This window comes from Homo sapiens, chromosome 8 (assembly GCF_000001405.40).
Source record: "Homo sapiens chromosome 8, GRCh38.p14 Primary Assembly".
NCBI lineage: Eukaryota > Metazoa > Chordata > Mammalia > Primates > Hominidae > Homo > Homo sapiens.
Window position 1 is genome coordinate 21,649,976 of NC_000008.11, and position 285,007 is coordinate 21,934,982.

Below are 285,007 nucleotides of genomic sequence, written 5' to 3' on the forward strand. Positions count from 1 at the left end.
GACAGCAGTCATTAAATCTTAAAGCTCCAAAATAATCTCCTTTAACTCCATGTTTCACATCTCAGGCACACTGGTGCAAGAAGGGGGCTTCCAAGGTCTTGGACAGCTCCACCTCTGTGACTTTGTAGGGTTCAGCCACCATCGCTTCCCTTACTGACTGGAGTTGAGTGCTTGCAGTTTTTCCAGGTGCAGGGTGCAAGCTGCTAGTGAATCCACCATTCTCAGGTCTGGAGAAAGTGGCCCCCTTCTCACAGCTCCACTAGGCAGTGCCCTATTGGGGACTCTGTGTGGAGGCTCCAACCCCACATTTCCCCTTTGCATTGCCCTGGTAGAGGTTCTCTGTGAAGGTTTCGCCTCTGTAGCAGGCTTCTGCCTGGGCACCCAGGCTGTCTCATGCATCCTCTGAAATCTAGGTGGAAGCTCCCAAGCCTCTTTCATTCTTGCATTTGTGCACCTACAGACTTAACACCACAACAAAGCTGTCAAGGCTCATGGCTTATACCCTCTGAAGCAATGTCCCAAGCTGTATCTGGGGCCCTGTGGCTGAAGCCAGAGTGGCCAGGATGCAGGGAGTGCTGTACTGAGGCTCCTCAGGGCAGCAGTGCCCCGGGCCTGGCCCAAAAAAACTAATCTCCCCTCCTAGGCCTCTGGCCCTGTGATGGGAGGGCCTGCCAGGAAGGTCTCTGAAATGGCTTCAAGGCTTTTCCCCCACTGTCTTGGATATTAGCACTTGGCTCTCTTTTAGTTATGCAAATATCTCTAGCAAGTGGTTGCTCCACAGCCTGCTTGAATTCCTCTCCTGAAAAAGCTTTTTTTTTCTCTCTCTCTGCCACATGGCCAGGCTGCAAATTTTCCAAACTTTTATGCTCTGCTTCCATTTTAAATATAAGTTTCCAATTTAACTCATTCCTTTGCTCTCACATTGAGCATAGATTGTTAGAAGCAGCCAGGTCACCTCTTGAACACTTTGCTGCTTAGAAGTGTCTTCCACCAGATACCCTAAATCATCACTATGAAGTTCAAACTTCCACAGATTTCTAGGGCATGGACAAAATCCAGCCAAGCTCATTGGTAAGGCATAACACATGTGACCTTTGCTCTAGTTCCCAATAAGTTCTTCATTTCTGTCTGAGACCTCATCAGCCTGGACTTCACTGTCCATATCACTGTCAGTATTTTGGTCACAACCATTTAACCAGTTTCTAATAAGTTCCAAACTTTCTCTCATTTTCCTGTCTCCTTCGGAACCTTCCAAACTCTTCCAACCTCTGCCTATTACCCAGCTCCAGAGTGACTTCCACATTTTCAGGTATCTTTATAGCAATTCTCCACTCCTCAGTACCAATTTTCTATGTTAAGCCATTCTTGGACTGCTATGAAGAAATACCTGAGACTGGGTAATTTATAAGAAAGGAGATTTAATTTTCTCATGGTTCTGCAGGATATATAGGAAACATAGTGCTTCTGGGGAGGCCTCAGGAAGCTTCCAATCATGGTAGAGGGCAATGAGAGCACAGGCACATCACATAGCCAGAACAGGAGCTAGAGAGAAAGTCAGGTGGCAGGACTGGTGTCATGCACCTTTAAATGACCAGATCTCGCAAGAACTCAGAGCGAGAGCTCACTTATCACCAAGGGGATAGCCCAAGCTATCGTTAGGGATCTGCCCTCATTATCTAAACAACTCCCACGAGTCCTCACCTCCAATATGGGGGATTACAACTCAACATAAGATTTGGGTGGGGCATCCAAACCATATCACCAGAAGAGAGCCTAGCAGGGATGTGGTCTTGCATAGAGATGGCACAGTTCCTTCTGTGGGTGCATATTTCAACCCAAAGTTTACTGGGGATAAAGGGGAGCCTTGGAGCCCATCTGAAATTCTCTCTTTCTCTCACACCACACACTCCACCAGCAAAACCTATCAACACCACCTTCAAAATACATCCAGAATCTGACCACTTCCACTGCTACACACAGGACTTCTGTCACCTGGCTCACTGTCTTAACTTCCTAACTGATCTCCCAGATTACATATTTGCCCCCTGTAGTCTAGTCCCAATACAACAGGCAAAAGGATCCCTTGAAATCATTATTCAGATCATACCACTGCTCAGCTCAGAATCCTCCAGTGACTCCATATTTCACTCAGAAAAAGGACACAAGTCTTTACAATGACCTGGAAGACCCTAGCACACGATCTTGCCCCCATCACATCTCCAACCTCATCTCTCCACTCACTCCCACAGCCACACGACCTTACTGCTATTTCTGCAACACACCAATTCACTCCCGTTTTGCATCTCGTCCCCTGGATGTTTCTCTGCCTAAAAAGATCTCTCTCCAGAGATTCATAGACGAAAGCCCTCACTTCTTCCTTGAAATATTTACTCAGATATCTTCTCGGTGAGCCCCAGCTACCATATTTTAAATTGTTCCCTCCCACCCACTGTTGTACATGTCTCCGGTTCACCTGACCCCACTGCGTTTTTTTCTGCAGCACCTATTTTCTTCTAGTATACTAGATGATGTGCCTATTAAACATGTATTGATTATTGGTCATCTCCCTCCACCCCAAAACACACATATTCACTCATTTAATTCATTGCTGCTGGTTCCAAATGGCACCCATTCAATACTCCAGGGATAAATGAATGGGTCACTCTGTTTTGCTCCTCAGTTTTTGGAGATATGGGAGAAGGATGGTGGATTCCATGACAGAAAGGCTGTGATGCCCCACAGTATGGGCAGTAATCGTGATGTGTGGATAGGATTACTAGAAAAAGGAAACTTTTAGAAATTTTTGCAGGTGTTAGGTGCAGCCTATCTTCCCCTAGTTCCTCAAGAGAACCTTCAGTCAAGAGCTATTTTTTCAATCTCTGGGTTTTTTGGTGTTAGGTATGTGATGTTTGTTGCCTAGAATGAATTGCAAAAAGCATTAGTCTACTTTGTGGTTTTATGTCCCTGACACCTAGAGCCCTGTGGAGTTCTTCTGGCACCTAGTAGACCTAACTCAGTATTTGCTGAATTAATGAGCTGCCCCTTCATACTGCTCTTGGCTCAATGTCAGAATCTGGACCTCCCACACTCCTCTTCTGGCAAGGACCTTCTATCCCCAACATCTCACTCTATGGGACACATGTTGCATCTGCCACTCAACTGGGCAGTTTCCCTGTCCTAAATAGTACTGTCACTGCATTGATTCATCGTAGTTCACCGCTTAGGCTCGAGGCTCTAAGTGAGCAAAGAGCATGTCTTCTGCATCTCCCATTCCCTGCAGGCTCTAGCACAGTGCTGGGCTGGAACAGAAGCTCAATAAGTACTGTGGGAAGAATGAACAAATGTCATTTACATTGAATTTAGAAGGTAGCCTCAGCAGCAACTTTAAAGGCACTAATGAAAGTATATCATACCCACCCCCAAAGTGAATCCAGGGGACTTCAAAAAAATTTCCCCTTTGACTAGCAAGCAGGTTATAGGTGGGAAGTAATGGTCATAAACTGCCTGCAGTTCATTCTGGTTTTAAAAGTTCATTTGGTGCTCACACATTGCTGGCTAGAGATAATCAATGGCCAGGAGCAGAGGGGAGAGGTCAGCACCCAACTCTCAGGGCGAACAGAAATGGCGTCCCCCTGGCCATGATGGATGGCAGCAACCTTCAGTTTCTAATTGCTCCCAAAGAATTCATGTATGACTCCAACCCCAAATCACACACATGGGGAGAGGAAGGACAGAGCCAAGGCAAGAGGCTCGGTCAGCAAAATTGGAATTGCTTGAGAAATGGAGGAGAAAGAATCCCCCATCTTAGCCTGCCCTATAAACGCCTAAGTGATGTATTTCCTTCCCCCGTTGACTTTTTTTAAGTATCTCTCTCATAAGTCATTAATAACTAATTTCACAATTGCTGCATCATGTGACAGTCATAAAATATTGCCTGCACTTTTCCCAGAAAATTTCAGTATTGAGCCAATAATTGAATCCAAATTATCTATTAAGTTAATTCTTTAGTAGACAATATTTTACACTTGAAGTCATTTTTCACCAGTACTCTGGAATGAAGTAATTGTGGAATTAGTGATGACTTTTCCCCCTCCTGAACAAGTAAAAATAAAATTGCTGGGTTCAGCCTGGAGGGTGTCAAGCTGTTATGAATTCTTTTCTTCTCTATTTTTCCTCTTGCTAGTTAGAACTAGCTCCCTGTCCTCAGAAATCACCCAGCTGACAGCTGAACACTGCTTCTGTATGGTCAGTGTCATACCCGCAACTGTCCTGGACCAGCTCATTTGCAGAGTCATGTGTTACCCTCTCTGGCCAGGGTCTGGCTTTTAAGAAAACTTTGTACTTTTTGTGCAGACAGGTGCAGAGTTCACTTGGGAAGTCCAGCCAACCCACACTTCTCTTTTCTGAGAGCCAGTCCTACCTACAGACATGGTCCCCTAATAGCTATGTTTGTTCCTGGGACCCTGTCTCCACCCTTCCTCAATGCCCTATTTCTGGCCAGAAACCAATTAGACCTGGATGGACACCTGACCCAGGCTGGGGAAATCAGAGATTGTCTTACAAGATTTTGAACTTGAGTGTAAGAGGCACCAGCCAGTCTCTGTTTCTCCTTTGAATTAAGGATGTAAAATTTTCATGCACTTTGCACAGGATAATTGTTTCATCAACCTCAAATTTTCATAGATCCAGAGGAGTTGAATTGAGGGGAGAGCGAGAGCAAGAGGGAGAAGGAAATGAAACAGAGAACAGGAACACGAGAGCAAGGCCAGTCAATGGATGAGAAGAACTGAGCACCCAGAGGAGGAGGCACAGAAAGTGGGGCATGAAGCCTACTTCTGATTTGGGACTGTGAGATCCTGTCTTCTTATGTGACCTGAATAAAGTGTGGCATTGTGTTTCTTCCTTTATTATAAGAACACATTGGAAGAAAAAAACAGACGTCACATAGCTAACACTAAAAAGTCTAGAGATTTAAAAAATAGCTCTTGACTGAAGATCCTCTTGAGGAACTAGGGGAGGAGAGGCTGCACCTAATACCTGCAAAAATTTATAAAATTTTCCTCTTCCTAGTAATCCTATCCACACATGAGGATTACTGTCCACACTATGGAGGGCCACAGCCTTTCTCTCATGGAATCCACCATCCTTCTCCCTATACCTCCAAAAACTGAGGAGCAAAACAGAGTGACCCATTCATTTGTCCCTGGAGTACTGAGTGGTGCCATTTGGAACCACCGGCAAGATAAGCAGGTTCCTGCTCATCAGTGAGGTACCAGCAAGACTCCTTACAGCCTAAGAAGACATCATTAAATACTTTTGGCCTTGTCATATCTACCGTCAAGTTCCCACTTTTCACAGAATTGATTTAAGTGAGTTTCTATTATAATCAACCAAAAAGACCTTGCTCCAGAGAAAATTCCTAGAGCCTGCTATGCCTCAGTCTTTGACCCTACTTGATGGAAAACAGCAGAGGAGGAAGAGCGTGAGATGTGAGGCCAGACAGACCCCGATGTGCATGTGGTTTCTTCTTAAAAAATAAAAACAGTGAAGCTCACGTTTCTCCATTCAGTGGGACTTGCTGTGGTTTGGGGTAAGCAGCTTTGCTAGAGTTGGGGAAGTTCTCTTCTAATTCTAGTTTCCTGAGAAATGTTTTAGGATGATAATTATTGCTATAAACAGGTGTTGAACCTTGTCATTTTTATTATTATCATTATAAACAGATATTGAACTTCATCACATGTTTTTTATGCAACTCCTGGGATAATCATACGATGTTTTTTTTCTCCTTTGGTCCACTAATGTGGTGAATTGCCAGACTTTCTGCTGTTAAACCGCCCTGCATTCTTCCCGGAAACCCACCGACATGACTGGATTCAGTTAGCTAATGCTTTATTTAGTATTGTTTTCATCTATTTTTGCAGGTGAAATGGGCCTATCATTTTTTACTCCTTTCCTTGTCTAGTTTAAGAGTAACAATTAAATTAGCTTCATTAAATGGATCAGACCACTTTTTTCCTCTTTCTATTTTCTGGAACAGCTTCTGCAAGATGAGGATTATTTTCTCTATAAATGCTTTGTAGGATTTAATTGTAAAGGGATATGGGCCTAGTTCTTTAAAGGCAGGGACTGGCTAGGATTTTAATTTTTTTACTCATTACTGGTCTGTTTGGGTTTTTTATTTATTCTTTGCCAATTTTGGCATTTCTCATTTTTTTCAGAAAATATCCAATCCATCTAATTTTTAAAATGTACTGGTACTTTATAATATTTTTGTAAGATTATTTGAATATTTAAACATCTATTGTGTCTGTCATTTTCCTTTTTTAATCCTGTCTTATTTCTTTTTCTCTCAACCACTTTTAACAGTGGTTTGTCTATCTTATTAATCTTTTCAAAAGACCTACATTCAGCTTTGCTAAGCTTCCGTGATTTCTTTGTTGTCATTTGCTATTCATTTATGTCTGCCTTTATGTCTATGATTTCCTTCTTTTTCTTTAAGCTTATTCTGTTGCTACTTTTCCAGCCTCTTGAGATAAGCACTTAGCCCCTTTGTTTAAGATATTCTTTATCTTCTTAATGATGTATTTAAGGCTATCCCTTCTCTCCTAAGCTGCTTGATCTATGTCCCACAACTTTTGCCATGTGGCTTGTTCATTCATTTAATCCTAAATATTTTGTGACTGTTTTTATTAATTCTTCTTTAATCCAAAGACTGTTTAGTATTGTCATTTTTGTTTCTAGACACACAGTCTTTGGATTTTAACTGATTTGGAGTTTCATTGCATTTTGGTCAGAGAACAGTGATATGGTTTGGCTGTGTCCCCACCCAAATCTCAGCTTTAATTGTATCACCCAGAATTCCCACGTGTTGTGGGAGGGACCCGGGGGATGTAATTGAATCAGGAGTGCCAGTCTTTCCCATGCTACTCTCGTGATAGTGAATAAGTCTCACGAGATCCGATGGGTTTATCAGGGCTTTCCCTTTTTGCTTCTTCCTCATTTTTCCCTTGCTGCCATCATGTAAGAAGTGCCTTTCGCCTCCCACCATGATTCTGAGGCCTCCCTAGCCATGTGGAATTGCAAGTCCAGTGAAACCTCTTTTTGTTCCCAGTTTCAGGTATGTCTTTATGAGCAGTGTTAAGATGGACTAAATACAAACACTATCTGTGAGATGCGTATGATATTGGTCCTGTGGAATTTATTGAGGCTGTTTTTGTGCTCTGATTTATGGCCAATTTTGTAAATGTTCTACGTATAATCAAAATGCATTTTCCGTTATGTTTAAATTACATATTTGCACATAATTGTACACACACATTTAAGATTATTAAAAAGTTGTTCAAATCTTCTGTATACTTAATAAATTTTGTTTCCTTGCTCTATAAACTTATGAGAGAAATATGTTAAAATATTCAAATAAAATGGTTGATTTATCTATTTTTCTCTGTTTCTACAGCTACTTTTTATATGTATGTGCATGTGTATAAATATACACACATACATATTTGAGGCTATCTTACTAGGTGTGTATATATTTTTCATGATTTTATAGACTTATGATCCTTTATTCCTTTTACTGGAATATAACGTTCCTCCCTTTTTTTTCTTATAAAATTTTTTGGCTCATGTTTGCTTGCTATTTCTTCTTTTACCCTTTTATTTCCAATCTCTTGTTGTGTATCTTGCAGAAAGTGTATTCTTAAGTCTTGTGTTTTTAATCCAATTTAAGTCTCTATATTTTGAATTATGATTTTAACTCATTTATATTACTATAAATTGATGTTATATTAAGAATTATGTTTGCTATTTATTTCACATTTCTTATTTCACATTTTCATACTTGTTTTTCCTTCTTCCCTTTTTTCCACTGGATAGATAAAACTTCCCTCTGCTGGTCTGAATGCTCTATGTTCTTTTTTTTATGGTATTGGCCTAATTTACTCTCATTATTCAGGCTAAAACTGTGGGCGGTATCCTTGGTTCCCCTCCTTCTCTCACCAGTCCATAAGGATGTCCAGTTAGCTCTTCCTTCAAAATACATTCAGAATCTTATGGGGATATGAGATACATATATATATTTCTTTTTTTTTATTTTATTTATTTATTTTTTTTAAGACAGGGTCTCACTCTGTCACCCAGGCTGGAGAACACTGGTGCGATCATGGCTTACTGCAGCCTTGACCTCCTGGGCTCAGGTGATCCTCTGGATTCAGTTAGCCTCTAAAGTAGCTAGTACCACAGGTGTACACCACCATGCCTGGATAATTTGTGTGTGTGTGTGTGTGTGTGTGTGTATTTTTTATAGAGACAGATTTTCGCCATGTTGCCCAGGCTGTTCTTGAACTCCTGGGCTGAAGCAATTCGCCCACCTCAGCCTCCCAAAGTGCTGCAATTGCAGGCATGAGCCACCACACCCAGCCTGGCCCCTTGTATTAGTCTCTTCTCATACTGCTATAAAGAAATACCCAAGACTGGGTAATTTATAAAGAAAAGAGGTTTGATTGGCTCACAGTTCTGCAGGACGTACAGGAAGCATGGCTGGGAGGCCTCGGGAAACTAACAATTATGGCAGACGGTGAAGGGGAAGCAGGCTCATCTTACATGGCCAGAGCAGGAGGAAGAAAGAGAAGGGGGAGGCACTACAAACTTTTAAACGACCAGACCTTGTGAGAACTCACTCACTATCATGAGAACAACCAAGGGAAATACATCCCTATGATCCAATCACCTCCCACCATTGGCAATTATAATTAGATGTAAGATTTGGGTGGGGACACAAATTCAAACCATATCACCCCTGATTCCTCATCACTTCCACTGACACCCTCATCTCCTACCTGAGTCAATGTCCTCATGTCCCAACTGGTCTCCAGTCTTCCATCTTAGCTGCCTAGAATATGTTCTGATTTAAAAGCCATATCGGTGCTTTTAAAACATTAAGGCCACATTGTTCCCCTGCCCAAACTCTCCATCATCTGCTCACATCACTCAGAGGAGTTAAGCTCATGTAATGGCCTACGGGCACACCCCTCCTGGGAGACACCCTCTCCTCCCAATCTCCCCTTGGCCCTCTCCACTCCAGCTCCACTGCTGTTCTTCACACAGTGGGGCATGCTGCAACCTTAGGGCCTTTTCACTCTTCTCTCTTCATAGAACACTCCTCCCTGAGACAGCCATGTAGCTAACTCCCTCATCTCCTTCAGGACTGGGCTGGAACGTCTCCTTCTCAATGAGACCTACCCTCCCATTTTACCTCAGTTGCAGCCCTCCCCATCCTGGCACTCCCAATCCTTCTCCGTGCCACCTCGGGTTTTGCATAATACTTACAGGCTTCTATCATACCTTTATCTATTTATTCATTCATTTCTTATGCTTACTGAGTGCCTTCTGTCTCTCTCACTCCATGAAAACATTAGGGGTGTCCATGAAAACTGCAAGGCTCAGATCTCTGCTGTGAGAAGCACAATGGACTCACCGTCTCAGCTCACCCCTTGGGACCCACCATCACATTCATATTGAGTTCACACTTCCCACGGGCTGTTTCCAGCCAGCAGCTGAGCACAGCAAGGTCATTAACACGGATCCATTTGGCAAAATGCAAGACTCTCTTATGGGTGACTTTGGTTCAAGAATTCCCCGCTGGTGGGGCCAGAGCATTCCTGGAATTGCACTTCAGCCCAAGGCTGTTCTACTCCAAGCCTCCTCCCTTCCCTGTCTCCTTCTGCAGGCATCAGACCTGCATCACAGTGTGAGGCTCTCCTTGTCTTTCCTTGCTCTTTCTCCAGGAAACGTCATCCTATCATGGCATCTTCTTCTCAGTGGAACCGGACTAATGTATGGGTTTTGTTCACTGATGTACCCTGAGTACCTAGACTTGGAATGAGTGTGCAGTAAGTATCTGTGGAAGGAACGTCTAATGAAGGCTAAGTGCAAACCAATAGCATTCATCTTAGGGGCTGCCCCGAGATCCTGCTCTTACACTCCCTTGATTTGGCTCTGTAATAGGGAAGGTGGAGATGTGTCCTTTATAGCCTGGTTCTGACAAGTTAGCTCAATGAAAACTAGAATTGAGATCACAGGGTCTAACTGGGATAACCAATACCTGTGTAGTGGTATAGAATGTTTTTAAATACCTTTACAAACATTGTCATATGACCCTTACCCCAATGCTGGGAAGTACATTTTTCTGTATCTTAAAGTTGATTAAAACACACACACACCCCACAGACACACACACAGACACACACACCCCACAGACACACACACACAATAGTTATCTGAGTTGCTCAAGATCACACCACAGAGCCAGGATTCAAACCTAATTGTTCGCTTCCTGGGCCAACACTCTTCCCACTGCACCATGCTGAAGTGAGCCCCAGTATCAGAGACTGGGAGAAGAGTAAAAGTTAGTGACTTGTGGATTAATCCAGTCAGGGACCAGCATAGGCTCACAGCTAAGAGACAGGGCAGGCCTGGAGAACCAGACTTGGGGATAGGACCTCCCTGCTGCTCTGCTCCAAGCGGAGTGGTAATGGCGTTCCATGGAGTTGCACACCACTTCCTGAGCCTCAAGGGATGTCGAGAAGACTTAGCTAAATAAGAGTGGAATAGAAAAGAGACACAAAGGGAATATAGCCTTCTCATCCAGTCTGGGAAGAAGAGACTGGGTATATGATAAAGGCCTCTAGAATCAAAAGCTCTCCAAAGATGCTCTCCCGCCCTCTCCAATTGGAATGAAGTGAGCTGTCTTCCAATCCCATAAACCTAGCAGAACCTTTCATGCCTACCATGATGAGAAATTTTTTGCACTCAGAGCAGTAGAGCAGGAGTTGTGCAGCTACCCGCCGCTCTGCTTCTGGGGAGGGGGCGAGAGAGTCCCCTCCCCAGGGACACTAATGAGATCCTCCTGGAGAATGCAGCAGAAGGCCTCCAGTAAGTGGGCAGCCAGGCATTCAATCACCAAGGAGCTCCAATGGGGAGCTGTGATCACGGACAGAGGAGGAACTTACCAAAACCCATGGCCCTTGTGTGCCGCTAGCTAAATGAGGCCCCTTCTCTCTTTTGAAGCCTAAGGCAGAACCTACCGGCCTCTCCTTCTGCTCATCTGAGCCGAGGTCTCCAACCCCTCAGGCCCGTATTTGCTTCCAGCTAGCTCTAGGGTCCCAGTGGGGAGGTGGCATCCAGAGCTTCCCAGCCAGCCTGCTGCAGCACAGTGGTGGGACAGGAGTAGTTACAGGTTTACAAGACATTAATCTCTCCCTGATTTATTCTAGTGTGCCCTCCAAATGGTATTTTTTTTTTCACTCTTTTTCCCAGGCTGGAGTGCAATGGCACGATCTTGGCTCACTGCAACCTCTGCCTCCTGGGGTCAAGCAATTCCCTGTCTCAGCCTCCTGACTAGCTGGGATTATAGGCGCCCGCCACCATGCCCAGCTAATTTTTGTATTTTTAGTAGAGATGGGGTTTCACCATCTTGGCCAGGCTGCTCTTGAACTCCTGACCTCGTGATCCACCCGCCTCAGACTCCCAAAGTGCTGGGATTACAGGCGTGAGCCACCGCGCCCGGCCTAATGGTATCATTTTCTATGCATGCCATGATGTCAGAAGGAAGAAAGGAAGAAAGGGAGGAAAAAAGGGAGGGAGGGAGGGAAGGAAAGAAAAGTGGAGAAACTCTGGAGCTCCCATTGAATCTCCTCCCTCCTCACTCACTAGAGGCTGCCCCACTCTCCATTCATTCATTCATTTATTCAACTAAAATGTTCTGGGCACCCACCAGGTGCCATATACATTCCAGTATGTCAACTGCAAATTCTTCTGCCAGGGAAGAGGTGCCCTCTCCATGCAGAATCTGCCTAACGGTGGGCCCCAGATCCCCATCCATAAATTGAGGGGCCAAACCACATTCTGCCCAAGGTCCCTGGTCTTTCCATGAGACCAGAAAGGATTCAGGGAACATCAGCACTCATCTTTCATCTACTCCTTGCTCCCCTCCCCCTCTCCCATTCAAGCACTAGACCTTTCTTTGACCATTGTTTCGGGGCAGGAACCTGCAGGACAGAAAACAAACAGGCCTGCAGCCTCTTCTGGCCTCTAGTATGTCAAAAGCTTGTGTCCTCTGGGACCTGAGAGGACTCGGTGGACCAGGGAGGCAGGGGAACCCTCACCTCCATTGCTGAGAGTTCAAGGATGCCTTCCCACCTTTCTAAATACTATTTCCCTGTGCTGAGGAGAGATGACAGACACAGCCGAACAGGCCAGCTGGGGGAAGAGGGATGTCCCAGTAGCACCCCCTTGGACACGTGACTATGGCAGATGGGCACAGTGACATCTCAGGGGACACCTGCAGAGACAGTTGATGTCAAGGACCAGATGGGTTCCCACCCAAAACCCACAGTTCAGCCTAACATTTCCCAAGCCTGGGATGCCTGATGTGCAGGCAGGTGAGCTTCTGAAGGCCACAGGGTGGAGAGGCAGGTCAAGGAGTGGGTAGCTTGACCTTGACCATCTAAGCCCGCTCAGTATGAGGAACTAGGGGGGGATGGGACCCTGGACCTGGCTGGGAAGTGGAAAATACCAAAAAACACCTCAAAGATGAGACCCAGCAGCCAGCCTGCTTCCTCTGAGGCAATGGCAGCCTGGGTGGATTTCAACCTGGGTTCTGCGCTCTCCTTCCCCTCCCCAACAGCCGTCCTCACCTCAGACCCCTCCCCAGTCCCACCTTGGCCTCATTCATCCCCAGTGCCAGCCGCAGTCTGCCATGTCTCGCCAATACCTGTCAGTCAACCACAGGGCTCCATCAGCCACGACCCTAGCAACCCCATGCATCCCAGCCACGAAAGGCAGAGCCTCGGTTTCCAGATCTGCCTGCCACCCTTGCCCAGGCTGTTCCTCCCTTCACCACCTCCTATTGCCTCTCGCCAATCCATCCAGCAGCCCCCGTCCCACACAGGAGCCCAGCCAAGTCCCTCAGGGGCTGCCCCTGTCCATCTGTGGGCCTTACTGTGTAGCTCTAACTACCTAACAACTGCAGTGTAATTACACCCCCCACCCTCCCCTACCAAGCTGCCTGCCCCACAGCTCCCAGGGCATTAGGCACTACTTAGGGGAAAGTGCTGCTAATAGAAAACAGTAAATGAACAAGGGCTGTTGCAAGCACCTCGCTTCCTTCCCTTAATTTACAACAAACCTCTGTTTATTGAGCCAGTAACAGATTTGAACACCGACTCATAAGAGGCCCTTCTCGCAGACACTGTGTATCTGGCAAATGATTCCCCTTCCACTGAGGTGTGTTCAGAATTCAGCACAGGCTATTTACAGGGCTGCCTGGGGAGGGCCAGGAAGGGGACTCTTCACTGCAGCCCAGACTGCAGAGGAGCTGGGAGCAGGGGTGGGTTGTAGGGAACTGTCCCATAGAGGATCAGTCACCTGGACCCTAACCCCCAGCCTGTGAGCAGCTCAGGTGCAGGAGGGCAGAGGTATGGAGCAGATACGTTTCCAGAATTGGAACCCCTGGCATTTCCATGGGGCTGTCTGGCCACTCTACCTACTAAGCTTCAGCGTCTGCTCTCTCCTTCTGTCCCCTACCGACTCCATGAAGAAGGCCACACACAGATATGGCCATCTCCATTTGACAGATGAGAAGACAGAGGCCCAGAAGGCAGAAATACAGTGGCTCCAGGCCACAGGGCTTTTGGTTTAGCATGTGTTCCCAGTCCCAGGAGGACATCCTATCTTCTTTCTTTTGATAGGGCAGGGAGAAAAGAAGGTGACAGCAGCCCCATCACACACACACCCTGCAGGTGGTAGGAGAGGGTCACACACTCCCCACCAGAAGAGAAACAAAAGGCACTCAAGGCTGTCCTGTGCTCAGGCATATGACTACAAGGGCTGTGCCCAGGCCCAGGCTAGCCTAAAGAGATGTCTGGCCAGGAGCGGTGGCTCACACATGTAATCCCAGCACTTTGGGAGGCTGAGGCAGGTGGATCACTTGAGGTCAGGAGTTCGACACCGGCCTGGCCAACATGGCGAAACCGCATCTCTACTAAAAATACAAAAATCAGCAGGGCATGGTGGTGCACACAGATAATCCCAGAGGCAGGAGAATCGCTTGAACCCCGGAGGCAGAGGTTGCAGTGAGCCAAGATCGAGCTACTGCACTCCAGCCTGGGTGACAGAGTGAGATTCCGTCTCAGAAAAAATAGAGAGAGAGAGACACCTCCCTCACCTCACAAGTACCCTCCAAGCCAGCCCCAGGCTCCCCATATCCACAGCATACCAGGGAAGTGACAGAAGGAATCAGAAAACTTGTGGGACCCAGGGTCAGATGTCACTCACTAACTTCATTACCTGGGTGAGTTATTGAAACTCTCTGGGCCTCAGTTTTCTCAACCATAAAATGGGAAGTATAGCAAACATACAGTTTTTACTTTTTTTGTTTTTGTTTTTTGTTTTTTTTTAAGGATCAGGTGAAATAGCCACTTATCACTGTGCCTGGCACACATTTGGTGCTTAATAATTGTTCAACTGCTTCTTCTCTTTCTTCACCCTTTTATCCTCGCTAAGGATACATTATCTTCAAAGAGTTTTTCCCCAAGGTCCAGATCCCCATTAACAGACCCAGATATTCTGAGGCCAGGCTTCACATGGCGGTGACTTTTTAAGGAAGTTCTCCCGGAGAAAACTGTAAGGAAGAGGGGGACACATGACAGGGATGTAGAAGGAGCCAAGCACAAGTGGAATCTCAGGTAAGGTCCCCTTTAGATGACTTCAGCCCAATCCCTCGGAGAAGTTCGTGAGTGTCAGTTACACAACAGAGACCCCCTGATGGTGAGGCCAGTGAGCTAGGCTCTCACCCTCCTCCAATCCCAGGTAACAGTGGAAAGCTGGGGGTGGGGTGAGTCCCTGGCAGCTGGCGAGGCAGCTCCAATACCCCCAGAGCTGTCTTGCTCAGGGGTAGGTGTTGGAAGCAAAAGCTCACTGCAGCCAGGAACAGACTCACAGAAACAGGAAGTGGGGACCTTGGGGATGAGCATGGAGGGGACCCCAGCTCATAATTGGTCCCAATCTGCTGACTGGAGTGAGACCCATGTTACTGAGTATGTGAGGACAAGTATGATGGTTAATAGTGAGTGTCAACTTGATTGGAATGAAGGATGCAAAGTATTGTTCCTGGATGTGTCTGTGAGGGTGCTGCCAAAGGAGATTAACATTTGAGTCAGTGGGCTGGGAGAGGCAGATCCACCCTCAATCTGAGTGGGCACCATCTAATCAACACCCAGCGTAGCTAGAACGAAGCAGGTAGAAGAAGGTGGAAGGAGCAGGCTGGCTGAGTCTTCTGGCCCTCATCTTTCTCCTGTGCTGGATGCTTCCTGCCCTCAAACATCAGACTCCAAGTTCTTCAGCTTTTGGACTCTTGGATTTATGCCAGAGGTTTGCCAGGGGCTCTCAGGCCTTTGGCCACAGACTGAAAGCTGCACTGTTGACTTCCCTACTTTTGAGATTTGGGGACTCGGACCGGCTTCCTGGCTCCTCAGCTTGCAGACGGCCTATTGTGGGACTTCACCTTGTGATCGTGTGTGTCAATTCTCCTAATAAACTCCCTTTCATATATACATCTATCCTATTAGTCCTGCCGCTCTAGAGAACCCTCACTAATACACCAAGCAAAGGTGACTCCTGGTACTTGGAGAAGACCTTTTCAAGTGTTGGCCAACACTTACACAGACGCTCTAACACTCTCCCAGTAGCTTCTGCCTGAAGCAGACAGGGCAGATGGCATTGCCTTCTTCTAGGAAGAAATCAAGGTCCAGAGAGGTGTGACGATTCACCCCAAGCCACAAAGCTAATTAATAGCACCCCAAATCCAGGTCTCTGGACTCCAAGTACCAGCCTCCCTCCAAAAATAGTGTTTAAACACACTCACACACCCCATAGTTGATCTTCTATGTGAGAATTTGTCAGCTTTTCAGAAGGGAGGCATGGATGGAAACTAGTGCAGAAACTAAGACATCAGGGGCCAGATGAAGGGGCCTTCTCTCCAGGACACGCAATTAGGTCAGCAAGTTAGGTTAACAAGCTCCTTTGTGTAACGTGGAAATAATCTGGAGAGAACTAACCTGTACCTGAGACTCGCCAAATCAGGGAATTTTTTCCATTCATTTGCTCCCCTCCAAAACCATCAGGATACTGTGAGAAGAGGAGCTTCAGGGGGAAGGGAGGGAATGTTTACATCTCTTCCTTCCAGAAGCCTGTGCTGAGCCCCACGGGCTGTGCTGAGACCTTGCGGCATTGATCACACTGTTGTCATTGCTTCCTCAGTGATCTTTTCCTCCACTACTCGACCACCAGTTCCTAAGAGCCAGAGCCGGCTGCTCCTCCGCTGCTATGTCCCTTGGCACATAACAGTCAATTAGTGTTTGTTGAAAGAATAACTGAGCACCTGTCACTTAGGAAGGAGTAGGACTCTGTGATGCAGACCTCAAGAATCAGGGGCTGGCTGGGCACGGTAGCTCACGCCTGTAATCCCAGCACTTTGGGAGGCCGAGGTGGGTGGATCACGAGGTCAGGAGATGGAGACCATCCTGGCTAACAAGGTGAAACCCCGTCTCTACTAAAAATACAAAAATTAGCTGGGTGTGGTGGTGGGCGCCTGTAGTCCCAGCTACTCGGGAGGCTGGGGCAGGAGAATGGTGTGAACCCGGGAGGCTGAGCTTGCAGTGAGCCGAGATCACACCACTGCACTCCAGCCTGGGCAACAGAGCGAGACTCCATCTCAAAAAAAATCAGGGGCTTACACCAACAAGTGTGGGGGGAATTATGGGATCAAAGAGAGAGGAGACCCCAAAGAACACAGAAAGGAACATAAGAAGGTTACAAAGATATCTTTGGCTGCCCATGAAATGGTCCCCTGTAAGCAGCAGTTCCCTGCAAATACTCATCACACATACTGGCCCAGGGCCGTTCCCTGGAGCCTCTGGGCCCCAGTAAGGATGAGAATCTTCCTCAAAGTGGGGTCTCTTTGGAAGTACCTCCAGACTCCCTTGAGCTCACGCTGGAGGAGGAAGGGAAAGGAAGAAAAAGAAAACAGTGAATGGAGGGTGAGCAGAGCAGCTCGGGCTGCGGGGTTCCCAGCGCTCAGCTTGGATCTCTCCTAGTGCTTTGGCTCAAGAACCTGGGAGAACTGCCAAGAGCTTACAGGGTGGCAGGAAATGGGGACTGAATGCCTGCAAAATTTACAGAAAATAATGGAGGGAGGAAAAACATCTGTTTCCAGATGGGGTTGAAGGTTGGATGCACTGTTCATTCTCTCTGGGTGCAGAGGGAGTAAAACCACACAGACCCAGGAGTGGCGAGTGGGGGCAGTGGGTAGGAGCAGCCAGCCTCCACATGCCACTGTCAGCCTGTGGACAGGGCCAGTGCCCGTGGGCGCTTCCTGTTCAGGCCTTCCTGCCCTGCATTCTTTATTCCAGCAAAAGCTGCTCTGTCCTCTCCAGCAAGGGGCTTCTCCTCACCATGAATGTCTGCTGGAGAGAGATCCCAGTGCTGGGCAGCAGGCCAGGCAGGAACCAGAGCTCCAGCTGGGAAGCCTCTAGAGATGACCTAGGGCAGCTTCTCATTTGCCTGGGGAGGAAACTGAGGTTGGCAGAGGAGAGGGGCGGTGTCCCAGGTCTCATGGCTACCTTTACTCCCTCCTCCAACATTATTGTTGCCATGGGCAACAGGACCTGCAAACAACAGTGCATATGGGTCAAGGGCAGGATCCAGGCAGGGCAGGGTGGTGGAGAGACATGGAGCTACCCTTGCCAACACCTCCACCCAATACCTACCACAGGCTGGGGTTTGGCAAATCCAATCTCTGTCTCATAATTCCCAGTTGTTAGCAGCATGTCAAGAACCCCAAGTTTTTCCAAGACAGGCTCTCATTAGTCCTTTCGGACTTCAGGGAGACGCAGGAAGGAGATACACATTGTCCTCTGATACAAAAAAAAAAAAAAAAAAGCAACAAACTGGAAAATCAAGGCCAGGAAAGAGATGGGGCAAAGGGCTAAGCTTTAGAGGCCCCGTGCTACCATTGAGCTAGGTGGCCAGCATTCGTGGCTCAGAGCACAGCTCTGCCACTACCTTGTCCCTTGGGCTGTGGGTCCACAGAAAGCCTGGTTAGAAACTTACTGGGCCCAGGGCCCTCCTGGGTCCTCCTGGCAGCATTCTCAGCCAGCCAAGTGAGTTAAAGGGCCAATGCTTGGTGCCAGCTCCAAACAAACATCTCCCTAACTTCTAGATAGCCTCTCAGAGACAGCCTCAGACTCTCTCAAAGGACCAAGACCAGCCTCATATCCCCTGTACCCACCCCACGGTCATGATATGGGTTACTCCCTGCAGTGCTCCATGGAGATTAGCTGCATTGGGGCTCAGAAAACAACTCCCCAAAATGAAGGCTTCAGAAACAGCCTCAGAAGCAAAAGTCTTTCTCTGCCCTTCTCCTGCCCTCCTGCCTTCCGGTCTCATTCTCCCTCGAGGCTACCCAGAGACACTAGAATCCTTCTTCCCCAAGCTGGGTCATAGAAACCAGGACCCCTTTTCTTCAAAGCCAGCCATAAAACCTAAAAATATGACTCTAACTTTCCCCCTGCCTTTCTTTGTAGACACTGGCCATAAGGAAATTACCTGACCTACCTTGTTTGACTGTAGGTCATGAGACCCTCACTCCAGAGAAAGCCTGCCACACACCCAGAAGGAAGGAAAGCTGCTCAAAGAGGCCAGGAAGAATCTAGACAGACAGGCCTCGCTGGGTTTCCTACTCAGTCTGTTAGTATTATATCAGACTCTTTTAGTCCAATCATATCTCTACACAGCTGTCCATCCTTTGTTGAACCGAAGCTTAAGAATGGACAATTTCCTCTGTATCTTTGGGTCTTTATTCTGAAGGTTTCCATGTACACACATTAAATAAATTTACATGGCTTTTCTCCAACTAATCTGCTTTTTGCAAGTTGATTTTCAAGAAATCTTTACAGGGCCAGAGGGAACTTGGCATGGCAACCCCTATCCAGCTCTCAGGCCTAGGTTTTCTTACTACATTAGCTCTTACAAAAGGGGAGGGAATGTTTCCTGGGAGGGGAGGAAGCACCAGAGGGATCTCTTTTAAGCATCTTCCATCAGTTTTTCCTGAATGAGGTTTGGGAGTGGGGAAGGAATATCCATTGGAACTATCAGGATTCCCTACAGAGGGAGGAGGAGGAGTTTGAAAAACTGTCTTCAAAATTATAGGTCTGGCTTGGTGGCTCACGCCTGTAATCCCAGAACTTTGGGAGGCTGAGGCAGGCGGATCACTTGAGACCAGGAGTTTGAGACCAGCGAAACCTTGTCTCTACTAAAAATACAAAAATCAGCTGGGAGTGGTAGTGCACACTTGTAATCCCAGCTACTCAGGAGGCTGAGGCATGAGAATCACTGGAACCTGGGAGGCAGAAGTTATAGTGAGCTGAGATCACGCCACTGCACTCCAGCCTGGGCAACAGAGTGAGACTCTGTCTCAAAAATAAATAAAATAAAATAAATAAAAATAAAGATTACAATATACAGTTGACCTTGAACAACACGGATTTGAACTACACAGATCCACTTATACACGGATTTTCTTCTACTTCCGCCACCCGAGATAACAAAACCAGCCTCATCCTCCCCTGCCCACTCAACCTGAAAACGACGAGAATGAAGACCTTTGTGATGATCCACTTCCACTTAATGAAGAGTAAATATATTTTCTCTTTCCTATTTCTTAACATCTTTTCTCTAGCTTACTATATTGTAAGAATACAGTATGTAAAACATATAACATAGAAAATATTATGTTCGTTGACTTTATGTTATTAGTAAGGCTTCGGGTCCACAGTAGGCTGTTAAGTTTTAGAGGAGTCAAAAGTTATAAGTAGAGTTTTTACTGTGTGGGGAAGTCAGCACCCCTAACCCCTGTGTTGTTCAAGGCTCAACTGTAATTTTATATTTTAAAACAAAAATAAATGTGCCATTTTTGTACTCTAAATTGTGGAAAATAAAATCTGACAAAATACTTTGGCTTGCTGGAGACAAATGCCCAACAGCACAGTGCTCCTCTGGGGGTGGGAGCCTGGCCTCGTGGGGTCAGGGTTTCAAGGGGAAGGAGTGGACATGGGGTCAGACTTGGACATGGGGTTTCAGGTTTGAGGACCATGACACTGTGAGTGTTGGGACCTTCACAGGGATCGTCTCTTCTGATTGGCTCCTTGCAACCTCAGTGGCATCAAAAGCATGAGCTTCAACAGTTTCCCAAACTTCCCAAACCACAGAATAACCTCATGGCTGTGGGGAAATGCGCATTCCTCGGTCCCACCACAAACATGAGCCGGAGACTCTGGATTCATTTTGACACACAACCTATGGCACTGTTCTAATCTGGCCAGATTGTAACACAGGTTTCTAAGTCACGTAATATATCTGTATTCATCAAATTCCAAATTCCATACAAAGATAAACCCAGAGAATCCAGGCTCCTGCAGCTCCCTAACCCTGGCCTGCTCTACCACAGAATACCCTTCGATCCACTTGTTTATCTTCCCCATGTTTCTTTACGCAAATGCAAGCACAAATGAATATACATGTATATATTCTTATTTCTTATATTTCACAAAAGATATACTATTTATACGTTCTGTCCCTCCCTCTTTCACTTAGCAAACTATCCTGGGACTGTCTACATATCCATACATGGAGATTTTCCTCTTTCTTTCTCTCCACTGCAGAGTTTTCCACTGGGTAGATGTGCCAGGACACTTCATGCAGTCCCCGGTGCACAGACGCTGGGTCCTTTCCAGACTTCTGTTATTATGAACAATGCCACAATGAATGACTTTGTACACATGTGATTTCATACGTGTGCAGGTGTACCTGTAGGATAGATTCCTAGAGTGCAATTGTGGGTGGAGGGGTAAAGGCATCCATGATGTTGTTGGACCTTACCAACGTTCCTTCCATAGAGTTCTTCCATGTCACGCTCTGCTTGCAATAGCAGAGATCACATCATTTTCCACAATTTTGCCAACACTGTGTTTTGTCAAATTTTTGTATTTTTGCCCAATCAGAGGGATGAGAAATGGTGTCTCTCAGTGTGGTTTTGATTTGCATTTCTCTCATTAGGAATGAGTTGCACATCTATTCCATTCCAATGATGAAGGAGCATTTGCATTTTTTTTCTGTGAACTCAACGTTCACGTTCTTCACTCGTTTTTCTTCAGTATCACTTGCTTTTTGATTCCACATGTGGTGTTTTGGGCATGCAGAAATCATTTTTATTTTTATATAGTCAAAATTCTTCATTTTTTTTTTAAATGGAGTTTCACTCTGTTGCCCAGGCTAGAGTGCAATGGCGTGACCTCGGCTCACTACAACCTCCGCCTCCCAGGTTCAAGCAATTCTCCTGCCTCAGCCTCCCGAGTAGCTGGGATTACAGGTATGAGCCACCATGCCCGGCGAATTTTGTATTTTTAGTAGTGTATTTCTCCATGTTGGTCAGGCTCGTCTCGAACTCCTGACCTCAGGTGATCCACCTGCCTCGGCCTCCCAAAGTGCTGGGATTACAGGTGTGAGCCACCGTGCCTGGTTTGAATCATAGAAAGTCTATCCCCATCCAAAGTGAACTCCAAGTTTCCCTGCAGCATTATTAGGTTTGCTTTTAATGTTTAAATTGTTGCTCCATGTGGAGATTTTCCCCATGCATGATATTAAGTACAGAGCCAATTTTATCTTTTTCCAGAAATGGCTACTGTATTGTTCCAATACCCTTTATTAAGAATTCATGTTTACCACATAGATTTGAGATGCCATCTGCCTCTCCGTATCACTTCCTAATTCTTACATTGCTTCTGGGCTGTCTTGGTCCTGCTGTTCTACCCCTTTGGTGTATCCATCCATGCCAATGCCACGCTGCTTTCACTATCCAGGCAATAGTACTTCCAAATTGTCGGGTAGGGCTAGTCTCCACTCATTAGCCTGCTGCTTTTTGTTTTTTAAGATATTTTTCATATTTCTTGCTTGTTTCTATTCCCATATAAACTTTCAACTACCTTGTCTAGTTCCGAGGGAGTGGAGCATGGGGGAAAACCTGTAGGTATATTACTGGGAGTAATATACTTGTATAAATTACCTAGGGAGTACTGACTTCTTGGCAATATTGTCTTCTCATTCAAGGAGGTGGTCTGATGAGGGAGAGGGAATTTGTTCTAGCTGCAGGAGGGTCTCGAGGCTGGGGCAGGTGTGTGACAGGAAACGGTGTGGTTTGTGTTTAACCTGAACTCACCGCGGCCATCCCTACTATAATAGTATTTAGTGGCCAAAGTTTACCCCAGTTTTTTCTAGTTCCTCCTATTATTTGAGATTTTGTACTGACATAAGGGGAATTGAGGAAGTTTAGCAGGACACACTAAACATGTGATCTAAGTTCAGAATCTCCTGAACATCCGTTTAGGACTGGTCTTGCTCAGCGTTACTGTAGGTGGTTTGGGGAAGCAAAAGGAGAACAAAGGAAGTCAAGTTACAAGTAAGTTTAGCGTGTGCTTCCTATAAGCTAAGACAAAGGAGGGGGAGTTGCAAGGATATAGATCCTCAAACACCCCAGGGCATATAGCCGGACTCGGTAGCTTGCAGCAGCTTAATGCAGGGTGTCTTAGTTCATTTGGCTGCTACATCAAAATACCTTAGACTGGGTAATTTATAAACAACAAAATTTATTGCTCACAGTTCTGGAGGCTGGGAGGTCTGAGGTGCCAGGAGATTGAATGGCTGGTGAGGGCCTGTCCCCCATAGATAGTGGCTTGTATCTGTCCTCACATGGCAGAAAGGGCTGGCAGCTCCCTCAAACCTCTTTATAAGGGCACAAATTCTATTCAGGAACCCTCCACTCCTAAGATCTAATCACCTCCCAAAGGCTCCACCTCTTATTACCATCACATTGGGGGTTAGGTGTCCACATATGAATTTTGGGGGACATATACATTTAGACCACATAGCAAAGGGGGTGGAATCGTATGACACTGACATCAAAGTGGGTAGGGAACACACAAAATGGGCTTTAAGTATCAAGGATTAGAGAAAGAGGCATTTATGGATAGCAAAGATGAGCCTCAGCACAACCGTAAGACCCATGATAGAAATGTCCCCTTCTCTTTGCACTTAGGCCCCACCCCCACCCATCTGAGCCTTCCCTCCCAGACCTATGGGCCTCTTGTTGACTTTAGGATCCACCATATTGCTATTGCACCAAGGTGCCCAGGGCAGCCATCCCTCTCATCTCTCTGCATTTGCACAGGCCACTCCTCCTACTGGGAGGCCCTCTTCCCCTTCTTTGCCTGGCATCTCTTGCTTACTCTTCCAGATTCAGCTCCAGTACCTTGCCACCTCCAGAAGCCACCTGACCTATCCCTATATGTGACAGTCACTGACACTCAACCACTGTGACAAATTTCATGTGTCAACTTGACTAAGCCATGCGGTACCCGGATATCTGGTTAAATATTATAAACATTATTTCTGGGTGTGTCTGTGAGGGTGTTTCCAAGAGAGATTAGCATTTGGATCATAAGACTGCATAAAAACCTGTCCTCTTCAACATGGGTGGGCACATCCAACCCATGGAGGGCATGAATAGAATAAAAAGGCAGAGGACAATGGAATTCTTTTTTTTCTCTCTCTCTCTCCTCTCTCTCCTGTCTCTCTCTCTCTCTCTCCTGACTGCTACCCTGGGACATTACTCTTTGCTTGTCCTGGGACTGAGACTTAAACCATCAGCGTTCCTGGTTCTCATGTTTTCAGACTTGGACTAGAATTTACTCCACCCACTGAGGGATGGCAGGTGACAGATCATGGGACTTCTCAGCCTCCAGAATCACGTGAGCCAATTCCTTATAATATGTGTCTTATTGATTGTTTCTCTGGAGAACCCTAATACAGCCATCTCCTTGAAGCACCCAGTGCTATGTGCTGCACGCATCCCCGTATGCTACACCCACATTGCACACTTCAAAGAAGGTCTCCCCCATTATGCTCTGAGCTTCCCCAGGGGAAGAAGATGAACAAAGCATCCAATATATGTTTGTAAAAATGAATGAGCAAACAAAGCAATAAAAGCAAGAAGCCCTGGGGGGCAAATCCCTGCCCTCCACCACTACCACTTACCCCAACTAAGTGACTCTGGACAAGGTAGTAAACCTCTCTTAGCCTCAGTTTCCATGCTTGTAGAATGAAGAGAAGAATAGCACCTTCTCAGAGGATTGTAATAGGACTAGATAAGATAATGCAGGTGAAATGCCCAGCCAGTATCTGGTGCCTAAAATGCATTCAATTAATGTTAGCTACTGTCATTGCCATTAATGAGAATTTAGTTAATGAGGTTTCAAGCTTGGGTTTACATTTAACAAAAGGGTCCCGGGCTGGGCACAGATAAACAGAGGCATTTTCTATAAGGAGAGCTCTTTCCACTGTACTCTGCCCCTTTCCAATAAGTCATCCCCACTCCAGCTGTGGCCAGAGCCAGGCGTCCTGGGCCCTGCCTCTGCAGATGAATGCAGAGCATCTCCTGAATGCATCCTCCTTAGGAGAGGCTGCCTCCACAGCAGAGTGCCTGAGCTCTCTGGGGCTTCTGCAATCTGGGTTTGCAGCCAGTGGCATGTGGAGTCCAAGAGGGCAGATGCAAAATCACAGTACCATGGACTTCCCAGAGCACGTATCAGAAATGCTTCCTGAACAGCAAACCTCAACTTCACAGACGGTCCCATCGGAAAACAGCTGACAAAGGCCTGGTTATGTAATGGAAGCAGCAAATAACTAGCACAAATACTCCCCAACAGAAGTGGAAGAAACACCCCCTAAGGCCTGAGTCATTCTCTAGGAGGAGACCACAGAGAAATCTGCTTGCATAAGCCCAAGTATTGAGAAGGCCCTAGACCAGACTTAACTTAAAATCATCAGAGAACACCCTGCCGACCTGAAGGGAAAGAGGATAGGCTAAGGCTTGGGGACTTCCCAAGGTGCACTTCGAAGTGTCTCTTCTCTTCCTGGGATGGTGTGGGGAGGGGGCTGGTGTGCAAGAGTTTATGGGCAACAGTTGCTTACACAACAGACGGGAAAGCCCAGGCTACCAGCTTGGCCTCCTCAGGGAGTTTCTGAAGGGAGTTTCTCCTTTGGATGCCCCGTAGTCAGCACATAGCAGGCTCTGGATGAAAGTTGCTGAATGAATAAATCTGTTTCCCTGCATGTCAGGCTCCTAGCCAGCAAGGAACTCCAGAGGACCAGGAGTGGAAGTAGGTCATCAGGATGGACGGGGAGGTGACTCAGTAGCATCTCCCAGAACGCCTTTGTCCTACAGTTTTATAGGCCCAGGGAGCTAGACTTGCGCTGTCCACACAGGAAGACCTGTGTTTCTTCTAGCTAAGGGTTAACACCCAGCTCTCAGCAGTGTGAAGTGAGTTACCGCCTAGATTATAAATCAGCGAGTGCTGCGTAAAGAGCTGCTGAAGAAATAGGCTATGCTTTAAAAGCCCTTAAATGTGGATTTAATTTTATACTGCGATTCACATTTGGAAAGTTGCTAAATATCAATCTGTGCGTGTGTCCAGTGCCCGCTCCAAACGGAGGGGGGTGTGTGTGTGTGTGTGTGTGTGTGCGCGCTCGTGAGCGTGATACAGCTTCAGAGACGAGCATGGAGCCTTTACTCTCCACACGCGGTCCTCTTCCCCTGCCATGTTATTAGTACGGCCTTTGGCAACACTGCCTGTCACAGCTTTTGACTTTGAACCCAGCCCCAGAGACAAGTCAAGGCCTTCAAAGTTAGACCTGGTCTCCCCCTGATGCCATCATGCCACGTCAGTCAGGGACAAAGGTGGACTCAGCGAAAGGCCAAGCCCTCTCAGTTTCCATGGGCTACACTGGTTGGGTTCAGGCTCTGACCTTCTTCACAGCAAACTTCAGAGACGGTACCAACTTCTAGATGCCGTCCCTGGCAGCATCCCCACCAGGCACAGGGCAGAGAGCATGGAACTGGGGCTCACCGACTGCAGTTCTTATCCCAGATCTGCCACTAACTGGCAGAGGGAGCTCCAACCCATTGCTTAACCTCTCCAGCCCTCAAGCTTCCCATGGGGAATCCAGACAAAAACAGCTGCTCAGCCTACTTCATATCTTCCCTGTGAGGACTGAAAAGAGATCATGGCTATGAAATAGAACTTTGAAAACATGAAGCTCCACGTCTGTGCCACGGGTAATTACTGCAGCCTGGTGTCAGCCTGGTCAAGGCCATGTGCTGGGAGGGCTGATCTCCTGGGCCATCTCTGCTAATGGCCAGGTGGAGCAGCACCATGGGGGGAAAGGCATCCTTGCCTGGTGCCAATGACCTGGGCTCCAGGGCAGCACCTGCCTAGACCCCAATTTCTCCCACGTAATAGGGAGTCAGACCACTTGATCTCAAAGGCCCCTCCCAGAACTATGTGCCACGAGTCTATGCACCAGACTGAATGCCTGAACCTTCTCTCCAATGATGTTCAGAGGTTTATTTAGGGATTTGCAGAGCCAATATGCCAAGCACCAAGCTAGGTGGTCAAGATGACATACAGGGCCAGGTGAAGTGACTCACACCTGTAATCCCAGCACTTTGGGAGGCCTAGGCAGGCAGATCACTTGAGGCCAGGACTTCAAGACCAGCCTGGCCAACATGGTGAAACCCCGTCTCTACTAATAATAAAAAAAATTAGCTGAATGTGGTGGGGCACACCTGTAGTCCCAGCTACTAGGGAGGCTGAGGCACCAGAATTACTTGAACCCAGGAGGCAGAGGTTGCAGTGAGTTGAGATCCTGTCACTACGCTCCAGCCTGGGCAGCAACAGAATAAAACTCCGCCTCAAAAAAAAAAAAAAAAAAAAAAAGACATAAGAAGAGTTAAGGTGCCTGGCCTCAAGGAGCTTACATTTGAGTCTAAATGTCGGGACTTAGGGCACATCAAATCACTGAACCAGAAACTTTTTTTTTTTTCACTCATCATAAAAATTTGCTGAGCACTTACTATGGGTCAAGAATTCTGTTACCCACTTATGCTGTCTTGTTTAATCTTCCACTACCCTCTGCAAGAAATATTGCTACCTCCATTTTATAAGCAGGGAAACACAAGGTCAGAGAGGTGAAAAACGTGCCCAAGTTCACACAGCTGTCACATGACAGCACAGAATAGAAACACATGTCCTGCTTCACTCCAGATCTACATTCTTGAGCACAAGGGGCTCATTGGCTGGAGTTGGCAAAGAAGGCTTTGTGAAAGAGATATGCAGTTGCTTATTCATTTACTTACACCCCACATAATTCCAAAAAGGTTTAAAGTTGTGTTTCTTTTTTTTGTTTGAGACAGAGTCTCGCTCTGTCGCCCAGACTGGAGTGCAATGGTGCAATTTCCACTCACTGCAACCTCTGCCTCCAGGTTCAAGCGATTCTCCTGCCTCAGCCTCCCGAGTAGGTGGGACTACAGGCGTGTGCCACCACACTCAGCTAATTTTTTTGTACTTTTAGTAGAGACGGGGTTTCGCCATGTTGGTCTGGCTAGTCTTGAACTCCTGACCTCAAAGGATCTGCCCGCCTCAGCCTCCCAAAGTGCTGGGATTACAGACATGAGCCACTGTCCCCAGCCTGAAGTTCTGTTTCTAATCAAAAGTGTTCAATCACTGCAAAATATCAAATGTAAAAGATCAAACCCATAGAGTAGAATTGGAAGGATAATTAAACATGAAACTGAACTAAAGTGCTTTCTTTAACCATTTGTTCATTCATTTATCCCTTTATTCAATGAGTATTCATGGAGTATATCATAAGTTTCAGACACCATGTGTTCTGTGCTGGGTGTACTGGGCAGAATGACACACTCCATGGCCTTAAGGAACTTAAAGTCTGTGTATATGTGCATCTGTGTGTTGAGAAAAAAAAAATAAGACAATCAGCCTGAGAGTGTTCAGATAGAAGTGGGCATGGGTCATCCAGGACCATTAAAGGTGGCCTCTTTCCCAGCCTTGGGGAGCCAGAGAAGCTTTCCTTGAGAAATTTGTAAAAGGAGGTTGGGCAGTACAAGTATGTCAGACATCACAGCTCTTGAGCAGAAACTTAACTGTGTTTTCTGGCAACCAAAGCACAAAGGGACAATAAGATCTGTTCCATCATGCTCTAACATCAAGGAAGACTATTTTTCCCGTACTAAGATCTAGGGTCTTATATATCCGTATGGAAGGGACATTTTCTGTAATGAACAGTGTCTTCCAGAATGAGCTTTTGAACAATGCAAGCCTTCATGAAGTGGCTGTGACTGATAGCAAACCCCACTGGAGCCAAGAGTAGAATGTTAGAATGTCCTCCAGTCATCACATTTACACAGGGAATCAAACTATTGCAGTCTCTTCACACGGCTTTCCAACTCTCAAATTTGGTTCAGCAACGGAATGAGAAGAATGCAAGCATAGGCAGAGAGGACATGGGGATAAAGGAAATTAAAAGGGAACCTATTTTTTAAGACCTACTCCATACCAGGCCCTGCACTAGGCACTTAATGTGCATTAGCTCATTCAATACCCCCAACTCTCCAAAGCAAATGTCACGTAACCCCCTTTACAGAGGGAAAAATCGAGGCTTATAGGGTTAAGTGGCTTCCAAAGGTCATATAGTTAGAGTTTATTGAGGGACCCAAAGACTGAGCTGGTCCACACTGAGACAGCCCAGTTTCATAAGCTGCCCATCCATACCTTACCTGGCCCAGTCATTCTAGATCCCCTGGAGCTGTTTGCCAGGACACCCACCCGGTCCAAACCACTTATTTGACAGAAGAGGAAACTGAGGCAGACAGAAGGCAAGTGACCTAGACCAGGCAGAAACCACAGCCTTGTTTTCCTGACTCCCAGGCAGATACCTCCTCCCCCGCCCTGCATCCAGCAGAAGGAATCATTCTTCCTGGGCAACAGCCAGCCAAGTGCTGGAGCTCCCAGGACCCGTGCTAACAACTGCTTCTCAGTGATGAGGAGCTGGATAGGGCCCCTCTGCCCTCTGTCTGCCTTCCACCTCAAGGGCACAGCCACTTCAGCAGAACTCTGAGGGCAGGCACATCGTGGACCCTAGCGGGAGGGTTGTGATGCCCGAAATCCAGTCCATGTTATATGGGGTCATCTCCACCCACGCAGGGAAGCTCAGGAAAGGGAGGGGGAAGCCCTCTCATCAGCCGCCTCTGTGGATGCCTCATTCTTTCTGTCTATTCTTCCCTTGATTACTCTGAGTTCATGTGCAAATAATCAACGGCATTTTTTAAAGCCCAAATGATAGGCTTGGCAAAATTCTTCACTAGTTACAAATTATCACGGGAAGAATGGCATCATGGGGCCATTGAAGAAGATGGCTCAGGACAGGCATGATGTCGGCCGACATCTGACACGAGAGGTCAGGCACCCAGGCGGCAGCATCCGCCAGCAGAGTGGGCTCCCCAACCCTCAGTCAGGCCCAGTCGGGGCCCTGTGGTCACCTCATGCCACTGCAACCGGGTCAATGCGGGGCCAGAAGGAGGATGTCTAGTCTCTATGGCCCAGTCACTTCTAGCCCGCTTCCCTTTGTTAGTCAATCAGCTTCTCCCAAAGGAACCCAAGGTTTGGCTCAGAGAATTGTAAATGAATAAACAATTCCACCTACCTCTATGTTTGCCAAGGAGAAACTTCTGTGTGTGTGCATTTATCACATATATATACCCACCATTGTCCCCTCACTGCAGAATGGGAGTATAGAAAACAGAAAATGCCTGTGGCCCCCTCAATTCAACTGAGCTGCCCTGAACACTCTTCCAGGACCCGCTGAAACTCCATGCCTACTTTCAGTCAATCAACAAACATTCACTGAAGTTCCTCTCTCTACCAGGCAGGACCATTTGCAGGCCCTTTTAGACTCCCCCTCCCCAGGAACGGCAGCATGGTGTCCTATATACCCTAAGCATCATTTAAGTAAATTTAGAAAACTTAAGGCTTGCTGTTCCTGGTTCCTCCCTTCTCCTCTGTCTTTAAAAGTCAGCAACCCTTTGGGAGGCCGAGGCGGGTGGATCACTTGAGGTCAGAAGTTTGAGACCAGCCTGCCAACGTGGTGAAACCCTGTCTCTACTAGAAACACAAAAATCAGCCAGGTATGGTGGCACATGCCTGTAGTCCCACCTACCCGGGAGGCTGAGGCAGGAGAATTGCTGGAACCTGGGAAGTGGAGTCTGCAGTGAGCCAAGATCGTGCCACTGCACTCCAGCCTGGGCAACAGAGTAAGAATCCGTCTCAAAAAAAAAAAAAAAAAGTCAGCAACTGTGTGGCCCCTCCCCAGAGGCGGAGGAGCTGGAAATTTTACTCAGCTGGTCTCATCCTTTCCCTTTGCTTCTGACCCCTGACCTTTGGCTTCAACCAATGTCCTGCACTCCTGTCACTAATGGCTGGAGAAAGACAATTACTATAAGGAGGCTGCTTGCCCGAGTAGATCTTTTATGAAGTGATATTCGCTCACCCTGGCACACTGGAATCTTTGAATTTCATTGTCCTCTTGAGGTTGTATCTATTTCCTTACCATTTCAAGAGGCAGCTGTTGATCTCGCCTGGTGATTTCTGACAAGCTCCTCTTCCCTCTGCTGATGGCCTTTCTCAATCATATACCTGAACAAGCAAGACCTGATATTCCTCTTTCTGTGATCATTAGCCCCCGCTTAGTAAATAAAACCCACCTGCTCCCCTCTTTGCCCCCTCCCCCTCCCGAGGCTCCTCTTAACCCTTCCAGGCCCAGGCTCAGCACAGGGGAGATTTTCCCTGGATAACTTCCCCATTTGTTTACCGAGACAGCGAGTGGCCACAGCACACAGCAAGCATGCAGGCCTGGTGCAAATTCAGAAAGAGACATAGATGCAGGGTATTTTTGCGCTGGAACATCATTTTTTTTTAAGTAGGAGGGTGAGGCTGGGTAAACCAGGACATGTAGTTATTTGGAGGGACAGGATGAAGAAATTAGACGGCTTCGAGCTTGATTACAAGACAGGCTTTCTGCAGAGGAACTCAACTGAACTTGTTTCGGCAGATGTCCAAGTCTCCCACAATAGCCAGACCCCCACCCTGGAGCGTCTCACCAAAACACCCTCCTTCAAATCCTATTGGGTCAAAACCCACTGTGCTTCCATGGCAAGTTCCCTTTGCTCTACTGACAAGAGAAGAGTTTGCTAAGCAAATTAATCAAAGTGGACTGTAGGGTATGTGCAGAACCCACTAAGAGAAGAAACCATTTTCCAAGGTTGGAGAGGAATGGACTCAGAAATACAGTCTAGGGTTCTAGTCTCGGCTCTGCTGTTCATGCACGGCAGTGTGGCCTTGATTCAGCAATACAAAAAAGCTGTCTAAGGCCAGCACTCCCTGCGATCTGCTTTGATATGCCAATTCAAAATCCTCTCTGTTCCTCTCCCCATCCCATTTTTCCTCACATTCTACCTGAACACTCTCCCAGGACCCACCGAAACTCCATGCCTACTTTCTTTCAGTCAATAACAAACATTTACTGAAGTCCCACTCTCTGCCAGGCACTGTTCTAGGGGCTAAGGATAGAGGTGTGAAGAAAAACACAGAGGAAGATCTTGCCTGCTCGAAGCTTACATTCTAGTAGAAGGAAGTACATCATAAACAATTATACACACAGACACACATACATATGTACACAGGTAAACATGTATGCATATGTAGTCTGTTGGAAGGTGGTAAGTGCTTTGGAAAAGTAAAATTTAGGAAGTCCTAAACTAGTGGGGGGAAAGGGTTCCCTGGAGAGGGAAGGTTTCTTTAATTAGCTGATGTTGGAGCAGAGACCTGAAGGAAGTGAGGGAGTTAGCTATGATATTGACTAGGAAAAGAGTATCCTAGGTAGATGGAACAGCCACTGCAAAGACCTGGAGGTGAGAATCGGCTGGGGGCGTGCAAAGAACAGCCAGGAAGCCCCTGTGGCTGCAGCAGAGTGGGTGGAGAGGGCAGCTGGAGAAGGAGTCAGAAAGGTAGTGAGCCAGACCATGGAGGGCCTTATATGGAGGCCTTAAATGGAGGCTGTATAGGGAGGCCTCATAAGGGTTGGGTTCCACTTGAAACAGATTATAGTACATTTCTTTGTTTAAGCAAAATTGTATAATTCAGATTTTTTAATTCATTTAAATGAGTCTCCCTGAAAACCTCCCAATTAATTCAAACGAGGGGAGTTTTGCCCCAGATTGATGGAAAGAAGCCAGGAAATGCACAGCGGAATTCCAAGAGGCTAATAACTGGAAAAAAATACGTAACAATATTCAGGCAAACTACATGGGTAGAGTGAGGCCACCTAACATGCTAGTGTGTTCCTAGCGGGTTCCTTCTCTCGACTCCATTCCCCAGGAGGGGAGAGGACCCTGTAAGAGCCTGGCCTGGACAGTGGGAAACAGAAGATGGAATGATCACGATGGACCCAGAGAGCAGGTTCGTTCAGGGGCTTTGGGTGGATGGATACCCCAAAATGATGCTCAGTTGGGTCCAGACAGCCGAGAGGAAGAGCAATCCTGACCCGAAGCACAGGATGTGGGAGGATAAAGCCCGTTTCCTTCTCCAGGGCCTGCAAACGCTGCACACAACGCCGGCAGCAGAAGGCGAAAGACAGAAAGCCAGCCAGGCGGAAGAGGCTGTAACGAGGAAGGATGAAAGAGGGAATTCCTAGAAGAGAATGATTGGATTCCAAGTCTGTGCCACGCTGAATTTCTAACAGGACACAGCAACTAGGGGTGACCTAATCAGCATGCACGTATCATACCCAGAGTCCCACACCTGTCGTCTAAATCCTACATGTGCACGCTCAAGTATTTGGTAGTCCCGGCCTGACCACAGCGGGTGGGGCGAGCAGAGGAGAAAGAGGAGGAGTCCCGGGGGCAGCTGGCTCCAAGGGTGGAAGTCAGGGGGCTTGCAGAGGGCAAAGAGAATCCTTAGGGATCCCCCGAGAGAGACTCCTGTTCAGGGGGATCCCTGGGAGCACTCATCTTGCTGCCAGAAATCAATCACTCCATCAGTCATGTTGGTTGCCGAATGAGTAGTACCCTCCTTGCGTCCCCCCACTGTCCTGCCACTGTCTAATTTAATTCTGTGGATGCTCCCAGGGCCTGGCCCTAAACAGAGCCCTCCCCAGGAGGGCTTTATCTCTGATGGGATCCTTTGCAAGGTGCAGACTCAGCGAAGCAGATCCTGGGTGGTGTGGACTTCCTAGTCCTGCCAACCAATGCCCAAAAAGGAAGGAGGCTCACGGGGCCAGCTCAGCCCAACTTCCCACTCACAGCAGGGACCCAACAGTGTGGCTGCTTCCACAAACACTTCTCAGACTGCCCGGTGCTTTTTCTAGACCTGTCCTCTCCAAGGCTGCCCTGGGACTTCATATCAAGATGCAGGAGGGGGAGTTTGAGGGGTCGGGCTAGGTCATCACTGTCATCACCTGGGACCACAGCACCCCTGGACCATTTCCAGTTGTGAAGAAGATCAAGTTTCCTCCATTTGAAAGAAAAGGTTATTCCAGCAGCCCCCATCACCACCACGCACTCCAGGTAGAAATACCAGAAATACATTTCCCAGAATAAGATATTTTAGTACAGATCCCTCATGTCACTGCAGCCTCCCACTCAGCCAGCTTTCTAGCAAAACGAGAATTAAGAGTAATTTCAGGTTGCTGGGGCCCCTGAAAAAGGCTTATCTTCCACTGAGGATAAAAGTGAAGGATAGACTGGGCCAGGCGGGGTCATTCCACAAGGATTTGTTTGACCAACCAGGCTGGACCCTGACTATTAAATGGAGTAGGATGAGAGCAGCGACCTCATCTTACATTGTGAGCCTCCTGTGTGTTGGTGGGCAGGGAAGGAGAGGGGCGGGGTCAGTCCACTGTGCTGGGCTGGAAAAAATCAAAGAGTTTTTCCTGGAAGACTCTCTTCTGGCTGTAAGAGCTTCAACACACGCAGTCACGCTCACCACGGTGGTTGTGCAAACCTCCCACAGAGATGTTTGATGAGATTAGTCACTTTCTGCCAGGGTGGTTGGTCCATGCGTAGGAGACTTCATGACCTCTGATGCTGGGCAGTGTCTAGGTCAAGGTGGTGACTCAAGTGTGCCCTCCTCCAGGGAGGGAGGCCAGGCGGGGGCTGAGTCATTGCTTCACATGGCCCCAGAGGTTGGCTTCCCAAGAAATGCTGTCTTGAAGGAGTGGGAACAGGCCAGCGTGTAAGGTGCCACGCACAGAGCAAGCTCTAAGGTGGCAGTCCACAGCTCTGGACTAGAGGCTCAGAGAAAAATTGAAGCAACCAAGCATGTGGCGGTGTTTGCTGAAAGGGAGATGAATTCTGCCTCCTTTCAAGTCATTTTTCCCCAGGCCGGTGAGTTCAGGAATGGCTGCCAGTCACAGAATCACAGAATCCCATTGCCGAGGGAAGGTTGGGGAGCAGCCCCTCTGACCTCTCCCTCTGAAGATGAGGGCAGGAGAGTCCAGGGAGGGTAAGTGACTTGCCCACAGCCATGCAGCGCTCTCAGGGGCTTCTCTGTGCACTCAGGACCCTTGTCCCCTCCCCAGCCACTGGGGTGGCAGCTCCATTTGCTCTTGGCCACAAGTTCTCCGCAAGCACACAGAGAAACCTTGGTGCAAATTAGAGAATGATGCCCCCTCCTCGGGGCTGAGGCCCAGGTTGGGTGCACAGATGGGTGAGTTGAGGGTGGCTGGCTTTCAGCCCCATTCGCCCTGCTTACCAGATGCCCCTGATCAGAGTACAATCTCACAGTGGCAAGCAAAGTCCCCACATTCCAGCCCACACCTATGTGTGCCTGGTCCACAGGCTACCTGCCTTCTCTCCTTGCACCTCTGGACCGCATGCAGGACGGTTCCTCCCAGCTTTCTCCTCCACCAACTCCCATGTGAGTTCACCTCCCTTTGCACAATGGGCCAGTGTGCCCTCTCTCTTCCTCCAACTTAAGGATGATTTCAGCCCTGTCACCCATCAGTCACTCCCCGCTGCAAACCCTCAGAGTTCCAACTGCCTGGGGTGGACAGCTTGGTCTCAGAGGTCATCTAGAGCAGGGGTTGGCAAACTACAGCCCATGAGCCAAATCTGGCCTGTGCCTGTTTCTGTAAATAAAGTTTTGTTGGAACACAGCCATGCCTAGTCATTGACATTGCCTATGACTGCTTTGGAACTACAGCAGAACAGTTGCTAGTTGCAATGGAAATGGCATAGCACACAAGGCCTGTCATTTTCACCATCTGGCCCTTTACAGAGAAAGTGTGCCCATCCCTGACCTAGAGCAAACTTTCCAAGGCTCAGAGAAGTTCAGTGACCTAGCTGATGTCACCAGCTGCTGGATGGCAAAGCCAGCATTTGAACCTGGATCCCCTGATACTCCTTCTGGTATATTCCAGACTCCTTGAGAAAAGAAATGACTTTACTATGTCATCAGACTCTCACCCCGTTGCCAAACTTTTTGTTGTTGTTGTTGTTTTGAGACGGAGTCCCACTCTTTTGCCCAGGCTGGAGTGCAGTGGCGTGATCTCAGCTCACTGTAACCTCTGCCTCCTGGGTGCAAGTGATTCTTCTGCCTCAGCCTCCTGAGTAGCTGGGATTACAGGCACACACCACCACACCTGGCTAATATTGTATTTTTAGTAAAGACAGGATTTCGCCATGTTGGCCAGGCTGGTCTTGAACTCCTGACCTCAGGTGATCCACCCGCCTAGGCCTCCCAAAGTGCTGGGATTACAGGTGTGAACCACCACGCCCAGCCCCTGCCAGCCTTTTCTCTATACAGAAAAGCACACAAAGGAGAAGTGGCTCTACTTAGAAAACATCGAGGTGGCTCAGAACTCATACCCTCCTGGGGCTCTCCCTGGAGGAATCTCCTAGGAGCCCGAGGTAGCAAAGCCCACTCCGCTTTTGCATCAGGCCTGACAGGGCAACCCCATGCCTGCCCACCTCCCATCGGTGTTGACATTCCCTTCAGCTCAGCTCCACATCTGATCAATATTTATTCACCATTTTGAGCTGGTGCACTTGCTCCGGCAGCACATCCTCTGCCTGCATGCGTGGAGAGGAGGCAGCCAGTCAAAGGTACTCCAAAGAGCGTGACATTTGCATCTTCTGTAGCCACTGTCCCCAGTGGCTCACAGATCACATCAACTCTATTTACCAACACAAGGAAGTTTCTTTTTTCTCTCTCTCTGTCTTCTCTCTTCCTGCCCTCTCAATTCCACTTGGCAATGCTTGCAAGAACACATCCCAGGGGCCTGATCACAGTCATTTTTTCGTCTGCCATGGGGAATCCGTGAAAGCTTCTTAGTCCACAGAGAGGAGGAGGAAGGAAGAAGATCCAAGCATGGGTCCCAGTGCAGCTTCTCTCAATGCCTAAAGGAGCCCGGTGGCCAGCAGGTGCTGAGGAGTCCTGGAGGCTGGGGCAGGGTGGCCACTGGACCGAGGGAGTGGCTGAGCACCCCTGCATGCCAGGGCATATGGCAGGGTACTGCATTGAATCCTGACACCACTCCTTGGAGGCAGGGACCACTATCTCCATTTCACAGATGAGCAAACTGAAACTCAGACTGGACGTGGTCACCCCCTTGGTCAGTGGCTAATCTGGAACTCAAACCCAGGTCTGCCTAATTCCCAAATTTACAAACCTCTTAACCATGGCGCCCCCAAGGTAAGAGCTGTCCAGGCAGGTCCAAGCAAGCAAGATCCTAGCTGGTCGGTCTCTTTCCCGGAAAAGCCAGCTTCCAGTAAAGCCATTCCCAGCAAGGTCATTATCAATCCCAGCAAAATCAGGATGGCAAGCCCTGAAGTGGAATGCCACCCTCATCCCCCTACCCCACTGGAAAGGCTCTGAGCAGGGACCTGTGTCCTTGGGCACCGCCTTCCTCCCCACTCCCTCCTCCCTCGTTTCAAGTCCACACCATACTTGATTTAATGAAGTCACTTATAGAACTCCCCCCTCATTGCTCTGTGGGCTCCCTTGTGAAGCCCACAAAGGTATACTCAGCCCTTCATCTGTGGATTGTCTGTCACCGCCGACCTGCACAAGCATGAGGCTGCTGGAGACGGAGGAGAAGGAGCAATGATAAAGCCCAGTTAACTGGAGCACCCCGTGGTCAGCACAGGCAGAGCACACAGGTGGCATGTGTGACTCATTTCAGGGTGACAGCCTGGCATGACAGTTACAGCACAGGGCCCCGAGCCAGCCTGCTAAGTTTGTGTCTGAGCACTGCCACACCCCGTAGCATCTCGGGGCAGAGAGTAACCTCTCCACACTTCAGTGTGCTCGTCTGTAGAATGGGCTGCAGCACCAGCCTCACTGAATCCTAATGGGGATGAAATGAGGTAACAGTCATACAGTTTTGGAATGATGTCTGGCACATGGAGAGGGCTATGTAAGCATGAGTTAATTCTTAAATATATATATTTTTAAGTATCTACATTTGGTTTTGGTTTGGTTTGCAGTAGTGCTATTAAAATCCTCCTAAAATGTTTGATACCATTTTTCCGCTCTGGAAGGTACAGCACAAAAACTCCACTTCACACTAAAAGAGGAATGTGGCAAATATGTCTGGTTAATTGACACTCTGCATGGCCTTGATTGTGTAAACAACATCTTTGTGAGGTTTTCAGAGCCCTTTCTATTTACTCACTTGCTTGAATGTAGGAGGTAGAGTGATGAAGCCATACTGCTGAGTTTTTAGAACACACATCAGACCTTAAAGATTCAATGTGGTCACCTCGGCAGGCTGGGATCACCCCCATCGCTCATGACGTTGGAGGTACTCCTTGCAGGGGAGGGGATGTGCTGGGCCGGAAAAACCCAGCTGACTGCTTAGTCAGCCTCAGCAGCCTCTGTCCATCTCTGTCTCAGTCTGTCTCCTCTCTTCCAGAGCTCGTTTAGAGGTGAAAAGTACTTGAATCATCCAATACAATTTTGTAGGTGAGGCAACCAAGATTGAACAAGATTGCCTGAAAGTCACCGTAAATGACTAGAAGGCAGCCATTCCACCATGTAAACCCACCACAGAGAATGTCATCAACCTTATTTACCAGTTTGGCTTCTAAATGACTTTGGATTTTCCTAAAAAATTTAATCCATTTTTAAAAGATGAATGGGCCAGTCACGGTGGCTCATGCCTGTAATCCCAGCGCTTTGAGAGCAGAGGTGGGTGGATCACCTGAGGTCAGGAGTTCAAGACCAGCCTGGCCAACATGCCGAAACCCCATCTCTACTAAAAAAACAAAATTTACAAAAATTAGCTGGGTGTGGTGGCAGGTGCCTGTAATCCCAGCTACTTGGGAGGCTGAGGCAGGAGAATCGCTTGAACCTGGGAGGCAGAGGTTGCAGTGAGGCAAGATCGCACCACTGCACTCCAGCCAAAAAAAAAAAAAAAAAAAAAAAAAAAAAGATTATCTACCCCTACTAAGACTCTAAAAAAATGGGCAACAAACAGGCGATGAATCTGTTTACTTGTATTAACACAGTATGGGCCAGGAGCATGGGTGGGTCACACCTGTAATTTCAGACTTTGGGAGACTGAAGCAGGGGATCCCTTGAGGCCAGACAATTAGGATCAGCCTGGGCAACATAGTGGGATTCCATCTCTACCAAATAATAAAATGAATAGGGTGTGGTGGCACACACCTGTAGTTCCAACTACTTAGGAGTCTAGGGTGAGAGGATCACTTGAACCCAGGAGCCTGAGGTTGCAGTGAGCTATGATCACACCACCACACTCCAGCCTGGGCAAAAGAATGAGACCCTGTCTCAAAAAATAATAATAAAAATATTTAAATAAATACACAAATTTTTTAAAATATGCAGTAAGTGACCAGCCTCAGCATCCTTGGGAGGGGCAGCCCAATTTCAACTCACTTCACAGATCAGAAAATGCTGGTAAAGAATTTCTCCAGCTGGCAGGGAACACTGGGGCTTCAATCCTCATGAGTAAAGGAAAGTCTTCATCTTAGGCATTCGACAGTCTGTGGCTGGGAACTAGAGACAGGTGCATATGTATGGATGCACACGCACACACACACACACACACACACACACACACGCCCCTTCAGCATGAAGTGAAGCCATCGGTGCATGCACACAAACACATTCACACAAAGCCCCTTTGGCAGAAGTGAAGCCATGGGTGTGTGCGCACACACACACACACGCACACACACACACACACACGCACACACACACACACACACAAGCCCCTTTGGCATGAAGCCATAGCAGATGGGCTATGAGACCCTCAGAGGCAGGAACCAGCAGGCAGCCGACACTGGGAGGCTAAACCAGAGACCCGGTGGGCTCCTCAGTGAGCAGGCGAGTCATGGGCGAAAGTCCAGATTGGCCAAAGATGTCCATCCTGGCAGGCCTAGGACCACCATCAGGAAGGTCTGTGGGAAACAGCAGGGCACCTCCTCAGCCTAAGCATCCCCGTCAAGGCAGGACCAGCAAATGCAGGGCTGAGCCCCGTTCTGGGAAACCTGTGTGCCAAGCCGATAGCAAAGGCAGGGCCTGGGGTGCCAGGAACTAAGGTGACGACCCTGTGTTTGGTCTTGATACCAGGTAGGCGCCCTGCTGTGAGGACCACCGTGGGTCAACGTGGGACCTGCGGCACTGCTCACTCAATCCTGAGCTTCTGAATTGGCCACCTATATGACTTCACACTTGACAAGGTATCAGAGCCTAGAAAACGGAGTGAGCCAGACTTGCAGATAGAGGCATGCCCCTGATCAGGAATCCTCAGGGGGCTGGTGGCAAAAAAAAGCTAATTTTATACACTTTGCTGACTAGGGGGTAAAGGCACAGGGCCCTGGATTGCATGTGTCTGCAGTCTCCCACAGCAACTCTAAGAAAATCTAGAAATCAGTCTCTGGTGGCTGAGCTTGGGGGCTCACGCCTATAATCCCAGCACTTTGGGAGGCCAAGGCAGGCAGATTACTTGAGGTCAGGAGTTCGAGACCAGCCGGGCCAACGTGGCGAAACCTTGTCTCTATACTAAAAATACAAAAAAAAATAAAAAAATTAGCCAAGCATAGTGGCACACACCTGTAATCCCAGCTACTTGGGAGGCTGAGGCACGAGAATCGCTCGAACCTAGGAGACAGAGGCTGCAGTGAGCCGAGATCGCACCACTGCACTCCAACCTGGGTGAGAGTGTGACTCTCTCAAAAAAAAAAAAAAATCTATCTCTGGTGGTCCCTACCAAACTTTCCATGATTCACTTCCTGTTTTTGGTCCCTCAACCCCAATTTCAATGTCTAGACTCAAATGTCTTAATGTTACTAGAATTCATTCACACCATTAAATTAACTAACATTAAGATAGCAACAATTTATTCTTCTAGTTCGATTTGCATATTTTGAGAGAATCACAAATAGGAATCATCTCAACCAAAGGAATGAATACCTAATGGTAAAATTTCAGCCATGTGATACTTGGATAGGGAGACATTTGAGGGCAGAGTAAAGCTAGCTAGTATCCACTCCTCCTTCATAATGGCACCTCAGTTTCCTCTTGGGAAATTTTCTCTCCCCCATGATGTAGCCTAAGGGCTTACCTCCTATTAGGGATACCAGACATGACATATATATCCTCTCTCTCACACTCAAGTATGGCAGAGGGCAGGCACAAGGCCCAGTTCAGCCAGATGGGCAATGGTTGGCAGCAGAATGCTGACCCTGTACATCCTGCCTTCCAGCCCCTCAGATGCCCTCCAGTCCCTGCCCTCGCCTCCCCTGGTCCCCCCACCTCCCACAAATTCCGTGAGCCACCTTCTCCCATAGCCTTCCAGTAAAGTACTTTTTAAGTTAAATGGTCTTTGCTGTTTGCAAAGAACACGGATTCCTAAGTGGATGCCATGACCACGTCTACCCGCAATGGCTGGACAGAGACCTGGCTGGCTCACTGTACCCCTTCCATGCAGAGGCTGGAAGGCAATACACCACAGTGATAAACGCTGTGAACGGATGCTGCTCACACATATACAACCAGAAGCAAAAGCCATTGAGGGGACCTGCGATTGGGAGATGGGAAAACTGCATCCTATTGTCCAGTTGAAATGGGATGGGCTCACATGCAGCCCTGAAGGCCAGGCTGACAGTAGAAACATCTTCTCGCCTACCAGTCTTCCATTCTCCCTCCTGCCATGGGTATATATTCACACGTGCACGTGAACATGTGCGAGCCTGCACACGACCGCACACACATGTACACATGCTCACATACATGGACACACACACACTTGGCCAGCAGGCATTCTCCTGGTCCTCTCTGGGGAGAATCTCTCTTGGAGACTATGGCAGGCCTAGTGTCCAAGTGGGGCCTGGGTAGCAAATGGAGAAACAGGAAAGGAAGGAATAGAGGGAGACCCAAAAAATACTTATGCTTTCAGACCATGACCCCAGAACATGCACAGTCATGTCCTTCTTCTCTGGTGGGACCCAAAAGGCCAGGTCACTGCACTCACAATCACACATCTCAAATAAGCCAGGAGTCCCAGAGGGACATACCACTTTGCTCTATGTAAGACTAACAGGGCCACCCAGACAGCCTGACAATAAAACATTCCCAACGTGTGATGCCAAGCTGTGGCTCCCCACCACGTCCACGTCCACTGCATTCTCTTCCAGCCTGGGAGCCACAGGCATTTGCGCCAACTGGAGAAGTGAGCAAAGAGGGAACAGAACAGCCCACCAGGCTCAGCACAGCGTGGACCCTCAGATCCCGCCCCCAGTGTCAAACCAGCTCCTAAGAGAGCTCCATCTACACACAATGTGGACACATGGGTGAGACACATGGATGCACACACATGCACACAGGCACACACACGGACACACATTTCCCCAGCCCACTGGGAGCTCCACTTACGCAGGTAACACTGGACCAAGAACAAAATGGGGGCAAAACCCCACGGGACCGAGGCAGAGGCAGCTTGCTTCCTAGCACGTTTATTGGAGCCTTGGTTAAGCTTGGATGCGGATCAGGAGCCCCCACCAGAGCCCAGCCAGGCTGACTGGGGCAGGGCACTGCGGGGCCAATGTCCTTTTTCCCCATTATAGACAACAGTATTAAAAAAAATAAACTTTACAATAATACATTTTCGCTCATCTGTTGGGGTATTATTTCCATAGTTTTGTTGCTTAAAAAAAGGAAAGAAAGGGGAAACCACACAATATATGTATATGGATGTGTATATACATATATGTTAGGAGAGGAGCCCCGGTATGTACATACAGTTGACGTACGTCTAGGAAATGAGGAAAGAGAAAGGGGAAAGGAGGAGGAGGGAGAAGACAGCAGGAAAGCTTGAGGGCCCACGGTGCTGCAGACACACACCCGGCTGTGGTCTCTCCCCTCCCTCTCCCCAAAGGGAGGCCTGCCAAAGGACCCACGAGAAAGCAAAGAAGCCAACAAAGGACCGTTTCTCTCTGACTTCAAAATTTCTGCCACCGAGAAAGAAGCTGGTGCCCAAGTTTTAATGCCTCGCCACAAGGGCTCTCCCAGGCAGGCTGAGCTCTCAAGCCCTCCTGGAGCTGGCCCCCAGCCCCAACACTCCGTGCTACAGTCAGGGGGAGCCCAGCACGGTGCGAACCCCCTCCACCGCCATCCGTGGGGAAGTTCCCACACCAGCTGCAGACCCACCAGCCCCACCCGAGGGCAGAGAGGGAGGGCAAAACCATCTCCATCCTTGAAGCCAAAGGGCTGAAGGTGGACCCTCATGGCCAGCCCCGCTGCCCCGCTGACCGATGCCCTCTGCCAGCCCCCAGCGGGTCCCCAGAGTGGGCAGCCTGGGGAAGCAGCTGTGTTGTCCTGCCCCCAGCCAGCCTCAGGCACAGCCCAGAGTCCCTTCCGCTGCAGGCTCTTGTCCGGTCTCTGCTTCAGAAGGGTCCAGAGAGAAAAACACCAGGAGAAAGTGAAGGGCATTTCTAGAGCCTCGTGCCCTCCCCGGCACCAGAGTTTCCCCTGCCAGGGGACCCCTGGGCCAGCTCTCAGGCTGCCTGCCTGCTTGTCTGTTTGGTTTACAAAAACTTCTCCAGAGAAGAAACCTGGGAGGAGACAGGTTCAGCGACAAGGTGGGAAAAACAATTTTTTTTTTGCAAGGTGTGTGTGTGTCTGTGTGTGTTTCCATTTCGTCAGGCGGCTGTTCTTGTCTGCGTAGCTTTCAAAAATATTCTGACTCGGTTCCCACAGCCTACAAGGCCAGTTTCAGCATCAGGACAGACAGCACGGTCAAGGCAGCCGACGGTCTGGCTCTGCTGGGGCCTGAGTTAGGTTTGATCACCTTGTTACTCCCTGGGATGATATTTGTCGTGAGCTGAGTCCGCAGCAGGAGAAGAATCAGGAACAAAGAGAATGAAAACAAAGAAAACAGTCAGGAGGCCTGGGACCCGGCAGAGAAACGGACTCAGGAACTGGACACCTCAAGCCCCTGTCCTCTCTTCCACCCACAGGGACCCTCCTTTGCACTCTGAAGGGAGCGCTGACTCTCCCGGAGCTGGCCCAGGCAGGAGCAGAAGGGAATGCTCTGTCCCTTCTGGTCACAAGCCCTGGGGTTTGGAGAGGAGGGCAGTGGTCACCAGGATAACAGGCTACTCCTCCCTGCATCAGGGCTGAGGACCTGCGTCCCAGTGAGGAGGCAGATGGTATAAAGAGCTGAAGAAGGAGGAGAGAAGAAGAAGGAGAGGAGAGAGGAAGGAGAGGGGAAGGAGAGAGGAAGGGAAGGGGAGGGGAGGGGAGACAAGGGAGCCCACATTCGCCCTGTTTCTCAATTTCTTCCAATCCCCACTCCTCCATGAAGCCCTCCCTGAACATCTTTGTCTGAGTTTCTCTTTCTTCTGTGAGGTCTCACACTGCCTTTTCTTCTCATCTAAGTTACTGTCTTGGGTCTATAAGTCATATATATATATACGTCATATACATGAGATATATATATTTATATATACGTCATATATATGAGATATATATATATTTATATATATATTTATTTATTTTTATATATATATATATTTCCTATAGTGGGGGTTTCTTCAAGGGAAGAACTGTGTCTGTTTCCACTTCTGTGCCTCCTAAATATCACAGCAACAGTGCCGAGCAGGTGGTCGACACAACTGTCTTAAGAGAGTAAGGAAGGCATGGGAGGGCCTCTGCTCAGAGCAGCCATTTGTCTCTCCCCAAGGAGAGAGCCAGGGGCCCTGGATGCAGCCTTCGCACTCCCCCACCCCACCCCAGCAGAGTAAGTGCCCACCCTGGTCCAGAAGCTCAGCTGGCCCAGCCCATGCGATGAGATTTGAGGGCGCTGGATCTGAGGCTCGCCGGGGAAATGCCGCCCCCCACCGGCCCAGCCTTCTGCACCCATCCCCACTCTGCCCCCAACTCACCTCTGTGAAGCACATGCTTAACTCTTTGGAGTTGTTGGCCTTCAGCCCCTGCTCCTGCGAGAGAGAAGGTGCCAGTCAGGACGAGTCACCAGGCTGTTCCTGGCTGGGCTTTGTCCAGAGACTTAGATGAGGCCCCGCCATGCACTGTTGGCTCCGCTAAGCACAGCCAGCGCACACGGTGAAGAGGGTAGCTCAATTCCACCCAGCACAAAAGGCTTCTGCCCTTCTCTGACACCCTCAGCAATTAGGACCCGACTCCTCTGGCTCCTGGAGAACAGAGTTCTAACTCTGCTCCCAACTAGCGGCATTATATAGTCATCAGCCATTCGCATGTCTGTCCATATACTCAGCGCAACTCTTGGGCAGGGACCATGTCTTCTTTTCCTCACACTGAGCAGTGTCTGGTTCATAACAACAACTCAACAAATGTTTCACTAGATGCCTGCATCCATGAATGAATGAATGAATGTCACAGATCATAAACAGCCTCCAAGAGCCAACTCCTGTTAATTTGCCATGGCTGATGGAGGGCTCTATATAAAAAGATCATGAGCATTCATCTGGGCTTGAGGGGAAGAGAGGCATGATTGATTAGTGATGTCTGCCACTGGTCCATTAGGTGGATATCTGGCAACTGCACCAGCCCATTTCTGTCCTACACGGATGTGCACACCTGGGAACACTGTGGGCAAGGTGAGGGACGAGAAGGGCTGCCTTGGTAATGATTCCAAGATTGTCTACCCTGGTGTGGCCACCTGGATGCAGGGCCAGAGGGCGCACATGATGAACGGCCCTCTGTTATCATCACTGTAATGGAGATCCATGGGAACCAGCTGGGGATGCAGCGCTTCCATCCAGGATTCAAATGGCTTGTTCCCAGGGCACTTCCAGGGAAGTTCTGGCCACCAAAAGCAACTGGGAAGCCCAAGAAATTATGCCGCAATCACTGCCCTCGGCCAGAAGTATCAATAACCCCTTGGACATCACAGGCAATCTACCACCCAGGGCATCTGGTCAGCTAAACAAGACCCCAGCTGTCACATGGAGACGCTGGCCAAGAGTAGAGTCACTGCCAATGGTGGAGATAGGACCACGGTGATGATTAGCACAGCGAGAATGGAACCAGGAGTGTCCCCAGGTGCCAAGGTGATGCCCAGCCAACTCCCCAGCTGTTGCCCTCTGCAGAAGGGCACGTGCTCGACAACTCTTCCAGACCCAAGGCCTGGACTCCACTCCCCAGGACTTGGTGCTGTTCCAGCTAAGACTGTGAGGCCACGGGGAAGGGTGTCAGGGAAAAAGAACACGCCCACCCCCTCAGAGGCTGTGCTGTCATAATGGCCTCGCATCTGTCCTCCCGAGTCCCTTGGCCAATCCTTGCTCAGTCACCTCAGTCCCTACTTGTGACATCCTATGGCTTGTTGGAGTCTGTGCCTGTGGCCTGACACCTACGGACACCCAGCGTCACTTCCTACTCTCATTGTTTCAGGTGTGGCAGGCCAGTCCCCGCCCTTTCTGGGAGTCCATGTCTTATCCCTACATCCCTACCCCCAACAGAGCTCACTAAACCATTGGGAGCCCTCTCCTTTGTCCCCTCCCCATCTCCTGTGTCCCCTCCCCCCTCTCTCCCCTCCCCCTCCTCTGTCCCCTCCTCCTTTCCTGTCCCCTCCCCTCTCCCTCTGTCCCCTCTCCCTCTGTCCCCTTTCCCTCTTTCTCCCCTCCCCTCTCCCTCTCCCTCTGTCCTCTCCCCTCTCCTCTGTCCCCTCCCCTTTCCTCACTAAACCAGTGGAGCCCATGGGGAATCACAGAGGCAGAAGCTCCCTGCACTCAAGATCCTCACCCCCATCCACCATAACAGCTCCATTTTTATTTGTTTTGTATATTGGAGTCTTAGCTGTTTTGTATATTGGAGTCTTAGCTTATTTGTATATTGGAGGTACGCATAAAATTGTTTGGATAATAGTCTACTGCTTAACAAAATAAGGCTTGAGAAAACAACCGACAAGAAGGGCCCCAGGGTGGGGCCTGCACAATGTGCTGTGGCTGTGGGTGCCACTCTCAGGGGAGCCCCGGACCTAGACACTCTGCAGGGTTACACCCGAGGTCAGCCCATGCAGAGCAGCTGGCAAAGCAACCAGCACACACCAAGTGCATTTTCCCTGGCCTGGGAGCTTGGCCAGGTGTGGAGAGAGAGGATCTAAAGGCCGACGCTCCAGAGAGCAAAGGGGGCCTGCAACTGGACTTTGCTCCTCGGAGTGAGCAGAACTTGACAAGTTCCTCTTAAATAGGATAGAGTGGAGGGGACACTGGCAAGTATTACACAGGAAAAATGACAGAGAAGAGGAGAGTGAAGAAAGGGGTGGAAGGAAGAGAGGAAACCAGGTGAAGGGAGAAGCAGAGAAATGGAAACAGGAAAGAGGAAGAGGGGGAGGGGACAGAGTGAGAGGAGAGGGGACATAGTAGAGGGAAGGGGACAGAGGAAGGGGGAGGGGACAGAGGAAAGGGGAAGGGACAAAGGAGAGGGCAGGGGAGAGAAGAGAGAGGGGACAGAGGGAGAGATGAAGGGACAGAGGAGAGGGGAGGAGACAGAGGAGAGGGAAGGGGACCGAGGAGGGTAGATGGGACAGAGGAAAGGGGAAGGGACAGAGGAGAGGGGAGGGGAGAGAAGGGGGAGGGGACAGAGGGAGAGGGGAAGGGACAGAGGATAGGGGAGGGGACAGAGGAGAGGGAGAGGGGACAAACGGAAAGGGGAGGGGAGGGCATGGTAAGGGGAGGAAGCTGAGGGAGAAAGATAGCAGGAGGGGAGGGGACAGAGGAACAGAAGACAGAGGGAAGAAATAGAGGAAGGAGGCAACAGAGGGCAGGGGAGAGAATAAAGGGGGAGGCAAGAGGGCTGAGGACAACCACTGTACCCTCTCATCTGATGCTGATTATCAGGGGACAGTGAAACACCTCCCTGGGCCATCCCAAGGGACATCTGCCCCAAGGTGTGGTCTCTGCCAGGGGCAACAGGGCCCTTGGGTGGGAGTGTTGCCCAGCAGCTGACCTTTCCTGAAGGTGGCACCTAGTGGCGGGAGGGGCAGAGAGAAAGAGAGACCACCTCTGATGCCAAAACCACCAGTGTCTCAAATTCAGTGCCTCCCTGCCCTCCAGGGGCTCATACTCTAATAGAGAAATAAACTCGCACATAACCACTGATATGGTTTGGCTGTGTCTCCACCCAAATCTCATCTTGAATTGTAGCTCCTATGATTCCCATGTGTTGTGGGAGGGAACCAGTGGGAGATAACTGAATCATGGGCGTGGGTCTCTTCCATGCTGTTCTCGTGGTAGTGAGTAAGTCCCATGAGATCTGATGGTTTTATAGATGGGAATTCCCCTGCACACACTCTCTCTTTCCCAGTCACCATGTAAGACGTCCCTTTGCTCTTCATCTTCTGCCATGATTGTGAGGCCTCCCCGGCCATGTGGAACTGTGAGTCCACTAAACCTCTTTCCTTTATGAATTACCCAGTCTCAGGTATGTCTTTATTAGCAGCGTGAGAACAGACTAATACAACCACCTTCACAGCAGACGAATACACAGAGGGGAGAGAAGCCTGCCTGTGGGTCTAGGGAAATAGCCTGGAGCTTACTCCATCCCTACCCAGAGCTTCTCATCCCCTAGAGGCATCTGTGGCTCCAGTCCAAAAGCACACAGGCCTAGGCTGCAAGGATGGCAGGACACAAGGCTGCTAACAGCAAATCCTCCACCATGGAGGCAGCACAGGGACTGTGGGAAGAGCTGACCCCTGAGGGCTGTGCTGTGGGTGCCCCAGAAGCATCAAAGAACTGGCCCTTGCAGATGGCACTGGGGGAAGGACGCAGAAAGAAGAAGGACAGTGGGAAAGGCATGCTTCATCCTTCCATAGCTTTCTCCCAGGGATGCTCTGTTGCCCAGGAAGCGAGAAGGAAATCATTGTCTTCCTCCTCTTCCTTGCCCACCTCCTGCCTACCCCCGAAGCGCAGGCCGGCATTCCCAGAGCCTCGCTGGTCTGGCCCAGGCGCTAGTCTAGTGTTGTCCTGCTGGCTGAAGCCATGGCTCTCCTGCACTCCCTGCTTCTGGCCCTGGCCCCGCCCCTAAATCTCAGCGCTCCTGGCCTTCCTCCCTGACCTGCACCATCCCCAGTAACTCACACCTCTCACACTGTCTCCATCACCACAACTCAGTGCTGCCTGTGACAGAAGACAATGCAGACAGGGTGTGGTTGTGAAGTGTGTAACACTTCATTTGTAAAACCAGGCACAGCAGACCCCCACTCAGCACAGCAGACCCCCACTCAGTATAGTAGACCCCCACTCAGCACAGCAGACCCCCACTCAGCACTCTGTGCTGTCCTGACTCTGTGCCTCGGCTCCGCTGCTGATTCACCTGGGGCAGCCTGCCCACTGCAACCCCACACCCATTCTCCCGATTCTTTTCAGGCCTAGCAGCAGGCACTGTTATGCCCACGGGTCCTTGGCCTCCACTCCCAGTCAACGCACTCTCTCCCTCTTCTGGACCCCATCACCCTCTACCAGTCCCGCACGCAGCAGGTGCACCAATCACCTTCTCCCTCATAGCCATGTGAGCTTCATCCTGTCAATCCTCCAGCACCGGGACCATGGTCCCGGCCCATGAGGCTTGTTAGCCTCGGTGCCTGGGATGTAGTGACGTGCAGTAAGAATTTCTGTTGAGTCAATGAATGAATGCACTGACCGGTCTCTCAGTCCCATGCTCTGAGGTCCACAGGTCTGTGTGCTGGGTATGAGACCCATCCAGGAGCAGACAGGAGGAGGGAGGAGAGAGAGGTGGCCGCTGGCTGCAGAGTCGGCTGCAGGCATGCAGTGAGGGGGGCCTTGGGGCAGTCTCTCAAAACTCATTTTTAATTTGCCCAAGATGTGACTGGCAGTCCAAATCACAGGTGGGCAGGTGGAGATGGGGAAGCAAAGGAGATGGTATGTTGCAGGGCTCCCTGGTGCTGGGAAAGGTGGGACTCCAGCTGATCTGAAGGGGTCCTACAAATTGGCATTCTGGGCCCAGAGTAGCCCCAAGGGAGTGTCAGGGAGAACAGCAGGCCATGGCCAGGAAAGCACCAACCATCGCCCGTCTCCCTGCAGCCCTCACTGCACTGCCCTGGTCCAGGCCCCATCATAAGACCACGAGTCTCTAACAAACCTTCCTACACCTTCAACAGAAAAGCATTTTCACCTCTGCAGCTTCCCAGTCCTGCGCACAGAGGGCACCTAGGAGAAGGAAGAGAGCTGCGGGCACTGAAACACACAGAGCCCATCCTCTAGGACAGCAGGGAGTTTCAATGAATCCAATGAACTGGGGACACCGGGGTCTCTCCTTCCACCTGAACAAAGCACCCACTCCATGCCAGGCACTGTGCACCCAGCTACGCAGGGTGACGCAGGAGGGTGAGATGCCACTATGGCCTCTGGGGGCCCTGGCCTAGCAGGGGAGAGGAGAACACATCACGATGGGGCCATGAACACGCAAAGCAGGAGCCCAGAGCAGGCGGAAGGCAACCTGGTGTGGACGGAATCGGAGAAGGCATTCCCAAGAGGTGACATCAGGGTAGGACGCACCAGGTGGAGAGGAGTGGACAAGGAGAGACGTCTTACTCAGAGGAACGGCCAAGTGCAGACCAGCAGGTAGCTCACCCATCCTGCAGGTGTCCAAGACTGACCTGACACTCAGGTTCCCTGCTCTAGAGCCCAGTGGGATGGAGAGAAGGGCAAGGGAATTCAGACAAGGTATATATTTAATATACCAGAAGGCCCCAGGAGAGACCATTTTGCAGGCCCTATCAGGCCTCTCCAAGGTCCACAGAGCCCCAGGGAGGCAGGGCTGCCCAGAGAGGGGGCCAAAGCCTGAAGGAGACACTTCTGAGAGTAGGACCTAAGACATCGGCCACAGGGCCAACTGGGAGGGGGCTCCTGGCTCTACTGTGGTGGCGTCCAAGACTCCCACAGCCCCACTGAACAGCCCCACTCCCACCGTGGGAAAGTCCTTTGTGGGGAGCAGATTTGGAGGAGGAGGAACCAGAAGGTGGCCAGGAGGCAGGGTTGCTGGCCCTTCTCGACTGCCAACTGGCTGTGGGGCTGTGGACATGCTGCTGTCTTCACCAGGCCTCTGGTGGCTTGGGTTTAGGAAGATCTTGGAGGGTCTTTCAAGTCCTGACATACAGATACCCACGTAGGGACCCAACTGGCTACCATCTCTGGGGTTCCCTAAGCCTTCCCCCAAGGAAGAAGGAAGGACAGAGGAGGACAGAGATCAGCAAAATAACCTTGCCTCTCCCTCTAGGGTGTATCTAGGGTGTACAGGCTCCCCCACCCTTCCTCCCATCCAGGCTCAGCTCTCTGTCCCTGTGATCACTCAGGTACTCCCTTCTATAGCTATGGGTGCCCCTAACACCCTACGACCCCACAAGGGCCACCACAAAGCCACTCAATCAGAGATGGTCCAAGCTAGGGGAGCTGAGAGACAGGGGACAGATGTGGGCTGGGAAGGAGGGGAGGCACCCATGCCAGCCCCAGGCAAGCCAAAGGCAGGGGCGAGGGCTTATTCACTCGACACTTCCAGCTCCCAGCATGGGATAGCAGGTGCTCATTAAAAACATTGTGCCGGGCGCGGGGGCTCACGCCTGTAATCCCAGTACTTTGGGAGGCCGAGGCGGGTGGATCACAAGCTCAGGAGATCGAGACCATCCTGGCTAACGCGGTGAAACCCCGTCTCTACTAAAAATAAAAAATATTAGCTGGGCATGTTGGCGGGTGCCTGTAGTCCCAGCTACTCGGGAGGCTGAGGCAGGAGAATGGCGTGAACCCAGGAGGTGGAGCTTGCAGTGAGCCGAGATCGCGCCACTGCACTCCAGCCTGGGCGAGACTGCGAGACTCCGTCTCAAAAAATAAAAAATAAAAAATAAAAACATTGTAATTAAAACTGAATCAGAGGCCCTTCCTCTTCCATTTCTCTGAGAAGAAGCCTGGAGAGTGGTAGAGGTTGGACCCCTTTGGAGGGTCTATTTCTCCTCCTTTCCTCCTGGGAGGCTCTCTCAGCTGTCCTGCCCAGACTGACTTAGTCTGTAGGCCTCCAGCCACCTGCCAGGCAGCCTCCCCAGCCCCCGGATTTGTAACGCCTAACATTCGTGCAGCATTCCTCCATTGACCAAGCACTTTCGCATGTATCATGTCACATACAGATCACCCATATCTCCACTGAGATCAAACCAAGATTTGAGCAGGCCCCCGATGGTGAGACTGCACAAAACCAGGCTGGGGCTACAAGAAACCAAGCAACTGATGGCTCGGCAAACTGCAGAAGAAAAAGAATTAAATGGGCCTCAGAATCATCAGAGCTGATGGTGAAGGGGGCTGGGTGGGGTTCCCAAAGCCACGGCTTTGGACCTTATGACCACAAGGAACCACAGTGGGAGTCCTGGGAAGGTTGCCAGCATCCTGCCAAGTCAGCCTCTCCCCAGATGGGCCGGTCCAAGAGGCTCAGGATGAAGGGTGCATGCAGGAGGCTGGTAGAGTCTGGAGGACCTGACAGATGGCACAGCCCCGACTGGCTGAGCTGCCCGCCGCTCTAGCATGAAATTGAGCAGTTGTCTGCAGAGCAGGACCCCAAGCCCCCTGCTTGCAGCCACTCAAGCATGCCCAGTGTCATTAGGAGCTGCCCAAGGGTGACAACAGCACCTCAGCTCCAATCAGGAGGGGAGCTAAGTGGAGGGAGCAGGACATGGAAGAGCTCCCCACCCAGTCGCCAGGAGGGCACTTGGAGGTCAGCTGCTCCTGAGCAGGGGAGCCCACAAGGGAGGGGGAAGGAAGCAGAAAGAGAAGGGGAGGACTTCCATAACCAGAACAGGCACATGCACTTCTGCAATGGGTGCCCAGGAGGGACTTGAAACCCCGCCAGGCTGAGTCCCTGGTCAAGCCTGCATCCTGGCACTGTGGAGGTGCACTGTTGACCCTAGGAGCCTGCTGCCCCACTCAGACGGGTGCCTCACTGCCCCACACACAGCCAGGACTTGTTCCCCCTGCACCTGCACCGAGGCTGTGCCCCACTGCCTGTTCTTCAGACCCTATAGCCTGCAAAGCAGGTATAACACTGTGATGTAACAGGGGTTTAACACTTGCAAGATGAATGCCCAAATAAAGGAACTGGTGAAGAATGACCCCCGGCAGCTCCTCCCTGCCTCTTGGGTCCCTGATCCAAAGGGAGGACCCTCCCTCCCTGGCCTCAGCTGAGTCATTTCCCATGCCACTTCCGGTGCCATGGTGCTCCCCCCACGCCTCAGCCACACACCCTCACCTGGACAGACGTGCAGGTGGTGATGACACTGGTCCCCAAGCTGGTACTGTCACTGAGGTCATCTGGCAAAGAAGGCGTCTTCTCCACCCGAGGGGCCTGGGTGGCCTGGAACGAGGGGCCTTTTGGGGACACGTTCACGTCCGTGCCGTTGCCAAAGGCCTGGATGGCGTTCCCTGGGATGGGGGTGAGGGCAGATGCAGAGAAGTCAGAACCCACGTCCGTCACTCCTGTCCCTGCTCCTCACACTCTTCACCCTGACCACCCCCTTCCCTGGAATGGTCCAGAAGCCAGGACAGGGCATAGCACAGCCAGATTCCCTCTGCTGAACCTCTTCTTCAGATACCTACAAAGGTCTCACAGCTACAGAATATAGCAAGAGAGAGGTTAAAAAACACAGAAGCCAGAATAGCAAGAAGTGTACATGATGGGGAACACAGAAGAAAAAAGGAGAAAAAGAAGGGGGTGGGATGCAGGGGAGCCTAGGGGAGGAGGGGGCCACCTCCTCTGCATGGTGCCACCAGCCACACCTCCCAAAGCTCCTCACCCCCAGCTCCCTAGTCACAGGCTCTTCCGGCCCCTGTGCCTCCTCGGATGTTCCCAGGTCCCCACCCTGGCATGCAGGGGTCCCACATTCAGCCCTCTGCCCACTCCACACCACAGGCTCTCCCTGGGTGGCCTCTGCTCCTCCCACACCATCCAGAGAGGTGCCCAGAAAATCTCCGCCTCCACGAGCCACACACATCTCAAACTCGTTATGTCTAAGCCTGGGCTAGGCGTCTCCTCCTACCCTTGTCAACGCTCCTTTCCCTTTGATCCCTCATATTGCAGCCTTGAAGGTATCATCTCTTATCTACCCTGGTCCCCCATGTCAGAATCCTGAGGGTCACCCTTGGTGCCTCCCTGCACAAGCACTGGCAGCCCGCTGAGCTCACCTCCTAAAGATCCCTCCACCCCATCTCCCATCGCTGTTCCCCTCCCACTGCTCTGGTTCACAGCCACCACTGTGTGCCCCTGTGAGCAGCTACTATGGCCTTCTGATGGGCCTCTCTGTGTCAGGTCACCTGTCAGAATTGATTCACTCTGACTCCCGCTGCCTCACAACACAGGCAGATTCACTTTCTGGAATGCTGATCTGATCTCACACCCTTGCTGACATTCCTTCAAACACCCACAGTACCACTGTCACCCCTGCAGGACAAGAAGATCTAAATGCCTCAGGCCTGCAAGGCCCTGCATGACAAGGATGCTATCTACCTGTCCAGATAACTCTTGCCACTCTGGTCATCTTCAGTGCTATGTAGCAAGGCTACGTGATTGGCAGTTCCCTCCACCCGCCATGGTCTTCTGTGGAGCCCAGGACCTCTGCCCAGGGTGGACTGGCAGGCGCCCCCTGCCTCTTCAACTGACCGATGCCCAGCTAACCATCCACAGATACATTCTCCAAGAAGCCTTCAGGGCCTCCCTCTTCCTGGCTGACTTGGGCATCCCCATCCTGGGCTCCTCAAGAACCCTGTGCAGACCCCCCGCCCAGAGCAGCTCACTTGCACTGTGATCATAAGTGACCCCTCTCAGTCTACCTCCGTCAGGCACCTCCTCGATGACTTGGATCCCTGAATCTCTAGTGCCACACAGAGAGGGAGGAACAGAAGGATGGAGAGATGGACAGAATAAATAATGGAGGGAAGGAAAGAGGGAAGAAATCTTCAGGTGGGCATGGATGGCAATGGGTGCTGGGCTGGAAAGATCAAAGGCAGACTGAGCTAGACTGTGGCTAACCTCTCTCTGGCTTCTGGGTTAGGAGTTTGACGATGTGAAAAGGAAGTCGATTCCAGGGGGAAATAAACTCGTTAAAGGGAGACATGACAGATGCCAGCGATCCTCATGAGAGGGCTCAGTCTCCAAAGGAAACTGGCTGAAGCTGTCCCAATAACAAACCAGACCAAATAACAGGCTTGACATAGGTTCAAGACCTCTGGTGGTAAACTGAGGCTGGCCTACTGACAGCTCTGGTGTGAATCTCCAAAAGCTCAAAACCCAAGGTCCCCACGGGCAACACCCATGGCGGAGAAGCCTCATCTACATCACCAGCCATCCCCACGGAAGGAGATGGGAATGGCTAGGACAGACTCCAGGAGGGGTGGGAGGGGCTGCTGGGGTTGGGGAGAACATCCAGAACTTACGGAGGCATGGGTTCTCGGTGAAGTCCCTGAGGAACTTCTCACACTCCTCCTCCATGTTCCCGCTGCCACGACAGCTGCACCAGGGGGACACCACGATGCCAGTGGGGCTGGAGTCCACATAGTTAGGTGTCATGTCAAACCCTGGGCAGGAAGAAAGGTGGGGGAGAGGAGAGAGGTACGGTGGGGCCTTCCCCTTGGGCCCACAGACCAACCCCAGGCACAGCAGGGCAGAGGCGTGGTACCCATCCTCTGACCTGGCCCCAAAACACACATCCATCCCAATCGCACTCCTAACTCTGAGCATGACTATCCCAGGGACCATGTTCAGCAGGGGCAGAGGGGCCAGCAGCATAGAGGACACTGGGCTCCTTGCCACCAGGAAGGCAGAGAAGATGCCCTGGAGCCCCTCCCAGAGTGTGGGCCCTTGCTTTGTCCTTCACCAGCAAGCAGCCAACATTCTCAAATCAGGGTGAATGAGGCTCACATCCTGGGATCAGACCCCAGTGCCGATATTTATGAGCGAGGTGAGACTGTGCAAGTCACTCAACTGCTCTACAGCCTCAGTTTCCTCATCTATAAAATGGAGATTATCAGCACCCCGCTAGCAAGAGCTGTTGGGAGAATTCAGTAAGACAGTCCGTGTAAACTGCTCAGTGCAGAGCCTGGAATGTCAGAACCATGCAATAAATGTTACCTTTGCTTCTTTTCTCAAAAGCTTTAGGAGGCCCCTGGGGCCCTCCTTCCCCCATGATAAAGAGCTAGGTCCTCCGCCTTGTTACAAAACTGCCTTTCCCCTGGTTTCCCCTCGCAGCTCTCTGAATCTGATGCAGAGAAGGCCGGGCTCAGGCTGTCTCCCCCAGCTGGCCCTGAGCTGGGCTGCGGCCCCTGCCCTGCTGAGATGGGGGCAGCAAGGACCCACAGAGCCCAGGTGAGCAGGAAGAGCTTACCAATCATGCCAGCATAAGAGCCCAGACACGCCTGGTAATTGTCCGCAGGGCAGCTGGTGACCGTCTGGTAGGAGGCTCGACAATTGGCATGGAAGTCGGCCAGCCGGGACCTGGTGGTGGGTAGAAGACGCAATAGAGAAAACAGGGGTTCAGTCTAGCTGCCTTCTGTCTCCTCTGTCCTGCCAGTGGCATCTCCTCCCTGCAGCTTCCCAGGGTGGAAGAAGCCAGGAAGAGGGAGGGGAGGAAAGTCGGGGGAACCAAGTCTTTGTGGGGGCTCAATCTGTGAGCTTCTTGAGGACAGAGACTTCCCGGAGAGACAGGCACATAGTGCGGCTTAAGAAAAACCCAGTCATTGGCTGACAAAAAGGACCCCTCAAGGCACAGAAACAGCCTGCTCTAAATGGCTCTTTTAGGCTGGAGCCGGGTGGGTTTGTGGAGAATGCCTGGACCCCAGGCAGGAAAGCTGGGTCCACCTTCTGAGAGGCTGCAGCCCTGGATGAGCCTGCCCAAGTCCTTCAACCCGGCACTGCAAAATCCCACCAGCAAAACAGGTGACTAGTCCCTTCCCTAGATGCTTCATAGGACCTATCTGAGGGTCAAGGAAGCCAGTGGCCAGGGAGGCAAAAGAGTCTCCCTGGGTGAGACATGCCACGGGCATCCTCCCCTGGTCTCTTCTGCATTAAGCCAGAGCAAAGGCTCCTCTGCCATCCCTCCACCCCTACCCTAGTCCCACCAGGCAGAAGCGGCCTTCCCTTCCCCTGGTGACGGTAACACGCCGCCACCCATTCCCCTCTGTCAGCATCGATGACACTGCATCAAAACTCCTTGTGCACAGCTCTATGTTCCCCACTGGGCCATGAGCCACTTGAAGGCAGACAGTGTCTGAGCTGGGTCTGTCCCCAGCCCTCAGCTCCAGACCTAGACATGGAAGGTTCCATGGAACATGGGGAATCCAAGTCTAATATGCATGGCCATCTCCATTCCTTCCTCTTCCTCCTGCCCTGGGCCCTGGCCAGGAATGTTACCAACAGCCTGGGCTGGGGGAGGATGCTCCCCCTCTGCCATGTCAAGTGACAATCATCACCTTCTACAGGTGAGTGTCCTTTGCCACACACACAGCCCTCATGTATCATATCAACTATGTCTCACAGCAGCTCCAAATAGCTAGTAATAAGGTCTGTTCACGGGCCTTTCCCAATGATGGGAACTCAGTAGGACTTCAGTCGCCATGCACTCCATGAGAATTCTATGGTGACTCGACAAGCTAGCTGCAGGATGGACCAGAACCCAGGTCACCCAAATCCCTTGACCACATCCTTTGCACATATAGCACCTCATGAAGCCATCTCCGAGTTCACCACAGGTTCAGCTCCCCTGGTTCTCCACTGGAACCCTGTCCCATTTGGGAAAGGAACAGGTAGAAGGAGAGACAGACAGAAGGCTGAGAGGGACTGAGCCAGCCTGAGCCAGGAGAGAGAATGCAGGCTTTCCACCGGAAGGTGCTGGTGCCTGCTGAGGGGGCCCCCACCATGCAGACACGGGCTGAGTATGTCCCACCACTGGACAAATTCGTTTCTCTGGAGGCCCCCGCGATCCTGAGGGATGGTTCTGAGAGGAGGAAACCCTCCTGGGATGTGCCCCAGGACCCTGCAGGCTAAGAGAAGGCCATGGGTACCAAACCAAGAGTCAGCTCAGCTCTGCCCTAACTCACTGGGAGACCATGCCCAAGTTCCCTGCTTCTCCGGGACTCTAGTTTCTTATGTATCAAATGAATAAAAAGTACTCTAATTAGCACTTTAAAAGGCACTTTAACTGTTTGGGATGATTAAAAAGTTCTGGAGATGGATGGCAGTGAAGGTTCCGGAACCATGTGAATATACTTAATGCCACTGACTTATACACTTACATGGTGCATTTTCTGTTATGTGTATTTTACCACAATGATGGTTTAAAAGGTACTTTCATATCCATCTTTTATCATTTAACCCTCACAAATGCTCCGTGAGATCTGACAAGCAGTTATTATTATCCCATTTTATAGATGAAGAAGCTGAGCCTCAGAGAAGCTAAACAACTTTGCCCCCAAGATCACAGAGTCACTGAGTAGCAGAGCCAAGACTCAAGTCTAGAGCTCCAACAAGGTGGGCACCATTTCTGGCAGGCCCCAGTGCTCCTGTGTTGCAGGAGGGCCTGGAGCCCTTGAAGGCCCTTCCAGAGCCATCATTCTGCACCTCAGGAAAGCAATGTCTTCCACAGGAAACGAGGAGGAAATCTGCAGTTATCCCTGCCTTCTCTTCTGCCCATAAATGCACCCTCTGCTTCCTCAAAACAAGCAGCAGCAGCATTTCCAAGCAATCCTTCACCCCTGCAGGAGACAACTCCATCTTAGATGTCAAAACCCACATCCATCCCCCTCCGCAGCCAGCAAATGAGAGAGAGTGCTATGAGAGGGGAAGGTGGGAGTCTCCATTCATGTCCCAGACCTCCAGAGATCCAAGAGGTGGCTTGAGAGGGGACAGAGACTCTTAACAGGTAGATGGGATTTAGAGACAAAATCTGTTGAGTTCAATTATACGTCCCCCACAAAAAAAGTTGCAGTTTTAATCCCCAGGACCTATAAACATGATCTTATTTGGAAATAAGATCTTTGCAGATGTAATCAAGTTAAGATGAGGTCACAGTGGATTAGGGTGGGCCCTAAATCCAATGACTGGTGTCCTCATCAGAAGAGAAGAGATAGGCACACAGGAAGAACGCCATGAGACAGCAGAGGCAGAGATAGGAGTGATGAAGCCAGAAGCCAAGGAATGCCCAGGGCTGCAGCAGTGCCTGAAACTAAGAGAAAGAGAAAGGCATGCAACAGACTCCCTTTCAGCCTTCAGAAAAAAGCATGGCCCTGCCAACACCTTGATTTCAGACTTCAGGCCTCCAGAACAGTGAAAGAATAAACTTCTGTTGTAAGCCACCCAGCTTGTGGTACTTTGCTACAGCGGCCCCAGGAAATGAATGCAGCCCTTTCAAAGACTTCACTGTTTGCTTTGGCCAAATGTCTCCCTCCAGAAGAAGCTAAGGGGATATGATCAGGTCCGAACACCGGAGTGGGCTGCAGGTGGGCAAGAAGATAAAGGCAGGACCTAGCTCCTTCAGGGTGTGGGACAAGGAGGCCACTGGATAATGAGCAAAGCCGCTGGTTCCCATCCTCTCCCCACCAAAGGGCATCCAAGCACCAGGCCTTAGCTCTAATGCAGGAGTCCATTCTAACGCCAGGCCGTCATGCATCAGGCCCAGCTCTCTCCTGACCCACCAGTCCCTCCCCATGAAGCCCTTCCCACCTAGCTGTGTGGATTTCTTCCGTTTCCATATTCTAGCTACACACACATAGCCTGGACCAGGCAACTGAAAGATTCATTGCATGAGCAGTTCCTGATTTTGCCCTACTGGGTTTTTCCAACTAGAACACACATTCTCAGAGTGGCAGATTCCATTGATTTCCTCATCCATATCCTCCACAGCTGCTCCTCTGGGCAGGTGTAGATAGCCATGCATCCTTTCTCCAAATACACATCGAGCCCTGCCGCGTGGCTAACAGACAAAAGATGGGAATGGCAAGCGTGGACGCAACATCAGAAAGGAAACTCCAGCTAAGGGGCCGGGGTAGTGTGCCTGGGGGCCAGGGACTGGGGCAGTGGGAGATCATTGCTTGCTTATCTCCCTTGGGGAGCACACTGCCCACCACAGCAGACCAGAGGGCCCACACACTCTCTGCAGGTACTGGGAGCCTCCCAGGCAATGCCAGTTCCCACCCAGTGCACAGGGAGCCTTGCTTCCCTCCCGCAAGGCCAGTTCTCCCATCCCTGACATTGGGAACCCTCAGGACCTCGACTGGCCTCACCATCCATGCAGCTTCTCAAATGCCTCCAGCCCCACACGCTGGAGAAGGAACAGCAGCATGAATGGGGAGTACATGGCTTCCTGTTCCTTTGCCCTTTGGGAAATCCCAAATATTTCCCTGACGGGCCACAAGGAGAGCAGGGCCATAGGGAGAGAGGCGGGAGTAGAGGAAGCCAGCCAGGAAACAGAAGGTGAAAGCATCCAGACCCAGGTGGGGCTGGCCAGAGGGACTCCTCAGGGAAGAGGGGAGGGGCAGACCCAGCCACTGGGGAAGGAGTGGGTATCTGTCGCATGGCCACGCTCCATCTCTCACTCGCTGTCTGTGTGACCTTGGGCTGGCCTGTCATGTCTCTGGGGCTGTGTCCCCAGTGAACAAACAGGGAGAGTCACACCTGCCAACCTCCCGCCTTGGGCTGCGACAGAGAGCTAAGGAGACAATGAGTGAGGGCGCTTGGAATGGCAGGCGCCCGATGGAGACAGGAGGCACCATCCTCATCTTCCTTCTCTGCCTAGCGCTGTGCCTGCCACTTGAAGTGCACAGCAGGAACAGCTTTCCCTGGCGTCTGATACAGAAGGAAAAACAGACCCACTTATCCTGCAAGGTGGATCTCGGTCCCACACAGGGCAAGTGAGCGCATCAAGGAGACGGGGCTCCCTCTCGCTCTCCTGTTCTACCATACCCCAGCCTGCTGGAAACCAGGGCCTCCTGACCCCACCGTCCTTCTCCATGCCATGCTGGGGACACAGGAAGAGGCACACAGCCCTCAAAGCAGGGCAAGGCACTCAGGGCCCCTTGGCTAGGCCCCCGGGTGACCACTGACAAGAGCACCCCCTCACTCCTCTGAGGTTATGACCTACTTCTTTCAAAGCAGGCCTGATTGCTGGTGCCAGGGCCTTGGAGAGCTATTCATAGCAAACGGAGGGGGAGAACACAGGCCTGAGCCCGGCAGACAGCAAAGCGTACGGCAAAGTGAAGAGAAGCAGCTAAGCCTTCTGTTCCTCCATTGCGCCATCCTCAGCGTCCAGCAGCCTTGGCAAGATAAAGTGACAAATGGAGCTATTTAGGAGGACACAGAGTCCAAGCCCAAGGCTCCAGGAGGCCTTTGATTGCTAAAGTTTCTCTCTGCCCCTCCACGTGTGATCAAGTCCACAGCAGTGGGCTCCCTCTGCCAGCATCAGAGACCACGTGGTATAATTTCCTTGAAGCCCTGGACACTGTCCCACTCCAGCCATGACCCCTCGCCCCAGCACTGCTAGGCAAATTTCTCCAAGGCAAATGTTATGCTTTTCATAATACAAGGCTGCTGGTGATCTCTGTGCCTTCTCTAGACCAAACGTCACTCTTCCCTCCAACACCAGGAGGTCACTCCTGGACTCTGGTCTTGCTGCTGAGAACAGACTTTTCCTGGATCAGCCCTATCACTTTGCAGTTTCCTGCCTTTTAAACCCCTTGTAAGAGAGATGGTATAAAAGAAGGCATGAGAGACAGAGAGAAAGAGAGAGAGGAACAGATAGGAAAAAAACAGAGAGCCAGCAAGAGAACCAAAATGAAGAGGAGCCAAGTCCATCTCGGCTGAGACCAAGCTAAGTCTGCCAAGTGAGCTCAGGGCAGCAGGTGGATCTGTCTGGAAAACACAAACCCTCTCTGGGCGTGTTTCCTTGGCAGCTGTAGCCTGTTCAGTTGCAGGAAAGCAGCAGCAGGAGACAGAGAGAGAGAGAGACACTTGACCCCCAGTTGGATGAAAAGGTTGCCATATTAAACGAAGAACGTGTAGGTTCATTTGAATTTCAGACAATGAATATCTTTTTTTAGCATAAGTATGTCCCACATAATATCTGGGAAATACTTACGCTAAACAGTTTTTCTTTTTTTTTTTTTTTGATCATTCTTGGGTGTTTCTCGCAGAGGGGGATTTGGCAGGGTCATAAGACAATAGTGGAGGAAAGGTCAGCAGATAAACAAGTGAACAAAGGTCTCTGGTTTTCCTAGGCAGAGGACCCTGCGGCCTTCCGCAGTGTTTGTGTCCCTGGGTACTTGAGATTAGGGAGTGGTGATGACTCTTAAAGAGCATGCTGCCTTCAAGCATCTGTTTAACAAAGCACATCTTGCACTGCCCGTAATCCATTTAACCCTGAGTGGACACAGCACATGTTTCAGAGAGCACAGGGTTGGGGGTAAGGTCACAGATCAACAGGATCCCAAGGAAGAAGAATTTTTCTTAGTACAGAACAAAATGAAAAGTCTCCCATGTCTACTTCTTTCTACACAGACACAGCAACCATCCAATTTCTCAATCTTTTCCCCACCTTTCCCCCTTTTCTATTCCACAAAACCGCCATTGTCATCATGGCCCATTCTCAATGAGCTGTTGGGTACACCTCCCAGACGGGGTGGCTGCCGGGCGGAGGGGCTCCTCACTTCTCAGACGGGGCGGCTGCCAGGCAGAGGGTCTCCTCACTTCGCAGACAGGGCGGCCGGGCAGAGATGCTCCTCACCTCCCAGACGGGGTCGCGGCCGGGCAGAGGCGCTCCTCACATCCCAGACGGGGCGGCGGGGCAGAGGCGCTCCCCACATCTCAGACGATGGGCGGCCGGGCAGAGACGCTCCTCACTTCCTAGATGGGATGGTGGCCGGGAAGAGGCGCTCCTCACTTCCTAGATGGGATGGCGGGCGGGCAGAGACGCTCCTCACTTTCCAGACTGGGCAGCCAGGCAGAGGGGCTCCTCACATCCCAGACGATGGGCGGCCAGGCAGAGACGCTCCTCACTTCCCAGACGGGGTGGCGGCCGGGCAGAGGCTGCAATCTTGGCACTTTGGGAGGCCAAGGCAGGCGGCTGGGAGGTGGAGGTTGTAGTGAGCCGAGATCACGCCACTGCACTCCAGCCTGGGCACCATTGAGCACTGAGTGAACGAGACTCCGTCTGCAATCACGGCACCTCGGGAGGCCGAGGCTGGCGGATCACTCGCGGTTAGGAGCTGGAGACCAGCCCGGCCAACACAGCGAAACCCCATCTCCACCAAAAAAATACGAAAACCAGTCAGGCGTGGCGGTGCACGCCTGCAATCGCAGGCACTCGGCAGGCTGAGGCAGGAGAATCAGGCAGGGAGGTTGCAGTGAGCCGAGATGGCAGCAGTACAGTCCAGCTTCGGCTCGGCATCAGAGGGAGACCGTGGAAAGAGGGAGAGGGAGACGAGGGAGAGGGAGAGGGAGACGAGGGAGAGGGAGAGGGAGACGAGGGAAAGGGAGAGGGAGAGGGAGAGGCAGAGGGAGAGGGAGAGCCAGTTTTTCTTTTTTATCCAGAATATTTATTTAACTGGGCATCCAATATTTTTATTTGTTGGATCTGGCAACTCTGTTTTGTTCTGTTTTGTTTTGTTTTGTTTTTGAGATGGACTCTTTCTCTTTTGCCCATGCTGGAGTGCAGTGGCTCGATCTCGGCTCACTGCAGCCTCCACCTCCCCATTTCAAGTGATTCTCAGCACCCCCGCCCCACCCACCGTAGCTGGGATTACAGGTGTGCGCCACCATGCCTGGCTCGTTTTTGTATTTTTAATAGAGATGGGATTTCACCTTGTTGGCCAAGCTGGTCTCAAACTCCTGACCTCAAGTGATCCACCCACCTTGGCCTCCCAAAGTGCTGGGATTATAGGTGTGAGCCACCACACCCAGCTTGGCAACAGTACTTGATGAATACATAAGCCTCCAGCAAAGGGGAAGAGAGCAGGGCTGAGTGTGCAAAGATCAAGCCACACAAGCAGAAGTCATCTAGATTTGCGTGGGTACAGGTGGACTTTCTATAGGTCACTGGTTCTCAAAGTGTGGTCCGCAGACCAAAAGCATCATATCAACTGGGAACTTCTTAGAAATATAGATTCTCTAGCTCCACCCTATCTCCCTGCCTGGTTCCGGACAAGCAATATCTGAAATTCCAGGAGCAGAGTCCAGCAATCTGCACCTTAACAAGCCCTCCCAGGGATTCTGAGGCAGGCTGAAGTTTGAGAATGTGGCCACCTGCACAGGTTTCAGAGCTGGGCTTGTGGGTACCTTTCAGACCTCACCTCCTAGTCTCAGCTTTAAATATCCACACTTTATGGCTTACCCATAAAAAAAAGCAGTGCTTTGCGCCACAGCCAGAGAAAGCCCACAGTTACGTGGCAAAGAGTGCACGTGTTTGTGTACAAACACACACACACCTATCGCCACGGAGACACACAGTTACACTTGGATACATACTTCCCAGCACTATGCTTTGGTCTTCACCAACAGGAAGTATACAGGAAATTGTTATTAATAAAACCTCCCCTGGTCCAGGCTGTAAACACCTTCCCAAGAGCATACTTTCCCAAATTTGTCTGATGTAGAATAATATTGGGGATCCCCAAAACTTTCCAGTGCTGATCAATACATACTGGTCTGAAGTTCTTTTTTTTTTTTTTTTTTTTTTTGAGACAGGGTCTCACTCTGTCGCCAAGGCTGGGCAGTGGCACAATCTTGGCTCACTGCAACCTCCACCTCCCAGGTTCAAACAATTCCTGTGCCTCAGCCACCGGAGCAGCTGGAATTATAGGTATGCACCACCATGCCTGGCTAATTTTTTTTGTATTTTTAGTAGAGATAGGGTTTCGCCATGTTGCCCAGGGGGTCTCAAACTCCTGGCTTCAAGTGATCCACCCACCTCAGCCTCCCAAAGTGCTAGAATTCCAGGCCTGACTGAAGTTCTCGTTTATCAGGTGATACCTGTTATGTCACTTCCATGGAAACCAGGTTTGTCCTGGTTGCAGAAGTGAAAGAGGAGGGGGAAGAAAGGGAGTTGACATTTACTGAGGACCTACTATGTGTCAGGCGCTATTATCTCATTTAATTTTCTGAACAATCCCACGAAGTAGCATATTTCACAATGAGGACACAGAAGCTCAGAAAGGCTGGATCGCACAGTCACACAACCTGCAGCCAGCACACCAGGCCAGGTACGGTGGCTGACACAAACAAGGGCGGCCACCAGCACTGCCTGACACAAAGGAATGGGGCACTTGAATATTTCATGGAGGGAAAAAAGGGTTTCCAAGAAGTGCAAATTACTCATGATAGGTTTCATAGACAATTTATGGAAACGTGGAGAAAATGGCCTTAATAGCCCCAAGTGCCTCTGGAATGGCTTTCTAACGTCCCCTCTGGCAGTGCAGGCCTTGGTTAAGTGGGTTCAATGTGATGTGACACTGAGAAAAGGGAAAATGAATGTCACCCACATGGCTGCTTTCCCACACCTCCAGGGCTCACTGTGGACAACCTGATCTTCCATCCTTTCCAGTGTCTTCCTGCCACCACTGGTTTCATGAAGTCAAGGACCAACTTGGCTCCCTTCCTTCCTGTTTATTCTTTAACTGTACAGTGGATACTTACTATTCTTTCTGCCCAGAACAGCAGCTCCCCTGGGGTGGGCTGGGGAAGAGGACTTCCTCGTTGGGCCAGATAGTTTTGTTTTTTTGTGTGTTTTTTGTTTTTGAGATGAAGTCTCGCTCTGTCACCTAGGCTGGAGTGCAATGGCGTGATCTGGGCTCACTGCAACCTCCGCTTCCCAGGTTCAGGCGATTCTTCTGCCTCAGCCTCCCAAGCAGTCGGGGCTATAGGCACGCACCACCACGCATGGCTAATTTTTGTATTTTTAGTAGAGACGGGGTTTTACCATATTGGCCAGGCTGGTCTCTAACTTCTGACCTCATGATCCACCTGCCTTGGCCTCCCAAGGGCCAGGTGGTTCTATTAAAGGCTGTATGCCACCTCCTGGGCCCAGGGGGAAACATGACCTGGGCTGGGAAGCCACGGCACCCCTTTCTCCTGGCCACACTGGCCTAGAGATAAGGAAATAATGTCAGCTGGGCCCAACAGGGTCCTTGTCTAAAGTTTTCCTAATGGGGCAGGCAAGGAAAAACATGCTTTTCTTTTTGGTTCTAAGATACAACAGATGTGAACCACAATTCTAGCCTCATAATCCTAATAAGAATACACATGCAGCTAACCGGAGGGAGAAGCAGAAACAAGGTACAAGAAAAGCAAGGGAGAGAGAGAGAACGAGAGAGAGAGAGACCAAGACCTATCTGTACATGAGTCCCTGGGATTCTCCTCTGCCCTTCCTATATTTTATTATGTAAGCCAATTGATTCTGTTTTTATTTTTCTTAAGGTAGTTGGGTCTCTGTCACTTGGAACAGAAACATTCGGCCAGGCGCGGTGGCTCACGCCTGCAATTCTAGCACTTTGGGAAGCAGAGGCAGGCGGATTACTTGAGGTCAAGAGTTCAAGACCAGCCTGGCCAACATGGCAAAACTCTGTCTCTACTGAAAATCGAAAAATTAGCCAGGCATGCTAGCACACACCTGTAATCCCACCTCCTCGGGAGGCTGAAGCAGGAGAACCACTTCAATCTGGGATGCAGAGGTTGCAGTGAGCCCAGATCACACTACTGCGCTCCAGCCTGGGAAACAAAGAAAAAAAAAAAAAGACAGAAACATTCTTGACTACTATTTAGGTCACTCTCTAATTCTGCATGACCTCCTTTGTCCAGGTCCTAAGCAATCAGAAGAAGCACACACTAGAAAGGCCACGTGGGCCAAAAACAAAACCCACAAAGGATCTGTCCAGCCCAAGCAAAAGAGCCAGGACTGCAGGAGTGTTGGAGTAGGCAGATGGCCAGAAGTAGGCAGGCAAGGGGGCCCCTGGGAAATGAAGTCCTGGAGATGCTGCCCACTGACACTCAGCAGAAAAGACAACGGCTATACTGTCTACTTCTGGCCTTGAGATTGGGCTCCTCCAGCACTAAAGGGGACTTATCATGCCACAGCCAGAGATAAACGTGATGGGACTTTCCCCACTGACAAGCATGCATACGCCTCCAATAATTTGCCCACGAGGAGAGTTTTGCTCATTATAATAGTAAAAAAACACAGCCATGCATGGAGATTTTCAATGCCAATGAGACATGTAACACGTAGACTAGCAAGCACAACCCTAGCCCAAAGGACCTCCCGAAACATGCTTGCAAATAACAACACCTCACGCCCCTTCAGGAATAATCAGGTAAGATTCTCATTAAGAGAGTCCCCCAGCACTAGCTGCTGCTGGCTCATTCTTCTGAGCAGCCTGCTCGGTCTTGTCCTTCAAAGTGTGCTGTCTCTTTAAATAAACACTGCTACTGCTATTTTTCCAGCCAGGTCAGCCGGCTGCTCTCTTGGAGCTTACTTTATCTTCCTTCAAGAAACTCTGCTGCTTAACCCTCACTGTGCGTCACTTGGCTGAATTCTTTCTCCCAAGTTATACAAGAATCAAGAATTCCCATATTTCCCAGTAACAGGAGCACTTCAAGGAGAGCAACTCCGAAGACAGATGATGATCAAATTCATGAAAGAAGACAGAACTGGCCTTGGATTATTTCTCCAGCTTAACTTGAAAGGAACGGATCAGACAGACATTAACACCAGGGAAAGCTACATTGCTATCAAAATGGCAAGGATGTAGATCGTGTCAATGTATGAAAATTTAAACATGAAATCATGATATGCAGTTAAAAAGCAGGAGACAATAGAGTTTATGCCCCCCGGTTACAAATGGAGAAAATGTTAAGTTATGAACCAACAAGATTCAGAAGTATATTTCAAAAGATGCTAATAGAAGACACTGTTCATTATGTTCATTTTTAATAAACTTGCCTTATGATTGTAATTATTTCTTTAACTTTAATTGAACTAGGCCTCAGGAATCCAGAGTTATTATAAACAATGATTTCTCTAAGCCTTCTGTTAGAGAAAATGTTACGGGTTCTGGAAGCCTCAGCAAATTCAACTGACTGTCTATCCTAAGACAAAGTGGCTGAGACAGAAAAGCCACCATCTCAGAGAAGACCTGGCTACTCTTTCCTGGGCTGCTCCAGATCCTAGGAACTTGCAGGTTGGAGAAAGAGCCTAGGGCTATCCTGGGAAATGGCCACCAAACCCTTCAGGACACAACCAAGACCTCAGGGGGGCTGCTAGAAGTAGAAATCTTTGATCTCCTCCCACAAGAGGTCCTGACTTCTTCAAGAACCCCTCTACCTAGACCCTGCACAGAACCACACCCAGCCATGAGATCCAATTTCTAAAGTCACATTGACTGTGTTTGAACCTTGGCTCAGCAACTCTTGGCTGTGTGATCTTGAGCAGGTAATTAAAGGAGGCCTTAGTTTCCTCATCTGCAAAATGGAGGTAATAATGCTACTTAATTGCATACTGTCTGATAGGTTTGGCTGTGTCCCCACCCAAATCTCATCTTGAATTCCCATATGCTGTGGGAGGGACCCAGTAGCAGGTAACTGAATCATGGAGGCAGGTCTTTCCCATGCTGTTGTCGTGATAGTGAGTAAGTCTCACAAGATCTGATGGTTATTATTAGGGGCAGTTTTTCTTCACAAACTGTCTCTCTTTGCCTGCTGCTATTCATGTAAGACGTGACTTGCTCGTCCTTGCCTTCTGCCATAATTGTGAGGCTTCCCCAGCCATATGGAACCGTAAGTCCGGTTAAACCTCTTTCTTTTGTGAATTGCCCAGTCTCAGGTATGTCCTTATCAGCAGTGTGAAAACAGACTAATAGACAGTCCTTACAAGGATTAAATGAAATACCTAGTGAACAAATGTGCGTATGTGTGTGAACAGTGCCTGCAACACAGTGGGCACTCCCTCAATGCTCACTGATGTTGTGATTAACATTAGGAGGCTCCACCACCCAATCCTTAGCATGAGACACCATGTAGAAGGCAGGAGCTATGTCCCTTCAAGCCAAAGGGCCATGTTCTCTCTGACCTATTAACAAGCACCTCCTCTGTTAGCATAGGGCCACGCAACAAGGGTTCGTTACCATCACTGAGTGGTAATCGAACAGTTCTCTGACATTGGAATCATTGCTCCATTTTGCTAAGGAAATAGAGCCCTAGAGAGGTTAATTAACTCACAACACAGCAGCAAGGCCAGAAGACTTAGGTTCAAATCCTAGCCACAAAGCCAGTGGGTTTTCTGGTTTTTCCCTTCTGCCGTGCTCTCCCCAGCCCCCAACTCTGCCCAGCCCCCTACCCATCCCCCTGTCCCAGTGTCCTGAAGCCACAGAATAAAGTTTTCTTTCTCTCCTGCAGCCATCCAAGGGAGTCACTGTGGTGCCACCTGCCTCCTTGGCCCCCCCTTGCCATCCAGCCTGGAGCTCACCCAGTGTCCCCTCTCTCCTCTGGGGGAGCCATGAAGGTGACCATGGGAAATGACCTAAGAGGGCTGTGGCTGGAGCACTGAACCCCAGCTGACCAGAAGCAATCAATCAGACCCCAGCCACCAACAAGAGACCAATATGCCACCCAGAGCAGGGGGTCCAAGTCTGCTCTGGAACAGGGTCAGGAGGGCCTAGATGAGACAGAGGCCAACCCAAGTCCACGTGGATCTTCCCACAGGGCCCAGAGATGGGAGCCAAGGCCACATCCTTCTCCTTGAGACCGCCATTGGATACACTCCTTCACGTCCTCCAAAAACACAAGCAGATGGGCAGATCCCCTTCTCTCCACTTCTCTCCCCAATCCCTCCACCTATGTTCCAAACCTCTTATTACTCGGCAAGAGGAGAAAGAATTAAACGTATGCATCATTTGATTTTAATTGAAGGACTGTTCTATTTCATTGAACTGCTAAGTAAGCTGAACAAGAGATTGTGTTTACATAAGCAAACCCCGAGTCACTATAGACTTGCTGTCACATTAAGTCAATACTTATGAAGGCTCTCTATTTAATTATTCAGTGAGGATGACTTATTATTGTGTTAAGAGTGTGGTTAGCCTTGAGCTAGGTAGCCAGCCAGCTGAAAGATTTCTTTCAACTTTCTCTGAATGCTGATACGGTTCTTGCTGGTGGTACGAGGATGGATTTCTTCCCTTTCTCCCTCCCCACCCTTCCCCTCCCTCCTGCTCATGAGTAGAAAGCACCAGGTTTACTCCCTTGAGAAGGGGGTGGCAGGTGCCCCTGCAGTGGTCACTCTCTCAAATGCTCTTCCTAGACCAGTAATTTGTCCGAAGACCCTGACAACTGAAGTCTCATTAGCCAAGTTCTTCTGCTCTTAGTTCTAGCAGCTCCAGCCTTCATTCTTCCCATTCCCAATTCTGAAGACCTCCTACTCAAAGACCCAGACCCCCTCCCCAATTCTGTTACTCCCAACATTGCCTCTCCCTTCAACTTCCACAGAATGTGTTTCTCAGCCTCACAATCCATGCAAACCCTATTATTCCACGGCATATTGTTACAAAGATTCAGAGAGATTCTTGCATCAAATCACATTCCTGACACATAACGTATGGAGAAAAGTCAGAGATGAATGCTTGGCCTAAACTCAGTGGCATTTTAGGCTGAGCATGAACTTCTTCTGAGAGGCAGGAAGCACGGTGGCTGAGAGCAAGACTCCAGGCACCAAATCCCCTGGGTTCAAGCCCCAGCTCTGCCAGTCACAAAGGGTATAGCCTAGGCCAACTCACCTTTCTGTGACTGAGCTCCTCATCCATAAAAGGGGGCAAGGAGTTTCTGGGAAGAGTAACCGAGATTCCCAAGAAGTACCAGGGACCATGCCTGGCATGCCAGCCTTGGCTGTTATGAGGAGCCCTGTGTATTTCTAGTCTAAGTCCCTGAAGGAGAAGTCCCTGGGCTTCCACAACCCATCTTTGCCACCCTGATCCCCATCCATGATCAGGATGTACTGATCTCTCCCATCTCATCTCTCCTCTTTGCCATCCCAACCCTATAGCAACTTCAAACACACACGTTCCCCAGCCGTGACGTTTCATATGCCTTGGTCCTGTGTTGCTTCCCTTGCTGAGAAAGCCTTCTCCTTAAACTTCCTCCAGTTCACCCTTCCAAACCCACCTCAGGTACCAGGTCTTCCAGAAAACCTTCTCTGAATGCCTTGTCCCAACTCTAATCATGTTTCACAAACTCCAGTTATCGCACTGGCATCACTGTATCATAACTTACATTTTTCATATCTGTTTCTCCTATTAAGCTATGAGTTCCTTCAGAATAGAAACCATCTTATTCATGTTTAAAACTTCAGTGCCCAAAGAAATGCCTGACACTCAAAAGGGACTCAGTTGCCACCGGATGGAGGGAGGAAGAGAATTAGTAAGAAAAAAAAAAATGGAGGGGAGGGGAGGGGAAGGGAAGGGAGGGGAGGGAAGGGAAGGGACTGATTGATTGGGACTGTGTCTGGAGGCATGGAGGACTTTCTCTAAGCAGCAGGAGATCTAAGAACTCTCCTAACACCTCCCCTTGAAAAGTAAAATTATAGGCAGATCTTCAGCTAGCAGCAAAGCAAAATGTATCAATGTTTCATTAACTTGAGCACCAAGATAGTTCAGCTCCCAGAAATGCCCTCCAGTGTGTCTGCCTTTCCCCCCTTCCTCTTATCCTGCCCACTGGTGGTTAGAAACTTGGAAAAGTGTCTCTGCTTTCTCTGATAACAGCCATTCACTAAAGGAGGCCCCAGTGGCCTGCGAGAATTAACACACATCCTTAAGCACCACTCTTAACATGAAGAAGTGCCTTGGGGACCTACAGAGGAGAATCCAGTGGGTCCCTGTGGAGGAAGGCTGGGTAGAGTGTCCATTCTCAAACACGCAGAAGGGCAAAGGAAGTCAGAGACGAGGAGGAGGATTTGGGTCAAAACGCCCGCTGCACCTCTCCATGCCTAAGTGGCTGTGATACCCACACAAAAGAGTGTTTGGGAGATGAAACCAAACCACCCTATGCAAAACTAGCTCTGAAAAATAGAATTGGCTGTATACCTGTTTATGATCTTTCTTCTTGGGAATAATAAGAAAAAGGCAGTCCAATTGCACCCAAATCCTCTTCAGCTTTCAGCACAGGACGCAAAGCAGGGAGAAAGAGACTCATGTGAGTACCGTGGGCTGGAGCCTGCCCACCACATCCCAGACCCACCAGGAAGCAGGGAGGACCAGGCATGGCTGGGTTCTGCTCTAAAAAAGCACAGGGCAAATATATTCTCGGAGTCACAGGCTTCAGGGGGCATTGGGCCCTCCATTCCAAGCCTTCTAGAGAAAACTGCGTAGACAAATATTTTTCCTATCAGGCAAATATCTGGGCAGCTATGCCACCACTAGGAGTCTTTCTCATTATATAGACTAATGAGAATGCTGTGCTTCTCTGGAGCAATTTATCAAGGCAATGTCTATTATAAATGACATTTTTCCTGAACTAACAAAGGATGTGAGGCTGGGGGTAACCGGTTAAAAGGAAATGTTTAGCTGATCCCAGAAACCATTCAGAAATTAATTACACACCCCCATGCTAGCCAGTGCTTTTCCCCCTCTGTGCCCTTCCTCCTACTTGGACTCCCTGCCCTGTCTGCCCACCTCCTGGCCACCTGAGCCAGAAGCCAGGGAAGGGAGCCATGCAGGCTCCCAGGAACATAGCGCCTTAGGAGGAGGGTGAAGTCTTAACAGCAGCATCACTGGAGCATATAAGACCAGATTATTTGTGGTCCCAACTTGCTGATGCAAGATGAAAAATACAGCAAACTGCAGCTGCTGAACTCAGCTCTTTTTCTTTTTCTTCTTTCTTTCCTCTTAGCTGAGGTTAGTGTTTCACAAAAGGGGCTTTACAAAAAATAGAATCTATGAACTGTGGGGTTCTAACCTGTCAGCTTAAGGTCAGGTGCACAGAATACAGCATCCAGGGAGGAGAGAACATGGGCCCTTGGTCTCGCCCGCATGCAGTGAGCTCTCCCATGTGTCCCCACACGCAGACCCATACGAAGGCCCTGCCACTCCAACCGATACACGCGTGGCCACACACCCTCAGTGAAAGAGTCCCCTTTCCCCCCCAGTCAGAGGCCCTCTCCCTAATCCCTGAATTATGGGTCCTCTCTATTTCTACCCTCCAACTCCACAACAGGTGACAACGTTAGATGCCCCTTTGACATCAGAGGACTGGGAGCCATGCCCATGGCCCAGAAGCCAAGGCCTCCCCATGTAGGCAGTGCATGCACCAGGGCTGGTTACACAGAGCTACAGTCTTGCAATGAATCACCTCCCACCAATGCCTCCCTACATGGAGTGGGCTGGATAAAAATCAGAGGGGACACAGCAGACCACTCAGGCCAGGGAGAGGAGGCAGTCACTGGGTCCCTCTGGATTCGTTACCAACCGTCTCAAAACCTCTGCTGTAAAGAAATTGAGCATCAGGACCCGGGTGCTTCTGAGAATTTGAACTGCAGCCTCTGGCTTCATCCAAGGAAAAGATAAAGCATCCAGGTAGACTCTTCCCATGGGGCAGAAAAAGGATGGGACTTCTATATAAAGTTCTAACACCAAGCAAGAAGGAATGAGGAGACTCTTAGTTCATCAAGAGTTTGAATGCATTTATCTTAGAACAAGCAGGTTCAGGCATCTGGCAAGGTTCTTCATGTCTTCTACTGGGGTCTCTCTCACCACCCTTCAGGGCTCTGCCAGGAGACAGGATATAGAAGTACAAGGTACCAAAGGAAGAAAAATCTGAGTCTAAATCCAGACACAAGAAAAGGCAGACCCAGGAAGAGAAGGAAGGCCAGCAAGGCCAATGGGACTGCAGAGAGCAGGAAATAGATCCCAGCCACAGGAAAGCTTTCTGGAGAGAGCTTTACAAAAAATAAAAGAGATTCCCCAGAGAGCCTGGATAAATGAACAGAAGCCTTGCCAGGCACCAGGACCCCAGGACAGGGCAGAAGGAGGCCCCTGAGGGTTCCACCACCACCCTCTGATTCTCTCCAGTGGGTGGAAGGAACAGCCCCCCTCCACCCCGCAGGGTCCACTGGGAAGACTTTTGGACACCCCTGGGAAATTTTGCAGCAAGAGGGAGGTCGCCAAGACCACTCACTCGTCCTCTTCTCAACAGGCTAGAAAGTGGGCTGGCCATAAGACCATTGGCCATGCAGCACTTCCTGCAGAACAAACTCCAGTTCCTTCATCCCGCTTGTGCAGCGGGCATCTGGGGTGCTAGGTCAAAGGCAATCTTGGTGTGTCAACCAAGGGGAGTCCCCACAGCAGGTGGCAGAAGACAGAGGCTGACTCAACAGACAAGCCCCAGGGAAGGAAATCAAACAGGGCAGAAGGAATGGACGCTGGCAGAGTAGAGTGTATGGAAAGCCAGAAACCATGGCCCAGGCTCACCAGGAAACAAGAGAGGCCATCTGCCCACAGAGGAGACAATACCCTCAGAGCCACAGAATCTGCAGGGAGAAGAGTGAACCAGGATGACTACCTCTGACCCCAGGCTCTAGGGAACAATCCTCCACTTCCTGCACAGATAGGTAACGTGTCTCAGCAGCAGAGCCTGACAGTATCTCCCTGCAGATGGTCTTGTGTGGGGGGCCTGGTGTTTCTTGGTGTTCCATCTCGTTGCCCCTTGGCCTACCGGAGGTATACCAGATGTCCTTACAGGCAGACTTTCATCCAGACATTGCTGGGGGGTTGGTGCGGGGCTGTTGAGAAGAGCAAGCAGATTCCCAGTATTGCCACGCTGGAATGGAGCACCGTGAGTTCTGATATATGCCAATCTGTGGCAGTGAGGAAAGTCGACCAGTGGCATAGCTAATAGGAGGACTATTCCTTGAATGGCCATTTGATAGCCTCCTCTGCAGTACTAGGTCTGCAAGTAATGGACTGATAAAAACACTGCTGGAAGGCCTTAGACAAAGCCCTGTAAACCAGGAGGCAAACTGGGAATGGCAATTCGAGACCAGATGGTTGGTGATCTGCAAGCAAAGGGTCTGCAGGGGGTGAATTCTCACATTTTAATGAAGGTACTCAGGGCCCTGAGACAATGGCAAGGCCGTGTACATAGAAACAACATAAAGGAGACCAAGAATAATCCCATCCCAGGAGCATTCAGGAGTTGGCAGGGGAAGTGTTAGCTCCCTTGACACCTCCCCTCCAAAGGCCCACCCCTAGGCTCAAATACAGGTAGCACAGGGAATGGCATCATACAGAGTCCTTGATGGTGGAGGTCTCTCTGGGACACATACGATGTCTTGCCTAGGCTGCAATGGCCAGCAGCAATGGGGACCCGTCCTCTAGTTCCTGGACACTGGCACAGTCCCTGGACACCAGCACAATCCTTGGACACTGGCCTTCCCGGCTAGGCCTTCCTCCTACTCACCTCACACTGCAAACCTTCCCCAAACCCATCCTGCTTGAGTGATTGATTTGAAGGGGATTTGCAGGGGGCAGCAGCACACATGAGCATAGGATGTCACCCAAGCTTCCATCTTCAAAGCAGAACCAGCCAGTCTGGAGAGGCTGAGGAGCCAAAACTAATACCAGTTCATCCCAAGAAGATTCCTGACTTCCTCTTGAAGCAGAGCCCTCAGGGCTGGGTTGTTCTGATCGAGCTCCTGACAAAGAGTGAGACCTGCAGACCAGATCCTACTACAAAGCAATCGGCAGCTGTGGTCAGCAACAGCATGCTGAAGGGCCTCGGTGGCTTCAAGAGGGCAAGAGGCCAGGGCAGAAGCCCTTTACAGAAGCCCAGTGAATGCCCAGCCTGGGGCGGGGGGACAGACACCAGTATGCTGAGCCAGCCCAGACACTCAGGCTGAAATCTGTACTTTAGAAACCTGTATTTTTATGCTGTTTGTTTTCTATAATTATTTCCTTTTAGTCTTGCCTTTACATTTACTAAGAGACCAACCAAACTCAAAATAAATAATAATAACTAACAATTTTGAGTGTTTAATAGGCATTTGCTAAGCACTCTAAAAGCATTAGTGCATTTAATCCTCATGAACACCCTGAGATACACAGGTAGTGCAAAATTCCCCACTTTACAGAGAAGGAAGCCGAGACTTAGAACAATTAAATGACTTGTGGCACAGCTGGGAAGTGTGGGGCCTGGACTTGAACCCAGGTCTCTCTGCAGTGCAAGCCCAAGGCCCGCCGGTCCTCTCAGAGGCATGCACATGTTGGGGCTGCTGTTCCAACATGCATCCAGCATCACCCGCTGGGGTTGGGTGTGGTAATGGCAGCAGAATCCGAGCAAGACCCCAGGATGGGGGTGACAGTCACAAGGGCAGAGCCAGAGCTGCCTGATCTTGAACGCTGTGGCTCTCTCCTGAGTGTCCCCCTGAGCTAGGAGCTGGGTTTTGCTGCCAAGAGGAAAGCCAGGCCCTTACAAGGAGGCAGCCCCCTTATACTTGGCCTCTGCCCTCAAAACAGTGGTCTATCTCCAGCACCTCCCTCTGCCAAGAACACCACAGTCATCCCTCACCCTGGGTGGACTCCACCCCACCGTCTCCAACCAGAGCTCTGGCACCCACGCACTTCCTATCCCTTTCCTCAGAAATCTCCCTTCCCATTTCCAGATCTTCCTTAAGCTGCACCTGTGCATCCAAGCCCCTGCTGCCCAGCTCTCAGGGGGTATTAATTGTCATGAAGGCAGCCAGGTACCACCCACCTTAGGGATCACAGCAACATGAACAAGACAGTCCTTCTCTGGCTGGTGACAGCCCCTGGAGAAACATGGGAGACCCCGCCTCACTAGCTTCCTAGGGCAGCTGTAACAAATTACCACAAACTCAGTGGCTTAAAATAACACAAGTTTGTTCTCTCACAGTTCTGGAGGCCAGAAGTCCAAGATCAAGGTGTTGGCAGGGCCTTGCCTCCTCTGAAGGCTCCAAGGAGGGGCCCTTCCTTGCCTCTTCCGGCTTCTGGTGGCGCCCGGCATCCGTTGCTTGTGGCTGCACCACTTCAGCGTCTGTGTCCATCATCTCACCATCTTCTTCCTTGTGTCTCTGTGTGTCCTCCTGTCTTATAAGGACACTGGCCACTGGATTTAGGGCCCACCCTAATGTGGTATGATCTTATCTTAATTACATCTGCAAACACCCTATTTTTTTTTTTTTTTTTTTTGAGACAGAGTCTCACTCTGTGGCCCAGGCTGGATTGCAGTAGCCTGATCTTGGCTCACTGCAAGCTCCACTTCCCCAGTTCAAGCAATTCTCCTGCCTCAGCCTCCCAAGTAGCTGGGACTACAAGCGCGCACCACCACACCCGGCTAATTTTGTATTTATAGTAGAGACTGCGTTTCACCATGTTGACCAGGATGGTCTCGATCTCCTGACCTCGTGATCCACCTGCCTCGGCCTCCCAAAGTGCTGGGATTACAGGCATGAGCCACCGTGCCCAGCCCTAAATTCCCTATTTTCAAACAAAGGCCACATTCTGAAGTTCCGGGTGGACATAAATGTTGGGAGACATTATTCAACCCACTACACTCATCATTCCCCTTCTGTTCCCACGAGGTGTTTGATCTCACTTCCCTCACCCCAGTTTGATTCAGATGCAGGCTGAACCCTCTGTGTGTCCAGACTGAGAGGTCACTCCTCCAAGGACAGGCTTTCGCTCTCCAGGGTCACAGGCTCTGTTGCCATCTGGAGCTGGGCCCTACCTCCCATGGGAGCCAGGGACAGGGCCTCCCTTGCCTCTGCTAGGGGCTCCTCTGTGTAAGAACAGAGGATTGGGGGTCCCTCAAGTGCAGTCCCCAGGCCTTGGGCCCTGTGTGACCCACTGGGGCACAGATCCCAGTGTGCTCCTCTCCTCCAAGCGCTCTGCCAGGGCAGAAGTCTGTGGGGCTTGAGCCTCAGCGCTCCACGCCTGGACACCACCTCCCCATCACGGCCCCCCCCAGGAGACAGGCTGGATGACCAAAGGCATGGTTCGGGTTCCTAGATTCCCAGTGCCCTTTCCCCAAGGCCAGGCATGCTCCGGACCAGGGTTAGACAGGCCACAGTCCGCCAAAACAGCGGGTTGGACGCTACTGCTCCTCGTCTGCCCGCAGACGGCAGCCTCCCCGCTGGGCCTCCCTCGGTATTTGAGGGCCAGGCCAATCATCTGTCCTCTCCTTACCACCGCGGTCTCTCCGCAATGACAGCCCATGTCCAGGGACTGTCTGGATTCACGGAAAATACTTTGATTATTTTCCAGAGGATAAACAAACGGGGGTTATTTTCGTAGTAAAAATGCCAGCTGGATATTAAAACAAAAGTGTGTAGATGCACCGTGCAGATGAGTCTGGGCCGCCCTTCAGCCCAGGCACACTCCTTCTACCATAGGAAGAGTTCTAGAAAATGCACAGGCAGGGGCGACGTCAGAAAATAAACTCCTCATCACATACATTAGGCACATGTTAATAGATGGTAGAAAGTAATTTAGTTTGTTGGACTCCCTGTCCACAGGCCACCACACAGCACTGATTCCAGGTACGGGCCCCAGTGCCATAGGGTGTGCCCGCCCACTGTGGTTCTCAACCCTCACCATGAACAAAATTCCCCAGGGAGCCCAGGACACACTGGATTCCTGGGCCCTACATCCAAGGATTCTGTTTCCACAGACTCCGGGAACCAGGTTTTTTTTTTTTTTTTTTTTTTTTTTTGAGATGGAGTCTCACTCTGTTGCCCAGGCTGGAGTGCAGTGGTGTGATCTTAGCTCACTGCAACCTCTGCCTCCCGGGTTCAAGCAATTCTCCTGCCTTAGCCTCCCAAGTAGCTGGAATTACAGGCACATACCACCACACCCGGCTATTGTTTGTATTTTTAGTAGAGATGTGGTTTCACCATGTTGGCCAGGCTGGTCTCCAACTCCTGACCTCAGGTAATCCACCCGCCTTGGCCTCCCAAACTGCTGCGAGTATATGAATGAGCCACGGCACCCAGGCAAGAACTAGCATTTTCATAAGCACCATGATGGATGGAGATGTGGCGTCCATGGACCACATCTGGAGAGAAAGTGCAGGATGCATGGACAATGCAGCCCTCAGAATAGGCCCTGCTTCAAGTTTCTGCTCGACCTTATCATAAGCCATGTGACCTTGGGCAAGTCCCTTAAAATCTCTAATCCTGCGTCCTTATCTGAACACAAAGAAATTCTAAGAGTGGGGACCTCAAAGGGTTATAAAGGGTACGTATGCACGGTTTGACATGGAAATTCCTAAAATGGTGACACCGTGGCTAACACACAAGAGCTCACTCAGGGTCACCTTAGTACTACTGGATGGAGGGGGTAGTTCTCCTCTGCAGCCTTGCTGTCTGGGGTCTGGACAGCAGAATCGGGCATTTAGGCCTGTGCCCGAGTGGCAGATTCCGCAGTGGTGTCCACCACATGGGGCAGTTCAAGACCAGAGCAGGACGGGGCCAACCCAGGCCTGGAAAACAAGGCAGCCCAGGTGACTCTCTGCTCATCTCTGTCTCCCTGGGCCTTTACTTAGCAGTCATAAACCTCTCCGCCTGGTTCTGGCTGAGCTGTGGGGCATTAGAAAGTTGACAGGAGCCAGGTGTGTTGGGTCACGCTGTAATCCCAGCTACTCGGGAGGCTGAGGTGGGAGGATCACTTGAGCCCAGGAGCTTGAGGCTGCAGTGAGCCGTGATCACACCACTGCACTCCAGCCTGGGCAACAGAGTGAGACCCTGTCTCTATATAAATTTTCTTTAAAAGTGGATAGGCATTCCCACTGGGACCTGAGTATTACAGGGGAGCAGGGCTGCCCCTCCCCTCCAGGCCCACAGGGAGTGGCTGAGGTCCTCTCCAAAAGATCCCCAAGGGGAAGAAGGTCTCAGAGAGTGAAAGCTGGGCCTGGGAGACGCCCCCCTGCCCTTCCTCGCACTTACAGATTTCCCCTCTTCACATCCGCAGAGAAAACTGGGCTTCACTGTCATTAAAGAAGACGGCAGTTTCCTTACAGAAGGAGCACCTACAATGTTGTCAAAATCCACAGACACACACAGACAAGCTCGCAGGGAAATCCCTTTCTCAAGCCCACACACACTTGTTCGCTCACACAGCCTGGTACAAACCCACATTCACAGCCCAAAGAATCCGCACACTGAGTCTCCCCTCCCTCCCACCGCCACCCCCAAAGGGCTTCTCAGAGTCACCAGAGAACGACTCTCCTCTCCACTCTTCCAGACCATGAGAATTAAGGGACCACATCCCGCCCTGACCTGCCTGGAGCTCCTGTTTCTGGGCCTAAGAAGCCCAAATACTAAACCGAACAGCTGGTGGGCCCAAAGGTCTGCTCCCAGACCCAGCAAGCCTGGAATTAGAGAGGCAGAGATCCCACCACACTCTGGGGAATTCAGGGAGGAGGAGGAGGAGCTGCAGGGTGGACCTCGAGGGCCTCTCTTGGTGGGAGGGGGGGCCTCATAAAGGTGTTTCCTGGGTTCTCAGTGTTACGGCACGAGAAGGGACCTTAGAAACCAGGTCACCCGGCCAGGCGCGGTGGCTCGCACTTGTAATCCCAGCACTTTGGGAGGCTGAGGTGGGTGGATCATCTGAGATCAGGAGTTTGAGGCCAGCCTGGGCAACATGGTAAAACCCCATCTCTACTAAAAATACGAAATAAGCCAGGCATGGTGGTGCATGCCTGTAGTGCAGCTACTTGGGAGGCTGAAGCAGGAGAATCATTTGAACCCGGGAGGTGGAGGATGCAGCGAGCCGAGATAGTGCCATTGCATTCCAGCCTGGGCAACAAGAGCAAAACTCTGTCTCAAAAAAAAAACAGGTTACCCATCCTCTCGCAACAGAAATGAAGGAGCTGCAGCCAGATGGGGACATGGGTTACCTAAGGTCACTCCTCGGCCCCTATCTGCACCACAGAGGGAGCGAAGGTTTGAGCCTTCCATGGCAATGCAGAAGGAGAGACCCTCTCCTAATTTTCCCAGTGGCTCCTCATTCTCCAGGTGCCTCTCCAGCACCATCGCCCTCTGTATCTCTCACACATACAAACGCACACAGGTACTACACTCAGAAACACACACAGTCCACACAAGCTCACTCAGACTTGCAGAAGCACAACGCTGGCAGAATGGCCACAGAATGTACAGCCCTCAAGGTCCCACCTCCCAGGGCAGCACGTGCTTTATTAATGCCCTGAGCCCATGGTTCTCCTCAAATCGTATCTTCCCTCCTTCCTTTCCCCACATTTCAGAAATAAGGTAAATCATAGTGTAGGAAGCACAGAATTTGAGATAAGTATTAATTATCAAGATAAAGGAGCAGGCCCAGAGAAGTTCCATGCGTACCCCGAGGTTTCCACAGCGAGACGAGGTAGATTCAGGGCTGGGACCCGGGAATTCTGGCCCCGGGCTCCTTCCCTTCCTCGTGTTGCGGACACTAACTCGGCTCGCGTGTCCCCTCATTTGAAAGGGGCCCTGCCACCATGTGATCCCCTCTTTCTGCCTGATCCTCCCAGCACCCCCATCTAGAACAAGTGTTACTGTCACCACCACCAACTCCCCCAGCGTCACGTGGCGAGGTAGTGACAGCTTTAGCATGACAGCCTCGTCTTCTGAGTCAATGTTCTATGCTGGTGCCATAACCCCACCCACTGAGACCAAATCATCCTCATCAAACCCCAGGACCCACAGTCTGTGACAAAAACACAGGGTCAAACTATGTTAGGTCACCAAGGAGAGCTGAGAACGATGAGGATGTGGCCACGTCATTTAGCAAAGAAACAGAGGAATCTTGGGAGGTCCATCATCCGTAGCCATCTCAATGGCCAACTCTAACTCCAAAAGGCCTTCATATGCCCCTTCTCTCTTTTCCAAAGTCATCTTAAAATATTTTTTTTTTAATCTAAAAGGGCTCCGGCAAAACAGCACATTTGTAGGTCACTCATCTGGCAGCCTGCCAGGAATGAGGAAGTCCCCTGAACAGACAGTATAAAGTTTGTTCATCAAAACAGATCATGAACTCCTAAGAAAATCCTTTGTGCGCCCCCATTAAAGTCTAACGGCTCCTCGTGCATACATAATTCCAACGCGTTCAATTATCTGGTTTTCTGTGCCACAGAAAACCCGCGAAGGAGAAAGGGTGATGGAAGAAAGCTCCGAGAGGCAGACAGAAACTGCAGCAAGAAGTGACAGCAAACAGCGAAGGAGACAGAAATACTAGAAAAGCAAACTACAATGACTCAAAAGTCACAGTATCTGGCGCTCATTAACATGGGGGCCAACAGTTCTATGTAAGTCAGTAGCACCTGAAGGCATGGCGTACACCATCTGTGCAAGTTCACCCAGAGTCAAGAATAACACTGTGTCACCAAGAAAAGGTGAAGGTGTCTTCCACTATCTCTGTTTAAGGAGACAAAGAGCATTTAAGAACTTCACAAGTATTTATGGGCCCTGAGTCGGGCCAGGCCCTGGGCCCAATGCAGGGGCGAGTGAACATGCCAGCGGGCCAAGAGCTCCTGGCGTCACTGCATAGAACATGGTAGACAAGGAAGCTGCCTCTTACATTCCTAGAGACACAGCAGGGGAGATGGAAAATAAATGAGATGTGTTTTCCCTTCGCCTTCTTGTGTCCCTTCCAGGGGACAAACAGGACTTTGAGGTCAGGAAGTCTGGTTGTGTCTGTCACTAAGAAGAGGCCTCATTTTCAGAGGCCTTAAGAAGGAAGGTCAAGAGCTGAAGATGCCCAGGGCCTGCCGAGTGGAGCAGCCAGCAGGTGGGAAAGGCCACTGTCCTATGGCCCAGATGCAAGGCACTGGCAGCTACAGAACAGGGAGCCCCATGGCAGTGAGGGATGAGTCTGCGGAGAGGGGAGGGGGGTATCTCTCTGGGCAAATCCAGGGTCTTTGGAGTTTACAGCCACGGGGGCACATGGGTCCACCCAGGGAAGAGCCCCCAGCAGATGCTGAAGGATCCACCAGGGAGCCCCCATGAGACCAGCAGGAGGAGGTGCAAGAGCACAGATCAGCCTGGTCTGAGTCCCGTGAGCCCAGCCCAATGGTCCTGCAGGCCACAGACAGGGGCAGCTCAGTTCACTGCAGCTACATTTCCTGCTAGCCAGGCTAGAGAGAAGGAACTTGAAGGAATTCAAAAAATTAGGAAATGTAAACACCCCCTAGAGTATTGTGGAGCTAAATCCACACACTTAACCACTTCAACACATAAGAATAGCTCTGAAAGGGAAAAGATGGACAGGCTACAAAGAGCTGAGGAATGGGCACTTCCAAGGCAGGGGAACCTATTCCTGCAAGACCCCAGAGGCAGGAAAGCCAGAGGCCAGTCACCCATTCAGGGAGGCCAGGGGTGCCAAGAAAGGCCACTGCAGATGTGGAAACCTAGGCAGGAGGTCTTTGCACCCAGGTTCTTCTGAGACAGAGTCAGGAGAGCCTTGGGCTGTGAGTGCGATGAAAAGTTCATTCTGAGGACTTATCTGCTGGCTGCCGGCTGCCAGGCTGTTTGATTGCAAAATCCATTTCCAAATGGCCTGCTCGTTTGTGAGAAGCTACAGGGGACTGTATATCAGGAGATGCCACCCCCTGAAATGTTCCGCATCCCAGGTACCCACCTTCCTCCGGCTGCAGCCACTCCTGATCCACGCAGACCCACCCTGCAGGCACCGACCTCCCCTGCCTTTCCCAAGCTCCCTGAAGATCATCTGATGAGCAGACACCTACCCCACACCCAGGCCCTGGCCTGCCGGAAGCCCAAGATCAGGGAGAGGAGGGTCCTTTCTCATGAGAATGAGCAGATGACAACTCACTGCATTCTTCCCCAGCATCGGCTTAGAATGAAAGGTAGAAACCCATAGTCCCACCACGGAGGTGTCATCCTGCACCCCAAGCCTGATGATCTGCCCATTCCATTCTTTGAGGAGAGAGAGGGCGAAGGGAGAGAAAGCCCCAGCCCTTCCCGCATTTTAAACACCTGGCAGGTTATCCCAGGCCGAATAGGACCCGTGGCTGAGCCCGGGCCCACTGGATACCCTGCTCTAGTTAAAGTACATCTCTCTGCAGCATTCAGAAAATAGCTATCTACAGTATTGTTTTCAGCTATAATGGAAAACTGATGGCTTTTATCTCCCCAACTTTATGACTATTGATGGGATAGAGGCTGAGGTTTGATGACCATTTAATAGCCGACCCCGCGCAGTTAGAGGAGCATCAGAAAGCAATGAAAGCGCCGAGATGATTGTCTGGCAGAGACTCCTCCGCTGAGGTCCAGGAAGCAAAACAACCACCCTCCCCAGGCTCCGACAAAAGAAAAAAAATCAAAGTCATCATCATTTCTGTTTCTTTCCCCTCCTTCCTGCCATTGACCTCTGGGAGGTGGATCCACAGGGGAGGGAGGGCAGGGGACCAAAACGATGCAGGCCTGAGTCCTCATGGAGAAAGGGGACCGTGCTTTCTGAACTGGGGGCCTCCACCGAAGGGCTCCCCAAGACCCCAACCCCTTCCTTCCAAGCCTGCAGCGTGCAGTGGACCGGCCTGGCTTCTGGAAGAAGCAGAGGGGCTTGGGGCACTCTGTTGGGCTCCCTGGGAAACAGCTGGAAGAAAAGGGAAGGAAGCAGAGGCAGTTTCCCTTTTGCCAAGATTGGGCTAGCCTGAAATCCAGCTGGTGTTAGACCTTCTACCCGCAGCTAGAAGCCAGAAGCCACTGCCAGGGCTCCACACGTATCCAAGCACCCAGCCTTCCTTGCCACTCTGCCCCTGCTGCCTTCTGGGGGTCTACCCAACATGCAGACCTTTCTCCTGCTGGAAGCAGACCAGGTCTGCAGGCCAGCAGAGGCACTGGGAAACATCACATTTTTTAACTTTGCAGCATTCCAACTGCCTTCACAGTGGTTCTCTTTTTTTTCCTGCAACAGCCTAGTGAGGTGTTCTGGACAGATTTGATTCTGTCCATTCTTTTTCATAATGAAACTAAAGGTCAAAGATGGGATATCTCCCAAGTCTGGGACCCAGGTTTTTGACTCACTGTCCAGTTCGCCCTGTGCCATGGAAGCTGCCTCGAAGAACAGGGCACCTGCCCAGGGAGGCGAGACTTGACCTTTTGTCTGGGTCCTGTCACTCCTTAGCTGGATGACACTGGGCAAATAATTTTACCTCTCTGGACTTCAGCTTCTTTCGTCTATCAGATGAAATTCTGCTGTGATGATCTTTTATATCTCCTCTGTTTCAAGGTGTGAAAGGAAAATATCTTGGCCTCCAAAATCACTAAGCTAAAGGGAAAATTCAAGCTGGGAACTGCCCAGGGCAAACCTGCCTCCCATTCTATTCAGAGTCATCCCTCTGCTCACTGAGAACAGAAGCTCCAAAGAATGCAACCCTTTGTCTCTCACCTTTTGGAAGCCCCCTCCCCGCTTCAAGTTGTCCCGCCTTCTGGACCAAACCAATGTTCCTCTTACATATACTGATTGATGTCTCATGTCTCCCTAAAATGTATAAAACCAAGCTGTGCCCTGAACACCTCGGGCACATGTCATCAGGACCTCCTAAGGCTGTGTCACGGGCTCACATCCTCAGCCTTGGCAAAATAAACTTTCTAAATTGACTGAGATCTGTCTCAAATTTTCAGGGTTCACAAAGGTGAAGTCTTGCATCCCATGGAGTCCATCAACCATGTTTTCAGGCACAACGATGTCTTCCAAGGCCCCACAGCCACTGCCTTTCTATATAGCATACATCTATCCCATCGTGAAGGTGTAGAAAGATGTGGAAACCAAGCCCCCCCCCAATCCACCCCTGCCAGGCCCCTTGCTATGCACCATAATACCAGCGACCACCTCTATCCCAGTTCTCCTTCGCACACACACAGGAGATGAGGCAGAGTGCTTGGGCCAGTAGGCAAGGTGGTCCAGAGCACAGAGAGCCGCTGTGTGGAGACGAACCCTTCCCCACCCACTGCTGGTGCTGAGTGGTCTCTCTGAGGACCCCCAACTGGGCCAACCTCCTTAAAGGCGAGGTTTCATAAGCCCAAATGAAAGAAACAACAATATAGCCAGGTGCTCATTGTTGTGTTGTTTTCATTTTTCTTGAGACAGGGTCTGTACTCTGTCACCTAGGCTGGAGTGTCATGGCGTGATCACAGCTCACTGCAGCCTTGCCTGACCTCCAGGGCTCGAGCCGTCCTCCCATCTCAGCTTCCTGAGTAGCCGGGACTACGGGCCCATGCCACCACACCCAGATAATTAAAAAAAAAAAAAAATTGTAGAGATGGGCTCTCACTATGTTACCCAGGGCTGCTCTTGAACTCCTGCCTCCCTCTTCAAAGTGTTTGGATTCCAGGTGTAAGCTAAAGCACCTGGCCACATTCTTGTTGCTTTCAAGAAACTGAAACTGCCCAGAAACACTCCCCACCTGCTGTGAAGACCACTGGTTCACTCGGGCTCCCTCTCCTCCCTTCACCTTGGGAAGTCCCACGTTGGGGATCCAAGAGCTCTCTGAGGGTCTTACTGCCTGCGCATACCCTTCCCCTGGAAAGCCTAGCACATGGCTGTTCCCTACCATCTGGCAGGCTCAGGTCCAGACACGCATTTCTTCAATGAGAGTGGATGGACAAGTGTGCAAAGCCAAGCTGTTCAAGCATCCACAGGGACACACACCCATCAGGAAAAAACAGACTCTCATAAAAAGCCAGTGGGAAAATGTTAACAATGTATTTAGAGAGAAAAAAAAATAGCCTACAAAACAACACATACTGTGTGACATCATTTTTGTTCAAATATGTATATGCACCTAAAAAAATAGCTGCAAGTTACATTCTCCAAAATGTTAGCCATGGCTTATTTTGGGGTGTTAGGATTGAAGATAATTTCTAGTTTCTTTAGGTATACCTTTCTGTCTTGTCCGATTTTTTTTTTAATTTTTCAGAGACAGGGTCTCACTCTGTTGCTGGGCTGCAATGCAGTGGCAAGATCATAGCTCACAGCAGCCTCGAACTCCTGGGTCCAAGCGATCCTTCCATCTCAGCCTCTCAAGTGGCTGGGACTAGAGGCAGGCACCACCGTATCTGGCTAATTTTTTCCTTTGTATTTTTAATAGAGACAGTGTCTCACTATGTTGCCCAGGCTGGTCTCAATCTCCTGGCCTCAAGCAATCCTCCTGCCAAAGTGCTGGCATTACTGGCATGAGCTACTGTGCTCTGTCCTGAAATTATTTTTATAATGAGCACATAGGGCTTTTATAATCAACAAAGCAGTAAAGTGAATTTCATTTTGAGAATTAGGGAGAAAAAATAAGAGAAAAGAAGGAAAGGAAGAAATGAGGGGAGGGGAGGGGAGGGGAGGAGAGGGGAGGGGAGGGGAGGCCTCCAAGAGCACATCATCTATTCCTTTCACCTGTCCCAAGAAACAGCAGGTCCGAGTTACACATGCTCAGAAGGGACCTAAAAGAGCCCCCTTCCCCAATACTCCTCTGATGCTGGCAAGGGGGCCTGCAGCCTCTGCCCCTCTGAGAGTGGGGAACTCATTACCTAACAAAGCAACTCACCCTAATTTCCAACACGATCATAGAATTAGTTCAAGACCAATCTGGCCAACATGGCGAAACCCCATCTCTACTAAAAATACAAAAATTAATCAGGCATTGGTAGCGCGTGCCTATAGTCTCAGCTACTTGGGAGGCTGAGGCTGGAGAATCGCTTGAACCTGGGAGGTGGAGGTTGCAGTCAGCCAAGATCACGCCATTGCAGTCCAGCCTGGACGACAGAGTGAGACTCCGTCTCAAAAAAAAAAAGGGGTGGTGTGAGGATTTAGTGTAACTCCTAATCTAGGACCCCCTCCACCTGACTCTACTTCATGCTCTTATCAAGCAACACCTTTAGAGAACCCTGAGCTGGCTGGAATTGAGGACTGGTAGGTGTGGTGCCTGGGAGGAACAGGGGAGCCCCTGCCTGTTCAGTGTCTTCCAGGACATCCCAAAGCTCCAACCTTACGCGCACAGACTCTCCTCCCTCAGCCGGCACCTTCAGCCCTGAGCAGTACAGTCCCGCCGTCCAGGAGGCTCAGTCCTGCCTCCCCCTCCTGTCCTCTTCTCCCAGAAGCCTCCGCCCAAGACAGCCTCCCTCCCTCTGGTCCCCGCCGCAGGACCCTGTCTCCACACCACTCTCCCTGGCTCTCCCAGCCTCACAGCTTCCCTTCTCAGAATGCCTACATCGAGCAGTTTAATCCTTACAACACCTAATCAAACAGGGCCTCCTCTTCATAGTTAACAGTGGTTCACACGGGTGAGCCCTGTCTCCCCAAACGAGCTGAAACACTCTTTGAAGGAATGATGTTTACCATGTGCCTGTGTGCCGGGCCGGATGCTCGCTGCTTTTCATGCATTATTTCCCTTAATCCCATAATCTCCATCCCAAGCCCCTGCCTCTCTCCCAAACTCGCAGACACACAAACACTTTTTGGATTTGACATTTCCTCTTGCATGTTCCAAAGGCTTTCAAATAAGTCTGAAACCCAAACATTGTCCCTCCATGCCAGACAAGGACCACCATCTCCCCCTCCTCATCCCCCTCCCCCTCCTCATCCCCCTCCCCCGTTCCTCCTCCTCCCCCTCCTCCTCCTCCCCCTCCTCCTCCTCCCCTCTTCCCCACCCCCTTTTCTCAGGTGACAACATCACCAGCCAGCTGGCCACCAGGCCACAGACCTTAGCACCATCCCAAGCTCCCCCGTTCACTGTCTGCATCCAGTGAGGCCCTGGGAGCTGACCTCTGAAGGTCTCTGAGCACGTACCGTCTGCCCTCTGCCCTCTGCCTTGGTCCTATCTCAGACTCCATCACATTTCAGCTTCCTTAAGGGAGTCTCTGTCTCCAGCCTTGCTCTCCTCCAACTCATCTGCACACAGCGGCCAAAGGGATCTTTCTAAAACACTAGTTGAATCATGTCTATCTCTTGCTTAAAATACTTCATGGCTCCCCACCGTCTTCTGGGGAAAATCAGACTCCCTGGCCCAGAGTCCACGGCTTTGTGAGCTGGGTCCCTCTTTCCTCTGGGGTACCTCTAGTTTTACACGCATGTGCCCTCTGCAAGGAACAGAGAGAAGGGCCTCCTCCTAGTATAGGCCTACTCCTCCTTCAAACCCAGCTTAGACATCACCTCCAAGAGGCCTTCTCAACAACCCCACCAAGCCTGTGGGGGCCGGCCCCGCATGTGACAGCCAGGGCAAGCCTGTGGGCGCCTTAGGGAAGGTCTGCGGTTCACTCCAGCATCCCAGGTGCAAGGCTCCCAGACACAGAGCTCCACGAAAGGCCTCCTGAATGGACTCCAGAGCTTCCATGGAGGTGCTACTGTCCTTATTTTGACAAGGAAAACAGGAGCTCCGTGCTGTGAAGAACATGCCCAGCTCCTGCAGCTGCTGAGTGAGCATCTATTTGACCCCAGCTCATCAGGATTCTTCTCCTGGGCACGTCCCAGAGATCACAGTGCACCCCCATGGATGGAGGGAAGAAGGGTCACATGCTCCGAAGGGTTCCTCCTGGACTCAGAGAATGTGTCTTGGACCAGGGAGAGTAGGGACAGTGATCTCCAAATTTCCCTCTCCCTCTATATGAAGAGCAAATAGCTCACTGCTCCTTTGCTCATAAGTCAATGTCCTCATTCTGCTCTAAGCAGGAGGATGCCAGTAGTGATCTGATGTGCCCACTCACCTCCAACACCCCTTCCCTGACACTCCTCTAATGCTGGCAAGAGGACCTCCAGCCTCTGCACCTGAGGATGGGGAACTCACTACCTAACAAAGCAACTCACCCTAATTTCCATCAAGATCACAGAGTTAGTTATCGGCAGGGATAGTGTGAGGATTTAGTGTAACTCCTAATCCAGGACCCCTTCCCCCTGACTTGACTTTGTCCTCTTATTAAGTAACACATTTAGAGAACCCTGAGATAACAGGGCTACCTGCATGAGGCCTCTGAGTCTTCCATGAGAGACCCCAAAAGGGCCCTGAAGCTGAGAGCTGGATCCAGGACACCCAGGCGCCACAAGCCACTTCACAAGAAGGAGAGCAGGGCTGCCTCCCCCCTGGGGATGCCCACGTGGAAGGCAGAGCATATCCCAAGGCTGCCACGGGAAAGGCCACATCCTCAAAACATCCTGGGCAGGACTTCCACTGCAGGAGCCAGGGGCACCTCTCCAACAGCCCCTGCACTGTTCAAACACCTCCTCGAGGAGGAAGATTGAAAGCCGAAAAGCAAGGCTCCTCTGGGCAGCCCGAGAGCTGGCTTCTCTAAGGGGCTGGGCCATCAAGGTTGCTCACAAGAGCACAGTGATGTGGAGAAGAGTCTCTTCCCACACCTGAAGGACTCTTTTAGCCATAGCAGGAGAAGCTGAGTTGGTGGCAGCCATATCGTGGCCCCTCCAAGCCCAGGGAGGACATGGCGGGTGGGACATTCTAGGGTCCTAAGCACAGTGCAGTGGACAGAGTCAGTATCAAAGACCAACAGTGGTGTGCTCCCCACACTAGAGTCTGTCCCAAGGCTGAGACTTGCCCAGTGTGATGACAGAGCAGCTGGGACTGGCTCCTCTGCAATGGCAGGGTCACTCTCACTCTCCTGCCTTCCTCGACCTCACTCCACACTTCCCAAAGCCAAACCACTGTTGAGCTCTCCTCAGCCATCAAAGCCAAACTGCTATTGAGCTCTCCTCAGCCATGTCTCCACCCAAAGGGCAAACATCTTCCCTTTCCACTAATGTCTTTCCCAGAAAGCTCTAACCAACCAACTGGCCAACATTTCTCTAGCCCCGATCAGGTTTCCGTAATCACCAATCCATCAAAACTTCTGTGTAAGAGTCACCAAGGCCCTCCACGTCCCCAAATCCAATGGTGACCCAGGTGTCCTCATCCTTCCAGACCTCTCTACAGCATACGGCACGGCTATCCATTCCCTCTTTTTCAGAACACATTCTTTTGACTCCTAGAATACCATAATAACAGCATCCAGCACTACTGGGCACTGACAGGGTGCCAGGCAGGTTCCCAGTGCCTCCTCTCCACCCAGACTCTCCCTAGGAGAATCCTACCCATTCCTCTAGCTTTAAATGCCATAAATACGCTAATGCCCCCAGAATTTACAACCTCAGTCAAGCACCAGATATGAATGTCTCAAAGGCATCTCGAAATTAACATGCCCAAAATGGAACTCCTGATTTATCTCCCGCCAGGCCTTCGCCATCTCAGAATGTTACACCATCACCACCAAGCTGCTCAAGCCAGAAGCCGGTGAGTCATCCTTGAGCTCCTCCATCACCCTCAGGCCACAGACCAGGTATATCACTTCTACCTCCGAAATATCTCCAATTTATCCACTTATCTCTCTCCACCTGGCCACCACCCTGGGCTGAGTGGCCATCATCTCTGATCCAGTTATTCTAAAATAACCTCCTCCCTGGCCTCTCTGCAGTCGTTCTCGCCTCCTCCCTTAATTCTCCACACAGCAGCCAGAGTAATCTTTCTTATCACAGTTTTTCACAATGCACTGCTTGGCTTCAGAAGCTCCTTTCCAACTGTACTCAGAAGTCCAAACTCCTTGCTGTGGCCTGTGAGGCCCCGAGTGATCTGGCCCCTGCCTGCCTCCCAACCTCAACCTGTGCATCTCTCTCTGAGCCCCGCTGCCCCAGCCACACCTTTCCCCCCTTTCCCTCCTGCAAACTTCTGCACATGCTATGCCCTCTGCACGTGATGCTCTTTCTCCCTTGGTCTGACACCAGGCTCCCCATTCCTCAGGTCTCAGTTTAAATGTCATCTTGCAGATAAACTTTTCCTGGCCAAGCAGATTCCCCCTCTCTGCCCCTGTTATTCTCTATTTCCACATCCTGCTCATTTCGGCAGCATTATCTAGATGCTTGTCTGTGTGCTTGCTCACCATCTGCCTCCTCCATCAGACTGTCAGCTCCAAGGGGGCAGAGACCACTGACACTGTATTCTCCAGGGGGTAGCCAGTGTCTAGCATGGTGCCTGGCACAGAGTGGGCACACAACAAACAGCTGTTAAAGAAATAAGCTGGCCAAGCCCACTGGCTCACACCTGTAATCCCAGCACTTTGGGAGGCTGAGGCAGGCAGATCACGAGGTCAGGAGTTCAAGACCAGCCTGGCCAACATGGTGAAAGCCCGTCTGTACTAAAAATACAAAAATTAGCCAGGTGTGGTGGTGCGTACCTGCAGTCCCAGCTACTCAGGAGGCTGAGGCAGGAGAATCGCTTGAACCAAGGAGGCAGAAGTTACAGTGAGCCAAGATCATGCCACTGCACCCAGCCTGGGTGACAGAGCAAGACTCCATCTCAAAAAAAAAAAAAAAGAAAGAAAGAAAGAAAGATGCCAATGAGGTAGTAATATAAAATGAGAATATTTAAAAACAGAGGACTGATTGGGAAGAAAAATATTAAAGGAAAGCCACGTGATGTCACAGGAAGGATACAGACAAGTTCTAAAGAGTGTCTGGAAAAGCAGGGACCAGGGGAAGATACAGAATGGGAGCCAAACAGGCTTGATGGAGGGGAAGTCTAGATGTTATGAATGTAGTGTTTGTGTCTCCCCAAAATTCATATGTTAAACCCCTAATCTCCAGCGTGATGGTATTTGGAGATGGGGCCTTTGGGAGGTGATTAGGGTTAGATGAGGTCATGGCGGTGGGGCCCTCATGACGGGATTAGTGGCCTTATAAGAAGAGGAACAGACAACAGATTGATCTCTCTCTTTCTCTCCTCTGCCTCTGCGTGCACACATCAACAAAGACCATACGAGGACGTAACCAGGAAAAAGGCCCTCATCACAGGGCCTTTATGGATCAAGGTGCCATCAAGAACCCAGCCAGGATCTCAGATCTCCAGCCTCTGGAACTATGAGAAGTAAATGTTTGCTGTTGAAGCAACCCAGTCTATGATATTCCGTTACAGCAGCCTGTACTGACTAAGATACCAGGCAAGGAGACAGTCCATGCCAGTGAGTGAAAGCAGAAATACTCAGGGAGCCAGTGTGAACAATGCAAGACCAGGGTGGCTGAAAGTGTGTCTGCCCCTGTGTGAACAAACACACGCCCAGTTGTAGGTGAGGCCTCTGGTACAAACAAACTATGCTGGCTTGCATTCGGATTCTCCCTGTGTAAGTGACCTGCCACGAATGGGTCACTCCTCCCCAACCACTCAGAGATGCCTGGGTCCTCAAGCACAACTCCACAAGTGGGAGCCTTAGCCAAACAGGATCCGCATCTCATCCACCTGGGGTGTGAGCCTCTGGAGCCCAGATGCCTTGAGAGAAGCCTGTAAAGTTAAGGTGAAGGCTCTGTGCAGCCCTGCCAAGCAGTAGCAGCCACAGCAGGGTGAAGCATGAATCCTATCTTGTAAACTAGAGCTCTGATTTGGAGCTTCTCTCTGTGTTTATTTCCCCAGAGCCTTTAGTAAAGTAATATCCAGTATTCCAGCCTTGTCTCAACATGTCGCGGGAAATTCCAGGGAGGGTCACTCGGGGACCCTTGGCCCAGAGTTAAAGAGTGAGCAGAGCCCCTACTGAGACCAGCAACAGCAGCCACATGGGATCCCCAAGGGGAAACTGGATCTCAGGGTCTCGGCTCCTTGCAGTTAGGTTCTTCAGGAAGGGGGTGGCCTTTTCCCCCCGACACTCCTCTGCACAGCTTTGCTCTGGGGCTGGATGTGGCTATTGGACTCTGGGCACTGCTCAAGGCCAGATGGGCCCCTGAGCGAGATTTTACTTTTCTGTGACTCATCTCCCCTAAGCAAGGGCTGCTCTGCAATGCCAGCAGGGTTACCCAGGGAAGACCTAGTAGAATTGGGATTTCAAGAGAACCTGAGTGAAAAGCTATCTTCTACACAATTGTAGCTACAATGGTAGTGGGGCTCCTCTCCCACCACAGACAAGATTGACAAAGAGTCCCCTCCTTAGGTTCTAAGTGCCGCAAGGACAAGCTCTACCTACTTCATTAACTCCCCCAATCGAACACAATGCCTGGCCCAAAGTGGATGACCAATAAAGAGTAGTGAAATTAATAAAGAAATAGTCCCAGGACCCCCACTCCTCCCGCTATAGATAATCTGCTGGCCCCAGGGAGGACTGGCTGGGTTCCGTGGAACATCCATGCTGCCCCTCCTATGCCTGTGGCAGGCATCGCTAATCAATCACAGCCCTCTTTGCTACTGAGCCAGGAGCCAGACTCAAAATCCTTCTCTAGGGAGCCAATCCAAGTTGGTCATCTAGAGAAGGAAGAGGTTCCTATGCTTTGAGAGATCAAGGAACCCTTAGGAAATCTAATGAAGGCAACAAATTTCTTTCTAGAAAATACACACAAAACTTTCTGTATAATTTCAAGATATTCAAGGACCTCTACTTTAAAGGGAGTGAAGGCTTGGAAGCACCACAGCCCACGTAACCCCGTGCAAGTAACCACTTGCTGCCATTTAGAGATGATCTGCTAAAAACATCAGCCAACAGATCCTATGGAAAGCCATTAAGCTGAGGGACAGTCCCAAGGAGCCAAGAATCAAACCCAGACCTGTCCATCCACACTGCCTGAAGATACTGAACACCCCCCATGCTGGGCAAGAAAGAGAGTGTGTGGAAGGGACTCCTTCCCACCCCCTGAGGACAGCCTTGAGGGAGGTGAGCCCAACTTCCTCTGCTTCCCAACAAGCCTCTCTGACAAGGGCAGTGTCCACTGCAGGAAAGGGCCCAGGTTGCCAGGGTAGCTCCAGGCTGGAATCTATTTATACACATCCTCAGCACCCAGAGGTTAAATTACAGCCCAGGAGATGGCACGGAGCCAGCAAGGAGTTATTTATGTTCTCTTGGCAGACTAAGAGGAACAGGGCATTTCAGAGGACCGCTTCCAAATGAGGCCTGGTAGGGACACAGTTTAGAGAACAACAGAATCATCCTCCCACGACCCCCCAACCACCACCAACACACACACACACACACACACACACACACACACACAATCTGAGCCCATCTTTGCAATGGCTGTAAGCTGAGAGGGTAAAAACCGAAAGACTGTGTTTTTAAAATGTAGATCTTGGCCCACTGTGGGGGCTGGAATGAATCCAGCCAAATGCCATGGATGCATTCCAAGAAGTTCTCCAGGCTTTCCAGGCTCCTTATCAGAAGGCTTTTAAAGGAAACGTCTCTCCTGACCTATCCCTAGATGCTCACTTAGCTTAAGTCCACAGCCCTAAGGCTCGTGCGATATGAACCAGACAAAGGCCAAAGACATAAGCCAAGGTTCCTGAGATGCAACTTCAAAGCCAGGTGGAACTGTCAGTAGAGCCCAAAGCTTCCACTCCCAGAGGCTCCATCCTCAGCCACTGACCCCAAACTGCTCTGAGTTCAAAGGATGATGGGAGGATTCAGAAGTGCTTCCCAAAACCCCGAGGCCCAGCAAGCAGATATCCTTGTTTAACCAAGGCATCTTTAAACCCTAGATCAAAGGAACCCTCCAACACTTTATCGCTGGTGACATTTAATAAGACAGCATGCAGAGCCTGCTAAATCTCACACGGGTGACGGACAAGGCCTGCCACGCAGTGTGCCACACGGCGAATCGATGTGCTTGCTTTCATGTGGTGCCAGGTGAGGTCGGCTCTGGAAGAGCTTCCCCCAAGAATCCTCCACCAAGATTCCCCCTGCAGGAGGCCTGGGCATCTCTAGGCCAACTCCCTCAGCAGGAGGAGGGACCACAGGGGCCAAGCAGGCCTGGCTGTATCAGGGCCGGGTGCTGTAGCACTGCAGCATGGGCATGCTCCTAGGAGATGCCAAGGGCTGGGGCCTTACTTCCAGAGTCACAAGCCCAGAGAGGCTTTCCCAGGACACCCATCAAGGCCGGCTTCATTCATTAAAGTACCAGCAAAGGCAGGTTGGGGGTTCTGCAATTCCTGCTGCAAACACCCTGGCATTGGGCTCTCCCATTTTCAGAATGAAGATTTCCACCTGCGGTCAGAAACCTGGAGGAAGTCAAACCAGGGAAAGGAGGAAGTGCACCCCTTCCCAGGCACAGTCGAGAGCCATGACCCAGCTTCCTGCTCTCCAGGTGCCCCCTTGAGCCACCTGTCACCTCTGATGCTAACAACGGGCATCCATAGGACAACTGAGCACTTTTGTGGATTCTGGGGACAGTGACACTTGGGTTGGCAAGTCAGGCCTGCAAGAGTGTAGAAAGAAGCCACTCCTCTCCTTCCAGGCCCGGCCCAGGGAAGAGCCTGGTGAGAAGGGCCCTTCAAATACCTGCTCCCACACCATCCACCCTGATGAGGCTGGCTGAGTCATTTCCCCTTATACCAAGAGCTCATCTCTCCAGTAAAATAACCTCTAGTGGAGAGGGCAGGAGCAGAGGGAGAAAGCAGACAGGAAAACTGCTTCAACAGAATCAGAACCATAGACTTGTAAGACCTCGGGGTCCCTACAGATGACTTGGTTCAGCATCCTCATTTGATCGATGAAGAGCCCCCCAGGGCATGAGGAGTGAAATAGCCCACTGAAGACCATGCAGGAGGCCCCAGGCAAGTGAAGAGTAAAGGTAGGTCCCCTGACTCTGGGGCACCACCACAGCAACCTCCATCCATCACCTGCAGTGTCTGTGCATCTCAGTCTCTGTGGCTCCGGATGCATGTCTCAATGCACCCCGCCCCAAACCTCAACTCTCCATCATGCACAAGGTTCCCTAAAGGGCACTTCTCCATGCTCGTGCCAGACTCTTCCTAATGCAGGTTCCGCCCTCATTCCTTCCCTACCTCTTCGGGACCACATTGAAATTTGCATGCAGATGGGTGTGTTGGTGGGAGATAGGGAAAGAGGGATTGGAAGAATGCCCTGCTTCAAGATCAGGAGCTCACCCAGCCACATCCTGGAGCAATCAGAATTTCCTACTCAGGATCCCAGGCCTCCTAAAGTGAGCCATGTACCTAATTCAATAATCCAGACATAGCACTGCTTGTGGGCCCTGGAGTCTCCATTGTTTAAATTTATTTCCCAGTGCAAGAAGCTCATCTGCTTGGCTCAGCACACCTCAGAAACTGTCAGCCCTCAGCTCCCAGGATTCCTCAGTCCTGACCCTCCCAATACTTAGCCCTGTTTCAACGCCGTTTCTGGTTCCACTGTGTGAAGTGTATCACTTGATTCTCCTGTTTCCTAGCTTCCCCCACCTCCAGAAAAGCAAAAAAAAAAAAGAGAAGGAAAAAGAAAAAATGCTTCTAGTTCTTTAAACTGACACAGACGTTCTCCAAGCCACAAGTTACCCTGCTCCAAACTCCCCCATCTCAGGGCTGCAGGCCTGGTAGGAGCTGTCCACTCCATTGTCACATTATCCACCCTTCCTTAAAGCAATACTAATAAAATGGGTGCCCTGTCCCAGCCACTCCTCTACCTGAGATGCCTAGTTCAGACACCTGAGCAGCTTGATTCCAGGCCCCCTGCAGTCCTCCAGCTTTTGAGCGCACCCAGCCCACTCCTACGCTTGGGTCCTGGGCTTGGATTCATCCTGGTCTTTTCCAGCCCCTTCAAGGCCCAGTTCCGGTCTGCTCCATCATTCCACGCAGCTGTGTAGGATGCAGCCCCCAAGGTCATTTTAGCATTCAGAAGAAGAAGCGAATGTGTCTCAAATCATGCTCCCATCTATCCTGTTTGGGGGAGTTATTTGGTCCATCAAGCCTCCCCTTTATCCCAGCATCCAGGAAGCTCGGAGCTCAAGTTCAGTCACTGTGGCAAATGGCAGCGTGGCCACATCTGCTCCCTCCTCCTCTCTAAGGCTGGCCTTCCTCATTGTGGTATGCATAGTTTCATCTTCAATCGCCTCAATCGGTTTGTGTAGGCAATAAGATATATTTTTTTAAGTAAGCAAAAGAGAAAAACCCACCTTCTTCACAGAGCTTTCCCTGAGCCCTGCAGCTAGCTCTGGGATCAGGCCCCTCTCCGAACTCCAGGAGAGCTTGGTCTGCAAACCAAACAAAGTACCACTTCCCCTTCAGTGTGCACAGGGCCCCAGCTCTCCTCCCCATCTCCCATCTCTCTGCGGTCCCTGGCCCTGGCCCTGGTTCCTTCTGAAGAAGGTGGTTTGTACCCAATGCCTCTACTTCTGCCTCCCTGCCAGGCCGGGCCCACTGCGGTCCATCTTCCACCACACACACACACACACACACACACACACACACACACACACACACGCATGCACACACATAAACATGCACATGCACACAGGCATACACATACACATGCACACATGCGCACACACATATACACACTCTGTGAGACACCACAGCTCAGTCACCTCCTCCCTCTGAAACCCCCTTCCCTTCCAGTCTCACATCCTACTTCCTTTGCCCCTCCCTTAAGCACTGGTGTTTCCAGTAGATTTCTGCCTCCACCGTTCGCTCCAAGCCTTATCACTTAAACACTGAGGATGCCCAAATCTTCAGGCATCTCCAGCCCAGACTCCCTCCTGAGCTCTAGCAACCCCTCCTAGGCCATTTCATTTACTGCTGTGGCTTTAATCACCAGCAAAGTACTCAATAACTTCCAAACCCATCTCTTCTTTCCAGCCTCATTACTGAGGTCGAGACCCACAAGTCCAAGTGCCCCCTATGTGTTGCCATGAAGGTGGCAATAGTCCCCCAGGCCCCTCAAATGCTGCATGTCCAATACCACCCCCACTGAATGGCTCCATCTCCCCAGAATTACTCAACTAGGAAACATGGTAGACATCATTCATTTATCCATTCAACTAACCTTATGGAATGCTCACCAAGTGCCAGGCTCTACATGCAGGACAGGGTGTGGAGTAAACAAAACAGAAATAGTTCTCGCCACCAGGGTTCTATCTCCAGGTGACTTTCAGCCAGTCACCTAGCCCCATCAAGGCCACTTCCCAATCTCCTCTGAAATAATCCAGTTTTCTCCACACCCACACTCACTATCTTAGTCTGGAGCACTCAATAATACTGGAAAGAAGCAGTTTAGCTGGAATCCGACTCTGAAATGTATGGTTGTGTGACCTTCAGCAAGTTACTTTCTCTGTAACTTGCCAGATGTTTCCTCATTGACAGATAAAGATAATATCACCTACCTCAGTTTTGTCGCAAGGATTAAATGAGACAGAAAGCCTCTAGAACAGTGTCCACAACACAACAGGCTATCTATAAACACCTGCACCCACTACAATCCCCATTTCTCCAACAGCCTCCCCCGACTTGCCTCCCATCACGGCCCACTCTACATGTGCCCAACACCTGCAGCTCCCCAGAGCCCAGGCCCTCTCCCACTTCCACCCTGTGCCATGCTTTTCCAACAGGCTTCTTCCCTGGCTTTCTCCTCCTTGTTTCCCAAGGCTCAGGTCAAGGCCCCCTCCTCCCCTGGACACCCAGGATATGGCAGATGCCCCTCTCCTGTGCTCTCTCCTCTGGGAGCCCACAGCCTCATCCCACTGAATTGGGATTACCACTCCCTTTGTCTGTTTCCCCTGTATTCTCAGGGCTTAGGACCAAGAACTGCACACAACAGAGTCTCAATAAATACTTAGCAAACAAAAAGGACAAATGTGAGAATTATATAGAGCCAAACTTCAACTTAGTATAACCATGCACCACCACCCGCCCCTCCCCCTGCAAAAAAAAAAAAAAACTACCTTCCTAATAATGAGGCTACACTTGGTAAGCACTTACTATATTCCAGGCTCTGCGCTAAGCTTTGGACCTACGTTATGTCATCTAACGTTCACAATAACCCTGTGACGTGGGTATTTTTACTCCTATTTTATAGGTGAAGGGACGGAAGGTCAGGAAAATTTTGTAAACTTGCTCCAGGTTACACAGCTAATGAGTGGTAAAGACAGGATTCAAAGCTAGGACCGTCCGACTCCAGGACCCATTCCTCACCCTGACCCATTCCTCACTCATATGATCATTGAGACTGGATCATATCTCAATACAGAGTGAGCTGGCTCTTCGTTTTATGAGAGCACCTTTCCTGATAGCCACGTGACCTACGTTGGGATATTAGGCAGAAACTTTCTTCAGAAGTGGGACTAAATTGTCTAAAGTCCCTTTTATATATATATAAAGCCAGCTCACTCTGTATTCAGGTCTGATCCAGTCTAGTTTCAGGGTGAGGAATGGGTCCTGGAGTCGGACGGTCCTAGCTTTGAATCCTGTCTTTACCACTCATTAGCTATGTAACCTTGAGCAAGTTTACAAAATTTTCCTGACCTTCCATCCCTTCACCTATAAAATAGGAGTAAAAATACCCACGTCACAGGGTTATTGTGAACGTTAGATGACATAACGTAGGTCCAAAGCTTAGCGCAGAGCCTAGAACATAGTAAGTGCTTACCAACATAGTAGCCTCATTATTAGGAAGGTAGTTTTGGGGGGTATGCATGGTTATACTGAGCTGAAATTTAGCTCTATATAATATATGTAAGTATATATATGTGTATATATGTGTGTGTGTGTGTATACACACACACACACACACACACGCACATATATAGGTAGAGACTGAGTTTTGCTATGTTGCCCAGGATGGTCTCAAACTCCTGGCCTCAAGTGATCCTCCTGCCTCAGCCTCCTGAGTCGCTGGGATTACAGGCATGAGCCACTGCACCCAAAGGTCTCTCATTCCAAGACTCAAGGAGTCTGTGGTTTTAAATTATAAGCTCCTTGGGTTGTTCATTTTGGTTTCCCCAGCTGAGCACAAAGTAAGCAAATGATAAACCTGTTCTGAGTGAATGAATGAACAAATGAATGAATAAAGAAGTAGATGGATGGATGAATGGATGAATGAAATGGAAAATTCATTTTGCACATGTCCAAGTCAGTTTTACCCTTTTTGACACCCTTTCTGCTGGACTCAGGGTCATAATTCGATGCACCCAAGGAATGCAGAGAAAGGAAAACACAGCCTGGCAATGCAAGCGCCCTCCTGCCAGCACCACCGGGGCTGCCGCGGCACTCACCGACACAGGTGGTCAGTCCGGCACACGCCACGCAGGTCCAGGCAGTTGGGCTTCTCCTTGTCCTCATAGGAGCAGCTGGGCAGGATGGTTTGCCGGCGGCGCTCAGCGCACGCCTGGTCTTGGCAGGAGCAGAAGAGCATGCGGTAGGTGTACTCGCTGGGCACCCGGTCGAAGAACTGGCGCAGGGCCTTGTGGCACTTGCGGCGGTTGCAGCGCTCGGTGGGCGAGATCTCGCGGTTGCAGATGGAGATGTAGGAGGAGCGCAGCTTCTTGCAGTTGTCATTCAGGTTGCAGGCCTTGGCAGCATCCAGGCAATGGTTGCTCTTGGCGCTGACCACCGGGTCTGCCCCTGTCCCTGGAGGAGGAACAAGAGAGCAGGTCAGAGGCCACACAAGCATGAGGAGGACACAGCTGCCCCCTCACTGGAAGATGTCTCCCAGTACTCGATATGCTTCCATGTGCCTGCTCTGTGCCTCAGTTTCCCCCTTTGCGAAATGGGGATCACTTCACAGGACCTACCTCCTAAAGCTGTGGTGAGGAGTAAAGGAGTTAATATACAGGTTGAGGGAGCGCTTAGGAAGCAGCTGGTGCAGGGTGAGCTGTACCATGGCAATCTAGGACAATAGTGGACTTAAAATTCATCACAAGCCTAAAAGGCAAGCAACCAGGTGTGTATGGCCCTGTTTACAAATATGGGAAATAAAGTGACTGGCTCAGCGTCATACAACGAGGGGGCCCCCGTGCACCCACCAGCAGGACACTGGCATTTGGGGTCAGACAATGCTCATGATGGGATTGTCAGCAGCCTGGGTGCAGACAGCACACACATGCCCTCCTGAGGAATTCTGGTGAGAGCCAGATGGGAGATCACCTCACCCAACCTTGTTATTTTACAGATAAGGAAACTGAAGCACTGTGTGGGCAAGGGGCCTGCCCAAGGTTGCCCAGCACAGGAACCCGAGTCACACCCAGTAGTGCAGTTATGCCAGCGAGAACCGTTGGTCTAAGCTCCTCATCCATTCTTCACCCACCCTACAAATGCTTTCCAGTATTTCCTGAGCACCACTCTCTCCACACAAGGTCCCGCAAGGTGGTGGGAAGGACTTGGGGTGAGGAGGTAGGCTGAGGTCACACGTCCCTCTCACGTGGGCCAGGTGACTGACTGACCACTTACAGCACACAGTTCCTGGTGTTCTAATCACTTGCCCATTAAAGATTGATCAGGTCCTACCTCTGCACAGCCCTCTGCAGGGTGCCGTGTTAGATATAAAAGCGCAAGAGGAGGGCCCACTCTGGAAGAGCTCACAACTCCAGCCAGAAAACCAAGAGGAGAACAGCACAATAGCCAAGACTGGGCATTCTAGAGCTCAGCCATCGGCGTTCAACTCCTGGCCCTGATACTTACTGGCTCTGTGACCTGGGACAAATGGCTGAACCTCTGCCTCAGTTTCCTTGTCTGCAAACTGGTATCTACCACATAGGGCCTTTGTAAGCATGAATGAGACAGCTCATTTTTTTCTCTCTCCCCTACATCATGATTTTGCTGTCTTCTAGACCATTCCCATCAGCTATTACATCACCCATCTTCAATTAAAAAAAGACCTCCTCGTGACCACACACCCCTCTTAAGCTACCACTCCATTTTTCTGCTCCCCTTGAAAGCAAAACCCCTCAATCGAGTTGTCTACACCACCTGTCCCTTGCTCTCCTCCCATTCTCTCTTAGACCTGCTTCAGCCTGGTGTTTGGCCCCACCTGTCTGATGGATGCTCAGGAATCCACAGGCCTCATCTCCCTCAGCCCATCAGCAGCACTGGACACAGCCAATTCCTCCCTCCTGCCTCCTTCCACTCTCTGCTGGGCTCCCTGCCACCTCCCCACAGTCTCCTCCTCAGCCTGCTTTGCTGGTCCCGTCTTCCATACCCAGGGCTCAGTCTCCTTTTCTCTACATGCACCTGCTCCCTGGGACTCATCTCATGGCCTGAAACACCATCACTGTGCTTCCAACCCCCAGATTTATACCCCCGGACGAGACCTCTGCCCTGAGCCCCAGACTTATCTGTCTACCTGCCAACTCAACACCTCTAGCTGCAAGCCTAATACCCAAATCTCACACTTGACACATCCAAACCCAACCCCGTATTTCCCCCCAAAACCTGGGGCTTCCCTCCACTTATGACAGTCTTCCTCACCCTGCTGGAAACAACTGCATCCTTCCAGTAGCCCATGCCAAAACTCTCGGCGCTTCTTTGACTCTTATTCATACACTGCCAAACCCTGGCAGCTCCACCTTCAAAATACAGCCAGAATCCAGACACTTCTCACCACCGCCACTGCTGCCACCTGGATCTGAGCCACCGACACTGTGCCTGTTAAGAGCCTCCTTCTCCCAGCCTCCTGCTTTGCCCTGTGCCCCCATACCCCACCCCATGACAATCTTCTCTCATCACAGCAGCTGGAGAGAACCTTCTAGAACCTACAGCAGACAGCCATTGCTCCTAGGCTCCAAAGCCCCCCTTGGATTCCCCAGCTCATTCGGGGGCTTCAGCATGACCTACACACCTCTATATGTGTGCTGTCTGATTTGCTGTGACAGAACAATTTGTGCTTTCTGAAATGCTGTCCGCTCACCACACACGGCTGCTGAACCTGAAATGTGGCTGGGTCATTTCACATGTTCACACAAGGCCTTGAAACACACACCAGATTTTGAAAATGTAATAAGAAAAAAATTATGTAGGCTGGACACGGTGGTTCACGCCTGTAATCCCAGCACTTTGGGAGGCCGAGGCAGGCAGATCATCTGAGGTCAGGAGTTCGAGGCCAGACTGGCCAACATGGCAAAACCCCGTCTCTACTAAAAATATAAAAATTAGCTGGGCGTGGTGACATGTGGTGGACTACACCCAGCTACACGGGAGACTGAGGCAGTAGAATCACTTGAATCACTTGAACCCGGGAGGCAGAGGTTGCAGTAAGCCAAGATCACACCATTGCACACCAGAGTGGGCAACAAAGGGAGACTCTGTCTCAAAAAAAAAGAAAAAAAGAAAGAAAAGAAAAAAATAATGTAAAGTATCTCATAAATTTTTACTTTGATTACACATCGAAGGGGTATTTTTGATCTATGATGTTAAACAAATGTAGTAATAAAAATAACTTCACCTGTTTCTTTTTTGTGATTACAAGCAAATGTAGAATTATATATGTGATGCATATTATATTTCCATCAGCCAGCAAGGCTGTATATGGCCTCACCTCCTATTCCTTTCTCCAGGCTCATTTCCCTCCATTCCAGCCACCCCAGCCTCCTGGATCTTCCTGGAACACGCCCATCACGGCGTGGCCACAGGGCCTTTGCACTTACTGTCCCCTTGGCCTGGAAGTCTCTCCCTCCCCACCACAGCCATACAACCACTCTCCTCATCTACTTCAAGACTCTGTTCAAATGTTACCTAATGTGTGAGTCCTTCCTGACCACCCCACACATAGTAACAACACCCCATGCACATTCCATGTACCCCTACTCCGACCTATTTTTCCCACAGCACTCATCACTATCTGCCATGGTATGTACTTACTTCCTCATTTGTTTGTTTGCATCAAATACAAGCTCCAGGAAGACAGGGCTGTGCTCAGTGCTGTGTCCCTAGTACCCTGTGTTTGACAGGCAGGTGCTATGCAATAGGTATTTAAGGGGTGATGGAATAAATGTATTTAGGCCAGTGTCTATTTTACAGTAAGTGCTCAAAAAATGTTGACTAATATTATTAAGCAAGCAAAATGGTACAGAGTAGGCAACAGTGATCAACACAGGACCATGTGGGGCCTAGCCCAGACCTGAAACTTGGGGGATGATCAACGAAGACTAAGCCATTCACCCAACACTTTGTCTGACCAACAATGGTCTTTTTTTTTCTTTTTTTTTTTTTTTTTTTTGAGTCAGAGTTTTGCTCTTGTCGCCCAGGCGGGAGTGCAATGGTGTGATCGCGGCTCACTGCAACCTCTGCCTCCTGGGTTCAAGAGATTCTCCTGCTTCAGCCTCCTGAGTAGCTTGGATTACACGGACCTGCCACTATACCCGGCTAATTTTTGTATTTTTAGAAGAGACAGGGTTTCACCATGTTAGCCAGGCTGGTCTCAAACTCATGACCTCAGGTGATCCGCCCGCCTCGGCCTCCAAAAGTGCTGGGATTACAGGCATGAGTCACTGTGCCTGGCCAACAATAGCCCTTTAAAGGCAGAAAGAGAAAAGTGCCCTCTCTTCTTGTTATAAAAATAAAAGAGGGGAGGGTACATCCAGACAAAAGAATCTTATTCTGTGATAAAAGGAAATGAGCTATCAAATCATGAAAGGACACGGAGAAAACCTACATGAAAGGAGACATGTATCACACCCTATGATTGTAAAGGTATGACACTCTGAAAAAGGGAAAACAGAGACAGTGAGATCAGTGGCTGCCAGGAGTCAGTGGGGAGTGGGGGAGGAAGACGCAGAGCATGGAGCATTTTTAGGGCAATGAAATCACTCTGTATGATACTGTAATGGAGGATGCATGCCATTAGACGTTTGTCCAAACCCACAGAACGTACAACACCAAGAGTGAACTCTAATGTAAACTCTAGGCTTTGCCTCATAATGATGTGTCAATGTAGGTTCAAGAATTTTAACAAATGCATCCCTCTATAGAGGGATGCTGATAGTTGAAGAGGCTGTGCCTGGGGAGGAGTAGCGGGTAGATGGGAACTCTCTGTACCTTCCTCTCAATTTTGCTATGAACCTAAAACCACTCTTAAAAAAATAAGCCTTTTACTACAAAAATGGAGGCTGGGGGAAATTAAGGCAGAAAGAGAATCAAGGTTTGTTTTCCCAATCAATCCATTAATATATCTTTAATGAGGACCTACTATGTGCCAGGCACTTCCCCAGACACTGAGGCTGCAACCCTGCCAGAGACACAGCTAGGGACGGAGGAGCAGCCCATGCCAATGTGAGTTCTGTGTCAGGGAAGTCAGGTGTGGAGAGAAAAGCATCCTGTCCAGACCTTGGTGGGGGCCGGGGGAGGGGTCCTGGAAGCAGTGACATCACTGCTGAAACCTACAGGAGGACTCAGAGGAAGTAAAGACAGCAGAAAAAGGATCCCAGGCACAGAGGGGAGCAGGTGCAATCGCTGGGAGGAACTGCAAGCAATTCAATACGACTGAACATGGAAACCAAGGCAAGGAATGCCAAGACAAGGGCCTTCAGCCATGTTGGGGCATGTGGCCTCTCAGGCAATTCCTTGAGCTGCTACCAAACCATTCTGCCCAGGACAGAAGGATCCCAGGATGCCTGTCAACACAAGGGCTATTGTGGGGACACTGCCTCTAAGGGACAGGTTCTCTCCCAGGCCAGCCGTAGGACGCACCTGTCAGAGGCTGGCTGGCTGCTGGCTGGAGGAGTGGAGCGGCCGGGGGCCAAGGTGAGGAGAGACAACAGGAGGGACCCCAGAGAGGAGGTTAGCAACTGCAAGCGGAACAGCAGCTAATTTAGGGCTGCGGCTGCCCCCAGGTTCCCCAGGTGCTCCGTTCCCACTCCTCTCAGCAGGTTCCTGAGCTAGTGCTGGTGTAATTATAGCCTCCGTGGCTTCCATTTGGAGCTTGAATAGTGAAAGCTTTTGCTAGGGGGCAGAACGTGTAAACTCCTGGGCCAAAACTTGGTAAATTTCCTAGGAAACAAAAAAAATCAAGAAATGCAGCTCCTACCTGGTTACCAGGAAGATACCCCGTGATCCTCCCAGCAGGAACCGGGTTTGAGTGGGCCGGATGACGGGAGAAAAGACCCCAGGAGCGGGCCTGGGCTCTGAGGCTCTGCCAAGCACCTCACCAAGGAGGCAGCCTGCGCTGCGTTTTCATTATGAGGGAGATGGTGGGGTCAGGGCTGGGCACATGGCCAGCCACTGCCATCTGCAGCAGAAAAACTGGACACACATTCCTTCTGAGACAGCCACTGCCCTGCCACCTACCCTAAGGCTCCTGTCCCTCCTGTCAGGAAGGTGAGTTCCCACTGGGAAGAAGAAGGTGGGGGATTCTAAATACAAACCTCACCTACCAAGACCCCTCACAGTCCTTGCCTGGCACTGGGGCTACAGCCCCTGAGCTAAAATGTACAAAGGGCAGGAAATGGGGATTCAGGAAACCCAGCCCCCTCCGTCTCCCTGCCCCGATCCCCTGCACTGAGAGCTGAGACCACACAAGACCTGAGAGATATTCCGGAGCTAGAAATTGATCCCAGTCCTGGGCTGGCCCTGGAGAGCCTGAACTCAACACGTGCTCCAGCGCCAGCCCTGGTGGGTCTCCCAGGCTGGCTGAGAGCAGCCTTGATGGCCAAGGAGTAAATGGTAAACAGCTGCCCAAGGGAGAGGGAGGCGGGATTTAACACTTGGCCTTCTCCAAAACCGCAGTTAAGTCATCCTCCCAACCTCCAGCTCCTGGCCCTAGGGGACACTCTGGCTTCTTCATCTCCTCCCCTCCTACTCCCTGGGTGAGGGCCAGACCCGGGGAGCGCAGCCAGCTGGGGAGCACAGCCAGCAGCAGAGGGGCAGGACAGCTGAGGAATGCACAACCAGAGGCTGCAGCTCAGCCTCCCCAACTGCCCTGCCGCAGCCACACCCAGCCCAGCCTCTCCTGTTAATTCCTGGAGTGCTGCCCTGAGCCAAGAGCCCATCTGCACCACTAGGCTGTGATTCCAGACACTGGAAGCCCCCACCCCCAGCAGGCAGGCATATGAGTGCTCTTTAAACTCATATTCTTTAAATATTTATTTGGCTTTTATATTGAGCTGGGTTTACCAAATTTCAATTCCCTATCTCGTTTTGGTCATATTAACAGTACCACCTCTACTAATGTTTAATTGATTTTTTCTTTAAATTCCTTAATCCTTTTTTTTGAATGGAGTTTCACTCTGTCGCACGTTGTAGTGCAGTGGCATGATCTCGGCTCACTGCAGCCACTGCCTCCCAGGTTCAGGCGATTCTCCTGCCTCAGCCTCCTCAGAGTAGCTGGGATTACAGGCGCCTGCCACCACACTCAGCTAATTATTTTTTGTATTTTTTTTAGTAGAGACGGGGTTTTGCCATGTTGGCCAGATGGTCTCGAACTCCTGGCCTCTGGTGATCCGCCCGCTTTGGCCTCCCAAAGTGCTGGGATTACAGGCATGAGCCACCACACTGGACCTAAATCCCTTAATTCTTAAATAATGAATCTGTTTAACTCCTTATTGACTCACCTTTTACGTTTTTCAATACCTATCTAGATTTATCCTAAATGATAACACCTATGTTGGTTCTGAATTTTTCTAACCCATTAGAATGCAATAAAGATAAAAATACATATTCGTCGGCCCCATCTCCCATTCTAGCAGTGGTGTGCAATGCACTCGGAGGGGGAAGTCACCGGTTTAGAGAAAAGGCACTTGACCTCTGGTGCATTTGTGACTCACAGGCCCCACCGAGTCAGGAGCTCTGCGGCTGGCACCTGGGCATCTGGATTTCACAAGCTCCCTGTGATTCTGAGGCCACCTTCCAAAAACTGAGACCCAAAGCTTAGGGGAGGAGCAGGGCTGCCCTTGGCCCACTCCCCACACACACACACACACACACACCTCACCCAGCACACAATTTAGCAAGCCTGCCCTTCACAGACGGTGGTCTGTGGCCAGCTACTGTCACCTAGGCACGCCCTTCAACTGTTTCATCCCCCTCTGCCACCTCCCAACAGAGAGGATCTTCAAGGTAGACTTTCCAATCGCAAATGTGCCTGTGGGCAGAAAGGAGAGGTTCCCCATCCTGTAAAGCTTCCCAGCCAATGGGGACCCAGGTGTTTTAACCACCCTTCCTGCCTCCCAGGAAACTGCCCCTCATCCCATTTGCAGCTGCAGTGTCCGTCCCTGAGCCCACCCTGGGTCCCTGAACCAAGATGTGGAGTTCTACTACTTAAACAGGGGTTAAAGAACGTGGGTCCTAATTCTGTCTCTGCTTCTCCAAGCTGAAGAAGACCCCAGGTAAATCTCTGTGCCTTTCTCGGTCTCATTTCTTTACCTGAATGATGACGGGTTTTGAACTGCCTAATCCCTTATATTTTGTGCCTCTCTCACTTACCCACCCAACACACCAGTGCAAGACTCTCAGGGATGGAGGGCCAGGGAAAGCCCTGCTGTCTCACCTCATTCCTTTGAGCCGGAGCCACAGGTCCACCGTGGCAGGCTAAAAGGAGCCCACTCTGGTACTGTGCAAACTCAACAGCATGTGTGCACACCGAGGTGCACACACACACACACACGAAGACACCCAACCATACCCACCTCTCCAGGAGCAGAACCGGAGTCCCTGCATTAGTAGCCAGTCAACAAATATTTTCATACACCAACTACATGCCAGGCCCTAAAATCCAGCTGTGTGCAGGAAAGAAAGAATCTTCCCTCTCCTACAGCTTTCACTCTAGTAAGGGAAAGACTGAGAGTAAACACAAAAATACATAAAAAAGGTCGGCCGCAGTGGCTCACACCTGTAGCCCCAGCGCTTTGAGAGGCTGAGGCGGGCAGATCACTGGAGGCCAGGAGTTACAGCCTGGCCAACATGGCAAAACCCCGTCTCTACTAAAAACACAAAAATGAGTTGGGAGTGGTGGCGTGCACCTGTAATCCCAGCTACTAGGGAGGCTGAGGCAGGAGAATGGCTTGAACCCAGGAGGCAGAGGTTGCAGAGAGGCAAGAACGCACCATTGCACTCCAACCTGGGCGACAGAGTGAGGCTCTGGCTCAAAAAAGAAAGAAAGGAAGAGAGAGAGGGAAAGAGGGAAAGAGGGAAAGAGGGAGGGAGAGAGGGAGAGAGGGAGGGAGGGAGGGAGGGAAAGAAGGAAAGAAGGAAGGAAGGAAGGAAGGAAGGAAGGAAGGAAGGAAGGAAGGAAGGAAGGAAGGAGGGAAGGAAGGAAGGAAAGAAATTTAAAGAAAGGAAAATAAGGGAATTTAAAAAAGAATGACCAGCTGGGTGCAGTGCTTCACACCTGTAACCCCAGCATTTTGGGAGGCTGAGGTAGGTGGATCAGTGAAGGCCAGGAGTTCAAGACCAGCCTGGCCAACAGAGTGAAACCCCATCTCTACTAAAAATACAAAAATGAGCCGAGTGTGGTGGCATGTGCCTGTAATCCCAGCTACTCAGGAGGCTGAAGCAGGAGAATCGCTTGAAGCCGGGAGGCAGAGGTTGCTGTGAGTCAGGATCGCACCACTGCACTCCATCCTGGGCAACAGAGCAAGATTGCGTCTCAAAAAAAAAAAAAAAAAAGAATGACCAGCAAATAAGAGAGGGGCCTTTCCGAGGAGGTGACATCAAGTTGAGGTAGAATGACTAAAATGGCGGGCAGGAATGGACCACACACACAAAAACAAAAACAAGGTAAGAGAATTCCAAGCAAAGGAGGAGCAAGCACAAAGGTCCTGAGACAGCTATGAGCTTGGCACGTTCCTAATCAAAAGGAAGGGTAAGGTTGCCAGAGCTTCCTGGAGGAGGCAGAAGTTAGAGGAAGTAGAAGTCAGAGGGACAGTCAGGGGAGACCTTGCGGGGCAGGTAAGAACTTCAGATTTTATTCTAAAATGCAAAGCGCTGGAGAGCATTAAGGAGGAAGGCACATGACCTCATTCACTGACACATGGAACTGAGGGTATATCTGAGGGTTTGAAGCAGAAAAGGAGACCAGTCACAGGCTGCTGAAGCAGCAGAAAGCTAGTGGAGGCTGGGGTGGGGTGGTGACTGCAGAGAGGGCAAAATGTGAACCCATTCTGCATATAATTTAGAGATAAAGCCAAGGATTGCTTGCATTTTGAGTGGGAGGAGAGAGAGAAATCAAGAAAACCTCTTGGATTTTTGGCCTGAGCACCAAGTAGATGGAGATATCATTTCACGAAAAAGGAAAGACTTGGAAGGAAAGAAGAGAGGCAGAATGAAATGGACTATTCTGTTTTTGACTTAAGTTTGAGATGTCTATTAGATGTCGAAGCAGGGATGTTGAATAGGCAGAAGGGTCCACAAGCCTGGAGTTCAAGAAAGAGGTCTGGGCTAAAGACACAAAACTTGGCATGGTTGATACTGGAGGAGGTTGTGGAAAGCCACATAACTCAGTGAGGCGCCACAGGTTGGGGATGAGAACAAAGAAGAGGAAACAAGTCAGGACAGAACTCTGGGTCGCCTTATGTTCAATGGAGGCCAGAAAGGAGAGGACCTTTAGCTGGTGGAAAAATCAAGAGATGCTGATTTCACGGAAGGCAAGAGTTTCGAAAAGGAGGATGGTCAACTGACACCCCCCCAAATACTTAGGGGCATAAGGGTGAGTGGAGGGGCAACTCACAATGAGATGTAGAATAAATAAACTCTCAGCAGGGCTGGAAGGAAGACAGCAAGGGCGGGTAGAGAAAGGGAGGGTCCAGGAGCAGAGACTCCAGGGAGTTGCCCCTAATCCCAGCCCTCCCTGCAGGGTTAAAGCCACCACAACCATCACCTCCACACCTCATGCTGGATGACTGTCATCTCCACACCTCATGCTGGATGTGCATCACCTCCACACTTCACGTTGGATCTCCTCATGGAGCATCCAACCCCAGCCCGCCCTCAAGATCCATTTATTTTTTGCAACAAACACTTACTGACAACCCACTGTGTGTAAAGTAAGGCTGGATTGACGAATAAAACCACCAAGTCACCTGCCATCCTGGGGCTCACATTCTAGCTCAGGTGAGAGATCACAAGTAAACAGATGGAAACTTTCCCCTTTGGGTGTGGAGTCCCAGAAAAAGCAGAGACCCTGGTCCAGCAGTGGCTTGTGGGGAAGACGGAGGACCTGGCTGGGCCACTATCAGAGCAAGTGTGCACAGGTTATGTAACCTCTTTGAGCCTCACTTTCCTCACCTGCAAAACTGGGATAGAACATCTACCTGCCTTACACAGAGGACTATGCTAAGAGAAAAAGGGACAATGTGGATGAAAATACCCCTTGCAGTTTCCAATCCATAGTACACAGGCAATAAATGCTTGTTTAAAAAGGTGTCACCTGGCTGGGTGCGGTTGCTCACACCTGTAATCCCAGCACTTTGGGAGGCCAAGGTGGGTGGATTGCTTGAGGCCAGGAGTTCGAGACCAGCCTGGCCAACATGGTGAAACCCCATCTCTACTAAAGATATGGAAATTAGCTGGGCGTGATGGTGCGCACCTGTAATCCCAGCTACTCGGGAGGCTGAGGCACGAGAACTGCTTGAACCAGGGAGGTGGAAGTTGCAGTGAGCTGAGGGCTGTCACCACTGTACTCCAGCCTGTGTGACAGAGCGAGACTCTGTCTAAAAAAATTAAAAAAATTAAAAAAAGTGTCCCCTGGCTGGAAAGGTCCTCCCTCCCATCTCACCTCTCTGGCTACCTTCACATTACACTGCCCTGCTAGGAAAAGAAGTCAGTCCCTTGTGCTCCGGCCTCTACACACTATGTGGCAAAAGATAAAATGGTCCCCAGTCTTCCCTTCCATAAGCAAAAGATCTTCAGGGCTTCCTCTGCTCCATCCCAAGCAAGATCTCGGGGCATCTTCCTCCCTTCTGGGCCCCCTCACCACCAGGAGTGGGGGCCAGGAACACCATACCATCTAGCTGGAAGCAATACATCAGTGTCCCCGTCCCCAGGAGCTGGCAAGACCAATAGCAGAGCCTTGCCTCCCAGTCCTCTCAGTTGTCAATCAAAGCCCAAGGATCCAATGGGACCTGAACCCTTGTCCCCTACTGCTCTGTAGGTCAGGGTGCTTACCCTCCTCAAATCAGTCCTGGAAGTCTTAGTCCAAGCTTCTTTATAATCTCAACTTTCTTTCTGAACTTTCCCCTCATTCCCAGCCCTACCATGACACCAGGACCACCCAGCAGTCTCCAGGTGAAGCTGCATTTTTGGAAGCAGGCTAACCCGCCAAAAATCAATTTGACGAATGGCAAATACACTGAACATCAATTTGAAATAAAATCAATTTGGAACCTTTCAAATTGCATTTTATATTTTGTCAAATTTTAACCACACTTAAATTTCTTTCTCCAAGTCCTCAAATTTCAGGTTAGTCTTAATTTTGTGGTTCTGACAATTAAAAATTTAAGTTCTATCTTTCTCATTCAAAGGAATTTTTTCAACCGCTTTTGAGTGGCCTATTTCTTTTAAATATAGTTTTGGTATTTGGGGGGTTTTTTAATATTTAGGGTTTTTACCATTCTCATACAAAATTCCCACAATGATGAGTTGGGTTTAATTTTGTATTTGTAACCATTAAAAACCAAATTTGAGGCATTTCATATTGATGTGATTAACCTAAATCTTTCCTCAGCATTTTTTATTTGATGGTATAGAGAATGGACACAGGATTTGAAGCACCCATCATAAGCTAAACTTTTGTTTACTGATTATGAAATATACTTTTCTCACCATAAGAAGTCCACATCAACTCATGACCCTTAGCTTCCCAAAAACTGAATATATCTTAAAATATAGCTATGAAGACCATTTGCAAAAATCTTCAAAAGCCATGAAAACCATTAAATGTGAATTTCTAAAACCATGAAAAATAATTCAAAGACTTAGTTTGGGTAAATCAATGCATTTTGTAAAATCAGTGACTTTGTTATTTAGCATCCTAATTTTGAAAGAAGTGGCTATTGGGCAGCTCATGGATGGCTGGGGGCCTCCTTTCTCCTCATCATTTCTGCCCCATCTGTCCTCCTGGGAAGTTCATGTCATCAGCTGCCCCTACTCCCCTGGAGGCTGTCACTCACCAACCCTGCCATTCCCCTCTCTCAGGAATGACCTCACACCTGGCTCACCATCTCCGGTTCATCCCTTCCTGGGCACCATTCCTAGAGGCTTCCACTCAACAGGGGCGGTCTGTCTGCACAACACTCTATCTGCCTCCAGTGATCTCCTCCTACCCTTAGCTCCCCACTGCCGTAGTCATATCCTTGACCTTGACCTTCATCAACATCCAAATCCCTGCTGAAAGGTTGACATCACATCCCAACCTCAAGCCACCCTCTCCTCACCTTCCAGCTCCCTCTCTGGAATTCCCACTCCAGCAAACCCTCAACCTCTCCCAGACCCTGACCCCCTGACCCAAACACTTGCTCTCCCTCATCCGTCCCCCTACCCTGTCCTCAATTCCTCCCTACCCAGCCTACACTTCCCAGCCTGCATGAAACCCCCTGAGCTCCTCAGCCCCTCTCCTCCTCTCTTCCTCCATCATAGTCACAAACCAATAAACCCAGTGAAACCCAGCCACCCCCACTCCATGCTGGCTCCTGAGCAGCCAAAGGTCACTAGGTAACACACACACACACACACACACACACACACACACACACACACACACACACACACACACACCAGCTGACTGGTCTCACTTTGAGGTCCCAATCTCAAGCTCCAAATGGCTTAAAGCAGCCATTTCTCACCTTCCCCTGTTTAAGCTGATTACCTTGTGTCTTGGTCTGTTCGGGCTGCTATAACAAATACCACAGACTGAGTGGCGTATAAATAAATCACAGAAATTTATTTCTCATGGTTCTCAAGGCTGCAAAGTCCAACATCGAGGTGCTGGTGGATTTGGTGTCTGGTGAGGACTCACTTGCTTGTTCACAGACAGCCATCTTCTGGCTGTGTCCTCACTTGTTAGAAGGGGCAAGTGAGCTCTCCAGGGTCTCCTTTAGAAGCACACTAATCCCATTCATAAGGGCTCCACTCTCATGTCCTAATCACCTCCCAAAGGCCCCACTTCCTAAAACCCTTGCCTTGGGGCTTAGGATTTCAACCTATAAATTTGTTGGGCAGCAGGACCAAATATTGAGACCATAGCACCTTAACTCATTATTTGATAAGAAAATAGATTTGGACAGAAATGCCCTCGCCTTGTCACCCACCAGTGACCAGTCTGTCTCACCTGGACATCCAGCTCTGCCTTCTCTCTGTTAGAAGGACCCAGCTCCAGCCTCGCCAAAGGCTGCCCTGCCATGCGTGCTGGTGCACGCCACATGGACCCCATCCCTCCTCACTTATTGAAGACATCACTCCTGAAATCGCCCCTTCCTGCTTACATCCTTCAATTCCACCCTCTCTTGGGACCTTTCCCAACAGGTACAAATGTGCCACCATCATTGCCTTTCTCAAGACAGAACAAAACCAAAAGCAAAGCCTTCCCTTGACCACTACCCAGCCCCCTATTTCACTACTCCCCTTCCTAGCAAAGCTTGAAAGAGTAGATTTCTGGTTGCTGATTTTACCTTCTCCCTTCACATTTTCTCCTCCATCCTCCTCACGTCAACATTCCAACCTCACCCTCCAAGAAGAATATTCTGGCAAGATCATGGGTGACCTCCATGTCACTGAATCAGAAAGTCACTTCTCTAAACTTCACTGGCTTGACTTCTGGGCTGCATCTGACCAGGCTAACCACTTCCTCTTTCTTTCTTTTTCTTTCTTTTTATTTTTTATTTATTTATTTTTTTTGAGACATAGTCTTACTCTGTCACCCACACTGGAGTGCAGTGGCATGATCACAGCTCACTGCCACCTTGACCTCACGGGCTCAAGCAATCCTCCCACCTCAGCCTCCTGGGTAGCCAGGACCACCCGCATGTGCCACCATGCCTGCCAGTTTTTGTGTATTTTGTAGAGGTGGGGTTTTGCTATGTTGCTCAGGCTAGTCTCGAACTCCTGGACTCAAGAGATCCACCCGCCTCAGCCTTCCAAAGTGCTGGGATTATAGGTGTGAGCCACTACACCTGACCCACTTCCCCTTTCTTGACACTTCTACTTGACTTGGCTTTTCTGACACAGCTGACTGATTTCTCTCTCCCTCTCTGGCCCTAGTCTCAGCTGCCTTTGCTAGCTCTTCCTCCTCTACTTGGTGAGACCCAGCCTCACTCTCCTGACTATATACCCTCCCTCCATGACCTCATGGTTCCGTGGCTTTAAACACTGTCTATATGCTAATCACTCTCAATCCATGTATCAACCCTGACCTCTCCCCAGAATTCCAGGCCTACATCTAACTGTGTCCTTGGCACTTCCGGGGGGAGATCTAATTGGCAACTCCACCCTAAAATGGCCAATACAGAACTCTTAATTTCTGCCCACTGAACTTCCCAATCTGTTCCTCCTCTCATCTTCTCCTTCCTAGTAAATGGCACAAGCAGCTTCACTGTTGTTCAAGTACAAAATATCGAGTTGTCCATAAATTCATCCCACTTCCTTTCAACCCCACCTCCAAAATATATTCCCAGCCCATGCATCCTCTCCATCTCACCTATGACCGTCTGCAGCAACCTCCTAACTGATCTCCCTGGCTCCACTCTGCTCTGTGCCCAGCCCCATGATCCATCCTCCACAGTGCAAGAGTCATCTTTTCAAACACATAGATCATACTGTGCTAGTCAACCGCCTCAATGCCTCCAGTGGTTTCTCATCACTCTTAAAATAAAAGGTTCCAGCCACATGTGCTTCCCTGGGTCCCACCCTCCACGTGCAGGACCCCACCCAGGCCTTTCGCTAGCTGTTCCATCTGCCATTTCCCTCATCTTCCCACTGCTGGATCCTTCCTGTGAGTCAGATTTTGTGGTTCCCAGTCACCTCTGTCCCATCATCCTATTTTAATTCTCAGCTTGGCATTCATCACTATCTCACATGTCTTGTTAATTTGTTTGTTGGCTTGTTTTCTATTTTTCTCTGTCTCCAGCTAATAGAAGAACATAAACTCCATACGAGCAGCACCCGCCCATGTTGTTCGCTGATGTATCCTCAGCACCTCGAACAAGGCATGGCCCGCAGAGGGTGCTCAGTGAGTTATCTGGGGATAAATTCACACACCTTCCCTCTGAGCCTAAGCTCCCCGAGTTAGCGCGGAAGCCTCCAGTCGCAGGACGCCCCAAACACACGAACCAAGTGCAGTCCACACATTCCTGTTACTGATCAGGCAAAGATGGCCTCCCTTTTTCTAATGCCCCTCCCCCTTGAGCCCCTCTTTCCATGGCTCCCCTAAGAGGATGAACAGGGGCCTGGGGGGTCATTCCCCTGATGGTCGGAGCTGAGACTGTTCTGAGCCGCTCTGGCCCCTCCCTCCCTGTCCCTCCTTCCGTCCTGTCCCTTCAGACAGAAGGCCACTGCCAAAGACCCACACACACAAACCGCCCACCCACACGCTCCACACACCTCATGCACATCACACCTATGCACACCCTGTCCCACACACACCCGCACACGTACATCACCCCACATCCACACACACGCTAACACATACCTACACACACAAACACCTACACACACTCCACCACCGACACACATACATTACCTCATACACTTACTACATACCACACACAACCTACATACACCAGCACATATATTACACACACTGCCATGCACAAAACCACCACACACGCATCACAGGCACCCCATACACTATCTCACACACACCCCACACACACCACCATACATCACATACACACACACCACCTCACACCACCACACACATGCATCACATATACACACACCACCACAAACACCCACACATCACCGCCTACACATATCCACCATGCCCAAACACACACACACACCACCTCACACACATCACATACACACACCACCACCACATACACACACACCACTGCCTATACATATCTACCGCCTCCACACACACACCCCACCTCTCTCACACACACACATCCTACCATGCATATGCCATGCGTACTTACACTCTCCACACACCAGGCACACACACGTGTTCCCGTCACACAATGACCCCTCTCCCGCTGTTCCTCACCGTGCACGGGGGTTACAGGAGCGTGCAGGCATGGGTGGGAGGGGAATGCCCAGGGCACGTGCTCACAACCTGTTTTCTGAGCCGGAGTGATTGCAGTTGATGGCGAAGCCAGGGCGTGCTCAGGGAGCCCGGAGCCCCACCAGCGCCATCTCAAGAGCAGCACAGAGCAGGGGCGTCCGGCCAAGAGCCGCCCCACACCCCAGCCACTGGCAGAGCCTGCCTCACACACGGAAGGAGAAGCAGGCAGGTGGCTCCCTGGAAGATGTTATTTGGAGGGTACCCAGAAAATACCTTCATCCAAAAAAATCTCACTTCAACCACAGCACCTGAAATACCACCATGAAAGAGGCTTTGGTTGTGGGAGGGGGCACTAAATTTTGTTCCCTCCTCGTCTTTTTCATAGCAATTTCTTCCTTGGACACAAAGGCAACCACAGATGAAGTCACCAACACCCTGCTCACACCTTAGTGCCAGCAAATCCTTCTACCGACTGACAAGAGCCTGAGGTCACTGGCGTTGACAGAGAGAGAGAGAGAGAGCAGATGAAAACAGAAGAGGGAAAATGTCGATCCCTCCAGCTCCGCCACCTGCGGAGAGGGAAGCTGCCTTCCTCCTGGCGGCCCCAAGCGCCGTGAGAGTCACTGGGTCACCTCTCTCCACCTCCTGACAGTCCACCTCTCCTCGTCTCCATAGCCCCCACTCTCTTGCACCCCACACCTGCTCCTTGGCCATCAGCTGAATTCTCCCTGAAAGGGGAGGTGTCGGAGGTGACAGAGCTGCAGCTAAAGCCCAATTTTCGTTGACACTCAGAGTCTCTGACAGCTGTTAGAAGAAGAATGTGATTTTGAAATTTAAATAACATGCTTCTGCATTCGGCTCAGGGAGACAACCTGAGGATAAGCAGTTTATCGCCCGAGCCACCATGAAGGGGGCAGGGAGAGCTGCTGCTGTTCTTCCAGTTCTTCCCTGCCCTCAGCCCCCTGTGCCCCCGCCTCATCACAGGGCGGCCTCGGAAGGGGGTCCCTGAGAGGCACCAGCCCGACCTGCTGAAACATTAAAGCCTCACCGTCTATTCTTTTGCTCAGCAGCCCAAGGAGAGCAGGGGGTGCCTGCACAAAGGCTGGGTCTCCTGCCTCCGGGCCTGGGGTGCACAGAGGGAGCCGACCCAGGGAAGGCAAGGGGCTTCCCTAGACACCGGCCGAGCAAAGCCGGGCCCAATCCTCCCACAGCCCCCACCAAGGCCACAGGGGTGTCTTCCTGGGAACTGACTTTTGAGCCCAGGGATAAGTCTCTCCCCACACCAAGGACAGACCAGCTCCTCCCTAGGGACCCGAGACCCCTAATCAGGCAGTCATCCTGAGCTCTGTCATGGAGAAGTCCTGGGCTGGAGCACCCCAGAGAGGCCACTGTCCTGTCTGCCACAATGATCCCTGTTCACCGTCCCCTGAGCCCCCAGGCTCAAAAGACTTGAGGTTCCTTCATCACCCCAGGCTTAGCCAGGCCTCCCAGCCATGATGCCACCAGGAACATCATTCCCACATCGCACTTCCTCCTCTTCCAAGACTTCCTCAATTTCCCCAGGCATTGCTGGTTGCTGCCTCCCCTGAACTCTTGGGGCAGCACTTGGTCTACATTGCTACTGAAAACAAGCCACTTAGGGAGTGCCTAAATGAGTATCTACCTGTTGCACCACACAGTGAGGACACAGGTCTGATTCTCTTACAGCAGTGGTTGACCGTCTCCGGAACACACAGAGCACTCATTATTTACTGAACAAAACATGCTCCTCCGAAGTCTGGCCCCAGCCCCGCCCCAGCCCCGCCCCTGCCCTGCCCCTTCCATGATCGATTCCTGCACACCACGGCCAGGATCCACCCCTTCTCAATGCCCCAGATACTCCTAAGATGTCACACACATGTGACACCTCACAATTGCTTAGCACCTCCTGCAAAGCCATCAGCTCCCTCCAGTCAGCGAACGGTGATACCCTTCACCAGCACCTAGGGTGCTCCTGTGCCCTGGCACGCTGCATGCCAGTGCTTGCAGGGCAGCTGGACTGCTCCACCTTACAGATAAGAAACATGAGGTTCAGGGGGTCTAGTGACCCTGAGCTCCCACAGTAGGGTAAGGCCAGGATTCAAAACGAGGACTAGCCGGCCTCAAAGTTCACATTCCAGCCGTGATGCCAGGATCCTCGGGGGCCATGTATTAGATACAAAGCACAGTGTCACACACACACGCAGAGGGTGATGGCCACACAGGACACAGAGACCAACACGTACAATCGCACACATGCCCTCAATACGTGGCAGTGAGCACCATGATAAAGGACAAAGTGCTGTGGCACCAGGGGCCGGTGGTGGTTACCTCTCAGAGGCCGTATGCAAGGCTTCTTGGCAAGGGGTAGCGTTTGAGTGCTATTTCCCTCCTCTCCTGAGCCCATCCTCCAAGAAGGACCACAGGAGCATCCAATGAGAACATCATTGGCCCTCTCCAGGCTCCAACCAAGCAAGATGGCCCACCCCAGATGCATGCTGGCCAACCACGGTAGACAATGCCATCTCTTCTACCTTCAGTTCACAAAGGCCACTGAGGCCAGGCCGCTCACCAGCCTCTATCTGTCCCTGTCACAGCATAGTACATGATGGCCGTCCCCACCCAAGACTCCCTCTGAGCTTCAGGGACCCACAGCTCTCTGGAAATCACCTGATCACCTCTACTCCAGTCACCACCAAGCACTATCCCAGCGTGAAAGGTGGCCTCGAATCAGCAAAGGCACACACAGTTTCTAGAATGCCGGGTTCTAGGCTGGCCCAGCCACAACCTGCCATCGAACCTTGGAGAAATCAGTCCATACGAATGTTTTAAAAGCTAACCTGGCTTAGTGCAGCATGCCAGGCTCAGGCCAAGCACTCACCTGCACTATCTCATTTAGTCTTAACAAAAATCCTCAGAGGTAGGTGTTGCCATTGGCTCCAGGCTGGGGGAGAGGACAGGATTGGGGCTTAGAGGAGAAGCGCTTCAGAGGTGGGACAGGGATTGGAATCCCATCAACATGTGTGCCTTCCCTCTGGGCCTCAGTTTCCCCTTCTGTCAGGTGAAGGAGTGGGCCTCCATGATCCCTAAGTTCCCTTCCAGCTTCAGAAAGGATGCCCCATGCCCAAGCCTCTAGCCACACTTGCACGGCATGGCCAGACCCCAGAGCCCCTGCCCCTCACCCAGGATGCAGACACAGTGCCTGATGACAGCCAAGGCCATCTGCCCACCACTTTTCCCTGTCCTTTAGGCATGGGCCCAGTGGCGGTGAGGATGCCTCTGCCCAACCCGCCCAGTCCTCTTCATCACCACTTTGATGTCCACCCACTTCTCTCTAGCCCCACAAGTCCACACCCCTGCTGGCTCCACACCACCCTTCCAGGTCCTCCTTCCCTCCGCAATCTCTCTTCCCCACCTTGGTTCCACCCTCTCCTGCCTCCCCAGGTGAAACCAGCTGGGATTCGGCATTCACAGGGTCATGGAGCCTGGGGATGAGGAGGATGCTCCACTTCAGCTCCTCAACCCCTGCATCCAACTAAACAACCTCCTGCCTCCACTGAGCACCCCAGGCAGACAGAGGATGACCCACTGCGCCAAGGCTGGCTCAGTCCCTGATGCGCCGTGGGCACTGTGCCAACATCCATTCCCACCGAACCCTCTTAGGGCATCACATGTCCATCTTACACACATAGGCACCACAGCTCAAAAAGGCCACAGTGAGCCCCAAGATCACACACCCCTAAAAAGCCGAGTCAGGATTTGAACCCAGGACCATCTGGCTCAAGGCCCGTGCTCTTCCAGGCACCTCCCTAAATACTGTCTCACACTTTCAAGGGCAGTTTGAATTGCTAGAAACAGGACAAAACTCACTTCCTCTCCATGAAATCTCTTCCCACATAGAAGGGGAGGGAAGGATATGTGGACACGTCCAACATCACTGTCGCTGTGACTCAGGACACAGCCACACTGCTCCCTCCTTCGCCCTGGACTCAGGACTCATTGACCCACTGCTGAGCCCAGGGCCTGTCAGGCAGCACTGGGCAGAGAGGAGGGAAGAAGCTGCCCTTCCCCAAGGCTTCTGGACATTGGAGGGTGTTGCAGGAATCCTGGCAGCTTCTTTGCAACAGAATCCCAGTACGACTTTCCGAGAACCCCAACAGAAAGAGATGAAGAAGAATACACGTTCCAGGAGGCCCCTATAACAGGGCCCTGAATTCTCAGACAGGAGCTGGTAAACAGATAGTAGCAACTGAGTCCCAAAGACACAGGAGCATCCTCCCTGGTGTCCCACCTGGAGGTAGTACAACCCAGAAGCAGCCACCAAGACTCCATGCCTCCCTCCCTACCCACAGTCTTTCCCCACAGAGAAGTGAAGGGGGCAGCACGCAGGCAATATGAGTTGGGTGGGGAGGGGCTTCCCACGGGATTTCATGCAGTCCTATGGGGTGGCAGCCTTTTAATGCCAAAGCTCTAGTGCAGGTCTTGGGATACTCACAACAAGACTTTGCAGCCAGCGTGCGACACACAGGTGGGGGATACATGTGCCCGGATATTGACAAGCAGGAGGCTCGTGATGGCCTGAGCATTAAGCTGGTCTGCTCACCCTGCCGCATCACCATTTTCTGTGTGCCTTGATGGGACAAAGGTTGGGAAGCACTGCTCCAAGCTCATGTCCTCATTCAGACAGAAGATCTGGCACATGAAATGAGCCTACCCAAGATCCTACAGGTGATCTGTGGTGGGGACTGCATTGGAACCGCCTCCCAGCTCCTGTTCTCACCTTCTTTCTGCTGAGCTCCTCACCATGGCCAGTTTGGTTTCTTTTCTTTGTTTTGGGAGGTTTTTTTGAGACAGGGTCTCACTCTTATCGACCAGGCTGGAGTGCAGTGGTGTCATTATGGCTCACTGCAGCTTCGAACCCTTGGGCTCAAGCAATCCTCCCACCTTGGCCTCCAAAAGTGCTGAAATTACAGGCAAGCGTGAGCCACTGTGCCCAGCCCCAGCTTGGTTTCTTGGTAGCAGGGCCGGGGCCTCCCTACTCAACTATGTGCCCAAGTCTCCCCAGACACAGCTGCCTACTCACCTAACCCTAACGCTTCTCTGGGTGGAGCAGAGTCAACAGAGGCAATGAGGAGGGACCGGCACAGTCCCCAAAGCCCAGCCCTCATGGCAGGGAGTGGTCCCTGGAGCACAGAAACCCAGAGTTTGCGTGGGGCCCAGTTATCTCTGGGCAGCAGGTAAAAGGGGGCTGATTCGGTGAGCTGCAGACCTAGTAACTTCCTCATTTGTCTTGTCAACATCCTGTCCCACAGAGTGTCAAGTCCATTAGGTAAAGATTTTCTGCTAGGAAGATACTTAAGCATGAGTCCAGGGAGCAGAAGGGGCTTGGGCTAAGGCGAGGATCTCTACGCTTCAACATCCAGGAGCAAGTCAAAGCTATTTATTACTGGAGGGCAGCCCAGTGTCACCTGTGCACGCAGTAGTAATCTGCCGGTACCTGAGCTTCACACAGAGTAGAATGTGGGTGCATCTGGCGGCCACCAGGGTGTGCCCACCATAGCATCCACAGGCCAATGGCATCCTCAACCTGCTTCTGAGCCCCAGAGCACTGTCTCAGAAGGAATGGTCCCAAGTGGATTTCTATGCAAAACTCATCAGGAAATGTGAGAATCAGAATGCCTGTGCGGGAAGGACTCTCAGCCCCATCCAGTCCAGCCCTTGGCCAAGACTTACCGTAGAGCTGCCATGGTGCCCACAGGCAGTGCCAGCATGGGAGCTGCTCTGAGCTCAGAGCCTCTGTATGACCCCACTGGGGGTTATGATGCTGACAGCCCAGCGCAAGGTGCTCAACACAGCTGACTTTGAGGTCTCCGCTCCATTCACCACCACCCCAACCACCGCCAGTGCCCAAGGCCACACCCAGATGGCCACCCACTGGCCAGTGCCTCCCTTCCTGGGCATCCAAGATTTCTCCCACTAGGGACACGTGTATCATCCCTGTTTCAATCTCCTAGAGCGTGCTTTCTCCACGGGAAGGACGGGCGTCACCTCAAGGGAGCAAAAGCTGGTTCTTGGGTGGACAAAAAGAGAAAGAAAAAGGAGATCTTACAATGGTTTATGGTCCTCCAAAACTCAAACCTTCAAGACAAAATGTTATTCCTTGGTATTTAATTTCTCTAGTTAGGAAGAATTATTTTTTCTCCTTGGAAAACAATAATGGAAAAAAAAAGAATGGTTGAGAAACATGGTCCTAGAGAGTTCTTTATTTGAAAGGGCTTAGGTTCTCACTGGAAATGCTTTCAGCTCACAGTTTACAGCAGTGCTTCTCAACTGGCAGTGACTGTGCCCCCCAGGGGACATCTGGCCCTGTCTGGGGACATCTTTGTTGTCACAGCTTGCAAGAGCGCGGCTGGCATCCAGTGGGGCCGGGGACATTGCTGAACATCCTCAGACTCACAGGACGGCTCCTCCCACAAGAAAGAATTAACCAGCCCAAAATGTCAATAGTGCTGCTGTTGAAAACCCCGCTTTAGAGCCACAGAAACTCCAGAACATTTCAGACTGCCACAAAACTGCATGTAAACGAGATTTCCTGTGCTCAAAGATCCCTGAGAACAAGCCCCACTCTGGCCACCCCTGGAGCATCAATCTCCAGCAATCCCCTAGAGGAGCTCACCCCCCACCCCCACAGAGCACTCCCAAGACCAGAACCCCCTCCCCAGTGCCCAGGCAGGGTGGGCTGCCCTGGGCCCAGTGTCTCCCAGATGCCAGAGAGAACAAAGCCGAGAAGAAAGACCCCCAGAGCTTTACCTGGTGCCTACATGTGGAGCCTGGCAGACAAAGCTAGAACCCAATGGAGACGGTATCACTTCCCAAGGAGGATGGCACAGGGGGTGGCCTGAGGACCAGAGTGGCTCCTGCAGACACCTCCCTTCATGTGGTTCAAGAAGAGCCCTCAAGAGAGAGGGAAAACCCAGGGCAGAACAGATCTTATAGGACCAGTAATAACAAGCCACAGCTGATGCTGACTGATGCGGCGTGCTGAGCACTTTACCACCCACTGACCCACTTAGACCTCGCAGCAATCCAATGAGGTCGGTACGGTACTCCCCCATCACAGCTGAGGAAACTGAGGCCCAGACAGGTTAAGCAACTTGACAAAGTGGAAGAGCTCCAAAGCAGGAGAGCCAGGGAACTGGAAAGAGGGAACAAGGGTAAGATAGAAGGGTGACACCAGGTTCCAGATTCAAGCCCTACTCCATGACAGCCACCTGGCCAGGCAATTTCCACCAACGCCTTGCTCCATAGAAGCACCCAGGGAGGTGGGCATCGTGTTCTTTACAGAGGAGGAACTGAGGCTCAGAACCGTTGAGGGACGAGCTGATGGGCAGCAGGGCCATCATCGGACGCCAGGATGCCTGTCCAAGCCCAGAGCTCCATCTGCCATGCCACAGGGACGAGAGGAGAACGGGCCAAGTCCCAGTGCGAGCTCACTTACCTGAGAAGATTGAAGCAAGCCTGAAGATGTCCGAGAGGCGGGAGGTCACCGGCTCATAGGGGGAGGCTTCGTAGAACTCCTCACCTGGAAGACAGAACAGGCATCAGATGCGGGCTCCTCCGGGCCAGAGCGCTGCCGGCACTTAGCAAATCTGCCGGAGGAAAGCTCTCTACCAGGGGAAAGCTCGTGCCACCCAAAGGATAAGAGACAGGGCAGCCCTTCCCAAAGTGAAGAGTGCAGGACCAGGGCACATTAGCAACGAAATGTTTAGCATTTCATCTGGGCAGGTCTGTCTCCCCAACTAGAGGAGAAGCTCCCTGACAGCAGCTCAGAACTGCCTGACGCTTCTCTCTCGTGACCACCCTGCATGGCCAGCCCCCTTGGAAGGACTTGCAGGTGCATCTGGGGGAAGTGGAGCAATGCTGGCCCACGTAAGGCCAGGTATCAATTGCAGGATTTGAAGCCAGAATGCTCTCCACAATCATGCCTCATTTCACAAGAGAGGGCTCTGAGGTGGCCCGGAGAGGTGAAGAAACCTGCCTGAGATCACACAGCTACTCCTGGAAGGGCCAGAGTTAGACTCTGCTGTCCTGGCCCTCCCACCAGCACCCTTTCCCATCACACCACGCCAGCTCCGCCCAGGTCACTGAGGAGGACAGAATTTCCTCTTTGCCCCCCATCGTGTCACCAGGAGAATCTTGCTGGAGGGGCTGAAGGTCTGCTCAGTGGGTGGGCTGATCCCCAGCTTCCATCTGCGTGGTCCCTCTCCTGCAGGGCCCTCCTGTTCTCCCCACCACCTGCAGGCTCCTTGGACCTTTCCTCGAGGCTTTGGGTGCCTTGGGGGCTCAGGAATGGAAAAGCAAGTGAATAACAGGAGATGGATGGCCCAGGGCTCCCCCAAAGACCCCACCACAGTGTCAGGAATCCCACCCTCCTCTGCTGAGGCCTCAGCGGGAAAGGAAATAGTCTCTTGAGACGTTATTGGTGAGGGGAAATTGATGGCTCACCACTCATCCTCTGTGTGTGTGTGTGTGTGTGTGTGTGTGTGTGTGTGTGTGTGTGTGTGTGTAGTGAAAAGCAGGGCACAGCCTCACAGACTCATTTCCCATCCAGGCAGGGCCTGGTGCCCAGGCAGGCACCCTCTGCCTAAGAGAGAGCACAGGTGGGGCAGCCTCTTCAGGGTTACCTGCAGCAAGGTATCATGGGCCTGGAAGAGGGGCTTTGCAACCCCACTGCATGTGGTCACCCAGAGGCTGGAACTGGAGACTCAACTAGCCCCCTGCAGGCTCACCGAGCAAGGAGGCTGCCTGTTATTTCCGGCAGACCCCCAAGAAATGGGGCAGCCCCAGAGGACAAGGAGGAAGCATATTCCCTGCATTAGGAACAGCCTCCACCTTTCACGTCACCTCCTAAAAGCAACCCTCATGCCCCGCAACACCCAGGACACACAGCAGGTGCCCAGCTGGAATTTGACAACAGCCTCATCCAGACGAGACTCTTTTTTTTTTTTTTTTTTGAGACAGAGTCTCACTCTCACCCAGGCTGGAGTACAGTGGCACGATCTTGGCTCACTGCTGCAACCTCTATCTCCTGGGTTCAAGCGATCCTCCCACCTCAGCCTCCCAAGTAGCTGGGATTACAGGCACGTGCCACCATGCCCAGCTAATTTTTGTATTTTTAGTAGAGATGGGGTTTCACCATGTTGGCCAGGCTGGTCTCAAACTCCTGACCTCAAGCGATCTGTGCACCTCAGCCTCCTAAAGTGCTGGGATTACAGGAGTGAGCCACCGCGCCCAGCCAAGACGCATTATTTACGGCCCATATCTGATCCCACCTTCTCCTTGGGGCCTTTGGGCCCCTGTCCAGCCTGGATGATCTCAATGTCCTCCACCCCACCTACTGGCACTTTAGACTCTCTTGAGAAACTCCTTGGGGTGGGGTTACCAGCCATTGCTATTTATTGAGGCCAAACAATATAGGAACTTAGGAAATCACTTTTACAATAAAAATAATGTTAGACTGCGTTTTCCAGGTGCCAGCACTGAAAGTGCTTTAGATATAGCTCATTTCATCCTCTTAACTACTCTATGAGATAGGCACTATTTTTCTCCCTGTTTGACTGATAAGGAGGAACAAGGAGCACAGAGACATTAAGTAGCTTGACCAAGGTCACACAGCTAACAAGCGACAGAGCCAGGGTTCACACCCAGGCAAAGCCCAAGTGCTTCACTGCTGTGAATACTGTCTCCCAAAATGCAGAGTGTTATCGGAACCAAGTCATTCCTAAATAAGTACTGTTGTTCCCCTTTTCCCAAGATCAGTCTTCTGTCCGCCAGATGGTGCCCCGGGGTGGTGTGGGGGCCTGTCCTTCCCTACTGCATCTAGCGCAGCCATGGGCCTAGGTATAGCTAGGCCAGTCTGATTAATGGGGTGGGGGTGGCAGGGTGGGGACAGCCTCTTCCGGAACTGATTTGGAGGGGCCCAGCCTCTTTAAGTCAACTTGTGTAGCCTGTTTCTGCCACAGAATTCACCAGTGAGAAATCCCGAGGTGTGAGCCACTGAAACCAGAGCCAGAATGTGAGATTCTGGGAATGGAAGAAGGCTTTGCTCTTCACCTTCGGACCAAAGAACCCTGAATTTCAGTGTCACCTTTGCAGAAGGCAAGAAACCTGGTCTCAAAGCCCCCATGCAGCCAAGAGTGGCAGCCCCCTGTGTAAAAACTGGTGGTGGTAATGGCAGTGAGGAAAACGGGGCCCAGGCCGTGGGATCGCCCCCAAGACAGTGAAAAGGGACCTGGATAAGGAGTCGGGGCCCTGGGACCCACTCTGGGTCCTGCCACGAGCTTGCTGTGTGCCCTGGGAGGCCATCTCACCCATCTATGCCTCAGTTTCCCTGCCAGATGGTAGGGGTGAGCCCGAATGATTGCCAGATCCTCTGCAGTTCAGACTCTAGAAGCTCAGCAGCCATGTCTTGCGGTCACATTCCCACCCCAGCCCTCTCTCCATCCTCCCCACTGCCGCCACGGGCTCTTTGCACCTGCTGTGCGCCTTGACTGCATACTGAGAGCTAAGTCCCAGGAAGGCGGAGCACAGCCCCATGGTAAATCACGCCCACCAGCAGGGGCCAAGGAGAGGCTGAGAATCGGAAGGAAAATCCAATCCTACACACATCGCTCCTCTCAGCGATTCTTGCCCTCTCCGCAGCCCCAGGCCTGCATCAGGTTATTAAATGTTATCAAGGAACAGGGAGGAAGGACTCGCAGCCTCCCTCAGGGAGACTGCTCAACAGGCCATGGACGCTTACCTCTCAGGTAGACCCCGCCACTCACAAGAACACTACCTGGAGGCCTCCTGGCTTCCCCTGGTCAGCCCTGGGCAGAAACTACCTCTGGGCTCCCAAGACCCAGGAGAAGGTAGAATTCCCCTACAGAGAAAAGATGCAGTCTTCTATGGAAGGAAAAAAGTAAGGGTGTATTTTCTAGGCAGGGCCCAGAGGAAAGGTCTCCCGACCTGTCTGCTGGCCAGCACAGGGAACACAGTTCCTACAGTGCTGTTACCTTCTGAGGCACACAGTAGGTGCTTAACAAATGGTTGTTGAATAAATGAATGAATAAACCATCTCAAGACTTAGAACCAGGCAGGACGCAGCGGCTTATGCCTATAATTCCAACACTTTTGGAGGCCAAAGTGGGAAGAGATTGCTTGAGGCCAGAAGTTTGAGGACAGCCTGGGCAATATAGCAAGACCCCACCTCCATAAAAAATAAATTAGCCAAGCGTAGTGGCACGTGCCTGTAGTCCTAGCTTCTCGGGAGGCTGAGGCAGAAGGGTCACTTCAGCCCAGAAACTTGAGGCTGCAGTGAGCTATGATCTTGCCACTGCACTCCAGCCTGCGATAACAGAGCAAGACTCCATCTCATTAAAAAATAAATAAATAAAAAGACTCAAGGCCAGGCACAAGCGGCCCACGCCTATCATCCCACCACTTTGGTAGGCCGAGACACAAGGATTGCTTGAGCTCCAGAGTTCAAGATCAGCCTGAGCAACATAGTAAGACCTCATCTCTACTTAAAAAAAAAAAAAAGCCAGTCATAGTAGCAGGCTCCAGTGGTCCCAGCTACACGGGAGGCTGAGGTGGGAGAATCATTTGAGCCCAGGAGGTAGAGGCTGCAGTGAGCTGTGATCATGCCACTGCCCTCTAGCCTAGGCAACAGAGTGAGACCCTGTCTCAAAAAACGAGATTTGGAACCAGAGAAGCCATCTGCAGTCAGGCACTCCCGATCAAGGGGCCTTGAAAACCACACAGCAGCATGCAGCTAAACGCACACAGCATCGTGCTCATTTCCCTGGGATCCCATCAGCACAGTCCTCCCGTGGCCTGATGCAGTGATACAGAGGGAGCCAGTGACATGGGAAGGGCTGTTGGTGCTAAAAGGCCCAAGTGCCCCCCCGGCTGTTCTGGGTGACATTTCTGTCCTGTTCTCTCCCCTGTCCACTCTGCAGCCCACCCGAACCCGCTGCCCAGTCTCCCTTGGGTGGAAACTGAAGGCTGCCAGAAAGAAGACAAGAAACACAACTACTCAGCTCAGGCATTGAGCGCTTTAATTATTTGTACGCTACAGAGTCCGGCTCTGGGTGAAGACAGCGCCTTATCTCCTGAAGAATAGAGTGCAGTACCCTCAGGACAGTATTCCTCCCTTTGCTCATGCTAGTTCTAGGAATCCAGGTTGCTAGGGAGAAGGCACCGCCTGATTCATGAGGAATACTTTGCTATTAATGATGGTAGTAATTATATGCATTTCTTATTCCCATATTTAGAACATATTCGAGCCATCTCTGACTGGTCAGGGATCCCCCTCTATCTGGCTTCGCACCTGCAGCCACTTCCTCCCTCCCTCCCAGCACCTGGAGGGAGCATTTGCTCCCCTGTTCGAAGGCTCATCCCCTGGCCCACTTTGTGCCCTGGACCCAGCCCCTCCCCTTCCCAAAGGCACCATTCCACAGAAGACCCTTCTGTCTTCTTCATGGCAACATCGCCATCACTACTGTCCGATGTTAGATTTTAAACTGCTCGATCCTCTCCCATCTTTTTTTTTTTTTTAAGCATCCTTTGTTCTCTCCTCTTTACACCAAAATTCTGGAAAGAGTCATCTGCATTCATCACTCCCAATCCCCCTGTTCCTGTCTGCTCCCTAGCCAGGCTCCTCCCTAGCCAGGCTCCTCCCTCCAGCAGGAGGGCCCGGGGAAAGGTCTCCTGCCCCATACGATGGCCGATGGCCGGCACGGGGAGCATGGCTAATCCAGTGTGTCACCCTCTGAGGCACACAGCAGGTGTCTAAGAAGCTAAGAGCCTCAGCCTCAGCTTACCCTAAGGCATCTGACCCTGTTGAGGGTCCTCTCCTCTGGGATGAACCCTACCTTGTTTTCCTGCTGTTCCTCCCACCTCTCCCCAGCACCTTCTCAGCTCCCTGCAGGCTCCCTTCCCCACATCCTTAAATACCATGGTCTCCGGGGTCTGTTACCGCCCTCCTCTCACTGCGGTCATGCACACCCCCTTGGCCCTGGTTTCTACCTGCAGGCTCATGTCCCTTCCTCAGTCTCGCTCAGACCCACTTCCTCCCTCGACTCTAGACCTGCACATCTGCAGGGTGTGGTCAATGAGAGCCATGGGCCCCAAAACAGATTCCCCATCCCCCTGCCCTCCCCTCTCCACTCTAAGACTGGCCTGATTCTTCTGAGGCCTCCATCATCTGCTCAGCTGCCTAAGACAGGAAACTGGGTGCCCTTCTTGACTCCTCCCTCCCCTCCCCTTCTCCTCTCCCATCAGTCACCAAGACCTGTGGATTCTCTCTTCTAAATAGCTCTCAGAGGGCCGGGGGCAGTGGCTCATACCTGTAAGCCCAGAACTTTGGGAAACCAAGGTGGGAGTACTGCTTGAGCCCGGGAGTTTGAGATAGGCCTGTGCAACATAACGAGACCCCATCTCTACCAAAAAAATATTTAAAAATTAGCTGGGTGTGGTAGCTCACTCCTGTAATCCCAACACTTAGGGAGGCCGAGGCGGGCCGATGGCTTGAGCCCAGGAGTTTGGGACCAGCCTGCGCAACCTAGTGAGACCCCAATAAAAATAATAAATACACAAATAAATAGCTCTTAGACCCATTTTTCCTTCCTTGCCACTGTCCTGGTTCCGCCACAACTGTTCCTGGCCTGTATCACAGCAGCAGCTTCTGGACAGTCCTCTAATCTACTCTCTCCACTGGAACCACAGAAGCATTTTGCTGAAGCACAGATCTGATCATCGCCCTTAAAACCCTTCAGGGATCCCTCCCTGTGCCCCTAATTCTCCTCCCCACTTCCACCACCACCCACGACACACCACCTGCCACCCACCACCACTCTAAGCCACTTGCAGCTCTGTAAACAGGTTCCATTCTCACAGTGGGCCTTTCCATGCTGTTCCCTCCACCTCCCACACTCTTCCTGCCTCCCTTCACCTATGTTCCATTTCGTGACTCTGACTCACCCTTCAGCCCCAGCTTGGAGCCTGTCTCTTCCAGGAAGACGCTTTAGATTTTACAGCAAAGACGTGGATGCCCCCTCCAAGCTGCTACCATCGCACCCTGTGTCTTCCCTCTCACAGCACTTACACCATCAAATGACAGAAGCCCCCTTATTTATCCGCACCTCCCCAGACTCGGCTTCAGGAGGGCAGAGGCTGCATCAGCTTGCCCTCAACTGTTCCTACAACACCTAGAGTGTAGCAGACAGTACGCTCTCAATAAACATGCATTCAATTAATAAATGAACATCTGGTTACAGTGGCCCACCTCCTAAACAGATGCAAATCCTCCACACCCAGGTCTGGAGGGGGAGGGGATGTGAAGGTGTGTTATTGGCGGGGGGACTTATAGGTTCTACTTTGTGACTCGGAGGCTGGTTTGCCAAGGGATGTGGGGCCTGCTGCCTGCACACTGCCCCAAGCCCTGTAGAAGGTGATAGGTCAGCCATGGGGTCCAGAAGCCACATGAAGGGCTGGTGTCCTGGAAGCAGGGAGGCAGGAGCCAGAAGGACAGAGTAGGGGCAGCCAGCTCTGGGATCAGCCCTGGGGCAGGGCAGCAGCCATAGCAGGGCAGCAGCCGTGGCAGCGGAAGTGGCTGGTTTCTCAGCCTGCACCCAGCCTGCCCCTTCTCTCTCCTGGTTCTCACTTCTCCATCTGCCTGGTCACTCTTGCCTCACCTTCTCTTGGAACCACTTCACACCGTCCTTGCTTGAATCACGTGGTCTTGCTCCTACCCAACCCCTGCTCACCTCCCCCACCCCACTCACCCCCCTTCCTCCAGCGCCTGTTCTCCTCCTCCCACCACCTCCCTCTCTCCTCCTCCAGCTGTTGCTTCTGCCTCCTCTTTGTCTCTCCTGGCCTTTTCCAAACAATGCCACCCTCCTAGGTGGGGCGGCGACTTCTCTGGGTTCTAGGTTCCCCTAGCAGGTAGACATAGAGAGCTGGCCAGTTTGCGCCACCACCTAGTCCTCCCTCCTGAACCCCTGGCCCGCCACACGTCCTCTCTGCCTGCGCCACACCCCCTCCCCTTGGGCAAGCCCCGCCCAGGCTTACCCTCGGTCAGCCCCAGGTGGATGCTCCAGTAGATCTGCAGACACTGCAGCTCCTTCTTCATGCCCCGCTTGCAGCGGCAGTCGTACAGCGGGCTCTCCTGCAAGACCTCCAAGGCCGCCTGGCACTCCTTGTTGGCCAGCATGGTGTTGCGGTCGCGGCCTGCCAGGCACTGCCGCAGAGTGCGGTAGCGAGAGCTGCAGTTGGATTCGGCGGCACACAGCTCATTGGCCCGGACACAGTCCACTGGGGGGCGCCAGCCGTGGAGCTCGGGGCCCTGCAGGGAGGAAGGGCTGGCCAAAGAGCGGAGGGTCTCGTCTGGGTGGTGGGGAGGGAAGACAAGCATGAATGACGGCCGCCACAATCTCCCACCCAAGATGCAGGCCTGGGGGCTTGGGCCCTGCTGGGAACGTCACACCCATTTCGCCAAAGCACACCAAGGCGACTCTGTGGGACAGCCCTCCTCATACCCCAGGGAGAACTCAGGCATCATCCTCCCCTGGATGTAGGAGCAAGTTTTCTCCCTTTGCACTCCATTCCTCCTCAGCAGCGGCCCTGGGCCTAGGAGCACAGCACAATAAAGCCAGGAAGGTCCCGGCTCAAGACCTCAGTCTAAGACGTCAGGAGCCCAGAGGAGAATGTCACAGCCTCAGCAGAGAGCTGGGGGCTGCATGGCTTGCTGGGGGGTGCAGGGAGTGGGGAACATCTCACTTGCATACCACCCAGGCCTCCTATAAACCCCAGCTCCAGCCAGAGGCCCATCCATGGCGCTGCACTAAACCTTGGATGCAGTGCGAAGTCATTTCGTTGTCATTGCCTGTTAGGACCTTATAGACACCATAGAGCCCAACCCCACATTTTACCCTAGGGAAACTGAGGCCCAAAGAAGGGTGATGACAACTCAAGGTCACACATAGCGGTGGAAACACCCCCTCCGATTCCCAGTGTACTCACTCTGACTCTCATTCTGACTTTACGACAAGACAGGGAGAGATGAGCCTAACTCTACCGTCCAGGCGAGCCCAGGAAGGAGGAGCTACCCCTTTCCCCCCTCACCCCTCCACACCTTCTAGTCCAACTTCACACCAGACGGAGACCTGAACTCTCCTCTTCCGAGAGACAAGTTCCGCCCCGGCCCCCTCCAATAGAAAATGCTTTTGGCAAGCCTGGGGAGCATCCATGCCCCCCGCGCCCCCTGCTCTCTCCTCCCCACTCTAGCTCTGCTTGCACCTGGCTATATCTTACGCTTCTCTTGCTGATGGCCTCCCAAGAGGTGTGTTTCTTCATCACCTTTTACCTCTTGTCTTTCAATGGCCTTGTTTTTTTCTCTCTCAGCTCCTCTCTTTCTTTCCTCTCCACCCTCCTCTGAAACTCCCTTCCCCTCTATCTCTTATTTTGTTCTTCCTTCCAAAAGCCAAATAATTGCAAAAGGGAAAAGCTCCCCTCCTCGGACCCCAGCCTTGCAAATGGAACCTTGCTCCTCCACCAATGTGCAATCCCCCATCAGGCCACCTTCCCATCCTGGCCCCCATGTCCACACCCACAGTGCCTCAGGAGGGAGGGGACAGGGAAAAAGAGAGGTAGGTGAACGGCAGGGACAGGCTCGCCTGATCCTTTCAAAGCCAAGCTCCTAAAATGGTTTCCTCCAGACACAGACATCGTCTTCCCAGTCCCCCTGTCCTCTGATAAGCCCCTAACTCGAGATCCTGCCACCAGGAAAAGCCCGCACCATGGCCCAGAGCCATGACTGCCCTTTCCTGGACCGAAAGAGTAATTTGGGAGGCTTCCTCGACTCCATCTCGCCTCAGAACATAATAAAATCCTAGGCCAGAAGTCCCCTCCTCAATACCGCAGAATTCCCCATCCCTACCCAGAACAGCCACTCTCAGGCCATCCCCCGGGAGGCCCTGCTCAGGGGAGCGCTACCGCAGGGAGACAGCGACACCTAAAGGCAGCGCGCTGCACAGCGGGCCTTCGCTCCCGAGAGCCCCCAGAGAACAGGAATCCATCCACTCCCGGTGGGACCAGCCAGGAGACCCATCCCTAGGGGACAACAGAGAAGAACAGCAGGGATGGGCCTGGGGTACAGAAGGCTTCTTCGGGGCCCAGAGCAAAAGACGTGCCCTTCTCCCACTGACCAGACCTCTGCCACAGAACAGGAAGGCTGATGGATGTGGCCAGGCTGAGACAAGACCAGAGAAGAAATCAGACCGGAGTTTGAGGCCCGGCACTGGCTGGAGAGCTGTCCTCCACACAAGCTGAGGCAGCGTCTTTCTTCCCCGGCTTCAGCAGATTCCTACCTCCCTGAGCAGGACCCGCGTACAGCCGGGCCCCCCAAGAGCAGCTGAGTTGACACGGCCCCGCCTGTACCTGCGGCCCCCAGCCAGCCCGTGGGAGCCTCTGGAAGAATATAACCCTGGGCCCTCCACTGACTTAACCACCCCGCCTCCCCATAGGCTAATGCCCTCCCACCTTGACTGAACTGAAGGCTGCACTGTCATGGGGGCCTGGAAATGGAACTTCCTGGCTTCCTTAGCCTTCTGTAGGCACAGAATTCACCGCGTGCTTAAAGGTCAGAAGATTAGCCCAGGGGATTCAGGGCATAAGGACGCTTTTTTTGCTTGTCCTACAGTTGGGCCTAGAGCCCCACAGGATGATCCTTACACAATCTTAGGGAGGCTCCCGTGCCAGAACTGAGGGCTTCCCCCATCCTGCCACCTGGCACGTGTGGCCAGGCAACAGACACACTCTGCGAAGGGCCGGGGCATCCATTCACCAAACCATCCTTGACTCTTCTAGTTCATTCCATGACCCCCAGAACCAATCAAGCCCAGCCAGAGAAAGGAATCCCTGCAGCCTGCAGCCTTTAGCTAAGAATCCTAAGAGAGTGAAGGGCAGGGGGTGTCCTGGTGATGTTTCCAAATCCTAAATTAGGAGAAAACTTTGATCCATCAAGACACAGGGAGTAGCTGCTAGAGACACAGGGGTAGAGGGGGGTGGAGAAGCGACACAGGGCTACAATTGCCCTACTGCATCCAACATCCCACCAGAGCTAGAATGTGTGCTAGAAAGTCAGTCGGAAGTGGCCCCCTCTGGCCAGCCCAACACCCCCACCCGAGTCACTTTCCCCTTCTCCTTCTCTCCCTGGGTCAGCACTGGAGGTCAAGATACTGGGCAAGAAAGGCCTCTCTCTCCACCATGGGTTATCCAGCCCAGACCTCACTCAGAATCTCAGTAGGGGCACACCAAAGGCCTTTGCCCCCAGCTGAAATTGCCCACCAAGTCTCAAGCCCCAGAAAAACCTCCCCCGACCCTCCACCCACCCACCCAGTGGGATTTTCAACCAGCTTCCTGCCAGGAAAAGGGCCCCAGGGCTGAAGTTTCCTAAACACCAACCCATCCCTTCCTTTCCACTGGCCTAACCCAAAGCCTTTCAGTATCTGTGGTCACTCCACTCAGCCCAGCTTTAGAAGGGGACTTCTCGAGGGAAGGAAACTGAAGGGCTGTGGAGCAAGGGGATGCTGAGCCTGCTGCTCTTCTGCTCTCACCCCCGCCTCTCAACACTCAGCCTCCAGGGTTGCAGACATTGGGTTGGGCCTCTCTGGTCATCTCCCATGCACACACATACACACCCACCACGAGCAGGAACCCCAGCCACTTCTGAAAAGGAGAAAGGTGGACTCCTTAGCCTGCCCGGCTGGAGAAAGCCTGCCTGCAATGACCAGGGGCCCACACTGCTCTTCTCCAGCCCCCGACCACAGATGGTGCCCACACCTGGGAGCCCTGCCCATGCTGGGGTATGCAGCTCAGCAGTAGGCAATCTGGCTGTTTTGCCTGAAATACAATTTTTTTTTCACCTTGGCCCTGATCATGCTTGGACCCAGAAGGCTGGGTTTTCAAGCTAGCAGTGGGAGAAAAAGGTCAGATTTTATAGTAGCCCCTTCAGAATGAGAGTCCACTTGCCAGGGTTGACAGGAAGGGCTTCGGGATCACAGCGGGCCCAGAGCAACTTCCAGCTTCCTAGAGGAGCCCCTCCCACCCCAGAGAGAAGCTGCCTCTGGCTGAGGGAGGTAGGACCTCTGAGGCCACACCCTAGAGCAGGGACTTGCCCCCTTGGGGACTCGCACCTGGCGGGAAGCAGAGGGGACAGGCAGAGAGTCCAGAGCCTGTGTGGACACCCAATGACTCCGGTCCCCTATCCTAGTCTGGCGAGCACTTCTTAGACCACGCACATCCTCCTGTAACCAGCTCCTACCTCCCCACTCGTGGCCTTCCCAGATCCCCTACTGCAGGAGGGAGAGGGTGAGATCATGACCCCGCTGGGCAGCCTGGCTCAACACTGGCTACACAGCAAGCCAAGGTGGTAGAACTACACCCTCACTGAAGCAGACGTGTGCTCCTTACAAACACACTCACACACACACACACATACACAGTAGTTACCCGGCTCCCTCTATGGGAGCGTCTACTCCCTGGCAGCAGCCCTGCCTGGGACTCCCGGTGGTGCACAGCCTTGCAAACAACCGCCTTTCCTCACCTCCCTCCGGAGATTGCCATTTCCCAAGCAGCTGCGATTTCACCTAGCTTTAAAGGGAGAGAGGAGCTGGGAATTCTGTGTGGAAAAGAAACTGCGTGGGGCTCAGTGGCGCCAGGCAGCCTCTCCTCCCTGTCTTGGAGGCGGCGGGGGGGGCAGTGGGGGGGGTTTGCAGAAGGAGCAGTGGTCTTTGTTCAGACCCGTTTTTCCTCCCTCGCCTCCCACCCTCTTCAACGGAGAAAGCAAACTTTGGCCTCCCTCCCGCCTCTTCCCACCAGCCACGGGGGTCCGCGGCCCCCAGAGGTGGAGGAGGGAAGGCCGGGAACGGCTGCTCACAACCCTCCGCTCCCGCCCACCCATCTGGCTCGGGGCTCGGTGGGGAGAAACTTGAAAAGTGTTCCGGGGAGTGGAGCCGCCGGTTAGGGGCTCAGGGCGTGGGGACGCGGGCTCCGTTTGCCAGGCGCGGCTGGCAGGTGGGGAGTGACTGCCAGCGCTCCCCGCGCGATGTCCAAGCGGGAGCCGCCGGAGAAACCCGCGCCCTCCACCACGACCGACTCGGGGAGCAGACCAGGAAAGGCGGACCCCGCAGGACTGTTCTCTCCCCGCCTAGGAGCCTCTCTCTCCCTCCCTTCTTGCAGATCAAGAGTTGGATATTTTTTTTTCTTAAGTTGCCGCAATTCGAACCCATTATTTCGGGGGAGATGCGCGCTATACTGGCGTGTGAGCGAGCGCGGGTGTGTGTGTGCGTGCACAGTGTCTGCGGGGCTGGTTCGGATGTTGAGTCTCCCTCCCGATCCCCCTGCGTCGCCAGCCAGCCGCGGCTCCGGTCCCTCGTCCGCGTCCCTGCCGCCCGGCCCCGCTCGGTTCGCCAGCACCGGGCCCGGCTAGCTCCGCGGCGCGCTCTCCCCGCCGACCTCCCGCCAGCCCCCCACCGGCGCTCCGCTCGCCCCCCGCCTCCCCGGCTTCTCGCCTCCCCCTCGAGCTCGCCGCCCGCAGGTACTCACCTAGAAAGAAGAAGAGGCAGAAGACGTTTGCCAAGATCATGTTAAATAAATCCCACCGTTTTTTTGTCTTTCTCCCTTGGGTAAAAAAAAATAATAGTAGTAACAACAACAATAATAATAGGCAAGCAGTGGTAATCAGCCCCAAATCCAATGCGGAGATCCCAGCTAGTCCACCCGATGAAGATCCCGAGTCCTGCGATTCTCGCCTCTGGCTGGAGGGGGTGGGGTGAGAGGCGGGCGATGGGCTGCTGCCTCTCGACGCCCCCCTTGCCCGCTACAATCAAATATACGCGTATCTGTGTATCGGCTTTCTAAGCCAACAGCCCAGTCCTGGGGTCAGCCCTCCCCTCCAATCGTCCGGGAAGGCGTGAGTCCCCGCGGGTCCAATTCCCCTGCGCTTCCCAGGAGGGGCCTGGGGAGGTGGGGAGAGAGGCGATTTGCGAGTGAAGGGCTGGAAGGAAGCGGCGAGGGAGGGGGTCGGAATAAAATGCAAATAGAAAAGAAATCCACAGACGGGTGTCAGCGCCCAAGAACAATCCAGTCGGAGCTTCGAGGACGAGAGACTGGAGTCGCTTCTTTCGCACCAAGACGAAGACAAGATTCAAAAAAATCTTCTCCCGCTAACCCTTGCTCGGCTCACTTTTTTCTAATGGAATTCCAGTGACCGTGTGTCTCTGCGTGCGTGTGTCTTTCTCTCTCCTCTCTCTCTCTCTCCTCTCCCTCGCTCGCTCTTTGCTCTCGCTCTCTCCAGCTCTCCCTCGCTCTCCTCTCTCCCTCCCCCTTCTCCCACTCTCCCTGCTCCTCCCTCCGCCCGCCCCCTTCTCCCTTCGCGGCTCCCTCGCCCGGGCTCTCGCGCCAGCGCCCCTCTCCTCCGCCCCGGGCTCGGCGCTCGGGCTCCCAGGCGGCTGGCGGCGCGGGGCGCGGGGCGCGGGAGCGCGGCGGAGCTACGATGCTCTGCAGCGGCGGCGGCGACAAGGCGAAGGCGGTGGCGGTGGCGGTGGCGGCGGCGGCGGCGCCGGGGATCGCGGGCCGAGAGGAGAGCCCAGCCGCCGGCTCCCTCGGCTCAATCGCCCGCCCTTCCTGGGACTGACCTGCTGCCTTGGCCGGAAACTGACTGGCTCCCCCGGCTACGGCTCGGGCTCGAACCCACTCAAGCGTCGGCACCCTCCTCCTCCTCCCCCCGCAGCTCTCCCCACCCTGGGGACCGGCTGCGCCCTCCAACCCCCACTGCCCCTGCCCCCGCCCCCTGCGCCGCTGGGTCTGGGAAGCCTGGGGAGCTGAGCTGAGGCTGGAGGGCGCGGAGTCCGTGGGGCCCGAGCCATCCGGGGGCTCGGGGGGCAGGGCGTTAGAAAAACCCCAGCCGGTGGCCCGGGTCTGAGGGGGGCTCCACCCTCCGTGGGCTAAGGCGTCCCTGCGCCCAGGAGCCGAGGCCGACAAAGCGTCTCCCCGATGGTGCCAGGGAAAGGAATTATCCCCTTCGGCGCCGGCCCCGCGCGCCCCCGAACCCAACGCATCCTGCCGGCCCCGGCCTAGCCCCGCGCGCACATACACGTGTGCTCTCCGCGCGGACCTCGGGAACTTTGCCCTCACGCCCGCGGCGCGCTTGCCTCCCGCCCGCCCCGGCCTCCACCCCTTCGAGATGCCCCTTCCCCAGCCGGTCTCCCCTCCCCCCGGCTCGGGAAGAAGCCTGCTGGGCCAGGGCGCCCTGACCACCTCCTCGGAGGCCGGCAAACCTGCCTGAACCGCCCCAGAGGAATCGGGCAGGGGCTCGCACCCCACCCCGGCAGGAGGGCCCCGAGACCGACCCGGGCCGGGGCTCCGCAGCCGGCTGGGCTCCGAGGAGCTCGTCCCGAGGCAGCTCCCGGCTCCCTAGGCTCCGGGGTTGGGGGGTTCCTCCTCCCCTAGCCGGGAAGGGGGCGATTGATCCATCTGTCGGTGGGCCGGGCTCACCGGCGTGTTTTAGTCGCAGAATTTACAATAAACGCCCAGAAGGACCTAAAAGGAAGCGTCTGGCTGGGAAAGGGCTGGAGGAGAGGTGCGGCTGCGGTCACGTTCCGGCGAGAGCGGGAGAGGCGCGGGGTCGCGGTCGCGCGAGGGCTCACACCCACGCAGCCCGGCATCCCCCGGCCCTCGCGCCACGTTCCTCGCACTCAGCTCGGCGCGCACACACGGTGTCCTGGGGTGGGGTACACGCAGCGCCTCAGAAACTTTTCGTGCTGCCCAAAACAATCTGGGCTGCACGTAACATGAATTTGATAGTACCGTTTAAGATGCATTCTTAAATAACAAGACTCTGGAATCCAGTAAATGCTAGAAATCGACTTGGACGAGAAGGGAGGGGTCACTAACAAAACCAGCAGCCTTAGCTATTGGGAAAGCTAGAGGGAGCAACTTCCATCTTGAGGATTTAGGCGGGAAGGCGGCTGCTCCCGGCCTTGGAAGCACAGAGAGCGAGTCTCCTGTGAACGCCTCTTTCCTGTGGTCCGTCCTGGGGCATCGACCTTCCTCCCTCCATCTTCTCCCCCAGCCATCCAGTTGTGCCTGCTTCGAGCCTAGGCCCTAGCTGGGTAGTGACGAGTCTGGGACAGAGGGCTTAGGGATTGGAGTTGGGGAAAGCCCCCTTCAGGCCTGCCCTCCCTGTCATTCCTCCAAGCCTCTCATGTTCTAGGAAGTGACTTCGCATCTGACAAGGTCTCTTGGCTTTTTTTCCAAAAATTGGGGAGCATAAGGAACCGGCTTTGGATAAGTGTAGGTTAAAAGATAAAACTTGACAGGAATTACACTGCCAGGCAGGCTTGGCCTGGAGGCCCGAGGCTGGGAGCCTGGCCTAAATGAATGTCCCCCCTCTCATCTCCTCGACTTCCAGGGTCTTCTGGTTGTCCAAATACTCCCCACCACCACCCATTTCGGAATCTCACGCAGGCCTTCCCCCTTCCAAGGACCCTGCTCCAAACTCCAGAATTTCTGCTCAGCATATCCCTCTCCCCTTCCCCACAAAAAAGAATTTCACTTTCTTTTAACTTCATTTGAGCATAATGAGAGAAATTCTCTGAATCATATATGTAGTTCTCCCCTCCCACCTATCCAGAAAATGGGGCTGAGAAAGCAGCAATGAAGCCCTGGGGATGGTTCTCACTGAGCTCCCACGGGAGTAGGAAAGAGGATTCCGGTAGCAGGAGGTAAGTGGCCCTTCTGCGACCCAAGACCACCCAGCCATCCCAAGAACAGTAGAGAACACCAATCAGTCACCACCAGCATTCAGCTTGTGTGACTGCAGGGCACTCTGACCTTGGACCCTCTCTTACCTACTGCCTATACAGACGTATCCCATGACACCCCACCCTCTGCCCACCCCAACACTCAACCCAAACTGCTCTTAAAAATGGCATCATCCCTTATTTCCTGAGCATCTGCCATGAGGAAGACCCCCTGCCTTGTGCCGGGATCTACAGAGGAAACACAGTTGAACATGTACTATAACACCTTATAGATAAGAGGACTTCTGAACCTCAGTCATCTCATCTATAAAATGGGGATTAAAAAAGATAAACCAACGTTGTAGAAATTACATAAGATACTACACAAAGCGGCTAGTACAATGCCTGGCCCATATAAAGTTGTTTACTGCTTTGCTCTGGGTTCTAGAAGAAGAATTAGGGACCTATGACAAGGCAATAAAACCTAAGGGGCAAATGAGAAGCAGAAACAAAAAGCTACAGGGGTTCAAGGGCAACAGAGACTATTAAGCAGCTGTCGTAAGAGGTAGTCATAGGAAAATGTGAAGTCTCTAGCAGGTAGGAGGCAAGCCCTAGGCTCACCAACAGACTTCCACACATTCCGTAGTGCCTGAGTCCTTTTACAGCCTTCCTGGCTCATTCCAGTGCTCCTGAGTTCACCAGCAGCTGAGCCTCCTGCCCACAGCCCCTCCCCATCACAGATCCTAGAGTCCAAATCTGCATGGGGAGGGAAAGGCAACACCGAATCCTTCCATTCCTTCCCTTTCTCTTATCTCTCTAGTCCTCTCTGCTTATGGAGTGGGTTCTCTGGATAGCAGGAGAGGGAAGAAGGACCAGTGGAGGGGAGGGCGTTGCAGCCCCACCCCAACACACGCACACATGCGCACCTAGGCCTGGGCCACACTGCTCACTGACCACAATCTTATTCCTTTGTGAAGGGAAGAAGGCTGAGGGTTCCCTGACCCCAGAGATAAAAATCGACCAGGAGTGAAAAGAAGGTGCCTCACATCCAGCTAATACTGTCAGGAGCCACAGAACTGGCAAGGTGGAAGTGTCCTCTGCCATGGGACAGAGCCTGATCCAGGGCACCCCACAATCAATCCATCAGCACAGACTTATTGAACGACTTCTCTGGCCCCAGCAGGGCCAACGGCTGTGGGGAATACAGCAAGACTGCCCCTCCCCTGAAAGCATTTATAGAGTCAAGCGTGTAGCTATGAGAAGATACTGAAAAAAACAAAGGCACAGTGGGAGAAAGGAAGAGTTGGTACCACTGGATTTCAGGAGTGCAATCAGAGAGGACTTGCTAGGGGTAGGATTCAAGCTGGAGCTGGAAGGATGGGTAGAATTTGGCTGAGCACAGAGGAGGACACTCCAGGTGAGCAAACAGCAGAGGCAAGAGCACAGTGATTAGAAAGTTCTCAGGAGGCTGGGTGTGGTGGCTCATGCCTATAATCCCAGCACTCTGGGAGGCAGAGGCGGGCAGATCACCTGAGGTCGGGAGTTCCAGACCAGCCTGACCAACATGGTGAAACCCCGTTTCTGCAAAAAATACAAAAAACATATCCAGGTGCGGTGGCGCACACCTGTAGTCCCAGCTACTCGAGTGCCTGAGGCAGGAGAACCACGTGAACCTGGGAGGGAGAGGTTGCGGTGAGTCGAGATGGCACCACTGCACTCCAGCCTGCGCAACAGAGCGAGACCCTGCCTCAAAAAAAAAAGAGAAAGTTCTCAGGAAAGGAACAATCCAGTGGGTGGGAGGAGCCAAGTGCACAGGTTGGGGAAGAACTAGAGGGTCCAATTGGGGTGCTCAAGTGGAGAAGAACCAAGCCTTGCAGTCTTCAGATTCATGCACCAGGAGCCGCTGAAGGTTTTTGAGCAGGCAACTGACATGATGAGAATAATGTTTTAGGAAGATTGATCTGATGACTGTGTGAGGGATGGAGACCAGGGGCCAATTAGGAGGTGATTGTAACAGTCCCAGGCAGAGGTAATGAGGGTCCAACAGGGAGTGGCAGTGGGCGTGGACAGAGGGAGAGGGTTGTCAGAGGCAGTGTAAGGATGAATTGGCATGATGCTGGAACACAGGGAGAGTCGCCAGGCCAAGACAAAGTGACCAGCCTAGCGGCTCAGCCTTTGTCCTTGGAAAAATAATAATTAAAGTAGCCAAATTTATGGCTAGATACAAGTTAATACTCCTTCAAATTCCTATAATAACTCGATGGCTATTATTAGGTACTATTAATAGCCTCATTTTCAAGTGAGAGAGGAGAGGCAAGAGAAGTGATTCAACTGCCCAAGGTCATATTTTAAGTGGCAGAATCTGGATTCAAACTCGGGCAGTCAGGATCCAGCACCCCCAACTGGTCAATTCTGTGCCTTGTATCGGACAAGAAAAGTGGCGGCTCTCCAGGCCCACACATGTTCATATTCCCCTTCACAACACCTAAGATATCCTCTTCCTCCCTTCCCTATCCACAAATAGTGTGAAAAAAATCATGAGAATCAAAGTTTTTTTTTTTTTTTTTGAGACAGTCTCGCTCTGTCACCCAGGTTGGAGTTCAGTGGTGCAATCATAGCTCACTGTGGCCTTGACTTCCTGGGCTCAAGTCATCCTCGCCCCTCAGCCTCCCTAGTTGCTGAGACTACAGGCCTGCACCTGGCTTATTTATTTACTTAGCAGAGATGAGGTCTCCATATGTTACCCAGGCTGGTCTTGAACTCCTAGCCTCAAGTGATCCTCCTGCCTCAGCCTGGCAAAGTGCTGGGATTACAGGCCTGAGCCACTGTGCCCAGCCTGAAATTACTTTTAAAATCTGTACTGTGGACCTTGTTTTATTTTTTATTCTAAAAAAATTAAGCTTATCCTGAGAGTGACTTTTTTTTTTTTTTTTTTTTTTTTTTTGAAACGGAGTCTCACTCTGTCGCCCAGGCTGGAGTGCTAGAGTGCAGTGGCGTGATCTTGGCTTACCACAATCTCCGCCTCCCATGTTCAAGTGATTGGCCTACCTCAGCCTCCCAAGTAGCTGAGATTACAGGCACCCACCACCACACCCAGCTAATTTTTGTATTTTTAGTAGAGACAAGGTTTCACCATGTTGGCCAGGCTGGTCTCGAACTCTTGACCTCAGGTGATCCACCCGCCTTGGCCTCCCAAAGTGCTGGGATTACAGGCGTGAGCCACCACACCCAGCTGACCACTTTATTTTTTATTTAAAAACTAAATAAAATATTTACTGTGGACCTTGTCTGGCATAAGCTTTGGAGTTCAAGTCTAGAGCCTAGAAAGGATTCTGTCAGGTGCCCAGCTTGGTGCCCAGCTAAGTGCCCTGGGCCTGGGTCATGCATGAGCTTTTCCAGCCCCTACCTCCCTCCTACTGGCAAGTTGACCCCTCGCCAACATCCCCTCCACACTCCAGATTCCAGAGTCCCAGCCTGGAAGGAGCACACTAGTCTGGCAATGGAGACCAGCAGGAATTTAAATAAACCATCTGATCCCAAAGAATGAACAGGGCTGCTGGGGCAGGCTGGGTGGGACTGGGCTAGGAGGGAAGAAATGCATACTGCACTCAGGGCCATTGATTTCTCTAATTGATTTCAGTCAATGTTCTCAGTGCTTCATCATTCTCTTTAGAGGTAGGCACCGGCAGGAGGTGGAGCTCTGGTTTTACCCAGCTTCTCCCCAGGGCCTCGCAGACCTCTCTGCAGCCCCACCCATCTCAGGGAGTCCTGTAAGCCCCAGGGTAGCCCATTAGAGAGGGAGGAACCTGCAGCTGCTGCAGCTCCCATGGGGGTTGGACAGAGTGGGTAGACAGTGGAAGCAGATGGGAAGTTGCTCTGACAGGAAGCCATCAAGACCACCTTATGTGACTATTGTACTTCCCGGCTGTACAAAGCATCTTCCACATCCATGATCTTGAAGTCCTTACAACATCCCTGGGAGGGGGGCGTGAGAGAATTAATTTCCCTTCTCAGACAACAAACTGAAACACATTGTCTTTTTTTTTTCTTTTTTCTTTTTTCTTTTTCTTTTTATTTATTTATTTTTTTTATTTGAGACAGAGTCTCAGTCTGTCACCTAGGCCGGAGTGCTGTGGCACAATCTCAGTTCACTGCAAGCTCCACCTCCCAGGTTCAAGCGATTCTCATGCCTCAGCATCCCGAGTAGGTGGAATTACAGGCGTGTGCTGCCTTGCCTGGCTAATTTTTGTATTTTTAGTAGAGACAGGGTTTCACCATGTTGGCTAGGCTGGTCTCGAACTCTCAGCCTCAGGTGATCCACCCACCTCGGCCTCCCAAAGTGCTGGGAGTACAGGCATGAGCCATCGCACCTGGCCTCAGGGAACAAACTCACTCTTGAAGACCACTCATGACATGACCAAGGTTACAACATAGCCAGCAAGTGGCAGAGCTAAGGACTCATCCAGTGGGCTTTCCAATTCCAACTTGGCCTCTCTCACAGGCCAGAAATCAGGCATCCACCTACTACAGGCCTGGGCTTCTCTGCTGCTTTGTCCCACAATAGGGGCTCATGGAGGGCAAGGAAAAAGCACTCAAGTCATCTGGCATCGTCTTTGTGTCATCCAAGACAGACCTGGGAAGGGCTGTTTCTCTGAATTCCTGTTTCACCAGAAATCCCAGACTTCTCGAGAAAACTGTGAAACCTCATTCCTCGCCTTCCCCCTTCACAGCTGCCCGATAGCAGCAGGAGCTAAGCTAGTAAACCACCCTTCTGTTGAGCTATCCTAAGCCTAAAATATCCTAGCTGGGTGTCTGGTCTGCCCCTGCTGCCCCAGAGACACTGCACTCCCTCTGTAGTTGGCACTATACTGGCTACACCCCAGCCTTGTCCTGAAGTTGGTGCTGTGTTTGCAGATGAAAGCTGCCTGGAGAAACCTCACAGCTTCTCTTCTGGGCACACACGCCCACCTCATCTCTCAAGACACTGGCCATCTGCCAGGTACCCGAGGTCAAGGCAGAATCAAGGAAGAGGGACAATGACTCCTCCTGCCAAGCCTTGGGGAGCCGGCTCCTGCTGCCTGACGCCCCCCGCAGAGAGCTCTCAGTCCCAACAGCTCCACAGGCAGTATCTATTTAGCCAAGGGCTAGGTCTGAGCTGGACTGTCACTCAAAAGGCACAGGTCCGACTGCAGGACCCAGAGGGCACCTCCCAAGGGGCTGTGGCCAGAAAACAGAAACTAGTGTTTCTCTCTGAGGACACATGCCTTCCCTGGGCCCAACCCAGAGTTTGGCCAGATGAGCACATTTACCTGTATGCCTACCCTCTCACCTTGACCTTTCATTCTGGAAACTTCTTTTCCCATCATCTAGAACTTTCTCTCCTTCCCCCCACTGTCCCCATGCACTCCTGCTTTCCTGGTATCCTATCTCTCTTTCCAGAATAGGAAACCCTGGGTGGCAGAGCAATGTTTAACCTCAAAGAATGAATTGCTAATGGTAGAATTTTAGTCATCACCTGCTGTAGGTTGGAAGGAGCCCTCCATGACAACAATAATGAACTACCAGCAAGTGCACGGCCTTCAACAGCCTTCGGTGCTTTTTTCTGCAAGTTTGCCTCCCTTGGGCCTCCCAAGAGCTTTCTGAAATCAGTATCTCTCACATGGGAAGATGTATAGTCCAGGCATCAAGTGATCTGTCCCACTACGTGACAGCGATCACACAGTCAGGAAGCTGCTGATCTAGGACTGGGCCAAGGTGTCCTAACTAACCCCAAATTCCCTATTTGTGAGTTAGCTTTTGCTTAAATGCTTTAGTAAAATAAAATAAAATACTTTTTAATTTTAAGAACAAAGACAATTTCTTAAAAATATCTCCAGTGACAGGATCTTGTTTGACTCAGGGGCTGCATTCTACATCACAGATAACGCGGACAATTGAGTGGCCTTTCTTTCTTTTTTTTTCCTTTCTTTGCTTTTTTTTTTTTTTTTTTTTTTTGACATGGTCTCACTTTGTCACCCAGGCTGGATTGCAGCGGTGCCATCATAGCTCACTGCAGCTTCAGCCTCCCCAGGCTCAGGTGATCCTCCCACCTCAGCCTCCCGTCTCTACAAAAGATACAAAAATTAGTTGAGCGTGGAGGTGCACACCTGGCCTGTGTTGACATTCGTGCCATTGAGCTGTTGGACTTTCTCAGCTCCCTGGTCCTGCTCATCAGCTCCCTCTCACTCACAGTGGTCACCTATGTTTACATCATCTCCACCATTCTGAAGATACCCTCAGGCCAAGGTCAACGTAAAGCCTTTGCCACCCGTGCCTCTCACTTTACGGTGGTCTCCATGGGCTATGGGATCTCCATCTTTGTCTACTACAGGCGTGCACCTCCATGCCCAGCTAATTTTTGTATCTTTTGTAGAGACGGGGTTTCACCATGTTGCCCAGGCTGGTGAGTGGTTTTTCCTTATGCCAATATGGAATTTGCCTTTCCATAACTCCCATGTCCACAAGGATCCAGTATATGGGGAGGATCCTGGAAGTCCCTCAGACTGCAGTGGCCTTTGGGCAGAAAGCAGCATGTCTGCCCCTGAAGTGCTGGCTGTTGTGGATGCTGTTTGCTTTCAACAACAGCAGGCTGCTCCTTGCCACAACGAGCAGCTACAGTTCCCCCTCCTACTCCCCAGCAAAAGTCACCATAGTCACCATCACGTCCAGTCCACACAGTGGGCTCCAGGATGGGACATTCCCAGGGGTACAGGCACCTGCTGCCTCCCCACTACAAAAGGCAGTCTGCACTCCCCCAAGCAATGAAGCCCAGGATTCTGCAGTCTTCCCTTGCCCTGGGATGGGCCCAGCCTTTCATATTCTTCCTACCTGACTCCTGGGAGAACATCCCACCCAGCATTATGGAAAGAGGCTTGGACAAGGGTTTGAGTTCTAGCTTTGACCCCAGACATGCTGCCAGCCCAGAAAAGAGTTCAGCACAGTCTGGGGTAGCGCAATGCCCATGGTCAGCCCTCAGGAAGGATTTCCTAGTGGAAAGAAAGAAAAAGGAAGCAAGAGAGGGAGGGAAAGAGGGAGGGAGGGATGTGTGTACTGTTGAATCTCAGTGCTCTCCTCATCTCTGCTCCAACCTAACTCCCGAAATTCATCTTCCATCCAGTTCACCTCATGGAATGAGCCAGCAAGGTACACTTGGATTCAGCCACCCGCTCTGCCACCAGCTGACCATGTGACTTTAGTTCCTCTAGGATAACAGTCCTCTACCCTGCCCTTGTCACAAGGGACAAGGATGATCAAATGAGACACTGAATATGACTATGCTTTGAAATGTAAGCAATGCCCTGCAGACGTAAGAACCTGTTGACTTTTCCAGGCAGCCCACATCCCATGGTGAGTTCTGGGGACCACCCTTCGCTATCTGTTTCAGGATGAGTACCCCCTGCCCACTGCACTACTTGGGACAGCTTTTGCTACTCCAGTGACTCGGTGCTCCTTTGTAAAAAGGAACTTTCCCTTTTCACAGGTGAGAATACTGAGGCCTCCAGGTCCTGCTGTGTATGCTTCTCTTAGCTCTTCTTGCACTCTGTTGAAGTCTCCCATTCTTATCTGTACTCTTCACTCAACTCAAAGCTCTGTTCGAACATGACCTACATCCTCTTCATCACCATAGCCTTAGGGGCTGGCCCATGATAACTGCCCAATGAGTGTAGAATGAATGAATGGGCAAATGATGCCTCTAACCCAATATAACCTTAGCACAGGGTCTGAGGCCCAGGATCACTAGCCTAGTTCAAACCACTTATCTACTTGTTTGGGAGTCACTAGGGTCTAACTGACCCACACAATAAATGCTTCTCTTTCCTCCCCTTCCGTTCTCTTTAGTGAAAATTGATATATCTGACCAGAGGATTTTTTTTTTTTTTGAGACGGAGTCTTGCTCTGTCACCCAGGCTGGAGTGCAGTGGCGCGATCGCGGCTCACTGTAAGCTCCGCCTCCTGGGTTCACGCCATTCTCCTGTCTCAGCCTCCTGAGTAGCTGGGACTACAGGTGCCCGCCACCACACCCAGCTAAATTTTTTGTATTTTTAGTAGAGACGGGGTTTCACATGTTAGCCAGGTGGTCTCGATCTCCGTTGGCCTACCAAAGTGCTGGGATTACAGGCATGAGCCACTGCACCCAGCCCTGACCAGAGGATTTTTTAAACATTTAAGTTCTTTTTAATTCAAGCTAGATTGACTTATGCTCTTGACTTTAAAGTCTAATTCTATAAAGACTCAGTCCATTCATGGGAGCCAGACTCATTAGAATTCCCAGTCCACACAATAAACTGCCTTATTCTTACCTGTTAGCAGTGTGATCCCCTGCCCACCACCCTCCAGCCTAGTGAACCAAGTCACTTGTTAGTCTGAAGAAACAAAGGGGTTGCAGTCCTCAAGCTAATCCCCCTGAAGTGGGAGATGAAGGCATGGCCCATAACGAGCTGGCAACAGTCCTGGAAACACAGGGCTCCCCCAACAAGAAGCCTGTGTCCTCTGCAGACAAACCAAGCAAGGCTCTCGGGGTGGGAGATCAAGAGCTGGTGGCTTCTAAATAAAGGAAAAGGTAGAGCTGGCCTTGTGCCCTCCCACAGGTAGTCAGAGCCTCTGTACCTCTGGCCCCCTGGTGTTCCCATTGCATGGTGCACTTTGGCTAGGGGACATCTCCAGCTTCTAACCTCACCTTCCACCAAATGAGTCTGCTCTCCCATTTCCTTTCAGCCAGCTGCCACCTTGGAAGACAGTCTTGTAAACGGATCCTAAGGGAAGTGATCATCTATTTATTTTAAGAGTTACTGGTGTAGTAAACTCTTTTTCCAGAACCAGCAAAACTGATAATGGCCCATTTTTGCAATCAATCTCAATCAATCACTGAATTCTTCAATACCTTCTTGTTACTCCTCTCTGAGGCATATGCATTTTAAAGAAATGTTAACAGAGAGACAAGGCCCTAATGTAAAATAATAGATGTCTAACTTTAGAACTCCCGCACCACGAAAAAGGAATTTGAATGAGATCCGAGAAGGTGAATCTGCAGCATTCACACGCCACTCCCTCTCCTAATCATGGCAGATATTGTAAGGCTTCTGGATGCAATGCGTTAGGCATCACAACCAGTCGCTTGGAGTGGCACACAAGTTTATCTAACCCATCTGCAAGTCCTAGTTCCATGAATTCTGAGTCCCCTCCAGTTGTAGGATCTGGGCTTCTGTGAGGTAACTGAGAAGCCCTCTATCCTTCACACCACAGATGACTTGTGTTATGCCCAGCCATACCATAAGAGTTCAACAGGGGGCCAGCCATGGTGGCTCACGCCTGTAATCCCAGTATTTTGGGAGGCCAAGGCAGGAGGATGGCTTGAGCCCAGGAGTTGGAGGCCAGCCCAGGCAACACGGTGAGACCCCATCTCTATACAAATAAAAAATAATTAGCCAGGCGTGGTGTTGTACACCAGTAGTCTCAGCTACTTGGGAGGCTGAAGCAAGAGGATGGCTTGAGCCCAAAAATTCCAGGCTGCAGTGAGCTATGAGTGCACCCCTGCACTCCAGCCTGGGTCACAGAGTGAGACCTGGTGTCAAAAAAAAAAAAAAAAAAGAAGTCCAGTGAGGGCATCCACAAGATTTTTCAGAAGACAGATACCATCCCACTTCCCTAAGGAGAACAGGGAAGGAGATTTGTGGAGGAGACCTATTGTGCCAAGAAAAACAATCAGCCCCTGCTGGAATCTGACAACTCATTAAAACAAATCCCTGCTGCAGAAGGGCCTCCACATCCCATCAGCCCTGAGGAAGGAGAACATCCCAAGGTGCTGCCCACAGTCCTCGCCAAACTGTCCACACCTGATGCTCCATCCATCACACCCCTTGGATCAGACCCAGGAATATGAATGGGACTCGTGGTCTCATTTCTCAATGAGAGTCACCCCTCAGGCCTCCCAACACAGTGGCTGCAGGACTGGGAGGCAGGAGGACAGGGCTAATGTTGTGCTTGCTAATGAGCCTTCTGGGAGCATTGAAATGGGCTGCACAGGAGCAACCAATAGCCAGCCACACACAATGTCATCTGCTCAGCAGTCAACACAGCCCTGCTGCTGTTAGCAAAGGGCCTGAGACAGGCACCGTTATGGGCCCAGAAAATTCATGCAGGCAGAAGAGGGGCAGGAAGAGAACCCAGCAGGTTCCTCACCCCACCCACCCCACCCACCCCCTTCATAGGCCTGGCCCTTTTGAGATCAAGTGAGAGCCTTCTTTCCTGCTTCCCCTTGGTTCAATGGAACAAGGCATTAGACACCTATTGTGCTCCAGGCAGAGTGGGTAAAGGAAGTGGGTTTTTAGAGACTTATCCTGCCAAGAAAAACCATCAGCCCCTGCTGGAATCTGACAACTCACTAAAACAAATCCCTGCTACAGAAGGGCCTCCACATCTCATCAGCCCTGAGGAAGGCGGCATCCCTTCACAAGGTGCTGCCCGCAGCCCTCGCCAAACTGTCCACGCCCAGTGCTCCATCCAGCACGCCCCTTGGATAGGACCCAGAAGCATGAATGGGACTCGGGTGCTGGAGAATGAGAAAGGCATCCTTTCTGTCCTGCAGATGAGGGTGTGGCAGGCAAGGCCTCCTCCCCCAGGGAACTTCCATCCCGTCCGCTCCTCAGCACGCTGCCTTGCTCTAGTTTGGTCCTTCCATTTCTGACACCACCATGTGGGACTCCTGACTGGCAGTTTGCAGATTGGAAATGCAAAAGGAACCAGAATGTCTCACCCTTCTCACTCCTCACCCTGTACAAAGTGCCCTCGCACATTACTCAGGAGACGGGGCTCACCCCTGATTCTGCCACTTTCTAGCTGCCTGGCTTTGGGAAAGTCCCTAAATCTGGCTGTGCCTTGGTTAAAACAGGGACAATGACACCTGCCCTGCCTATTTCACATGACTGGTGACTCACTCCACCAGCCTTAAAGCACCTACTATGTTCCAGGCACTGACATAGACACATTGCCTCTGTCTTCTTCTTCTTCCTCTTCTTTTGAGAAAGGGTCTCATTCTGTTGTCCAGGCTGGAGTGCAGTGGCTAAATCATGGGTCACTATAGCCTTGACCTCCCAGGCTCAAGTGATCCTCCCACCTCAGCTTCCCAAGTAGCTGGGACTACAGATGTGCACCACCATGTCCGGCTAATTTTTTAATTTTTTATAGAGATGAGGTCTCTCTGTGTTGCCCAGGATGGTCTAGAACTCCTGGGCTCAAGCGATCCTCCCACTTTGGCTTCCCAAAGTGCTGGGATTACAGGTGTGAGCCCCCACGCCTGGCCTTCTGTCTTCAATAAGACAGGATCAAAAAGCATACAGCCTAGTAGGGGGAGGCAGATGTACAAATGAAAAAGTGCAATAATGTTTGGAAGCTATGGTGGTAGAATTATGGTATAGTGGGGAGAAGGATTGACTGAATAATGCATATACATAGAAATGGAGGTTTTAGAGAAATCATTTCATAAGGAAATAACACTTGCTAAGCTCTTCCCAGGAGGTACTTCCATATACATAGTTGTTCTAGATATCCAAAAAGATGATGGGTGTGAACCTACTCTATAATAGGCTGTGGGGATTTGTACAGTACAAAGCATTCATGTAAAATATCAGACTTCGGTCAACAAAAATAGGTTGTATTAGCTAAGCTAGGTTAAGCTAAGTTTATTGCTGCAGCAACAAACTACTGCAAAGTCTCAGAGGGTTAACACCGCAAAGGTTTATTTATTCCTCATGCAACATGTTCAATGTACTTTGGCAGGGGCCTCTGCTCCACACGGTCACTCAGGGATCCAGGCTGACTCGTGCATTATCATCCTGCAGCTGCTACACCTAGAACACAAGTCCTCTTCAGTCATTGAGGCAAGAGGAGAGACAACTGAAGGGCAGAGAGCTGGCCAGAATACATGTCACTTTCACCCACATCCCATTGGCCAGAACCAATTACATGCTCCTGTCTAGCAACAGTGGGACTAGAAGATATGAGGAAACATGGAATGTCTGGTGAGCATCAAGAGCTCTGCCACAGAGAACAAAGAACTGTCTGCATTTCACAGAACTGGGGTGTTTGGCTAATCAGAGAGTCCTTTAGGGAACTCTGAGTCTGGTCCCCTCAGAGCCAAGCAATTCCTGGGCTACAGGACTGGAAATGTATTCTTCCTAACTACAAAGTGACTGGCAATGGCAGAGAACTGAGGAACAACAAGACTCAAGTTATTTCTATGACTCAGATGAGCACAGAGTTAACACAGTAATGATCATAGCTAACTTTTTCTTTTGAAGAGACAGGATCTCACTCTGTCACCCAGGCTGGAGTGCAGTGGCACAATCATAGCTCACTGTAATCTCCAACTCCTATGTGCAAATGATCCTCCCACTTCAGCCTCCCAAGTAGCTGGGACTACAGGCACAAACCACCACACCTGCTTAATTTATTTTACTTTTTTAGAGATAGGGTCTTGCCATGTTGCCCTGGCTAGTCTGAAACTCCCAGCGACCCAAAGCACTGGGATTACAGGAGTGAGCCACTGTGCATGGCCCATAGCTAACATTAAGTGAACACTTACTGTGTGCAAAGTCCACATCACCTGTATTATATTATTTAAGCCTCACAATAACCCAGGAAGATAAATAATACTAATAGCCCCATTTGATATATGAAGATAATAAAGAACAAGTCAAAGGTTCTTCATATTCTTCAACTCATAACATATCAGAGCAGGAAATTGAATGCAGAAGTCAGTCCCCTGTCTCCAAAAATCATTCGCTTTACCACAAACCTATACTGCTGCCTATAGTGGAATGGAGTCACTAATTTTACATACATACATGCACACACACACACACACACACACACACACATGCATACACACAATTTACAGTTCCAAGATCTGGATTCTCAGCCTGGTTCTGACACTAGTTACATAACCTTAGGTAAGTCCCTTCACCTCTCTGAACTTCAATTTCCTCATCGGCAAAACGGGAATAATAGAAATATCTATTATCTATTTAATTATCTTATAGAAAAGAGTTTTGTCAACTATAAACTTCTCTGCTAAAAAAAAAAACAAAAAAAAAACAAACTGGTGCATTAGATATGCCCTAGGGATGATGCAAAGTTCTGAAGGGAGGTCACAACTCCTGGGTGGGGAACAAAATAGGACAGATGCCTTACTCTGAGGAGTCTTCCTCACACCCCTGAAGCAGCCCCTAACAACAACCAGAGGTGGGCCCACCCTGCCTCTTCTTCTGTCCCCACGCTCTGTTTGGCAGCTTGAGCACAGCCTCAGATTTGTCTGCTTTTCCTGCAGAGGTTTTTGCAGGATTTCTGCTAAGTGGGGCAGCGACATCAATAAGTTCCATTGTGTCATGAGTGTTATTGAAGAGCAGAGTGTCTGGCCTGCTGGCTGGGGCTTCTGGGCTCATAAGCTCTCCCGACCCTCTTTCACCCCGGCCTCATTGGTGAATGGCCCCTACTGCCCTTTCTCCCCTGCTCCAGCCTCCAATTCCATTCTGCAACAGGACCACTATTTCAGCATGCCTGGTCCACACATCCATCCCCAACAGTGTCCACCGAACATTCTCCCCAAACCCAGAGCCTTCACTCAAGGCATGCCTCCCATCTAGAATATCCTCCCACCACCTCGCCTGTCAAAGTCCTCCTTAGACACACAATGCAATGTCAACAGCAGTTGTCTCCGGGTGATGAAATTACAGATTAGCTTTATCTTTTTCTTTCCAATTTCCTCTATTTGGAGATCTGGGGGAATGAGCACATAATATTTTTCTCATAAAAAGAAATCACAATGAAGTCATGTTTTAAGTTCCTACCTTCCTGTGAGCCCCTCCCCTCCATCCTAGTCTACAATTCTGTTTCTTCTGTGAAATTCTACAGCTCTTGGCCCTATCATAAATTGCTTTATACTCTAGTTGGTTTGCTGGGCATGAACATCTGGTAGCCCCAACCAAATGGAAAGCTCCATGAGAGCAGGGGACATATTACACATATTTTCCCTATGCTACACAGCCCTCTGCACAGTTCAGGAAGAGCTGAAGCAGCGACTGAGTACTTACCAATTACAGGGGTTATGGGATGGCCCCAGTATATGTTACAGTGGCTTGGGGAGGTAGAGTCATGCAGAATAAGAACTAAGGGGCCTTGGAGTTTATACAATCTGATGCTCTGCATTCACACAGTTTCTGACATTTCATTTACCCTCATTAATAGGGTCTGGTTACCCCCACTACATGAGCAGTCAAACTAGGGCTGGGAGTCGTAAAGCAATTTGGCCCAAGCTTCCAGAGCCCACATCTCCTGTGGTCCTGTCCAGTGCCTTAACCACTAAACTGCAGCTGCCACTCCAAGACCTTATTAATAGCCATTTCTCTCCCCAGTCAGTGGCTGGACATGACTTGCCAGGTTAATAATTTGTTCATTAGGCGCCTAATGAATTACTTGTTAATTGCTAACTTGATGAACAGCCAGCAGTTCCCATCTGCCTGGAGAAACAACAGCAAATAACCACAGAAGGGCCGGCCAAGCCCCAGTGGCTGCAGGGCAGAAGGTTTGAGCCCCAGAGGGTGGCAGTTCCCTCAGGGAGAAGCCTGTCTTGGCCAGTCACCTGAAGCTGAGTCCCAAGGGATGGGCGCCTCTGGTAAACGACCTCTTGCTGGTCCTATAACTGCCCTGCAAAGGGTCGAGGCAGCCCAGCTCTTCATCTACCCTAATTATTCAAGCCTCCTCTCCACAAAACTTCCCCTTTTTGCTTTCTTTTCTTTTCATTTTCTCTGAATTTCCACCACTTGAAGTCAGAACTACGGAGGGTCTCAAACTTCTGATGGTTCAACTTTCGATTTTTCAACTTTACAATGGTGCAAAAGAGATACATTTTCAGTAGAAACTACTTCCAATATGCATGCAACCATTCTGTTGTTCACTTCCAGAAGAGTACTCAATAAATTACATTAAATATTCAACACTTTGTTATAAAATAGGCTTTATGTTAGATAACTTTGCCCAATTGTAGGCTAATATAAGTGTTCTCGGCACATTTAAGGTAGGCTAGACTAAGCTATGATTTTTGGTAGGTTAGGTATATTAAGTGCATTTTTTTGAGATAGTGTCTTGCTCTTGTCACCCAGACTGGAGTGCAGAGGCACGATCATAGCTCACCGCAGCCCAGGACCCCGGACTCAAGCGATCCTCCTACCTCAGCCTCCTGAGTAGCTGGGACTACAGGCCTAAGCCAACATACCTAGCTAAATTTCCTTTAACTTTTGTAGAGATGGGGTCTTGCCGTGTTGCCTAGACTGCTCTTGAACTCCTCCGTTCAAGTGATGCTCCCACCTCTGCCTCCCAAAGCACTGGGATTACAGGTACAAGCCACCATTCCTGGCCTAAATGTATTTTTGATTTATTATATTTTCAATTTACAACAGATTTATTGGGAAATAACTCCACTGTAAATAGAGGGGCACCTGTTCTCAAAGTAAACTTTTTGTATCCACACATAATGATATGTCATCATATTTTCTCAGGGTGTTGGTTCTATCTTCCTATCTCAAAGGCAGCTACAATGTCGCTATTGGTCACTTCAAGCTTCCTAAAAACAGAAACCATATCTTTCTCATTCATCCTTGTATCTCTTGTACCTAACGTAATGCCATAGTACCTTATAAGTATTTATTAAAGGAGCAAATTACTCATACTTTTCTGTACAAATCTGTATTGGTTTGCTCAGGCTGCTGCTATGGTTTGAATGTCCTCTCCAAAACTCATATTGAAATGTAATTGTCATTATAGTAGTATTCAGCACTGAGATCATTGACAGCCCACATGAATGGATTAATGTCATTATTGAGACAGTGGGCTCATTACTGCAACAGTGGGTTTGTTACATAAGTAAGTTCGGCCACCTCTTGCTGTCTTGCTCACTCTCACCCTCTCTTGCCTTCCACTTTCCTCCATGGGATGACACAGCATGAAAGCCCTCACCAGACGCCAGCACCATGCTCTTGTATTGCAGCCTCCAGAACCATAAGACAAATAAACTTCTATTCTTTGTAAATTACCCGGTCTGCGGTATTCTGTTATAGCAGCAGAAAACAAACCAAGACAGCTTCCATGACAAAGTACTGTAAACTGGGTAGCTTAAATGCAGAAATTTACATATATTCTCACAGTTCTGGAGGCTGGAATTCTGAGATCAAGGCTTCTCTGAGGCCTCTCTCCTTGGCTTGCAGATGGCCACCTTCTTGCTGTGTCCTCACATCGCCTTTCCTCTGTGCATGCACACCCCTTGTGTCTCCTCATGTGTCCAAATTCCTCTTCTTATAAGAACTCCAGAGAAAACATAGAAGAAGATGACCAAGTCCCATCCTACAGGGGCTTACAAGAAAGGATACTGGGAGTGAAAGCCACATACCGACTAGGGAAAGTTGACTAATTCCTTTCTATTTCAATTCCGTCTGTAACATGGACATCATAACGCCTCTTTCTCCATCATGCCAATGCTAGAAGCATAAAATGAGACTGTGCTCTGATAAGAAAAATTACTATGCAGATGCAGATTGGATTAGGGCCCACCCTAATGACCTCATTTTAATGTAATCATCTCTTTAAATACCCTTCCTACAAATACACTCATATGAGGTAGTGTGTGTCAGGGCTTCCACATATGAATTTTGAAGGGAACTAGTTCAGCTCATAACACCTTCTCACTCCACAATGCCAACTTCAGGGCTGGGCACATATTAAATATTTAACACATCCTCCGAAATTGGTAGACATTCCATTTTCTCTGGGGGAAGGGCTCATCTTTGTGGCCTGAGTTCCTAGTCCTGCACAGACCCCTGAAAAACTCCATGGTGGAATATTTAAGGCAAACCCTCTTGTCATGTCGGCTCCCAAATCCTAATGGCTCTGTTATTTTTGAAATCACTTTAGAGCAGCACTGAATAGAGATGGTGATTTCTTGCATTTGCATAGCAATTTTTCTTATCAGAGCACAGTCTCATTTTATCCTTCCAGCATTGCTATGATGGAGGAGGGTTGTTATGATGTCCATCTTATGGACAGGGAATTGAAATAAAAAGGAATTAGTCAACTTTCCAAAGTCAGAGTAAGCCTAGTATGTGCCTTTCACTTCCGTTAACCCTCCTTATGAACCCCTGTAGGACGGGACTTGGTCATTTTCTTCTCCGCAGCTGAGCCTCCAGCGCAGGTCCAGGCACAAAGGGGATGCTCAGGGAGGTTTGGCATTAATAATAACAGAGCTGCTGGAAGAGCCTCTATCCAGAGGAGCTGAAGTCTCAGGACTGACCACCACCCAGCCACCCAAATCCCCTCCAGCAAAACAAGCCCTTGGGCCCTAGGGCCACGTGGATGGCCCGCTTCAGGGTCTGAGCTTCCCACACCCGAGCTGCGTTTCAGTGAAGGCCCTGAAGCCAAGGTTGAATTGAAAATGAGTCTGGAAATATATCTATTATCACTTCCACACTGCTACGAGTGACAATAAGGAAAATGAGTTTACAGTACAATTGCAAAGTGATTTCACATATTATTTATTTCTACCTCTTTTTATCACGGGTATTTTTAGAAGCTGCCTCAAATGCATTGTGGAATGAAGCAGGGTATGAATTTTAAAAATACACTATCTCATTTCCTCCTTGGGGCCATGTTTCAGAGTGGATAAGGAGGGTAGTGTGCCCATTTAGCAGATGGGTAAAGCAAGGCAGAGAGAGGCCAAGTGTCAGCCCAACATCACGCAAGGAGTAAGTGAATAAGCTAGGCCTAGACCCGCACTCCATGCTTTTTCCTGTTTGTCGCTGGCTGCTGTGGGAGGAACACTGAGGAACTGGACCAGGAGAGAGCCCTTCTAAGGGCAGGAGAGAAACAAATGCATGTCCGCTGCAGATGTATCTCCTTTGGCAGAGTTTTTGAACAATTTGTATCTCTGTTTGTTTTTGTTTTGGGAAACGGAGTCTCGCTCAGTCGCCCAGGCTGGAGTGCAGTGGCGCGATCTCAGCTCACGGCAAGCTCCGCCTCCCAGGTTCACGCCATTCTCCTGCCTCAGCCTCCCGAGTAGCTGGGACTACAGGCGCCCGCCACCATGCCCAGCTATTTTTTTTTTGTATTTTTAGTAGAAAAGGGGTTTCACCGTGTTAGCCAGGATGGTCTTGATCTCCTGACCTCGTGATCCGCCCGCCTCGGCCTCCCAAAGTGCTAGGATTACAGGCGTGAGCCACCGCGCCCGGCCAACAATTTGTATCTGAATGATTTTAGTTGAGGCCTGTACCCCCCAGTTCCCTACCTGGCCCCTGCATCATCGCACTGTGTTGCCCACACTTTTGTGTTGCTGTCTGGCTGCCAATGGCTCTTGAGTTTGCAGCCTCTGTTTGGTCTTTGAAAAACAGCCTTGCAGTAACTTCCTTGGGAAGCCCAATGGCACCAGGGATGGGAGAGTTCTTTAGCTATAGAACACGGCCCAGGAAGGGAAATAGGGGAACAGCAAATGCAACATCACCCACACCCTCACCCAACAACACAAATTTGCAGCAGCTGATGGGATCCAGTACCTTAAGCCACCAGATGTTGCTTCTCCTACAGTCCTGGGCAGAACTGGAACACATATTTTACCCTCCTAGATCATCTCCCAACGCATGATCTGAAATAGGCTACAGAATAAACAAGCCTTGGTCTCTCACCAGCTCAGCTCAAGTAGAACTTGTGAGCCTCACAGGCTCCATAAAAAGCCAAATGCAAAAGCACATGGCAGATGATCCAGCCCCTCCCACACCTGAGCCACCACCACATCACTTCCAGCTTTCTTCTCTGATGAACACAGGAGCCCCAAATCCAAACCTGCCCCCAGATACCATCCACAACAGTGGACTGTGGGAGTGGAAGTGACCCACAACATGCAATCCTTCCCCACTCCCTCCTTAGCAAACCCTCCAGCTTGGGGGAGGTCAGCCTCCTCCCTCTGCCCACCCCCCTCACTGACCTGGAGCCATAGCCCCACAGTCCCGTCAAGTCCTCCCCTCCTGGACAGAGTCCTTCCTGGGCTTTTGCTGCCAATAGAGATCAAAATCTATGACCACTTGGTGCCAGCTCCTTGGCATGCTCAGAATACAAAAGAACTGGGCCACAGGGAAGCAGAGAAATGACAGGTCCTGGCTGGCACTGAGGGTAATGGAGGCATCAAAGGAGCTGTCACTCAGAGACCCCATCTCAGTGGCTGTGATGGCAGCAAGGGCCTAGGATATGCCATCATGGGAAGGGGCTGCAGGCACTCAGTGGAGCCAGTGGTAACAGTAGAGATGTCAGGTACAGAGCCTGAATTCTCAGGGACTCTATGGAAAAAAAAGGAGTTGGTGCAGGCTTCTGGGAATGGGGCCCCTGGAATGAAGTGAGGTGGGCACTGAGGTGTAAGTGAGGCTCCTCTCCTGGGAACCAGACTTGGTGGGCTGCAGAGGAGCCCCCAGCAACCAAGCAACCCCCACAACCAGGCCACCAGCCTATGGGTATAAAGGAAGTCACATTTCCCAGCAACTCTAGAAGAAGCACCTGGGGAGCCACCTGACCTCCCATCAGGGAAAGGGGCTGCCTCTTGACAGCCTCGCAGAAGTGCTTGACACTCTTGTCCTCTCCAGAAAACCGATTTTTAAATCACACTGATCTCAAAAGCAGGCCTGTGGCTGGCCCCTCCTGGGCCCCAGGAGAGAAGGGGAGCAGCCTGCAGAGAACAAGGGCCAGGACACAGCCGGCATGGGCAGCCACCTCCTCAGAGGCCTTTAGGGCCCCTGTGGAGGCCCAGCCAGCAGCATCCCTCTGTACTTTCTGCCTCGGGCCTCCCCTGGAACAGAAGCAGGAATCGGCCTCCCGGTGAGGCATCCTCACAGCGGGTCTTTGCATCGGCCAGAGCTGGACTGAGATTGAGAGGCAGTGTCTCCCCTGGGACTCTAACCCCTGCTAAGTTCCCAAGCAGGAGATCCTAACATGTGACTTTACCAGCTCTTAGGGAACTCGGGATGGGTTTTCCCAGGCTGGATCAGAGGCCTTTTAAATGTCCTTCCTAGAATTAAATCCCCAAGCATTTCTCCCTGGCAACAAGAAATCAAACTCATAGGCAGGAACCCAAGGGTCTGGTGCCTCCCGGGTCCTCCATCCACCTAGGGCACTCGGGTCAGAGGAACAGTCTCGGCTTGAGCTTTACATTCCCCATGTCCTGGGCCCTTTGTTACAGGCTCTTCAAAGTCCAGGGACCCTGGCCTTCTCCTGCATACAAGTCCTCCCCCCGCCTTCCCCACAGGCTGTCCTAACAGATAGCTTCCCCTGCAAGTGAATGGAGATCTGCCCCGGTGCCCCCCAACCCCCAACCTCCAGCCCCCTCATTGCAGAGAAAGGCTTGGCTCTTGTTTTCTTTTAACTTAAAACAACACTTCTGGACTCACAGGAAGTTGTAAAAATAGTACAGAGCAATCTCACAGACCCTTGCCCATTTTCCCTGAGTTACAATTTACATAACTATGCTACATCAGGAAACTGACTTGGTTACAATGTGTGTCTATAGTTCTGTGCCCTTTGATTACTTCACCAACACTGAAAATCAAGATTGGCAACTCTTCCCTCTCCATATAGATCCCGCCATCCCGCACTCCCCCCAGCCCCTGGCTATCACCCATCTGTGTTCTCTGTCATTTTGTCATTTCCAGTCTCTGCCCCTACTGAAGCGTGTGGCCATCCGAAACCACCTTGGAGACCGGGTAGATCCCAGCTGAACAAAGCAGGCAGTCCTGGGACAGAAATGGCCCAGGACAAAGGGAACCCAGTCTCACTTGGATGCAGACAACTCACATACCTGGCACCTGTGTGCCGCAACTCGGCCCTCATCTGCCAGCTTCTGCCGGCCTGATGGCGCATTGTCCCGTTCCAACTCCAGATCCATGGTTGCCCTTGCCGGGGTCTCAGCTGCTGGCTCCACTCCCCTCCTGCGGGCCCCTCCCGCACCCTGCTCTCTGCTGCCCCCATCAGGCAGCCTGCTCTCAGAGCATCCCGGCCGCAGGATTTTAATTCAAAATTCTCCCAAGTCATGCTTCTCCCATACTGTACCTACATAATTCACTTTTATTACCTAAATATAGGGCTTAATATTTGGTCCTGTTAAATTTCATCTTGTTTGTTTCAGGCATCCTTTCAGCTTCTCAGGATGCTTTCAAATCCTCAGCTATCTCTCTGAACTTCAATTATCTCTTCTGTCATCTAGAAATTTAATCATCCTGCTGTCTGTATCTTCGTCCACGTCACAGATAAAATCGTCGAATTGAGCAGGGCTTAGAACAGAGTGTTCTGGTACAATACTAGGTGCCCCTTCTAGAGGGGAAAGAGTGAGATTTGGGATCCCAGCAACCCCTTTACAAGCCATTATTCAGCAGCTCTAAATGCACCCAAGTGAGCTGCCAACCAGACTTTATTTTTTTCATTTATTCATGAGGCTGCCAGGAAAGATTTTGCACTGCTTGCTCACAGACGGACCAGCCCACTTGAGTCCCCACCCACTTAGCCAAGGGTCTAATTCCCAGAAGTTCCCAAGAACACCTAGGCTTGTATACACTTGTCTAAAACTCAGGCCTTTTGAGGCTATATGGCTGCTACCTGCAAAGAAAGCAGAAACTCAGAAAGACTCACTCTGCTGACTGGTCTAGCCATGGATGTCTGCTTGATTTGGGGGTGGCCACGATGACTCTGTGAGGTGAGAAGAAGGACATTTCATCTGTCTGGGACCTAAGTATTACATATTTAATCAGAAGTATGCAGCTTTAGGTTGTGTGTGGTGGCTGACGCTGGTAATCCCAGCATTTTGGGAGGCCAAGGCAGAAAGATTGCTTGAGACCAAGAGTTCAAGACCAGCCTGGGCAAAGAGCAAGACCCCATATCTACAAAAAAAAAATTTTTTTTAATTAGCCAGGCATGGTGGCCTGCACCTGTAGTCCTAGCTCCTCAGGAGGTTCAGGTAAGAGGGTGGCTTGAGAGCCCAGGAAGTAGAGGCTGCAGTGAGCCAAGATTGTGTCACTGCACTCTAGCCTGGGCGACAGAGTGAGACCCTTTCTAAATATAGATAGATGATAGATGACAGACAGATGGATAATATATAGATATAGATAATGGATAGATAGATAGTAGACAGACAGATAATAGAGATAGATCATAAGATAGAGAGAGAGAGAGAGAGAGAGAGAGAGATAGATAGATAGATAGATAGATAGATAGATAGATAGATAGATGGATGCAGCTTTTTCCCAAGGCCCACCCAGAGTTCTACACTGGCCCTGGGTTCTGGCAGCAGCCAGCTATCCATGCCAGCTGCCCCTGCTGATGGTCCTGGAGGCCTGGCCCCGGTCCTGCTTCCCTTTCTCTTGTGGTGAGCGTGCTCTTGGGGAACATGCTGTTCTTTACTGCCTGCTCACCTCATTGCAGCCGTTCTCTCCAGCCATGTGAGGATAGGGGTCTCATTGCCTAGTCTCTGTGGGGACCCCTCTGTTCCTGTATAGGTTCAGAATAAAAATAGGGACATAAGAGAGGCACAGCCCACAAGGCCACTCTGTGACACTTAAGTCCCATGTGCACATGGATAATATGAGGAGAGGAGCCACCTCTGACCCACCACCCCCTGCCGCCCCTGCCGAGCAGAAGTGCCCTGTTACACTGACTTTCTAATCAAACAGCGATCACAAGGAGGAAAAAGTTGGAGTGATCCTCTTTGTCCTAAGTGAACTCACACTGGCTTCCAGCGATCACCTTTCTTTTCCAAGAACTCACAAATCATCAGTTTCAGTCATCAGTTTTGGAATTTTGCCAAGGGTCAACATTGAAATTACTGTATAATCATTTCCAAAATCAGGGAAGGTCCGGGCTTTCTGGGCCTAATGCACTTTCTTAAGTGTGGAAGCCAACTGTTCCTTCCCCCTCACTCACCATGAGAATCACACACACACACACACACACGCAAGAAGGCACCCACCAGAGACTACACTCCACTGACACGGAAGTGCCGCCAAACATAAAGACTTCCAAAGCCAACGTCCCTGATTCTTCCCATCCTGTCTTCTTTTCACCTCTCTCAGAATTGCTCCCTCCTCTCTCTCCACCACCTCATCCCTCCACCCAGAGGTAAGAGACATCTTCATAGCTCTGTAATTGTGACTGTGGCTAAGCAGCCGTGTGATCGCAGGGAAAGGGGAGCCAGGCACGCGGGAGGGGCTCGGACAGGCTCTGACCCATGCTGCCAACACACCTCCATCTGTCAGCGACAGCCCTCCCTGCGTGGGGAGTTGATGGAGCGGTGACTGCCAGTTTGCTAACGTCCTTGTCTGCGGATGCTGCAAAGACATGGTTTTCCATGGAGGAATTCTGAGGCTTACACGCAAGTCTTCTCTGAATTACAGTAATTAAAGTTGAGAAGAGCAACACGCCAGAACTCCTCCTTTACCTGTCATTTCTGGGCTGATGACGGGGCTCCAACTTCAAGGTCACTCTGTCCTCCTCCCTCTTTCCTTCCTGCCCCTGGCTCCTCTCCACACCAGGCCTGAAACAGCCAAGGACCCAACCTTCCCCCATCACAAAAGGCAGCCAACCAGATCCGGGGGAAAAGCAGGCACCTTCGAACTCCAGTGCTTGGGATTTCAAGTTGAGTCTTACTGGCTTGGTTCCCAGCAGGAAAACATTTCATCCAGGCCCTGCTGGGGCTGGGGATAGGGTCAGAGACAATAATGAGAACTGGAAGAGACTCAACTACCATCCAGACCTGTCTGCTAATTCCACAAACGAAGAAACAGAGGCTCCAAAGAGAGAAGTATCGTGCTAAAGTTCAGCCAGATAGTCTCAGAGTCAGAACGAGAACTCGATTCTCCTGACACCGGGTTTATTCCACTACCCCAGGGCCATTTGTTGAAGCCAGCCGTTGTGTTAAGCGCTTTACATAAATTATTTCTAATTTTTACAGCAACTTTTCAGGGTATCATTATCCCCATTTCAGGATTGAGGTAATGGAGTGATTTGCCCAAGGTCGCATAGATAGAAAGTGGCAGGCGAGGAATTCAAGTCTGTTATCCCATTCTTTCTCATAAATATCCATCAGGGGCAGAGAGAGGCGAGTCTGAGTGGGTTTGGGGATGTGTGAGGGTGTCCCAAAGGAAGAAGTCCTGAAAGGTACCTGCTGGAACATCCCAGCTACAGGCTTCCACGGATTACATTCACCTCACCAACGGTAAGGCCCACATATGGCCAGTTGTTAACAAACATCGTACCAAGAAGGAAAAAAGCCCTGAGTACAAGTGCCTGGAGGTTGATCTTCAACAGGGAAGATGTAGAAAGGCAGATGAAAGCTAAGGACCCTGAAACTGACAGAAGGTCAGGGAGAACCTACTAAAACCCACAGGTCTCCCTTGGGTTTTTGTGGCTAAGCTGGTGGGAGTGAGAAGAAACCCAAACTCCCAATTTAGTTTCCAGATGTCTGTCTATCTCATTCGCCACCACCCACATACTCCAACCCCACTCCTGAATTAACAGGAGGACTGATCAGACCTCACAGAAAATGATGGGATTCTTGTGCTCCCAGAGCCCAAATTCTATACTCCTCACTCCTACCCAAGGCCTGGAAAGGTAAGAGGCTTTAGCAGAGACAAATCAGAGAAGGAGTGGGGTCGGGGGGGCAAGGAGTAAGAAAGTGGCTTTGTGGGGAAGACCCAGTCCTACACAGCTCAGGAATGCGCTAGAGGGCTGACCAGTCCTATAATGCCTTGCCTTTGTGGACACAGGACTCAAACATTTGCAAGAAGATGTTAGACACCATAACGTTAGCTCTCGCCACAACACGAAATAACTAGTATGTCATTGTCAGTTGAGTTATACCAACTTTCTCATCATTTTTCTTTGCAAAATGAGGACAATAATAGTATGCACCGCACAGGATGTTTGTGAGAATTAAATGAGATGCAAAGTACCTAGTATAGTTCCTGGCATATAATCAGCACACAATAAATGTTAGATTTTTATTGTTGTTTTTACTTCTATCTTGATGAAAAATGTATTATTTTTACACTGTTATAAACCTAAGAGAACCATGAGTTAGGTTCCACAAATTTCATTGCTGAAATCATGTACCTTGGACAGTTCTATTATTACATTTGTGTTATTTAAACAAAATTTCCCTTCTCAGGAAAGTTGCGAGGAAAGTACTCCCTATACCACCCCGAGGCAATGCTTCTGCTTGTAAAACACTTTTCCCTTTCAAGGCAATTTCTCACTGCTCCTCATCATAAGCTCACCGTGTAATTCTGAGGTCGACGGAGTAGAAGTTGCTGTACTTCCTTTATCAGATACTGAAACTCAAGGTAAAGGACGTTTGTGGGGCTGGACCTACAGCCAGGTCCTGATGCCTCTCTCAGCATCCAGTCCAGCAACATGGAGCACAGGCAACTTGGCAGGCGATCTGCATGTCTGTCCTCCGGCGCTCACAGTGGGTCCCACGTGTGACCCGCCCCTGCCATTGGTGGAGTCCTGCGTCTCTGCCAGGCTTCAGCCCGACAGGACCCTCACCCAAGCATGAGAGGTTCACAACCTTGAGGAGTTTGGAAGGGCACGCAAAGGGGATCGACTGCTCTTTTTTAAAAAGCATACTGCAGAGCTGTTTGGCCATTTTACAAGACTTCTGATACCCAGCCCTCCTCCACTGCTGTTCAGGTTCTAACCCCTCTCCTTGCCTAGCCCCTTTCCAGCATGAGGGTCAGCCTTACACTAGCACCATTGCCCGAGTGGGGCGGGGTGGAGGGAGTTCACCACGGGTGCATGTTCTGATTGATCAGAGCCCACGCTGTTCAAGGTGCTACCTACTTCGAACATCATCTCTGCCTGCATCCCTGTTTCCCATTACTCCCCAGATATCTATTCCCCTACAGAGAGTTTGACCACCATTCCTCCTAGAATCTTCTGTCCCAGAATGACTTACTTTTACCGATCCAGCCCCTACCCATCCTCCACAAGGCTGGTCAAGCGTCTTTTCCTCCTGGAAGCCCTCCTAGATCAGCCCCAGGCCAGCGTTTACCTCCATTTTCTAGCTCCCAGAGGCTTTTTCGAACTGCAGGTGGTGTATCATTAGCAGGTCATGGACATCAATTCAGGGCATTGCAATGAGCATTCTTTAACCAAATAGAATACAAAATATCAGAAGATACCGTCTGTGATAAAGATCACAGCATGTATATGAACATACGTATGTGTCGCATACTGATGTGATATAAAAAACGTTCCTTACTGCTTCTTGCAGTCAAAACCTTTGAAAAACATTGGATATTAATGCCTTCCATCCTAAATAGTACCAAGCATCTAAAATCTGCCTAACTTCTCCAAAGACACCAGGAGTGAAGTCAGGGAGAAGAGAGGAGAGTGAGGGGGTCAGCCAGGCTGGAGCCACTCTGACATGGGAGAGGAAAGTATATGAGGACAGGGACTAGGTTTCTCTACTTACCTCTCCCCTGGCACCTGGCATAAGTGTCAATGAATGGGTAGCACACCAGTTAGGCTAGATTACTCTGTGATAACAAAAGAAATCAAGGCCAGGCGCGGTGGCTCACACCTGTAATCCCAGCACTTTGGGAGGCCAAGGTGGGCGGATCACGAGGTCAGGGGATCGAGACCATCCTGGCCAACATGGTGAAACCCCGTCTTTACTAAAAATACAAAAAATTTGGGGTGGGGGGAGGGGGGAGGGATAGCATTAGGAGATATACCTAATGTAAATGACGAGTTAGTGGGTGCAGCACACCAACATGGCACATGTATACATATGTAACAAACCCGCACGTTGTGCACATGTACCCTAGAACTTAAAGTATAATAAAAAATATATATTAAAAAAAAATTAGCCAGGCATGGTGGCGGGCGCCTATAGTCCCAGCCACTTGGGAGGCTGAGGCAGGAGAATGGCATGAACCCGGGAGGCGGAGTTTGTGGTGAGCCAAGATTGCACCACTGCACTCCAGCCTGGGCAAAAGAGCAAGACTCCATCTCAAAAAAAAAGAAAAAGAAAAGAAAAAGAAATCAAAAACAGCCGTGCATGGAGGCACACTCCTGTAGTGCCCCCAACTCAGAAGGCTGAGGTGGGAGGATCTCGAGTTCAAGCCCAGCCTGGGCAACATAGGGAGACCCCCATCTCAAAAAAAAAAAAAAGTTTCCACAGCTTAACATGGTTGATTTCTCACTTATGCAAGTCCACTCTAGGTCTGGTAACTCCAGTGTGGCTGTCCCCTAGGTAGTAGCTCAGAAATCTAGGCTGCTTGCACCATGTCACCCTACCTGCTGGATCAATGCATGGATAACTGTAGCAGGGAAAGAGAGAGCCAGGGGCTGTCCATGGTGACCTGTGTCCCTTTTACGCCCAGCTACTGGCCAGACCTGGCCTCATAGCCCCCACCTAACTGCAAAGAGGAAGGGAAATATAGAGAAGCAGTAAGCGTCTCCCTTTCTTTCTCTTCCTTCCTTCCTCCCTCCCTTACTTCGTGTCTTCCCTCCCCACCCTCCTCCTCCTCATCTTTCTCTCTTTCTTTCTCTCTCTCTCTTTCTCTCTCCCTCTCTCTCTTTTCTTTCGAGACAGGGTGTTGCTCTGTCTCAAACAAACAAACAAACAAACAAACAAAGGGCTGGGCGAGGTGGCTCACACCTGTAATCCCAGCACTTTGGGAGGCCAAGGTGGGTGGATCACCTGAGGTCAGGAGTTTGTGACAAGTCTGGCCAACTTGGTGAAACCCGTCTCTACTAAAAATACAAACTTAGACAAGCGTAGTGGCGGGCACCTATAGTCCCAGCTACTCGGGAAGCTGAGGCAAGAGAATTGCTTGAAGCCAGGAGGCAGAGGTTGCAGTGAGCCAAGATTGCACTACTGCACTACAGCCTGGGCAACAGAGCAAGACTCTGTCTCAAAAAAAAAAAAGGCTGGAGTGCAGTGGCATGATCACAGCTCACTTCAGCCTCAACCTCCTGGACTCAAGTGATCCTCACATCTCAGCTTCCCAAGTGGCTGAGACCACAGATATGCACCACCACACCTGGCTAATTTTTTGATCTTTTTGTAGAGATGGGGTTTCACTTTGTTGCCCAGGCTGGTCTTAAACTCCTAGGCTTAAGTGATCTTCCTGCCTCCCTGGCCTCCCAAAGTGCTGGGATAACAGGTATGAGCCTCTGGTCCCAGCCAAATGTCTCTACAGTAACACTGCCCGAGGTGTTTTGCCTCAAAACTCTATGTATGTAACTTGCCTCCCCAGCTCCTCAGGTAGTCATTCCACAGAACTTCTGGTGGTCTTCTGTAAAGCAAGCCCTATGCTAATATCTGGGAATAGAGAAGTAACTGAGACACTGTCCCAGTTTGGATGGCACCAGAAGCAATCCTGAGCTGAGGATCACAGTGTCCCTGGTTAACCTGGGAAGTGCAGAGAACACCAGCAGGGCAAAGGGAAGTGATCCAGGAGATGCATTTTATTAAGCCTGTTACCTCAGTGGATGTCTGAAGCCCAATCCCATGGAGAAGGTCTGGAAAATAGTGTAAAGCGCACCTCAAAATTATCCCCACTTTAGGGTTGAGGAAGCTGAAGTCTCCCTCAACCCGCTCCCCATCAGCGCTGATTCAAGCTGCTCCTGAGGGATGTTAGTGCCCCAGCCCTTCCAGCCTGCTCCACTCACTCAGGGGAGTGGAGTAACCTTCCAGAAAAATCCCTCGTTCAAAGGCAGGTGAAGTTCCCAGAGCAAACTTCTCAGTAAGGGTAAGGTCTGAGGGAAATGAGCAGGAAACTGACAGCCCCAGCTTCCACACAGGTGAACTTACCAGGCAGGAGAAGAAAGAGGCAGATATGCAAATAAACATTAGCAAAGGAGAAAATGCTACAATTGAGGAAGCAACAAAGCGTCCAGGCACAGAGGAGGTAGCAGCTGATCCTCCCAAGGATGGAAAAAGACTTCCTAGAAGTGATCAAATCTGGGCTGAATCCTGAAGGCCAAGTAGGAGTTACCTCTGAGAAGAGGAAGAAGAGATGCAATGGGGACTGCTTGCCTGCCCATCACCTCCATTGTCCCTTTCTTCCCAGCTGACCCAGTTCTGCTTAGGGTGCACTGTGCTCAGCCCCAGGTACCTCTCTAGGACTGGTCTGCACCTGTTGCAAAATCCTTATGCCCATTTGCCAGAGTCTTGGTTTTCCAGCCTCTCTTGCACCTGGCAGTGGGCGTGTCAACTGGCCCTGGCCAATAAAGGTAGTAAGAGGGGGTTGGGTGCAATGGCTCACACCTGTGATCTCATCTCAGCACTTGGGGAGGCCAAGGCAGGAAGATTACGTGAGGCCAGGAATTTGAGACCATCCTAGCCAACACAGCAAGACCCCAGATTTCTTTTTTTTAAGGTAATAAGAGGGGGTCTGCCAGGGAGGATTCTGTGGCAGCATTTGCTTTCCTGAGCTAAAGAGCAGATGGATTTGCTGCTGTCCTTTCCTTTCCTCCTGTCTTGAATGCAAACGTGATGCCTAAAGTCTCTATAGCCATCTTGTGACCATCAGGTACTGAGCACGAGGACAAAAAGTCAACAAGCTAAAGACAGTAGAGTGGAAAGGGACATGGAATTTGGAATTATGGCAGCATTCCTGAACAGCCAATGTTTGGCCACTGCCTGCTTTCTTATCATATGAGACATATAAAATCCTATATGTTTAAGCCCACTTACTCCAGTATCCTCTACTCGCAACCCAAGGTAATGCCAACCAACCCAAGTGGGAGAAGTCAGGTGCAATAAGCCATGTGCAATCAGCCATGCCTGGGATCTGGGAGAGGTTTGGTTTGGCTGGAGGATGGACTGTGCATTACACAGTGGAGGGAAAGAGGCCACCCAGGAGCATTAGGAGGAGAATAGAAAAGACCCACTTTGTCATGCAAAGTTCAAAGGAGAGGTTCACAAAGCTTCAAACAACGACGTCAGATGATCATCATATGTGGGTTTCAGGAAATAATTGTATCCATCACATAAAGGAAGGACCCTGACCCCCTTACAGACATAGATGATGTCGGTACAATTTTGTAGTGTCTACAGCCTCTAATACAGTCACCATTTAATATTTATTGAATTGAATTGAAATGATGTTACCCTAATTATTTCCATGAGACCCACAGTGCTTCAATCAATCACTATTTAGAAAGGTTGCAGCCATGTTCCCAGCTAAGACATCAGCTGGGTCCCTTCCCTCCCCTCCCCGGGAATCAGAGTCCTCACTGCACAATGAGAGAACTTAGCCTGTGGCTGACTCCCTCCAACAACAAGGAGGCCTGTCCTGGCTTCCGTCCACTTCACACTTTCACAAAATTGGCAGGGGAAAGCTGGTGGGACGCTTGATCGAGGCCCAAGCACTGAGCAGAGGGACGCTTGATCAGACCCCAAGCACTGAGCAGAGAAAATGGATCAATAGCTACGCCACCCCCAGCCTGATTTAGGAAGAAAAATTGCAGATCAAATGTAATATTTCTGTAGGTCCCAAATGACCCAGGTCCCAATCTGGCTCTTTCTCTATATGTAACACATATGCAAGTAAGGGTTTTTTTGTTTTGTTTTGTATTGAGATGGAGTTTCGCTCTTGTCGCCCAGGCTGGAGTGCAATGGGACGATCTAGGCTCAGTGCAACCTCTGCCTCCCAAGTTCAAGCGACTCTCCTGCCTCAGCCTCTCGAGTAGCTGGAATTACAGGCACCCACAACCACACCCAGCCAATTTTTTGTTTGTTTGTTTGTTTGTTTGTTTTTTAAACAGAGCCTTGCTCTGTTGCCCAGGCTGGAGTGCAGTGGCACGATCTCGGCTCACTGCAAGCTCTGCCTCCCAAGTTCATGTCATTCTCCTGCCTCAGCCTCCCAAGTAGCTGGGACTACAGGCGCCTGCCACCAGGCCCGGCTAATTTTTTTGTATTTTTTAGTAGAGACAGGGTTTCACCGTGTTAGCCAGGATGGTCTTGATCTCCTAACCTCGTGATCCGCCCCACCCTCAGCCTCCCAAAGTGCTGGCATTACAGGCGTGAGCCACCGTGCCCAGCCTAATTTTTGTATTTTTAGTAGAGACGGGGATTCACCATGTTGGTCAGGCTGGTCTCAAAGCCCTGACCTCAGGTGATCCACCCGCCTCAGCCTCCCAAAGTGCTGGGATTACAGGCGTGAGCCACCTTTTTTTCATTTTTTTCTCTCACCCAACTATTATTTCAAAACCAAAGATGACGGGAGAGGGGAAATCAAGTGTTTTCTCATTGGGCATTCAAAGAGTGACCAATTAACCCCCCAAATTAGGCAAGTACCAGGGAGACCCATAAAGATGAGACATTGGACTTCATGTTCACACACCCATCAACACTCCAGCCCTAAATTATATTTGACATTTAATTAAAACCCCAAGGCAGCGAAGTCAAGAGTTGAACTGCTACAGTACTGGAAAAGGAGCCGCTCTTTAGGATGGATTCATTTACCTCCTGTTACCAAAGCCATCAACACTGACCTCCCCCAGCCCAGCTTTACTCACTGGTAGAAATACAACAGAGGCATGACTGGGGAAGTGTGTTCCCCGTCTCCTGCACTCCCCTCATCGCCTCCACAGACATACTCAGACGCCATCACTGCCAGAGTGGAACTGGTCCTTCTCAGGTTCCATGCCACCCAGCACTAACTTCCCTCCTGGCCACCCATACAGGAAGTCACCCAACCCCAATTCCCCACTCACTTCCCTTCCTAGAGACTGCACTTTTCTCTGTTCCAAGAGCATGAAGGGTTTCAGCATTGAGCCGCCTTTCTTCTCTCCTTCCTTCCTGCCTTCTGTTCTTCCTCCCCTTTTTCTTCCTTCCCTCCTTCCTTCTCTCTTCTTTCTTCCTTCCCTCCTTCCCTCCTTCCCTTCTCTCCTTCCCTCCTCCTCTCCTTCCCTCCTTCCCTTCTCCTCTCCTTCACTTCCTTTCTTCTCTCCTTCCTTTCCCTCCTTCCCTCCTTCCCTCCTTCTCTCCTTCTGTCCTTCCCTCCTTCTTTCTTCTCTCCTTTCCTCCTTCCCACTTTCTTTCCCTTCTCTCCTTCCCTCCTTCTCTCCTTCCCTTCTTCCTTCCTGACTGCCCACATGATGCACTGAGCAGCCTCCACATTCTAGTGCCATGCTAAATGTTACAGGCACACAAAGATCCATAAAACAACTCTTGCCCTTGTGATCTTCTGGTGGAGACAAAGCAATTTATGAAATGCCTAATATCTATATTAGATATAATAAGACAATGTGTGCCAACGAAGAGTCCAGGCAACAGGAGCTTCCAGGTCAGAGGAAGGAGAGACCTGAGTAGTTAGAAAGGACCTTGCTGAGGATCAGGACTCCTGCTGGACCTCCAAGACCGCCATGACTTAGAAAGATGAGAGGAAGAGGAAAGGTGCAGGGACAGAGAACAGTACATGTGAAGGTCTAGAAACAGGAGGTGAACAGGAAAGAGTAAGAACCCCTTTCTGCCTAGAATGGAGGATCAGGAAATGGGGTACAGATGCCTGTTGATGAGCTAGCAGGAGCTGGAGGTGGAGTCTGGACTTCCTCCTGCAAGCAGGAATCATCTAGGCCCCACAGGAACTCTAGGGGTGTTGGTGACTGTGGAGCATCACAGCAGATGAGACTGTGTTGCTTCTCTGACTTGCTGGGTACTGGCTGCCTCTCTCTCTGAGCTGGATTTTCATCCCCTATGAATCGGTAGGACTACCCTCATTCTTGCTTCTCTGCCACTTGCCTTTCAGGACTAGAGCGGTGCTAAATGGTTCCATGTACCAGGTTTCGGATTACAGAAAGTGTCCTTGGACCCCAGACGCCACTCTCTTCCTCCGATTTTGAGGCATCAAAACAAAATGATGCTTTCCTGATACAGATCACAAACCCAGCAGAGAATCAAGACACATTAGCACTGATTCAAACACACATGAACCTCACTGTCTTAGAAACAGAGCATTTCAAAGCCTCTCAACTCACCTTGATCACAATTTCATCCCCAGAAGATTTAGGAAGTAACAAAGGCAACAGCCTTTTCAGGATTAATTCTGATCCACCAGGAAGAAATTACTGGGAATCTGAAATGACAGAAACCACAGACAGAAGAGACAGGATATTAGAAGAAAGTGAACATGTCATCTTAGACTTCAGAGCAGCCCAGAAAGAGAATAGTAGAGAGACATGTGTCAAAGACTTTAGAAAGTCTAATTTCCAGACATTTGGAGAAAAGGTAGCTACAATCCAGTAACCAGAGTCTCTACAGGGGAAGATATTTCAAGAACGAAGCGTAGCAGTTTCTGGAGACAAGGTTCTGTCTACACAATTGCAAAATATTTCACTGGGGGAGAAAGGAGAAAGAAATCTTAAAAAGATAATAACAATTTCAGCTGCACTAGCACCTCTCTGGCTCCAGCAAGAAAGCAGACATCCTAGCTCTTACCATCTCCTACATCAACGAAAATTAGCTTTGCCTTGAAATCCTGTTTTAGTCACAGCACTTCCCAGCTCTAAAATGTTCAGTGACTCTCATTCACCATGAAATTTAAAGCTCAAGAAACCCTCAAGGCTCTGCCCATGTGGACCTGGTCTACCCTCCGAGCCTCAGCTCACCCTGACCTCCACATCTCACAGCTCCAGGCCAGGGGATGGCAGGCTGCAGCCTGCAGGCCGGATGCAGCTCACCCTACCTGTTTCTGCACAGTCCACAAGCTAAGAATGTTTTTTTGAATTTTTTTTTTTTTTGAGACAGAGTCCCGCTGTGTCGCCCAGGCTGGAGTGCAGTGGCGCAATCTCGGCTCACTGCAAGCTCTGCTTCCCGGGTTCACACCATTCTCCTGCCTCAGCCTCCTGAGTAGCTGGGACTACAGGTGCCCGCCACCATGCCTGGCTAATTTTTTGTATTTTTAGTAGAGACGAGGTTTCACCATGTTAGCCAGGATGGTCTTGATCTCCTGACCTCATGATCCTCCCGCCTCGGCCTCCCAAATTGCTGGGATTACAGGCATGAGCCACCATGCCTGGCGTTTTTTTGAATTTTTAAGTGGTGGGGTGGGAGAGAAATCAAAAAAATAATATGTTATGGCACGTGAAAATAATATGAAATTTGAATTTCAATGTTCATAAGTCATTTTTGTTTTGTTTCGATTTTGAGACAGCATCTCACTCTGTCATCCAGGCTGGAGTGCAGTGGCATTATCATGGCTCACTGCAGCCACGACCTCCTGGGCTCAAGCAATCCTCTTGCCTCAGCCTCCCAAGTAGCTGGGATTAAAGGCATGCGGACTGAGGAGCCAAGATGGCCGAATAGGAACAGCTCCGGTCTACAGCTCCCAGTGTGAGCAACGCAGAAGACGGGTGATTTCTGCATTTCCATTTGAGGTACCGGGTTCATCTCACTAGGGAGTGCCAGACAGTGGGCGCAGGTCAGTGGGTGCTCGCACCGTGCACGAGCCGAAGCAGGGCGAGGCATTGCCTCATTGGGGAAGCGCAAGGGGTCAGGGAGTTCCCTCTCCTAGTCAAAGAAAGGGGTGACAGACGGCACCTGGAAAATCGGGTCACTCCCACCCGAATACTGCGCTTTTCCGACAGGCTAAAAAAACGGTGCACCAGGAGATTATATCCCACACCTGGCTCAGAGGGTCCTACGGCCACGGAGTCTCACTGATTGCTAGCACAGCAGTCTGAGATCAAACTGCAAGGCGGCAGCGAGGCTGGGGGAGGGGCGCCCGCCATTGCCCAGGCTTGCTTAGGTAAACAAAGCAGCTGGGAAGCTCGAACTGGGTGGAGCCCATCACAGCTCAAGGAGGCCTGCCTGCCCCTGTAGGCTCCACCTCTGGGGGCAGGGCACAGACAAACAAAAAGATAGCAGTAACCTCTGCAGACTTAAATGTCCCTGTCTGACAGCTTTGAAGAGAGCAGTGGTTCTCCCAGCACGCAGCTGGAGATCTGAGAACGGGTAGATTGCCTCCTCAAGTGGGTCCCTGACCCCTGACCCCTGAGCAGCCTAACTGGGAGGCACCCCCCAGCAGGGGCAGACTGACACCTCACACTGCCGAGTACTCCAACAGACCTGCAGCTGAGGGTCCTGTCTGTTAGAAGGAAAACTAACAAACAGAAAGGACATCCACACCAAAAACCCATCTGTACATCACCATCATCAAAGACCAAAAGTAGATAAAACCACAAAGATGGGAAAAAAACAGAGCAGAAAAACTGGAAACTCGAAAAAGCAGAGCACCTGTCCTCCTCCAAAGGAACGCAGTTCCTCACCAGCAACGGAACAAAGCTGGACGGAAAATGACTTTGACGAGCTGCGAGAAGGCTTCAGACGATCAAATTACTCCGAGCTACGGGAGGACATTCAAACCAAAGGCAAAGAAGTTGAAAACTTTGAAAAACATTTAGAAGAATGTATAACTAGAATAACCAATACAGAGAAGTGCTTAAAGGAGCTGATGGAGCTGAAAACCAAGGCTCGAGAACTACGTGAAGAATGCAGAAGCCTCAGGAGCTGATGCAATCAACTGGAAGAAAGGGTATCAGTGATGGAAGATGAAATGAATGAAATGAAGCGAGAAGGGAAGTTTAGAGAAAAAAGAATAAAAAGAAACGAGCAAAGCCTCCAAGAAATATGGGACTATGTGAAAAGACCAAATCTACGTCTGATTGGTGTACCTGAAAGTGATGAGGAGAATGGAACCAAGTTGGAAAACACTCTGCAGGATATTATCCAGGAGAACTTCCCCAATCTAGCGAGGCAGGCCAACATTCAGATTCACGAAATACAGAGAACGCCACAAAGATACTCCTCGAGAAGAGCAACTCCAAGACACATAATTGTCAGATTCACCAAAGTGGAAATGAAGGAAAAAATGTTAAGGGCAGCCAGAGAGAAAGGTCGGGTTACCCACAAAGGGAAGCCCATCAGACTAACAGCGGATCTCTCGGCAGAAACTCTACAAGCCAGAAGAGAGTGAGGGCCAATATTCAACATTCTTAAAGAAAAGAATTTTCAACCCAGAATTTCATATCCAGCCAAACTAAGCTTCATAAGTGAAGGAGAAATAAAATCCTTTACAGACAAGCAAATGCTGAGAGATTTTGTCACCACCAGGCCTGCCCTAAAAGAGCTCCTGAAGGAAGCGCTAAATATGGAAAGGAACAACCAGTACCAGCCACTGCAAAATCATGCCAAAATGTAAAGACCATCGAGACTAGGAAGAAACTGTATCAACTAACGAGCAAAATAACCAGCTAACACCATAATGACAGGATCAAATTCACACATAACAATATTAACTTTAAATGTAAATGGACTAAATGCTCCAATTAAAAGACAGAGACTGGCAATTGGATAAAGAGTCAAGACCCATCAGTGTGCTGTATTCAGGAAACCCATCTCACGTGCAGAGATACATATAGGCTCAAAATAAAAGGATGGAGGAAGATCTACCAAGCAAATGGAAAACAAAAAAAGGCAGGGGTTGCAATCCTAGTCTCTGATAAAACAGACTTTAAACCAACAAAGATCAAAAGAGACAAAGAAGGCCATTACATAATGGTAAAGGGATCAATTCAACAAGAAGAGCTAACTATCCTAAATATATATATGCACACAATACAGGAGCACCCAGATTCATAAAGCAAGTCCTGAGTGACCTACAAAGAGACTTAGACTCCCACACAATAATAATGGGAGACTTTAACACCCCACTGTCAACATTAGACAGATCAACGAGACAGAAAGTCAACAAGGATACCCAGGAATTGAACTCAGCTCTGCACCAAGTGGACCTAATAGACATCTACAGAACTCTCCACCCCAAATCAACAGAATATACATTTCTTTCAGCACCACACCACACCTATTCCAAAATTGACCACATACTTGGAAGTAAAGCTCTCCTCAGCAAATGTAAAGGAACAGAAATTATAACAAACTATCTCTCAGACCACAGTGCAATCAAACTAGAACTCAGGATTAAGAAACTCACTCAAAACCACTCAACTACATGGAAACTGAACAACCTGCTCCTGAATGACTACTGGGTACATAACAAAATGAAGGCAGAAATAAAGATGTTCTTTGAAACCAACAAGAACAAAGACACAACATACCAGAATCTCTGGGACGCATTCAAAGCAGTGTGTAGAGGGAAATTTATAGCACTAAATGCCCACAAGAGAAAGCAGGAAAGATCCAAAATTGACACCCTAACATCACAATTAAAAGAACAAGAAAAGCAAGAGCAAACACATTCAAAAGCTAGCAGAAGGCAAGAAATAACTAAAGTCAGAGCAGAACTGAAGGAAATAGAGACACAAAAAACCCTTCAAAAAATTAATGAATCCAGGAGCTGGTTTTTTGAAAGGATCAACAAAATTGATAGACCACTAGCAAGACTAATAAAGAAAAAAAGAGAGAAGAATCAAATAGACGCAATAAAAAATGATAAAGGGGATATCACCACCGATCCCACAGAAATACAAACTACCATCAGAGAATACTACAAACACCTCTACGCAAATAAACTAGAAAATCTAGAAGAAATGGATAAATTCCTCGACACATACACCCTCCCAAGACTAAACCAGGAAGAAGTTGAATCTCTGAATAGACCAATAACAAGATCTGAAATTGTGGCAATAATCAATAGCTTACCAACCAAAAAGAGTCCAGGACCAGATGGATTCACAGCCGAATTCTACCAGAGGTACAAGGAGGAACTGGTACCATTCCTTCTGAAACTATTCCAATCAATAGAAAAAGAGGGAATCCTCCCTAACTCATTTTATGAGGCCAGCATCATCCTGATACCAAAGTCGGGCAGAGACACAACCAAAAAAGAGAATTTTAGACCAATATCCTTGATGAACATTGATGCAAAAATCCTCAATAAAATACTGGCAAACCGAATCCAGCAGCACATCAAAAAGCTTATCCACCATGATCAAGTGGGCTTCATCCCTGGGATGCAAGGCTGGTTCAATATACACAAATCAATAAATGTAATCCAGCATATAAACAGAACCAAAGACAAAAACGACATGATTATCTCAATAGATGCAGAAAAGGCCTTTGACAAAATTCAACAACCTTCATGCTAAAAACTCTCAATAAATTAGGTATTGATGGGACGTATTTCAAAATAATAAGAGCTACCTATGACAAACCCACAGCCAATATCATACTGAATGGACAAAAACTGGAAGCATTCCCTTTGAAAACTGGCACAAGACAGGGATGCCCTCTCTCACCACTCCTATTCAACATAGTGTTGGAAGTTCTGGCCAGGGCAATTAGGCAGGAGAAGGAAATAAAGGGTATTCAATTAGGAAAAGAGGAAGTCAAATTGTCCCTGTTTGCAGATGACATGATTGTATATCTAGAAAACCCCATTGTCTCAGCCCAAAATCTCCTTAAGCTGATAAGCAACTTCAGCAAAGTCTCAGGATACAATATCAATGTAAAAAATCACAAGCATTCTTATACACCAACAAAAGACAAACAGAGAGCCAAATCATGAGTGAACTCCCATTCACAGTTGCTTCAAAGAGTATAAAATACCTAGGAATCCAACTTACAAGGGATGTGAAGGACCTCTTCAAGGAGAACTACAAACCACTGCTCAAGGAAATAAAAGAGGATACAAACAAATGGAAGAACATTCCATGCTCATGGGTAGGAAGAATCAATATCATGAAAATGGCCATACTGCCCAAGGTACTTTACAGATTCAATGCCATCCCCATCAAGCTACCAATGACTTTCTTCACAGAATTGGAAAAAACTACTTTAAAGTTCATATGGAAGCAAAAAGAGCCCGCATCGCCAAGTCAATCCTAAGCCAAAAGAACAAAGCTGGAGGCATCATGCTACCTGACCTCAAACTATACTAGAAGGCTACAGTAACCAAAACAGCATGGTACTGGTACCAAAACAGAGATATAGATCAATGGAACAGAACAGAGCCCTCAGAAACAATGCCGCATGTCTACAACTATCTGATCTTTGACAAACCTGAGAAAAACAAGCAATGGGGAAAGGATTCCCTATTTAATAGATGGTGCTGGGAAAACTGGCTAGCCATATATAGAAAGCTGAAACTGGATCCCTTCCTTACACCTTATACAAAAATCAATTCAAGATGGATTAAAGACTTAAACGTTAGACCTAAAACCATAAAAACCCTAGAAGAAAACCTAGGCATTACCATTCAGGACATAGGCATGGGCAAGGACTTCATGTCTAAAACACCAAAAGCAATGGCAACAAAAGCCAAAATTGACAAATGGGATCTAATTAAACTCAAGAGCTTCTGCACAGCAAAAGAAACTACCATCAGAGTGAACAGGCAACCTACAGAATGGGAGAAAATTTTTGCAACCTACTCATCTGACAAAGGGCTAATATCCAGAATCTACAATGAACTCAAACAAATTTACAAGAAAAAAACAAACAACCCCATCAAAAAGTGGGCAAAGGACATGAACAGACACTTCTCAAAAGAAGACATTTATGCAGCCAAAAAACACATGAAAAAATGCTCACCATCACTGGCCATCAGAGAAATGCAAATCAAAACTACAATGAGATACCATCTCACACCAGTTAGAATGGCAATCATTAAAAAGTCAGGAAACAACAGGTGCTGGAGAGGATGTGGAGAAATAGGAACACTTTTACACTGTTGGTGGGACTGTAAACTAGTTCAACCATTGTGGAAGTCAGTGTGGAGATTCCTCAGGGGTCTAGAACTAGAAATACTATTTAACCCAGCCATCCCATTACTGGGTATATACCCAAAGAACTATAAATCATGCTGCTATAAAGACACATGCACACGTATGTTTATTGCGGCATTATTCACAATAGCAACGACTTGGAACCAACCCAAATGTCCAACAACGATAGACTGGATTAAGAAAATGTGGCACATATACACCATGGAATACTATGCAGCCATAAAAAATGATGAGTTCATGTCCTTTGTAGGGACATGGATGAAATTGGAAATCATCGTTCTCAGTAAACTATCGCAAGAACAAAAAACCAAACACCGCATATTCTCACTCATAGGTGGGAATTGAACAATGAGAACACGTGGACACAGGAAGGGGAACATCACACTCTGGGGACTGTTGTGGGTTGGGGGGAGTGGGGAGGGATGGCATTGGGAGATATACCTAATGCTAGGTGACGAGTTAGTGGGTGCAGCACACCAGCATGGCACATGTATACATATGTAACTAACGTGCACATTGTGCACATGTACCCTAAAACTTAAAGTATAATAATAATAAATTAAAAAATAAAAATAAAAATAAAGGCATGTGTCATTATGCCCAGATAATTTTTTTAATAACTTTTTGTAGAGACAGGGTCTCACCATGTTGCCCAGGCTGTTCTGTAACTCCTGGGTTCAAGTAATCTGCCCACCTTAGCCTCCCAAAGTTCTGGGATTACAGGTGCGAGCCACCACGCCCAGCCCATAGTAAAGTTTTATTGGAACACGACCACACTCATTTGTTTGATAACTGCCTGTATTACTTTGTGAGGGCTGCCTTAACAAAGTAGCATAGACTGGGTGGCTTAGACAAGAGAAACTTACTGTCTCATAGTTCTGGAGTCTGGAAGTCCTCGATGGAGCTGTCGCCAGGGTTGGATCCTTCTGAGGCCTCTCTCCTTGGCTTGGAGACGGCCATCTTCCTGTCTTCACGTGGTCTTCCCTCTGTGTGTGTCAGTGTCTTCAGCTCCTCTTCTTATGAGGACACCAGTCAACTAGTCACATTGGATCAAGGCCCACTCTAATGACCTCATTTTAGCCTAATAACCTCCTTCACGGCCCTGTCTCCACTTGCGGTCACATTCTGAGGCTCGGAATTCAACATATGAACTTGGGGGCACAGCTCACTCATGACACTGCTGGGTCTGCTCTTCTGCCACCCCAGCAGAACTGCAGAGTTGCAACAGAGACCATATGGGCCCACAGAGACTATTCTAGATAGGCTTTTACTACCAATAGCCTCTTTACTCTGGGGTCCTTTACAGAAAAGGTTTACCCACTCTTGCCCTAGACAATCTGCACTTGCTATGCATCCCCCCAAACACCATTCCTCATTGTCTGACAGCTGGATATGAGTTCACACTGAAACTTAGACGCCCCATTTTCCCCAAAAAGCCCCTCCTACTCTTTAAGACAGCAGAACTGACAATAGTGTCCTATGGGGCCACTCCCAGGGGCACCTGCAGTAAGCCAAAGACCTCAGTCTCTGATGAGACACCCTCAGGTGGTCAGAGAGGTCAGAGAAATCGAGCAGAAAGACAGTCGCTCCTCTCACACTCACACAAAGGTAGGTGCCAGGGCTGGAGGGGACAGGCCAGAGAGTCCGCATGGGCAACAGGAAACACGGCTGGGACTTAGGTGGGGATGAAGCTGTCACGGCTCTGAGAATGCATGTATCTGAGGAATGAGCTTTAGAGAGACCTGTGGGAAGGAAAAGTGCCAGATGAGTCTAGGCCAGGGAGCTTGGAGAAGTGGGAGGTGTCAAAGAGGCCATGGAGACAAGAGAATTGGGAAGGAAGGAGCCAGAAGAGGAGGAAGTCCAGGGAACAGAGACCAGGAAGGAGGCTCAAAGGGAGCACAGGGTCTTCGTGACATCTCCTGGAGAGGGGAGCCCCCGTAGCACACGACATCCCTGTACAATGAGCAAGATACTGGGGCTTGAAGGAAAGCAGGCTGGAGAGGAGAGGCAGGGCTCAGAGCTCCAGACCAGCAGGCTGCATTAAGGGGCAGGACACCTGGGCACACATCCTGCGCACAGATCTGCAAGGGACACAAAAATGTCAGTGCAGCCAGGCACATGCCTGTGGCACTCACGCCTGTAATCCCAACACTTTGGGAGGCCAAGGAAGGTAGATCCCCTGAGGTCAGGAGTTCAAGACCAGCCTGGCCAACATGGTGAAACCCCATCTCTACCAAAAAATACAAAAATTAGCCGTGCGTGGTGGCGCATGCCTGTAGTCCCAGCTACTCGGGAGGCTGAGGCAGGAGAACCACTTAAGTCTGGGAGGCAGAGGTTGCAGTGAGCCAAGTTCACACCACTGTACTCCAGCCTGAGTGACAGAGCGAGACACTGTCTCAAAAAAAAAAAGTGCAACAAATAAGTCATATGGTGCCCAAAACTTGGGTCTCTACACTTGGCTTCTTCAGTGTCTTGGTCCCCACTTCCACTAAAATACACAGGGTTGGTAGGAATCCTCCCATACACTCCCCTTAAGCACCAACTCCAATCCCATGGACAGAGAGTGGAACATATTTTTAGCAAAGCCTGTTTGAAGGGGCATCAGCACACACCTCACCTGAACATCTACATGACTGGTCCAGGCCCTGGCCCCAGCTCTGCCCAGCACTAGCTATGTGACCTTGGACAGCCATGTCCTCTCTCAACCTCAGCATCCTTATCTGAAACTCAAGGGACTGGGCTAGGTTCTTCCAGACCCTTGCAGCAGTAATGTTCTGGGAGGGATGGCTTTAAGACATTAAGCATAATATAGGCCTTGGGGAAGCCTGAGCAAATGTGGGTGGAGGCTGGGGGAGCAAGAGTGTTGGTTGGACACAGCCCAGAACCCCTCACTGTGGTTTGTTTGAAAGCTTGGTAAGGGCGTGTTGCAAGGAGAAAGGACATTGACCTAGCAAATGGGGCCTGCTGGCAGACCTGTGCTCAGCACACAGAGCTCAGCTGTGTGAGAGTACACAGGAGAGCACACACACACACACACACACTACACACATCACATACACACAGAGAGTCAGCTTTTGGCATGCTCCTAGCTGAGGAGGAAGAAACTAGAGCCACAGAGAGGGACAGAGGGACAGATAGGGATACCGTTTTTTTTTTGTTTGTTTTTTTTTTGAGACAGAGTCTCGCTCTGCCACCCAGGCTGGAGCACAGTGGCACAATCACAGTTCACTGAAGCCTCAACTTCCTGGGCTCAAGCAATCCTCCCACTTCGGTCTCCCAAGTAGCTGGGACTACAGGCATATGTCACCATGCCCAGCTCATTTTTGTATTTGTTGTAGAGACAGGGTCTCGCCGTGTTGCCCAGGCTGGCCTCGAACTCCTGGGCTCAAGCAATCCTCCCACCTTGGCCTCCCAAAGTGCTGGGATTACAGGCATGAGTGACCACACCCAGCCCAGGAGATCCTGTTCTGCTTCAGTTCTGCACACAGCGAATCCCAGAATAACTGCCCCCATTTTAAAAAGAGAAACTGAGGCAGTCTCACTAAGAGCATTCCAGCAGACTGGAAGCAAGTCGGAGGCTTCGGCTGCTGACAACTATCTGGGTTTCCCTTTTAGTGCTGGCCAGGAGGGAGGGAGGGAGGCAGGCAGGGAGGGGAGTGTGGTACGGGACGGCTCAGGTAGAGGGTGGTGCTGGAAAATACCTCACCCTCGATGGAGGAAAAAACCACAGCCAAACAGCTACGATCAGCAGGGAGGAAAGAAAGGAACATTCTGGGCTCTGAGGCCTGTGGTCAGATAAGTGGCCCCAACCTGACTTCCTCTCCATCCTCGATGTGCTTTTCCATTTATCCTTCCCCTTGCCCATAAGCCAGCCTCCAAACAGAGGAGCATTTGATAACATTCAAGCCCCACAGCTCTCTATTCCGAGCCCCTGTTTTTTTTTTTTTTTTAGGCTGGAGTGAAGTGGTGTGATCTCGGCTCACTGCAACCTCCGCCTCCTGGATTCAAGTGATTCTGGTGCCTCAGCCCCCTGAGTAGCTGGGACCACAGACACGTGCCACCACGCCCAACTGACTTTTGTATTTTTAGTAGATACGGGGTTTTGCCATGTTGGTCTGGCTGGTCTCGAACTCCTGTGGAGTTCACCTCAAGTGATCCACCTGCCTCGGCCTCCCAAAGTGCTGGGATTACAGGCATGAGCCACCATGTGCAGCCCTAGCCCTTGCTGTAAGATGCTTTTCACTTAACTTCCAGCCCTGCTGTTGACCTCACTCTCTGTTTTCAATCTCCACGGATATTTCTCAATGCGTTGTAAATGTCTCTCAAAACGAAACTCACACTTGACCAAACTCAGGTTATCTCCCTGAATTCTGCTCTCTTTAAGTTCACGCTGGGAATGGAGTCCAGGAGCCACTGAAGGAGACCAGGCTTCCTCTTCGTAGACATGTACCCCATGTGTCACCGAGGGCCGGTGGGGAGAGAGGGAGTTGGTGCAGTTGTCTTTCCGTATGCTTATCCTGAAGCATCCCTCATTCCCCTTAATACCCTGTCACAGAGCCATCGTCTGCCAAGTCAACGAAGCCCCTAGGGAACCTGTTTCTATTTCTAGCAGATCTCTCAAGGGCTGGTGCGATCCTATGTTTACTACCCACAGTGTGAGGAGGGCCTTTCTGTGTGGCCTAAAACTGCTTCCCCCGGCCTCTCTGAGGGCCCCCGTTCTGGGATTCAGCATGTCCTCCCCGGCCAATGGCAAGGGGCAGGGGGCTGAATCCCCTGTCCAGTCCTGTTGCCGTGAGCCATGTCGGGGGGACTCCACAAGGCCTCAGGGGACATCGGTGGGGAGAAGACCATCACCGTGGATTGAGGGTGGACCCCAAACTGCCCTGACAAAGCAGCTCCCTGCTTGCTGTCTCTGCCTGTCACTTTCCTTCTGTGGGACAAATAGACTCCTTCTTGCCTGTATTAGTTTCTTGTGATTGCTGCAACAAATTACCCCACACTGGGTGACTTAGAACAACAAAGATTTATTCTCTCACAGTCCTGGAGGCCAGATGTCTGAAGTCACAGTGTTAGCAGGACCAGAGGCTCTAGGGGAGGATCCCTCCTTGCCTCTCCCAGCTCCTGGCAGCTGCCAGCATTGGCTAGCTTGTGGCTGCTTCACTCCAGTCTCTGCCTCTGTCTTCTCATGGCCTTCTCCTCTGTGTCTCAAATCTCCCTGTCCTTAATTTTAGAAGGACAGCAGTCATTGAATGTAGGGCCCACCCTAAATCCAGGATGATCTTACCTAGAGATCCTTAATCACATCGGCAAAGACAACATTTTCAAATAACTTCACAATCCCTGGTACCAGAATGTGCACATGTCTTTTTGGGGGACAAACCATCCCACTGCACTGGTCTGCTACTCATTCCCTTGCAAGTGATCCTCTCTGCCGAATTTCGAGACCCAGACTCTTCTGTGAGCCATGCAAGGCCCCCACTTTCCTTAGCCAGCCGCATTTCTCATATTCCCCACAGCATATCCCCCACCCTGCCGGCAGCCCTCTCACTTTACCCCCATCAATGTCCTTCTTTCTTTTGTAACTTTTTTTTATTTTACTTTAAGTTCCGGGATACATGTGCAGAACGTGCAGGTTTGTTACATAGCTGTAAATGTGCCATGGTGGTTTGCTGCACCTATCAACCCATCATCTAGGTTTTAAGCCCCGCATGCATTAGGTATTTGTTCTAATGTTCTCCCTCCCCTTGCCCCCACCCCCCGAACAGGCCCCACTGTGTAATGTTCCCCTCCCTGTGTCCATGTGTTCTCCACTGTTCAACTCCTACTTATGAGTGAGAACGTGCAGTGTTTGATTTTCTGTTCCTGTGTTAGTTTGCTGAGAATGATGGTTTCCAGCTTCATCTATGTTCCTGCAAAGGACATGATCTCATTCTTTCTTATGGCTGCATAGTATTCCATGGTGCATATGTGCCACATTTTCTTTATCCAGTCTATCATTGATGGACATTTGGGTTGGTTCCAAGTCTTTGCTATTGTAAACAGTGCTGCAATACACACGTGTGCATGTGTCTTTCTAGTAGAATGATTTATAATCCTTTGGGTATATACCCAGTAATGGGATTGCTGTGTCAAATGCTATTTCTAGTTCTAGATCCTTGAGGAATCGCCACACTGTCTTCCACAATGGTTGAACTAATTTACACTCCCACCAACAGTGTAAAAGCATTACTGTTTCTCCATAGACTTGTCAGCATCTGTTGTTTTCTGAAATGTCCTTTTTTTTTTTTTTTTTTTTTTTTGAGGCAGAGTCTCGCTATGTCGCCAGGCTGGAGTGCAGTGGCAAGATCTCAGCTCACTGCAACCTCTGCCTCCCAGGTTCAAGCGATTCTCCCACCTCAGCCTCCCGAGTAGCTGAGATTACAGGCACACACCACCACGCCCAGCTAATTTTTGTATTTTCAGTAGAGACGGGGTTTCACCATGTTGGCCAGGATGGTCTCGATTTCCTGACCTCGTGATCCTCCTGCCTCAGCCTCCCAAAGTGCTGGCATTACAGGCGTGAGCCACCACACCCAGCTGAAATGTCCTTATTTCTAAACTCGCTCCAGCTGTCCCCACCTGAGGTCCTCCCTCCTTCCCTCTGCCCACCCTATCCTGCCTCAGAGCCTGCCCTAAACACAGCAGCTCCTACAGGACGCCGGGAAAGAAATGATTTCACTCCAAGGCGCTGAGCACAGGCTGTGTCACTTAACAGCGGCTTGAGTTCAGACAAGCCTCTCAATGACTCTGGGCCTGTTTCTACCCCCAGACCCTTCAAACATGGAGACAATACCTTTCTCCCAGATTGGTGAGGATTAAATGATATCAGGCACATGAAAGAATCTGCCACCCAGTAAACTCCCAATAAATGTGTGTCCTCCAGATATCTGATCTTCTGTTCCCTGAATCCACTTCTATTTATGGCCGGCACTGGGCGTAATTGTTTCATTCTGTTGGCTTCGTCTCCCCAGACTGAACTTCTTGAGCAATGGAAAGGGTTTGGGGTTTCTCTGGAATCTCCCACAGCACCTGGCACAGCTTTGAGTCAGTAAAGAACTGATGCCTGGAACGAACACCATGGTGATGCCCTTAGGTGTGTATTTCAAATGGGAGAAGCAGGCCCTGTGTCCCTGTGGTCACCTCCCTGGTCTGCTTACCCACGGGCTGGGGCCTTAAGGGAGGGGTAAGGCCGGCCTGGCTCCTGCAGGCCTTGGACACATGGGGAGGGGGCAGTAATGGAATGAGAGGCCCCGAGATCCAATTCCATAATGATTACGGTGAGAGGGACAAACTCCAGAGGCCAATTGTTGGGTGTAATTGGAGTGAACAGCAAATCGCAATTGGCCAAGAGCCCTGAGGTCAGACAGGCTGGGCCCATCCAGGTCCAGGAGGACCCTGTGGTCGGCCAGGCAGAAGAAGATCTCTCTCCATTAGGTCCTGGCAGGGGAGGGTGAGCAGGCTGGTCTGTATCATCTGGGTGGAGCGGCTGAGTGGATGTGACATAATTGAATGAGGCCTCTGCGTCTTCCACCCAGAGCGGGGGAATTAGCAGGCCCGACCCTCGCCTCGGGAGACCGCACTCCCCCTCATCTGCCTGCATTGCTCCACTCCACACCGCCTGCTCAGGGTGGGGTGGGAGTGCCAGGAAACGGCTCAGGCCAGGTCTGTTGTGGGAAAGAGGGGGCACAGGAAGACGGGCACAAGGAGCCGGGCTCAGGCGGGAAAGTCCCGGGGGTCTGTGGGGAGGGGGTGATAGTGATGGGCCGGGGGCGGGGGTCCATAGGACTAGCGTTTGCCAGACAGATGGCAAGGAGAAACCCAGAGCAAGGAGGGAGGATGGGATGGAGGCGGGGAGAGATGGAGCCAGGCACACAGCAGAGATGGGAACAAGATAGACAGGGAGATAACATGACAGCGGCCAGACACACAGGACGAGCTGAGCGATGGCGAAGAAGAGGGGCAGATAAAGAGAGGCTTATTAAGAAAGACTGATCAGCAGCCCGAGGAATAGGCAGACAGGGAGACAGGAGCTTCATGGAACATAGGCCTGAACCCTCCCTGACCGGGGCAGCCACACCTTCTCTGCACTTACGGGGCACTATTCTGAATATGCCACATTGTCTCACTGAATCTGCCCAGCACCCTTACGGAATTGGTAATGATTTCTTACAGATGGAGAAACTGAGGCTGGAGAGGATAAGTCACCTGCCCAGGGCCACCCAGCTAGAAAACAAAGGAGACAGAAGGTGAGCCCCACTGGAGCTGGTTTCCTGGCCCCACCCTTGCCCTGCACCAGCAAAGTCTTTCTTGGTTTAGCTGCAGAGGAATCTCTCAGCCTAGCCGCCTCCCTAGGATGAATGGATACAGAGGACTTCCTGGTGGCTGTGGGAGTTCAAGTGGTCAGAAGACTGTCTTTTTTTTTTCTTTTTGTTTTGTTTGGTTGGTTTTTTGTTTGTTTGTTTTGTTTTGTTTTGTTGAGACAGAGTCTCACTCTGTTGCTCAGGTTGGAATGCAATGGCAAGATCTCGGCTCACTGCAACCTCTGCCTCCAGGGTTCAAGCGATTCTCCTGCCTCAGCCTCCTGAGTAGCTAGGATTACAGGCGTGCACCACCTAATTTTTGTATTTTTACAAAATACAAAAATACAAAAATTAGCGCCCAGCTAATTTTTTTAGTAGAGACAGAGTTTCACCATGTTTGTCAGGCTGGTCTCGAACACCTGACCTTGTGATCCACCTGCCTTGGCCTCCCAAAATGCTGGGATTACAGGCGTGCACCACTTTATTTTTGTATTTTTACAAAATACAAAAATTAGCGCCCAGCTAATTTTTTTAGTAGAGACAGAGTTTCACCATGTTTGTCAGACTGGTCTCGAACACCTGACCTTGTGATCCACCTGCCTTGGCCTCCCAAAATGCTGGGATTACAGGCGTGAGCCACTGCACCTGGTCTTTGTTTGTTTGTTTGTTTGTTTTTAACCTTTTCTGGTCTCAGTTCCCTACCCCTAGGGCCCCTGGCACTGCCCCTTACCACCTGCACTGGCCTCTCCAACACTCAGTCAGCCACTGGGGAATCTAATGCATGCACTAATGTCACTTTAAAGTATGGCCTCTGCCATGGGTAATTACTTTTAATTGGGGTCTCCAGGTGTAATAGGGGAGACATTTGAGGGGGCAGGAAGGCCTTCCCTGTACCTTTCTAATCCAATGTGGGAAGATTCCTCCTGTACTGATTCATCAAGCCAGTCCTGGCTGTGTGACTGGCTTCATCCAAGCAGGGAGAAAAGATGTCTGGGTACCCATCACCTATTGCCTTTGTTTTTTGTTTGTTTGTTTGAGATCATGTCTCACTCTGTCGCCCAGGCTGGAGTGCAGTGGCACAATCTCAGCTCACTGCAACCTCCACCTCCCAGGTTCAAGCAATTCTCCTGCCTCAGCCTCCCAAGTAGATGGGATTACAGGCACCCACCACCACAGCCCGCTAATTTTTTTTTTTTTTGTATTTTTAATAGAGACGGGGTTTCTCCATATTGGCCAGGCTGGTGTCGAACTCCTAACCTCAAGTGATCAGCCTGCCTTGGCCCCCCAAAGTGCTGGGATTACAGACATAAGCCACCGCACCCAGCCACCCATTGCCTTTGTGAACCCTATCCAAACTCCCATGGAATATTCCCAGCCACAGGCACCAACTTGGAAAGTTCTGCCAGCCAGACCAAGCTCTCCCCAGGAACAGGGACCTTGCCTTGGGTGGGGACCACCAAGCAACTGCTCCCATTCCCCAAAGAAGCTCCCCTGTCCTCCCTGGCTGCCAGCTGTCAGGGTTCAGAGGGGCTTCAGGCTGGGACATCACCCATCTAGGTGGCTGCTGTGCACTCTCTGACCCAGCCAGGCCTGCTGCCCTGCCCACTGCCTCCCCAGCACCCTGGGGAGGTGAGAGGAAGTGCCAGCGTCAGCTTATAGACAGCTGTGCCCAGGAGCCCTGAAGGAAGGTGAGAGCTGTTTCACCTTCACGGGCAGTAGCTGCCTAACAGCAAAGCTGGGAAACTCAGTGCCCAGGAAGGAGGTGCCGATCCACCCCGCCCTGGTACAACAGAGAGCGAAAGCAAATCGGCTTCTCCACCCTGCTCACAGGACATGGATAGACAAAGCAGGAAGGAGGACAGGCAGAAAGACGCAGGCACAAACAGACTGGAGAAGAGACGCTAGTGATGGAGCCCAGTGCTGGAGGAAGGACTGCATCCAAGTTCCTATTTTTACCTGATAATGACCCTGAGACCCAAAGAGGCAAAGTGATTCACCAAGGTCGCCTAGCTAGTCCTGACATTGAGCGGGTCCTCCCCTAGGAATCTCATCATCAGATCCTGATTTATGGTTCCAAGAGGAAGCTCGTGGCTTAGGCACCAAGGGACTGAGAGACTAGCTCTGCCCTGGGAGCCAAGGAGCTGCATCTCACTGTCCTACTCAAAAACCCTCCTGGTCTCCTGAACCAACTTCTTCCTGGCCTGGCAGTCAATGCCCTCCCCACCTGGCTCCAGCCCCCAGCCTCTCCATTCTGCTCCTCACTAGTGCTCCCACACATCCCTAACCAAGCTCTACTCCTTTCTGTGGGTGACACCCTGCACTCTCCCATATTGGCTCACTGGAACCCCTCTTGCCTCAGTGCCTCTCTCAGGTGTCAGTATTCTGGGAGGCCTTCCTTGAGGGTCCTGGCTCGGAGAGGTTAAGTAATTCACACACAATCACACCATTAACTATCAAATGAGTAGTGGAGGCATAAATCCAATCTAGAACTAACTCAAAATCCCTGTTATGCTTTGTATTATAGTTGCTGTCTATTACCCATTCACAATTTCTTGTGCACTGAGTTTCTTGATGTAGGGGCTATGCCTTCTTATCTCTGTATGTCCAGCACCTAGCAGAGTGCTTGGTTCTGGTAGGCACTCCTAAGAACCATTTACTGGATGCATGCATGGATGGATGAATGGATGGAGGGACGGATGAGTGGATGGATGAGTGGAGGGATGGATGGATGGATGGACGGACGGATGGATGGATGGATGGATGGATGGATGAGTGGATGGATGGATGGATGCATGGATCCATGATAGAAGAATACAACATCTCCAACTGAGAAGGCAGAGGTGCCTTGGAAAGGCCATGGCAATCTGCAGAGTAGGGTTTGGGCACCACTCCAGTAACACAATCAGCCACCAGCTGATCGGTCCCAGCTGACCTAACCCTGCCTGCTCTCTTGAGTCTTGGCAAACCCCAGAGGCATAGCTGGAAATGAATGAAAATCCTCCCCTGAGGGACAATATTTGCCCTTCCTCCTCTTTTATTCCGCATCCTCCTGTTTACTTCTTTTTGTCCCTGAGTACCACATAAAGGAGCTTCAGAGGGGATTCTCTACAAGCCCTGAAAGAGAGGAAGCAGCCAGGAAGGGCTCCAAAGGTCCTGAACGAGGAAGAAGACATGGAAAGCACAGAGAGGAGAAAAGAGCAGCTCAGTGGGACCAGGAGAGCCAGCAGCCATCAGGGCTGGAAATGTCCAGGGCACCTGCTAAGAACATAATGACAGAAGCCACAAGACGGGCTGGTCCCACAGGCTGCAGCTGCACCAAGAGCCCCGGTAAAGTCTGCAGAGGCACAGGACTAGGCTTACGCTCCCTAAACATTCTCAATTCCCTCCCCTCCCTCAATGAGATAAAGCAGCAGCAGTATCCTCCCTGCCTCTCCCCACCCCTCATCCTGAACCAAATGAGACCCCCACGCTAAGCACTGCTGTCCAAATCAAATTCCACTTGGAACAATTCTCTCTCTTTCTCTCTGCCCACCTAGCTCCTTCTAAGCCCACCCCCTCTCCCATGCCAATCCTTCCAAACTCAATGGTATCAAAAAGGCCTCAACTGTCAAGGGCTGATGGAGGGAAATGGAGACCCACTTGTCTGGCTGACCACCAGAATTTAGACCAGGACACCTCGAAGACTCAGGATCCATGCTGGGCAGAGTCCCTCACAGGACAATTGAGACCCAGTTTCTAATTCCGCTCCTGTTATACGGAGCTGTGTGACTTTCAGCAAATCCTATACCTCTCTGAGCCTCAGGGTTTTTTTAAATCTGTGTAACCAGTGAGCTGGAGAGATCATGGTTTTGAAACCATCCTGGTCAGAAGTTGCTGCTGAGGAGTAAGCAGGGGGGACTCTGGGCCCCTCATCTCATCCTGCACCTGAGCAGCCTGACTTTTGTCTGTTTTATCTGTCAGGCTTCCAGTAAGATTGCACTTAGAAAAAAGGTTTAGCGGTTGTTTAAAAAAAAAAAAAAAAAGGCCAGACGCCGTGGCTCATGCCTGTAATCCCAGCACTTTGGGAGGCTGAGGCAGGCAGATCACGAGGTCAAGAGATCAAGATCATCCTGGCCAACATGATGAAACCCCATCTCTACTAAAAATACAAAAATTAGCTGGACGTCGTGGTGCGTGCCTATAATCCCAGCTACTCGGGAGGCTGAGGTAGGAGAATCACTTGAATCCAGGAGGCAGAGGTTGCAGTGAGCTGAGATCGAGCCATTGCACTCCAGCCTAGGCAACAAGAGTGAAACTTCATCTAGGAAAAAAAAAAAAAAAAAAGCTGAAATGCATTGGCCTCAAGATAAACTCTGAGATTCCTTTCTTCTTTCAGTCTTCGTCTGCGATTCAGTCCGTGCACACATATTTTTTCCTGGCTATCCTAATCTGGACAGTCCTGATTCACACATTCTTTCCTGTGGTTCCTACAAAATGGTCATAGTCACCAGGCCTCATGTCCTGATTTGGGATTGGAAAGTAGGTCCCCACACTTCTGGCTGGATGTATAAGACATGGGACCCACCCTCCGCTTCAGGAAACAGGTGCCTCCTATAAAGATAAATGACCCAGCCAGGACATCTCTGCCAAGTGCAGAGTGTTTTAGCCTAGAAGAGCTGCAGAGTCCAGGAAGCAAAGGTGGTTGTGGTGCAGAGGGCAGGCCTCATGGACGAGGTGGCTTAGGTCCAGATACACAAAGACTCCACAATGGGATTTCACTGGGGGTACAGCCGATGGTCAAATCTGGTTTCAGGGGTGAACAGAAAGCTAAAATGTCAGGACTCTGATTCAGATGCCTGGGTTCAACTCCAATTCTGTTGCCTAATTGCTACATGACTCAGGCAAGCTAATTCGGCTCTTAGCCTCAATTCCCCCACCTATTCTAAACCATCTCCACCATTCCATCCAGCTCCCTATGTGCCTCTCTCAGGCTCTTTTTTAGAGGTAGCCTTGGTTGTGGATTTTCACAGGGGAGGAGAAGGACACAGAGAGGAATTCAAGCTCCAGAAAGGTCAGATGCAAAACCTGCAAATTGGGGACCAAATATAGACCCCAGGCCTTGCCTTCCTGGTTCTACCTCCACCATACTCCTGAGGTCAGCGGGGGTAAGAGGAGGGTGAGAGGGAGGAAAGATAGGATGAAGAAGGAACACAGCCCACCATTAGCAAGCCTGGAGGAATTCCCAGCTGCTCAGAGAAGAGCCTCTAAGGAATATGCATAGTCACCAGAGGACGAGGTCTTGTTTGCATCATCGAATTTCCCAAGTGCCATAACAAACAGCAGTGACTGTCGTCTCTGGCTCCCCATCTCCTGGGACAGAATAACCTGCTGCCCTAGTCACTGTCACTCCTGCAACCCGCCCACCTCCCTCACCTCATCTTGTCCTCACCATCACCGTGTGCCCTAACCCAGGCCCTCCCCAAAGCCCCAGCATGTGTCAAGATCTTCCACTGCCAAATTCCCAAGCTGAGCAAATAAGGATGTCTGAGCCAGGCTGGGGCTGCCAGATCCCTGCGAGGGAAGACAAGCAAACCAGGCTGGCAATGCCATACAGGAAGAAAGGTGGATAGGGGTGTGCTTGGGACCTGTGGTGTCCCCTCACCCCTTTGGGAAAGGAGAGCAGGACACAAGGGAGAGCTCAGGCATAGGTCATGCTGCCATCTTGTCAAAGGCAGCACCAAAAGAAAGATATGGGCGAAAGAAGGAAAGAAATGCTTCTTAGTATTATGCCTGAAACTCTACCATTAAGGAACCTTTCTTCCAGCCAACCATCGCCCTTGCCACTCAGGCCTCCTGCAAAATGCAATTTCCATTTAGCGCAATTCAGATGTCCATCAGTCCAGGACTGGTCACATAAGTGATGCCTCCCGCATAGCACAGAACATTATATGGCCATTAACAAGAGTGCAATATAGATTTTTAAAATAACAATGTCCACTCTGTGTTGCCAGGTGATAGAAGGAAATGGCAGAGCTTTGCTTAGCAGAGTCCTGCCTTTGTAAAATAAATAAATAAATTGATGGATGGATTAAGCAAGTAAGTAAATTAGTGAATGCACCAGGAGAAACATCTGGGAGGACATAGTCTAAACAATGCCTATCTCACGGGTCACAGGGATGGATAAGAAGGGATCATTTTTTATTTATGTATTTTATTTTATTTTATTTTTGAGATAGGGTCTCACTCTGTCACCCAGGCTGGAGTGCAGTGGCGCGATCTTGGCTCACTGCAACTTCTGCCTCCCAGGTTCAAGCGATTCTCCTGCCTCAGCCTCCCGAGTAGCTGGGCTAACAGGTGCACACTACCACACCCTGGTAAATTTTGTATTTTTTGGTAGAGACGGAGTTTCACCATGTTGGCCGGGCTGCTCTCTAATGCCTGACCTCAGGTGATCCGCCCACTTCAGCCTCCAAAGTGCTAGGATTACAGGCATGAGCCACCACGCCCCACCAGAGAAGGGATTTTTTTTTTAACCTTACGTGTTGAATCTTTGCTGTTTGAAATTTGAGTGTTTTACAACGATTGATGTTATAATCAGGAAGAAACACCATTTCAGTGGGGTTGTGGGGAGTAAATTTCCCATGAAAAGATGACAGCACTGCTGCCACCCGGCTGTGCGACTGAGGAGCCACGAGAATCTGGGCCCCTGGGCTGGTGGAAGGGCTGACGAGAAGAGGCTGTAGGCAGATGTGCACCCCCATCCCCAAAACCATCCCCACAGGCCTTGCTGCAATCTGGCCTTCACCTTGAAATCCAGCCCTGTTTATTTCATTAAGTGTTTGCCCAAGGCTCAGTCTCTAGAGAAGCATATTAACTAACTTTTGTGAATTCTTGCCAATTTGCAGAGCACTTACACATTTTCTTGCATTCATTCATTCCTTCAGAAATGTTCTGAGCCTCTCCTACAAGCCAGGCACTAGGTGCTGGGGAGACAGAGGCTAAAGAAGCTGCAGTCGGTGGCCCTGGGAGGAGGCCCCCATGCACGGGGGGGAAAGGCCTCTGCCTGCCATGTTGGTGCTTCGTCCCCGGGGCCAGACAGAGCGCAGAGAGGCCCCAGTCCCAGGCCGGTGGTGTTGCTGGGCTTTAAGAAAGCAAAGACTTCAACCAGATGAAGAAGGAAGGTGCTCCATCAACAGAAGAGCAATCAGCCACCAGAATCCTCAGAGGGCCAGGCCTTATGCTAATGTTACAGGATCTTTGAGGTGTCGCTTTTCTGGCTGGAAACCTCTGTGGCCAGTGGCACCTTTGCCCAACATTTTCTCAGGCCTGCTCAGCTTGTTCCACCCACTCATCCTGTGCTCGGCTCACACTACCGGCCTGGATCCCACACCTGCCAAGAACAACCCAGTCGTGGAGCGGGGACTGGTGTGTGAGCGAGCAAGCGTGGGGTCCGGCCACTGTGCACGGTCAGGCATGCCGGCTGCTCAGTGGGGCGAGCAGCTCCAGGTGCCGGCACGGGCGCCGGCTCTCTGTGAGGCTGCAGCTAGACCAGGCACACCACAAGCAGCTTCCCCGGTGCCAGCCTGGAATGCAGTGGCACCTGGAAGCTCAGAGATGCCAGGAATCACAGGGCCTCAAAGAGGGAGTCACAGCCCTGGCTCAGAGAGCTGCCAGGTTTGGGCCCCCTGAAGGACCACAGCTCTTCTCTCCTTCTCTTTGTCCACAATGTGGTGAACAAGGGGCAAGTTTCTGCCCTGTTTGTGTTACAGCTTTTCTTGCCTCACCATTTGGTAGGCCCCGAGCTCTTGCCCTGCAACTAGGAAGAACGAGGCACACAGACACGTGGACGGTGAGCAAGACGAAGAGGAGCTTTATTGAGCAGTAGAACAGCTCAGAGACTCATTGCGGGTAGCTCCTTTCTACAGCCAGAGTGTCCCAATGAGTGTTCAGCCCTCAGCAGAGAAGAAGAGGCCCTGGGGTGGGTGACTCTTCTCTGCTGGCAGGTCATCCAGTTTTCTCTGTAGCTCTTAGCAGAGAGGAGGCCCTGGAGTGGATTGTTCCCATCTCCAGGTAGGTCATCCCTGGAGTGGGAAGCTCCTCCCTACTGTTGGTCATTCTGACGTTTTCTAGCTATCAGCAGAGAGGGTAGCTCCTCTCTGCAGCTGGTCCTCCAGTCATCTCCCCTGCTCTGGCTGAACTGGCCCCAGAGGAGGATAGTGTATGCCGATTTGTTCATGGGCAGCCATGGGCGGGCACAGGAAAAAGCACCACGAGTTCCCCATCCAGTCCACAGGACTGGCAGCCTGAAGGTAGGGTCTCACCGGGGACCCAGCCCCTTCCACCCAGGAACCTGTTTGCCTGCTGCCACCCTCCATGGCACCCAGGCTGCTTGTATCAAGGAGCATCTGCAGGCCAGCATTGAGCCGCCCTCACTAAGACGTGAGATCCCTCCTCATTTAATCTCAAAGGTACAATATCAGCTTGCCAAGGTACAACCATCATTATCCCTATTCCATGGGAAAGGATAGATTGGCAAGCATGGGAAGTGGAACAGGAGCTGGGAAGAGGCATTTTGGTTCACAGCAACGGGGAAAGAGGCCCTGCTGGTTCCACTGAGGCCCCTGCAGTGCCCTGGTCTCCCTCCTACACCTGCTTCCACCTCTGGGCTTGAGAAGATCATTCAGAACCGGCTCCAATGCCTGGACTAACCAAGGTGCATTCCCAACCCAGTGTCTTCCAGGCTTCCTGACTCCACTGGCCTCCCTTTACCTTCCATGACCAGACACCACACACATGGAATGAAGTATTCTAGACTCCATGCCATCCCAGGCAGATGGATCTCCCTCAGAGTCCCCTGAACAAACGAGGCTCATGTGCACTTCCACCCTCTCTGTTCATGCTGTTCCCCTGCCTGGTGCTGCTCCTGCACAGCTCTATGTGCAAAGTAGAAGATGCAAACACCACCTCCGCCGTAGAACTGTATTAGTGTGTTCCCACCTGGACTAATCTCTTTTCAGACTGCCTTGGATACACCCACAGAATTCAAGTGCTTAATTGTTCTTCAATGATTTCTGTGTGTGTGTGTGTATGTGTAAACAACTAAACTGCCAATCCCTGAGAGCAGGAACATGCCCCTGTTCCCATCAAGCATCCCATATTTCCCAGTCCACACCAGTCACAAAACAGGAATTCTCTATGTGTATCCCTGTGGCTGCAGCCTCCAACTCCCACGCTGCCCCCAAAGGGCTCCCTGCTAGACCTAGAGCTCCCTAAGCCTGCATTCTCCAAGTCTGGATATTTAGGAAGTGGTCAATATCTACATGTGAAATGATCCTTAAGTCCTGTGTTAATGGCTCTTGTATCACTGACTGGCACCATCACCTCCTTGTCCATCTCTCCTTTCCCCATCCCCTGCCACCTCCTGAAGGCACCCAGCGGACGGACAGAGAACTCAGGGACTGAGTTTCCATCTGTGTCTCAGAAACCAAGCAAGGGCTCCAGACCAGAGGGCTGTATGGTGGCTCCAGGAACCTAGAACACTTATTTCCTGGCCCTGAGACCCTGGGAGGGGGAAATCCTCACCCCAGAAGGCACCCTGTGCCCCCGTCTGGGCCTTCCCAAACACAGTGCAGGGAGCTAGGACTCCTTAGGGAGCCTGTCCTTCAGAAAAATGACTCAGGGAGGTGGCCACAGCGCCTGGGGGCCTCCACAACAAAAAATGGGTCACTATGGGGGGGAAAAGTGGTTAAAAAAAGAAAAGATCTGTTTCTGGAACCTGGTCTCAGTGCTGGCTGGGAGCTGAATAGGGTCCCCTGAGGGAGTTTCCAGAATCTCGTGGTTTTCTCTCCCAGAATCTCATAAACCATCAGGTCTCCAGCCCGGGACCCCCACAGCCACAGTGAGCCCTGAGTGGAAACGGGGGACACCTGAGAGCCCTTCTCCCTGCCTGCTGCAACCCAACCAGTCACCCAGAGCGAGTGCTGGGCCCCTGGAGAGGGGCTGTGGGGCTGTGTGGGCTGCCTCTCTCGGCTTTCTAGGTTGTTTCTAAACTGCTCCATTCCTGTTAAGTAGGACACACCAGGGAGGAGGGCGCTGAGCTCCGGGAGGGGCAGGGCAGGACTCACAGAGACGGTGACAGGAACCTCAGGACTCCAGGCTAGGAAAGGGTCTCTTGGGGTCATCTAGAGGCAGAATCCTTCAGGCAAGACCCAGAAAGGGAGAGGGCTTGTCCTGGGCCACCGCACTCATGCGTGGTGGGAGCGGGGCTAACGACCACTGCACACAGCTCTGGCGTTCTTGGTGCACGTGGAGGAGAGAGCTGGCTGGGAAGCCACAACACCCAGGCCACCACCAGGATCAGCCATGGGCAGAGGCCTCAGTCTTTTCATCTCTAAAATGGAAATAAGAATATCTCCTTCGTGGTTGTTGTGAGAACTGAATGAAACACCGTCTGTAAAAGATGTTCGTGTGCAAGACTGAATATTCCATACAAATGGAAGATACTTTTATTATTCCAAGCCATGGTCTTCTGTTGATACCCCAAACTGGCCATGTGCTGACAAATGCTAAAGTAGGGTGGGGTTGCACTAAAGACTCAATGTTTTTGTCCCCCCAAAATTCATATGTTGAAATCCTCACCTCTGAGGCGATGGTGTTAGGAAGTGGGGCTTGGGGGGGTGATGAGGTCATGAGGGATGAACTCTCAGGAATGGGATTAGTGTCCTTATTAAATAGGCCTCAGAGATATTTCTCACTCTTTTAATCGTGAGGACACAGCAAGAAGACAGTTGTCCATGAACCAGGAAGGGTCCCCACCAGACACTGGTTCTGCTGGAGCTGTGATCTTGGACTTTCAGTTTCCAGAACTGTAAGAAATAAATGTGTTGTTTAAGCCGCCCAGTCTACGGTATTTTTATTATAGCAGCCCTAACGGAATTAGACAGGGTGGGGGTTTGTGATACTATTCTTTCTACTTTTGTCTATGTGCGAAATCTTCCAAAACAGAAAGTCGGCAGGGCGCGGTGGCTCACGCCTGTAATCCTAACATTTTGGGAGGCTGAGGCAGGCGGATCACTTGAGCTCAAGAGTTTGAGACCAGCGGCCGGGCACGGTGGCTCACGCCTGTAATCCCAGCACTTTGGGAGGCCGAGGCAGGCGGATCACAAGGTCAGGAGATAGAGACTATCTTGGCTAACACGGTGAAACCCCGCCTCTACCGAAAATACAAAAAAAATTAGCCAGGTGAGGTGGCGGGCGCCTGTAGTTCCAGCTACTTCGGAGGCTGAGGCAGGAGAATGGCGTGAACCTGGGAGGCAGAGCTTGCAGTGAGCCGAGATCACGCCAGTACACTCCAGCCTGGGCGACAGAGTGAGACTCCATTTCAAAAAAAAAAAAAAAAAAAGAGTTTGAGACCAGCCCGGGCAACACGGCAAACATCATCTCCACAAAAAAATACAAAAAAATCGGCCAATCGTGGTGGTGCACACCAGTGGTCCCAGCTAATTGGGGGGCTGAGGTGGGAGGATCTCTTGAGCCCAGGAATTCAAGGCTACAGTGAGCTGAGATCGCACCACTGCACTCCAGCCTGAGTGACAGAGTGAGACCCTGTCCAAAAAAAAAAAAATGTCGGCCACGTGCGGTGGCTCACGCCTATAATCCCAGCACTTTGGAAGGCCGAGGTGGGCAGATCACAAGGTCAGGAGTTCAAGACCAGCCTGACCAATATGGTGAAACGATGTCTCTACTAAAAATACAAAAATTAGCTGGGTGTGGTGGCACGCGTCTGTAGTCCCAGCTACTCAGGAGACTGAGGTCGGCAGGAGAATTGCCTGAGCCCGGGAGGCGGAGGTTGCAGTGAGCCGAGACCACACTACCGCACTACAGCCTGGGCAACAGAGTGAGACTCTGTCTCAAAAAAAAAATGTCAACACAGACACAAGGCTATGTTTCTGAATTTCTACTCACACTGCCACTCTGGCCCCGATCTGTGGCTGCACATGCACACGCATGCACACACACAGGGGCACACACACACACAAACACGCACACATGTTTGAAGGGAACTGATGGCTTCCAGAGTGCCACCCTCGAGGAAAGGAAGAAAACAAGTCATTGGGGTGGCCTGTCACTGTGTCACGTGGGACGTGGCTGTCAGAACTACTGTGTGGTCTTCCCATTTCTTTTTTTTTTTTTTTTTTTTGAGATGGAGTCTCGCTCTGTTGCCCAGGCTGGAGTGCAGTGGCGCGATCTCAGCTCACTACAAGCTCCACCTCCCGGGTTCACGCCATTCTCCCGCCTCAGCTTCCCTAGTAGCTGGGACTACAGGTGCCCGCCACCATGCCTGGCTAATTTTGTTTTTGTATTTTTAGCAGAGACGGGGTTTCACCATGTTAGCTAGGATGGTCTCAGTCTCCTGACCTCGTGATCCGCCCGCCTCGGCCTCCCAAAGTGCTGGGATTACAGGCGTGAGCCACCGTGCCCAGCCTGGTCTTCCCATTTCACAAAGACCGAAGGACTAGTTTTAGAGTCAAATTCTGGCCAAACTCCACACTCTGCCCTGTGTGCTTAGCCCACTCCCAGTGGGCCTGGCTTTTCTCCAGCCTGAAGCCACCTATAGCGAAAGACCAGTTTCCTTTCCCTTTTTTGTGTCTGAGCACAGTTCCAGTGAGTCGGGGCCATCAAACTCTTCAGTGCACAGCGTGTTGTTAGATTGTGTCTGGTCCCTGCAAGACCCCTCGTGTTTTCTGTCTTTTTTCCATTCATCACTGTCCATGCCCTGAATCTATCTCCTTTCTGGACATACATTGATGTTTGTAAATTGCCTAGAAGGGTGTCTAAAACACAGGAGGACTGGGCATGGTGGTTCACACCTGTAATCCCAGAACTTTGAAAGGCTGAGGCAAGAGGATCATTTCAGCCCAACAGTTTGAGACCAGCCTGGGTAACATAGCAAGACCCCCATCTCTACAAAAAATAAAAAAACTGGTCAGGTATGGTGGCACATGCCTGTAGTTCCAGCTACTCAGGAGAATGAGGCAGAAGAATTGCTGGAGCCCAGGGGGTCGAGGCCGCAAGTGGGCAATGATCGCACCACTGCACTCCAGCCTGGGTGACACAGCAAGATCCTGTCTCAAAAATAAATAAATAGGCTGGGCATGGTGGCTCACGCCTGTAATCCCAGCACTTTGGGAGGCCAAGGTGAGCAGATCACAAGGTCAGGATTGCGAAACCAGCCTGGCCAACATGGTGAAACCCCGTCTGTACTAAAAATACAAAAATTAGGCAGGCATGGTGGCACATGCCTGTAATCTCAGCTACTCAGGAGGCTGAGGCAGGAGAATCGCTTGAACCTGGAAGTCGCAGGTTGCAGTGAGCTGAGATCATGCCATTGCACTCCAGTCTGGTGACAGAGTGAGACTCTATCTCTAAATAAATAAATAAGTAGCCGGGCACGGTGGCTCACGCCTGTAATCCAAACACTTTGGGAGGCTGAGGCGGGCAGATCACCTGAGGTCAGGAGTTCAAGACCAGCCTGACCAACATGGAGAAACCCCATCTCTGCTAAAAACACAAAAATTAGCCACGCATGATGGCGGGTGCCTATAATCCCAGCTACTCAGGAGGCTGAGGCAGGGCAATCACTTGAACCCGGAAGGCAGAGGTTGCAGTGAGCCGAGATCGTGCCATTGCACTCCAGCCTGGGCGACAGGGCAAGACTCCATTTCAAAAGAATAAATAAATAAGTAAATAAGTAAAAGAAAGAAAGAAACCATATGCACTATAGGCGCCTCTTCTTATGTGTTTGCTGCATGTCTTCAGTATGCACATATCCTCATACATCATGGAGCATTGTTTTCAATATGTGTTTTGAATTTTCATAAATGGTATTGTATTTTGAATGCTATTCTGCGTTTTACTTTTTTCAGCTCTGTCCTTGTTGCTGTCAGTATCTGGTTGGATGACTCCAAAGCTGTGTAGGATCCCAGAGGGCACCCACCACAGTTCGCTTTTCTGTCCCCTCATTGATGGACACCAAGGGGCCTCCAGCACCCTGTGCCACAAACAACACACTCTACACACGTCCCTTTAGGGAGACTTTCTGTGGGATCCATTCCTAGGAGTAGGATCATTGATTTCTAAGCCATGGGTACTCAAATAAGTAATTGTTTGACTTGGTATTTGTAAATTGCCTAGAACAGTGTCTAAAACACAGTAAGCCCTATACATGGCATGTTAAATTAATTTTTAAAAATGAACAGCACTGGATTTGCCAGACTGCTTTCCAAAATCAGTCCACCAGTTTGCACTTCTCCCTGCAATTCAGTAGAGTTCTTGGTTACCCTCAGAAAGGTAACCCTGAGGTTACCCTCAGAAAGGTGTTTTGTCCACCTTTCTGACTTTATTCTGATGATGGCAAAGTCATATCTCAATTGTTTCCATTGACATTCTCTGATATTACTATCAGACGATGTATTCATACTAATAGTATTTGAACCTCTCTTCAAACACTTGTTAGTCATTTAGTCTTTTTCTGAAGTGGAAGCAGTGTTAGAAATATGTTTCTATTCTCCGAGGTGATGTAGAGAATCTAAGCAGCTTTGGGACCACACGTGTTGGAGGTTGATTTCATGTCTTGGGGTGAAAAAGAGGAAGAGGGGACAGAGAAGGAGGAGGAGGAGGAAGGAGAAAGTGGTTTTCCATGCTGGTATATTGTTTCAGTCCATCAACAAAGGATCCAACTGCCCACCAGTCCATAGCAGTACTTCCCATACATTCGTGGCATCAGAACCACCTGGAACTTGTTAAAACACAGCTTGCAGCCAGACATGGTGGCTCATTCCTGTAATCTCAGCACATTGAGAGGCCAAGGCAGGCTGATCACCTGAGGTCAGGAGTTCAAGATCAGCCTGGCCAACATGGCAAAACCCCATCTCTACTAAAAATACAAAAATTAGCTGGGCATGGTGGCAGGCACCTGTAATCCCAGCTACTTGGGAGGCTGAGGCAGGAGAATCGCTTGAACCTGGGAGGAGGAGGTTGCAGTGAGCCGAGATGGCACCACTTGCACTCCAGCTTGGGCGACAGAGCAAGACTGTGCCTCAAAACAACAACAACAACAAGAACAACAAAAAAAAAATGGCTTGCTGGACCCTGTCCCCAGTTTCTGATTCAGTGGGTCTGGGTGGGGTGGACAATTTGAATTTCTAGCAAGTTCCCTGGAGGTGCTCATGCTACAAGTTGTGGGACCCACTCTGAGAACTGCCACATGAAACCGACTCACCACCCCAGTGAGAATGGTGCCATCACCTTGGGCAGGGCTTGGCTGCAGAAACATAAATCCAGCTTTTCAAAGAACATTAAATCCAACTGGCCACCCAAAGTCCCCATCTCTGCACCTGAATGAAGGCCAGCTCGCACCTCCAGGGCCCAGACCAGGATAGCCAGAGAGCAGCAGTGAAGGAGGCCCTCCCTCTGAGGGCTGTGCCAGCGCAGGGTCTGCACCTGCTCCTTAAATGCTACACCCTTGAGGTCTCGAGTGCCTCCCCCAGCCCTGACACAGCCCTGCTCACCCCACCTCCTGCTCCAGACCACTGACAAACATAACACGTTGCATTCTATCACTTTATTCGTTTTCAATATTAGCATCCCACACATTATCTAATTAAATTCTCATGACAACCCCAGGGATTGTCCACCCCATATGACAGATAGGAACACGGAGGTCCGGAAGGCCCTGCAGCCAGTTAGGAAGAACCTCCTTCCCCTTGCCTCCTAAGCCAGGCCCCATGCTCCAGGCCCAAAGCAAGCACCTGCATGACCTCTGCCATGCCTCCACACAGCCCTCAGCTTCTCAGTTCCTTCCCATCTCCAGCCGGGGTCACTTCCATTGTCTCATTTGCATTCTCCCCAAAGCTCTTTGAAAGGGATTGTTGTGACTATCATTCCCATTTCATAATAGAGGACATTGACTTCAGAGAAGCCAAGAGCCTTGCCCGAGGCCGCCAAGCTCTTAGTCACTGCACAGGCTGTAGACTGCAGCCATCCTGGCCCACTGTCATCAATGCAAACAGCTCGGCTTCCCTCCTCTATGCACCTGCCTCCAGGTCCTTCTCTCGTCTCTAACTGCAGGCTTGTCATGGCTCAGCCCATCTCCTCCAGGAAGCCTTCCAGAGGGCCCTGAGCTTCTCCCTCTTCACCTGTTTCTAACTCCTCCATGTGGACTTTTCTGAGTACCACCAGACTGTGCATTCCATGCAGTAGACACCTGTCCATCTCCTCCTCCCCTGTATCCGTGGGTGAATGCAGCACAGGCTCTGGCTTGGGTGGCCTGTTTCCCACCTGCTGTGCTTCACCCCCTCTCGTACAACTCTCTACAGTAGCAGAGCTGGTTCTGATTCACTTCATCAGGCAATGCTGTGAAGGGGAGGGAATCCAACCCAGCAGCTGCAGTACAGGCAGGTCCCTGACTACCTTCCACAAAAGATCTTCTCCTCCCTCCAGGTGATCCCTCTGCTCATCCCTGGATGTGGCCAGTCCCCTATTACAATTGCCCGGGACCTCAGAGGTAGGACTGAAGGGGAGGGGTGCAGGGCTGGCTTCCCTAGGAAGACACCACTACCAGGAAAAGCAGAGATGCACCGGGAGGGCTCGGAGCCAGGGTCTGTACCTGGGGAGCAGCCATGGGGGATAAAGCACAAAACTAAACCTGTCCCTGTCACTCTTACCCCTCCCCAACCTTTTGCCTCAGTGGCATCATATAAAGGGAGTATTAAACTCTGTCTCAAAGCAAAAGAGGATCTGCCCAAGGATGACCTGGGATGGGGACGAGGGGATAGAGGAGTTAAGGCAAATGCCTATAAGTACATACCTCACGAGTGTCCACATACATACACATACAAACACACATTAGGCCTTTTGTGTTCATACCCTCACCCCCAGTTCTGGCTCTCCAATTTACCTGGTCAGTCCTGGAAACAGCTCCGCAGAGGGGGCCATTGAGCACCTGGGAAACAGCCTGCAGCCATGATTGCAGAAACAGGTCAAGGGTACTGGGGCCAGGAGGGCAGGAGAAAGGCTCTTAGGGCCAAAGAAAGATAGAGCCGAATGCAACCAAGCATTCTAGGGAGAAATCACCAAGGATGCACCTGGATAATAAGATGCAAATTGCCAGGGCTAGGAGTGAAGGAGATGCTTATATGCAAATGAGCATACCCAACCTCCATCCACATTAAGCTCAATTATATTTTTTAACCCCTTTTGACAGAATTCATCCTCAAGCGAAGGGGGCAGGGAGCAGTGCTCTCCATTCAAATGGGAAACTGAGACAGCCCAAGTGGGCTACAGGAAAGCAACCAAGTACCCGAGCTCAAGGGAATCCAGACTCCATCCCAGAGCCTCCCCACCTCCATCAGGAATCTGCTCTCAGCCTGAGATGCGTGGATACAGATGAGCACCTACCTAAAGGGCCAGGCCTGCATTAGGTTGCAGGAGTGTGGGACCTGAAGAATGCAAGGACCAGGAAGAGGAACCAGGAAGAAATCAGAAATAAAAAAAAGAAAGAAAGAAAGAAAGAAAGGAATAAAGTAGTAAAAGATAACAAAGAAGTGGATGGAGACAGGCAAAAGAAGCAGAGGCACCTAGAGCAGTGTCTCAGGTAAACCAGCTTGCTTGTAGTGCAGCATCTCAGAGGGATTTTGCATAGAAAGAGAAAGACATGGGTTCTAATCTTGTTTCTGCAATAGGTGTGTGAACTTGGGCAAATCACTTAACCGCTTGAACCTTGGTTTTAGTATCTATAAAGAAGGAGAGTGCTGGGTGCAGTGGCTCACAGCTGTAATCCCAGCACTTTGGGAGGCTGAGGCGGGTGGATCACCTGAGGTCAGGAGTTCAAGACCAGCCTGGCCAACATGGGGAAAACCTGTTTCTACTAAAAATTCAAAAAAGTGTCCAGGCATGGTGGTGGGCACCTGTAATCCCAGCTATTCAGGAAGCTGAGGCAGGAGAATCGCTTGAACCTGGGAGGCGGAGGTTGCAGTGAGCCAAGATCGTGCCATTGCACTCCAGCCTGGGCGACAAGAGTGAAACAAAAATCCCAGCTGGACATCCTTCACACAGTAACCAAGGCTCATATGAGATAATGGATGTGAAAGGGCCTTAAAAAGGACGATGCATTATTTCTAACCGGGGAATCAACTCGGAAGTTGGGGCCAGAAGGGAAGCACTTTCTCCCAGTGATTAGGTGTGTTGGGGTGTGCTGTGCTTTCTTTCTAATGTTTTCCACCTCTTGAGTTTCCATACCTGATGATTTGGGGGCGAGGTCAACCCTGAATGGCCTCAGAATCAGGAAACTTGGCTTCTGCCCAGGCTGTGCACCAGTCACCTGAAGGGCCTTGGGTGAGTTACTTCCTCTCTCTGGTCCTTTGCTGTCCTATGTGCAAAATGAGAACGTTGCACTGGATGGTCTCCAGCACACATTACAGAGGCCTGCTTTTTCTGCATAGCAGAGACTCCTGCTGAACCCTTGGTTGCTGGGTGACTCAATTTGTGTTTGGTTTTAGTTTCTGCTGCTTTAGCGAGAAATTCTCCTCTCAAATGGAGGAATGGGAAGCATTTTCACTTCCCCCTCAAAGAAGGAAGGATGGGCCTTTGTGCTTCTAAGAACTGGGCCTTTCTTGCCCTGGAAAGTGGGTAAACAGGTCTTTGTCATTGACACAGGAGCAGAGTCCTTTCTGTCTGGCTCTGAAATCCTGCCATGGGAGAAAAACTGGAGGCTTCAGGCACTTGTGGAGAAGGTGGGATAAAAACAGAGGCAGAGGAGGGGGAAATGGAGGCAGGAAGTGGGAGGAGGGACGCTAGGTATGCGTTTGGACCCCTGGGCCCCTCCCCCATAGTGCTCCAGAATAGACTGTGGTCCAGAAAATGCCAAGTCTGGTAGACCCAGTCTAGGGGTACTAAAGGGACACCATGCAAGCACCCCAGCTTAGCGTGGAAATAGAGAACTCCACCCAGTCACACAACGGGGCTTATCTCTGCCAGCAGCACAGCACTGCTGTGAGCTGGAGCCTGTCTTGCTGGTAACCACAGACCTCACCCACTAAGCTTCTAGCTGTTGCTCAAGACACTGCTCTAAACATAAGCACTGCTGCACGAGAGTGATTCAGATTCACGCTGGCCCCCAGCATCAGGCATAGACTTTCCACTCTCACCTTAAAGCCACAGTTCTTCACCTTGGCACTACTGACGTTTTCAGCCAGATATTTCTTGGTTGTAGGGCCATCCCATGCGCTGTGGGATGTTTAGTGGCATCCCTGGCCTCTACCCACTTGCTAATAGCAAGCCCCCAGATGTGACACCAAAAATGTCTCCAGATATTGCTGAATGTCCCCTGGGAGGCAAAATCTTCCCCAGTTGAGAATCACTGCCTTAAACATTCAGAGAGGACACAGTTCAGAAAAGAAGTAGGTTGGAACTACTACCACTGGCCAGGCGCAGTGGCTCATGCCTGTAATCCCAGAGGCTGAGGCAGGCGAATCACGAGGTCAGGAGTTTGAGACCAGCCTGGCCAACATGGCGAAATCCCATCTCTACTAAAAATACGAAAAATTAGCTGGGCGTAGTGGTGGGCACCCGTAATCCCAGCTACTCAGGAGGCTGAGGCAGGAGAATTGCTTGAACCTGGGAGGAAGAGGTTGCAGTGAGCCAAGATTGCCCCCCTGCACTCCAGCCTGGGTGACAGAGTGAGACTCCATCTCAAAAAATCAAAAATAAAAAGAAGAAGTAGGTTGTACTCCCGACCCCAAGAAAGGTACAGACATTTGCTGTTGCAGGTTTTCTCTCCCCCAACCCTCCCAGCCCCACGTTATCTAAAACCAGGACAATTGACACATTTTTGAGGGATGATTAAAATCATGCTTCTCTTGGGTACCATCACTCACTGCAATGAACTTTGAAAGACCTCATGATGGAATCAACTGGTAGAATCCGCGAGCCTCAGACACAAAACATGCTGGAATCCTACCCACGGGCCAGCAGGGAGAGGAGGACAATTTTGGATCTGAGAGAAGGGACTCAGATGTAGAGCTGCCACTACTCCACTCCTGGGCTCAAATCACAGAGCCCAATTTGAGTCCAATCAAGCTACAGCTGATAGACATGAGTCCAGCAGATCCGGTCTCCCAGTGGGAGTCCACTGATTTCAGAGAGCTCTGCCTGTGTTTAAGCAGAATCCTAGCCAGTGCCTGCAGGTGCAGAAAACAGCCCTGGCTTTCACAGAGCTAGCAAAAGTTACCCAGAGAGACAGATTTCCAACCAGCAAGGCTAGGATTCAGGAGGGCGTCCTCCCAGTGAGGAGCTGAACTGCAAGCCAAGAACCACAGCCAGACCACTGGACCAGTTATGCCCAGTCGAGCTTGCAGGAGGGCCAGAGCTCATGGGCACCTGGGGATACCAAGGACCCACCTAGGACACACATGCTGACAGTGGAGGAGCTGCTAATGTTCTTGGTTGCTCCCAGATTCAGCGACTGGATCCAGTTGGAAGGACAGGGCCTGGCACCTGGCTGAAGAGCTGCAGCACTTACATCTCTGAGCCATGCCATCAGTCTCGACACTGCAGTCTGGGGATTTCCTGGTTGACAAATTGCCCATGCCCCTTTAATGTGGAATTCACAATAAAGTCCTCCATAGTTGTCTCTTCCCTAAATCAAGCTTGACAGTTATAGAGCCCAAGGAAAGGCCCACTATGGGAGGCTGCTGGATGCAGCAAGAGACAGCATGCCATGATGTAAGCGGTAGAAACAACCTGGGCTTTGGACTCAGAGAAGCTGCATTCAGGTCCCATCTCAGCCGTGCACAGCTGTTTGGCCTACAGCAAGTAACTTAGCCTCTCCGAGCCTCAAGGTTCCTCTGTATAAAATGGAAGACCGGGCACAGTGATTCACACCTGTAATCCCAGCACTTTGGGAGGCCGACGTGGGCCGATCACCTGAGGCCAGGAGTTTGAGACCAGCCTGGCCAACATGGCAAAACCCTGTCTCTACTAAAAATACAAAAATTAGCCAGGCGTGGTGGTACTCCCAGCTACTTGGGAGCCTGAGGCAGGAGACTCACTCGAACCCAGGAGGCGGAGGTTGCAGTGAGCCGAGATCACGCCACTGCACTCCAGCCTGGGTGACAGAGCGAGACTCTGTCTCAAAAAAAAAAAGAAAAAGAAAAAAAGAAAAAAAAAAAAGGAAATGGAGCTAACAGGCGATTCCTACATCAAAAGACATTGAGATGAAATGGGGTGAAATCATGAAGTTTTGGCACAGCACTCAGCACACGAAGAGTCCTCAACAACTGTGCTTTATTCTTAAGACAACCCCAGCTCTCAGGTATTACAGGAGTGGCCTCTGCTGTCCCCATGACACAGTGCGCAGAGAGCATGGACTGGCCCAGGCAGCAGGGCTCAGGGAGCACCGGCTCCAGATGTCTGCATCTGCATCCAAAGACAGCAACCCCAGCTCAGGGCACACCCACACTCCTTGCAGCTTTGGAGGCTCAGAGAGCAGATTCCTCCAGAGAAAGGACAACTCTAAGTGCACTCACTGTGCTGACCTCATGAGGGAGGTGCAGCCCACATCACCTGGAATTCCCAGGTCTTTATTTTTACCTGTCAGCGAAGCTGTGAGATGTGCACTTGAGAACCTACGCAGCATTCCCCGTGGTGCGGCTCCCGGGTGGCTGTCAGCTGGATCCAGGGCCCGTCAAGAATCATCGAGCATGGCTGGGCGTGGTGGCTCACATCTGTAATCCCAGCACTTTGGGAGGCCAGGGCAGGCGGATCACTTGAGGTCAGGAGTTCATGACCGGCATGGCCAACATGGTGAAACCCCATCTCTAGTAAAAGTACAAAAATTAGCCAGGTGTGGCTGTAATCTCAGCTACTCAGGACGCGGAGGCAAGAGAATCACTTGAACCTGGGAGGCGGAGGTTGCAGTGAGCCGAGATCACACCACTACACCACACTCCAGCCTGGGCTACAGCGCGAGACCCTGTCTCTAAAAAATAAAAATAAAAAGGAATCATCAAGCATGCCCTCCCAGGGCTCTCCCCACCACCCTTTGGCACAGCAGCTGAGGGCCAGCATGCACATTCCAGACTGCAGTGCCCAAGGTGCTCCCGTTGCCAGCAGCAACCTCAGACCTGCAGGGTGACACCCTCTAGGAGAAGCCATGTGGGCAGGGCTAAAGCTTCTGGGGAAGAAATCAGAGGCGTGGGTTTGCCTTACAACAGCCCAGCCAGGGCCAATGCCAGCAGATTTCTTTAAATGTCCTCTGAAAAAATAGGCATTTGGGAGGAAAGTCAGGGCGAAGGCTGCTTTGCGGTAGACACCCACTGCTCATCTTCCTTCCTTTCATAACATTCATCAAGCCTTCTTGTTTACGACCTGTCTCCACCAATCAGCTGTGAGCTCCGTGAGGGCATGGACCATGTCTGACTTGTTCTTTGCTGTATCCTCAGCACTTACCTGTGATGTTTGATGAATGAATAAATAAATATCTTCAGAATACAGAATGTTGAAGTGGTTTGGAAAAGATAAAGCATGAAATATCTTTAAGTTAGGTGACCTGAAAATATTGCAGAAACCCAATGAGTCTTGTTGATGCTAATGATGCCTCATGGTTTACTTTGTGGAGACCACAGGGCCCTGTGATTAAGGCATTTAAGCAAGTATCACCCAGCAGTGAATCAACTCCCCCTCCTGCTGGACTTTGCTCAGGGCTATTAAGAGTGAATTTGCCTGTAATCCCAGCACTTTGGGAGGCCGAGACGGGCAGATCACTTGAGGTCAGGAGTTCAAGACCAGCCTAGCCAATATGGTAAAACCCCATCTCTACTAAAAATACAAAAATCTGCTGGGCTTGGTGGCAGGCGCTACTCAGGAGGCTGAGGCAGGAGAATCTCTTGAACCCAGGAGGCAGAGGTTGCAGTGAGCTGAGATCGCACCACTGCACTCCAGCCTGGGCGACCAAGCAAGAATTTGTCTAAAAAAAAAGAAAAAAAAAACAGAATGAATCCATAGAAGTACTGCCAGGGACACTCAAATAATTGTCACTCATTGAGGGACATCCACAGTCAAGCACCTTACACTGTAGAACCTGTGTGCCCTAGGACTTCCCCATACATCCAGAGCTCCAGATGTGGAATCAGAGTTTGAAAATGCCCTGGTTTTTTGTTTGTTTTTCTGAGACAGAGCCTTATTCTGTCGCCCAGGTTAGAGTGCAATGGAGCAATGGCAGCTCACTGCAGTCGCAACCTCCTGGGCTCAAGTGATCCTCCCATCTTAGCCTCCCAAGTTGCTGGGAAAATAGGTGTGCACCACCAAGCCCAGCTAATTAAAAAAAAAAAATTATAGAAACAGGGTCTCCTGGCCTCAAGCAATCCTCCCACTGCAGCCTGCCAAAGTGCTGGGATTGCAGGAATGAGCCACCACGCCCAGACTGTATTGCTGTGATCTTGAAATCAAGAGAAGAGAAACTCATAGAGGCCTTCATGAAATCCCACACCATCTGCACACATCAGCTCTCCTCAGTGAAGAGAAAATAAGTGTGCAATTGGACCTCACTGACACCTCCTTAGACCACCACATCCCTGTTACTCTAATTAGCCAGCCCTTCGCCTCTCCCACCACGAAGCAGGGTCTGTACAACCCATGATGTGTTTGTTCTCAAAACAAAACAGTAGCTTCCAACTCAGGAGGCTGAGGTGGGAGGATCACTCGAGCCTGGGAGGTCAAGGCTCCAGTGACCTATGATTGCACCACTGCACTCCAGCCTAGGTGACAAAGCGAGACCCTGTCTCAAAAAAAACAAAAAAAAAAACAATAGCTTTCAGCCTTCATGTGGCAACTCCATTTCTATCATGTGTTTCTTCCTCAAAAAGCAACAATCACAAAACCAATTTAACTCCTACTAGGAAAATGTCTCGTGGTACTGGACTCACCATCCTGAGGTCACGTCCAGGAATGTCAAGCCATTATAGACCTCTAAGTCTGCACCAGAACGTAATAATAAACATAATCCATCTCTGACCAGTGGTGCTCCACCTCACCCCACTAGGGCTATGCACAGCTACAAGATGCCAGAGAGTTCTGATAAGCTCATTGCTTATGACCTGAGAGCAACCTCATCTGGCCACACATTGATAAAGAAGCCCTAGAGATTATCACAGAAGTCAAGAAGTCTTAAAACTAATTCTATGTCCTTGCAATGAGAAGGCTTTTTTGAAAATCTTTTCTGAGGCGGGCCTTCTCTCTTAATGACGCCACAGGTACTCAACCCTGAAATTAGAGGCTCCTGCTCAGCAGTTATGACTATGTGTTTATCACCAAGCTCATATATGTACTTTGACATGCTGATGTGCTGAACCACCTGCTGTGCCAGGTTCCAGAGAACTACCCTTGAAAGTAGCCTAGAAAAAGGAGAGAAGGCCACAAAAACAGAAGTGCAGATTAGACATGGAAAGGAGTGTTGCAATCACCATGTGCTACAGAGACAAATTATTTCAAAAAAGGAACCCACTCTCGGCCGGGCGCAGTGGCTCACGCCTGTAATCCCAGCACTTTGGGAGGCCAAGGTGGGTGGATCACAAGGTCAGGAGATCGAGACCATCCTGGCTAACATGGTGAAACCCTGTCTCTACTAAAAATACAAAAAATTAGCTGGGCATGGTGGCGGGCGCCTGTAGTCCCAGCTAGTCAGGAGGCTGAGGCAGGAGAATGGCGTGAACCCGGGAGGCGAAGCTTGCAGTGAGCTGAGATCGTGCCACTGCACTTCAGCCTGGGCGACAGAGCCAGACTCCGTCTCAAAAAAAAAACAAAAACCAAAAACAAAAAGGAACCCACTCTCCTAAAAAGACTCCCTCCCCCAACTCAAACAGCAGCACAGACTGAGAGGGGACATTTTGCTTAGGGCAAGTCAGCCCCTTTGAAGGACAGAGGCAGAGAAGTGTAACGCATGCCTCTATTTTTGAGTTTCTTACAAGCTAACTAGGAGAGACAAGGCACACAAAGTTCCAAGTTCAATGTCTAAATAAACAATGCAGAGTAAGTGCTCTAGGAACTCAGGATAGACTTGACTACAAGCTTGGGTGGCCACCAGAGGACTTAGGATGAATGGGATTTGGAAAGAAGGAGACAGGACTTGTAAAAGCAGTTTTGCAAAGGAGAGAGTGGTGTTAAGGGCCTGGGGTGATTGGAAAAGGGCCCCAAATCCCTTCAGAGCAGTGGGAAGAAGGTGGGGTGGAGACTGCCAGAAACCAGCAGAGGAAGACTGAATGTAACAACCAGAAATGCAGACTCTAGAAGCAGGGTAACCAGATGTCCTGGAATGCCTGAGATAGTCCCAGTTCACTGCTATTTGTCCCTCTGTCATTAATAGTCTCCCCTCACACTCTCACGAAAAATCCTATGGTCACTCTGGTTGGCGGGACCTTTGAGCAGCCACCTGCTCTACCCACAGACCTCTCACAGACTGCAGTCCCCACCCCTCCCCAAAGGAGACTTTCTAGCCCAGATGTGGAAAATCTTATTCAGGGCACACACCCTGGCCATGAATCTGTAAGGGACACCAAAACATCAATGCAACAAATAAGTCATATGGTGCCTCAAACTCAGGCCTCTACACACAGCTTCTTCAGCAACTTGGTCCCCACTCCAACAGAAACAGACAGGGGTTGGTAGGAACCAACACACTCTCATTAGGCACCAATTCCAAACCCACAGACAGAGCGTGGAACAAATATTTAGCAAAGCCTGTTTGAAGGGGTGTCCGCACATGCCCCGCCTGAGAGTCCACATGACTGGTCCAGGCCCTGGCCCCAGCTCTGCCCAACACTAGCTATGTGACCTTGGACAGCCGTGTCCTCTCTCAGCCTCAGCATCCTCATCTGAAACACAAGGGGCTGCTGGGCGAGGTGAACTGCATCTGTAATCCCAGTGCTTTGGGAGGTTGAGGCAGGAGAATAGCTTGAGCCCAGAAGTTCAAGACCAGCCTGGGCAACATAGTGATACCCGTATCTCTACAAAAAGTAAAAATAAACAATAGTGGTGGCACTCACCTGTAGTCCCAGCACTAGGGAGGCTGAGGTGGAAGGATCACTTCAGTCCAGCAGGCGGACGCTGCAGTGAGCCATGATCACACCACTGGACTCCAGTCTGGGCAACAGAGCAGGACCTTTAAATAAATATATTTGAGGCCCAGTGCAGGAGGCAGGGCCTAGTGGGAAGTGTTTGGGACATGCGGGCAGATCCTTTATAAATGTCTTGGTGCCGTCCTCCCACTAATGAGCTCTCACCCTCTTAGTTCCCTAGAGAGATTCGCCCCACTCCCAGAACTAGTCATTGAAAAAGGCCTGGCACCTCCCTTTCCTCTCTCTTGTTTCCTTCCTTTTCCCATGTGATGCCTCCTCCCCCACACCTTCCACCATGAGTAGAAGGTTCCTGAGGCCTCACCAGAAGCAGATGCTGGCACCATACTTCTTGTAGAGCCTGCAGAACCATGAGCCAAATAAACGTCTTTTCTTTATAAATTATCCAGCCTCACGTATTCATTTATAGCAACACAAATGGACTAAGACACCATCTCTTAGAAGTCCTGGCTTCTCTAGAAAAAGAAAGAGAGTTAATTTAAATTTTTAAAAAGGCTTATGCAGAGCAAGAGATTCCATGAACAAATGAAAAGATAAGCCACAGACTGCATGCAACCGAGAATAGATTCACAGTCAGAACCTATAAGAAATTCCTACATATCAATAAGAAAAAGACAAACAACCCAAAAGGAAAATGGGCAAAGAAAATGGATAAACAATTCACACACACAAAAGAAGCACAATGGCCAGTAATCATGAAAACATGTTTAACCTCACTAATAATGTTGAAATACAAATTAAAACAATGAGGTATTGTTTTATACTCACCAGATCAAAACAAATTAGTTTAAGTCTGACAATGTCAAGTGATAATAGACTAACAGATGCTCTCATACACTGTTTGATAAGCAACCACTTGGAAGAACAATGTAGCTATCTCCACTAGTGTCAAAAATGTATATCCTCCACAGCCCCACAATTCAGCTCCTATGTACGTGTCCCAGAAAAGCTCTCTACCCATAGTATAAGGAGATCCCTGTCACCTTGCACACATAATACTCAGGTGCTCAAGCACAACAGTGAAGAAAATGGGAAAAAAATCTAAACAACCATTAACAGAAAAATGAACAAGTGATTCTGGTATAGTCATACAAGGAATATTATACCGCAGTGAAAATGAATGAACCAAAATGACAAGAACCACGTGGCTACGTCTCAATGTTCAGGGGGAGAAAGCAAGCTGCAGATTTATATAGTATAATACTGTCCATATACATTTTAATTATGCAAAACTATATGTACTTTTATACACATACATTTACGTACTTGTATGTATATGTATATATGTATATATGTGTTTATATATAGTTTCTGGAAACATATCTGCAGCAAAAATATACAATTATGAGTGGGATGACAAACTCCAAATTCAGAAGAATAATTATCTCACAGCAGAAGGTGGGATGATGCGATTGGGGGTGGGTATTCAGGGGGCTTGTATTTAATCTATGATTATGTATTTATTTATTTTTAGAGACAGGGTCTTGCTCGGCCATCTAGGCTGGAGTGCAGTGGCATGATCATAGCTTACTGCAGCCTCAAGCTCTTGGGCTCAAGCAATCCTCCCACCTCAGCCTCCCAAGCAACTGGTACTATAGGCACATGCCACGACACACAGCTAATTTTTTAAATATTTTTTTACAGGCAGAGTCTTCCTATGATGCCCAGGCCAGTCTTGAACTCCTGAGCCCAAACGATCCTCCCACCTCAGCCTTCCAAAGTACTGAGATTATAGGCACGAGCCACTGTGCCAGGCTGTGGAACCTGGAATATCTTCTTTAAAAAAAAAAAAAAAAAGAAGGGGGGCCGGGCGTAGTGGCTCATGCCTGTAGTCCTAGCACTTTGGGAGGCTGAGGCAGGCAGATCACTTGAGGTCAGGAGTTCGAGACCAGTCTGGACAACATGGTGAAACCCCATCTCTACTAAAAATAAAAAATTAGCGGGGCATGGTGGTGCATGCCTGTAATCTCAGCTACTCGGGAGGCTGAGGCATGAGAATCGCTTGAACCCAGGCGGCAGAGGTGCAATGAGCCGAGATTGCGCCACTGTACTCCAGCCTGGGCAACAGAATGAGAATCTGTCTCAAAACAAAACAAAACAAAACAAACAAATTAAAAAAAAAAAAAAAGTAAGAGGGTTAGTGCACAGGTGGGTATAGGAGGGTGGGTAGCAAAGGTGTCCTAAGGACCAAAGGTTCTAGAACTAAGAGGCCACACTCTGGGACAAGTGTGGCTGCAACTCCCTAAGCCCCTGCAAAGGTGGCACCTCCTTAACAAGCCTGAGGGATCTGGGAGTGTCAGCTGGATAGAGACAGGCTGGCAGGTCAGGCTGGCAGGTGGGGCGTGTGGTTCCTCTCAGTCTCCCTGTCCCTCTCCTGTCTTTGGCTGGCCCTTGTGGATCCTTTCCTCAATTGGTCTTCATGGCCTCAAAATATATACTGAGACAAATTTCCTCTCCCCTTCATTGTCTCGGGAAAGAATGCAGTTTTTGCCTACTGGGCTGACAAAGATGAAAATGTTTGATACAACCCAACATAACTGGTATGAATTTCTTCTGCAACACACTGGTGCAAGAAATGTCACTTTATCATTTGTCTAAATCAAACAGAACTTGGCTACAAGCCCCCACTCTCCAGAATCAGTAGAAAATTCAATCTTAGTCATGTTCTGGAGGGTTCCTGTCCCACCCGAGGATCATACTGAAGTGTTGCGAGAATGATACATTTCCAATTCAGTCCAGTATGGGCAGCAATGATATACCCACCATGTCAGTGGCCATGATCCTTTCAAAGGCCCTGGCTCTCACCCTCCATACCATACTCAGAGAGGGCTCCCAAGTTCACATCACTTAGCATTCTGTTTCCTGGGACCTAGAAGCCGCCCTGTCAGAAGTCCAGCCACCTCCCACAGCCCTGTGTCAGTGGAGCGCAGGTCCTGGGACTCACAGTAACCTGGTGCCCCAAGCCCACTGCAGGAAGGTCTGGGTCACTTCCCAAATCAAATTCCAAAGCAGACCAAGGATAACAGCCCCTGTGGACACCTACCCTGACATATTGTCACGCTCTGGGAAAAAGGGCTAAGGCTGATTGTGAGCTCACAGAGCTGCAAGCCCCGAATCCAGGCAAGGGACACCCCGTCCGCCTGTGCTGTGACTTAGGAGTTTTCACACTGCTAGACTCTTGGATCTGGTTGACCTCTTTGGTCCGAGTAAACCCCAGGAATAGAAGGAGGGAGGAAATATTAGATTTACTAATAGAAGAGGGAGGTTGGCCGGGTGTGGTGGCTCACACTTGTAATCCCAGCACTTTGGGAGGCCAAGGCAGGCAAATCACTTTGAGATCAGGAGTTCAAGACCACCCTGGCCAACATGGCGAAACCCTGTCTCTAATAAAAAATACAAAAATTAGCCAGGCGTGGTGGTAGACACCTGTAGCCCCAGCTACTTGGGAGGCTGAGGCAGGAGAACGCCCCAGCTCTTTGGGAGGCTGAGGCAGGAGAATTGCTGGAACCCTGGAGGTGGAGGCTACAGTGAGCCAAGATTGTGCCACTGTACTCAAGCCTGGGCGACAGAGCCAGACTCCTTAAAAGAAAGGAAAAAGAGAGAGAGAAAGAGAGAAAGAGAGGAAGGAAGGAAGGAGGGAAGGAAGGAAGGAAAGAAGGAAGGGAGGGAGGGAGGGAGGGAGGCAGAAAAGCTCAGAGATTGACTAGCCACATGCCTTGGACAGAAGGTGAACTCAAAGCCAAGCCTCTCTGACTCCAGGCCCTCACAGTAGATATCACCACTCAAGGATCACATCTTTCAGCACAGGGACCCTCAACTGTCATCTTTTTAGGTGGTCTATTTCACCTCACCTGAATCTGGGCCACACTGCCATTTTAGGCAAAGAAGAGTTCATCAGGCCAGGCACGGTGGCTCACGCCTGTAATCCCAGCACTTTGGGAGGCCGAGGCGGGCGGATCACGAGGTCAGGAGATCGAGGCCATCCTGGCTAACATGATGAAACCCCGTCTCTTCTAAAAATACAAAAAATTAGCCGGGCGTGGTTGCAAGCGCCTGTAGTCCCAGCTACTTGGGAAGCTGAGGCAGGAGAATGGCGTGAACCTGGGAGGCGGAGCCTGCAGTGAGCCGAGATGGCGCCACTGAACTCCAGCCTGGGCGACAGAGCGAGACTCCATCTCAAAAAAAAAAAAAAAGAAGAGTTCATCAGAGTGGGGACAGAAGCTAGGTGTGCATGGCTCAGAGCAGTGAGTGTCCTCTTCCTGTATCTGCCATGCCAGGCCCCAGATAGAGGCCTGTGTTTTCAAGGGAGATTAATAAATTCATTTCAGGGGTGCAGAATTAGCAATCTCCTCCAAATAGCAGACTTAAAGCCCTGTTCTCCAACAGCTTTCTCAGCAACTAAAAGGTATTCTGATCTCCTACCTGATTCATGATCAGAACTTGGGCAGGGAAAAGAGAGTGTCATCTAAAAATCCCCTTAAACTGGCCAGGTGTGGTGGTTCACACTTTGGGAGGCCAAGGCAGGAGGATCACTTGAGGTCAGGAGCTTGTGACCAGCCTGGCCAACATTGTGAAACCCCCACCTCTACTAAAAATACAAAAATTACCCAGGTGTGGTGATGCAGGCCTGGCCTCTGGTCCCAGTTACTTTGGAGGGTTAGGCAGGAGAATCACTTGAACTCGGGAGGGAGAGGCTGAAGTGAGCCGAGATCATGCCACTGCACTCCAGCCTGGGTGACAGAGCGAGACTCTGTCTCAAAAAAAAAGAAAAGAAAAAGAAAAAAAAAATTCCCCTTAAACCTCAGCAAAATTCAACTGACCTTGAGGAACTCTGACATCCCTCCTTCTGTTAAACGTGTTGGGTTAACTTAGGGCGAGGCTTCTCAACCTCAGCACCATCACTACTTTGAACTGGATACCTTTATGTTATCAGGGGCTTTCCAGTGCATTGCAGAAGGTTTGGCAGCATCCCTGACCTGCCAATGGATGCTGCTGGTATCCCCACAGTAGTGACAACCACAGATGTCTCCAGACTTTGCCGAAAGTTCCCTGGGAGTGCCCTGCTCTAGAGTTAAGAACCACCGCTCTGCAGTTTTGTCCTCCCAGACTTCTCACCCAGCACAGTGCGTAGACATGAGTAGGAATATCAGACTGAACCCTTCAGGATCAGATACAGGGGGAGGGCAAACAATGTAAAAGGAATAGGAGCTTTGACACCACATCAAGACTCATTACTGAACAGTCACAGAGACACACATTCCTAGCAAAGAATGATTAAAAGCAATAAGGAGCCATTCATTCAATGAGTCAATCAACAAACATTTGTCCATTCATTAATCAGTTATTACGCATTAGGTGCTGGGCTAGACGCTGGAGATCAAAGATTGAAAAGACAAGCAGTCTTTACCTTCATATAGCTTATCCCCTGGCAGGAAAACAGATATTACATGATGGATTACAATAAAGTCTGTTAAGGGTTGTGATGGAGAAGTACAGGGGGCTCTAAATGAGTTTACTAAAGGTGAACTCAGGGGCTAGAAAGGGGTCCTGTGTGTCATCTCAACCTATATATCTAAGCCCATCCAACAAGCTTCCGTTTTCCTACCCCATCCCCCTCCTCACCAGGCTCAGCTGTTCCCCTTCCGATGGGAAGCCTGGTTCCACCAGCAGTCACCTGGGACCAGGTAGGCCCCGAAGTACTGAGGGGGTGTCAGGATCCAGTTGACTTTGCTCCCAGTTGTAACTTTTGATTCCATTTTGAGCCAGCTAAGGCCATGGAGTAATCAAATTAGGCAAATATTATGGAGAAGAAAATGGGCCTGTAAGTAGCTTAAAGTGATGGAAATGACCTGAAGGTGGCCATGCAAATGGTCTGTATAATATCCTGTAATAACCCTGTCCAGGCAGCCCCGAGGAGGCTGGCTTCCAATAGTGAGGTGTCTGATTAGAATAATATTCAGTGGGAGAATGTGTGAGTGTCCACATAAATCAGGCCTGGAGAGCCTCCCCAATTAGCCGGGAAGGAGACAGGCAAGGTGGGTGCCAACCCTGCACCGGGTGGCTGCCAGGCAAACTGCAGAGATGGGAGAGGGAAACTAATCATTCTCGGAACAATCCCTGACATTTTATAACATTTTACAGTTTATAAACCCTTTTCTTGTGCCACATTTCACCTGTTCCTCACACAGTTGTTTGAGGGATTAAATAAGATAACTTCTCGGCCAGGCGCGGGGGCTCTCGCCTGTAATCCCAGCACTTTGGGAGGCTGAGGGGGACGGATCACAAGTTCAGGAGATCGAGACCATCCTGGCTAACATGGTGAAACCCCGTCTCTATTAAAAATACAAAAAAAAAAAAATTAGCTGGGCATGGTGGCGGGTGCCTGTAGTCCCAGCTACTCGGGAGGCTGAGGAAGGAGAATGGTGTGAACCCAGGAGGCAGAGCTTGCAGTGAGCCAAGATTGAGCCACTGCACTCCAGCCTGGGCAACACTGCGAGACCCCATCTCAAAAAAAATAAAAATGAAAAATAAAAATAAAAAAAAAATAAGATAACTTCTCTTGGGAGATAATGGTTGAATTTGGGTTGGGATTTCAGCCCGGTACATGGCACATAGTAGTTGCTGAATAAATGGAAACTATTGAGCATCATATGGCAAAGAGATGACGATTTTCTAATTACATGCTTTTCCTGCCTCCTGGCTCTGGGGCCATGAGGATGCTTGCAAACACCCCCAGAGGGCTTCTTTGCCCTTCCTCTGTTTCCCAAACAGTAGGGGAGCGACTCGTGTTGTTCTCAGGGAAAAGCTACTCCTGAAATGCTCATTTCCTTCCTTATCTGCTCATCTTCACTCCAGCTGACAAAAGCAGACCCCCACCTGCCCAAGACACCTCATTCCACTCAAAAATCGGATATAGAGTGTCTACAATGTGCCATTCATTCATTTATGTATTCAATAATAATTACTGGATGCTGAGTATGGACCAGGCTCAGGCCCATGGGGAAAGAGGAGAAAACGGAGGTGGTCAACAGCCCTGGGAACCCAGGCCTGGCAGAGGGCACCTGCTTCATGGTCACTCCACCCCTCTGGGTATCAGGGTCAACAAGCCACAAGGGCAGAGCAGGGGACTGTCCAGGGTCATGGCCAGGGCCACACAACCTCAGGGGGAGAAGAGCTGGAATCCTCTCATCTGGGGGCAGCTGGACCCTTTACAGGGCTTTGCCCAGTCGTCTCCTGTCATCCTACTGCTCTCCTCTGACGAGTCCATCCTCGCTGTTTCACTGATGAAGAAACTGAGGCCCAAAGAAATTAAGTATCTTGCTTAAGATAACATAGCTGAAAAGCAGAAAATTAGTATCAACCCTGGGTTTCAGGTTCCAAATCTAGTCTTGTGTATGTGAATAAATGTAAGTGGTCTCACACTCCTGAACACACCCACAGCCTCATTATGCAGATTCCAATGAGACCATTCAAACCTGCATGAATGTTTGGTGTCCACATACACAAACCCACACAGATACAGCCTCACGGCCATGTATGCACCCAAGCCACGCTCCAGAATGGCATCGGACCTCTGGGCTTTTTTTTTTTTAATGCCAAAGAGTAGTAATTTGGGAAGGAGCAAGTGAAGAGCCAAAACAGAGATGGAGGGACTGTACCCTGAAATTCTGAGCTAGATAGGAGACCCCTGGGGAAGTCTGGACCAAGATGGGGAAAACTTGACCCACAGTGACTTCGATGTGTTCACCCAAAGCCCAGATAAATTTAAAGACTCCTTATAGGTAATTCTTATGTACAAATGTACTTCCTGCTTGAATGAATGAATGAATGAATGAATGAATCAGTATTTACTCCTGTCTTAGTTAGCTCAGGCTGTCATAACAGAATACTGTAGACAGGGTGGCTTCAACACCATACTTCTATTTTCTCACAGCTCCAGAGGCAACAAATCTACAATCAAGGCTCTGATTGATTCAGTTTCCAGTGAGGCCTCTCTTCCTGACTTGTGGACAGCCACCTTCTCGCTGTGTCCTTTCATGATCTTTCCTCAGTGTATGTGCTCAGAGAGAGATCTCTGGTGTCTCCTCTTATAAGGACACTGATCCTATCAGATTAGGGCCCCACCCTTATGGCCTCATTTAACCTTAATCAACTCCTGAAAGGCCCTATCTCCAAATAGAGTCACATTAGGTATGAAGGCTGCAGCATACGAATTTGGAGTAAGGGTCACCGTTCAGTCAATAACCCCTCCATACTGTGAGCCAAAGGCAAGCTCTGGGGCATTGGAACATAGAAACACAGAGAAAGATGCATGTCACACTCATCAAATGAACAGCCCCTACAGGATCTTGAACGCTGCACATCTCAGACGCAGGTTCCTTCTGCACCAGAGCCTTGTAGCATGTGCTCCTGGAGGAGAAAGGCTGTCAGAATCCAGGAAGGCTACAGTGCAGACTCTTCCCTGGGTACTCAGAGCCTTTGCTCCTGGCCCCTTTCCAGCATCAGAAGACAGGGCTAGGTAAACAAGTCCAGAAGCATCAGGGAATTAACCTCCGAGTCCCTGGGTGACCAGCTTCAGCTTTAGCCGAGAGGTGAGCCTGAGAGGAGACATGAATAACCATAACTGGAGAGTAATCTAAACAGAAGCAGTGCTGTTGAATTCTAGCTTGCAGAGCTGAAAGAGAACCTAGAGCTGAGCCCATCCAAATCTGTTTCATTCTGTTTGACATGGAGCCCAGGAATCTGCATGTTGCATCTGCCCCACCCCCAGGTGGAACTGGCATGCTCCAAAACTTGAGAACCATGTCCCAAAGGTGTCTGGTCTGCTGCAGCAACTCAGAAACTGCCAAGTGATGCAGGGACAGGGAGAGGAAGAAGACCCAGAGGCAGCATCTCACCATGACATGCGCAAGGAGAGGCAGTCCCCACAAGTAACCAGCAGAGAGCTAGGAACAGTCACACCTGGAACAGCGTAGGTAGAGGGGGCCCCACCCACTCATCAAGGTCAGCCACATCCACCCTAGTGATCAAGTACCGCAGCTAAATTGCCCTTATATCAGAAATATAGGCACATTCTTTCAAGGAGGACCCAGGATTCGGTTCAGAGAATGGTAGTAACCGCCAAGCATGGAAATACTGCCTCTTAACTCAGAAACCTTAAGTACATAGAACTGTCCCAAACATTTGCACATTGCCTCTCCCTACCCTCCAGAAGTCACCCCCAATAGCAACCAAGCTGTACCGGAGCTGCAAGGCCACCTGGTGGCCACAGAAGGAGTTGTCTAACCTGACCATCTTCCAGACCCAGGGGCGATGCATGGCTTGCCTCCCTTTTCCGTTCCTATCTATTACTTCCTTTAGATAATCTATTTCATGCAATCACTCTCACAATTTTTTCTCTTTTTTTGAGACAGAGTCTTGTTCTATCACCCAGGCTGGAGTGCAGTGGTGTGATCTTGGCTCACTGCAACCTCTGCTTCCCGGATTTGAGTGATTCTCCTACCTCTGCCTCCCTAGTAGTTGGGATTACAGGCACGCCCCACCATGCCCAGCCAATTTTTTTATATTTTTAGTAGAGATGAGGTTTCACCATGTTGGCCAGGCTGGTTCCGAACTCCTGACCTTGTGATCCACCTGTCTCAGCCTCCCAAAGGTCTGGGATTACAGGTGTGAGCCACCGCACCCAGCCCACTCTCACACATTTGTAAGACGCAGGGTCTTGCTCTGTCACCCACGCTGGAGTACAGCAGTGCAATCATAGCTCACTATAACATCAAACTCCTGGGCAAGCAATCCTCCTGCCTCAACCTCCCGAGTAGCTGGGACTATAGGTGTGCACTACCACATCTGCCTAATTTTTAAATTTTTTTTTGTAGACACAGGGTCTCACTATGTTGCCCAGGCTGGTCGCAAACTCCTGGGCTTAAGGGACCCTCCCACCTCAGCTTCTCAAAGCACTGAGATTACAGGTGTAAGCCACCATGCCTGGCCTCACACTCAAATTCTTTTTAATCTCTTCCTCTTATTAAATGATATCACCTGGGGCTTTCAAACTCAAATGCCTACAGGGACCAAAAACGAAATATTTTCTTTTTTTTTTTTTGAGACAGAGTCTCACTCTACTGCCCAGGCTGGAGTGAAGTGGTGCAATCCCTGCTCACCGCAACCTTTATCTCCCGGGTTCAAGCGATTCTCGTGCCTCAGCCTCCCGAGTAGCTGGGATTACAGGCATGCACCATCATGCCTGGCTAATTTTTGTATTTTTACAAAATTAGTAGAGACAGGGTTTCACCATGTTGGCCAGGCTGGTCTCGAACTCCTGACCTCAGGAGATCTTTCTGCCTCGGCCTCCCAAAGTGCTGGGATTACAAGTGTGAGCCACCTCACCTGACCTGGATATATTTTAATGAAACTTTTATATCCTGGAAGGTGATTTTTTTTTTTTATACTTTAAAATGCTATGTGGGTCAGCATGGGTAGGCCGAACAAAACATGCACAAGGGTCACCAGCTGGTGATGTCTAGGAGAATTCTTGCCTCTCGGCTTTCATTTTCACTTCTTCTCTCCCCTTCTCCACTTTCTATCGGTAAGTTCAAATCATTACAATGGCTTTAGACATGAGAGACATAGGTCAACACTATCTCAAAGAAAAAAATACAATGGTTTAGCAGGAATCCTTGAATTTTTAACCAAAATCAGACATTTCAAGAACCTGCACCACCAGCCTCAGTCTAAATCCCTTGAGAAAGCCCAGAAGAGAAGTTGCAGATTCTCCCCAACACGTTTCCTAGACCTCCTCCTCTTCTAAATTAACCTGTTTCCCTCAAGCACCAGGATTCTAGATAAATAAAAAATGAGTTCCTATTCAATGGGATTGTTTTTCTGTTTGGTTTAATTACTAGTGTTGTGACAGTATTGTTTCCCACCATTTCCAATGCAAATGTGCGGTGTTTCTGCTTCATTGTGCAGTAAGCAGGGTGTTATAAGCTAGCCCTGGAAAGCCAACCGTCACTTAAAAGACTACTCTTATGGGAACATAGATGCCAAATTCCAAAGATCTAACTTTAACAGATCAGCTCTGGGAAGCACAGTCTCTGATAGGCTGAAGGCTGCCTGGGAAAATGCTCTGTTTTGAGGGTCACATTTTGCTTTTCACACCACTCTTACTCGAATCACAGACTATGAGGGCGAGAGGCATGCTTTGAAATCACTTAGTCTACCCCCTCGTTTTACAGATGAGAGAGATGTTTATATGTGAGAAAACAGCAAGATGAAGTGACATGCCCCAATTCTCCCAGCTAGACAGTGCCCCAGGTCCCCAGACACCCAGTGCAGAGACTCCTGCTTTTTCAGATGATGGGAAACGCCATGGCCTTAAGGCAGCCAAGGAAGAAAATAAATAAAACATGGCAGCCAACATTTATTGAATACTTAGTATGAGCCAGACACTATGCTGGGCACTTAAGCTCATTTAATCTTCTAAAAGCTCTATCAGGTGGTACAGTTCTTATGTCCACTACACAGATGAGGCTTCAGATGAGGCTACAGTTCTTATGTCTACCCAAAGACACACAGTGAGTATCGCAGACAGAGTTGGGGGTGAAATTCAGGCCACCATACTCTGTTTTGTTTTGTTTTTGTCACAGGGTCTGGCTCTGTTGCCCAGGCTGGAGTGCAGTGGCACAATCTCAGCTCACTGCAACCTCTACCTCCTAGGCTCAAGTGATTCTCATGCCTCAGCCTCCCAAGTAGCTGGGACTACAGGCATGCACCACCACACCCAGCTAATTTTTTTGTATTTTTAGTAGAGCTGGAGTTTCACCATGTTCTCCAGGCTGTTCTCGAACTTCTGGCCTCAAGTTGATCCACCGGCCTTGGCCTCCCAAAGCGCTGGGATTACAGGCGTGAGCCACCACACCCAGCCCAGGCCACCATACACTCAATCAAGGCACTGCTTAAAGGTCACCTAATTTGCTCCCCACCCCAACATGCCCTCAAAGGAAGACCTTTGCCATCCAGTTATCCAGTGGGGGTAGTCCATTTCTCTTTCTCTGTTGAAGGAGAGGTGGCCTCCAGTGTGTAGGATTTCTCTGTTGAGAAGTACTTACAGGACCTGTCATTTTCAGGTCCTAGGCAATTTAGATGTCCAGAAAATCCTCCCAGTAAGGATTCATTAATTTTGAAATTCAAAATAAATGAATTTCGGAAATGCATAGCTGAGCTAGTAGAAAAGTAAGAAAAATCTTCAAAGGTCAAAAATCATTGCAAAGCCCAATCCCAGGAGGTAAGTGCCCAGTGAGGCCTGTGGTTGGGTGAGAGGCGATTGGATGATCCCTGTTGACCTGGAGCTTGGCTTTTAATATGGATTAACATGAAGGGAAGGGATTCAGAAGACAAAACCTGGAGAGAAAGATGAGAGACTGAAGAGAGAATTTTTTGTCTCACAATCAAAAATTACAGGACACAGCAGGCAGAAAATGAGAAGTGCCTACAGGGAAAAACCAAAGGGAAGAAGTTGCTGAAGTCAATCCTGAGAAATGAGAGTATAAGTAGCAATTAACAGTCACAGGACACTAACTGTGAGCTTGACCTGTGCTAAAGGCTTTACATAAACATATCTCTGTAACTTTTAACTGCACGTGAAACTAATCAATCACTGACTGGCTTAGCAATAAGCCTAAAATATCAGAATCGGAAAGGGCATTATCGACCACTTAATCTATTGTTTTTCAAACTGCAAGTCTTGCAACTTTTGGTTCAATAGATAGATTAGCATATAAATAATATGCATGGCCGGGCGCGGTGGCCCACGCCTGTAATCCCAGCACTTTGGGAGGCCGAGGCAGACAGATCACGAGGTCAAGAGATCGAGAACATCCTGGTCAACATGGTGAAACCCCGTCTCCACCAAAAATACAAAAATTAGCTGGGTGTGGTGGCGCGCACCTGTAGTCCCAGCTACTCGGGAGCCTGATGCAGGAGAATTGCTTGAATCTGGGAGGCGGAGGGTGCAGTGAGCCGAGATTATGCCACTGCACTCCAGCCTGCCAATAGAGCAAGACTCTGTCTCAAAAAAAAATAAAAATAAAAATAAATAAATAATATCCACACAAATATATATGCATAAATCTCTATGTGTGTATGTATATACACAAATGTATATGTGTATATATCCATATATACATGTACAAATATGAATGTATGTACTAGGTCCCAATGTAAAACACATGTCTCACTACAGATCAAAGTAAAAAATCAAATGCCAGCCAGGCGTGGTGGCTCACACCTATATTCCCAACACTCTGGGAAGCTGAGGTGGGTGGATCATTTGGGGTCAGGAGTTCAAGACCAGCCTGGACAACATGGTGAAACTTTGTCTCTACTAAAAATACAAAAATTAGCTGGGTGTGGTGGCACACGCCCATAATCCCAGTTACTGAGGAGACAGAGGCAGGAAAATCGCTTGAACCAGAGAGGTGGAGGTTGCAGTGAGCCGAGATCCTGCCACTGCTCTCCAGCCTGGGCTGTGACAGAGAGAGACTCTGTCTCAAAAAAATTAATAAATAAAAAGTTAATGAATTAATTAAAATTTAAAAACCAAATGCCTAGGAAGCATTGATAAAACCCCAAGCCATCAATGTCTTTTTTTTTTTTTTTTTTTGAGACGGGGTCTCGCTCTGTCGCCCAGCTGGAGTGCAGTGGCACAATCTCGGCTCACTGCAAGTTCCGTCTCCCGGGTTCACGCCATTCTCCCGCCTCAGCCTCCCGAGTAGCTGGGACTACAGGCGCCCACCACCACACCCAGCTAATTTTGTTTTTGTATTTTTAGTAGAGACAGGGTTTCACTGTGTTAGCCAGGATGGTCTCAATCTCCGGACCTCGTGATCTGCCTGCCTCGGCCTCCCAAAGTGCTGGGATTACAGGCATGGGCCACCGCGCCCGGCCCCATCAATATTTTTGTGGGAAACTGAGGCCCACAGAGAGTGCAACCAAAGTTGGTCACCTGGTTAGACCAGAGTCCAGATGATTGCCATTTCTCTCATGGTGGTAAGGTGGCACTGTGAGTCTTTACCATGCACAGCTCTGGGCCAGGATGCTCCCTCTGTGCCTCTTGTCAGGGAGGAGGGAAACCACAGAGTGAGTCTGGATCTGTACAAAACTGAGCATTAGACAGTTTGCTTTCAGTGCCTCCAACCCCGCAGTAGGGCCTTCTCCTTGCCCACCCCTTCTGCAGAAGCACCCACTACCCTCCGCTGTCTCTACTCTCCCACTACCAAGGCCTGGCATCAGGAAAGGATTTAGTAACCTTCTGCACACAAAGCTGGAAATTACTCCCATGCTATCTTTTCCATGATTATTTGGTCTTGTCGTGAAGGACTGAAAGTTTCAGCCAAAGACAAGAATTTCTCATTATGGAGTTTTTCCCTGGCTTCAGAAAACCAGCAGAGAAGGCATTTAGGCCCACAGTGGAGGAAACATGGGTGATCCTAGTGGGTGACGCAGGGGTTGGCCTTAGTCTTCTCTTATAATCCCCTCTTCTTTGACATGGAATCCTCTGGCCCTCTTACTTGCAAGGTTGATAAAGATAATAACAGATAAGATTGTGAATCTGAGGCCAGGCACAGTGGCTCACGCCTATAATCCCAGGGCTTTGGGAGGCCTAGGCAGGTGGATCACCTAAGGTCAGGAGTTCGAGACCAGCCTGGCCAACATGGTGAAACTCGTCTCTACAAAAAATACAATAATTAGCTGGGCGTGATGGCAGGGGCCTGTAGCCCCAGCTACTTGGGAGGCTGAGGCAGGAGAATCGCTGGAACCCAGGAGGTAGAGGCTGCAGTGAGCCGAGATTGTGCCACTGCACTCCAGCCTGGGCGACAGAACCAGACTCCATCAAAAAGAAAGAAAAGAAAGAAAAGAAAAGAAAAGAAAAGAAAAGAAAAGAAAAGAAAAGAAAAGAAATAGAAAGAAAGAGGAAGGAAAGGAAGAGAAGGAAGGGAAGGCAGGAAGGCAGGAAGGAAGAAAGGAAGGCAGGCAGGCAGGCAGGAAGGCAAACTCAGAGACTGACTAGCCATGAGTCTTGGACAGAAGGTGAACTCAAGGCCAGGCCCTTCTGACTCCAGGCCCTCACAGCAAAGCAAAATTCCATCTAAAAAAAAAAAAGAGACTGTGAATCTGCTCTTTTAAACACATTTAGCAAAATTTCTAATTCTAGATAAAGTCTGTGCCTTCAAAGCCATCACCTTGGGGAACACGTCACTTATTTCAATAATTCTTGCACTCATTTCAGGGTCTTTGTTTTAGGAATATTAATAATTACCGATTATGAAATGCCTGCTACAGATCAAAAACTATGCCAGGCACTTTACACACTGTACCTTATTAAATCCTATAAAACAATTGCCCCCTTTTCAACAAGACAAAGCTAGTTTTATTCTATCTGTATCAAATCTCATCAGTGGCCACAGAAACTCTAATCCCTAATTGTAGTCATCACACTTGGCTCTAAATGACTTTAGACTGTTCCCAGAAATCAGTCTACCCTTGAAATGCAAAAAGTGACCTCCACAAAGAACAGCCAAGAGAGTATGTCACACGCTCAGTTGGATTTCCCATAAAGGAATTCCAGGAATATTTTGTTCCATGGCAACATCTTTGCAATAAGTTCATGGCCTCCCAAGATGACTGCTTTGATGTGTGGATGCACGTGTGGGTGCATGTGTGTTGGATCAACCAAAGTGCTTTAGAGATACAGACTATACACTTAGATCTGCCTAAATGTCTGACTGGTACTTTGAGAAGAGAGGGGACAAGAAGGAAGTGTCACAGAAGTTTCTTTCCTGATGGGTCAGGGGCATGGCTCTCTGGTGCACCTGTCTGTCTGGTTCTGGGCCTTCTTTCTCATCCCACTGGCTGCGTTTTTGGTGACTGCACACAGCTAGTGAGAGAAAGGACACCTGTGACAGAGAGGACACCTGGCTCCCAGCTATAGGGTTCACCCTGTCCGGAAAGCCCTCCCACCCCCTTCCCCTACTGCTGTAAGACCTACCCTGTGGGGTCCTACAGGGCTACTTCAGGGTTGGTTATTCTTCTCCCCCTTCCTCTACTCTTTTCCTTGATGGGAGGACTGACGTTTCTACAACCTTATGCTGCTGTTTTGTGAGTTCGTTGTCAAGCTCCCTTCCAACTAGACCCCTCAGGCCCTCATAGAGAGAAATTCTGGAGTTGCCGCTGGTCAACGGAGCCCTTAGGGCAGCTCAACAATCACCACGTTTCCTGAAGCAACTTTCACTCCTTCTTTTCTCTCTTCAAACTTCCAACACCTTCTCCCTACCCCTCAGTCTCAGCCCATAATCTTTTTTTTTTTTTTTTGAGATGGAGTCTCACTCTGTCACCCAGGCTGGAGTGCAGTGGCACAATCTCAGCCCACTGCAAACTCCCACCTCCCAGGTTCACGCCATTCTCCTGCCTTAGCCTCCCAAGTAACTGGGACTACAGGCACCCGCCACCACTCCCGGACTAACTTTTTTTTATTTTTAGTAGAGACGGGGTTTCACCGTGTTAGCCAGGATAGTCTCGATCTCCTGACCTCATGATCTGCCTGCCTCAGCCTCCCAAAGTGTGGGATTGCAGGTGTGAGTCACCATACCAAGCCCAGCACATGATTCTTAAAAAGAGAAGCAATGAACACCGCAGGCTCCCACCACTGTATCTGTCATCCTACCCGCCTCTGAGCCCACTTTCTCTGCCCTTCCTCCTTTTGACACATTTCCTCCAATCAGCCACATTTAATGAACAGAATGAGGCATGCCCTCCTCCTCCTCCAAACACTTTCTTTCTGAAGCCTCCAGACAACACTCTAGCAGTTCTTCTCTCAAGTCACCACCTACTCCCTTTCCACTGTCTTTGTTGATTTGTCCTCACAGCCCAGCTGGTTGCAATGCCCCAGGGATCAATCCTTTGACTTCTTTTCTGTAAACACTCACTTTCAAGATGAGCTCATTCTTTCTCATGGCTTTAAAATACCACGTAAACACTCAGAACAAACTCATAAATGTGTCTCTCTGCCCAGACCCTCTCCTGAGTTCCAGACACATCCATGCCACTGTGTAGCAACCATCTTCACTTTGAAGTCACATCTTCACTTCAATGCACTCCACTCAGAAGCCTCAGTCTTCCCTCCAGGCTTGACCCTGAAGCCTTCTCCATCTCAGTCAATGGCTACTCCATTCTTGCAGCCCAGGCCAAAAACCCTGGAGTCAGCCTGAAACCTTCCTGGCAGCTCATGCAGTCAGTAAACCCCACTGGATCTACCTTCCGAGTAGATCTGGAATTGGATCATTTCTCACCATTCGCCACCTTCACCACTGCCACCTGCACTTCAGCTGCCATCACCTTGTCTGGATAGTGTGGGAGCCTCTCTCTGCTCCTACTTTTGCCTCTCAAAGTCTGTTACTCTCAGCACAGCAGCAGGGTAATCTGTTTAAAACTAAGTCAGATTACTGAACTCAAAAACAAAATAGCAAACAACCCAATTCAAAAATGGACAAAGGATTTGAATAGACATCTCCCCCATGGAAGTTATGCAAACAGTCAACAGGCACATGAAAAGACACTAATATCACAAATCATTAAGGAAATGCAAATCAAAACTGCAATGATATACCACCTCACACCCATTAAGATGGCCACTATGAAAAAAAAATATATATATAGGGCCAGATGCAGTGGCTTACACCTGTAATCCCAGTACTTTGGGAGGCCAAGGCGGGTAGATCACTTCAACCCAGGAGTTCAAGACCAGCCTGGGCAACATGGCAAAACCTTATCTCTACAGAAAATACAAAAAATCAGCTAGGTGTGTTGGCGCACACCTGCAGTCCCAGCTACTTGGGAGACTGAAGTGGGAGGATCACCTGAGCTGGGAAGTTGAGGTTGCAATGAGCCATGATCACACCACTGCACTCCAGCCTGGGTATCAGAGTGAGACCCTGTCTCAAAAAAAGAAAAAACAAACAAAAAAACAGAAAATAACAAGTGTTGGTGAGTATGTGGAAAAATTGGAACCCTCGTTTGTGCACTTTGGTGAGAATATAAAATGGTGCAGCCACTGTGAAAAACATTATAGCAGGCCGGGCACAGAGGCTCATGTCTATAATCCCGTCACTTTGGGAGGCCGAGGCAGGTGGATCACAAGATCAGGAGTTCAAGACCAGCCTGACCAATATGGTGAAACCACGTCTCTACTAAAAACACAAAAATTAGCCAGGCGTGGTGGCAGACTCCTATAATCCCAGCTACTAGGGAGTCTGAGGCAGGAGAATTGCTTGAACCCAGGATGCAGAGGTTGCAGTGAGCCGAGATCGCGCCACTGCACTTTAGCCTGGGTGACAGAGCAAGACTCTGTCTCAAAAAAAAAAAAAAGAAAGAAAGAAAAGAAAAACAGTATAGCAGTTCCTCAAAAATGAAAATTATCATATGATTCAGCAATCCCACTTCTGGATATACCTGAAAGAATTGAAAGACAGGTATCAAAGGATATTTGTACACTCATGTCCATAGTAGCAGGATTCACAATAGCCCAAGGCGGACACAACCCAAGTGTTCAACAATGGATGAAGGGTAACCAAAATGTGTTCCATACTTACAATGGAATATTATTATTCAGCCTTAAAAAAGAAAGTATTTGGGAGGCCAAGGTGGATGGATCACTTGAGGTTAGGAGTCTGAGACCAGCCTGGCCAACATGGTGAAACCTCGCCTCTACTAAAAATACAAAAATTAGCCGGGCATGGTGGTGCACACCTGTAGTCCCAGCTACTCGGGAGGCTGAGGCAGGAGAATCTCTTGAACCTGGGAGATGAAGGTTGCAGTGAGCCGAGATTGCACCACTGCACTCCAGCCTGGGCAACAGAGCAAGTCTCTGTGCTCAAAAAAAAAAAAGAAAAGAAAAGAAAAAAAGAAAGGAAATTCTGGGCTGTGTGCTGTGGATCACATCTCCCAGCACTTTCGGAGGCCAAGGCTGGAAGACTGCTTGAGCCCAAGAGTTCAAGACCAGATTGGACAACACAGTGAGACCCCATCTCTAAAAAGTTTTTTTTCTTAATTAGCCTGGTGTGCACCTGTAAGTCCCAGCTACTCAGGAGGCTGGGGTGGGAGGATGGCTTGAGCCCAGAAGGTCGAGATTGCAGTGAGCTATGATTGCACCACTGCACTCCAGCCTGAGTGACAGAGTGAGACCCTGTCTCTAAAAATAAAATTTTCAAAAAAGGAAATCCTGACATATGCCATGACATTGATGAACCTTGAAGACATTATGCCAAGTCAAATAAGCCAGATGCAAAAGGACAAATACTGTATGATTCCACTTATATGAGGTCCCTACAGAAGTCAATTCACAGAGACAAACAGTAGAATGATGATTACCAGCAGCTGGAGGGAAGGAAATGGGAGTTGTTGCTTAATGGGTACTGAGATTCAGTTTGATATGATGGAAAGAGTAATGGAGATGGATGGTGGTGACTGCTGGGCATTATGAATGTATTTAATACCACCGAACTGAACACTTGAAAATGGTCAGGATGGGCTGGGCGCAGTGGCTCATGCCTATAATCCCAGCACTTTGGGAGGCTGAGGCAGGTAAATCACTTGTGGTCAGGAATTCAAGGCCAGCCTGGCCAACATGGTGAAACCCTGTCTCTACTAAAAATACAAAAATTAGCTGGGCATGGTGGCACGTGCCTGTAGTCCCAGCTACTCGGGACACTGAGGGAGGAGAATTGCTTGAACCCAGAAGGCGGAGGTTGCAGTGACCCGAGATTGTGCCACTGCACTCCAGCCTGGGTGACTGAGCGACACTTAGTCTCAAAAAAAAAAAAAAAAAAAAAAGTCAGGATGGTACATTGTATGTTGTGCATATTTTATTACAATAAAATAATGGAAAAAAAATAAGTCAGATTCCTGGCTTCTCTACTCAAACTCTTGCCTAGGCATTTAATATGGAATAAATCATTCTTACCCAGGTGGGACTGCCAGGACCCCCTGCCTCTCCATTCCTTTCCTGCCTCTTTCCTCTCGTCCACTCTGCCCCAGCCTCGCCGGCCTCCTCCCCTGTTGCAAGGGAAGCGTGAGGTGCTCCTCCTGTCCACTCGCCGCTCACTCCGCAGGGAATGTTCTCTCTCCCCTCAGCCTGGTTTATTTTTCTTCTTATCACTCTCACCACCTGGCATATCATCTGCTTCCCCTCCCCCGACCCTAGCACAGCTCTAGGAGAACAGGGACTTCTGCTGCTTCTGTTCATGAACGTGCTCAACAAGGGCCTGCCTGTCCCTCTGACATGGTCCTCCTGGAGCTGCAGCTGCCCCACTGTCTCAGGAGTACAGAATTTCCTCCTCCTCCCCAGTCCCCACACCTGGCCCACCCTTTCCCTTTGTTCTTCTGCCTGTGCTGCCAGTGACGAGCCTGTGAGACCAGACACTGAAGAGAGCAGACAACCAGGGACACAGGAGTCTTTGTCCCCAAAAGGATCTCAGTAAATGTTGGCTGCTTGTAAAGAATCTCTGCGGTGTTGATTTTGTGGTCAATGAGGGGCTGTTTGCTCCTCCTCAAGTGCACCCACCCCCACTTCAGGGCACCTACTGGCCCCAGAACCAAGTTACCAAAGGCCCATTTAGGCCCGAAGGATGCCACTTGCCTCTGAGAGATGAGGGGAGCTCACAGCCTCCTCGTAGCCCCATAATGCAGTATTTCCCCAAGGAGTCAGGTCTCACTGGTGGCCCTTGGACAGGCATTCAGTGGCATTGTCCACACCATGAAAAAGTTCTCCCTTTTCAATGCTTTTTCAAACACCCTGTCATGGGTTGAATTGGGTCCCCCGCAAAAACAGAGGTTGAAATCCTAACCCCTAATACTCAGAATATGACTTTATTTGGAAATATTATAGGATTGTTGCAGATGTCATTAGTTAAGGTGAAGCCAGACTGGAATAGGTAGACCCCTAAGCCAATAGGCCCATTGTCCTTATAATGAGAGGAGAGCCCTGTGAAGACAAAAGCACTCAAGGAGAGCTCGTGACCAGGAAGGCAGAGATTCCAGCTAAGGGGCTGCGAGCCAAGGAACACACAGAATTGTCAACCAAACACCAGAAGCTGTGACAGCCAAGGAGGGATTCTCTCCTACGGTTCTCAGAAAGTGATGGCCTGCTGACACTTGGATTTTAGAATTCTAGTGTCTAGAACTGTGAGACAACAAATGTTTGTAGTTTCAAGCCACCCAGTCCATGGCAAACCTGGGAAGCCAATACAGACCCTAATGACCTCAGGGAGGAAGTCTCACTTGGGGGCTTGCGGGTTTTTCATGCCTTTCTGATACTTGCTAATTTTCCTTTTTGCAAAGAGAAAACAGTCCACAGGCTAAGAGCTTTCAGCAAGAGAGGCACCAAACTAAATTTTAATAACCTTGTTTGGATTCCATTGTATGTATTTGTATGATTACCATCGATTTCTAACAAGTGATAACAGGTTTTCCTTGCACAACAGTAAAACAAATTTCCTTTTCAAAGAAATAAACCAAGTTTAAAAATGAGTTAATTTAATGAAAAAATATTATGTCACATTAATAGAACTGGCGAGAAAACATGGCAAAAATAGTGAATGTGGGGAAGGTAACTAAAGTTTTTCATATGCCATCTTGAAGAAATCCAAGACCAGATAGCCACTGCGCCTCTTCCTTTCATGTCCCAGATCATAAATGCAAAAGATTAAAATGAAAATGACAACATATACAATGATTAGAAAAAGTACAAAGTGGGCAAAATTATTTGCACATTGGTCTTACCTTTTTCCCGTCTTCTCCCCTTCTCATTTGCCTTCCCTCACCTGGAGGCCCAGGACCTGCATCCAGCCAGGCTTCTTCCTGTCTCCAAAGAAAACCGATATGGCCGGGCACTGTGGCTCACACCTGTAATCTCAGCGCTTTAGGAGGCCAAGGCTGGAGGATCACTTTAGCCCAGGAGTTCAAGACCAGCCTGGGAAGCACAAGGAGACCTCTCTCTACCAAAAATTTTAAAATTAGCCAGACACGGTGGCACATACCTGCAAGTCCTAGCTGCTCAGGAGATTGAGATAGGAGGAGGATTGTGGAGCCAGGGAGTTCCAAGGCTGCATTGAGCTATGACTGCACCACTACACTCCAGCCTGGACAACAGAGTGAAATGAAAGAAAGAGAGAGAGAAAGAGAAAGAAGGAGAGAGAGAAAGAAAGAAGGAAGGAAAGAAAGAAAGAAAAAGAAAGAAAGAGAAAGGAAAGAAGGAAGGAAGGAAGGACAAAGAAAGAAAGAAAGAAAGAAAGAAAGAAAGAAAGAAAGAAAGAAGGAAAGAAAAAGAATGAAAGAAAAAAAGAGAGAAAGAAAGAGAGAGAAAGAGCGAGGGAGGGAGGGAGGGAGGGAAGGAAGGAAGGAAGGACAAAGAAAGAAAGAAAGAAAGAAAGAGAATGAAAGAAAGAAAAAAGAGAGAAAGAAAGAAAGAGCGAGGGAGGGAGGGAAGGAAGGAGAGAGAAAGGGAGAAAGAGAGAGAGAGGAAAAGAAAAGGAAAGCAAATCTGATAAACTAGCCTCCACTGAGCTTGCAGTTAGAGAACTCAGTGACAGCCCCATCATTGTCACTAACGTGATGAGTGACTTTGGGCAAATCCCTTAGTCTCTCTAGACTTCAGTTTCCTCTCTACAAGAGAAGATAAGACAACAGGGTATCTTTTTGCTCAGAATTCTATGCTTCTGGGATGTTAGCAATTTAATGTGTTCCCCTCTTAGGGACTCACATTACACTTTAAAAAAGACTTTAGTAAAAAGATGAATAAATTCAGAGGAATGAGCCCCCAAAAGTGAAATTCCAGGTTTAGTGGCATGTGGGGGAGAGAGATTTTTTAGGATGGTTGGGTGAGGCAGTTGTAAAATCACACAGTCAGCAACCAGTAACTGCTGCCTCTGCATGAGGCCGGCTTCACCTCCAGATGGTAGGCCTACCGCTGTCTCAGACCCCCTCGGGCCCCACGAGGCCTGCCCTGACCCCTTGGGTGGCCTTCCATTCCATCAGGAATCAGGAAATCATATCTCTGATAGGGATAAATACTGCATTTTTAATTTTTGAAAAGCAAAATATAGGTATTTATTTACATTCATGTCCGTGTATACACACACACACACACACACACACACACACACACACACAAACACAGTTGGCGACAGGAAAGGGCCAAGAAGAAAAATCAGCTTTGACAACCTAATAAATGTCAATTTCTGAAGGGGGCTGAGTTAGAAGATGAATCCTCAGAACTTTAATTGGAGACATGATGCTCTCACTTTGCCAGCACCCCCACCTCTCCCGATCCCTCCACAGATAGCAAAGCCCTTGCCTTCCTCTAATTGACAAGAGGCCTCTGTCTGCTAGGATTTGCCTCTGGGATGTCAAGAGGCCCAGGGATGGGGTGAAGGTGGTGCTCTAATGCCCTTCAGAGAGAAGAGGTGAAATAGCAGGATTTGTGTCCCAAAGGCAGACAGCCCAATGGGCTGAGCAGTCACAGATTTGCCCTACGCTGTGCCTGCCCTACGTGAGACCCTGCAGAGACAAAGGGGTCCCCCCTGACTAGTGATGCTTGCTTTCCACCTAACAGCAAGTCAGGAGGCTCCCTTTGGATCCCCGGTGGTACCCTAATCCAGGCACAGTGGGAGAAAGGGAAAGCACGTGGGGGAGGTGGTGGTGTGTGGTGGTTGAGAGGATCGCTCCCCAGCCCGGCTGCCTAGAGTCACCACCAACTGCTGATCTTTGGGTCAAGTGTTTGACTCTTCTGTGCCTCAGTTTTATCATCTGTGAAAAGGAGACCATCACAGCACCTGCCTGAATGCATTGTGAGAGGATCAGATGGGTTAATCAGGGTGCAGCAGCCACACACACTCATGCCCAACAGGAGACTTAATGGTAACAGCTCTTCAGCTCAGCACAGCTGCCAGAGCTTTGGAGCCAGCACTCCTGGGCAAACTGTGGAGTCTCAGCACCATCACCCAAACAAGCTGCATGTCATGCGTGAGACAGTTCAGCTGTGACAGGCAGCCATCACAGTGATCGAGCTGGGCAGGAGAAGCAGTCATGGCCACCAACACCTGGCCCACCACTGCATTCTGACCATCACTTTCTAGTAAAACACCGAGGACCACTTTTCTTTTGAGATCCCCACTCTAACTTCTGCCCCTCCAGAACCCACAAGCATTCTCCTTTTGGCCTCCTACAGACTGTAATCTTAGCCATACAATTTAGCTCATTTTTATATTAGTAATAGTTCAAGTAACTAGCATCTGCACAGTGCTTTGCAGTTTACAAAGGAATGTTTAGTTTACATTTTTGAATTGTTAGTACACTGACATGGCTCAAAATTTAGAAATCTGTATTAAAAGGCAGTTAAGAGTCTCCCTGTTACTCTCATCTCCTATCCTTCCCGACCCCAGCCTCGGCACCCACAGGTAACCACTGTTTTTACTTCCTCAGAGATCCTTCTAGAGTTTCATTCTGTATGCATGAGTAAATATTTCTATTTCCCCTCTTTTTATTTTATTTTATTTTTTTGGAGATGGAATCCCACTACATTGCCCAGGCTGGTCTCCAATTTCTGGCCTTAAACGATCTTCCCTCCTCAGCCTCCCAAAGTGCTGGGATTATAGGTGTGAGCCACTGCACCTGGCCTCTCTGCTTTTTAAACACAAAATGTAGCATGCTATCTATACACACTGTTCTGTGCCTTGCTTTTCTTCATTTGATGGTATGTCTTATACACAAGTACAAAGCTTTCTGTCTCCTTCCTTTTTATAGCTGCATAATACTCCATTGTGTGGGAAAACAAAATATCTTAAAGAGAACCCTCTTACCCAGCATTTACGTTCTTTTCAATATTTTCCCATCACAAACATTCTGTAACAAGTAGCCATAAACAAATCCTTTGCACTTACGCAAATGTATTTATAGGACAATTTCCCAGAAATGGATTGCTAGGTCAGAAGATATGTACATTTAAACCGTGGATAGATATTGCCAAACTGCCCTCCCTAGAGGTTATACACATTTATCTTCCCATGAGAGATAGGAGACTATCTATTTCCTTACAACTCCACTATAACTGTGTTACCAACTTCCTGGACTTTCTCCAATTGGATAGGTGAAAAAGTTGCTTATTGGTGTAATTTTAATTTACATTTCTCTTATTTTCAATGAGGTTCAGCGTGCTTATATACATTTAAGAGCTATTTGTATTTCCTTACCCTAAATGTACTTTGCTAGCCGTTTATCTCCTTTATCTTCGCAATCCCCCAGTGAGAAATGTGAGGTAAGTATTAATAATATCTGCATTTTAAAATGATAGAGCTAAGACTCGAAGCATTTAAGATACTGGCTTAAAGCCTAGGCTGGTATGGCAGGGGCGAAATACCATCTTGCATTTTTTTCTGATTGTTTTATGTTTGGGATATTCCCAATTGAGTGGTGCATTTCTTATCTGCCTTCAAATCGTCCCCATGAACCTAGAACGGCGCTAAGATGTAGCAAAAGAGTGAGCCAGGGGACCATGGGTCCCTAGCCCTGGTTTCTTGCTGTGGCTCTGTGAGTTACTGGCTGTCTGCCTCTGGTCAAGTCCCTTGACTCTTTCCCTGGAGAAGACTCTTTATGGGCGGACTTTCCATATCTGTAAAGCCAGGATTTGAACTAAATCACCAAAGTCCCTTCCAGGAAATGATTACAGTGGGAAGCACTCCATGAGTCTTTTATTATTATTTCTTTTTGAGCAGAGGAAATAAAACCGTTTTCAGACCTCCCAAGATGAGAATGTTCAAATCATACCCGTTTATGTGAATGCAGTCTAATCAGAGGCGGTGAGTGAGGCAGCAATGGGAAGGGATTAGGGGGTCTTCAGGCAGTATTGCAAAGTGGGGAGGCTGTCACAGTGGTATACTACAGTCTGCCTGTACTGAGAGCCGACTGCAAGATCTTTTAGGAGTTTTGTAAGCCAATTGACATCCCATTGATAGCTTGAAATAGGCCACGGTGGGAATATTTACACCATGGAAATCAGTAAATGCTACATGTGATAGCATTCCCATCTCCCACACCCAGAGCCAGTTGTTCACCAGTATTCAGCTGCCATCACATCGCTCCCCGAGGATCTACAAAAAGCCATAAGCGGCCGGGCTCAGTGGCTCACGCCTGTAATCCCAACACTTTGGGAGGCCAAGGCGGGAGGATCACCTGAGGTCGGGAGTTCAAGACCAGCCTGATCAACGTGGAGAAACCCCATCTCTACTAAAAATACAAAATTAGCCGGGCGTGGTGGTGCATGCCTGTAATTCCAGCTACTCAGGAGGCTGAGACAGGAGAATTGCTTGAACCCAAGAGGCAGAGGTTGCAGTGAGCCGAGATCGCGCCATTGCACTCCAGCCTGGGCAACAAGAGCGAAACTCCATCTCAGAAAAAAAAAAAAAAAGTCTTAAGCAACAGGAGCACTGGAGAATTGACAGGACTGTCGGGGAGCATGAAGGGTTCTGGGAGTGAGAAGAGCTCACACAGGCCAGAACCCTGCTCAGACAGGGGCCACTGGGCCACACCCTACCTTAGCCAGGAAATCAGTAGACCCCAGCAGTCCACGTCACCTCCAAGGGTAAGAGCACTGACCCCAGAGCAAACTGCAGGGTTTCCAAATCCCTGCTGCCCACATAGAAGCTCTGTGACCTTCAATAAGTTGCTGAAGTGTCATGTCTCAGGCTCCCCATCTGGAAAATGGGGACGTAATAGCCATTATCCCTACCTCAAGGGGTTTTTGTGAAAATTAACGAGTTAACACATAGGATGCATTTAGAACAGTAAACGTCTGGCATGATCAAATGCTCAGTAAGCAATTGCTATTGTTATTCTTTTACTAGAACCACAGGGTAAGACTGCACTGAGAGTCCTGGGGGCCAGGTTTCTGGTCCTCCCTCTGTAGCTGTGGGATCTGGAAAAATCCTCTTTCCTGCTCTAGGCCTGTTTTGCTACCAGTAAAGAAAGGGATTGGGGCAGATCATCACCAGGATCCTTCCAGCCCTTCCCGTCCCTTGTCCAGCACTCCAGTCCCTTGACCCTGTGGGTTCTCATGAAGGATTCTCCTTTGTCGCCACCCCTGGGAAGCCTTCCTGGGTGCCCTGGCAGAGTCAGGCCTCCTTCCTCTGGGCCCCCACATCCCAGCACTGTGTCTGTGAGCCCCTCAGCACCTAACATACCACACCTTGAATACCTGCCCACCTCCCCACTGGACTCCTCGAGGCAGGGATAAGCCTCTATTTTCTTCTCTATCCCCTTCCCTGGAGAAGACCCTTGCCCTTTCCCAAAGAAAACCCTCAGTAGTGGAATCAGGAAGGGAAAGAGGCCAGGCACCTTCTGAAACACGCCCTTACCCACCTAGCCTGTACCCTTCCCACTCTAAATGCCCTCTGCAACCCCCACAACACCATCCCAAGCCTCGACTTTCTGCTACAGAGTGACCCAAGCCCCACCACAAGGCTGTGCTGCTCCGCTCCCTCCCCATCTTGATGTGAAACAAAAGAGCAATTGCCCAGAACAGGGCTGAGTAATAAGCCATGCATGGGAGCCAGCACCACATTCCCCTATAATCTGGGCTAGTCCAGAGCTTGCCAGCTCCACTCACTCCCTCCTTCTGCCAGCCCAGGGAACATCTCCAGCTGGTGATCTGCCAGGGGGCTGGCTCCCCACAGCCCGCTCCACTGGGCTCCGAGAGTTCTCTGGCTGTTGGGGCATTGGGCGGAGGAAGGGGATGGGCAAACTCAGAGGGCAGGCCCCAGGGCACTTGCAGCCTCTGAGGGCCAGCAAGGACCCCCTTCAGTTTTGTGTCCTGAACACCTTGCCTACTGTACCCTAGTCCTGGCGCTTGCAGAGAAAAAGAGGCTTGTCCTCCCCTGGTAGCCAAGCCCACAACTGGAAGGTCTGCTCCCTCCCCCAGCCATAACCCTATCCCTCCCCGCTGCTGTATTTTTCTCCATAGCATTTACTGCCATCTGACATATCATAAATTTTATTTGTTTTTTGTTTAGTGCCCTCCTCCCTCAAAAGAAGGTAAATTCCACAAGGGCAAAGGTTTTTGTTCTTTTTTTCACTCTCTATCCCCAGAACCAAGAACACTGTTTAGTGTTTCATTAGCGCTTGATCAATATCGATTGAATGAATGAAAAACTACATCTGTTGCCCTCAACCCAAAAACAGACACACACACACGTGTGTGCACACACACACACATTGGTTCTTCTATCCAGATCAAATTTCTGGCTGTCACCTATTTTCTGCTCAAACAATAAAAATTGAGTTGGCTGATAATGAACTTAAGGCATGACCACTTTATAGAGGTATTTGCATTTTACAAGGGAAGATTTTGGAAATAGTAAAATCTTTCACGAGCCAACAGACTAAAGTTATAATGGGTGAATTATATGGGGAGGCATTTGGGGAACCCTCTCCCACCCTGCTCAGAGTGCCTCAAAGCAGATCAGCACATAGGTGTCTGGTCCCTACATCACACAGCCACCAGCTGCACCCCTCAGCCCAGTTCAGCTCTCCCTGATTCCTGGGGAAGACGTATCAGCTGTCTTGACCACTGAAATCTCCATCACGCTTCCCTTCCCCAGCCTAGCCCCTCCACATAAGGACTTATTTTATCTTTGTCCCAAAAGCCAAGTGGAGCTGCTGGGCCTGGACTTGGAGCTCTGGGAAGCATGGCTTTCTAGAGCAGGGGTTCCCAACTAGTGCCAGAGGTGGCCCAGTTCTCAGCTCCCAGAAGCCTCCTGGCATTTCATGGAGGCGTTACTAGGCCTGGAATCTCAGGTGCCTGCCTGGAAGAGCCAGCATACTGACACTCTGGGCATCAGACCCCATAGCAAAGGATGGAATGGTTAAGGATGAAGCAGGGGACTCTACAGAGTGAAGGCCGTCAGGGGTTGATCGATGAAGTCATCCTTACCGAGCATCTAGTTCATGCAAAGAATGTGGTTGGGCCCCAGGCAAAGGAACATCCCATGGCGCAAGTCACCATCTCCTACCCACATAGCCCTCATCAGCTCTGGTCTGGCCAGGATGTAGGCTGCTTTGAGGGAGCCAATCAACAGGCTAGCCTGGGGGACCTCTGAAAGCAGAGGGTGCTGAACCCATGGGCCTAGTAACGCCTCCATGAAATGCCAGGAGGCCTCTGGGAGCTGAGGACTGGGCCACCCCTGGCACTAGTTGGGAACCCCTGTTCTAGAAAGCCATGCTTCCCAGAGCTCCAAGTCCAGGCCCAGCAGCTCCACTTGGCTTTTGAGACAAAGATAAAATAAGTCCTTATGTGGAGGGGCTAGGCTGGGGAAGGGGAGCGTGATGGAGATTTCAGTGGTCAGATTGCCCCTCTACTTAGGAAGGTCCCATGTGCAAAGTGGTGGTGGGGCTTTTCCATGGGGGGACCTCAGCCTGCTCAGCCAATCCTGTCCCTGTTTGGGAGTATTCCGAACAGGAGGAAGGGGTTTTCTGAATGGGAAGCAGGGTACAGAACATCCTTTTTTGTTTGTTTGTTTGAGATAGAGTCTCTCTCTGTCACCCAGGCTGGAGTGCAGTGGTGTGATCTCAGCTAACTGCAACCTCCGCCTCCAGGGTTCAAGCGATTCTCCTGCCTCAGCCTCCAGAGTAAGTGAGACTACAGGCGAGCGCCACCACACCCAGCTGATTTTTTGTATGTTTAGTAGCGACAGGGTTTCACCATGTTAGCCAGGATGGTCTCGATCTCCTGACCTTGTGATCCGCCTGTCTCAACCTCCCAAAGTATTGGGATTACAGGCATTAGCCACCGCTCCCGGCCTTTTTTGTGTTTTGTAGACAGAGTCTTGCTCTGTCACCCAGGCTGGAGTGCAGTGGCGCGATCTCGGCTCATTGCAACCTCCGCCTCCCGGGTTCAAGTGATTCTCATGCCTCAGCCTCCTGAGTAGCTGGATTACAGACACGCACCACCATGCCCGGCTAATTTTTTGTATTTTCAGTAGAGACGGGGTTTCACCATGTTGGCCAGGCTGGTCTCGAACTCCTGGCCTCAAGTGATCCACCCACCTAGGCCTTTCAAAGTGCTGGGATTACAGGTGTGAGCCACCGCGCCCAGCCACAGGGGAGAGGACAATCTGAACAGATGCTGCTCCCGGGTCCGGACCTCCTGGAGCTGATGCTCCTGGACCTCCTTCTGAGCCTCATCTCCTGGGGGCAGAAGGAAACCCTGAAGGCCCAAGCCAGCAGAGACCTCAGGGTGCCCACGGACACCAGCAATGACAAGCCAGGGGACATTCAGATGTGACTGCATCCAGACATTGCAATGGGAGGACACCCTCCCAATCCCACCTGCTCAGTGTTGCTGGGGCACACCCTCAACTGCCAGCACATCCACTCCGATCACACAACCTCTCCCAGGATCTTAGACAGAGCCTCGCCTGGGGTAGAGTCGGCAAGGAGGGTTTCTGGGCTGCCCTAGAGTCATGGTGAGACTCCAACTGGAACTGCTTTCTTCTGTTGGGGGCAGGGCAGCATATAACAGGCTCCAGGGAGCCCCTGCGCTCCCTGCCAGGCCCCTAAGTGCAGCCTCTCCATCCAGATGGTCTCCATTGATCTGCTGGAGATTTTGCCGACTGGTCAGTTCTTCATCCCATCCTTCTTCCGGCTCCAATCCCCTCCTCCTCAGACCATCCATCATCTGTCCACCTGCCTGAATCACATCAGGGGCTGGCAGGGGCCTCTTAAAGGAGCCAGGGCCCAACCCTCAGGTGTCATGTCAGCTGCCCACAGGTACCAAAGCCTCCCTCTGCCCTGGGACTTTTGCGCTTGGTACTGGCTGTTTGTGCAGTTTCTGGCAAGCCCTAAAGGGAGCTGGCTGAGCTCACAGCACGTGGATCTAAGGGTCTCTAGACCTGGTTCCCTCAGTGGGCCTGTCTTGTGTCCTATCCTCATTGTTCTCATTCTGATGCCTCGTGGAAACTCCGATGACCCCTGAGACATGAGCTGAGGAAAATGTAGACATTTGCTTGCCATGCAGGACTCTGAAGGATGATCAAGACTTACGATTCAATAGAGGTACACGACTTCCACTCTCATCCCAGGATCTTATTTTAAGCCATGTGACAATCCCATAAGGTCTACCCCATGTTTCTAAACCTATGTGACAGATGAGAGACCCCAGCTCAGAGCAGTGAGGTGACTTGCCTAACGTAGCACAGCTGTCAGGGAAGAGTCCCTGGAGTTAGTTCTCTTGCCACTGTCCCTTGGAAGTCTTCATGTCACAAACGAAGGAATCTCCCCTCGGGACCGTAACAAGCAGCATGGCCAGCAGGCAGCCTGGCATGCTGGGAAGGGCTTGGCCAAGTCCCAGCTCAGCCACTTAGGAGCCCCGGCAGCCTGGAGCCAGTCATCCAGTTTCTGCGAGCTCAGTTTCCTCATCTGCAGAACACAAAGAACATCCATGCCTTTCCAGAAAGGAACAAAGGAAAACATGGAGTGTTCTGGATCCTAAGAAGTCCAGTGCCCCAGGAGGGGTCAAGACCACTGCACCCCCAGGAGATCCCCATACCCAGTATTTGGGACAATGTGACATGCTGTAACAAGGCAGTCTCTGCGGCTAACTGTGGTTTCCGTAAACAGAAGCTGCTTTCTCACTTCCTCCTGTAACGGAGACCCCTATGTCCATGACTCCCTGTGTAAAAGGAACAAAGAGAGGATGGGTGCGGTGGCTCACGCCTGTAATCCAGCACTTTGGGAGGCCGAGGTGGGCGGATCACTTGAGGTCAGCAGTTTGAGACCAGCCTGGCCAATGTGGTGAAACCCGTCTCTACTAAAAATACAAAAATTATGTGGGCATGGTGGCATACACCTGTAATCAAAGGATCTCGGGAGGCTGAGGCAGAAGAATCACGTAAAGCCAGGATGCAGAGGTTGCAGTGAGCCAAGATCGTGCCACTGCACTCCAATCTGGAAGACAGAGCAAGACTCCATCTCAAAAAAAAAAAAAAAGTAACAAAGAGGACCAGGCCAAATGGCTGAGAGGAGAGACAAGGAAGAAAGCTACATGAAGCGGGCAGGGCTCAGTTCAGGGATGATTCATGCTTGGAGACAGACGTTTCTGGTAGCTGAAGGAGGTGAGCCTGGCTGGGACCCAGCCCAGGTGAGACACAGCCAAGTGAGGACGGGAGGGAGAAGAGGCAGCTGAACTGGGAGATGGCTCTAAGACCAGCTTCCCAGGAAGAGTGAAGCTGGATTTTACAGCCACTTGCAGGCGCCTGCTAATGAAGGAAACTAGTCCATGAAAAATGCCTCCCAGGTATTTGTGGCTGTCCCCAGGGGCTGGCTCTGTGTCTTCTGGCACTGGTGCCATGTCCACTGAGACCACTGCTTCTACACTTCACTGGGTGTTCAGTGGGCGCCACCAACTCCCAAACTCCTGAGGCTGACAGTGCTTGGCACCCTGTAGCAAAGTGATGAAACTGTCCCATTCCCTGCTCTGTTTCAACCTCAACTAGATGAATGCCCAAATGTGCAGTGTGTGCCCAAAGGCCTTAAGAACTCTAAGTGAAAGAGGCGTGTTGAGAGATAAGTCCTAGAGATAGATGCCCAGAGGTAACTCCACTGTGCTCTAATGGTGCCACCTGGACTCGTGCAGTGCACAGCCTGTGCAGCTGTCCATGGTGTCCCAGTAGACACTATACCATCCTCAAAGCACCTCATCTACCTGACAGCTTGCTCTTTTGCCTTGGTCAAGTTTCTCATGCTTGCCTAAGCCCTCATTATAAATGGTGTCTCCTAAATTTACTCATTGCTCAAGCTGCATAAGCTTGCACAGAAAACCTGCAGTGCTATCTCCTTGCTTTAGGGTAAGTTCTGTCCCAGGGAGCTCCACTGCCCCTCATGCTACTGGACCCACCCTACCATTGCTCTGGACATAGCCGAATCCCAGAAGAGAGCCCCACAAGGTTTCAGTTAAGCCTTTGAACCTATATTTTCCTCATTCCCTCTTGGCAAAGTCATTCCTGCTGACTTGCTATCCTGACAATTTCCCCCAAACAAAAGACTATATAGCATTAATGGGAATTTTGAAGGTCTCCTGATCCAGGCCTATCATTCTGCAGATGGGAGAATAAGGCCCAGAGACGGAAGAGACTTGCTGGACGGCCCATGGCCAGTTAGTGGCAGACCTGGGATTAGAGCTCCTAATTTAGTTCCCTGTCTAGTGTCCATTGTCACGGACCTGCAGAGGTTATGGGTTGATGAACAAGCCACAATGTCCAAGCACATTGCCCTCTGCCCTACTGCTGGCCTCACCTGCCTTCCCCATCAAAGAAGTCAAAGACCAGCCTGGCCAACATGGTGAAACCCCATCTCTACTAAAAATACAAAAATTAGCCAGGCGTAGTGGCAGGCACCTGTAATCCCAGCTACTTGGGAGGCTGAGGCAGAAGAATCTGGGATTGAACCTGGGAAGTGGAGGTTGCAGTGAGGTGAGTGAGATCGCACCACTGCACTCCAGCCTTGGGTGACAGAGCAAGACTCCATCTAACAAAAAAAAAAATGTCAAAGGTGACTTTCTTTTTAGGAGGCAGCTCTATTTTGTCTGCTGGGGAACAGGGCCCTGTGCTGGGCCAGCCAAGCCAGAAGTCAGGACCAAGAGAAGAGAGATTGGCTGTCTGGAGGGTCTGATAATAACTGAAGATCCGAATGCGCTGCAGAGAGCTGGCCCCGTCTCTGCTATAGGTTCAGGCTGGGTTTGCCGAGTGTGGCTGGTCAATTCGGCCCAAGTGGCCCTGAGGGCCCCAGACCCTGAATGTCTGGCTCTGGACACCAGTCCTTACTTCCCGCAAGGCTCATCTCCAGCCTGCCAGGCCTGCCCACAAAAGCCTACTGAGTGCTCTGTGTCCAGTCCACCCTGGCTGGCCATGCTTCTGTGAGTCCTCAACCCCTCCTCCATCCCCACCTCCTACCCCAGAGCTAGCCAAGTTCCCATTCTCTTTCAGCCAACAGTCTTTGAGAAAACCAAATTTTTTCTCATTGCTTCTTAGCCATAATCCCCAGGTTCAGACAAACCGATTTTTTTTTTTTTTGAGACGGAGTTTTGCTCTTGTCACCCAGGCTGAAGTGCAATGGTGGGATCTCAGCTCACTGCAACCTCCACTCCCCAGGCTCAAGCGATTCTCCAGCCTCAGCCTCCAGAGTAGCTGGTATCACAGGCATGCGCCACCACGCCTGGCTAATTTGTATTTTTAGTAGAGATGGGGTTTCACCATCTTGGCCAGGCTGGTCTTGAACTCCCTGACCTTAGGTGATCTGGCCACCTTGGCCTCCGAAAGTGCTGGGATTACAGGCATGAGCCATTGCACCCAGCCAGACAAATCAGTCTTGCAGGCAGTTTGGCAGGGCTGGAACCTGGCTTAAGTAACTACTCCAGCAACCTCTTGAGGCTTCTCCTTGCCCTGTGACCCAGCAGGATCATCTTGTCCCAGCTGCCCTCCCTCGAGCCATTTCTAGATGACCCTTCATCACCATGGAACCTCTGGTTCCTTTCCTAGACGCCATCTCTGGTTGTTCTTTTGTGTGTCCACTCCTTCCCCTTCAACCAGACCCATCCCAGTTCACTTCTTCATCCCATCAGCCCTGAGCCTGTATGGCCTTGTGCATACTCATGGGCCAAATGGTTCTTATTTGTAGGTGGAAGCAGGAATTGGAGCCCAGAGTTGGCCACTGCACCTTACTCTGAAGTTGCCTGCTAGGGAAAGCTACCCCTCAGGGATCAACGTCAATGGTAACATAGGGGGAGTAGTCATCAGAGGAGGATGGAAAGAGAATAAGTCCGCAGAGCTTTCCTTCCACCATGGGCAGCAAGGTAACCAGCAGGAAAAGAGCAGCTCAGCCTCAGCTGCCTGTAATTAACTCACTCCCCAATGAATTTGCTCAGAGCCATGCAGTGATGATCTTAGGGAGGGGAAGAAACCCTTACTCAGTGATAGTAGCCCTTGCAGGAAGGTAGAACAGGGAATCAGAAATCTCCTTCCCTTTTGCTCTCCCTCACTTGCATAAAAGATCAAAAACTATCTCCCACTGGCTGAGCATGGTGGCTCACACCTGTAATCCCTGCACTTTGGGAGGCCGAGGTGGGTGGATCACCTGAGGTCAGGGGTTCGAGACCAGCCTGGCCAACGTGGCAAAACCCCCTCTCTACTAAAAACACAAAAATTAGCTGGGTGTGGTGGTGCATGCCTGTAATCCCAGCTACCTGGGGGTGCTAAGGCAGGAGAATTGCTTGAACTGGGAGGCGGAGATTACAGTGAGCCGAGATTGTACCACCTCATTCCATTCTGGGCAACAGAGTGAGACTGCCTCAAAAAAAAAAAAAGGAAAAAGGAAAAAAAAAAAAAATCTCCCTGTGGATGCAGGAAGCCTTGACTTTGGTGATTGAGTCCTTTCCCTGAAGCACAACCATAAACAAATTCTCATAAAATGTAAAACACCTGAGAGGGATTTAAAAATCAACTTGGCCTCAGTTTCCATAAGTACAAAAATAAGGCCTCAGGCTGAAGTGCTATTAGGACCTTTCTGGATCAGACATCATGCTCCTTGAAATCTCCATGATGAGGAGTTTCTCAGCCCCTGGGGCTTCCAGAAGGCCCCAGCCACTGCAGGATGGGGGCCGAGGTGAGGACATAGGAACAGGGAGAGAGGTGGGAAAAGTGTCCATGCCCTGTCTGTGCCTCCATCCGCAAGCCTGGCTCCCAGGTTCTGAGAGTGCATCAGAGATGCAGCACCAAGCAGGCCCCAACTGCAGGTCCTGCTCTAGACCATTCTCACCCTCTGGGGGCCCTGGAGACCTCATTCACTCCAGTGATGCCTCACCCCACGGCATCTGCATTTTAAAAGAAGCCTGCTAGGAGAGGGAAGGCACTCTTCCCAAAATGTAAATGGTGGGATTCTTGGCATCTGTAGGGGTGTATTTATGGAGAGAGAGTCCTCCAGAGCACCACAGCTCATTACACACTGGAGATCACCTGTGTTCCTCAAAGGCAAAGTGGGCTTCGTTTATTTTTCCAATCAAGAAACAGTTATTTGTACCTACCTAGTGCCAGGCATTGTGTTAAGTGTCAAGGATAGAACAATGGACTGGGTAAAGTATGAACCCTGCCCTTTGAACATTTGCAGTCTAGTAGGAGAGATGGCAAACTCCTTCTGAATGTTCTCTTGGCTCCTTTCTGCCCACCCCCTCCCCAGCTTCCTCCTCTCAGAACTGTTACTGTTCCCAGGGCTCCTCTGGCTGGCTGCAGGGCAGCGGCCCCAGGGGTCTGCATTGATCACATCAGTTGGTGAGCCCTGCCAAATGAACCAGGTACTTCTGCCCAGCAAGGAACCTGCCTCTGCACCCCGATGAGCCACCTGCTGCACCGTGCATGGATGTGGCAGCTCAGATGAAAGGAGGAAAGCCCCCGCTGTGGCTGCCTGTTCTCCAGCCTTGCCTGAAGCCAAAGGTCTTCTAGTCTACGAAGCATCTTCCCTTCCCGGCTCCCCCATTCCTGGGCATAATAGGCCACTCGAGCATTGCTCTGCCCTGGTGTGCAAATTTGCCCCCGCTAAAGCCCCCATGTCCAGCAGCTGAAAAGCTATTCATGCTGCTCTCTTCACCTCTCCTGAAATACTCTTCCGCTTTTGTGCTTTCCTATCAAAAGCCTAGCTCCTTCCCAACCAAGTCCTTCCACCCGCAAAGCCTCAGTTCACCCTCCAAAGACAAGGAGGTCTCTGCTCCTCTATGCCTCCATTGCCTTGTTGGTAAGACAGGGATTTCTTGCCTTGCCCACCTGGCAGAGCTGTTGAAGGTGAAATGAGATCATGGATAATCCCGGAGCTCTGTGTGTGGCAGGCACTCTTCTCCGAGCTGGGCATTTATTCACTCAATTTCATCCTCACCACAAGCCTTCAAGACACATATTATCATCATCTCCATTTTTCACATGTGGAAACAGATGCAGCTACCCAGAGACACAGCTAGCAAGTTGCAGAAGCAGAATCTGGACCCAGATAGTCAGGCTATGGTCTGTGTGCTTAACAGTCCACGCTCAACTGCCCCCAAAGCAGTTTGGAAACAGAAAGCGCTGTATAAACTCAAGAACATTCTTATCATCCTAAATGCTGGCGCCCCCTCCGGCACACCTTTCACTCCACCCCACCCACCCCTCCCCGATCAAACACCTGGACGCACAAGGCCAACCCCGCCCTGGATGCAGGTCCCCGAATTACTTAGCAGAGCACTGAGACCCCATCTCCCTCACAAGTCTGTCAGAACCCAGTGCTTCCCAGTCTGTTGCCCTACTCCGCCCCCGACCAGCCATCTCTGGCTCAGGGATCCAGGAGCTAGAGTCAAGAAGAGGGTTCTGACCAGGTATAGTGCCTCACACCTATAATCCCAGCATTTTGGGAGGCTGAAGCTGGTGAATGGCTTGAGCTCAGGAGTTTGAGACCAGCCTGGGCAACATGGAAAAACCCCGTCGCTACAAAAAAATACAAAAAATTAGCTGGGTGTGGTGCATAGCTGAGTATGGTTGGCAGGTCTGTCCTGTAGCCCCAGCTACTTGGGAGGCTGAGGTAGGAGGATCACCTGAGCCCCGGAGGTCAAAGTTGCAGTGAGCCGAGATCACACCACTGCACTCCAGCCTGTGTGACAAAGCGAGACCCTGTCTCAAAAAAATAAAAAGCAGGCCGGGCGCGATGGCTCACGCCTGTAATCCCAGCACTTTGGAAGGCCGAGGTGGGTGGACAACCTGAGGTCAGGAGTTCGAGATCAGCCTGACCAACATGGTGAAACCCCATCTCTACCAAAAATACAAAATTAGCCGAGCGTGGTGGTGCATGCCCGTAATCCCAGCTACTCGGGAGGCTGAGGCAGGAGAATCACTTGAACCCAGGAGGCAGAGGTTGCGGTGAGTCAAAATCATGCCATTGCACTCCAGCCTGGACAACAAGAGCAAAACTCCATCAAAAAAAAAAAAAAAAAAAAAAAAAAAAAAAAGCACAGGGTTCCAGAGGTGGCAGGGAGGCAAGGAGGAGAGAAGCAGGCCTGGCCAGAGCCTGGAGATTGATGGGTTCTGCTCCATGCTGGCCGGCATTGGATCCGCCCGGGAGCTGAAGATGGGAGCAGGGCAATGATGAACAGCCTCCTGCCATGGGGAAACCAGCTTGAGGCCTAATCAGATCAGATACCCCCTCCCAGCTCCTCTGGCTCCTCTCCCTCCTCCTCACAGCTCACGGACCTCCCGCACTTACTTCCCAGCCCTGTCCTGCCTGAGGTCTCCAGCCACCCCAGCTGGTTTTATAAATGGCCCTTGCAGGCTGTGGGCACCTTGGCTAATTGAGTCTGCACCCACGAGGCAGGAGGCAGGAGGCTGGTTAGCATCACGGATGAAAGGCAGTGACAGCAAAAACTTGACTGGAGTCGTCAGGGAGGAGCCTGCGGGAGCAGAGAGAGCCAAGGAGCTGGGCCTTTGTAGATTCTGAAGCTCCAGGGGGAGAACTCACGAGGTGGGGAGTGGGGGGCGGCCTGGCCACCCCCACTGTCACAGGCTTACACCATGGACCACAGGCCAACACACACACACACACACACACACACACACACACACACCCCACTTCTCTGCTTTGGAAAAAGAAAATCCAAGGGGAGGCAAGAGAAGCAGAGCAGAAAAGGAACGGGAAAAATGATGTTGTGTGCTGCGTGCGCACATCTCTATGCTAGATGCCAGTCATGCAGCCATCCTTACCTGCCCCGATGTCACCTCTGCATAATAACTAGCAATGAAACCAGTTTATAAGAATCCTGGTCACAGCAAACCTCATGGTGTCAACAGCTGTCTGACTTCGGACCTTGGAGCCTTCAAGAGGCCCTTCTGGGTGGATCAATCACTTGCTGTGACATTGCCCTGTCCCCTTTTGAGGGCAGCTGTTTCCTTACATATGAATTTGCCCCTGAGCATCCTGGTGGCATAGAAACCCTCCAAGGAGGCCCGGCGTGGTGGCTCACGTCTGTAATCCCAGCACTTTGGGAGGCCGAGGCAGGTGGATCACCTGAAGGCAGGAGTTCCAGCCCAGCCCGGCCAACATGGTAAAATCCCGTCTCTACTAAAAATACAAAAAATTAGCCAGGTGTGGTGGCGGGTGCCTGTAATCCCAGCTACCCAGGAGGCAGAGGCAGGAGAATTGCTTGAACCTGGGATGTGGAGGTTGCAGTGAGCCGAGATCTTACTGTTGCACTCCAGCTTGGGCTACAAGAGCGAAACTCCATCTCAAAAAAAAAGAAAAGAAAGAAAGAAAAGAACCCTCCAAGGAGGCCCTCACCACCGTGTGTCTGTTTGAGAAGGGTGATCCCTCAAGCAAGCTCCTTCATTCCTGTGTTCAGTGAACATCTGCCTGCCCACTCCACACTGTAGGCCCCTCGAGGGTGGGATGGGTCTGTGCTGCTCCCCAGCTCCTAGGCGGGACTGGTCCATGACAGATGCTCCAGGGCATTTGCTTTTTTGTTGTTTTTGTTTTTGAGATAGGGTCTCACTCTGTCCCCCAGGCTGCTGTGCAGTGGCTCAATCACAGCTCACTACAGCCTCAACCTCCTGGGCTCAAGCAGTATTCCCACCTCAGCCTCCCAAGTAGCTGGGGCTACAAACAAGCACCACCATACTCAGCTAATTTTTAATTTTTCTGTAGAGATAGAGTTTCCCTATGTTGTCCAGACTGGTCTCAAACTGCTGGGCTCAGGCAATCCTCCCACCTCGGCCTCCCAAAGCACTGAAATTACAGGCATGAGCCACCATGCCTGGCCCATGACATTTGTTGAATGAAGGAAGGTACACATTACAGATGACCATGGCGCAGCTGAGGCTGGCTGTAGTGGCACTGACACCATTCTCTGGAGGGTGGCACACCCCTTGGATCAAATCTTCTGAGAGCGACCCTGATGGCATGATCAGCATTTTCTCAACAACTGTCTTAAGGACTTTCATTACCCCTCCCAACTTCCCCAAAAGCTACTTCCCCTGTCCCTCCAGCCCTCACCCCACCTTTCCCAAGGGCCCTAATCAACCACTTCCCCTTGCATGGCACAGAAAGCATTAGTATGGAAGAACCCAAGTCCCTAGATCTGGAAAGTGGCGAGAGGGGACGAAAGGGCAATGTCCAGCTTAGGACCCCAAACTTCTTGAAGGCAGGGTCCACACATCTGGGAGTGGGATTCTGAGGCTCTGAAGGGACAAGCTCTGACATGCAGATTCCTCAGATTATCCCCAAGCCCTTCGGGTAGTAAATGCCTTCCTTCAGGGCCAAGCCCCCAAGGCTGGTGGTGGCAAAGCCCCCCAGTGGCCTTTTCCACAGGCTAACACCGCCCCCTGCCGGGCTAAGCCAGGACAGCCACTTCAAATGCCACCTTAGGAAATCGGAAACGTGGCTACCTTGCCAAAGAGAAACCCCAACTCCCACTGCTGGCCTGAAGAGGGGGAAGAGTAAAATCCTTGGAAGTGGGGCCTTCCAGCCTTTAGTGATCCAGAGGCTGGAAAGGGAGGGTACCAGGGGGCACCTTCCACACAGACAGGAAGGCCCCTCACTGGGTCTCTCCAAGCAGCTGATCCATTGCTCAAGTTCCTTCAACAAGGGAAAAGGCCACGGTGAGAGGAGAAACAGAGGTCACAGCACACCTGGGAGGCCAACGTCCATGTCTAAGTCTACGCCCCTCTCCCTCCTAAGCGCTAGCTCTCCCACCCAGCTTCAGGACTCGTCTTGCCGGATCAATACTAGCCATCTCCATCTCATCGCATCAGAAACTAAGTTCATCTTGTTCCCAAATCCTGAGTCTCAGGCCGGGCACGGTGGCTCACGCCTGTAATCCCAACACTTTAGGAGGCGAGGTGGGCAGATCACTTGAGGTCAGGAGTTTGAGACCAGCCTGGCCAACATGGTGAAATCCCGTCTCTACTAAAAAAAAATACAAAAATTAGCCTGGCGTGGTGGCTCACACCTGTAATCCCAGCATTTTGGGAGGCTGAGGTGGGCAGATTACCTGAGGTCAGGAGTTTGAGACCAGCCTGGCCAACATGGTGGAACCCCATATCTACTAAAAATACAAAAAATTAGCCGGGTGTGGTGGTGCACGCCTGCAGTCCCAGCTACTCGGGAGGCTGAGGTGGGAGAATTGCTGAACCCGGGAGGCTGAGATTTCAGTGAGCCGAGATCACACCACTACAGTCCAGCGTAGGTGACAGAGTGAGATTCTATCTCAGGAGGAAAAACAAACAAACAAAAAAAAACCCGAGTCTCTCTAGAAACCCTCTTTCTCTGTGTTCCACATCCACTATGAGTCCAAGATCCACAGGTGCTAGCTCTACACCATCTTTTGAATCCAGTCCTTTCTGAACTTCTCCCTTTCCCACTTTTCTTGAGCCAGGGTCTTGCTCTGTTGCACAGGCTAAATGATTCTCCAGCCTCAGCCTCCCAAGTAGCTGGGACTACAAGTATGCACCGCCACACCTGGCTAAGTTTGTTTGTTGGTTTGTTTGTTTTTATAGAGACGCGGTCTCATCACTATGTTGCCCAGGTTGGTTTCGAATTCCTGGGCTCAAGTGATCCTCCCACTTTGGCCTCCCAAGTTGCTGGGATCACAGGTGTGAGCCACGGTGCCCAGATGAATTTCCCCTTTTCTTTTTCTTTTTCTTTTTCTTTTTTTTTTTTTTTTGAGACGGAGTCCTGCTCTGTCACCCAGTAGGGTGCAGTGGTGCAATCTCAGCTCACTGCAAGCAATTCTCCTGCCTCAGCCTCCCAAGTAGCTGGGATTACATGTGCCCACCACCATGCCCAGCTAATTTTTGTATTTTTAGTACAGATGGGGTTTCACCATCTTGGACAGGCTGGTGTTGAACTCCCGACCTCATGATCAACCCTCCTCGGCCTCCCAAAGTGCTGGGATTGCAGGTGTAAGCCACCGTGCCTGGCAGAATTTCCCCTTTTCAATTCAGCCCCAACCTACCCCCTCCCACCCCAAGTCCACCTTCCACAGGGCTATCGGGTTATTGCCCTAAAGCTCAGCTTTTATGGGACTCCCTGTTCAAAAGCCTTTAGTCGTTCCACCTTTCCCTCTAATTAGGTACAAATTCCCCTTAATACAGTCAGAATCTGCCTTCCCAACTAGATTGTGTCACCTTACCCGCACTCTGAGCGTAGAACTCCGTCCCGAAAGCAACACATCCGTACCTCCCCGTGGTTTCACCTACACTCCCATTCCTATCCAAGATGCTCCTTCACACCCCCTTTATCTCCATGGAACTCCTTCCCACCCGTAAATGCCCACCTTAAATGGTACCTTTGATATGAAGCCTTTCTTGCGCTCCCAACAAATAGTTACCTCTCTGGCACTCATGGCCCTGTCTGGTCCCTTGTGGCACTCACACCCACTCTGTGACAGACACCTGTGCCTTGTTTCATCTCATCCCCTTCTGGGCAGTGTGTCTCTCACAGGCCATGCAGTCTACAGCCTCCCACAAACAGTGCCCATGCTGTCGGCGGACTGGGTTGATAGCTGAAGTCCATGGACACACCCTACTGGGAAAGCAGGTTTTGATAAGAGGAGCAAGCACAAGGACACAGGCTGACCTGTGGGGAAATGGTGTGTGGGGACCTAGGAACCCAGAGCCAATGGGAATCACAGAGCTGGATGGCTCCTCCTTGCCCACATGGGGCAACCCCCTCATTTTATGAAGATGTGCAGAAATCTCAGGGAAGCGAAAGGGCCCAGGACCACACACCTGGTGACTCCCACTCCTGGTGTACAAGAGGCTCCATCAATCCAATTATTTCCTTCCTTGCACTTTGGCTCGCCCCCCGCTCCCCCGTGCTTCCCCCACCATTTTTCTGACATTGACCTTCTCCCAGCAAAAGGGAGACATACTTGAACACTATTCCCAGGGCACCCTGACTGACTTCTAGAGGCCTCTGTGAGCAGATGCTTGGGGCTCAGCCTAGGCCCCAGGGGGATCTTGCAGCTGGGAGAGGATGTGATCAAGGTTGGTCAGTTGGAGACTTCACTCCCACAGCATTCATGCCACACAGAAATGTTCTGAAAATGCTTTAATGCCACCAAGAAATCTGAAAGGTGCAGGAAGCTGCCGCCATCCCCCTGGGTGCCTGGGCCCAGGCTGTCCCTGAAGTGGCCATCAGCAGGCAGGAGGCTTGCATAGCCAAGCAGCCCAAGCAATTGCTGACATCCTTTTGTCCTCTGCCCTAAATGCCCCAGGTTCCTCCTCAGCTGGGGAAAGAAAGAGGAGGAAGTGGAAAAAGAGTAGGAGGAGGGTGGTTCTCTCCAGGGCACCCTTCCTGCTTTGGGATGGTGACTCACCCAGCAGGCCCTGGGAGAGGCAATTTATCAGCCCCAACGAAGACAGGCCAGGCCTCGGGCTCCAGAAGGGGCAGAGGAGGTTCTTCTGATGCAGTGGCCAGGAGGAGTCACCAGCAGAAGCCAAGGGGCGGTGGACCATCCCTCTGCTGCCTCTGTCACTTTGGGCCTTTCTTTAGTACAACATTGTCATACTCAGTTCCTGGCTGCCAGCCAGAAGCAGAGAAATCCTGCCCGGCTGGCTGGACATGCTGGAGGCCAGCAGGGTCCCTGTCAGCTGTCGCCTGCCTCCTCCATGCCTCACCCCGGGGCTCCTGCGGGCTGTCATAGAGGGACAGGGCAGCCACTCCCTCGGGCTCATCGTATATGTGGTCAGGTCGAGGGGGCAGGGTCTCCTCAATGCTGTCGTACAGAGGGTCGGCCAGGAGCTGAGGAGGGACTGCCAAGATGCCCCTGAAGTTCTTCCCCAAGGAACGGGCCACCGCATCGAAGGGCACGGCATACTCCCCCTCCTGGCCCCGAGGCCGTGGAGCAGGCACCGGTGTGGTGGGTGAAGGCGGCGGCAGTGAGTCATGCGGCCGAGAGTAGGGGCTATCAGGCCGGGGCAGCGACGCGGGGATTGTGGCTGGCTGCGGTTGGGGTGTAGCGGGTGCAGCATTCTTCTGGGCAGAGATGGCCTCTTCCAGGGCCAAGAAGATCTCATTGCCTTGCCGGGTTTCGAACTCAAAGTTGCCCTCTCCAGAGACGCAGCGACGGCCTGCCTCAAAGGAAAAGGTTACCTGGACCAGGGAGAAAGCAGGTTATTGGCCAGGCCACAGGGCAGGGGTGCATTTTTTTTTTTTTTTTTGGAGACAGAGTCTCACTGTGTCTCCAGGCTGGAGTGCAGTGGCACAATCTCAGCTCACTGCAACCTCCGCCTCCCAGGTTCAAGCGATTCTCCTGCCTCAGCCTCCCTGGTAGCTGGGACTACAGGCGCATGCCACCACGCCCAGCTAATTTCTGTATTTTTTGTAGAGACAGGGTTTCACCATGTTGGCCAGGATGGTCTCGATCTCTTGACCTCATGATCCACCTGCCTCGGCCTCCCAAAGTGCTGGGATTACAGGCACGAGCCACCGCGCCCAGCTAGGGATGCTTTCTTAAACCCCATCCCTAACCCAAGCCCTGGGACCTCCAGCTTCCCTTCATGGGAACTGCTGGAGCCTCCTCTGCCCTCTGTGCTTTCCCCTACAGGCAGAGACTTGGCTCTCTCCTCTCCCCTCTCCAGGCCCTTCCTGCTCACTGCCACCATTTCAAGGATGGAGCTAGGCACTAGTTCAGACGCTGTTTACCCCTCTACGGTCTCTCCACCTCTTCTCATTCTCCTTCCTTCTACTCCACTTCTGCCATCTTGTCACTCTATTCTTTGCTTCACTCCATCTCCCTCTCCTGGTCTCTCCCATCCCCTCGCTGCTTCTCACCCCTCTTTGTTCGTAGCTTATCCTTTCTCTCAACCTGCCCTGATGCAGCTTCCCACTCACCTTGTCCCGCCCAAAGCGCCGCAGAAACCTGTAGGGCCAGTCGTACAGCTGGGTCCCTGGCTCGGGCCCACCCCACAGCTCCAGGGCACTCTCCCCAGCCCGGAGGGTATAGGACCCCCGCAGGTGGCACCTCTCACTGGCTTCTGTAGGTCTCATGGTCACAGCAAATTCCTTGTGGGGGCCGACTGGGGAGAAGAAGAGAGAGAAGGCGAAGGCAGTTAATGGGAAACAGCTGGCCTGCCTCACCACTGCCCAGTTCTAAATGAGCGTACCAGAACTTTTCTAGAAAGTATTATCCACACACTTATGGCCCCCTGCCTGGGTCTTGGAGGCTGAGCTGCTCTGTGCCAGGTCATACTCCCCAAAAGGCCAGGTACCTCCACCCCCTACCCTAGTAGGCATCACGCCCCTACCCACATCCACCCCAACCTCGTGCCCACATCCTTCCTGCCCCTGTCGCCAGAGCCACAGTCTTGTCTTCCCCACCCCATCTCTCACCCCAAACCAGCCACCACCCTAGTCCCTACGGTCACAGCTGCAGGTGAAGCCTTGGCCCTGCCCTCCCACTGCCGGGGCCCTGGGGGTGAAGCTTAGATGGAAGGCAGATGAAAGTTTCTCCTCCCTCCACCAGCTCCTCAAAAGCAACACCTGGGGCCAGGCGCAGTGGCTCATGCCTGTAATCCCAACACTTTGGGAGGCTGAGGCAGGTGGATCACCTGATGTCAGGAGTTTGAGACCAGCCTGGCCAACATGGTGAAACCCCGACTCTACTAAAAATACAAAAAATTAGCCAGGCGTGGTGGCCGACGCCTGTAATCCCAGCTGCTCAGGAGGCTGAGGCAGGAGAATCGCTTGAACCCGGGAAGCGGCGGTTGCAGTGAGCCGAGATTGTGCCATTGCACTCCAGCCTGAGCGACAAGAGCAAAACTCCGTCTCAAAAATAGAAAAAAGCAGCACCCTCACCTGGGCCCCCAGCCTTCCCCTCTCCCACCAGCAGGCCCTAGGTAAGATGAGGTGAACCAAGGGAGAGACTCAAGGCAGGGTAGGCTCCCTACGTTGGGCTGCACCCGGAAGCGAGAAGGAGAGGCTGATAACGGGGCTGGCCCAGGCTGGGGATAACCACAAGGCAGGAAGACTCGGGGCCAGCAGCTAGCCAGCCCACACCTCCTCTCCACCTCACCCTGGGGAGAGCCCCCAGGGGAGAGCAGGGCAGCCCCCGCCCCCTCACCTGTGACTGCGCTGCTGTACAATTCATTTTCCTCCATGCAGGGCCGGCTCTGCTTTCCCTCTGGCCCCGAGAGCTCCTTCCTCTGCCCCTAGGGAGGAGGCGCCCCGTCTCATCACCTTCCCCGATCCCCAGGCCCCCCTCTGGCCCAGGCCTTCTTTCAGGCCACCTCAACCTGCTGGCTCTGTCTGCACACTGGGTTCGGGTCCCCCCACATGGAGGAAGCACCCCATCACCCTGACCTTGACACCTGTAACACTTGCCCACAGGAAGTATCTAACACCCTCGGCCTGCACGCCCCCTTGCCCTTTCCGCACCCCGCGCGACTCACGGGGAAGGCCAGGAGGCAGATGGCCTGCACCCAGTCGCCGCGCTCCGCTGCAGGGGCCGCCAGGAGGTACAGGCGCTCCTTGGTCTCCAGGAAGAAGGCACTGGTGTCCCGGGGGCTGCTGGCCTCTCCGCCGGCCTCGGCCACCCGCAGGCAGTCACTGAGGCGGATGACCTTCCGGGCAGCCTCACACCGACGAGGCTTCTCCGGGCCCTCCTGCAGCTCCAGCCGGGCCAAGGCGCAGTCCGACCCTCCATACAGTGAGGCGCCGAAGCGGCGCCATTTCTGTGCCAGAGGCGTGGGAGGCGGGGGCGGGAGGGAGCCACCCAGAGACGGGGAGATCGTGAGCCAAGGGGAGAAGAGGAACCGTGGGAGGGGGACTGGGGCAGCCACTTGGAGATGGGGAGAGAGAGGTGAAGATCACATGAGACCCAGGGAGGCAGAGAAGAGGACAGTGACTGCAGGAATTAGAAAATCGGAGATCAGCCGCCAGCCCCGAGAAGGAGGCCCACGAGCAAGAGCAGAGACTGCCCAGGCAGAAAGCAACGCCGGGATGAGCCCAAAGCAGGCTGCAAGAAGGCCAAACAGGCCCACCGCAGTGGACTCCAGTCTGGGGAGGAAAGCGGGGCAGTGGCCGAGGCCCAGAGGAGGGAGTGAGGAGGGCGGCGTGTGACCCGGGCTGGAGACCTCATTCTCCTTCTGTGCGAAATCCTGAAGGAGAACTTCTCTCCACCCTCCTGAACCTTGCTGCCTCATTCCTTGATAGGTTGGGCCATGAGAGAGAGACAGGTGTGCCCCCCAGTGTTGGTTAGGGGACGAGGACTTCCTGGTTCAAGGAGGCCAGGGAAGGGGAAAGAGGATGGACAGCCGGCTGGGGTCCAGGCCCCCAGAGGCCCCAGCCCAAGCTGAACACCAGCCACATGCACCCCACTGGGGTTGGGAAGGAACCTCTATTGTCATCCTAAACTGTCCCTCCAGCTGCCCCTTCCATTCCCTTCCAAGGTGTCCGGTGAAAAGAAGTCAACATAGAGCAAGAGAGCAAAAGAGGCAAGAGATGAAAGCAGCACATCCCCCACCCCCACCCAGGGCAAACAGCCCTCAGTAAGGAGCACAGTTTGGGACCTGGTTGGGGCCTGGTTCAGGAGACAGCGTCGGGTAGGAAAAGAGCCCTCCCAAAGTTGAGCTCTGGGTCTAACTTGGTGGGTGCACAGTCAGACCTATAAGGGTTTTGAATATGAAACTCCCTCTCCAACCCAGGAATTCTAGCAGCCTCCCAGGCCCCCTGCCCAACCCCAGCCCAGCCTCACTCCTACCTTTCCAAACGTCTGCTGCTGCTGAAGATACAAGAAGCCTTGTTTCACTGCCCCGTCTCCCATCCTCTGACCATCTCGGAGCCCCAGGCTTCAGCTCTCTCCTTCACTCCTGCCCTTGCCTCTCTCTTCTTAGCCGTGTGTTTCCCTTCTCTGAAGTTCATTTCCTCTCTGCCTAGGGTTTTCTATACTATTCTAGTCTGCTCGATGACGACAGGCTGATAGGCCCTGCGGTTTCTTCTGAGTGTGTGTTCTTTTTTTTCTTTTTTTTTTTTTTTTCTGAGTGAGTTTTATACTCAAGCTTCCTGCATTTCCAGTGAGTTAGAGACAATTTCCAAAAAGCTAAATGCCAGCTCTTCAGTGAGCAACAATTCAGGTACAGAAGTTGGCACAGGGAGGCGCCAGCAAAGAGTGGCTGGCCCACTGGAACAGAGACCCAGAAACCAAACTAGACAGTGAAATCAGTAGTGAAGGCCCCCCCCTCCAAGCTGTACGCAAGTTGGAAGGGACAAACCACTAAGTTACAAATAAGGAAACAGGCTTGGAAAGTCTGAGGGATTTATTCAAGGTCACCAAACCAGAACCCAGGTCTCTCAACGCTTAACAGCTGAATGACACACACGGCACTGCACAGAGAGACACATAAGACAGCTCATGTGGGCCTAACCAGATACCAGTTTCACAAACACACACACACAGAGAGAGAGAGAGAGAGAGAGGCAACCGTTTAACTACATGCGAGCACTCCCTGTCTGCCAACAACACACACTCACACCAACCCTGTAAAGATTCTAGAAAGATGATCATCCCCTCTGGAGAAGGGACTGACTCCCCAAGTACATCTCAACTGTTGGATTTTTGCCTTCTTGCAAGCATTCCTGAGCATTAGAAAGATGCTTAGGTTTCATCTGCAAATTATCTTAAGTTTCAATAGCAATCACTTTCATATACATTTTGAAAATGGTTCAGAGTTACCGAAAGTGCTTCGTAGCTCGCAAAGCTTCTAGGCACACACTTTTCATCAGCCACGCCATCCTTTGACAAAGGCAGGGCAGGTATGAACACACTTATTTGCAACTTGCCTGAGGTCACAGAGGTAGTTGGGGGCAGAGGAAGAAGTAGAGACCAGGGCTCCTGATCTTTAATTCAACATTTTGCAGGGCCCCTAAATGGAATCCAGATCCATGCAAAAAGATCCATTGCTGTGGGGAAATCCAAGCTGCTCAGAGAAGTTTAACTTAAAGCCAGATGGTTTAGAGAAGCAATCTGTATGGAGGCACAGTGCAGAAGGGTTGGAAAAAACTGAGACTCAGACCAACACTCTTGGGGTTAATCCCATAACAGGTGCTTATATAAACAGGCCCATTTCCTCTACAACAGGGGTTCAGTTACCGTGGCAAGGAGCGAGCAGCACCGTGCACAGCTTAGGCCTTCTGCTGTACATGCCATGGACTGGACCAAATAAGCTTGAAAAAAATGAATGTCATGAGCTCTGTGAGGACAAGGATGAGTCACTTCAAACTCACTGCCCTCAGCCGTGATGCCTGGGTTTGAAGAGGTTGATCCAAAGCTCAAGGGAGAACCAAGCATACTGTTTTGGGAAAAGCACACCTTGGGAAGTGGTTAGGGGTATGGAAATGGGATGTGACCTAATCTTCCTCTTTAGTCCCTAAGGAGAGTCAACTCTGCCTGGGAGCTGCATGGTCTTTGGTGCAGGGAGTGAGAAGAGGAGGGCTTTATGGCCATCTTAGGGGCTGCCAGAGCAGTGCCTTCCAAACTGTAACATGTAGATCTTGTTCAAAGTAGACTCCAATAAAGTAGGTCTGGAATGAGCCCTGAGATGCTGCCGGTGGTGGGTGGGTCAAAGCACACTGAGTAGCAAGGTGACAGAGGATGTCCCCTGCTAACCTGATCGCCTTCCCTGAAGGCAAAATGGACACATTCCACTCAGAACCACAGGGGGGCACCCAAGTTTACCAGATTACTTGAAAGTTGTTTAAACCCGGAGGCCTGAACCCCAGGCAATCCAGACACTCCCTTGTCATCCCTTGCTTATGGAAGCTGGAGGAGTTCTCCGGTAGCCGTTGACTGCAGAAGATAGGGCAGCAGAGTATATACCAAGAGCAACACCCTTGCAGTCCTTCTAGGCCCCTTCAACTGTCCCTAGCAGGATTTGTGGCGACCCTGATGTAGAAGCACTAACCCCAGTACCTTCTGCCTAGCCATGGGGAAACCCTGTAAACAGGAGCCCAGAGACATTGCTCCAAGACACAGCAGAAGCGCACAGAATGAGAAGCCCTTAGGGTCCACAGGCACCAATGATGTGTAGAAAAAGCACTGTAAAGGAGTTGAGGGTGCCTCTTGGCTTGTCTTTGTTTTTACGGGAAAGGAAAAGGCACTCCAAACCCCACCTGTGGCTCATTCTAAGCCACTGGGATCCTGTCCCTTACAACAGTTTCTCTCAGCAGGAGTCAGGAACCACAGCTCCAAGAAATTTTCATTACTATTCTGCTGCAGTGATTAGCAACCCAATCCTAACATAAGAGGGCTGGGACCTTGTCTTTGGGGCAACAAAGGAAGGAGGAGAGGAGACTGTGTCTGACTCCTTGGGCCGGCTTGGGGATTAGGTAACCCTCAAATGATGTGCAGGTAGGGAAGCTAGCTAAGGGGTAGTTCTGGGCACACAACAGGTAAGTACGTATAGGATAGGCAGAGAACTGATGTGGGCCTGAGACGGGTGAAGGACTGAGCGAAAGAATTAGTGAGCGTGTATTCTGAAGGACCCCATCCCTGCCCCTTCCACCCCCAGTGGTCCCTGACTGTGGGGTGTGGGAGGGGGACAATGCCAGTCTCTTGAGCTTCATTTGTAGCCCCCCACCCTTTCTCCATTAAGTCTATCACTTTTCTCAGTACTAAGGAAAGAGAGAACCCAGTTCTAGAAACCCGCTGAGAGGAAGGGCCTATAACATAACATAACATAACATAACATAACATAACATAACATAACATAACATAACATGTTACCTAACAGTGACATAATATTTAGAATGCTTTATGTCTTCATATGAAACCCACATGCACCCTAGAATGAGACATAAAGAAGTTAATACATTCAACAGTTTTTTAAATTTATTTTTATTTATTTTTTGAGATGGAGTCTTACTCTGTTGTCCAGGCTGTAATGCAGTGGCACGATCTCGGCTCACTGCAACCTCCGTCTCCTGGGTTCCAGCCATTCTCCTGCCTCAGCCTCCTGAGTAGCTGGGATTACAGGCGCACACCACCATGCCTGGCTAATTTTTTGTATTTTTAGTATAGACGGGGTTTCACCATGTTGGCCAGGCTGCTCTCAAACTCCTGACCTCAGGTGATCCACCCCCCTCAGCCTCCCAAAGTGCTGGGATTAAAGGTGTGAGCCACCATGCCCCGCCTCAACAATTATTTACTGAGCATCTACTCTGTGCAGAGGTACTAGGGATACAACATAGACAGAATCCTTGTTTATACTATGTCTGCTTTTAGTTGGAGGGACTGATAATGAAAGAGTAATAATATGTAGTTTTGGACAGTGATCAATGCTGTGATAGTGATAGGCACAGGGGACAACTTTCAAGAGGGTGGTGAGAAAAGGCTCTCTGAGAGGTGACAAGTGAGCTGAAAAGTCCATGAGGAGAGTGAGCCAGCCATTTCACGATCTGAAGGGAAACCAATCCAGGCAGAAGTTACTGCAAGTGCAAAGGCCCTGAGGCAGGAGATCCTGGCTTTGCAGAACTGCAAGGCCAGAATGACCACAGAGCATTGAGCCAGAGGGGGCATGGTAGAGTGAGGTCAGCTCATACGACCTCTTGAGCCACAGCAAAGATTCGAATTCTAAATGCAACATGAGGCCACTTAAGGATTTTAAGTAGGAGTGTAAATTATCTGAATTATGATTTTAAAGGAATGTTCTGGCCAGGCGCAGTGGCTCACACCTGTAATCCCAGCACTTTGGGAGGCAGAGGCGAGTGGATAACCTGAGGTCAGCAGTTCCAGACCAGCTTGGCCAACGTGGTGAAACCCTGTCTCTACTAAAAATCCAAAAATTAGCCAGGTATGGTGGTGGGCGCATGTAATCTCAGCTACTTGGGAGGCTAAGGCAAGAGAATCGCTTGAACCAGGGAGGCGGAGGTTGCAGTGAGCAGAGATGGCGCCATTGCACTCCAGCCTCGGCAACAGAGCAAGACTCTGTCTCAAAAAATAACAAATAAATAAAATAATGTTCTGCAGCGTCCAGCTATATGGAAAATGGGTTATCAAGGGGCAAGACAGGAAGCAGGGAAACTAATTAGGAATCTATTACCAGAGCACAGGAGAAAGGTAATGGTGGCTTGGACCAAGGTGTTAACAGTGGAGATGGATGGAGAAGTGGTCATATTGGGTATATATTAGATATAGATTGAACAGGACTTGCAGGTGACTTGCATGTTGGGGACTGATAAGACTTGAAGAACCAACTCCTGAGTGTTTATTAGGAGCAACTGGATGAATGGTGGTACCATTTACTGAGGAAGGGAAGACACAGGGAGAAACACGGGGAGGTTGGGGTGCGGGGGTGGGGGAAGGGAGGGTGGACAGAAATTTGGGCCTGGCCCACTGTGAAACTGTTACCTCTATTCAGTCCAGTAGGGAATCCAAAGAATTTCCATTGCAATTGTGACTCTGAGAATATTTCATTGCCCGATGCCAGGTTCAGAAAGCCACTGACCCCATCACCCCGCCTCTTTATACGCTCGGAGCTAATGATTGGACGCTGGGAGGTTTTGGGGAAAAACAAAAACCCAACATCTGAAAAGGTCTATGCTCGCTAGAAGTTAACAGTCAAAAGCTCTGCCACTTAAATCTTCTGCCTCTTAAATCTTCTCTGAGTCAGCCTAATTGGCAGAGCCTAATTTGCATACAGAACCCTAGCTGCAAGGAAGTTTGGGTAATGTAGTTTCCAGGTGCCCTACCTCTGCAAACCAGGAAGACCTACTAGGAGGACGGAAGTCGAAATGAATGCTGAGCACCGGTCCACTACATCCACCAAGGGTGTGTAATTCACTACCACCATCATTTGCATATGATGGTAGTCCCCTGTAAATACAAACTTCAAACAATCAGTGCTCTCAGAATCCAGCTATGATCTAACCTGGGGGCCTTAAAAGGAAGCCACAGTGGAATCCAATGGAAAACAGGAACCGGCATTATCTAACAGATAATTCCTAGTGAGGAAGACTGGAATTGGCCTCAGCATGCAGGGGCTGACCTTATCTGACCCAGAGAGATGGCTTTCCCACTCATACCTCCACAAGACCGAGCCTAGGGGTCCTAACCACCAGCCCCGCTGCCTCTTCCAGCATCTGACCCTCTCGGGAGGCAGTCTAGAGTATTGGCAACGAGGACAATGTCTTTGGGAAGCCAGAACTGTGCCTTCGTATGTTTTGATCATCACCACCATTCGGTGGTTATTTCCATGAATGTTTATCAAGGACGAAAGGACAGAAATGAAAAACACGAGATCAACCACTGGGGTTGCTGGTGAAATCCAGACCAGAGAGCGATGGCCCTGGTCCAGAAAGCTAGACAGACACAAGCACAGAATCGGCCCCCGTTGAGTAGAGGGCATTGGAAAGTAAGGAATCTCGCAGGCAGCCTAGGTGGGGTGTGGGGGGTCCCCGTAGCTGCAGGGTGGGGTGGGGGTGGGGGTGGGAGACGTCCAGGGGCGAGTCAAGGGGGAAGACGGTTGGGAAGAGAGGAAGCCACTGGGTGCAGGGGTCCCGGGGCGGCGACAGACCTCGGCCCCCATCCAGGAGCCCTCACCACGCAAACGAGCAGAAGGCAGCGCCAACTCCCACTCCAGCGCCCGCCTGCCGGAGCGAGCGCGGCCCCTTTAAAAACCATGTAAACAAAGCTTTGTTCCCCCAGCTGCCCCTCCTTCGCGCTCCCCCGGCCCGCTCCTTCCTCCCACCCGGCGTCTCCGGGCCGCTGACGTTGCCCGCGCCTTTACGCCGTCCCAGCGGTGCTGCGCATTCTCCAACCACGGCCCGGGCCGCCGGGGCCTGCGCAGCTGAGCGGCGCTACGCCACGAGCGCAGCGCGACGAGTCCCCAGCGCGCAGGCGCAGCGGCGACGGCGTCGGCGGCGGCGGCGGCAGCGGCTCCGGCCGAGGTGCGCGCTGGGGGGGAGGGGGGGCCGGAGAGGAGCATGAATGGAGCAAAATGGCGGATCATGTGCAGGTGAGAGGAGCCGCGGGGGGGAGGGGGCGACCACGAAGAGCGGCGAGTGGAGTCGGGGGTGCACACGGCCCACAGGGCGCCAGCCGGCTCGGGACTCGGCAGGCCCGCGCCGCCGCCACTCGGGGCTCTGGAGCCGCCGCCCGTCCCGGAGCCCCGGGGCCTTTCCCGCCTCCCGGGCCGGGGGCCTTCTCCGTCCCCTCCCACCCGGTCCCACACCTCGCGCGCGGGGCTGCAGGGACAGGAACGGGCATCCCGGCGCGCGCAGCCCACAACGTTCGTCAGTCACTGTCTTCGTCCCCGGGGGAGGCCTCCGTCAAGTCCTCGGGCCCCCCCGCCCGCCCCCCGGTGAAGCGAGGGGGACCCCCTTGCTGACTTTACTGAGGGGGACGCCCCCATGACGCCCGCCATCCCTCAGCAGATAACAAAAAGGAAACCTCGCGCTGATAAACCTCGCTCTCCGGAGTCTTTCCCGCCGCCTTCCTCTCACGCCCCGGAATACGAGAGACCCCCCAGCAACCCCGGCCTCCTTCCCCCTCCCACGGATGCGCCCTTCCCTCCGACACTCCAAATCGTACAGCCCGGAGGGCCGAGCTCCCCGGTCTTCCAAAATGGGTGCTCAGGCCTCGGCCCGCCTCCCCTCGCGTCCCCCTAGCCACAGTGAAGGAGTTGAGCGCCCACACCTCCTATGAAACACGGGGTGGAGGGGGGTGTGTCTGAAATGAGAGATGCAGGGTTGGGTGCAGACGTTGCTCGGGAGGGTCTTGATCCGGCTCAAGAGCTGCTCCTAGCGTGCTGTGGGGCCAGGCCACTCTCCTCAAAGACAGGCACAGGCCCTAGAAAGGGACAGCCCATACCAAACCCAGTAGCAGATGGAGGACTGCAGGGTTTAATTTCTTGCAAACTAGATAAAGTTTTTCCTGTCTGTGCCAGAGATCTGATATTTTTATGACAGTTATTGATGCACATCCATTGTGGGGAACCTTCCAATTTTCTAGGTAACCAAGTGCACAGGTTTTGTGTTGTGGCAAGGAAAGATTAGAGGGCAAGAAGTGTCGCCTTTATATTCTGTGGCATCATTCCTCAAGTAAGAAGAATGATCTCATTCTTAATACGTCTACAAGAATCTGGAGTGGTGTGACTTCTGCCCCTTTCTTTGGAGAGAAGGGACTAAATAAAAGACTTAATTTTCAGGCCAGAGATCAGTAAAGTAGATCTTCGGAGTGTGCGGGACAAGTTGTCAGGACAGAATTATAGCAAGAAACGTAATCACAGGTGGAAAACCACGGGATTTGTGTTTCAAAGCCAGTACCTTGGCTTAATTCAGAAGTGACAGTAAAAGTTGATACAAGGAGATGATAATAATGATAATAATAATAGTATAGCACCTTGCGTTTTATAGCAGTCATTTCTAAGAAGCATGAAATATTTTATGTGATTTTTAAAAATTCTTGGATCTTACAAGACTCAGGCAGGAATTACTTCTGTCATTTAAAGGAACAAAAACCAAAGCACAAGAATGATAATGAGATTTGGTTAAGGTAAGTCTAAGTGTCCCAAAGTCTTTGGAGTTTGGGTCCAGTGCGCTTCCTTACTGGGGGTTGGGGGGATGTCTATGAGCATTCTAGAACAGGCTTTGAATAGATAGCCTTTGTGAACCATGCTTCGGAATGCAGAGGGAGTCAGTACTTTTATGAATATACATCGTGCTATTTGCTGTTTCCCGTAAAGAAATATCTCTTAATGTGATCTCCCACATTTTCGAAGCATAAAGGTTGTCATTCCTGTGAAAGTCAGGATGCATCAAAGCAATCTTCACAGCATTTGTCGCTCCAACGAAGGTCTGTCTTATTTTTAGTAAGATGTTGTTCTCCCACTCACCACTCAAAAATCTACGGAAGTAAGAATTTATTAACTTTTCAAAACAAAGGGGAGCATGTTGATCAGTGTTTTATTGGTACCCTTTATTTACTTTTAAGAGCTGCAATCTGTTGGTCTAAATTAGTGCTTAGTGGTCTTCATATCAACGGGGTAAGTTTGTGAGTGAATTTTTTTCCCTTTAGAGAGAATGGGACATACTGCTTTTCTTTGTCAGACCACTAAGTGTTAATAGTATTGGGCACTCACAGATGTTAAGGTGGTACTTTATTGTGGCAGAAAACCTTCTTATGAAAAAGATACACGCTTCCCTAGGTATAATGAGTAAATAAAGGATTCATTAAAGACAGTCTGCAATGCATTGAGGGGAGGGTGGCGGGGATATTTTTCTTATAACACTAATCAAACGTGAAGTTTATAAAGGTGTCTGCTACAGATTCATGACTGATTATTGGAGAGTTGCATTTGTTGAACTAAATAGTCGAGTCATTATGTTATCTAGTGCTTTTCTGAACCACCAGGGTGAGCAGTTTTTTCATAATTGAGGCTGAGTGTCATATGATTCTCGGGTTCTCTCAGGCTGATGTCTTGGATATCTCTCTTCTAAGGATATGTATTTTATGGACGATTTTAAGTGCTATAAAACTTTAGTAATGGGAAAATTATAATATTTGGATTGCCCTTTAGCTCTGTTGATGTTACAGGCAAGTGTCTGTAGAAGTGTGCCCTTAAGCAGCTCCTCGATGTGATGGGTTTCTTACTCTTGGTCTTAGATAACCTTATCTAACTTTCACCCTGAAGGCAGGGTGGTTACAAAGCTTTGCGTGGGAGAAAAAAATCAAACTTACTTATGTGTGTTTAATTATGTTTAGTTGCCCTTCCTTTCATGTTTTTTTTAACATATCTAAAGCTGGTAAGTTATCGCAAAGAGATGAAGACAACGCTCAGTGAACAGTGGTGATGAAGAAGATTAAGAAGGATCAGATGTTAGTTTTAATAGTGCTAGCTGGTGTTCAGGAGCTCGAGAGGAAAAGGAAGGAAAGAATATGATTTATATATCGAATATGCTATTTAATATGAATTATATTAGTTTTACCATAAATAATGGAAATGAAGACTGATTCCAGGATTTTGCTGGAATTACTACGTTGTTGTGTTGGGTCTTATTATTTACTGGGCTTTGCATTATGACTGTACTAGGAGAATGTACTATTTGCAAAGTAGTCATAGTTTGTTTTAAATTCCAGGCACAGTAATTAAATATTGACTACCAGTGTAACTCCAGGGAGTTGTGAAGAATCATTACAACTTGTCAGGTTAAATTTTAGCAGGGTGCAAAAAGTCGGCCTGATTATAGCAAAAGTGATGGTTGTTTTTTCAGCTTTTAACAATATGCAAGGAAATGATAAGTGCTATGGGTAGTCCATTTTGAAAAGGGAGTTCCGTACAACTTTTGAGAATTTTAAATGGAAAAAACATAACTTTTCTAACTTTTTTCCAGTTCGACTAATACCAGAATGCTTAGTGTGTGCAAGGCCCTTTCTGTGCTGGGCACTTCAGAGGATTCAGAATGAGAAAGACACTGGAGCCAGACTGCTGAAATATCCAATTCTGATGCTCTTTTGGCAGGCTTCAGGAGCACACACGTAGATACAAGAAAGAATACATTGATTTCAAAACATGCTACATCTGTGTTGGGTGATAAGCAATAACTATATCCCATCACCCACTCCCACCCTGATTATACCTCTTTCGTGGGTTTATACAAATAATATGTGTGTATTTTATTTCATTATTTTACTCCTATTCAACACCACACTGGAAATGTCTGTATTTAAAACATATATATCTATATATTTACTTGATTACTCTGACTTTAGTATATTTCCTGAGAAGCCTTGAGAAAAATTAAGGGATGTATATATACGTGTGGGATCATTCAAACACTTAACACAGAAAAAACAAAATACAGTACAGTGATGGAAGAATCTCTAATTTAGATGAAGGTATAGAAAGAAGTATCAGGAAGATCCCTGTTCTATATCTTACAGAGAAATTAGCTTCCATTTGACCCAGAAATTGATGTTCATAACCACCAGCTGTATTTTCTTTTTTCTTGGTTGGGTTTTGAAAGCAATATTGTACCACAGCCTTTCGAGGTGGGAAAGTTGCCAGTTTAAACCAATAAGCTAATGTCTCTCTGTAGGTACAACTACTGAGGCTACTTTGCCCACTTCAGTATGTGCAAGGAAGATAGTGTTTTGAAACTGCATCTTTTTAAAACACCTAACATTATCTCACATTTTCTCAGGGTTAGGAATCTGGGAGTGGCTTAACTAGATGGTTTTGGTTCAGGGTCTCATTTGCAGTCAAACTCTCAGCTGGGGCTCCGGGCTGCAGTCAATCTCAGGGCTTGACTTGAGGATAGAGAATTTTCTTTAGGTTTACACACAGCGGGCCTGGTCAGGCCTCAGTTCCTCACTGGCTGTTGTCTGGAGGCTGCAGTTCTTTACCAATGGGCCTCTCCTAGTGCATCATTTTTAAGGACTTCATTAAATTCTGTAATGATATATGCTGTGTATAAGTGACCCATCTTTGTTATTTTTTTCAAAAACTTTTTATTGAAATATATACCTGCAGACAGGTACAGAAATCATATGTGTTCAGCTTGATGAATTTTCACAAAGTGAATACTCCTTACTAACCAGCACCCAAATCAAGTCAGTATTATCGGTGCCCCAGAAGTCCCCTGATACCATCTCAACAGCTACCTGTAGCCCCCCTCCCCCCCCCACCCCACTAACTACTATCCTGTCATTTTATTTTTAAATCTGCTTTTAGAACTCAAGCTGAGTAACCTGAGAGTTTTAGCTTCAAAGCCAGGGGGAGAAGCAGTACAGAGCAGTGATTATACAGCTTTGGGGGGATTTATTTCATAATATGATGGAAGCTATGTTACTGCTCTCTGGTGGGGGTGGGGAGAGTGTGCCTACACAAAATTTTACCCACAATTTTAGGCCATTCATGAACCTTGATAACTAGAGTTTAAATATATGTTTCTTTTTAGATGAAAATGCTCACAACATTTTATTGAGAAACTGATTTACAAGTATTTCTCTTTTGACTTATTTGAAAAGCAAGTTCAGGACCACGATAAATGTTCCTGGAGAGTTACATGCAAGCTGAATTTTTAAATATTGAAATAAATTCTTGAGGATGATTAATGGTGACCACTTAAGCATCTACTAATATCCCATTTTTGTTACTGTGCAGACACATAGAAGGAAATACAAGATGTGATATTCTACTTCCAGGGCCTTACATTGAATTGAGCATCACAACAAGCCTGGTCATTGAGTTGTGAATTTGTAGTGAGACTGGTTTTGTCGACATGTCCCTGAATGGGGGGCAGTCACTACCCCGTTATCTTTTCCCCCATTCCAATACATGTCTGGAATACATTCATTCCTAACATTTATAGTGACTCATTACTAGGAAATTCTCAATGGAATGGGATTGGTACCCAGGAGGCATATCAAAATCTTGGGGGAGGGAGAGAGTTGTAAAAAACCTAGATCCTAAGTATTTCTGATATTTGCTTCAATGGCTGTTCACCCCTTCGCACATGTGTGCATGCACACAAGGACACACACACACTCCTACTGCCATAAAATGGGAAGGATGTATTTAAGAGAAGGCAGAATTGGAAACTTCATGCTAGCATTAATTGATATCATTTAATGCTCACCGCAGCAATGTAACATCGGTATAGAGATAATAGTAATAGAATTTTCCTTGAAATAAGCTGATTAAAAGACCTGGTATCCCTGGAAGACTGGAGAACTCGCTGTTGGAAGATTTAGATGATGTTCATGGTGGTGGTTATTGTAAGACTTACTGGAGTGTGACTTGGTTGGTCATAGGGAAAGGGGGATACCAGTATTAACTGAGTGTCTGTTATATGCCAGGCACCATGCTAAGCCTTTTATAGTGTTATGCCATTTAATTGGGAAACTCGTTTGGTCTCTGAGCCTGGATTAAGTGATCTGTGAAGTCCCTTGTACTTCAAGCATTCTGGATGGGATTTCCAGTTGTCATCCTTGTATTCTCTCCCCAATATAGCACCGTGTTCTCAATTCATATGTACATGTTTGTAAAATTCCTTAAAATATTTATGCTCAAACCAACATTTCCATTTTATCTATCTTAAATATATCTTCCTCTTCTTTACGCCTAATTTCTTAAACTCCCAGAGTTTTTTTCTGTAAGATCTAGTCATCTGTAGCACTTCTCACAAATTGAGCTCTCTTATGCCCCAAACAGTAACGAAAGAGGTCTCTTAGTTGGACAATAAGCAGTGAAAGATATTTCTTATGGGACAAGAAATTAACATTATTAGTCAAATGTTGATGCCGGTAGGCTGAGAAATGATTCTCACTTAAAAGCCCCTGGGTTTTAAACCTCTCTTAGAAAAACATTAGTTAGATGAAAAAAAAAATCAAAATATTTTCCTCTGGAAAACAATGTTCCTCTGAAAACAAGCAGATTATTAAAATATCCCTTGTACTACTTCAGGAAATTGTAATCTTATAACTGTAGTGGCCTTTTAGCTTTTAAATATATGAACTTGAGTTGGACACATGCTGATCTCATTGGTACTTTGCATGATAAGAAATTATGATATTTACAATGTGCAGTCTCAGAAAGAACTGAGAGTTTTGCTAGACATTTGCCCTAAAGTTTGAGTCAATTTATGGTTTAAAGGGGTGTATTTAAGGCTAGAAAAGGGAAATGAAGGGTTTTCTTAGGATTTTTTCCAATTCTATTTAAAATTGTTTGCAAAGTTTTGAAAGCATATGTCATGAGTTTGGCAAAAATTATTTCAAAGCTTGTTTTTTTTTTAACCTCATTCACCTCTGCTAACTCCTGAACTTCAGTGCTTTACTTCTGTCTTCCAAAAAGACGTTGTCTAAAATTAGTCATGAAATTTAACTTAACTGTAAGAACTTGAAACATAAAGTTTGCTCTGAAAAAGATCTGGGAAACCTGATGTATATTTCACATATCAATACATCTGTTGATGTATTGATAAAATCTATACATCTCAGTTGAAAAAAAATCTAAATTTTGCCCAATATATAGCCACAAATTATTTAGAATGTAATGTTCGTGTTAGTAGGTGATATTTTTGTCTTCAGCTTGTCATTGACCCATCTAAGGATCCCTGCGAGGTCTTGTCAAAAACTAGCCTGGGGCATACCCAAGAATTTTAAAGATTAAATAAAACTTACTGGAAAATGTGACCTTGTTTTCCTTAGTCTTAATATTTTGAACTGATAATGTTCCAGAACTGAGCAACTTTCTTCAGGCCTTCATAAAACCAAATTAAATTGTTTTTAGGTGAATTGAACCTGAGCAACAGGGAGTATTTAAGGACAGGCCAGGCAGGGGCACACATGCTTGTAGTCCCAGCTACTGGGGGGGAGGCTAAGCTGGGAGGATCACTTGGGTACAGGAGTTCAAGTCCAGCCTGGGTAACATAGCAAGACCCCAAGTCTTTTAAAAAAAATTAATTAATTAATTTAAATTAAATTCAAATAAAATAAGGACATTATCCCACAGGTGTTACAAATGAAAATTTGTTGTAATGTAAAGGATTATTTACTAGTTCTTGGAATTCTACAGTTAGCCACACTCCATACAGGGAGAGCAGAATGTTGTGAGCAAGAAGTTTTAATTTCACAGAATTCCTAAAACCTGTCCATTCAGAGCTGTTTGGTTTAGGTTACTGTTAATGTACCCTAGAGGTTCCCAAAGGCACATTTCGTGTTAACATTGATAGCATTGATAGGGTGAGACTTAAAAAAAACCAACCTTTTTTTTTTTTTTTTTTTTTCTTAAGATGGAGTTTTGCTCTTGTTGCCCAGGCTGGAGTGCAGTGGCGCAATCTCGGCTCACGGCAACCTCTGCCTCCCGGGTTCAAGCAGTTCTCCTGCCTCAGCCTCCCAAGTAGCTGGGATTACAGGCATGCACCACCACGCCCAGCTAATTTTGTATTTTTAGTAGAGACGGAGTTTCTCCATGTTGGTCCGACTGGTCTTGAGCTCCCGACCTCAGGTGATCCTCCTGTCTCGGCCTCCCAAAGTGCTGGGATTACAGGCGTGAGCCACCGCACCTGGCTGACCCAACTTCTTATCTATTCCTCCCATACCCGTCCCCTCAAATGTAAACAGCACTCACAAAAGTGGATATTTGGTTCATAGAGATTACTGTTGTGTAAATCTGTTGCCAGTGGAATAAAATCTTTCCTTTTTACTAAAATTTTATTCGTACAGTAAACTGCATCCATTTAAAGTGTACAAATTGACAGATACATACACCTGTGACTCCGGGATCAAAATATGGAACATTTCCTCTTTGCAGTCTGTTCCTCCCTCAGCTCTCAGACCCACACAACCCTGTTCTGCTTTCTGTCACTATAAATTAGTTTGCATTTTCTGGAATTTTATATAATGGACTTACTGTATACTCTTGTTTTCTGACTTCTTTCACTCAGCATAGTAACTCTGAGATTGATTCTCATTGTTGCATAGTAGGAGTGCTTGGTTACTTTTCATTGTTGCCAAGTATTCCGTTGTATGAATATATCACATTGGATGTATCCATTCACTCTTTGGGAGACATTCAGGTTGTTCCCAGTTTTTAGTCATTGTGAATAAAGATGCTGTGAATATTCATATACCAGTCTCTGTATGGATGTACATTTTTATTTCTCTTGAGTACCTGGGAGTAGGATGGCTGAGTCTTATTGTGTATGTTTACATTTTTAAAGAAACTGTCAATTTTCCAAAATGACTGTACCTCGAGTTATTTCATAACTTCGCCAACATTTAGTATTGTCATTCTTTTTGCCTTTCTAGTAGGATCTTGTGTTTTTAGTTTGTACTTCTTTGATGACTAACATGTTGAGTATCTCTTCATGTGCTTACTGACATTTGTATATCTCAGGCTTGCAAACCAGGCTGGTGTTTTGGCCTGACAGCCTGTTTTTGTATGGCCTGCACCCTGAGAATAGCTTTTACATTTTAAATGGTTGAAAACATCTAAAAGAATAATACTCCATGTTGCATGATAATTATATGAAATTCTGATTTCACTGTTCGTAAATAAGTTTTATTGGAACATGCATTCATCTATGTATCCCGTATGGCTATTTTTGTACCACAGTGGCAGAGCTGAATAGTCTTGACAGACATTTTGGCCTAAAATATTTACTTTCTGGCCCTTTAGAGAAAACATTTGCAGACTTCTGGTAGATCTTCTTTGGTGATGTGTCCCTTCAAATCTATTGCCTGACTTTTGGGTGGAGGACGTACCAGCCCAGTATGTTTCTAACCCAAGCCCAGTTTGACAGGAACTGCATCAAGTTCTTCAGTTGTACCAACCACATTTCAAGTGCTCAGTAGCCACATGAGGCTAATAGCTACCATATTGCATAGTGCAGATATAAAATATTTCCACTCTCATGGAAATTTCTATTGGACAGTGCTACTCTAGAATAAACTTGCCGCTGAACCAAAGGGATTAGAAGCAAAGTGGAACATAGGTTATAGGATTGCTTTCCTGGATGTCGATAAAAATAAGCTAGATCCTCGTCCTCTCAGATGTGTGTGAATGCAAATGGATATATTTTGTTATCCATGTATGTCCTGTTCTCTTGGCCAAGTGATGAGAGGAAGCAGTTAACTCATAAAAGAAATTCAGAATTTTACTGATAGGAAATAGTGTTTTAAGGGGAAAAAAACAAGTGTTAACTTATCATCTGCCAAAGCATTTTGCAAAGAACAAACCTTCTAAAATTCCCATATAGTTGTAACTGTTTTACAGATGAGATGGAGAATATGAAGGGAGATAGTAAACCATGAAATCACTTTTTCCTGGTGCTAAGTCCTGATTCACTAGCAATCGTAGTTCTCTTCAGCTTCTAATTTTAAAGTATTATTTACCATAAAGTTTTTCATAATAGCATGAGTTTTGAAAATAATTCAGAAATATTCTAAGTTGAAATGGCTAAGATAGCCTATTTTAAGATTGAATTTAAAGGGTTTTTTTTTTCCCACTGTAAACTGTTTTGTGTGACTGCGATAAGGGGCAGGCATAACTGACTCTAAAGAGTGAAGTGGAAGTCAGTAAATCTGTGATTACATAGTCATTCTCTTTGGCAAAAATATTATGTAATTATGAATTATTTTGTTCTTAACATAGAGATGTTTGTAAGTTTTTGGTGATTCATCACTCATGTCAATATCTCCCTAATCCATCCTAGAAATAAATGTTTTGCTGAAGTAGGAATCTAAATGCACCAGCTAACACTGAGAAGGTGGAGGAAATGTGTAATGAGTGGATGTTTTAGAGGCACCCAGAAGGATATGTTTTAAAACAACTTCTGCCATTTCTGGTTTCAAACATGGTTTTTGTCACATTCTCTAATTGACCAAATGTATTTTATGTACACCCTAAATGTTCACCTATTTAACAGAATAGTATTGTTTAGAATGGTATTATCCTTCTGGTTATTTGGTGAGATACACACATCAGTAAACATTCCCTCATTTGGCTGGTATTGTTTGATCATGTACTGTGTGCCAGATTGTTAGGCAATGGGAATATAAATGTGAATAAAATACAGTGTCCTTGCTCAAGGACCTGAATAGCTAGAAATGTATGCCAATAAGGGTTATAGAGTGAGATCGGTGATAGGACACATCTATGCATAGAACATAAGACGTAAGGGTCAGTCCTCCCTTGGAGATCCAGGAAAGCCTCTTAAAGTGGTGAATAATTAAGCCAGATCTGAAAAGGCCTGGTGTCCTCCAGATTGATAAGAGCACACCAAGCAGAATACCATAGATAAAGCTATATGTATGTTCACTTAACATTCCAGGAAAGCAAATATGGCTTCTGTGGAGGAAATCAATGTAATGGTAGGAAGAGACCAGGACATGAAGTGCCTGTTGTAGCATAATAATTGTACCGTAGGTGTGTGGTTGAAGGTTTTTAAGTAGAGTAACTGAATAATTACTGCAACAATGTTATAGGAAGTTGATTATCTGTTATCAAGTTGAATTAGAACCCACATTTTTTTCATAGTGAAATTCCATTTCAATAGCCTTTAGATGTTGTAAATATCTCAGATGTCAGATACTGTTGCCCAAGCTAGAGTGCAGTGTTGCGATCTCCGATCTCAGCTCACTGCAACCTCTGCCTTCTGGGTTCAAGCAATTCTCCCACCTCAGCCTCCCAAGTGAGGCTGGGACTACAGGCACGCACCACCATGCCCAGCTAATTGTTGTATTTTTTGGTAGAGACAGGGTTTCATCATGTTGGCCAGGCTAGTCTTGAACTCCTGACCTCAAGTGATCTGCCCACCTCTGCTTCCCAAAGTGCTGGGATTACAGCCATGAGCCACTGTGCCCACCCCATGCCTATCTTATTTCTCTCTCTCTTTTTTTTTTTTTAGACAGAGTCTCGCTCTGTTGACCAGGCTGGAGTGCAATGGCGCAGTCTTGGCTCACTGCAACCTCCGCCTCCCAGGTTCAAGTGATTCTCCTGCCTCAGCCTCCCAAGTAGCTGGGACTGCAAGCGCCTGCCACCACACGCAGTTAATTTTTGTCTTTTTAGTGGAGGTGGGGTTTCACCATGTTGGTCAGGCTGGTCTCGAACTCTTGACCTCAGCCTCCCAAATTGGTGGGATTACAGTCGTGAGCCACCGTACCTGGCCCATGCCTACCTTATTTCTTATTAACTTACAGCAACCGCAAGACTTGAGTGAAACACTGGTATTTTATTCTGTTTTGTTTGCTGGAACAGCCTCAGATTCTGTTACCACTGACAAGAGTAAAATGTTTTTTACAACCAGCAATGAAATAGGCATGCATTTAATTTATTGGCATGCATTTAATGCAAGAAAGAAGAGGTCATAGTCTCAGGAGTTTGAATAAATCATGAATTGTTGACTGCTCTGGCTGCCAATACCCCTTAAAGGTTTCTATCAATTCTACCTTAACTACTCTTGGTCTGTTTTGTCTCTCCATCCCATGTTTTAACTATTAGAAAACCAGATTCATTCTCTATCCTCTATCAACTGTTGTTTCAAGGGTATCTAGAAAAGGCTTCTTTTTTAAAATCTTCTATTCTGCTAGAAGATTACTTTATTTATTTATTTTGAGACGAAGTCTTGCTCTTGTTGCCTAGGTTGGAGTGCAGTGGCGCGGTCTTGGCTCATTGCAACCTCCGCCTCCTGGGTTCAAGCGATTTTCCTGCCTCAGCCTCCCTTAGTAGTTGAGATTACAAGCACCCACCACCACGCCCAGGTAATTCTTGTATTTTTAGTAGAGACGGAGTTTCACCGTGTTGGCCAGGCTGGTCTCGAACTCCTGACCTCAGGTGATCCGCACGCCTCCCAAAGTGCTGAGATTGCAGGCGTGAGCCACCACGCCTGGCCAGAAGCTTCTTTTAAATATGCTGTTTGCCTGGTCTTCCTTATTTGCTGACTTGATTAATAAAAAGCATTTTCTATAGATCATACAGCAGTATAAACTTGAAAAGCAAATTGATATTTTACAAAACTATTAAGGGAAAAATGATTTAGAATTCCAGAGAATGAGAAAACTAGCAATCTGTGGGGCGTGTACGTCAAAACTTCTTAAGAAACATTTACTTAATATTCTTTTTTACTTTTTTGTTTGTCAGAGGGTAAATATGAAACCCTGAATTCTTTGCTTCTGTAAATCAAAATAAAGGGTTCCAGGATTAAGTATTGTGATTGCTTTTATCTTTCTTCCCTTTAATGTTCTGTTTCGAGTTTCTTATGCTTCTTTCTTGCCGAATCTTCTAAAGAAGTACACGTGGTGTTTTGGGTTTTCTCATGCGAAAAGGGATAAGGAGGGCCAAAAAGCTTTCTTTTGAATTTTTATGCAAGTTAAAACTGTCTGTCTTCTTCCTTTATGCCTTTATTTCTTATCTCTTCTTTTATTATTTCTAACGTTTAAATGTTTAGATGACAATTGGACCACAGGTCAGTAGGCCAGGGGGGATGCTAAATGTTAATATAGTCTAGCGGCTAGTCGTCAACTGTAGGCTATTCATTGTTTATACCTGTGATATAGAGGTGTATACATGAGTAAATAACATACAGAATGGGAGCATTCAAGGAAAGTTGGCTGTAATGTATATTTAATATTCACATTGACCTCTGTTTAATATTTAATATTCACATTGACCTTTGTTAGAGAATCAAAGGTGTGTTTCTACGGGCAAGGAAATATTCATTGGCATGTGGTATATGGTAGTATTTTACTGCCGGGATTATAGGCATATATCACATTCTAAGGTTTTAGAACATGATGGAAATTTACTTCTCCTTTTGCTGGATTTTTTTTTTTTTTTTTTTTTTGAGATGGAGTCTTGCTCTGTCGCCCAGGCTGGAGTACAGTGGCGCGATCTTGGCTCACTGCAACCTCCACCTCCTGGGTTCAAGTGATTCTCCTGTCTCAGCCTCCTGAGTAGCTGGGACTACAGGCATGTGCCACCACACCCGGCTAATTTTTTCTCTTTTTAGTAGAGATGGGGTTTCACCATGTTAGCCAGGATGGTCTTGATCTCCTGACCTCGTGATCTGCCTGCCTCGGCCTCCCAAAGTGCTGGGATTACAGGCGTGAGCCACTGCGCCCGGCCCCTCCTTTTGCTGGATTTTACAGTGTTATTGTTGTTACTGTTATTTAATAGATAATATAATACAGTTTGAAAATTTCTCTAATTTTAGGCCTCAAGGCTATATATATCATTAGTTTCCTGAGTACATGTACAAGTCTGTTTAGCATTGAAATATTACCCTGACTCTTGTTTTTAAACAGAGACAGCATGATTCTATTAACACTGTAACATTTTTTATATTATATTTTATTTATATGGTGAGTCTATTAAGAAAGCATTGTTAAACCAGTTAACATTTCTCTACCAGGTCTACCCCTTTTGTTTGCCCATAGCTGAATATTTATGTTTCATTTGTGAATGCAGAAATTTTACTGTGTGTCCATGGTATTCAGAATAGTAACTGTTATCAGGTTAATGAGGTGATACTAGAATCACATCGTTTTTAAGCTAGGAAAAAATCTTAGAGTGTGATTATGCAGTAAAAAGAATTTATACCCCCTTTTTTTAGAGGGTAGCTAACTGTATATTGTTTGTTAGAGATAATGTATGAATTTTAACTTTTCCAGCCATTAAAATCTTAATTTTGTTATGTTGTTAGCATAATGAAAGAAAATGTACAAGTAAACATGCTTAAGGTTTAAACGAGAAAATGTTTTTTTCAGTTGTACATTGTTCCAGGGCAAATACTGTGCTACATAGTAGAGATAAAGCAGAGAACAAAATAGGCATGTCCTTGCTTTCGTAGTTCTTATAGATACTCAGTAAATTATACCAATAAATATATATTTATAAATTGCAATGAGTGCTGTGAAGAAAAGTGTTGTAATGAAATATTTTGGCCAGGTGCGGTGGCTCATGCCTGTAATCCCAGTACTTTGGGTGCGGTGGCTCATGCCTGTAATCCCAGCACTTTGGGAGGCCGAGGTGGGCGGATCACCTGAGGTCGGGAGTTTGAGACTAGCCTGACCAACATGGAGAAACCCTGTCTCTACTAAAAATACAAAATTAGCCGGGCGTGGTGGCGCATGCCTGTAATCCCAGCTACTTGGGAGGCTGAGGCAGGAGAATCACTTGAACCTGGGAGGCAGAGGTTACGGTGAGCCGAGATTGCGCCACTGCACTCCAGCCTGGGCAACAAGAGCGAAACTCCGTCTCAAAAAAAAAAAAGAAATATTTTAAGATAGAGAACTGATATTTTTATTTTGGGGTGACAGTATTCACTGAAAGAAGGGGACAGTGTACCAGACAAAAAGAAATGACATGTTGAAAGTTCCTGAGGAGACAAAGACGTGGATGAACTGTAAGGAGACATCCCAACTGAAGCTTGGGGAGCTAAGGAGGCAGTGGGGCTCAAGAGATTAGCAAGAACTAGAATATGATGGATTGCTATGCAGGCATTCAAGCCAGATTTCCAGAGATTTGGGTGATTTATTAAAATGCTAATTCCATAAATTAGGAAAAAGCATGGAGTGAAGCCTTGTGTAAACATCTTGACTATGATTTTCAGTTGCAGGGACTCACGCAAGGTGGATTGTAATAGCAAAAAAGTGAAAGTACACCACAAAGCAGGTTGTGACATCTGTGTGATTAATGAAGAAAAAACT

At 49.9% G+C, this 285,007-nt stretch overlaps 3 protein-coding genes and 1 pseudogene across 15 annotated transcripts in view, besides 15 other annotated features; 2 read left to right on the forward strand and 2 right to left on the reverse strand.

Moving 5' to 3' along the window:
• Positions 1 to 497: part of an enhancer, noted in NCBI's record as "NANOG-H3K27ac-H3K4me1 hESC enhancer chr8:21507398-21507984 (GRCh37/hg19 assembly coordinates)", that runs on past the window's edge. NCBI's record gives its function as "activates a minimal SCP1, AML or CMV promoter by ChIP-STARR-seq in naive H9 embryonic stem cells {active_cell/tissue: H9 hESC(naive)}" and the evidence as "EXISTENCE:reporter gene assay evidence [ECO:0000049][PMID:30033119]".
• GFRA2 (GDNF family receptor alpha 2) lies at positions 40,423 to 162,370 on the reverse strand. 7 transcript variants are annotated; one of them, XM_047421687.1, is made up of 10 exons: positions 162,256 to 162,370; positions 138,145 to 138,219; positions 132,610 to 132,924; positions 124,997 to 125,080; positions 100,613 to 100,967; positions 55,957 to 56,066; positions 55,010 to 55,150; positions 52,830 to 53,002; positions 44,489 to 44,542; positions 40,423 to 43,425 (listed from the first exon to the last, which is right to left on the reverse strand). In XM_047421687.1, the coding sequence occupies exons 2-10, from the start codon at positions 138,182 to 138,184 to the stop codon at positions 43,303 to 43,305; spliced, it is 1,395 nt and encodes a 464-aa protein (XP_047277643.1). In that variant the 5' UTR covers positions 138,185 to 138,219; positions 162,256 to 162,370; the 3' UTR covers positions 40,423 to 43,302. The 7 variants fall into 7 exon arrangements, with proteins under 7 accessions (XP_047277643.1, XP_006716390.1, XP_011542786.1 ...); XM_006716327.4 differs by lacking the exon at positions 162,256 to 162,370 and adding an exon at positions 139,236 to 139,314; XM_011544484.3 differs by lacking the exon at positions 162,256 to 162,370 and adding an exon at positions 138,785 to 138,900.
• Positions 42,844 to 43,344: an enhancer, noted in NCBI's record as "H3K4me1 hESC enhancer chr8:21550331-21550831 (GRCh37/hg19 assembly coordinates)". NCBI's record gives its function as "activates a minimal SCP1, AML or CMV promoter by ChIP-STARR-seq in primed H9 embryonic stem cells {active_cell/tissue: H9 hESC(primed)}" and the evidence as "EXISTENCE:reporter gene assay evidence [ECO:0000049][PMID:30033119]".
• Positions 76,984 to 77,485: an enhancer, noted in NCBI's record as "H3K27ac hESC enhancer chr8:21584471-21584972 (GRCh37/hg19 assembly coordinates)". NCBI's record gives its function as "activates a minimal SCP1, AML or CMV promoter by ChIP-STARR-seq in primed H9 embryonic stem cells {active_cell/tissue: H9 hESC(primed)}" and the evidence as "EXISTENCE:reporter gene assay evidence [ECO:0000049][PMID:30033119]".
• Positions 99,000 to 99,169: an enhancer, noted in NCBI's record as "experimental_102784 CRE fragment used in MPRA reporter constructs". NCBI's record gives its function as "activates a minimal promoter by MPRAs in K562 erythroleukemia cells, with activity observed for both the introgressed and non-introgressed 8:21606572 variant alleles {active_cell/tissue: K562}" and the evidence as "EXISTENCE:reporter gene assay evidence [ECO:0000049][PMID:34662402]".
• Positions 102,254 to 102,423: an enhancer, noted in NCBI's record as "experimental_102790 CRE fragment used in MPRA reporter constructs". NCBI's record gives its function as "activates a minimal promoter by MPRAs in K562 erythroleukemia cells, with activity observed for both the introgressed and non-introgressed 8:21609826 variant alleles {active_cell/tissue: K562}" and the evidence as "EXISTENCE:reporter gene assay evidence [ECO:0000049][PMID:34662402]".
• Positions 118,109 to 119,099: an enhancer, noted in NCBI's record as "H3K4me1 hESC enhancer chr8:21625596-21626586 (GRCh37/hg19 assembly coordinates)". NCBI's record gives its function as "activates a minimal SCP1, AML or CMV promoter by ChIP-STARR-seq in primed H9 embryonic stem cells {active_cell/tissue: H9 hESC(primed)}" and the evidence as "EXISTENCE:reporter gene assay evidence [ECO:0000049][PMID:30033119]".
• Positions 132,288 to 132,789: an enhancer, noted in NCBI's record as "H3K27ac-H3K4me1 hESC enhancer chr8:21639775-21640276 (GRCh37/hg19 assembly coordinates)". NCBI's record gives its function as "activates a minimal SCP1, AML or CMV promoter by ChIP-STARR-seq in naive H9 embryonic stem cells {active_cell/tissue: H9 hESC(naive)}" and the evidence as "EXISTENCE:reporter gene assay evidence [ECO:0000049][PMID:30033119]".
• On the forward strand, positions 147,111 to 147,921 carry OR6R2P (olfactory receptor family 6 subfamily R member 2 pseudogene; annotated as a pseudogene).
• Positions 175,513 to 176,057: an enhancer, noted in NCBI's record as "NANOG-H3K27ac-H3K4me1 hESC enhancer chr8:21683000-21683544 (GRCh37/hg19 assembly coordinates)". NCBI's record gives its function as "activates a minimal SCP1, AML or CMV promoter by ChIP-STARR-seq in primed H9 embryonic stem cells {active_cell/tissue: H9 hESC(primed)}" and the evidence as "EXISTENCE:reporter gene assay evidence [ECO:0000049][PMID:30033119]".
• Positions 176,058 to 176,601: an enhancer, noted in NCBI's record as "NANOG-H3K27ac-H3K4me1 hESC enhancer chr8:21683545-21684088 (GRCh37/hg19 assembly coordinates)". NCBI's record gives its function as "activates a minimal SCP1, AML or CMV promoter by ChIP-STARR-seq in naive H9 embryonic stem cells {active_cell/tissue: H9 hESC(naive)}" and the evidence as "EXISTENCE:reporter gene assay evidence [ECO:0000049][PMID:30033119]".
• Positions 247,087 to 247,236: an enhancer, noted in NCBI's record as "active region_27067". NCBI's record gives its function as "activates an Ori minimal core promoter by ATAC-STARR-seq in GM12878 lymphoblastoid cells {active_cell/tissue: GM12878}" and the evidence as "EXISTENCE:reporter gene assay evidence [ECO:0000049][PMID:35858748]".
• Positions 247,327 to 247,376: an enhancer, noted in NCBI's record as "active region_27068". NCBI's record gives its function as "activates an Ori minimal core promoter by ATAC-STARR-seq in GM12878 lymphoblastoid cells {active_cell/tissue: GM12878}" and the evidence as "EXISTENCE:reporter gene assay evidence [ECO:0000049][PMID:35858748]".
• Positions 247,497 to 247,556: a silencer, noted in NCBI's record as "silent region_18973". NCBI's record gives its function as "represses an Ori minimal core promoter by ATAC-STARR-seq in GM12878 lymphoblastoid cells {active_cell/tissue: GM12878}" and the evidence as "EXISTENCE:reporter gene assay evidence [ECO:0000049][PMID:35858748]".
• Positions 253,884 to 254,712: an enhancer, noted in NCBI's record as "H3K4me1 hESC enhancer chr8:21761370-21762198 (GRCh37/hg19 assembly coordinates)". NCBI's record gives its function as "activates a minimal SCP1, AML or CMV promoter by ChIP-STARR-seq in naive H9 embryonic stem cells {active_cell/tissue: H9 hESC(naive)}" and the evidence as "EXISTENCE:reporter gene assay evidence [ECO:0000049][PMID:30033119]".
• Positions 258,898 to 263,715, reverse strand: DOK2 (docking protein 2). Of its 4 annotated transcripts, NM_003974.4 has the most exons (5): positions 263,564 to 263,715; positions 262,254 to 262,535; positions 261,926 to 262,013; positions 260,698 to 260,882; positions 258,898 to 259,956 (listed from the first exon to the last, which is right to left on the reverse strand). In NM_003974.4, the coding sequence occupies exons 1-5, from the start codon at positions 263,624 to 263,626 to the stop codon at positions 259,336 to 259,338; spliced, it is 1,239 nt and encodes a 412-aa protein (NP_003965.2). In that variant the 5' UTR covers positions 263,627 to 263,715; the 3' UTR covers positions 258,898 to 259,335. The 4 variants fall into 4 exon arrangements, with proteins under 4 accessions (NP_003965.2, NP_001388201.1, NP_958728.1 ...); NM_001401272.1 differs by lacking the exon at positions 262,254 to 262,535; NM_201349.3 differs by lacking the exon at positions 261,926 to 262,013.
• Positions 261,633 to 261,732: an enhancer, noted in NCBI's record as "active region_27069". NCBI's record gives its function as "activates an Ori minimal core promoter by ATAC-STARR-seq in GM12878 lymphoblastoid cells {active_cell/tissue: GM12878}" and the evidence as "EXISTENCE:reporter gene assay evidence [ECO:0000049][PMID:35858748]".
• Positions 269,604 to 270,043: a silencer, noted in NCBI's record as "silent region_18974". NCBI's record gives its function as "represses an Ori minimal core promoter by ATAC-STARR-seq in GM12878 lymphoblastoid cells {active_cell/tissue: GM12878}" and the evidence as "EXISTENCE:reporter gene assay evidence [ECO:0000049][PMID:35858748]".
• XPO7 (exportin 7) overlaps positions 269,687 to 285,007 on the forward strand; it is an 86,924-nt gene continuing 71,603 nt past the window's right edge. For all 4 annotated transcript variants that reach the window (NR_156173.2, NM_001100161.2, NM_015024.5 and 1 more), the window contains exon 1: positions 269,687 to 269,813. Coding sequence is in view for 3 of the 4 variants with exons in the window: in NM_001100161.2 (NP_001093631.1) it covers positions 269,796 to 269,813 (18 nt within the window). In the remaining variant the exon portion in view is untranslated. The remainder of the gene's footprint in view (positions 269,814 to 285,007) is intronic.

Coding starts and splice junctions, on each gene's coding strand:
- GFRA2 (XM_047421687.1), bottom strand. CDS start 138,184: ATGATCTTGGCAAACGTCTTCTGCCTCTTCTTCTTTCTAG. Junction 56,067..100,612: donor CGGACTGACCACCTGTGTCG/GTGAGTGCCGCG, acceptor ACCCACCACCAG/GTCCCGGCTGGCCGACTTCC. Junction 53,003..55,009: donor CACCGAGAACCCATGCCTCC/GTAAGTTCTGGA, acceptor CCCCCATCCCAG/GGAACGCCATCCAGGCCTTT.
- DOK2 (NM_003974.4), bottom strand. CDS start 263,626: ATGGGAGACGGGGCAGTGAAACAAGGCTTCTTGTATCTTCAGCAGCAG. Junction 260,883..261,925: donor GTACAGCAGCGCAGTCACAG/GTGAGGGGGCGG, acceptor TCTTCTCCCCAG/TCGGCCCCCACAAGGAATTT. Junction 259,957..260,697: donor GGCGCTTTGGGCGGGACAAG/GTGAGTGGGAAG, acceptor TCCCTGGTCCAG/GTAACCTTTTCCTTTGAGGC.